A 288,358-nucleotide genomic window follows, 5' to 3' on the forward strand; every position below is an offset into this window, starting at 1 on the left:
TAGCTTCTCCTTTCATATAATCTAGATTTGAATTTGTTGGAAGGAGAGCTTTGTCATCTTGCTTGCTCTGAAACAAGTGCAACAGTGGATGCAGTTCCAGATCCCCATGAGATTTCCACACAAGGATGGATTTTAGCCTTGATTCTGCAAATCTGGCTTAGCTCAGCCAGAGATTTCAGCAGCTCACAGAAGTGCCATTGCAGCTGACACTCTGGCTGACTCCAGAAGATCCCTGTGGGCTTTGCACAAACTCTTCTGCCTTGATGTTTGTTTCTTTTTTAAAAGTTGCAGTGAATTGCAATACACTGCTATTTTACATTCTTTCACAGCAACTGGTGGGAAAATTTTGTCTGTCCTTTCTCAACATATGTCAGAGACAGAAACAAGTCATTAAGGGACTGGTAGAACTTGGCTGGTTCTAGTCCCTGCCTGCACTCCAGAGCAGGTGGATTAGCTGCTCAGGACTGCAGCAGACAAGCTGTACTAGCAGGTTTGTAATAAAAGCCCTGCAACGAACCATCAGCTTGCCACATCACTTGAAAATTTAGCTGTTGTTGTTCTCACAGGAAAAAGGAACTAGAAGGGCTTTAGCCAAGCGGCTGCAGCATTGCAATACATTTCTGTTTTTCTGAAAATGTCACTCTGATGACATGCTGTAATCTCAGTGATGCAAATCCTTCTCTATTAGGGAACAACATCAGCAAACAGCCTAGCTTTGCGCTCAGAAATTCTCTTTAAACTCTAAAACCCAAAGGAACAGTAACATTGAACATGCACAAATGTTTCCAATGGGTAACATACATTGCAAGCACCCTGAACATTTACTGGTTTTACCTGTGAAAAGACACTTCTTTTTGCTAAGGTGCATTGTGGATCCTAGTAAATGCACTAAGGTCTATGAAATTACCAGATACAACCCACCCCTCTTACAAAACCATCCATGACTGAAGCTACATGGGTTTCCAAATGCCCAAGTTTGTTTTGCAGCAAAGTTGTCACTACAGATTTTGGGTTCTGCATTCCAACTATGAAGAGAGATGCATGAGGCTGAAGACAACAACCAAGGTAAAGGTACCAACCTTGCTTTCCAGGCAGGTCAAAGGGAGCCTTGGTACCAGGCAAAGGTTCAGGGGAGCACCATCCCAATGCTGCTGGGCACGGTCCAAGGTAACTGCCCTTGCTTGAGAGTCTGATTTGTCAGCATCCAAAGTACCTCATTCCTCTTTCTCTACAATTAAAAAAAAAATAAAATTAGGATAGTCAAATGCATGCCAAACCACTTTTGTATGCCTCTAAAATCTTAATTAAAAGGTACTGTGGCCAAGAGTCAAATTTCCTGTACTTTTATTTGCCTTAGAAATCATAATTGTGTACATAGCAGTAGATAGCTATCTTGCTTTCAAGGGTCATTGATGAGTTGTTAGTCAAATATTTGTCAATAACAGTTGATGGGAACTTGAGGAGAAATGCTACAACCTATGTTGAAAGACTGAAAAGGGAAAGAGAAATGTATATAATTCTTTACATCAGAAATATGGTGTAAAAATGCAGCAAAGATACAAAACAAAAACAAACCCTTTCCTGTTTTCCCCTTCAGTTTCTCTCTCTAGGTTTATGTTTTTGTAATGGATGAGTGAGCTGGGCTGAGTCTACACAATGGGGCAAAACCACAAATATGCAGGGTAGGATAAATCAGAGGAACATGTGTGTAGCCCATGTGATATTAGAGTGGCAAAGCTGGGAAGGAAATGGGGAAGAAATAGAAAGGAGCATAGCACATCTTTCCTGTACATTAAAACAACGAAAATACGGTTAAATATTAAGACTTTGCCTACTGTTGACTAAAGTTAAAGGAAAGCTGAGGATGGACAATAGTGCCACACTTGGGACTGAGACTCTGCTCCTGAAAACATAGACAGCCTTTGCCTTTGCTGGCCACCAGCCCATTATCAGCTTTCCTATTGTCAGACGAGACAAAATCACCTCTGAGCACAGATGGGTAGCCTCAATTTCTGGACTTCCATCATTCAAACAGTCTATGTCAATTAGATACTATTACTAATCCTTGGAGTTTCTGTCATTTTTTAATGGAAAAATCTTAAAAGTATTGGCAAGTTTCACCTCTGACACTTGTGTCTGGTAAGTGTTATTGTGCACGATTCTGACATCATATTAAAGAATATCTCCTAGAAATATTTGATTTGTTGGTCAGTGCACTGGCTTCAAAACTCAGGGTTCCTCTTTATCTACTTGTAGGTGCAATGCTGCAGCTTTGCTTTCCCCCCCCCACTATTTTATGGTATACATACATTGCCAATACCAAGCAATCAGTTCAGATTTTTAGTTAACTGTATAATTCAAGGGGCTTAAATCTATCAACAAGCTGGTCATTAAATGAATCACTGACCTATTTCTCAGCTACTCAAGCTAAATAACCTAAAACTGATGACCTACAAAAGCATCAGTGTGTTAAGAAAAATTATTAGCTAGAGAAGCAGAGCAGCAATTGATCACTCCCCACCAATCTGAACAGAAAGATTCACCAGCTTCGACAAGTTCCAGAACTCAACAAATTCTGACCAGAAATCAGATTTTGACAGACTGATGTCTAGGGGAAGTACTATGAAGCTCCTACACAGTCACGATTCAACCCTCCTTTCTTAGATTACTACTGGAAAATTTTATGCAAGTATTTAAAATGGCTCTTACCTGGATACTCCAGAGTAATATCTGGAGTGCAGACTCTGCTCAACTCAGAGAGATTAATTTTAGACCTAGCACTTATTTCTACAGTGGAACAACCCAATTCTATGGTCCAACCACTCTCCCTGCTTGGGTACGTGTGTGGTTTAGACCCAGATCCAAATCCTGAGCCCTGGCTAGCCCACCCTATACAGCAAGAAGATTGAAAACGTTTGGTTTAAGTTCTCCATTGCTCTTACCCACAGAGCACCACCCAACAGGAAACACGTGGAAGCCCCTGGCCAGCTCTGACATGTTTCTGAGTGTGTGGACAGTGATGGGGTGGTGGGAACAGAGGACAGGGCAGTGTTTGTGGGGGCAACAGCCAAAGTCTGCACACCCAGACAGAGACTGCCAAGGAGGAGCAAAAATGAAGAGGAGTCAGGAAGGGAGGCAGGATTACCTTCCCCTTGCCACCTCACACAACCATGGCACTGCAGACCCCCATGCCAGGCCCTGCATTCTGGTGGGGACTGAAACCTTCTGTCCCCTGTCATCGGCAGCCGTCGTCACACCAGTGTCTTAAAACTTTCTTACTAAGGCACCTGCTCATAACAAAAAAATGATGTGGTTTTCTGCTTTTTCCTCTTCCTCTGCACGAACCAGCCCAGAATACTCAGTTATAGGCTCCTAAGAGAGCCAGCCATTCATCCTATTTGCTGAAGACAGCCCACCTGGGGGCTGCCTTTTGGGACTGTAAATGTATACAGTCTCCCACCCCGATGTGGGGAGGATTACAGCTTGAAAACCAAGGCAGGAGGGGAGGCACTATTGAAATTTTCTTGCTTAACCACCCTGAGAAGTGACTTAAAACCTTCCTGCTAACATACATATATGAAGTTTTGTGTCTGATCTGCATCTATATGATCTGTGTGTAGATGAAGATAGAAGGCGGTAAAGCCAGGAGTGAAAGGAGAGGAAGAGAGCGGGAGCTCTCTCACCTACAGCATAAAGGTGCCTCAGTCAAGTGTGTGCCTCAAGAGCAACTTCTGTTTTTTTTTTTTTCTTCTTTCTTTTGCAATCATTGCTCGCTTGACAGGCCCAGACGGAATTACATCACTTCCTAAAACCCATCAAAGAGAGTCCATCTCCTGCAGAAATGCAGCTCAGATGCTCCCCGGCAGGAAGCAGGAAATGTAGATGCCCGGGCGCAGCAGGGTGGCTGCGGAGCGCCCCTCAGGTGGGAGCGCGGCCGGGGCAGCATGCGGGGCCCCGCGATGCTCGCCCTGCTCTCGGCCCTGGCGCTGGCTGCGGGACCCGCCGCCTCCGGTGAGTAGGAAAGCGCCGTTCCCTGCCGAGGTGGGACCGCGTGTCTCGCCTGCAGCAATGGGACCAAGCTGGAGGGCAACACCCTCCGAAGTGAGCACAGGGAGGAGATCTGTGGGGACTTGCTCTCTGCTGCTTTTTGCTGTGTTTACCCTCTCTGGTTCCAGTTGCCTCTTTTTTTCAAAGCTTTGACTTTTTTTTTCCTTAGACCTATCCCCGAACAGCAGCAAACAAATCCTACAATTGCAAACTTTTCCTAAATTGCAGGTGTGTAGAGAACGGGAGTTTCCATGTTGAGCCACCAGGCATTTTGCTCCTAATTTTAGTTATTTTTTTAACTTTTTTAAACCCCCCACCCATACCATCAGTGTTTAATAGCAAAGTTAAAGGCAAAGCTCTGCTTCCATTCAAAAAGGGACTGCTGATTTCCGCAGCCCCGGTGCACTGAAGCTGGTTTAACAAAGGAACAGCCGGTTCCGGAGACAAATATTTTGAATTCCCAGCTGCAGAACAAAGTGGTCAGCACCATGGACTTAGGTTCTGACCCTCTGAAGAGAAGAACCATGGGTGGAAAAGCAGCTTGTGACAAAATGCTGAGGCACTGGGGTGTCATTGCAGAGACTCTCGCCTGTTTGTAGGGGTTATTGGTTCCACTGGCGTTTTGGCAGCCAGCAGCTGAACATGACAGGCAGCTCTTGTAGGGAAACCTTGCCTGTAAGCCTTTTGGGGTCAAACAAATCCTTGCCAAAATGCCTTGGTATAGACTATAAGTGTTTGCTGCCTCTGTGTTGCTGTAGTGAGCAAGAGCTCTACAGAAAGCAGGGAAAGAATGGTCACTCTCAAATATCACTGGACTTCACTTAATGTCCTAAAATGCACTGCTGGAATCGGTGTTTTGGTGTGAGTGCTTTTCCCCTCCTGAAGAGCTGTACTCTAAGCAGGGTTAGAGCTGGGCTGCAGGCTGCTGCTGAGCTGCTTGCACTTAGGAGACTTGCTTGGCTGTACGAGCGAGCTAAGTGAGGTATACAATGGTTTGGGTTTGGCTGTGTTACTACCGCCCTGCTGCATTGCAGACACGTTAGGAAAATATGCTGCAAGCACTGAGTGCAGCTCAGAATCAAAGCAGTCGGAGGAACAAAAATCCTGCCACGGGCAGAGCTAAACAGAGGTCCCAGGGAAATGGAGGAGTAAAATGAAGGCATGAAAGCAATGCAGAGGGATCAGGCTTCTGCTTCTCTAGCTCATGTGCAGGGTACTGAGAGCCATGATTTCATCACCACGTCCCCATAGCAGGGGGGATATCTTAGCCCAGGGTCCCTCAGCTCATGGCTGGGTGCACTCTGCACTTCTCTGCAATTAGGGGAAGCACCAGACAGATGTCACACCCCGGTGTGTGACACTCCCCACACTCCCCACTTCCCACCAGTAGGTCCACCTTTAAATTCTGGCTGATTTTGGAACAGTTCCTCTTTGGCAGTGAGTCAGTCTTGCCAGAGCCCTCCCCAAGCCCTGTTAGCTCTGACTCCACAGAGCCAATCCACGGTCCTAGGGGAAGGGGAGGAGAGCACCCACCTTTGCTCTCCATACAAAGGCGGTTTTTGCTTATTCAACCAGCTCCAAATGTACCTGGGGGCTTACTCTGACTGTGGGTGGGACAGGGAAGTTGTGAATCTGAGCCTTGGGGGGGAAATGAAACTGGTGGGGGAAGGTTTATGCAGTGCTTATGTACCCCACAGGCACTGGTGGGTCAGGAACCACTCTGCTGAGGGCAGCCTCTCAGGGAGATCCTTTGCTCTCACCCTTCCTTGCTCACAGATCAACAGGGCAGGACCTTTAAGGGAGCTTTTTCACCTTTGGCCAGACACAGTCTTCACCTTTTAAGCAGTGTACTGTCTAGAGACCATTCAGAAAATAGGCAGAGTATGATTAAATCTTGCAGCACAGACAGATTAAAGTCTTTATAAGTCCTGTTCCCATACCATGCCAGAACCTCGTAAAAGCCTAGCCTTGCCATTTGGATTATGATTTATGGATGCTTTTCTCCCTGTGATGCTTCAATCACTCTAATCCAGTAGCTCTAAGAGCATTCCCAAGGTCTCAACTCTGGGTGCTGGCCTTCTCCCAGCTCCATACTGAGAGGACATGGGGGTTTGCACCAGTTCCCTTCCCCTTGCTGTAATGCAGTCAGGAAGCCCTACAGGTAACAGTGCAGGGCATCATCTCTACTGTAGGGGATGATACTCACTGCTCAGCCTTGCAGCAGCCCTGAAGACCTACCTAGGTATGTGTGCTGACCCTAATAACAAGCATTAAGACCCTTACTACAGCTTATAGGAACATGCTCTGATCCTTGAGTCATTTCCCAGGCTAGGCCATCTCCCACTGCGTTCAGTGGAACAGGTGGGAAATTGCAGCATAAGTGGCCTGACATGGGAAGCAAGAAAATGTGTGAGGGAGAGGAGCAGTAAACCATGTAATAGCACCAAGGGGAAGAGCTGGGGTGCTCGCAGGTTGTGCTCTATTTTGTCTGTGTCCCTGTGCTATTGTTTTGAATTGTCATTCAAAGAAACACTGCTGTCAAAGATCCAGATATTCAGCAGCTTGTACCACGAGCACAGGCAGTGGCTCTCTCCTGGCAGAGAAATGTCTTTTAGGCTGCCTCCCCTGCAAAGCCAGGGCTCTAATGGAGTAATAATTTTGACCTGAAAGGAATCATTTGTTCCCCCCTTGAGTAATGAACTGAGAATGGATTGGAACCTGTTACAATCACCTGTTAAAATTTTTCTAGCAAAGCAAAACAACAATGTAAAAAATGAGGATTTGCTACATTTTCTCTTTCGGAAGTGCAGTGCCTTAAAAAGCAGATGAAAAATCCTTTCTACTGAACACATCGACTCCTCCTATGTATTTACCACCATTCCTCCATTTTAGGCACACACATAAACATTCACTGTTTTATTCAACTGCTTCAGCGACATTTAATAAAATCTCTCATTTACATCAGCAAGATTGTAATTGTAATTTTCAGTCAGTGACACCAGTCTCTTTTCCCTCAAGAGATTTTGTGATAGCTGGAAAGCCTCCGGAGCTTTTGAATCTTTAATTTCAGGGTCCCCCTGAGAGCAAGAAGCACTGAGAGATTTGCATCACAGCGAGGTCGCAGGAGTATCACAGATGCAGAGCTAGAAGGCCATCGGATTAAGCAGGAGCAACTAAATGCATAAATTGGTCTGCAAAGTCTGTAGTACTCAGGGTGAGCAATGAGACTACAGGTTCACAGTTTGACTCCAACATGTGTGACTGAATTTGCAATGCTGCCTCTTAATGCAGCACTTCAGCTGGATAGAAATACAGTGAGGAAAAGCAGTTTCCATCTTGTATAAATGAGCTTAAACAGTTGTTTCCTCTTTCAGGTTATACCTAGATAACGCTTTCTAAGCACCTCGTTTTAATAGGATCTTGTCTACAGATTAGCCACCCTGAAATGCCTGTGCTCCCTCATCAGAAGAGTGTGTGCTCCCAACAGCTAGCCTGCAGGCTTTTAAGGATTCCTCTTCTAGCCAGACTGACAGGCAAGACCTGCCACAACAGGCAGCTGGGCAAGCCCTGGCCACGGCAAGGAACAGCCTTCTTACATCAGCCTGAAATGTGGAGTGCGGGGATGAGCCAAGCAATACACCAGAGGATCACACAGACTGTGAGGAGTGGTGTGACTACACCACCAACGAAATGTGTGCATGGGGCAGAATGAGATAGGATATAGTAACTTTATTCCAGCTTTACAGCCTTTTCTTGTTCTGCCACCTTCTCGTGAGCCTTCCTTTCACTGCATTTTTATAGTTTATGGGAAAGTTTGGAGATATAAAAATTTTCCTTTCAGACTAATAAGCCTAGCTATGCCACTGACATAGCTCTTGCTTTTTCTCTAGCTCATTGCTTTTACTTCTGTCAGTAGGCACTCTGGTGTAATTTGAAAAATTCCCTTGAGAGAACCCAGTCCTTGAGTCTGACGGCAAGGCAGCAGAGAGACTGATGGTTCTACAACAAAACTGAATGTGCTGACTGCCAGCTGTTTTCCTTTGCTATTTTCCTTTGCCTCGCATCCAAGCGAATTCAGAAACCTGTTTGCCTGCTTACTTCATCAGGAAGCCCATATCACCACCTCTGAGTGCTGCAGCACAGAGGTAGAAATGCTGCAACAACAGAAATGTTGTTTGATTGAGACATAATTTTTTGGACTCCAGTCTGTAAAACCACTTGGTATATTCAATTACCTCTCTCCCCCATGAAAAGCATATTTGGGAGCACCTCCAAAATTCAAGCAAAGTCTATCAGTGACCCAAGCATATTTTTAAAGTAAAACATCTTGAGTAATACCTTATACCATAGTATCTGCATACAGGGACATAGCTTTTCATAATTTGTAAGAACTGTAAATTGAACCTTTTATGAGAGGCTGCTAGTGCTTGCTCAAGTATTTTGGTCCCTTGAGTTATAGATTCTCTAATACCTCAACTGGGGAACCCTTAAACTACTGTTTAAGCTCATTTATACAAGATGGAAACTGACTTCCAGCTCCAGCATCTTAGCTTTCAGTTCCAGCTGTGCCCACCTTCCCCTCAGGGTGGATTGCTGCATGTCAGCCCCTCTCCCTTCTTCTCTTGAAAGCATGGGAAGTGGCAATACAGGCTGGGCTGAAGCTGTGTTGTGTTCCCATCCACTTCCCTTCACACAGGAAGAAGTCACCAGCATTCACGCCCCAGGTGGTACAGACAAAGGTGAAGCCCATGTGGTTGTTGCACGAGCATTTGCTCCTTGGACAAGATGTGCAGAGGGATGAGTATGTGGATGTTGGAATGTAGCCAACAGCATGAGGCTGAGCTCAGTAAGAAAGGCTTTGCAAAGTCAAGGAGATATCTATGTGGCCACATGTGACTTGCTCTTTGTTACACTTCACTGGCTTTGCTTTTCCACGCTGAATGTCATGCTGTATTGTTGTAAGATTCCCATTTGCAGGGAGCTAGTAGATGTCTGCAAGATGAAACCACAGCTGGCAAGACAGTTCATGGTATGAATTATCACTGTAAATCTGGCATGGAGAAAATGTTTGAACAGCACCTCACAAAATCTCCAACTTTCAGATGTTCTTCTGCCCTGCTCCAAACCTTGTAATGCCCAAACCTTGTAACTCACCCCACCAAACAGCCACCCAGGCCAGCTGCAGCACAGCCCACTTGCAGTTTTGAGCACTTTAAATGGAAACACTCTGACAAATAGCAACTTGGGGTGTTGAGGTCACCCACCTGTGTCTCACTGGGCGGGTGGCTGTGGCAGGCGCCACAGCTGCACCGGGAGCTGAGCCTGACTGTCCCCGCGGGCTGGAGGCACAGATCCTTCCCTGTGCCAGCCTCGGGGCCAGCCCAGGTGCGGGCTGTGCTTTCCCACTGTGTAAAAGGGTGATGTGTGGGTGGCCTGAGAGCGAGAGCAACTGCTGGGTGACAGCTGAGGCGTCCCTTGAGGCTGAGCTCTGCTCCTCAGATGTGAGGGGGAGCGGGATGTGTTGGGGCAGCAGGTAAAATGCAGGAAATAAGAGCAATGTCCTTGCAAGAACATTGTGCAATTGGCTGCCCTTCTGCTGAAAGATGTATTTAATTCGCTCAGAGAAAAGATCTCTGTAAGAGGAAATGGTGTTCCCAGAGAGATGCTGTTTTGTCCCTGGATTTATGCAAAGTGAAAAAAATACATGGCAGCAAGGTCACCCCCTGTGATTTGCCATTTTCTTTGCCTAGAGACTAGAAAAGGTAATTCTATTTCACTCAGAGACAAATGATTCGAAGTCTGCTTCATAGTTCAAAACCAGGCAAAGTGGCAGAGATACTGGAAAAATCTCTCTCAGAAATCAAGCACAGCATACTCTGCAGCTGAAAGTTTATCACTGCAGTTAATGAGGTGTGACTGTTTGCTTTAAAGCCACACCATGCGTTAGACATTTGAAAAATCCATTTTAGCTCTACGAATTAATGAAAAGCAAGGTATTTTCTCCACACCCTTTTTAAGCAACAGGCTTGTCCCTCTCAATATATCAAATGTGGCAGGCAATGGGTTTCAAGGGCAGTGGCTGGAGGAGGAAAAGGAAGCAAGGTCGTGGGGGAGGTTCAGTGAGGCTGTGGCGGGCCATCAGCTCTGCCCGGGGCTCAGTCCATCATGTCACAGCCGGCAGCACAGACATCTCCCGTGCTGCCTCGCCGCTCTGCACAGCAGCAATTGCAACGGACTGGCTGCAGGCACGGGGAGCTACAAACTGCCTTGGGACAGAAAAGCCAAATGGCCAAACGAATGAGGGAGAGGAGCTCTTCCTCCTGCCCCCGCCATAAGATCAAGGACAGGCAGGGGCGGAGCAGCGCACACCTAAGGGGGTCGTTACCTGCAAGGGAGGCAGAGATAGGGTTCTGCTCTCGACTGAAATACTAAATACAGAAGAGACAGAGACTACTGATACAAAGTGCTTTGCCGCAGAAGAGCTATCATTCTCATTGTCCTATTGTGCTCCAGGAGTCTGGTGACCTTCACAGTATTACATTAAGTATTCAAATTCTTTCCTAGTTTTTAGGAAAGGATGAAACAATCAGATGCCTGTGTGTTATGTGCAGCATAAAAATCTAGATAAAACACTGCTGTCACACTCAAATAATTTTATTAATCTGAAATTGGGTTTCTTTGAATACAGTCTCATGAAATACTCATCTTTGAGACAAATCTGGTGGGAGATGCTGCATAGTGGATTAAGCAAGAGATAGCGCTCTAATCCCAGGTTTTTCTCTCTCACTTGGCATCCCTGGGAAGGACAGCATCCCTGTCCTTCTGATTCCTCATTTGTAAAATGGAGATGATAACTGCTCATCTCTCAGGGCCATTATGAAGATTAATGTGTTTACAAAAGCATTTAAAATGCTAAGTACTTTTGGTTCCAGTCCTGTGAGATTGGAAATGCCAGCACTGAGGTGCTGAAAACCTTAAGCTCTTGCTAACTCTTGTGGAAACTCTGGCCGCCCAGCACTTTACAAGAATGAGGAGAAACATGTAATTGCAAAAGTAAAAAAATTCCATCCTGCTTTATTGCACAAAATGAGATGTGTGCCATGCTGGCATTGTATCTGAAAGGGCAGATAACACAAAAAACCCGTCACTTCATTTCATGCCAAGAAAATTCTTGGAGGCTTTTCTGCTGTAATTTAGATAAAGGCTGATTCTTGCACCTTTGGCTACAACAGGATTTTGGCATCCAAATAGAATACAGCATCAGCCCAGAATTTGCTGTACTTCTTTAAAGCTTTTAAACTCTGTGACAGTCAGTAGACTCTTATGTAAACACACAAAAGAAGCACTTGTTTCACTATTACTGACACAGTCAATTTTAGCCACTTTTCTTGCAAAATGAGTGATAATTGAAACCAGAACTGAGATCAAAGTTCAAAACCCTCAGTCTTAGCACTCATGGGGAATATCCAGCGCTGATGCTTTGCCACATGCTCCTTCAGCCAGCCTGCGGAATCAGTCAGAGGAACAGCTCATTGGACCTGTATGCAGTGAGGTCCCCGTGTCACTAACACCTCTTCTAGTCCACGCAGATGGGGAAGTCAGCAGCTCTTGCATCCTTCAGACTTCCTTTCTCCAACTCTGCTTTTCACAGTGAGGCAAATTTAACAAATTTGAGAAAGGTACAGAAGCAGGGAGACGAGTGAACCAAAGGAACTGGTGAACCAGGGATAATGGTCTCCCTGAAGGCAGTACCTAACTCCTTGGGTAAGGGGAGGAACATATGTGCCAGGACTAAGAAGCAAAACAGGCTGGTGTGGTTTACTGAGAAGCAGAATGAGTTCTCATGTGAGCAAGACCGGATGCCAACGTGCAGCAACAGAAATCTGTTTGTGCAAGGCAGCTGTGTGCAGACAGATGACACATGCTGACGTGTCCCAGGAAAAGTCAGCTGAGGAACGTGGTCATGACTGGTAAGATTCTGTGATAAAGTTGAGATCTGATTTTACATCCAATGCCCAAGACTTCCAATCTGTGTGTATGAGGCATCTGTTGGATTTTTTTAATACATCAAATGGGAAGTAAATACTAAAGTTGTACACTGTGGCTCACTGATGAAACTCTTAAAATGTTAAACTGACCCCATATATTTGACAGATGCTGGGACTGATGGATCAGGAGATGGATCGATGATATCACCCACTTTCACAGTGACACATCTTCCTGCTACGGGCCCTTCCACAGTGGATGACCATGGGCCAGTACTTGTAACTGCAGGCACTACTGAAAGCAGCCTTGATACACAGAGCTCTCCAAGTACTGAACTGAATGCTGCGAATGGTGAGGAGAGCCTCGAAGCAACAGAACAGTCTATCTTGATATATGTTGTCCCCGTGGCGCTGCTGGTCCTGCTGATTTTTTTGATCACATTTTTTGTAATGCATCATAAAAGGAAAAAGTCCAAGCAAGGTAAATTTGTCTTCTTGTGCATCAAAAGGCTGTTTCTAGGATGTGTTCAACAATAACAGATCATTAAGGGATGGGGTGCCACATTTAGGATGTCCTTCTCTGACTGTGGTTGCATGTTTGACAAGCAAGAGAGGGATCCTTCCCAGCCAGCAGTACCTGGTCACACACCTCTCCTTGGGCAGGAGATACTTCTTCTGCCTCTTGGCACCTCCTGCTCCTGCTGTCACACCCATGGGAGCCCTGGCACCAATCTCTGGCTCCTGGAAATGCTGAGAATGCTCAGACATATAACTGTGGCTGCAAATGCTTGTTCTGTCTTCATGCTCAACAACTTTAGGCAAGGTGAAATTAATGCTTCTGTTGCTCTTAGTGCCCACAAGGTAAAGCTGCTTGGAGCTTCAATGAAATAAGATCAAGAAAAATCATTATAAGGAACAATTTTAAGGAATCCTGATTACATAGGGTGGAGGCTGCTGTGAAGACATCACAGCAAATGAGCTAGGTCAGACTGCCTGGGTGCTGCAGTAGGGTGAGCAATGCTTCAGGAAGGTGCTGTGATCTGTTAACAGAGGAATTGGTAACTTGGAGTGTCAAACCACAGGAGAGCAAACTGAGGTGTCATAATAAAACCACATGGTTGATAAGTGAAATGCTGAGATGGTCATATCAGTGTATCTGCATGGTCAGAGTGCAGCTGTCAGCTCATCAGCCTGCACACAGTGTAACACATTCAACACAGATCTAAAATCAAGTTTTCAGCACATTTTTAGGTTGTATTTGCCCAGTCACTGGGTTTCCCTCTAACAAACTATGAATTTACAACCAGGCACCCACTTGCCTGCCTGTTTCTGGGTAATTGAAATGCAGGTACACTCTTCAGAGAGTTAGGAAATGTGGTACATTGCAGGAACACAATCTTAGGAACTCATGCCCTGTGCCAGCCTGGGATTTTGAGCATCCTCAAGGATGGGGCAGATGGCTCTGTGGTTCTGGGGTGGCTCTGCAGTCTGGGAATGTGCTGGAACATCTGGGAGGTATCACCCGCTGGCAACAATGAATTAAAAATAAGGTGATTTAAGACAGGTTTTTCAGTCACTTGATTCCTGGAGGTGAAGATATTTATCAGAATTATGTCTGTGACACCATTTCCCCCCTCCATTTTTACTTTGTCTTGGAGTCATAAGCAGATTGGATCCCTTTTGACATCTGGCTAGTTCAGCTTCTAACTGAGATCTAATCTGCCATGCAGTCCAACTCCCTTCTCCCCATGAACAGCTCCTAGAGTTTCCAGACAGCTGAATTGCCCAAATGTAATCTGTAGCAAAATGTCCCAATGCTTCTAGCAAACAATTCTTTTGCAGAAGTGGTTCCCTTTCAGGATACCATTTCCCTCAGCACATCTGTTCTGCTGAAGGAAGTGTGCATCTGCCCTGGCCTGCCCACTGCAACACCAACACTGGGCTTCCTCCCAGCAGGGCTGGGCTAATAATGAGAGGCTTTTAGATTCAAAAGAATGGGTTCCTCTGAAAATTGCAAACAGGATAAGATGTTTTGTCTTTCATCTGCAAGTTAGTTTTTATGCCTTTTGTAAATGCGACCTGTTTTACTTGACCCTATTCAAGGCTTGCACGCAGTCCGGACCCTGTAAATACAATGGGTAAATATCACACAGAACTATGAACACCAACTTTCTTCTTTTCCAGATGAGCTGGGAAGTGAAAATGTAAAAAGGTAAAGTTTATGAATATCATTATTTTTAAAAAATTTCTTTTACTCTAACCTTTGTCTCCTTCACTGCCTCTTTTAATTTAGCTGTACATTAAACACCATTACATTTTGCCATTAATTACACCATCAATCTCAACAGGTGGGTAAAGTGTGACTTCAGTATGTGGCTGAAGTGTAAGACTAGAGCAGGAGAACAAGAGTAAGTGGTGGCTGAGGCAAGGGCTGCCCCACGGACACCCACAGCCCACAGACCTCACTGAGGCTGCTCTTAAGCACCACAAGTGGTACAAGGTGCCCCATGAGCAAAGGGGATCAGTTCCCAGGCTCTTCACAGGCTTTTGCTATTCAGAATAAGCTCTGTGTCTTGCTCCCCTGTTTTTCAAGTTTATCTTCTTACTCAGACCTGAGGCAGAAAGGCTGGCCTGGCTGCCACAGGGGCAATGCCTTGGATGCTTGGAAAACAAGACAGAAGCTGTGTGGCTCTTCTCAGAGTCATAATTTTTATTGTTGCCTTTTATGGATCTCCATCTTGCTAATTAATGCTGAAAGTTCTTGAATTGGCTCTATGAGAAAAAAGAAGGGTTTTTTTCTGAAAACATATTTTCTATCATATGACTGCAGGAATGATAAGCAAAAGGAAGCTAAGCAGAGGCATTTAAATAAACACAACTCTCATGACCTTTCCTTTTGAAGTCATTGCAAATGTCAGTCACAGACATGATGAAACTTTAGGCCTTCAGCTCTTAGCACTGGAGAAATGGCACTTCTGTCATGTGTTCCAGAAGGGGTAGGGACAAACTATCTTTTTTTTTTTTTTAGTTTTCTATTTACAGCAGGGACAGTTTTCAAGAAGCTGCAATGATCCTGCGCCCTGGCATGTCTCTGGCTGCACTGAGTCCCTCTGTGCTGTGTCTCAGCTGGCCCCACCTCTGTCCAGGGCTGGCATCTCAGTGCCACTCCCTTGCATCTGTTCATGACCCCTTGGTTCACACCCACCGGGCTGACATCTCCTCAGATTACTGGGCTGGGATGGCTTTCCAGAGTTAATACACGTGTCTGGAATTAGAGACAGTCGTACAAAATCACTACATTGTAAGCTGTTGGAATGAAGCACTTTGTGTAATACTTTTTCCCCCCCTCTCTTCTCTCAAGTCCTATTTTTGAAGAAGACACACCCTCTGTTATGGAGATAGAAATGGAAGAGCTTGATAAATGGATGAACAGCATGAACAAAAATGGTACACGGTAACCCCTGTACTCCCTCCTCCCTCTCTTGCCTGCTGACATAGAGCCCATGCAGAGGAAATCAATGGAAGGTGTTTTGTATGCATGCCACTGCTTTCCCTACAACATTTTTTCTTGTGCTCTTGACTCCCTCCTACTAAAATAACTGAACAAATGTCAGGGGTAGATTTTTTCAGAGGAGTATTTTAGTTTGTGTGGGAGTTTATTTTTAATATGTGATAGAATCTCATAAGTGTTTTCAGTTTCCAGTAGACATTTCTATTAAACACACTTATAGCTGTGAATGTTATTTATATTTTTAAATACACATTTTTAATGCTAAACACTAGCTTCTCTGAAGCATCCAATCCTTTCAGTCTCCAGAATTTCTACACTTTTGCGCTCCACACTGAGGTATTGTAGAAGAAATATGCATTTGCTCATAGTTCAGACCACCATTTATTTGAAATTGCTGCCAGGAGCCTATGAATACACCCTTCCCCTCCCTTCAAGGCTATCAGCACATGGAGTAATTAGAACATATAGTAACTACCAGCAGCAGCATCTTCAGCTGCCTTCTCAGTTACTTAAGAGTACCTTGCATTTTTCCCCCCATTTTTCTCCCAGGTGAATTCCCCAGTCAAAATCTCTAAGGGGTCTGCATTGTCCCTCCAGGGTCTCCTCAAAAAATGCAGGTCTTCAGTAAGCCATGAGTTAACCAAGGCCTGATTTGGAACCACGAACAGCTTTTCACTGGCTAGGAAATGCTGAAACTGATATTTTTTTCATTCCTGGTCCCTTGCCTTCTATCCAAATGGCTCATTTGCCTGACCTACTAGGCATGCTTTGTTTTTCAGGACATAAAACTCTTTGGAGCATTTCTTTGCATTAGCACAGTGCTCCACATGATGGGGTTTTGACCTTCTCAGTCTGAAAGCTTTTATAGAAAACATGTGCTAAGTGGCAGTAGTGAAAGAGGGACATTAACTGTACCACATGGGAAAAAACTGGTATAAAATATAGTTTAAAATTTTGTGGAGAGAAGGAAGCAAGTATTTCACATTCTTTCATGTGTGTGTGTTTGTGTGTGTTAGTGTTCCCTAAACTCCAGCCCCAGATTCCCAGCTGGACTATAAGGCATAGGTACCACTGTCAGCAGTGGAAGATTAAAAAACAACTCTCCCTGTGGCAGTGTGCAGGAGACAGTGCTCAAAAGATGCTCATTTGTAAAGGTGTACATAGAGAACTGGAACATATAAAATAAATAAATTGTGGCAACACCTATATCAAGGGAAGGAGGTGTAAGATTCATGCTATAAGGGACCCTGCAGATAAAAGGGTGCAGAAGTGAATGTGCAGAACTGTATTCTAGAGTGACTGCATGATAAAAGTTCATGCATTTTTGAAATAAATGTAGAACAACTGCCAAGAGTAACTATAGTCTTGTTTCTTACCCTTTTCCAGGTGACTGTGAATGTTTACCTACAGTAAGGGAAGAAGAAAAAGAATCAATTGCCAACCCAAGGTACTTTAATTCATTCTATTATTTCAAGAAATATGGTCAGTGTAATTCTATTTTTTTTTTGTATGTAATTATAGAATTATTCTTTGGTCCATTTAAGTTTTAAAAATTTTTGTGTATAGAAACTTTGACTTCAACTTAAACTAAAGGCTTGACACTCTTATTTCTGAACAGGTCTCTTCCTGTAAACTGCACTGCTAAATAATCCTACAGTTGTAAAGTGGTGCAAGACAGACAACCAGATGGCACAGATGGAGTTTCACTCACTGATCAGACTTTAATCACAGTTTCCCAAGGTGTTAATACAAGCATTCAGCATAGCTTCCTTGGCACCCTTCAGCAAAGGCACCCAGTTCCCCTCTGCCGCCTGGTGCCTATAGGTTCTTGGGAGTCACAGCCAGATGTTTTGGCTGGAGCTGTGACCTGAAAGACAGGGACTTGTCTGACTGCAAGGAAAAAATGAGAATGAGAAGCACAAAGGATCTTCCCAGTGCCCCCTTGCAGCACTCCCCCAGAGCTGGCACTAGTTGATAGTCCAAGCAGAGATCCCAGTGGGATGCAAAACCACAATCCTGACCAGCTTGTAAACTTAAAGTATTTCTGGTCAGTTTCCTTAGGAGTTTGGCCAGAACTCCTAAACCCCTCGCAATTTTCCCTAATTAAAAATTCTGGTTCTTGTTTCCAGCTGGAAGCAAGAGGCTGTACATTGCCCTTGCCTGCAACCCTTGTGTTGCAGCTGCATTTTGAGGAGTGGGCAAAGCAGCTTCTCTGTGCCAGGTTATGATAACAAACAAGCCATCCTGTGTGCCAAGAAATCCCTGTGCAGTGGAAGCAGTGATGCAATCAGGCAAGGCCAGGAGCTGGGAGAAGACCTAGGTCTGCTTCCTATGGCATCAGATAATTCCACTGACCATGCCTCTGGCAGAATTGCACCTCCTGTCATAATATTCCAATCTTCTTTTCTGAATTTCCTTGCTCAGGAGTGAAATAGGGATATTAAATCACCACTGCTGCAAGTTTACAGCTCAGTTGTTCCAAAGCTGCAGTTTCAGAGGAACCTTTGGATGGGGCTGGTCCACTACAGCCACTTGTGTATAAAAGGTTTATTTTTACACCTATTGCAAGTGAAATCAATGCTGTTGTTTCAGTTCAGATTGTTTGAAAAAAAAAGGGCTTAGATCCTAGATTCCAGATGCAAGCAAGCACATTAATTTTACCCTTAGCAACTGGAAAAGATCCTGGATTTGTTAGCCATCTGGGTCTTCCCTTCCTGCTGCTGAATGATAACTCAGAGGGGGGAAAATTGTTGAGGGGAGGCAGCTGCACAGCAGCTCTCTACAAGCAGATTTGCTGAGTGTACCACTGACTGTAGCAGGGAGTACAGCACAAAGGATGCTGCAGCCATGGGCTAACGCTGGCAGAAGTCATACTGTAAAGGGCTTTTTAGGCACAACACCACCCTCAGCATCAAGTTTACTTTCCAAATCTTTAACAATTCATTTTAAGGGGGGAAAACCCCCATCAGGGTCTACCAGCTTGAGCTGACATTTTACCATCCTTGCTAAAGGAGTGGTTTTGTACTGGATTTGCATTAACCTCAGCAGAAGAAGGGGATTTTGCTCCTGGCCATCAAAAGGCATCTTTGCATCTTTGAGCTACACCCTACCTCAAGCTCCCTACCTGTGAAATAGAGTTATTTTAGAACATACAGTGAGGCTTAAGCCTTGATACAAAAAAGCAACCCAGTTCAGATAAGTATTTTCTTGTGAATGGTATTTTAGAATCAGACTAGATTAGAGAAATTTATGCCCCTAAATTGTAGAAAGGCAAACAAATGCGAATAAAAATAGGAGATTTATCTCTAAAACATTCAGAGCTGCTCAGACAAGGGATATTAGCTGAATATAAAGTGCAGGAATATTAGATTCAATTTAAGATTCTGAAAGACTACTTTGCTTGGGCAAAATTCTTCTAAAATTAGGGTAATTTATTTTTTATATATTATTGATTTTCAGTATGGGAAACATCTCAGGCCACACTGAACAGAGATGGTGTTTTCTTGCAGCACAAAGATGCTGAGGTGGAGCTCATCAAGACCCAAATGTCTTGAACTATGAATGATTTTGAAAACATATGAGACAAAACATTTAAATAATGACACTTTGACATTTTCAGAATGAAGGTTGTTTCAAAACTGCTCTTCAGAGTAAGTGAATTTTTAGTATAAAAATTTTTGAAAGTTTGACAGGCAGAACTGTGTGGCAGTAAAGTATTTCTGTGTTGAATGCTTCCCTTACCCCAAGGCTACTTCTTTGAATTTCATTTCACATTAAATTTTGTAATATGCTTCATTTCAATGTGAAAAGATATTTGAAGTGGAGAGATTTATGGGAAACAAACAAAACTTTCCTGTTTATTTGCAATTAAACCTTATCAGTCCAAGATCTGCTGCTTCTCCCAACCAAATTCTTAGATGAATAAATAATGTCAGAAAGAGAATTACATACAGATAAATAGATGTTTTCAGCAGCTCTTTTGAGTGGGGAAAGGGGAAGACTAAGAAATTAATTGAAATAACAATATCATTATGGCAAAATTTGTACTCACGAGCTCAAGGCTGCACATTTGTGCAAAGGAATATGACAACCTGGGCTCCCTGATAGGGGGAGGTCACCTCCCCTGGCCTTGCAGGCTAAGTTACAAACATATGTATATACACATTTTCAAAATTTATATACGCTTTTCAAAATAAGTATATTTGAATCAAATCTTCTTGCATTTGAAAGCTACTGCTAGAATCTTGATTGTGCCTGAGCACAGAATTGCAGCTCCAGCTGCCTGGGGCCAGGGCTCCCATCCTGTGCGTGCAGAGGGAGCAGGCAGCGTGTGCAGGGGCAGCAGGCCAGGGCTGGTGATCTGTGGGGCACACTGGGGTAGAGACCAATCTCTGCTCCAGGGACCTTTACTGTTCCAGAAAATAAATGCAGCCTGTCCCCTTCACAGCATGGGTCATTGTAGGGGGTGGAGAACAAGCAATCCCCCTGTGCTTTATCACCTGAGAGGTTTGGTTTGTCTTGGGGGCTGCTGGGCACCCTTCTTGTCTTTCTGTCTGAAAAAGGATGGCTCCTTCCTGTGGAGAAATGTTTTGGGTGGATGGTAGGTCAGCACAGAAAGAAGTACTGCATTCCCAGGATGTGCCTCAATTTGGCAAGAGACTTAAGAAAACATGTAAAATATTAAGATTATGAAGGGCTCTTTTAGCTTCAGAGGTGGTCTAAAACACTGCTGTTATCCCTGCTGACTGAATTCAAATCAGACAATATAAGATGTCACAATTTTTAACATTGGCATGAGCCAAACATTATTAAGGGAGTGCTAGGGAGCAAGCCACTTGGGCAGAAACCAGTGGGACAAAGAGAAAATGTACCTGTTACAAGGTCAGCTGTAAACCAAAAAGGTTTCCTCAGCTGAGGAAAGAGAGCCAGGAGCAGGAGAAAGGCTGTGCTGGGCAGCCATGAACCATCAGACAGGAATCAGAGCAGCCCTTGCTGCCAGCATCAGTTCATCCATTACATGAATGACAGATTTATTTTCTGGTAACACCTTCCCATGAACTCTAGAGATACTCTTGCATGTTATTTCCTGCTGAGACAACTAACCCAAGAGTGTGACACTGATGTTTTTTTCTTTTCCACGTGTACACAGCGATGGTGAATCATGAAGTCCTCAGAACAGCAAAGAACTGGCTAAAGGGATGCAGCACACAAGCTCATCATCCCCCAGATATTGGAAGAACTGGATTTAAATATAATTCATCTCAAAAGGCCAGAGAAGGAAATGCTTTTGTTGTCTTCTGCTTCATATGGTCTTCAGAAAGGAAATATCACCAAGGGAAAAGAAGAAAAGAAAAAGAAGGGGGAAAAAAAAGAAAAAAAGAAAAGCACTCTAGCAAGATTAATGACTCATTTAAATTCTTTTTGCAATGAGATTCACCCCAAATCAAGAGAAACCCCCTTTTTACCCCTGCTGAAAGTTCTCAAAGTATTCCATATTTTTGCCTAGTTCTGCAGTTGTGTATTGTGCAGCACTTAAATCCAATTCTGTTCCAGGTTTGGTTTCTTCAGTTTGGTTTGGTTTTGTGGGTGTTTGTTTCAGTGTCCATAATTCTGACTGCCCTGGTTTGGTGGATGTGAAGCTCATGCCTATGCAATGTTTATTTCTCAATTTGCTTTTTCTGAGCAGTGCACTGATTTGCACAGGACTGCTGTTGGGGGGTACCAGGCTAGGACTGACAGACCAGCTCTGAGCACAGACAGCAGCTGAAAAGCCTCTCAAAGCAATAGCCAGAAGTGACTGCAGCCCAGCCAGGGCGCAGACTCTGCAGAGTGCTTTTTGGTTTTCAGATTAAAGGCCCTGTAGAAGTGACAAGTATTATTTTGAGACTGCCTTTCAGTTTGTTTTCTCCACAGATGAGTGCCCTGGGCTAGCTCTCCCTGTGCAACTCTTCTCCCTGCCCAGGGCTGTTCTCTAACCACCTACTTCAGGAATATTCAACTTAAAAACATCTCTTTTTTTTTTTTTTTTTTTTAATGAGTGAGGTTGAAAAATGGAATAATTCAGTATTCACATAAAATACAGATTTAGATAAGCATGTGTTATGCATAACTACTTGGTCAAGGTTTTCAGATACAGGAGGTTTTCTCCTGCTTCTGTTTTTAAATCCTGAGCCTGCAATACCTGAAAGACAAGGACTTCTAAGTGTGCCTGGCCACTTTTAGTTACAATGAAAAAAATCAGACTCCTGGCATACCTCAAGGTGGGAATATGAATGTTGTAACTGTGTCCACTGATTTTAGATAGCATGTCTCTTAGGGATCAGAGCTTAAATATGTAACACACATAAAAATGGATCCTTGTCTGGGCAAAGTTTCTTTTCCCTTATTTAAAATAGCAGTTTCATATCTTACCATATCTTATGTCCTGCCTATCCTCATATTCTATTTAAATATATAATGCCTTCCCACTCAATACATGTTTAATATGATCAGATTTTTTTGCCTGCAAATAATTCACTAATAAGTTACCATGCATAGCTTGATTAAAGAGAGAAGACAAATGCCCCAAGCCTCTGTGATGGTATCTGAGTATCACTAACAGCTGACAGAGGATGGTTCAGCTTTGTGAATAATTAAACTCATGTCAAAATACAGAAGGAGAAAATGTTTAGAGCTAACCATATTCATTCATTATTGAATTTGAATTGATTAGTAATTTCCTCAAAGAATAAAATTTTTTCCCTGTGTGGATGATTTTTAACTTTGAAAGAAGTGTTTTAAGTTCATCTTTCACAACTTTTTTTTAAACATTTCCACTATTTCCTGACAATAAACCCATCATGTAGAATATTGGTTTAAAGGAATGAACCAACTCCCAAAGGTGGTTTTGTATCACTGCATGGCTCAACTCAGTTGTGGTACACTGATGACCCGTTTGATATTAGAGCAATGCCCCAACTCAGTTTGCTGTGGCATTTGAAAGGAGCCTGTGTTGTAGATGTTGATGGTTTGGGGTTAATGTTAATTCTAGATGGTCCTCCTCTCAGATAAAAGGCTGTACAGCTCCAAATAACTTTCTCAGAGATTAAGTTTCATTTATATGTTTTATTTTTCAAGTTTACCTCGAGAGAATGTATTTTCTGTAAACTTAGTGCCATTAAGCACCAGTTCTTATTCCAGTGCTCATCATTGATCAATCTCTATGTAAAGCTTTAAAATCAATTTTGTCCAGAAGTAATGTCTATGTTCAAGGTTTATAATTATTCATGTCACTTAGCCTGTCTAAATTCTGGCATGCTAGAAAATTTATTTGCCTCTTCAGGAACTTTTCTTGGCCTTTAAAAATACAAAACAATGCTTTGGGTACTTCCTTGGCCAATTCTGACAGAAATTTTCTCTATCTGCTGATTTTTAAAAGTCCAAATTTAATATATGCTGCATTACTATTGAAAAATGTGCCATTCCATCAAATCTCACCTGTCTTTAGGTCCTGTCCTCCTTGTCTGAAACAGACCGAGGGTGAAGCAATTTGCATTTCAGTACAGTTATGGATATTTCCCTCAGCACTAGACAAATACAATTTTTAGTATTTCTCTTTTTCCTGAACATTTATACATCACTTTTATTCTTCCTCTAGCCCTAAACTAAGGAGGGGATCACTCATCCATCAGCACTGCTCCCTGCCACCCCACTGGTCTCTCTCTCTGATCATCACTTTCCCACTGAGGTCTGCATTGCCACAGGCACTGCCCAGCTCCTGCCCTCTCACTGAAGCCCAGCCTTTCTGTGAGGGAGGTTCAGGGCTGCAGCTGCACCAGGGGCACATCTGGCCCCTCTCCTCCCTCACCCCATTTGGTATTTCCCTCTAATGCTCGCCCGTGTGCCCCTTGCTCTCCTGCTTGTTTTATACTATTTATCAGTTCCTGGTCATTTCCTTTTGCACAGTTTTGCCTCAGTACTTTAATTTTGTGGGTGGATTGAATTACATGGGATTTAGGCCATTTCACACCTACATTAATACAGCCAAAACTTTATAATATTCCATTTCACGAGTATTAACTGTATACCTTCTGTTGATGCACCTTCATTTTTCCTAAATCATTTACACAGTCAGGTCCTCTAACCCACAAAATAAAAAGAAGAGCAACCAGACAGCAGATAAGATAGCAGCAAACTCTCAAAATTATTTTATCACTGTGCACTACAGAGTATTTAAGCCTCTGTGGTAATATCCTCATTGTTAGCCTGATCTGAACCCATCTCACCATCACCCTGCAACATCCACCTGTAACTGATAAGTTATCATCCCTCAGAAGAAAATGAGAAAAAGCATGGAAACAGGAAGTGTCTCCCAACATGTACTGTTCTAAAATGTTTCACAAATGTGATGATCCCAAAGGAACTGCTACCTCTTCTTCCATTTTCTTCAATAATTTCAGCAGTTATCCAGCACTTCAAGACAATTTGACATCTCATTTACAGACTGAGGCCTTTTGGTCCTGCAGAAAAGCTACAGATCCAAAGGAGGCTTTGTCTGAGAAATACATAGGTAATAACAAGGGTAATTAAAAATCAGCACCTCTCCTAGATATGCTAAAGATCAGTATCTTCACAAAATAGAAATAACTCCTCCATAAAGTTACAAACATAAGGTTGCTGATATTACCAGCAGCTAATTAATTCCATAAGAGTCCTGCACTTGTAAAGCACACAGCCCTAACATTAACCTCAGCAAAAAGGAACAATCTTTTAGTTTCCACATAATCATAAGTTACAGATTCGTAGATAACTCTTGGTCTGAGATTAAAAAAATATTTTTTTTTGTAATGCTAAACTCATTGGGGGACCCTAAATTGAACTTTCGTTACCTTTCTGATGTGAAACTGCTGTATATTCAACTGTTTTATCAAATAGCTGTTTCAAATTATTTTGTAATGTAAATATTTGAAAGACACAATATTGCTTAATTGTATATAAGAGTTTGAGATTTTAAACAGCTTGTTCTAATAAAGTTTTGAGTGGATACAGGTTCTGTTTTTTCCATAGTCCTGCTAATCCACTCAAGTATATGGATGCTAATTACTTGTTATTGATGCCACAATTACTCAGGCCTGAGAACATGTGCACAGCTGTACATGGTACATAGATATCAGCTGTATATGGTACATAGATATCTTACTCTTACCAGATCTCTAAAATTCAGGACAGCCAAAAAAAAAAAAAAAAAAAAAAAAGAGCTGCATTATATATTATATGTTTGTTGGGATATTTCAGATTGTTTATATCAATAGATCAATTCTGACTCCAGGGAAAGTAGTGACTTACTTCCAGGATTTGTCCTTGGGTAACTGTTGCCATCTTAAATGATCAATCATTTCTCAGGTTGTTTCAGTTAAAACACTCAAATGGGAGTCTCCAAGTTGATAGACCTGCTAAAGTAATTTTCAGTGGATTTAAGGGAAAAGGAAGAAAAAGATTAAAAAGAGACATGTATTTCCAACTAGAGGATTAGAAAATATTAATAAAGTAAAGCATTACTTTCATCTATTTTTGCAACAGACAATTTCATTGGAGAGGTGTATAATGGCTGGGGAGTATCCAGAAAGCTGGAGACAGTGTTTGTTCTATTTAATGCTCTTAATGTTCAAACAGCCTCAGTATGAGAGCTTCATAGCAATGAGCAGGCAGAAACCAGCCACCTCTTTCTCCCCCTCTCTTTTTTTCCTAGACAGCACATCAGCAAGGCGCTTGTCTAAGGCACAACCTTAGAAATCTGCATTTTGGGGCAATGCTTGTCTAGTTCTCAAGGGAGGTGCAAAAGAGGACGTGACTACGAAGTCCCAGAAGGTGTTGTGACACCTTGGGGAGTAACACAGTTACTCTCCTGTCCCCAGGCACTCTCTCTTGCCCCACTCTGCTCCTCCTAGAACCATCGTGCTGACCCACAGGGGGCAGGGGCTCCTCAAATGGGCGCTAAAACAAGGCTGGAAGGGGTCGTGGGACACCTGGCTTGGCAGGGGGTTTGAGGGGACAGCAAAGGACGCATCCTGCACCAACGTGGTCATACATCCCAAGCACTTACCCTCTGTTCTGGCTTTTGGAATGGTTGAAGTTGAACTTTCTGTGAATATCAGTGACAAGAAAATAGTAGCAGCATGGTCTGCTGAGACTCCCATTCCCTTCCAGTGAGGTTGCTCCAGCTCTTTTGTGCTGGATCAGTTCTCTGGCCTCATTTTGAGCAGGATCTCACAAGTCCAGTGAACTGCTATAAACAGGTGAATTATGCACCAAAGCAGCGGCTTTCCAGACAGCGCCTGGAATCTCGCCCAGCTCTCAGAAAAGGAGCATTTCTGGTTTGCTGGGGTCTCTCCCAGCCGTACCTCGGCTCAGGGCACCCACTTTGCTCTGCCTCGATGCATCCATCTCCGGCCGAAAGGCTGCGGTGACTGCCACCCCCAGGAGGCAGTCCTGCCCTGCATGTCCTGCACGGAGCCTCTGGCCGGCAGAAGGAGCCCGGGGCTGGGGCAGCGTGCCCTGGCGGCAGTGCCTGCAGCACAGGGGCAGCAGAGGGGCTGCTCTGTCCCCACTGATCCCCGCTTTGCTCCCCAGGTTTGGCCCGGGCTCGCAGCAAAGGGGGACCCAAGCCACACCGTGTGGGGAGCAGCGCTGCCCCTCGCTCCGGGGCTCGCTGCGCTGCGGGGCTGCTCTAAGGGCATCACCCCATGGGATGAGGCTGCTCAGTGCCACAGGCACAGGGAAACCGCCCACAGGGGTCACCCACAGACCCAGAGGGACGTGGGGATGCGGTTTGGACTCCCACAGCACGCCAGAGATGGGTCATCTGCAGCCTGACCTTTTCAGCCTGACTAGTCAGGCAGACCAGCCCAAACTATGCAAGAATATTCTTGTGAAAGCATTGAAAATTATACATACAGCTTGTATTTTTACCATTTCCCTCAAGATAGACTTCTCTCCAGTACAGACTGCAAGGCTGGGCTGAATTCTTTAACTGCAGCATTAACTTTCTGAATATATTAACTTAAATAATTCCTAATATGATTTTGTAGCAAAACAGGGGCAGTTTAAGAAACAACAAAAAGATGCAAACCTTTTGCTGCCTACAACAAATACAAGCATTTTCTCTGGGAAAAATAAATACTTCTTATCCACTAGGCTGTGTGGTGTTCGTATAGGAAGTTAAAGCAGATCACAGAGCAACTTCCATGAGCAGATTTATTTCAGAAGTCTTGTTTCTTTCAGTCACTATACAGACCTATCAAAGGCCTGTCTTTATGCAGAGGGAAAATAGGAGTCATGGAATACTAAAGTGGAAATCCCTCTGAAGGTGGCTCATCCAGGGTTTGGGTGACAACGCTACAGGGTTACAATAGCATTGTACAATTGCTACAGGGGTACAGTAGCAATGGTATAGGTGCCTGGGGAGCTGTGACCACTAGAGTATGCAGATGAAAGGGTAATGAAGGAGAAATAATTAGGTGGATGTATAATAAGGGGTTTGTAACCCTAGAGGAAACCAAGGATTTGTACAGCCATGCATTAGGCAGATTCACAGAAGAGATTTATTTTTAGAAAACACATGAACAATGAAAGGCCTCTTTGCTGAAATTAAAATGCTAAGGTTAACTGTACTGCTAACACTTAATTTAACCATGGATAATTCTTTACAGTTTTCAGTTTTGTGAACAGTTCTGTAGACAACTCAAAAATATAAGAGCAGAACTTGTCCTCTCATAAAAGACTATAGTCTAAAAAGGCCAGATCCTTGTGTTACCTCACTTGAGCCAAATCACTGAACTGAAAGCACAAACCAGAAGGAGGCATGAATTGAAGTATTATCCTTGTGCATTCCAGGAGCACAGGAAGAGCTGAGGTCTGGGGGAGGACTCGAAGGTCCAGGCAGGCAGCACAATAACTAGCTCCTCTCTGTTTTAGTTATTTATGCACAGAGTGCATCTATTCTGTGAACACAAGATTAGTCACAGGATCCTCAAGTTATTACTATTTATGGATATACATGTTAGCATAAAATACTAGCAGCCCCAAACTCCCCCCTCAGTTTTTGATGAAGAGTTATTTATCTATTAATAATTAGGTTTAATGCTCCCATATACTAGACTTCAGAACTTGTTTACCCTGCTTCATGCCAAAGCTTCAAATGTATTAAAGGGGAAGTTCATTATTTTTGATTTATAATTATCTATGACAAGACAGATCTTAAACAAGAGCAGAAGAGAGCGGGAAATTATCTACTCATCCTCTGTTTATGCAACTACTACAAAGAGGCATGTGATGGCTTTGGCCTCAATCCAGCTACCATTCATCTCTATAGGGCTCTTTCTATGATTATCATACAAGAATCATGGAGCCCTTTTTTATCTTGTACTAACTCAGGTGTAGACAAGCCATTGCTCTCAGTCTACAGAGATCCCAAGACGGTGCTTCATGGCAAATGAGCTACCAAGTGACAGAACAAAACCCCTGGTTGATACATGGAATTATTGTTCTCCTGAAAATAAATTTTCCTGTAGCCTTGGTGATTCATTTTCCTCCCATCCCCATGTCATTGCTATCAACTGGGAAAGCCAACTACACTAGTGCAGCTCTGGGAAACCTAAGCCAAAAAATAATCCAAACCAAAAAACCCAATCAAAAATAACCAAGTCAACCAAAACTTGTTTAAAAGCAGTGACTCTTGACAATTCAGTCATGCCAGCTCTGGAGCCAATGTGTTCCCTGGTGCAAGCCCTGTGCCCCGAGCAGGGGTGCACCTGCAGCAGCCACCTTGCACCATCATACCCAGGTGGGCTGGTGCAAGGGCTCGCCAGCCCAGGGGGCTTTGGCAAGTGCCTCCACACCCCAGCCAGCCCCAGACCCCCTCAAGCTCCAGCCCTGCAGCACTGTGGCAAATATGACTTGACAAGCAGGCCTTGGCACAGTCCCTGCCCGTCTCACTGCATCCCATCTCTGCCTGCCCCCACTCATTAAACCTCACAAAGGCACAGAGCAGTTTGTCCCCACAGGAGACACGCTGGTCAGACATCTCCAGTTTTACTATTAGGGTCTTTCCTACATTACACTGGAGAGCTTATTCAAAGTAGTTTGCAATTTTATAGTCTTCAGCTCTTTGCCCCACCCAGTATCTATGTGTTTTTTCCTCCTCTCAGTCCACTAAAAATGCCATGTACAAAAGCCTAACGGTTTCTTCCTCTCTTCTAGAAATGCTTTTTAGAGTTTTGACCTCATCCACACACATAAGCATTTTATTCCCAGTAGCTGGTAGTCTCATTACCATTGTCTTACTTTGGACCACAAATTTATGGTTTTGTTTGCTGTTTTCTTGCATGCAATTCTGTGCCTTATTTATTTTCCTGATGTTTCTCTGCCTGCTGTCTTAACACAGTCCTTGATCTTAGAGAGACATGGCCTGCATCTTTTTTGCTTCAAAAAAAATCACTTCCCCTAGTGATTTTCCAGCAATAAACCTCTTTCAGAGTAATATGAAAATACATATATATTTTTTTACTTTCAGTCTGCATATTCTTGCATTTGTGCATATAAAAATATTTTACACTTGAATAAAAAGCTGAAATTAGAAATCATAAAACAAATTAATTGCTTGCATCCTCCCATCCATTCTAAACTATGTTTATAGAATTTATTCCATTACTACATGAGCATCTCACTCCCTGGCTCCTAACCCAGCTGCCTTATAAATATAACAAAGCTTTCCTCCTGGCATAATTTGCTGCTCTGTTTTTCTTCCCCTTTCACCTCACTCTGCAACCAGATTATCCATAGGGAGTGGCACAGGGCTGCAGCAGGGAGCTTTGGCTGTCTCTTCTGGCAGCAGGGGATAATTCAGAGCAGGATGGAGTCTGTGCCAGGTTATACTGGGGCTGGGTTTTACTCCTCCTAGGTTTGAACAGGGAAGAAGCAGAAATATGTCTTAAAGCTCTGTCACTCCACCCGTACAAAGGACGCAGAAATCACTACCCAGTTGCAAATTCAATTTGTCATTTTTTCTGAGACAAAGGCAACAGAGGCATTATACCATCCCCTTCCCCAAGGCAGGGTCACCCCCCTGGGTGCAGTGTAGTGATTTTCCAGCTGCATCCCTTCCCTGCTGGGCAGTCACACAGCTTCCAGAGCAGGGCTGCACACCTCCTGTCCCCCCGCCCAGCAGCTCCAGCAGCTGATCTGTCAGTGCTGGGAGTTACTGACAGCATTCAGCCTGAGCACAGCAGCTAAGAGTGGCACAGGGAACATTTCAAATGAGCAGAGCAGCTAAGAGTGGCACAGAGAACATTTCAAATTTGCAGCACCAGCAGCATTTGAAAGGCAGAGCCACAGGATATCTATAAGCAGATGGGGGAGACGATCTTTATATGCAGATTGCACAAGCACAGTTAAGGCCTTGTATTCATTATTAGTTTTAAGATAAGGCCAACAGGGTTGTCACTCTTTTCCAGTTAAATCTACACATTTTCCATCCCAAGATCACCAATGTGCTTTAAATAGAGGCAAAGGTGTCCACCTGTACTCTTGAAAGCAGCTGGCAGCTAACCCAAGGGAAATGCTGGGATGGGGATAGGTGGGAAGACAAGGCTGGCTGAGTCCACATCCAAGAGGCAGTGTGCAAGAAATACCCTGGTGTAACAGCCCAGAAGAGGAGGGAGGGGAAGAGCAAGAGCCAAAGAATTCAACTGCTGTCTCAATAAATTCTTATTCCATAAAAAGGCACCAAAATTAGATGACATCTACGCATTATGGTAGCTTCCTTTATATATAGGCATGTAGTTTCTAGTGACTGATAGAAAGTAAGCAGAACAGTTGCTAATTTTATTGTGAAAAAAAACCAGAACAACACAGTGATTTCAAATTGTTCAGTCTGAAAGTGACTAACACAGAGAGAGAAAAGGGCTTCTGATTACAGCACCTGCAAGAAGCTCTTCAGTCTCCTCACCCCTGTAAATGTTCTTTCAGCATTGAATGTGCCTAGAGCTCTAGAGTGCCTTGATTGGATGCCATTAAAAGATATTTCCAGACAGATGCCTTAAACAAAGCCTGCAATTCTCCAAATACAAATGTGCCTTAGTAAGAATGTTTATATATAAAAAAATAATTCTATTTTTCAGATATTTCCTTGTCATGTGACACATTACAGTTGAAATTGTAGCATTTTATATGTCTCAACACTGGGAGATTGTCACCATAGAGCATTATATGCTGAATTTATAGTCAATATTGGAATATTCAACGGATGAAATCTGGAGCTAGACAAATGCAAAGCAGAAATAAGAAACATTTTAAATTAAAAAGAATAAGTAACCTAGGATTGGGATGCATTTGTTATTCTAAGACTTCTTCTGAAGAAACCTCACTTTCCCTTCAAGATCTAGGAACTCTGAACTACCATCAGCTGCTGGCCAAAGTAGAGACATTTGTTTGCTGAGGCATGGTTAGAAGAGTTTGTAACATCCCTAGGATCCTGCAGTTATGAAGATGCCTCCTGTGCACAGTCTTCTCTGCACTTGGAAAAACTCTGTTTTTCAAAGACATGGGTATGGCCAGAGGATGTCAGCAGAGGTGAAAGCGAAAGATCTGGGAGTTATAGGCCAGGCTCATTCCTTGACTTCCACTCATCTTTAGACTATCTAGAAGTCAGTAAATTAAGAGCACTTAACTGCGAGCCAGGGCTTTTTATGGAATGAGTGTTTTTGGGACTTGTGATCCCTCAGCACATATCACACTGCACTAAAGCTCACAATGAGCCTCTTTGCTGAGGCACCCATCACCAACCTGCACCTCAGCCCCCTGGTGGGTCATACTATAGCACATCCCACCCTAGAGCTCCTTCTCAAACTCACACTACAGCAAGTTCCCGTTGCACTTTCTACATTCCTGTTGGGAAAAAGTGCTGTAAAAAGATTTTTTCCACCTCCTAGCTGTGCAAAGACAAGTTTCATCTTTATTTCTCTGGCCACAGACACCTGTCAAAACAGAACCTAAACATTTCTAGAGTTTGCTGTCTTCAGCCTCCTTCCTATGTGGGCAAAAGAACTGCCCGAATTTGAACCCACAGCCTGCTGCTTGCCAACATGCCTGGCTGAACCATCACATTGCTGTTAGATGTTCCAGCTGTGCTATTCCTTTATTGCCACTGGGTTACTTTACCAGAAAAACACACAAAGTTCAGTTTGAAGAGTCTTTCATGTTTGGGGATGGAGGGAGGTTTATTTTCTTTTTTTACATAACTGAAATATTTCTTCCACTTACTTTTTAACCTTCAGCAGTTCTGGTTTTTTTTGCTAGCCTGCTATGTGTGGCTGCTCCTTAGTTACCATGACACCCACTAATGTGCAGAAGGTTAGAGCCCAAGAACAGAAAACAGCTGAGTCACATGAGAAGATGGACAAGTTGTCAAGCAGATAACTCTAAAAAGCACGCAGAGGCTCCTTGGCTGACGTAAATCAGTGTAGCACCATTGAAGTCAAAGTTATAAATCTCTCCCTCTGACTTGGTAAATACCTTCAGGGATCAGAGCTGCACCTTCAATCCTGTTGATGTAGTTGAGCTTTTAGGAACTACAGCTACAGATCTCTGAAATAACCACAAACACAGATTTAAGTATGTAATTCAGCATTTATCAGAAGATATTCAGTGACTTTCCTGGAGGTATAACCAAAAACAGTGTAGGGAACATGAACACTGAAAGAAAACCAGAGATGAAACTAAATCTCAGATCCAAAGGACATGGAACAGATTTGAATTTCAGGGCACAAGCTTTCCCCTGCTTCAGTCAGAGACTCAGCCCCGAATATCAAGTGCTGAAAATCCAAGTGACCAATTGGAGTTTCACATTTTCCTTCTTGTGGGAAAGCAAACATTAAGAAATGTATGGTCTTGCAGCTTCTGCACTAGAAGATCAGGATATATCCAGCTTGGAAGGCTTTGTGGCAGCCGTGGGATGGGTAAGTTGATGATGACACTGCATGACATATGGGATTGTATTTTTATTTAAATGGGTAAAGTCCTAGCCCCAGGAAGGTCAGTGTGAATTCTGCCAACAGCTCAGGAAACTCTGTGTTATGTTTGCTTTAACAAGCATTTAAAGAATCAAATGAAGCCTTTGGGAATGAAACACAACCTGCCCCAGGCTGGGTTCGACTGTGGGCTGTGTTTGGCAAATTCCTGCTTCCTTGGTCACTTGTTCTCAGGTGGGCTCAGTGCACCAGCCCCCAGCATCACCACAGCAGAGAAGAAAAAGGAGCAGTTAGCTGACTGGGCTCCAAAATAAACCTCCTAAGAAAGGGTTCTTTCTGATCTGGATTTTATTGAGGCTATACAAAAAGCTGGTATTGCAGTGAGGGTGGGGACAGGGCTGTGCAGCAGGAGGTGAGAGGGGCCCCCAGGGTTGGCACACTCCAAAACTCCAGCATGACACTCAGTGCTCTGTCCTCTGCAATTGCATGGGGGAAAGACCAGCCTGTGTTGCTGCTGCCAAGTCAGGGGGCAAAATTAATATAGACAGGACTTTTTACCAAGAGGTCCCTAACAGAGTCTGAGATTTCAAAGCATTTTTTGCAATTCCTCTATCCTTGAGTGGAAAACCAAACCCCTGAAACTGATTTTGCCTTTCCAGATTGGCTAGCCTAGCTGGTCAGAGAGTGAAATGATGGGTTTTTTACTAGTATCAGCATTAACAGGAATCCAGAAAGCCACGCCTGCCTAGCAGCAGGGATCATCATGCTTTGTGTACAGTATCATTAACACACCAAATGAGAGGCTGAAGGAAAAGCTCCTGATGCAGCCTGGGCTCCCACAGGAAAGCAGTGATGCTGTCTGCTGAGCCTTCGTGTGCTGCTTTTCCTCCACAGCCTTGTATTTTCTCCTTCTCCTGTCCCCTGCAAATGCTAAAGTGTGCACAGAGGCACTGTAAGCAGTGTCAGGAACCAGCAGGAGCTCTTCTTGAGCTGTAGCAAGTGTTTTCAGTTCTGTGTCACTGAGGCATGCTCCCAGCAGGCCTGATGAGCACAATGCCAAATAGCACTTGCAAAGTTTGAGAACTGTCTAGATTAAGGCACTCAGCACTATTAATAGTCATGCAACTGATTGAGTATTATAACTCCAGGCCTTTTTTTCCTACAAATAAATAACAAAGGTCTTGAAGTTCCTTGCCGATTTAGAAGTTTTATTGTTTGGCAGTAGCCTTCTGAGCATCAGCGAAAATGACAATTGAGAAGATGTTCTGGCTGAGGAAATTTTGTTAAGTTGTTTTCTAGTAGTGCTTCTGCTAAAGGGCAATTCTGCAAAATAACATGTGTAGGTTCATTGCTTTCCTTAATAGAAACAGTGAAGAACCTGAACCAAGCAGAGCTACAGAAGAGATATTATGTTATCTTGCCTTTGTTCAAGCTTATGACGTGGTTCAAGCCCATTATACTTGCCAAGCAACAATAAATATTTGACCTGTGAATGCTAGAAGGGAATTCATCCTTATTTCCTCCCCTCGGATTACATAAATCTGAATGAAAAGCTATTTAATCTGGGTAATAGTTAACAGTCTCTGATTGCAGCTGTTAATATAACCCAAAGGAATACCAGCTACTAGCCAAGAGGGCTGTGGTAACACCTTGCTAATGAGATCCATATTTGAGGATACTCAGACTAATAGTTTGATTCCCATAAACACATTTAAAAAAAAATGGCATTTATAATAACAGGGTCAGAGTGTCCAACTATATAAGAATCCTTTATATTTTTGGAGACTTACTTGGACTGCCTCTGAACATCCTGGATTTGCCTTCGGCTTTCCCTCTCAGGCACCTGAGACTACTTTTTACTTCTTATAAGAAATTGCTTTCAGTCTGGTTTCTTTAATTAAAATTTTAAACATTTTGCATTGCATAGTATAGCCCTCACAGAATCATCACCTCTGAAAGTGCTGATGACCTTCAGAATAACTCTTGCAAAGCACTAGGGAATCAAAAGTGCGTTTTTGTCTTTTCTCTCTCTCTTTTGTTTGTTTGTTTGTATTTCAAAACTCTCTTTCCCACTGATATTTGGAGATGTCTAGTTTTTCTGTTTTGGAAGAAGGCTTTATACTGCAATGCTAACTTGTATCTGTGAGATAGATGGAACATAATAATCTGAAGGGATCACTCATCACAGCAATTGTCAGGGCTGTAGCACCTTCTCTCTTCAGGGTTTCCTTTTTCAGGGGAAAAATATAGTATTCGACACAAATTCATGGTATCATTTTTTTCCCCTCCCTTGAACCAGGAGTCTATTTAGCTCTCTACACTACTCTCTTCTGGAAAATTTTGTGTCAGCTGCCCACAGCAAAGCTATGCTGTGGAGAACAAACCCCAGCAGTCTGCTTGGTTCCTTAGGTAATGTTTGTTGGTTGTGCCTTCAAAAAAAAAAGTTTGGGAATTCTCTCTGTGAAGTTGGGCTCTTGGATGCAGATACTTTCAAAGTTTAGCATTCTCTACATGCTTAGTGTTTCTATTTCCTGATGCATTTGGTTGCTGTTTGATTTAATGTGATATGGTTTTACCTGATGAGAAAAATCATTTTTCTGGTAAAAGAGGAAGCCAGAGAGTGCAGCACTGGGCTTTAACTCCGCCATTCGGAAGCCACTCTTCATTACAAAACCGAATCACTTTCTGTTAAATTGTTGCAAATTTGTTGAAAAAATATCCCAAAGAGCACTGAGCTAGTATAAAACGTTAAACCTTTCTGTCTTTCTATTTACCTTAGGGCCCCAGCTGAAGCCAAATAAAAAAGGGCAGCAGCATGACTGGTTAACCAAAACTATTATTTTGGAATACACCATGAAGGGAGGAAGATTTTTCCTTGTTCATAGAGCTGCCAAATTTGTATCATTTTCAGATTCTATTGCACAATTCAGTGTAACAGCTATACTCTTATTTTTCTAGTAATACTAGCCAAATACTTTGAAAGTTGCTCTTACACTTTTCCTCCCTCTCTGTATGTATATGTGTAATTAAAATATCATTATTGAACTATAAGTAGTCAAAGTCAGTTTGTTCAGAAGCAACATCACTACAGAAACTGACTCTATTTTCTGCAGTCATGGGAGAGTTTGATTTGCTCGGATATGGGAGAAACAAGAGTGAACTCACAAGGAAAAGAAAATAACACAGGAAACAAGTTACTATCTGGAGAGCATGAAAAGTACTGCAAATACAGTTCTAGACCTATATAAATTTGACAGTATTTTTTGTTGTAAAATGTAATATCAGAAAAGATTCAAAGCCTAGATTTTGATGAGATACTGTTGCCACTCCAGGGCAGTACTAACAGCGTAATTCAGATAAATTGAGGGCTGTCTGTCTCAGGTAAACTTTGGGATAGTTCCTTTAACCCCACTACACTGATATTATTAGTTTGGGGGACCAGGTGGCAGCGGGCTAAAACATCAGGGTCCAATTTTACAGACACATAATTACAATCAAAAGTACAAATGGCTCCCAAAACTTTAATTGATGAGAATTTTGTGTCACCTGTTACAGTTAGTAAGTATTCTCCAATTTAGCTGAACACATGAGTCCAATGTCTTTTTATCCCTAAGACTGTCTTTTTTATATTTGTGCAAACCTTTTTGCAGTAACTGTTTTCCTGAATAATTGTTTTATAAACTCCAGCCGTTGGTGGGGAGAGGGGAGTTGTTGATGGCCAAAGGAAGATGGCTGAACAAAAAATTATACTACAGAGCAGGACAGTGCTAAATAATATTTGAAATAAATGTGAAATATAGGTATTCAGATTTATGTCAAGAAATGATTCTTAAATTCTGTAGAACTACCTCTGAAGACATGAACAGGAATTTAATGAAACTTCTGGGAAAAAAAAAAGTGCTCTGCCATGGTGATGGTGTGGGAATATTCAGCACCAAGACCGATCCATAGCAGAAAACAGTGATGTTACCACCAGGTTTCCACAGTGGTTTTCTATGTACTGTTGTTTAATGGAATTATAAATAGTTTAAATATTGCAGCTGTGACTCAGTTATTTTCAATACCGGGGAATACCTTATTAGGATTTGCTCCCACCAAACCTTCTTTGCTTACCATGACAGTCAGGCTACCATGGCTAAATATAGATTATAGAAGAAAGTTGCTAACACTTTCAACTTCAAGCACACACTTAGACAAATACTATAAATAGGCTGATGTTTTGTAAACTAATACTTGCCAGAGGCACAGGCTACATGCTTTCCTGTGTGAATTTTTTCCCTGTGTTGCCTTTATGAGACAATTAGCCGCTCTTAGACATCTGAGCTCTCTTTTTATTACAATGAATTTCAAGTCCAATAGCAGCAAGAGACTGACAAAGCTTGTGAGCAGCAAGCTTTCACACAAGCTGCCCAATATAGTTTTGCCAATACACTGATCTGCACTACCCTTGCTACGTCTGCCCTGATTTTACCAGGGTACAATTAATTCTAGTTCTTGTGCTGGCTTAGTCCTGGTGTAATCACAGGCTTGGTGCACCTGACAAACTTTCTGTTTTGGTATGGATTTGGAGAACATTCAGAAATTGGTTCACTTGAGTGTGTTATCGTGGGTGTTAGCAATGGATTGAAATACCTGCCTGTAAGGTTTCTAAGATTGGAGACCTGAGCCTGCAGTGTTGCACAGGTCAGATTAAACTGGGGTGCAGTTCCAAACACTTCACCAAACCCCATGATTTTGCTTAAAGCCATGTCCTTTAAAAGTAAAATTTTGTATTCAGGGCAAAAAAAAAAAAAACAAACATCAGCAGCATTCTTGCATTAAAAGCAAATTAATCTATCAGTATGTGATACACTTAGGCCAGAGCTGTTTTAACTCTAGTTATATTTGCTTTAAGCTACAGCCAGTCATACAAAGATAATTAACTCTGTCATTGAAACTAGTATATTTGTATAGATGTTCTTTTGCCAATCTTCTCACTGATTGTACTGTTTCTCTTCTTTTATATGTTACTTCTACAAAAACCATTACATTACCTATAACAGAATGAGCAGAAATGGCACAATAGAATTAGGGAAGGAAAAGCCCAAAGGTCTTGCATTGTATCATCCCTGTATGTACCAAAAATAAGGCCATTTTCCTGAGTCAGGGTAAGAATTCACAAATCCTCTCTGATATGGCATTATTGTTATGAAACTTTTATGTAAATGTCATAGCAAAAGGCCTAGGGTTTGAGATTGAAATTTCCTGTTGATGAGATCATCAGTGCTATCAGCTCTCTGAGCTGATGCTGTCACAGCATTGTCCTTTATCTTTACTTGCAGTCAGATCCAGGACTGCTGTAGTTACGTCTGGCTAAACTTTCATCAATGTTTGTTGCAGTAAATTTACTCCCTTTGTCTCCCAAGTGGGGATGAGGCTTGGGAAATAGGGTCCAGCTCTTTGGCTGCATCCATGAAAATTTACCTTTTCTATCTTGGAAATTTTGTCTCTTTTTCAGGCTTTTTATCTGCAACTGGGAAGTATTAGACCTTTACACCTCTTGAAAATGAGATCTTATACAGCTCTTTTTTTCTTTATCTGTTCATTTTATTGAAGAGAATATTTACATTATAACTCCACTTGAGCTCAGTAGGTCCATGATGACCTGTTTCCCACATCCTAAGATGAAAGATGATTTTAATTCTTGTTTTCTCGTTATTACTTCTATTGTATCCTCTCTATTTTGTTTGAATGCAGTAGGTTCTGTCTACAACCAAGATTTTATTGTCTAAATCTGGTGCAATGTGCTTACACACAACTTTACAGTACTCAGTAATGCCATGGGAGAAATGTGAATTATGTCTTAGCAGTGACTCTAAACCATTCTTGAAAAGAACAGCAAGAAAAGAGAGACAAATCAAATGTCTGTCTGCTGGGAAGGAGACGGTCTCAGTTCCATCATGCAGGCTGTTTAAAATGACCTTCCCAAGGTCAGCCAGGACAGCAGTTTCATTTGTAGGGAATTAAATGTAGAACTAACCGTGTCTTTGATCAGAAGATTGCCTATCAAAAAGAGGAGCTCTCTGCTTCTTTACCTCAAGTCTGTCATATCCTTACATGAAGCAGAGAGAAAGGATGTTTCACACTATTTAGGAAGAGGCAGCAGGAGTCTGAATTGGTAGATTTAGTTTTAAGTAAGCTTTTGACAGCCCATGTGTAGCCTAAGCAATGCAGCTCAAAGGGTGAAGTTTGAGCCGGATGAATCAATCTGTATTTCACTGACAACAAAAAGTGTGGCTCTACTCCCTTGTGGTTTGCTTATCTAGCCCCTTTTGCTACCTTTTGTCTGCTCCTGAGATTTTTTCCTCACCCAGCAGAACAAGGTGTGATTCTGAGAGCTGCTGATCCGGTGTCCCCTGCTCCATTGCCTGCCTCCTCCTACACCAGCAGCGCCACAGCACAGCTTCACCACACCTCTGCTCTGTGCTTGGCACGGGGAAACCAAAATATGGATAAGCACTGTGCTGCAAGCCAGGACACTGTGTCTGGTGCAACTCCCCCCTCACAGGAGTCCTGCTAAAGGGTCTGTTTCTCAGGCACCAACTCTGCCTCAGAAACCCTCCCCAGTGCAGGACCTGCACATGTGTGCACTGCTGACGACCCTGTTACATGGGATGCCTGCATCTCCCATCCCAAACCCTGACACATGCAGCCTCAGACATGGGCAGGTCACAGAAGCTGAAGCATGTGCCCCAGACAGAGCTCAGTTTCCATTCTCATTCCTGCAGGCAGTGAGATGCACAGCACTGCCAGTCATTAGGATATGTCTACCTGTAAACAATTTCTAAAAAATAAAGATTTAAATTTAAATTGGATCAGTCAAAATGGACTAAACCTTGTACAGAAGATCTCCTCCAGCATTACTGTAATTTGGGTCAATGTTTTCCCACACAAAGAAATCCTTTATTTTTCCCTTTATCTGCAAACAGCTTACAAAATTTATCATAGATACCTGATAAAACCAGCTTACAAAATTTGTTATAGGTGCCTGATAAAACCAGAAACATGGGCAAATTAAGCAGATTTTTAAAATAGTGGTTTAATATTTGAATGTTCTCCTTTCATTTGGTTATTTCACCTTATTATTTATGGCATTTTAAAGACGACATGGTATTAAACAGGGTCAGCTTTCCTCTGTAATAACAATTCTATAGCAGATTTGTTACTCATGCATGTGCCCCCCCTCTCCTGGCCAATGCTCATTTTCAAATCATCATCTAATTTTCTACGCCTTTTAGCATGGAATCTTTTCAGTTACCAAGGTTGTTGATAGATTGCAGTCTTGCCATTAAGTTTAAGACCAACCTCTGGTATGGGTGGTAGTCCATCAAGATTAAAAACACCGCAGGAAGAAAATACATGCAGACAGACAGCAAGTATCCCTTCAGCCTCTAGGCAGAGTGCTTGAAAGCCCCAGTGTTTCTCTTCCTCTGTCACGATTTCGTGCACAGTAATAACCTCTGGCAAGGTTTTTGCATTCTCACTGGATTGTATGTTGAAAACAATACAGATCCACTTAAAATTCTTCTGTGTGTTATTTTTAAAATCAGTTTTATTGAAACTGTCTGTGTGGTGGCATTCAAATCTGGCATATGACAGTGTGATTAGTTCTGCCAATGCATTGATCTGCAGCACAATTCCTATTTTTATCCCTGCTGTTTGAAGTATAGTCAGTCATGACCACATTTCCATTAAAGACTACAAGCTGAACCAGTTTAATCTGTGACTAATAAAATAATCGTAACATTTTCATTAAATCCTCAGCCAGTCTGAACACCATCATCAGTGCTGGCAGAGTAGTGATTTTCTGTTTCTTGAGTGATGCATCTGCCATTGTCAGTGATCTACACTGATTAGACAGCCAACTTTTTCCTTCACTCCCAAGTAATGTGTACTCAGTATTAGTGTCCCAGCTTCGTCTGACCCATGTGTGAATTTATTATCCAACTGGTAGAGAGAGAACACCACAATTAGTAGAAAGCCAGTGGAAGAAGCAATAGATGCAAGAAATAGGAACCAGTAACCCCTTGATATGGATAGGAGAGAAACCTGTGTTTCTCTTATTATGGGGAGAGAAACCTATGTTTTCTTAGCTCAAGGAGCACAGATCCATACTGCAAATACAAAAGTTTTAGCACTGCTATTTCCTTTGTAGAGGGCAAAAAATGCACGTTTCTGTAAACTTGTGGGGAACAAACCTTGCCAAAATGAAAATATTATTCATGCAGATTTAATTCCTGTCTGCTCTAGGAATAAAAAGCTCAATTACCTGATTATATATTTACCTGCATACTTATTGCGGGGCTGCTTTGTTGTTCTGTGGAAAAGGTGAGTGATATTCTGTGGGGAAGCAGGCCTCACTAGTGAAGGAGGCCTCTGTCTGCAAAAGCACCCCTTGCCAATTTCTTACAATAAGCATAAGGTAGGCAGGAATGGATGTGTGGAAGTTCACCTGGTGAGGAAGGGATGTGCCTGCAGCTCTCAAGAGTGAGTGCTTCTCTGCTGCATTGTTCCAATGGGGACACGGTGGAGGTTTGGAGACTCAGGTGAGCTCAAACATCTGTTTTTAATACTTGGGAAAAGAAAAACCAGGTAAACAAGGTAACAGGAAAGGGTAAAGAAACACCAAGTAGAAGACGATGGAGGATAAGAGACAGATTTAACACTGAATAGCAGACAGAAAAAAGCTAGTGGGGAATTGGAAGGCTTTTAGTGCAGTCAGACATCCCGTGTCCCAGTGCTTGTGTGAGGTCTGGGCAGAGCAGACGTCTGCCTGGGCATACTCTGACATGGCAAAGATCCACCATGATCCTTTGAAAAGAAAGATAAATGCCAGACCTAAGGTACACGCGTAACCTTTATTTTGCTCTTGTTGTATATGCTTTGTGACGGCAACAGTCAAATACCGCTTTTTTTCCTTTTTCATGAGGCCTAAGCCTTTCTCAGTGGCCAGGCTGAGTGCTCCGTTCAGCCATCCCACACGCTTAATGACTGACAATTAAGTATTCATGTTTTACCTTGTTGTTTGTTGAACAGTGCTGTGTATCAGCATCACAAACCAAAGGAGGCCTAGTGGAACTCTCATGTGATGGCCACAACCCTGCACTAAACTGGAGCCCAAGCCCTGTGACGAGTGCCTGAGGGAGCTGGGGTTGTTTAGCTTGGAGAAAAGAAGGTGACCATATCACTCTGCAACTGCCTGAAAGGAGAGTGTAGCCTGATGAAGGTGTGTCTCTTCTCCCAGACAACCAGCAACATGACAAGAGGACAGTCTTAAGCTGCACCAGGGGACGTTTAGTTTGGACACCAGGAGGAATTTCTTCACAGAAAGGGCAGCTTGGAAAAGGGCTACGCAGGGAGGTGGTGGGGTCCCTGGAGGTGTTTAAGGAATGACTGGCTGTGGCACTCACTGCTAGGTCTAGTTGACCATGGCGGTGTTCCATCATAGGTTGGATTCCATGAACTCAGGGGTCTTTTTCCAATCGAATTTATTCTGTGATTCCGTTATAGGCTCTTGTAAATAACTCTCGGTTTCACCTTAGGAGAGCAGGGATGGGGTAACCATCATTCCTGTCACCGTTCGCGGCGCCCGGAGCCCGACTGAGAAAGTGCTGCTGGGACAGGTGAGCCCCAGTTTCGGGAAGCACCAAGTGTGACCAGCACGTCCCACGCCGGCTCCCGGACAAACCGAGCGCCGGCCGGGCACAGCGCGGCGCGCACCGGGATCGCCCCGGCATCGGCCGTTCCCATGGCGGGAAAGGGCGGGCCGGGCGCGGGGCCGCCCCCTTGTCCCGGGCTGAACCGCGCGGCCGCGGCGGGACCTGCGCGGCTCCGCCCCGCCCGCCCTCGGCATCATCGTTCCGCGCCAGCGCCGGGGCGGGGCGGGCCCCGTTGCCGGGTTACCGCTGTCATCCGCCCGCGCCGCCGCCGCGCTCGCTCCCTCTCCCGCCCGCCCTCCCCGCCCCCTCCCGGCGCCGCAGGAAGCGAGCGGATCCCGGGGCGCTGCTGCCGCCGCTGCCCCCACCGCGCCCGGCGTCCCCGGCCCGGCCCTGCCTCGCTGCCCAGCGCCCCGCGCCGCCGCTCCCCCCACATGCCGCAGAGCGGAGCGGTCGCGGCGCCGAGCCCCGCCGCCCGGCTGCCCCGCCGCGCCGCCCAGCTGGGGCCCTGACGGCCCCCCGCCGCTGGAGCCGGGGCCCGGCGGCGCCCGCAGTGCATGAGAGGGAGAGCGGGGCGGGGGCCGCGGCCCGAGCCACTCGCCTCCCGGCCGGCGGCGGTGCGGGGACCGGCCCGGGGGGCGCCGAGGGGCGGCGAGGCGGTGGCTCCATGTGAGAGGAGGCGGCGGCGCACCTGATCCGCCGCTGGGACAGCAGCAGCCGGGGGGATTCCTCGAGGGCCGCCGGCCCGCAGCCCGCCCGGGGCGGGGGGGGGGCTGGACCCGCCTGCCCCTTTGAAGTCACCCGGCCCCCGGCGGCAGCCCCGGGGCGGGGGGGGCAGCGGACCCCCTCCCGCCGGGGGAGGGGGGCTCCGCCTCGCCGCCCGCATCGCCCCGCCGGCGGGAAGGCGCGCGCGCCGCGAGCGGAGGGAGAGCCCAGCGGAGCCCGTCCCGAAAAGTGAGTGCGAGCGGGAGGAGCCGCCTCGGGAAGGGGCCGGGTGCCCCGGGGCTGCCGGCGGGGCGGGCGAGGGGCCCGGGGCCGCGGCGGGGGGCGCGGCGCCGGCGGCCGCCGTTTCCCATGCGGCTCACGTTGCCGGCCGCGCACGGTCTGCTGCCCCGCGGTCCGCGCGCCGCTCCCGCCCGCCGCGGAGACCGGGCGGGAAGGGGGTGCCCCGCCAGGGCCCCCGGGGAGCGCCGAGCGCTCCTCCGCAAGTTGTGCCGCCCGCTTTGTGCCGGGAGCGGCGGCCCCCGCGAACAAAGGCGGCGGGCGGAGGGCTCGGACCCCTCCGTCCCGTCCCCGCCCGGGGAGCCGAGCGGAACTGCCGCGGCGGAAAGTTGTGCAAGGTTGGGAGCGGAGCGCACGGCCGCTGTGCTGTGAGCCCCGAGGGTTTCAAACATCCCCCACCCCGCTCCCCCGTTTTCCTTCTTTTCTCTCTAGGTTGAGTGGCTCTTAACAGACCCCGCGGCTCCCTCCTGCTCGCTCATTTACATAACACTTGGGTGGAAAATGTAGCTCTTCTTTTCGCGGAAAAACCTTATTGAAGAGTTGCTTATTTTCCATGTAAAGTATTTTGAATGCGTTTTAAAAGCCAGGAGTGTAGTGTTGGCTCTTCCTGTTTATCGGAGTAGTTGCTGCTTCACGAGGCACGGGAGTGCTCTTGCTCTTACTCCAGACCTTACTCCGGGACTGGGGAAAGAAGGGTCTCGTTTGGGAATGGAGCTGTCTTTGCTTGGGTTCTGTTTTGCTTTGCTTTTTAGCATTTCCGCCCCGTGCATAATTTCCCGCTGAGCAAAAACTGTATCAAAACTTGAAGTCTTTTTATAGAGTATCTTAACTTTCTTTTAACTGAAGAAAACAACACCTCCGTAGCTTGTCGGGGAAGAAACAATTGTGTCTGCTAGTGTTAAATTGTACTATTTGGGTGTTAAAATTTATACAGCAATTTGTTACATATGAGGAGGATGTACTAAAAAATGAAGAGAGTAGGTTGAATGTCGTTTATTTGATGAGACAGTGTTCAGACAGAGATCCAGAAATTGTAACTCTAGTGTGGAAACTGCTGTCTGCATGAGTCCTCTCCACATCTTCCTGGAAAGAGTCTAGAAAGACTTTGCAGGGGAAGGTGGTAGGGTTTGTCGGGCTTTTCATTAAAAGAAGAGTATACAGCTTGTGCACATCCTGTGGGCCAGTTGCTAGGCGCCTGCTCTCCTGTGCTTTCTTTACCAGATGCGATTGAAAGCAGAGGAAAACAAAACATAGCAGAAATGTACACAGTTGCTGAAATATATGGGTGTGAACAGAAGGCCATACTCCAGCATTCCAGCTATGGATGCTTGCTCTGTGCTTCAGTTTGTGCTACACTTTTGAGAGCACTTACTGCCTGTTTCCCAGCTGTATACTTGTCTGCTCCTCTGAGGAGATAGCCTTTGAAAACTCAGGGGAAAAACTTGACATCAGTAGGAATTTTAAGGTAGGCAGGGCACCTGATCTTTCACAGTTTCATTTTGAGACCCAATTTGCTGAAGGTAAGAAGATTAATTTTCTTTAGTTTGAAGTATCTCCATATCTTAAGCTTTCTGTCATCACTGCTGTTTTGAAAAGGGGTGTAAAGAAGTTGAACTCTTTATTTGGTTCATTTCTAGCTTTTCCTGATCGCTGAACTCAGTGGTTAGAAAAGGAAGTTGCATTCTCTTCAGGCCACAGTGTTAAGGAGATGGTCCGTTCTGTACTGCACTCAATAGCTACAGGAGCAAAGTGACACTATGTCCTTTTTTCATGTGGTGATTACACTTGTTTTAAGGCACTTCCTAGTCCCAAACTTAAATCTGCCTTTTCTCCATCATCATCCAGTTATTAATGGCAGTCTGGTTCTGTATCTTGATGGCAATTATGCATTCTTGTTGATGTTTCAGGTTCATAAATATCTCAAAAAGATATATTTTAAAATTTTTTTTGTCAAGGTTTAGATTTTTCCTCCTACTGCAGCTTCTATCTAATCAGTGCAGGTTCTTTGTTCAAGCTGAATAATTTACTAATACAATGGTGCCTGTTTGGAAACATAAATGTTTATCAGAAAGTATGTGATTTTCATTTGTATTAACTGTTAGAAAAGCTTTTACAACAAATAACTTTTTAGATTAGGGAAAGAAATAATTTTTATCTTTGGACTTAGGCTGACAAATTAACTTTACTTCTCCTTATGTACGCATGTGGTGCTTTGCAAAAGTTTTGTTCATTACTTCAATGGAATTTGTTGTTTCTGAACCACTAAAAGAAAGGAATGGTGTGTGATGATTTAGGCCAGCAATGTTATTAAACAGAGAGGAATGCTGCGTCTGTCTCTTTAAAGTAAACAGAATTTTTAAAATTTGGATGGCGTTTAATGAACATGTTTAATATTCTGAATCTTTTTGTGAAGAGCACATGCAATGGCTGTGTGTACATTACACTTGAAATAAAAGTAGCATAAAGACTTTATCTGCAGAGCTGCTTCAGCCGTGTCATATGTGGACTGTGTATGTCAGGTAATTCTAGAAAGACACGATAAACATTGCGTCAATTGCTCATGAAAACGCTCTCCCACAACAAAGTATTGTGCTTTAGTCAATTTGTGGAAACTGATGGATGGTTCAGTACTGAAATGCTCTAAGTATTCACTGGATAGACAACATCTATTTACTGCAATCACTACTATGAACATTAAAATAGTCTCTTGTAGCAAAGACTACAAGAGTAGTAGTTGTAGTCTCTGTAGCAAAGGCTACAAAGATTTTAGGTATTTGTCTCATAAAGACCTAGACCCATGTAAGCATGGAAACTGACTTATTGTCAACAAACTTCTTGATCTTTGTGGTGGTACAGGCGCTGGTTATTACACAGGCTCTTCTGGCTAAATCAGGCCAGGACAGTTTAGCCCAGAGCATGTCTGCAAAAGGCTGAAGGCAGCCCTGGATGCTTACAGGTCCCGGTCCCAGAGCCCCTTTGTGGCTGCTATCAGTGTGCACTTTAGGGCTGTGTCACTTCTGTGAGTTTGGCAGCCCTTGGTGGCTTCCTCTCGGGTGAACGTGTTTGGTGGCTTTGAGGGAGGAATGGACAAGTCCTTGTTTTGAAGTGATTGGTTGTAAATAAACGTGTTGTTGAGTGTATTAGATACCTTCTTATTCCTATGTTAGGAGAGAGGAAGAATATTAAATCCCTGTGCATTCCTCACCTGTCACAGTTTTGTATTTAGTAAAAAGTGAAAGGTGGTTCTCTGTCTTTCACTTTGTAAAGATTATTGGTGAAATAATAAAGTAATCAATTTTTGGCTACCTTCTCTGTTCAGCCAAAATCAATAAATATAACAGCTTGATTAGGCTCTTACTTAAACATTAAACTGCACATGTGCTTTTCTTCTTTGAGAGTTTTGCATATGCAAGATGTTTTTTGGCTGTAATGAATGTGAGAGGCGTTGTGGCTCACTTGTGAGGGGGCATTTCTTGGGCAGGAAGAGAGAATGGGAGTAATTAAACTACTGCAATGCTATGAATCCTACCTGGGTCTTTGCAGCAGTGGTTCTGGTTAGCTACTCCAGTGTTTGTCCTGTATCAGTGCACACACTGCAGTCATATATTTTCTATTAGATCTTTGCTAGGCTTTTTTGCCAGTAATGTGGACATGATTTACATCTGTAATGTCAAGTACTTCAAAAGTAAGGAATGTCAGAGTAAAAGGAACTACTGCATTTAGTTTTGTTCATGCTCACTATGGCAAAAAATACAAGTTCATCTCCTCAAGACTGCTCGTTTTTGCTAAATAGACAGATCTGTGTAATTCAGGAACTCTTCTCTATTTTGTTTTCTCAGTGTTCTCTGGAACAATTGCAGTTATTTTTACAAGGATGAAACAATGCATTTTTTTCTATAATGTCATGCCTAACCTACCAGCAGACATCTTTTCATTTGCTGGGGCAATTGAAGATGTTACCATCAGCTAGAGGATACAACACCCACAGCTGGTTGGTAAGAAGAGGTGTGTGAAATATTGTCCAAAACTAGCTTGCTTAGTTCAGGTAAGCTTTGCCTGAGTCTTGAGCTGAGACAGTGGGCTTTGCTTTGTGCTGGAGGATGAAGTGTTGGTGTGTACTGTTTTGGTGTGCCAGAAGTGTGCCACCAAAACTTCTTTTCCCAATCCAAATCCCTTCAACATGATTGGCGGTGGCTGTGGCACCAGGAACTAGTAGAATTTGTCTAGTTTTCTAACCAAACACAAATATGGCCATAAAATAGAGAAGCATGGCATGTTTTAATTAAGATATAAAACAAACAAAGAAAAAAACCCCAACTAAATAAAAAAGTATATGCTGTTTTCAGTTTTGGCTGTAATTTAGAGTTATACCAGTATGATACATTTTGCAATGGTATTTACCTCAGCTTATATTGAAAAAAAAGAAAACCAGTTTCCCTTTAATACTCTCATAAAAAGTCGAGTGATGTTTGGATTTTTGTAATCCAAATACATTGTTATGAAACTGATTAACATATTGATGTACCTTAGATGTTTTGTGGGCAGGGGTCATTGGGATATGGAGGGGAAAGGAAAGGGTTTCTTGAAATTGCTTGGTCTCCAAGCTCCCATATCGGAGAAGCCTCTTGTGGGTAGAGCCTGCTAAGCTGGCCCAGGTGAGTCCAGTTTGTCTTGTGACCTGAGACTGGATGGCTCTTACAGCAGAGGTACAGCTCTGAGGTAATTAAATAATGCTTCCTATTCAAAGGCTGGCTATTCAGAGTTGTCCAAAACGTGGATGTTGTGAAATGCTTTTTTGCTTGAAAACCTTTCAGTGGTGCGGATGGCGTGACCTGCCCGATGCTGCTCTGGAGAAGCAGCACTGGGAAGTCTGTGAACTCTTCAGCATGGGCAGGCTGAGATGAAGTGCACTTGAGAGGGCAGGGCATACTGCTGAACACTTTCTAAGCACAAGCTCTGCCTCCTTACCAGGCAGGAGGGCTGCCCTAGGTGGAGCTGAGAGGCAGGCACGTGCTGTGGTGAGACCTGGCCTTGTGCAGCTGGAGCTGTGGCGAGTGGGAGGTTAGAGCACGGTTGCAATAGAGTTGCAATAATTTCCCCTTAAACTCCTCGTAAACCTCAATCAATGAATCTCACCACTCCAGTGTCCTAGGTTGTAATAATAGATTAAATATTTTCCCTGCCAGTTCTCCCTCTTTACACATGGGTCTCTCTTTGAAAATAAAAAATCTGATCTGATTCTGGGATAATTGTTGTACTTGTTCCTATGTACCCTTCTCCTGTTCCTCAATTTCTTGGTCCGATGTCAGAGCTTGTTGTTCTCCCTCTTCAGCACTTCATCCTTAAGAAATGTTGCTCTGGATGGTTTGGATGTGGGAGGTAACCTTTACATGATACAGGTTTCTTGAGACTTCCCCTGTGTGTTCCTTGGTGGGTTTATCAAAGAACTTAAGGATGGTGGTGGAGACTCAATTGCACATGAAGTTTTGTTGGGTCCTTTTGACAGACTGAAGGATTCCTTAATTCGATCATGCAGAGTCAGAGCTCCTCAGCTGTGGCTTTGTGTTCATGTAGGTTGTGGCAACTGCTGTGAATTTCAGGACAGGAGCTGCAAACCCTGGGTGTGTGTTGTTGACAGTATCTACTTAAACTCTGCCCTCTTTGACCGTCATAATGTCCTTACTGCACACATTAGCCCTGTGTTCTCACAGATGCTGGTGGATACTTTTGGAGCACGTGCTTTTCAGGATAAAGTCTACCACGTTTTCTTAAGGGTGAAACTTTACATTTAGATCTGCTGTAACAATGCAGGACCTGCCTATGTTTATAGGGAGTTAGTTTGCTGTATTGCAAAATTGCATACAAAAGGCTATTACTGTCTTTATGTAAAATATATGATATGTCTTACAGGATGGAATGTGTGTCTGTATATATCTGCAGGAATGACAGTAGTCACAGGGAATTCAGAACTGAATTCAGAACTGAAGGCTACTTCAGGACAAGCTACTTGTCTTACTAAATGACTAACAAGCCCAAAGCATCATAAGCCAATGGGGAAGAAAAGGTTTCAAGCTTTTCCTCAAGTTCCCTTTTTAGGAGGGTAAGCTGCTCAGTGTGTTCCCTGGCAAGTGTAAGCCTTTTCAGCATTGTAGCATACTTCATGCTTGAGAAGTTGCTCACTAACTATTGCAGTAGCTGCAAAATCTAGCATTTCTTTGCTAGACCTGACAGTAGTGGGTACTTTGCTTTTGCTAACTTCTTCATTGCCTAATAAGGCTTTAGAATATAGTAGAGGATATTTTCTTTAGTGTTCAAGGCTGTAACCATTAAATAATAACCAAAAAAACCAGCTATGGATTCAGACTTCTGTGAGGAAATGTTACTCATCTTTTGTGGCAAGTGTGACCCCACATAGCTTGGCATAGTGCTGAATCTGTTGAAAACAGGATGTCTTCACCTTTGCTTCACCATTGTCTATGTCTTTGCTCAGCTGTGTTAGTTGTGGCCCTGAGCTTGGGCCAGTAAACCTGCAGTTTGGTGGGAGTATCTCCTGCTGTTTATATCTTGTCATTTTGTTTTAGTTCATACTCAGAGCAGGAGATGATCTAGCACAACAGAAAAGGGTCCTGAAACTGTGATACTGGAGATACCCTTGTCTAAGTTATTTTAAATGTTTGTTTCTGAGCTCTGCTGTGGCAGTTTCATCTGCTGTTGCCAGAGCTGATGAGTGTGTCTGCAGATCTGTGGCATTTCTCTGAGTAGGTGGGTGGATCACTGCAATGACAGGTAACTTTTTTTTCTTTACTACAGAGTACAGTAGTGACAGTTTTTATGGATCTTGAGGGCTAATCTTCAGCATCCTTTAAAGCATGCTAAGGCAGAGTTGCTGTGGTTTTCAGTGGCTTTTTTTTTTTTTTGGGGTTTTTTTGGCCAGGAAATGTTTTTCTCCACATACCTAAGTAGCAGTCCCTATTTGATCTTTCAGCAAGAATGAGTTTGAAAGAATGGATTTTTATGGGGCACTGTGTTTGGGGATTGCTTTTCTCCTAACTTGCTATTTGCTGCAAGAGTTGACAGGGAGGGAGACAGTGATCAAACCTGCAATGCTTTCCCCACCTGGCCTGTACTTAAACTTGTCTGTGTAGCCAAGATGGGGCAGACATGACCCTTATGACGAGCCTCTGCTGGAAGGGGTCAGTTAAATCCCTCTGCTTTCATGGTGTGTTAGTTATCTGTGGCAGCAGGTGCATTCTGACTGTGCTGTTGGCAGTCTGGGTAAGAGCTACACTTGGTCACTGCTTGATTCCCAGCCTGCTGGACTTTGTGCTGTCCTGCACTTGCTCCCCTCTACCAACTGTGTGGTGCACAGCCCTGAACAGCCACTCGGTGTTTATGAAATGTGTCAAGGGTAGCATGCAGGCTTTGGTAGCCCCTGAGTAATAAGGTAGTAATGCTAACTATGTTTTGACATTATGTGTCTAGAGGAGAGTGATTATATGTGTGAAAGAAGTCCTACTAATAGTATCTTAGGTGGGCTCTAAGACACAGGTGGCTGAACTTTCCGTTTCGCAATGTTATAGTACAGAAGTAACAGAAGTGTTTCTGTTAATAACCTTGATTATCTCCATAATGGCTTCTTCCTTAGGTTGTCCAGATGTTTAACCTAAATTTGAATGTTTAACATAGCTGAATGCACTATAGCTAGAACATTTCTTAGACATGGCTTGCTGTAGCAAAAGAACTTTGACATGCACAGTTACATTTAGTTTGTTTCCAGGACATCCTGTATTTTCATCTCATCTTCGAGGTCAGGCTGAATGGGGCTTTGAAAAACCTGGTAAAGGGGAAGGTGTCCCTGCCCATGGCAAAAGGGTTGGAATTACATGACCTTTAAGGTCCCTTCCCACCCAAACCATTCTCTGATTCTGTGATTTCAGGATTTCAGGCTGTGTATTGTATTCCCAGCTTTATAGCTTATTGCCATGGTGAATCTATTGTTATTTGTGCTTTGAACACTTTGAAATCAAGTAATTCCTGATATGCTACAGCAAAGTAGTGGGCTGATGGTGAAATAATTGAGGGTCGAACTTCAGCTCTGCCATTGCTGACATTTGGCCTGGTGGGAGCAGTAGATAACGCTCGGTGTGACTCAGGAGCACAGGCAGGAGTTGTTTGAAGAGCAGAGGTGGGTGGTGTCCCCTGTCATGGGGTGGGTGTGTGGCTGTCTAGTGAGGGGAGCTGCATGCTGGGGTGGCTGCCTGCCTATGTAGGAGGTATGTACAGTCATCCTGCTCAGCTTGTGGCTGTTTACACGGGCTGTGGGAACCTTTCAAAGGGGTGCTGGGAACGACTGGAAAAACAAAAGCTTGTTTAGTGGCACAAAAGAAATGTTAACGTTTTGGTCCTTCTCATTCCTATTGTTTGTTTACACGGCATAGTGGTGGGAACAAAATTGATTGCGTAGGTTAGGCACGACCTAGCAAAGATTAAAAAGGAGAAACTCATCATTAGACATTTCACCTGTCCCTCATAAAATAATTTCAAACATCACAAAGGTTGAAATGTTATATTCACTTGTCCTTAATGGGGTCGTCATTTCATATTGTATTTGACTAGCTTAGTTGCTGCTGTAAGGAATGGCTCCCAACAGCTTCTCGTACCCATATCTCTTCCTGCACTAGCTGTAGGTTTAATCTAAATTTTTATTAAGATTATTCAAATTAATTTTGTGCTATTTGTTTTCTATAATTTAAGTTCCCTGAATTTAAGTGAGAAGGGAACTAAAAAGCAAATTGAGTTGGCTCAGTGTGACGCGGAACGTGCGTTAGAGCTGGCACGGGGGATGCACAGCTGGCGGTGAATCCTTTGGGCACTGCCTGGCCATTAGATCAGCTTAACTGTGCCCTGAAACCTCATGGCTGTGGTTTGATGATCTGCTGAAACCAGTGTGGAGCAAGTGCTATAACCAAAAGGGCTGATCTTGTTCCTCCTGTCCCTTCTTTGCTTTTGTGGTTGTGCTGTCCACTTCTGAAATCCAGCTGTTTGTGAACCAACATGAGTGCTACTCTTGCCTGACTTCTTAGCTTTTCAGTAAGGAGAGAGTGGTATTGACCCTTTTAACAGCAAGGCAAATTTAAGTAATTTGAAAGTGTTTACAATCCTTGTACTAAACTGCAAAAGTATTGTCATATGTATCATGCTGTAAACTATATGCATGATATAAACTACCTTCAGCACTACTGCCAATTCAGCCTTTAAAACAGAGTATGTGCTTGATCTTCAAAGGTTTTTCCCTCGAGTTCTCTTCATATCACAGTCATAAGCATGCCAATCTGGACAAATAATCCTTTTATTCAGTAGAGCTACATTTAACACAGTGATCAAAGCTGCAATGTACAGAAATATTAGTATTCAAATCTGTAAAACACAAGGGAAACAAACTGTTCTGTGAGCAGTGGAGCTAACAAAACCTAGTTTCCTGTGGATTTGTGTCCTCTGTCTGCTGCTGTATCCCATCACTGCAGTAACAGTCGTGATTACTGTCCTGTTATCTCCTGTGACCTCCCTTATCACAACATGTCAGATCCTGCACCACTCCCCATATAACCTACCTGCTAGCTGGGGTAGAGGCAGCTGTGCTGTGCTGCTGGCAGAGCAGTGCAGAGTTGTGCTTGGTGGCTGCTACCAAAGGGGGAAAAATTTACATTCAAGAATTCTACTGATTGTGAAGCTGAGAGTTTAACTTTTGTTCTATTCTTTCTGCCTGTCAGTTGCCATCTCCAGAAAAGCAGTGGGATTTTGTTATAAGGTGTGTGTATCTTTCTTCTCAGAATCACTTTTCACAAAGATGTATTGTGGCACTGGAATGTATAAAGCTTCAAGTAGTTCTGTTCTTTACGTTATTTGTGATGCTTTAACCCTGGTTTAGTTGAATGTGTTCTTTTTGTTATAAAAATCCAGTTAAACTCAAGGTTCTTAGTATTTTTTTTCTATACCTTTTCCTTCATATTCTTCGGCATCTCTCAGTTACAATCAACATACCCAAACTTTCTGATGGTTTTTGGCTTGCCCTTTAAGATGCCTGTTACTAAATGTCACCTTTTTTAACATTTAGTTTAACTATATTTCAAATCATTTTTATGCCAGCCTAGAAGTGCTGTACATTTACAAAGTGCCTATTTAAAATGCTGCATTCAGTTTGTAATGTACCAATTATAATATTCTCCAAAATATTTAATGCACATCCTAATTTTTTTCTTTTACTGAGTGTTATTCTTCTTTGGACTATCAAGAGTCAACATATTTCTTTCTGAATTTGTTCTTAAGGTCCAGGCAATTGGTGAGTAAAATATTCCCCTGGACACACAATACCTTGATTACTGATTATTCAGTGTTTTCTTTGTCTGTCATGTATTTTCCATTTTATCTAGCTTGGTTAGACGACATGAAATGCATAAGGTTTCTTCTCGTATCTTAACCTTAATAGCTTTTATGTGAATGAGTTTTGCCACCTTTTGCTTTCTGGACCATTAGGGAATATGTGTTGCAGTTCTAGTGAAGAACTGTGGCCTTCTGCTGTTAACCCTTATCGGCAAATTAACAGACCACTTACTGCTTTTTCTTTTGATGCTTTACTGCTGGCATCTAAACACAAATGTTTTCCCCTAACACCAATATTAATTTTACTTAATGGCCTCTTGAGACTTTGAGGGAGGTTTTTCAAAAGTCTTTCTTTCAGCAATTTCTCTCTAGTTCACTGTTGTTATTATAAAATTCTACTACCCTAAATAAGCATGATTTCCTTTCCAGAAACCATGCTGTGTAAATTCTCTGGTATTAACCTGCATATGTTTTACAATCGTTTTCTCCAAACAATTGTTTCAGCTAGCTTGCTATGCATGAATAGCTTATTTGTTTGTTACACATTAAATCATATTTACTGGCTCTTTCAAATGTAGGTAAGTACTGTGTTTTCTCACATTCTAATACTAGGTATTTTTAGTAGGAGGTGAATGTAATTTTTTATTATTTATAATTATTTTTTCTCTTGTTCCTGTGGAATCACTCAGTTCTGATTTCTGCTAATAAAATGAGAAAATGCAAAAGTACCATGTTTTCTCTGAGGTGTTGGTGGTTTAGGTTTGTTAGCTCTGTTCTACTCCCCCAGATTGTGTAGTGGAGTGGTGGCAGCTTGAGAGAAACTTATGTGCTCAAGTAGTCTTACACTTTGAGTGCATTGTCTAGGAGATCTTGAATTCGGATGGCAGAGGCACTGTGAGATGTGCAGTGAAAAGGGAACAAACAGGCTACAGAGGTCTTCCTAATGAGTGAACAGCCTGATGCCTGTGACATATTCTTCCATTTGTTTATTTTCAGGAGGGAAAACAACCTGCAAATAAACCCAAAGTGAGTAATTTAGCTTTTCTCTGGAGAAAAATGTCAGCTGGTACTCTTCAGTAGCAGAACCATTCTGTTGCCCAGTAAATGCTTGCACAGACACAGTGTCTAGGAGGCAAAACCATGAAACGGTTGTAGGTGTTTTAGTGGAGAATAATCAGTAATGTTATTCCAACAGAAATATAATTTTGTAACTAATATTTTGAGTGAAAGGTCAAGCTCATTAAAATATTTGAGTGTAATATCTTCTATCAAGATGGCAGTTTTGGGAGAGACATCCAAAAGTTAAAATACTTCTATATTTTTATTGAAATGTTCTGTTTTAAAATGTGTTTAATAAATAGTTTTAAGTGTATTCTAGAAAAATTGACCCACTGGTTCACACTGGCATGTGTTCTTTCTAGCCTAGTATTCTGTATCTGATAGCCATAAAAGAGAAAATCTTGTTCAGGAACCCAGAAATTCCCTAATTCTTTGCATGACCCATCTCAAAAAAATGTGTAAGTGGATTCACGTGGAACATTGAGAACAAGAACAATTTTAGATGCTTTTCATTTCGCACTTGTTCTCCAGCTACTTTCAGTTATGGAATCTCTGAGCCAGAAGTTGTTTATGTTTATTCAGAAATTCTTAAATGATTTCTCTTCTGAGAACCTGTATAATTTCTTCTTGAGCCCTTGTAAATTTTTCTGGTCCATTGCATCCTTTTGCAACAAATCCCACAGATCTGCTGGCTGTTGCCTGAAGTGTCACTCATGTTTTGAAGGTGGCTTCTCCTCACTCCTTGGGTGCTGCCTCCCGTTCGTGTTGCAGGGGGCAATGAGCAACTACTGTTCTTTGCCTTTCATGTCACTTGCCTCTGGCATGGTCCCTGGAAATGGGGATCTCTGTTCCCAAAGAGACCATTTTTTCAGGTCACAGTTCTTCTATATTTAAGCACTTTTTGCTGTAAGAGTTCACCTCTGTAAGATGACAGATGCTGCTTTACTACGTGATTTTTTTTGTGGAAGTGTGGAGGTGCTGTTTGGGTACCAGTACTTACTGGCGTTTCATCATTGCAGTCAACCATACAAAGGTGGCAACTGCAGCTGAAATTTAGGCTATACTGGGGGCATGTTTGCTAAAGAATTGCTTGAAAATTGCCTGTGAAAATGATGGGTACTCAAGTAAGGATGAGGATTTCTTATTTGTGTCTCCAGGAAATGGCAATTCCTGTATAGTTGTTCCTGTGGTCGTCTTTTAATGTGGTTAGAACATCAGCTTAATAACTCTGAAATTTTGCTCTATTGATGTTATGGATCATGAAAAAAGAATAGAAACACTAGGATCTATCTGAAATAATAACTAGCAAGTTTCTCATGTTAGCATTACAACTGGTGCAACCAGGCAGAGCAAACAAAAATTTTGTTCTTGTAATTGAAGTTTTCTTTTTGGTCTGTGGTGTTAAAAGCACATTTTGAACTTCAATTTTATTGTCATCCCATGTGAGTACTTTTGTGAAGAAAAGCAAATTTAATCCTTATTGGTTTTCTATATGACTCTAAAGCCTTTATTTAACTGGCTGATTTGTAGATCTATACGAATAGATTGTATTTAGGAATAAGAATCTATAAGAATAGATTATAGAGTCATATAAATGTATACATTTAAAGAACATTATTTATAGAAATATATAGAAGGGTTCTGCAAGCTACATCTTGAGGTGTTAAGGTGTTAAAGGCATGTAACCTAGAGTGTTTGTTTAAAATACTAGTTATTATTTAAGTTACCTAAGTAATTTATATAATCACCATAGGCTTTAAAATATTTTTTACATTTTTTTAAATGTTAAATTGATTGCTATCATGGAGGAAAAATCTAAAGATTCATGTGAAGTATTTTAACTCAACGGTTAATTTTCTGTTGCCACTAGTGATAGACTATCATATTGACTCTTCTGGAATACAGGTGAAGATAAGATAAATGAAATCTAGGTCTGATGCTGCAGTCACTGGAGTATACACTTAGATTTGGCCATAAGAGTGCCTCCAGAAAGCTGTGCACTTCCATAATGTTTGCTGCATCAGTAGCTACAAATGCAAATTTGTCAAACTTCTTAGTCATGTACTTTTGTTGCCTCAGAAAAGAATTAATTGTCAGTTTTCCATTGATAAAAAGTCATTAGTCTAAGCTTCTGTTTATTTACTTACAAGAGCAAGAAGTTAATCTCTGAAGAGTGGGACTTTTCAAGTATGCTTAAGTCATTTAGGAACATAAATTCCACTGCCTTTGTACTGTGAGAGGAGTAGAACTGAACTGAAGGAGAGGATTAATTTTGGAAGTTAAGCAAACTGAAAAGTGCACTTGATCACAACTATCAGGCAGTGTATTGTGTTCTTGATTAATTCTTGTATGAATCTTCTTAGCCTAAGTGAATATTAGACTGTAGAATTGTTGGAAGACCTGATCAGGTATAGGCAGGGAGAGTTAGCAAAGTTGACTTCAGGACTTAAACAGGAAAATATTAAAATAATAAATTACTTCTAATTGCAGTTTGAAAGTTATAGCATCCTCTCTCAAAGAGAATGAGAGAAAAGCGTTGTGTAACTCTTTAAAATCAGTGTCTTTGCAATAGTTATTGTCCTGCTGCTTTCTTTGCTAGCACACATCAGTGGTGCAAAAGTAGACAAAAGGCTCCAAAGTCCAAAAAAGCTTTAAGTGAAAACCTTAAAAGATGGTCAAAGCTTTGCAATTAAATGAAGTGATGTGTCGCTTTTTGGTATGAATTTTAATGGTCGTTTGTTTGCCTCTTGACTACTCACTGATTAACTATTTGTTTGGCAGGAACCAGGAAGTCTGCAAAACTTGTTTCAGCTATCAGTTGTTTTTCTGTGCCTTATCAGGCTGCTTGACAACTGTTTAATTGAAAAGTTTCACATGCTATTGAAGTGTTATTGTTAGAATAAGCACTTAATTCCAGAAGGAGGATATAATCTCATGGCTTGATAGTGAGAATCACAGTGTAGAGGGTGGGATGCTATCTCTGTCCTAGATAGCAGACTTGTTTATTTTATAAATAAAGATTATATTTTCTGAATAGCAAAGGATAGAACTTTGGCTGATTGTAGATATCTCTGAGTAGGGACAAATATTTTACTGTCATTCTGTTACAAGAACTTTCACTGAGAATTCAAATGCTGTATCCAGTGTAACAAATGGGAATCTTGTTCTGGAAAAGTTGCAGTAATAAGGATGAAACTTGCTTTTTTTTCTTGGGCTCTTGTGCATATAAAAAAAAATCCAGCAGTTGCAGTGTACTTGCTGAAAAGATGCAGCTGAGAAATGGCAGCAAAAGAATGGCTTCAGACTGCTTTTAGAAAAGGGGTGTTTCACTGTTAAATATGAGTAAGAGAACATATACTTTTTGCCCTCACATACTGTTTTGCTTTATTTTCTGTGTTAACACGTTATGCAGCTTTGATACTTGTATATTGCTGCTAATATTGCAGCAAATTGTCTTTTGTAGGTTTTAAACATAAAAGTTTAGAGGAAATACCTGTGTGGCCTTTTTTGTCTAGCTGATGGTAATTAGATGGAAAATGGCTTTTTTTTTTTTCCCTTCCTTTTTGGTGGCCTAGTCTGTAATCACATAATAATGGAGCTGCCTGTTAACAAAGCAAGTCTAAAAATTGTGAGTAAGGAAGGAGACTTAATGTCAGTGCTTTCAAGGATTGCTGGTATAGTGCAGCTAAAGTCAAGGCAAAAATGCTGATGTTGTTTGGAGGAAGTTTGTGGCCATTGTCCTCCTGTTAGTGCTGGTTGTTGAGAACAGCTACAGTCCCCCTCCAGACAGCAGCACTGAGTGCTGGGGACTCAGGCACAGACTTTGTTTCAGTTTAAGTGAAAGCTATGGACACGAGTGCTAACAGCACTTTTGATCTGTGCTAACTACAGCTCTTCTCATTTTTGTTTGTCAAATCCAAACAAATCTTTGGGTCCAAACTGAGTGTGGCCATTGAATGGTTTTGTTCTTGTTGTATATAGTTGTGGTGGTCACAAGTACAGGTTGTCAGTGTTGCACAGGAAACTTTACATAATGCATTAATATGATGGATTTCAGCTCTTGTCGGGGGGATCTCTTCACCAAAAGCCCCTAAATGTTTCTGATGATAAATAGGCAGGAAAATTTGTGTCACACTTGCTGTGCTTTGAAAAGTCAACATGAAGGTATTTTACTATCAGTTTAAGGAAGTGGAGAAGTTAACAGATTTTAGAACTTCTGAGTTGGTGATTTTTAAGAAAGCATAGTTAAATGCATTCTATGAGGTTTCTGATGTTTCATAGACTAACAAAAGGTTGCTTTATTAGTAGCTTTAATGAACAAATCGCTTTATTGGCTTAGACATACTGGTTGCTTTGTCGGTCTAAACAGCTATGGGTTCTTGTTTCAATTCACCATTGTGCTGGAGTAGAGAAGTGATAGCCATTGACCTTCTGTTAAAGCACAATAAAAAGTTTTTTGTGAAGAAGGAAAGTGTGCAGGGAAAAGAGCAATGCAGTGCTGTGTCTTGAGTTCAGCAATGTAAAAATCAAGATACCATGTACCTCTGTTGCCTTTTTTACTAGGTGGCTCAGTGTAGTGAAACAAGAAAAGACAGGACTGACTTTCTGAAGGCTGTTTTTCATGGGACCTCTGTGTAAAGAAAGAAGGTATTTATGTCCTAACTGTAAGGAAACATATTAAGCAGGTACTCATTCACTTCTGAATGGAAAGTGTATTAGTCTTCAAAAAAATTCTGGTTTTACTATTGATTGTCTGATCTATTTATTGTTTTATTAAGTGATTAACACACATGACTTAACCATAGCCTATGGCTGAATTAAGTGACCTTATTTTATTTCTTGAATTACTTCCTAAGAATTTATTTAAACAAGGAAAGAGCTTTATTTTTTTCTCCTGGCTGTATGCTTAAGGCACAGAAGAAATTTCTTAGATGCAGTAGACTTTTGTTAGTGATAAGCAGCTCTTAAAGTTGATGTCTGTGTAGTGAAAGGTTGCTTTCAGGTGGGATGACATTGCAGTCATTTTTGTAGTTATCAGCTTGCTGTAAAAACTTAGCGTATTGCTTGTTAAAGATGAGCATTCTCCTGTAATTAGAATAATAGTGTTGCAGTAGAAGTGGGGGATTCAGATTTGCCAAATGTATTTACATTATATAACACATGAAGTTATAATCATGATTAAAAGGATTAGGGATTTTCTCTCTAATGAAAGCCCTGTATGAAACCAATTTATCATTCTCTGTAAATACTTCTTTATTAGGGATGGGGCAGTACAGTGCAGCATGGATGTTCTGTACCTGGCTGGTTTCTACTTTGCAGATTGGTACTCGTCGTTTGGTGGGAGCAGCTGCTGGAAAATACTTTGCACTTTAGTTACACTCTTGAGTTTTTTTGTAGGTATTGTGTTGTATGCTTGGTGGTTATGGTTGTTGAGTCTAGTTTATAGTGGTCACTCTATTTGTAATACGATAAAGCATATGAATTTTTTTTTCTCATGGAGCAGTTTTGTACCCTGATATGCTCCTAATTCCTCAGGAAAAACAAGTTTTCCCTGCAACAATTTGGGGAAAATTACGACAAGCAGTGAAACTGCCCATGCATAAATTAATCTAGATTTGATTTTTGAGATGGTTATTGCTATAAACTTGTGTCTGAGATTAGGAATGAGCTTGGGTGAGTTTGCATGAGAACATGTTGAGGAGAAGCAGCCACACTGAGTGAGTGTTCAAGTGTGCCTTGCTGATCCTGGTCAGAGGGGACCTGGGTTGCCATTGTGTTCTGGGTAACAGCTATAGCTCAATAGTTCTGTTTACAGGAAGCACCTTTGGACTTTCTTTAGTTTCCTTCTGAATCCTATAGCATCAAAATTTCATTAATGTAAAATCTGCATGGAGGAAACTTACAGCAGGAAAAAAAGCACATTTTTTTCATTTCCCCTCCCTATGAGGAGCTGGGTAGGATATGTGATTGTCACTGTATGCAGTTTCCTCTTGCCTGTCTCTTCTGGTTTCTGCCTTCCCTGCTTTTCCTCCTTCTTTCTGGTCTTTCAGCATGTGCTCAAGGTTTGTTTTGCTTTCTTGCAGTCTTGCTGCTATCTCCCTATCTTCTTTTGGCTGCAGTTTTTTCCTCTACCCCTTTTCTTGTCCAGTTTTGCCCTCCTATCCTTGTTTTACATTTTAATGTTGAAGTAGTTTTGTACCTCTTCAAAATATGTGTTTTTCCTTTGTGAGCATAAAAATTAGTTGAGTCAGCCATGATTTTTAAAGGAGCTGCCCCTTCCACAGGTTGTGTTAGCACCCCCTTCTGCCAGCTGCTCAACTATGTTCCTCAGCAATTCTGTACTTGCCTATGGGTCTGTATCTCACTTTCCCAGTGTACAAATTTTACTGGTGACTTAAATCCTCAATATTGTTTGGAATCAGTTAAGGTGTCAAAGGATTTTGACAGTACAGCAAAGTACTTAATATAAAAGTACTATAAGAATAGTCAGCGTGGCAGCAGTTGACTAAATGCAGTTCATACTTCTAAATTGATTATGACCAAACTATCCTTATGAGTGATGGAATTTTAGAGGTTGTGGAGCTTCAAATAAAGTGGTTTAACCCTTTGCACTGCTCTGTGGAAACTTGCAGCCCGCTGTTGGGGAAGTGGTTTTGAAGCTGTGTTGATGTTATGACTGCGCACCCATCTGTAACTGGAGTATGTGATAGCAATGGATGCCAGCTGTATGTGTAAAAGCAAACTGGCAATTCTGGTGCAGTTTTCCTTGGAAAGATAGCTTAAGGAAAGGTAAAGCAATAAAACAAATTGAAGAGTTTCAGCTGTCTAGAACTGTGCTGCAGTTAGCTTTTTCACTATACATTTCTTCATCAATATCAGCTTCCTAAACATCCATCTCAATATCGACTGGCAGCCCACAAACTGCATGTATTGAAGAAAGAAGATACCACAAACATCTGTTTGGTTTAAAACCAGCAGCCATCTGTGACATACAATTAAATGCATGCTGTATAGCCCTTAGATACCACTGCATCTGCAGCAAGGAGAGTGCATTTGATGTTCATCTTTCAAAGCATATGCCTCAGAACACTATTCCTCAAGAGAAACAGTAAAATTTTTGACTATCCAGCATGAATTGGCTGTAATACAGCAAGAAAAATCCCTATAGTGGCTTAGCATTGTGGCTTGGAATCTATACAGAAAATGATTGAACATTACCAGCTGTAGTGGGAAATGGTATGTGGAAGAAATTTCAACACTTTTCCCTAATAATCTCCTACCATGATCAGAGCCAAACTTTTTTTAGGTGAATTTGCATCAAATTGTACCAGGTCTTGCAGAGCAACAAATGCAAGGCTTGGCAATGAATCTTCACCTTTCTATGGTAAGTATTTGTTCTCCCCCCACCACTAAAATCAACAAAATCTCTGGGTCTTACATATTCAGACACCATAATTAAATATATTCAATTCAGGTCACCAAATGTTGCTATGGGAGTAAAGGGAGGGGAAGCAAATAACTGTGAGGTGCTTAAGTGAACACACATCTAGAAATGAGAAAAGACATCACCACTCTATTCTATCGGTCAAGAGAAAATGGGTAATTGGAGTTTAACCAAGGTGGGCCTAAAGGAGCATTCAGGAGACAAATCCTTTTTAAGTATGGGTTTATGTAGACTATCGTGGCCTCAAGAATGGGGTTTTGTGAAATTGCATTAATTTACCCACTCCTTTAAATCTTCAGCATATCACATGTAAATAGTAATTGTCTATTCTGGTCTTATTAAATGACAAATGTTTTTAAACTTTGACCATTTTCCTAGAAAAAATCTCCATTTCACAAGTTTTCAGCCTCCACATATTAATTAACATAGCTCAGATGAAATCAGAACTCATATTCTCAATTTGAAGTTGTTCTAAAGACTGTTCTTTGTCCTTTCCAAATCTGGAGGTTTTCTGTGCCTAGCGTGTTCAGCTGTATCAGTTTGAGTAATAGAACAAGCTTTATAGGTGAGAGCTTTTAACACTTTACTGGACCAAAATTGTCTTAGCAAACTCAATTTCACTTAATTTGAGCAAAACATTAACCTGGCTTACAATGTTCAGTTTCCCCAGTTTAGGTTCAGGTTCAGCCTTGAGTGAGACTCTGGCTCCTTTGGTTTTCATAGGGCTTCTGCCTTGCTAATCAGAAGTTATTTTTAGCTCATGTTGCTGCCTTTTTCATCAGTCTTTTGGAGGTGGAAATGCAGACAGAGCAGTGGTGTGATAGTTGGAAGGACTGAGGTTTCTATTCCTAGCTTCTGCCACTGACTTTGTTTGAAATTCTCTTATTCAGGGGCATACTATTCCATTTTATGCATCATACTCTATAAAATGAGACAACACATCTGTCAAATGTTTTGAGGTCTTTGAGTAAAAGCTGTGTTTGTTTCAGGGGATCACAGTCTGTGATGCCAGTATAATAGTACGGTTTTATTTCTTTGTGCAAAAAAAGCAGCATCAGTAGTTCACCCTTCTGCATTGAAAGGGAAGCCTGTAATTTATGTAATAATCTTAAATTAATATGTTCTTCCACATAAATATAACTAATAATTGTTTAATAGGAGTAGTGACTTAAAATGAATTGCTAGTAGATGTACTGGTCATTAGATGCTTTAAGGAAATAAGTAGTTATATTAATCAACTGTTTGTGGGACTGTTTTAGCAGGTGCTAAATTTCTGTGCTATTGATGTTGTTCAAAATATACTTAATAAAACATAAATATTGTTCTCATGCAATGAATGCAATATCCAAGACAGACCCACAAGTTCTAAGTGAGATGTTACTCTGCTTAATGGTACACATCTTATGTTTTCTCACTCTCATGGAAACAGCTTACTGCTATAGTTGCTGCATTAATCCATAATCCAATAAAGGGGATTTATTTGAGGGGTTGAAGGCAGAGAGAAGGAAAAAAAAAGTCTCTATAGTGCCCTATGGGCAACAGTTAAGCTAAAAATAAGATGGGGCTCTTGAATAGCTCTGTGTTTGAAACATATGCATTGAAGTTTCATGGTATTCTGTAAAAACCTTACCAAAATGCTTGATTTTTCTGAGAGGAGATTCAGGACTTTCCTCTCTTCTTTTCAATATGGGATGTGCCTTACCTGTATCTGTAAGATGGCCTGTTCATGCTTTATTTTAAAGTGTTGCTCAATTCCTGTGTCTGAAATGAATTTCATAGAACGGCCAAGAAGACATTCCAATTTTTTAATGCTTGAAGATTTCTCATACTAGAATTATCATTTAATGAACTAGTGCTTTACTCCAATTTCCAGTGTACAGTTTAGATAAGAATAATGATTTTGAGCTCTTACAAGATATAAAAACCTGGAGATCGTTTGGTGCTCAGATACACATATCTTCCCATGGGTCAAAATAACAGGAAGAAAGTTTTGAAGTTCTGAACAGGATTAAGAGTGTGTGTATGAATTAGAGGGCTAAATTTTTGTTTTGGCACCTGCCATCATGTGAAGCAACCAAAGCCTTGAGCTGCCTACAAAATACTCGAGCCTGTGGGCTGCAGAGAGAGCCTGCAGACATCACCAGAGTGTAACCCACAAAGCCTTGCCTGCCAGGGACTGGAAATGTGCAAAAACTGTCAGCAGTGTCCAGAAGATCTCGACGCAAGTTGAGGAGATGTGACAAAATGGCTGTGGCAAGTTTTTCTCAGTCGAGCCATGCTGTGGGTAGCAGCGAGGGGCAGAGGCATCTTGGATCGGCCAGTGGGCTGGTCGGTGCCCTGGTCTCCAGCTCCTCATGCCTCTGAGCTGGCACTGGACTAGCTCTAAAAATAGCACATGTTGCAGATGCTCCTGTTACAGCTGCATGAAGGAACAGGATCCTTCTGCCTGGTGTGGGTAGAATTACAGCCCCTGAACATGAGCAAAGGCAGAGCTGTGGGAATCCGGTCTTGGTGGACACTGGTGTCTGGAGCACCTGAAGCTGCTCCTGCTGCTCATCAGCTGCTTTATGTATTGTTTCTTCAGGGTTTGCAGCTCTCTGAAAACTGTCGTGCTAATTTAAACAGCAGGCAGCAGGAGGGTCTAGCATGCAGTATGCCATTTGACAGGATTGGCTTTTTTCCTTTATTTCAATTTTGGGAATTGGTATAAAGTGAGTCCAGAGTTTTGGAAGGAACTATCAATCAGATTGTAAAAGTAGAATTCTTCTAGCAGTCTTCTTTTTTTTTTAAAACAAGATTGGTCAATTTAAAGTCAGATTCAGTTTTTACCCTTTTTATGCTTTGCTGTTGAAGTGGTGCTTACTGGGAGAGTAGTGTATCCCATTTAAGTTTTAATTCTTTTCTGTTTGTTCATTCTGACTGCTGCTATTTTATAAAGTCAGGCAGAATGTTTTGTTAGCAAACAAATGGGAAGTATAAAGCAAGCAGCCCTTCCTTTTCTAATAAATGCTTCCATTATTCTTTCTTAGTAGTTAGAATGTTATGTCATGGGCCAAACTTGAGTTGATAACTAAGCTAGAAATGATAATAAAGTCTTGGTTGTGGGAAATGGATAAACTTACTGATAAAATTCTTATTTTAAAAGGTGCCTGGTGTCTACATCAGAGTTGCCTTTTTTAGTTTAGACTTACTGGCTTTGCTAACGCTTAAAATAATGCTTTCTTTTATTTTTTTCTTCTTTTTTTAGTTATTCTTGGTGAAATTGGAGTTTAGTATTGTACTGATAATATCTTAAATTGAACTATTGTTAATTGTTGGCATGGATTATAAAGAATTGACTTTTAACCAGTTAGGATGATACATGTAATAAATACGATATTTATTTTCCTGTTTAAATGCTAATATCATGAAAATATTTAGATGGCCCGGGAACTGAAAGATCTTGGAGGATGGCACAATAATACTGCATATGAATCTGGATGCAGACACAGGTTTATCTGTTAATCTGAATATCTCCATTTATTAGAGTATGATACAAACTGCTTGGTGTTTGTATGCAAGTTACCTGAGAACCTGAGGCATGTTTTCAATGAGAGTAGTTTCAAGATTGTCTCAAGAATTGCCTGTTTGTCTTGTACCTTGTGGCAATTCATTCTTAAAATAATGAAGGCCTGGATCAGCTGAGTTTACATATGTGAGAAATTTATATATATATATTTTTTTCTGTTTTGGTTTGTTTTTGTCATTGTTGAGGTGTTTGTTTGTTTTGGTCAGTTTTGTTTTGTTTTTTGTTAGTTTCTTTTTTATTTTGTTTTTTCATGTGTTTATGTGCTTCCAAGGAGTCCACTGGATTCTGGGTGTAAATAGAATGTTTTCATCTCATGAAAGTAGAATTTTTTCATCTCACACTTCTGTATCAATATAGAAAAAATGTTAGATACCTTTGGTAGAAACTCTTATCCAATACCATTCTGAGGAATTTCTTGATGTATCTACTTCAGTGATGTTATAGTTGCTAGAAAGCAAAAGTCATTCTGGCAAAATTTGTTCTGGCTGCTGGTATAAGGCAAATAAACAGAATCTCTGATTTTCCATACCTGGTCCTAAAATTAGACTGTTCAAAGAGTTTGAAGGACCTTAGGGACTGTTAGGAGTTGCTCTGACACATACTGCTCTTTAATCTTATGCAAACTAAACCAAGCGGAAAATAAAATTGCAAACCCTCCTTAGTATCATGGACTGATTGCTGTGTTCTTCAGCTGTTTCAGTAGAACACTTGGCACCTTACCTCTTTTGGCATTGCAGATTCCCATTGCTGAAAATTTAGCAGCATTTCTGCATATATCTACATCTGTGTTGCTCTGTGAGTTTTCTTTGTAAATCCTGGTCTGAAAAGAGGCATGGAGAGAACTGCCTTAGAGCAATAACAGAAGATAAGTTCATCAACCTTTAGGTTAATTTAATAGCTTGTAAGCCATTAAAGGACTGATGTACAAGGTCAGTAATAAACATTTCCCTATGCAGTAGTTTTTCTTAAGTCTGAGAGAAGATAATGTAGATTATCCCTGCCAGGAGAGGTGAGCTTGTGTCTCTGAAACAATGATTGAAAAAAATGCCTTGCTGTTTGTGTTTACTCTCTCTTCCAATTGCAAAACAGAATTATTGTATGAGTGGCTTGATTCATTGTGTTGGAACCATTCGGGATTGCCATGAATTACTCATGGGAACTGTTGCATCCTGAAAAGTTGGGTATTCCAATGTTTATAAAAAACTAAAAGAAAAATGAAAATCCTTTACTAAGAAGATATCCTTGGGGGTAGTTTCAGACAAATTCTAGGAGAATGAGCCCTTGATGGGACCAAAAGATCAACATTAAATACTTCATTAATGGCCTAGTAATGCTTTGTATTTCTTGGTGTGAAGTTGTATAAAATTTCTTCTTCCTTCTCCCTTAGATTAAAGAGGCACCTCAGGGGTGCTGTTGAAGCTTTCTTAAAGAAAACTGGGAAAACACATGAATTAATGTGTAGGCTGTTTTGTTGCTTAATGTTTCCACCAAAGCCATCCTAATTGCATCCACATTGTAAGCCATACAGGCACTCATAGATCTGTTAAATCATCTCCATCTTTCAAACAGGACAAGCTTAACTCATTGCATTACCACTTTATCATTGTATGTGTAGACAGATGAAAATGCACAAATAACTTTTAATCTTTCACAGTGACCATAGATTAAATTTTTGTACCTTTGTATACCTGAATTTTTTCTCCCTGTAGCTTCATATGTTTGCTATGGCACTCATCTGGTTGCTTCATGTTACTGCTAAATTGCTGAAATAAATTCCTCCTTGTCCAGCAATTGCTGACTTTTGTTCAGTTTTGTTTAGTAGAACTGAACATATATAAACATGAAGAATAAGTTCAGGTTGCACTGAAAATGTCCTCTAAGTTTTGATTTGAAAGTTTAAAGGCTGCACAGATAGAACTGAGAGCCTAATTGGGATTCAGAATTTCTATTGCTGTATATAAAATCAGATAAGAGCATATCAACATTCCTACTCTATTCTCTGTTACCAGCTCTGATAATTAGCATCTGCATTGATCCATAACTTCACTCATCACACAGGAGCTATACACCAGTCTCATTTTCTTCCTCACTACGAAAAGGAAGAGGTGGTACCAATTACTCCAAGATTTAGCTCTGAATCCAATGTCGTCTTGACAGCCAACCTAAAGCAGTTTGTTCACTTCCTCTTTGGATATGTAACTGTACTGTTGAGAAAATAATTTTGGCATACCATGAAAATTTTGCATTGTGTATGTATTGGGAGACAGTAGATCTCAGAAATATGCAGCTGAGATTCTCTGCCTGTGGCAATGTGGTAAGGATACTCTTTTGTTCCGTCCACAAAGTGTTGCACTGAAAAATGCACGTGTTGGTCAGAGCTCTTTGCAAGATTTTTAGCTTCCTTGACTCCTGATAGGCAAACTTTTTATTGCCAAATTTTCTATGTCAACTGCAATATTATTAATAGAGGAGTACACTAGAGGGGCTCCACTTCATCAGTGTTCTGGTTTATCATCCATCTACCTTAAGCTTTGCAGTAGTTACCTGTAGTATATATTGCTTTTATGGATATGGAAAATAAAGCACGCTTTAAATATTGCATAATGATGCTCTTTTCTGATATATGCCCATAGCGAAGCAAGTTGGTAAGATGCAATGTGCTGAACTGATGAGGCAAAAAACCACCTTTATATTTTGAAGGTATTTAGGAAATCAGTGTTCTCGAGGGACTCACTGTTTTGGCTCTTCAGCTTGAAATAGTATTATTTATGTTTACAGAGAGTTGTGATTAAAGTACAGTTAAAATGAGTTTATTTTTTGTTTCTGGAAGCCACAATGGCTGTGAAGTCTGCAGCATTTCCCTCTTTATCTCCACTAGAGAGCACTACCAGCTGTGCTGCTGATGCCTCCCCAGTATTTAGTGAAATGCTGTTTGGGATGTGGCAGTCTGTCCTGGATAAAATGTCACTAGAAATTGTAATTAACTTCCTGTTATTTTACATGTGTGCTCATTAAGGGAAATTAGGGGCAGAAGGAACTTTGGACTTCTTCAAGACAAAAATCTAGACCAGCACCTCTCAGTTTCATAGAATCACTAAGGTTAGAAAAGATCTCCAAGATAGAGTCCAACTATTAATCCAGCACTGCCTGTCCACCACTAAACCATGTCCCCAATGTCACATCCACACACCTTTTGAACATTTCCACAGATGGCGATGCACCACTTCGCTGGGTAGCCTATTCCAATGCCTGACCAACCTTTCCGGGAAGAAATTTATCCTAATATCCAATCTAAACCTCCCCTGTTGCAACTTGAGGCCAATTTCTCCTGTCCTATTGCTTGATACTTGGCAGAAGAGACTGACCCCCACTTTGCTACAACCTCCTTTCAGGTACCTCTAGAAAATAATGAGTTCCCTACTGAGCCTTCTTTTCTCCTGGTTAAACAACCCCACATCTCAGAGGACTTGTGTTCCAGGCCCTTCCCTGGCTCTGTTGCCCTTCTCTGGACACGCTCCAGCCCCTCATGTCCTTCTTGTAGTGAGGGGCCCAGAACTGAACACAGGACTCAAGGTGAGGCCTCACCAGTGCTGAGTACAGGGGGACAATCCCTGCCCGGCTCCTGCTGGCCACACCATTGCTGACACAGACCAGGATGCCCTTGTCCTTCTTGGCCACCTGGGCACACACTGCTTCATTTTCAGCTCTTGTTGACCAGCACCTCCAGGTCCTTTTCTGCCAGGCAGGTTTTCAGCCACTCCTACCCCAGCCTGTAGTACTGCTTGAAACTGTTGTGACCCAGAGGAATGTTTTGCTCTTTTTTCAAGCTGCCAGTGAAGGAAAGTCCATGTTTTTCATAGCCAGTTTCTTCTGTTACTATGTGATCTATAGACTTGCCCTACCTTTTTGCCCCCTTCTTCTCAGTGTCACCTTTCTTTAAACTCTGTTCCATTTTTAGCTCCGTTTGCTTAGACAGGACAAATAGTAATTAGATTTCCCCCTCCATACACACATGCTTTTTGGTGTTAAAAGAGTGCTCTTTTCCTTTCCTCACTCTTGTCATCAAAGCCAGAGTGGCTCTGTAGCATTGCCAGTGGTGATGGATGTGAGCATCCAGTGGTGAGACAGCTGCATCCAAAGTCATTACCAGTGGCAGATAATGGCTCTGCTGGGTGGTACAATGCTCTGAGGGTAACTTGTGTCTTGCCAAAGAGGGAGCAGGATGCCAGGAGGGCCAGACATGGCTGAGGCCTGTCTTTATCCATCCTGTAGGGATTGGGTACCCAGGCTGAGGAGGTGAAAGCGGCAGGGGGCAGGTGTCTATGTCCTCGGGTGTGCTGTGAAAGGAGTCTTCCTAACCTTGCCAGTTTTCCTATGCTGTGCTAGATGCAGTCGCACACGCATACACACACCAAAAAAAAAAAAAAAAAGAAAAAAAAAAAGAGGGAAAGCGCTGCTTCTAACTAAACTCCATTAACCCCATTTTTTCAGTCTTTTGTTGTAAGCTGCCATTCCAAGGGTCTGGCCATTGTTGTTCCCTATATTCATAGATAATGTGTAGAATGCTGAAGTGTTTCTGTTGGCTGATTTGTGTGGTCAAAGGGAGAAACATCAATAGGAAGTTTTTTTTAGTTTGCAATACTTCATCTATTGTTGAAAGCAGCATTATGGAGAAACTGATTTTCACACTTGTGGATTCAGTACCTTTTTGTACTTGGATTACTTGTTTCTCTTCACTTGTTCAGACAGTGCAGCTTCAGACAAAACTGTGAACTAACTGAGAGAGTATCACAAATGGTGGGCTATTTTAATGTGCAGAAGTCTGACCTCTGTTTAGTAGAACGCAGAATTACTCTTCTGTGCTTGTTCAGTCGGTTTGGTGTATTGCAGCAGGCAGCCTCTGGCTTGCTGGCAGAACCTGGTTTGCAGGAATGGTAACTCCCACAGGTTTTCAGTCCCGAGTGGAGGGCAGGGATTTAAGATCGTGTATGGCTGCAGCTCCTCCCAGTGGCAGCTCCTTCTCTGCTTCTGCTCGCTGGTGCGGCAGTCCTGAGAAACAGCACCCCACAGCATTTTTGCAGAGGTGGGAAGGGGTCTCTTTGTGACTGACTGGTAGGGTCTACAATAAGAATAATAAGGGCTGAGTATTTACAGCAGCCTGCTGGACAGAAAAACTGCCAGAAGCATAGGTGTGGTCCCCCATACAGCATCGCTTACGCTGCCTCAATAGAGGCTTCAGAAACAGCGTGTCTCCACAAAGGATGGAACTGCTGCTGTTGTTTTATACATGAAATCACCTTCACTTTTCCTGCAGAAAATATGAGATTCATATTCTATGCACATAGTTAGACTCTCATCATCTGGCATCATGATTGCTGCAGTGTCCTTTTAACAGGCCTTTACAAATGCAGTTTTGCTCTTGCTGTATCAGTCTCAGACTATTGTTGCATACTGAATTATATTCTTGTACAGCAAGCCATTTCAAAAGTGTTTGGGCAATGCTTCCAGGAGGCAGTGGAGGAGATAGCATGACTGTTGGCACAAACTGTGTTTGGCTCTATGCCTGTCCATATTGAAATATTTTCTGTGCTGTTTTTGTATATGTAAAACCTCTCACAATGTGAGTATATAACACTTTATTGTTGAAAACTGGACAGGATTTGTAAAAATCAATTACTCACTAGACTCCTTTCCATTTCTAATTGCACATGCATTTACATTTATTGAATTCTGTTTTGGTTCTGCCTAGAGTATTCCCTTTCTCTTACATCCTTACCAATGTAAGCTTTTATATACATCAATAGACTAGCACTGCAAAGTGCAGACTTTCCACCAGGTCCTTTGGAGGTTTTCAGGCCTTGACTGGCCAAAAACCCCTGTGCAACTTGATCTGAATTCAGTATTGAACTATCATATAAATAGAAGGTTGGATTAGACACTGCTTGAGAATCCCTTAAGTCTAAACTAGTCTAATATTTTTTCTTTTTCTGAGGAGATTGAATACCTGGCTCTCTAGTCAGTACTAGGGGCCAGAGCTTCAGTGCTGAAGGACCAGTGCAATGGAGAGTCGAAGAGCAGCAAATCAGCTGCTATTGACACCTATTAGTGTAACTAAGCACCAAACAAACCTATCAGAAACACCCTGTGTTTCCCTGTCTCTCTGCTTTGGGTGGAGGGCCGGGGTGTGCTTCAGTTTGCTTGCACAGCTGCAGAAGGAAAAGCCTTCTGGCCCTGGGTGTGTTCCTAATGGCCTCATCTGTGTCTTCGCTTCCATTACATCCAAATAGTACTGCTTATACTCTTTATTATTTCTTATGGCTTTTCCTTCTTTTGGCAATCAACTGTAAATCGTTAAAACATTGAGTACAGTTAATTTGGTAAGATTTAAAAAAGGTCTGTCAGTCTCCTGTTGTAAAAGCAAATGGTGATCTCTTTATAAGAAAGTTGAGATTGAAATTTTTGCTAATTAGATGGTATTGACTGTTGTCATTGGAAAGGCTCAATTTTGATTATTAGGAGATGGAAACTGAAGAGCACTGGGGAGACAGAGTAGACTGTCTAAAAAAAATTACTAAGGATTTCTGCAACCCTTTTCTTTTTACAGGCAAAAATCAAACATCTTTCTGTATGGTGTATATATACATTAATGAATAGCTCTGCAATGTGGTACAGTTGACACACCACACCATCACCCCTCCCCCTCAGTCCTCCTTTCAGTTTCATGGAGTCATAAGGCGATTTTTTTTCATGGTGCCATAAGACGATTTAGATTAGAAGGGACTTTGGAGGTCAGCTAGTCCAGACCCCAACTCAAAGCAGGACCAGCTTAGATAAAGTTGCTCAGTGTTGCTATCCAGGATAAGTTTTTAATATCTCCGAGGCCAGGTATTCCACAGCTTCTCTAGAAAGCCTGCTTCAATATTTGGCTGTGATGTAAGACTTTTTTACAGAACACATAGAATTTCTGTTCTTGGAACTTGCATTTGTAGCCTTCATCCTATCACTATCTGTCTCCAAGAAGAGTCTGCCAGAGAGGTTCTCTGCAGGGTAGATTGTCAGTTATGCAGAGTAAAAATATCTTTGTTACTTTTCTATGACAGTAAAAGCCCCATAACACATGAAGGTACCTGAAAATATTTCTAGTCTATTCGTTTTAAGACATGAAGATTAATACGTTGGACCTAGAAGCTTATAACTTTGAGCACTGGTACAGTATAAGCAGCTCTGTCTGGTATAAATTAGTGCAGGAAGATGCTTGTCTTCACAGGAGTTGTAGCTGTCAGAAGGAAACTTATTTGGCATTTTTGATATCTGGAGAGAAGTTTGTGTTCAGTGGAGCCAAAGGTGGAGTAGGGTGCAATTATGGGTAAATACTCTTTGTTCTCTCCACTGTTGAAACTAGTCTTTTGTATTTTAGAATCTAGGCAAGCTCTTATTTGATCTGTGCTACCTAATATGAAGCATGTTGAACTCCAAAACTTGGAATTTTGGTCCCACAGGAGATCTAAGCTGTGGAAGGGAGCACAGACACCTCCCATCCTTTCCTTCCACTGCCAGCCAGCAGTGACTGGACTGGCAAAGCTCTTAGCTGCCTTCCTGGAAGACACTGGAGTCATCAGCCCCTGGAAGTTAATGAATGAGCTTTTTAAAGGGAGCTGCTCTTGATGGGTTTGGCCAAGGGTCACACTCACTTTAGGAATACCATCCCCTTCTTACAGCCTCCATGCTTTCATCTGTCCATCAAGGCTGACCCTTGTTTGGACCTTTTGTGTGCTTATGTTATTTGGTTTGTGAATTGTGTTCATTGTTAACTTGGTCAGCAATAATACTTTGCAGTAAAAGGAAGGTAACTTAAAACAATGCTTTAATTATTTCCAAAAGAGTTTTCATAAAAATCAATTTTTGGTGATTTGACATGTTTAATAAAAAGGTGCAAAGGTGAAGTTGCCCAGCAAGTTGCCAGTTGTCTCTGGTTTAACTTGAAAAGTGGCTTTCTTCTGCAAACGTAATAACTTAATACCGTAATTTTTTCTTCACTCAGTATTCTCAGTGAAAAAGTAATCTTTTTTGGTTTTGTTTTTGCTTTGTTTTAAAATATAATCTTCTGGGACAATCAGTATTTTGTTGATGATTAAGTAGTTGTAGTAAGTGCTGAATAATCAGTGTTGTGGTTGGGTTTTTTGTTTGGTTTTTTTTTTGCATCCTCTTTGGATATCCATTAAAAATATTTTAATCTTTTTGTGTCATGTTTTCTATTGTTCAAATCTTGAGCTAGATGCATTTTGAGTAATTAAATGAAACTGTAGTTTCACTAAACTATTATGCATAGAAAGATCTGAGTGTTTTTTAGCAAATTAACTAGATACCAATTGCAAATGAATTTAGAATTCTGTTCTGTAGCACTTCAAACAACACAAATTAGTAACTCCATGTACTTTTTTCCTTTTTTCTTTGGGAATGCACTCGTACATTTCCATGGGGGTTCTTCATGGATATTATTCCACTTTGTTCCAGAGCTGAACATCATGCAAAATATTCTTCAGCTGTCAAAGTCGTTTTGCAAGAGAACACTGCAGCTAGTGATTTAAAATGATAGCTAGCCCTTTGTTCTTAATGCTTGTGAAGAAAGTGCTGCTGCTTGTAGTCTTTTTCCTTAAATGGCCTTTGGGAGGGTGACTTGCCTCCAGTGAGATAAAGCTGAAGAGCATCTACAGATGCTGTGTTGCCCTGACACACAACAGCCTGGCTGTTTAGATGGTGGCCACTGCTGTCTGCTTGCAGGGATGGCAAAAGAAGAACTTTTCCAGGATACCTCAAGGACTAAGCTCGTCCTGACGCTGCCTGCTGGAATGGCCTTAATTGAGTGAGGGAGCTGATGATACAACAGAACACCTCTGTCTGTGTTGTGGGCTGAGCTGCTTATGAAGCAGTTCCTCAACTGCTGCAACTTACAGCCAGGCATTTTCAAGGTAAACAAGCACCAATTTAGTTTGGGGCAGAAAGCCACTTTTATAATTCAGTTTCAGTTGCACAAAATATATGAATATTTAATAACATATTTGCAGTTGTCTCTTTAAGTGAAGTTGTGAAGTATATGCTGATTTGCCTGCTACTGGAGGATGATGAAATATTTAGCTGAATATAAACTTCAATAGAAAATGATTCTTATGGGAAAAATTTAAGGGAAACACTTCCTTAAATCTGTGTGAACTTTTGAACCTTAGGAAATGCTAAAAATAAAAATAAAAACTTCCAGTTAAAAACTGTGAGGAGGATGGTTTGACATAGTTATGGGCATCATTTTTACCTAGAGGTGATTATACAATGTTTTCTGCTCCTCAGTGCCCCAATATTTAGGCTAATGAGTTCAGTATGTGACTGATTTACATTGCACACAAATTGCAAACTTTGCATTAAAAATTTGAGTAGAAATACTAGTGGTTAGGAATATAAACTCAGTGGGAAGCTGAAAAATTTACCTTTCAGATTCCATGGAAAGAGCTTAAAAAAACTTCAGCTTATCTGACATGCTCCAAAGATTCTGCTACTTAGCTAGGGAGGCTAATATTCAGTGTTTTTCATTAAAGAATCCTGGAATGGTTTGTGTTGGAAGTGGCCTTAAAATTATCTAGTTCTGACTCCCTCTGCTATGAGCAGGAAACCTTCCACTAGACCAAGTTGCTCAAAGCCTCATCCAGCCTCACTGTCACCACTTCCAGGGATGGGGCATCTGCAGGTTCTCTGAGCAGCCTGTGCCAGTGCCTCACAACACTTTCAGTAAAGAGTTTTTCCTAATATCTAATATTAATCTATTCTTTTTCAGTTTAGAACCAGTCTTCCTTGTCTTATCTCTGCCCTCTGCCCTTATCTGCCCTCATAAAAAAATCCCTGTCCAGCTTTCTGTAGGCCCCTTTAGGTGCTGGAAGGATGCAATAAGGCTTCCTCAGAGCCCTCCTTTTTTCCAGGCTGAACAACCTCGGCTCTCTCAGCCTGTCCTGATAGGAGAAGTGCTTCTGCCCTCTGAACTTCTTTCTGGCTCTCCACTGACCCTGTTCTAATAGGTCCACAATTCTGGAGAATCCTCTCCCTTGCCCTGCAGCCCACGCTGCTTCTGATGCAACCTTGGAATGCAGTTGGTTTTCTGGGCTGCCGAGTGCACATTGATGGGTCATGTTGAGCTTCTCCTCATCCAACACCCCCAAGTCTTTCTTCTCAGGGCTGCTCTCAATCCATTCTCTGCCCAGCCTGTATTGGTGCTTGGGGTTGCCTTCACCCAGGTGCAGGACCTTGTGCTTGGGATTGTTGAACTTCATGAGGTTCAGATGGCCCCACCTCTCAAGCCTGCCCAGATGCCTCTGGAGTGGCAAAGTCTTGATCACACCACACAGGTTGGTGTTGTCAATGAACTTGGTGAGGGAGCATTCATTACCACTGTCCAGATCACCAACAAAGCTGTCAAACAGTGCTGATCCCAATTCCAGCCCCTGAAGTACCCCACTTATCACTGGTCTACACTTAGATGCTGAGCTGTTGACCACAACTCTTTGAATGCAACCATCCAGACAATTCCTTACCCATTGAGCAGTCCACCTGTCAAATCAATGTTTCTCCAGTTTTGAGACAAGGATGTTGTGCTTTGCACCTGTCCCTGCCCTGCCTTTAATCCTGACCCACATCTTGATCAACTCCTCACCCATCCACAGGCAGACCTCAGTGTACTCGAGCTGGCCACTAATATAGAGGGCAACATCCCTCCTTGTCTACTCCCCCTGTCCTTCCCTAAGAGCCTGCTTCCTTCCATTCCAGCACTCCAGTCATAGGAGCTATCCCACCACATCTGCATGGTGCCAGTAAGATCACAGCAATCTCTTTTTGTTTATTCCCCACGCTGCCTGTGTTTGCATAGAGGCATTTCAGTTGGGCCCACCATGAAGCCAACTTAATGGCTGAAGTGGCTGGAATTGCCTTGTGGTGCCCTTCAGGTGCTCTCTGACTGACTTGTGACCCTGCTCCGGGCTCTGGGCTTCTTTTGCTGGCACTGACATCAAACTGGTATCAGTGGGATAAGTTGAAGTTCCTCACCCCCAGCACTGTTGGTTTAAAGCCCTCTTCCTTGGCTTGGAGAGACCATGACAGAAGACACATTTCCCCTTCTCTGACAGATGGACCACATCAGACTCTGCTAGAACCAGGTTTCTCAAAGTAAGTCCCATGGTAGCTGGGCCCCTGGCAGTGGTGCCAGTCCAGGAGCTATTTTATGATTTTCCAGATTCAATTGGCCCTTTCAAATCCATTTGACTGGGAAAATTGGTTATAAAAATCTACCTGTGCTCCAGAGTTCCTTACTGTCACTCTCGGGGCTCCATAATCCTTCATACTGCTCACATGTTCCTGGTTGTGTCACTGGGGTCCATGTGAAACAACATCAGCAGAAAATAGTATTTGTGTGCTTTGACAAAGTCATTCCTAGCTAATGAAATACAGAAGTTTAATGTTTTTGTAAACTGAAACACTGAAGATGCATCAATTGGACGGCTCCAAGACACATCACTTAAAAACTCCAAGAAAATATGGGAGAGAACGTTTCTTGGTGTCTTGTTGATTTCTGTTTTAGTCACTGAGAAATGCAGTATTTGAGCCCAGATTGTATCTAATTTTTCTCATGTCAGTTTGAAAGCTTAATGCTGAAGAATTTTGGGATTACTTGATATTTTTCTGTTGTGGAATGAATGAGACACAGGGTGTACTAGCCAACCTGAGGAGTGGATGCAGCAGATCATTACAGCATTGCAGCTGTGATGGGATAGAATAGTGAGAATAAAACCAGGCTTGTTGTGCCGAGAGAGGCAGAAGAGAAAGAAGAGTAATATCTTTTATTAGACCAGCTAACAAAAAGGGAGGGAGTGGAATTTTCTGCTGTATGAATTCTTATATGGAAATGGAAAATGTTAAATTGGTTACACTGATTAATTAACTAAAGCATTTAGTTTACTTGAAGTTGATTTAGTTAGGTTATGGCAGACAAAAATACCAGCATGAGCAAACTGTGACTTCACCTTGACAGTCCTTAAGCACTCTATTTACAGTGCTACAACAAATGAAATTTGTTGAAATGAGGTTTGATTTGAATGGAGACTACACAAATGCATGGCAATTGACTATTTATGTCCTGAAAGGTCTTGGTGTCATTGTCATCTTCTCACCCACAGCCAACTAACTAAAAGAGGAAAAAAGTGAATCCCCAAACAATGAAGAATAAACTAAGCAAGCCAAACAAGATCCAGTGCTATCTGTAGGTTTTATCTTCTTCAGTATCATGTTTAAGAAACTGAACTGGGAATGGGTTGCCTGGAATGCATTGTACAAAATATATCCCAGCACTGTGTCTTGATCTTGCTTTAGGGAGAAAGTAGTTCCTGAAGTTTGAAAACCAATTAGTCACATATTTTAAAGATGACTTTTAAGTCAGATATTCTGGGACCAAAGATTTTCAGAACTGTAGAGGAACTGAATACTTTGGCTTAATTATAACAATGCAAACTGTTAAAAGTCATGTAATCAGATGTGAATTTTGCAAGATTCTTGTATTTCTGCTTTCAGTTAATAATTTGGAGTTATTAAACCTTTCATGACTTTGTATGGCTTGCTTTGTCTGCTCTTGGCTTACTGCTAAGTGGTTGCAGAAATGCTTGTATGTGAAACTGGGCTCCCAATATCTGCACAGGGGACCTCACTACTTACTTGGTCTTTCACATCTTGATATTAATTAAATCTTGTTAACATACAAGAAAATAAAAAGCCTTAAAACCAAAGAACTGGTAGTAATTTAGAAGTAAAATCTGATTTTGGTAATATGAAATGAAGTCTCTTTAGGATGTTCCATTGATAGTTGATCATTCTGTATCACTAGGGTGATTATTCTCAGTTCTCTTCTTCCCCTGATGGTGGGTCCAGTTGCTGCTCTAATGCAATGGCAACTATGGACAATAAAATGCCTGGAGTGCTTTAAGTAGCACATCAGATCATATCCAGCTCAAGCCTCCTCTGAGCAGGGTTTGGAATGTTTATTCCTGTGGCTTCACAGTTTTTGGGTTTTCTTCTCCCCAACAAGCTGTCTGCAGCACATCAAACCCCATAACAACTATTTCTCCTATACTTTGGTCACGGGAAAAGGAAGAAAAGCTACTGCTAGTGTTAGCTGTCTTTTTCTTGTCCTGCCTTCAAGAGGAATTGTATCCTTCCTTTCCTACCTGCTCTTTAATAATACAGTAAGTAAATAACTTAGTCCTTTATTTTATCCAAGTGCCCTAAATATAGTAAGCATTAGTCCAGCTTTATTGACAAGGAAGTGAGGAACAGGGCAGCAAGTAATTTCATCAATGTGGTATTTGACATCCATGGATTTGGATTTCCCCCACCTCCTCCCCTGGCTGTATTGTACCCTCCATGTCACCACCCCCTCTGCATTGTGTGGTGAAGTCATGTGCAGCATAGCACTCTGATCTAGATTGGCCATCTTATGAAGTGTGGCCTTCTTTTTTTTTTTTGTTGTTGGTTTTTTTTTCCCCTTCCCTGTGTTTTTTATCCAAATCCAAAATTTCTTATTTTTCTCTATCTGACTAAATGAACAATCATACCTCTGTATTCCCCTCTGTGTGGAAGGGAGAAGAGTTTGAATCCAGGAATCAATCCTTCTGTAACCTAGCATAAGCAGCAAAGCTTCTAAGATTGAAACTAGTGTAAGGCTACAATTTTTAAGCACTTTAAAAAGCAGGCAGCGATTCTGAAGTAAATTCTGCTGATCAGCTTCTGACTTTTGACTTCTGGAAGTTTTGGAGCATCTGTGCAGTGATCTAGATTTCAGAACTGTTGCAGGATAAAATTAATTATCTCAATAGCATCTAAAGTGCTTGTGCAATCTACACAGATTCTTGTGCCAGCACAAGGCCAAGGGTGAAACGGGGATGGAAACACTTGAGAGAGAGGGGAATGAAGTATGTTTTTGAAGCTAGTGTAAGTGGTTCTGCTGTCACTGCCTTTCAGCTTGCAGCAGCCTCAGGAGAACTTCCCTGCCATGAGCACTGACACTGGGCTGCTCTAGTTCAGTAAAATTCAGGATGTGACTGTAGTGGGAGTTAATGCCCCTGTGCTGGTGTATGTTTAGCTCCTATCATTAGGGATGGAGATTTCTTCAGTTTTGTGTTCTGGCACACACTTAAGGCTTGTACTGAAGCATCTGTACTGCTGTTGTAGCTTGTGTTGTCTAGGTTAAGCTCATGCATGATAATACCTTGATTTTTCTATGTAGAAAATAGATGGCATGGCATACAGAGGTAGGGAGAAGCTAATTGCCCTTTTTCTTGGATCCTGCAAATAAATTGATAGATACATTTGATAGTTTAGGAAAGATTAACTATGTCCTCAGACCTTTTTGAATCACTCTCTGCTTTTGGCATAGATGAAAGCAGTAGAAGATATATTAAGAGATTCAGTATGTAACAGTCTTAAATACAAAATGTCCTTGTAGGTTGTTCCTTGCTACTCAACCTCAGTTTAAGAATGGGTATACTATGTATTTTTGTGAAAAAAATCTGCACTGCATCTAAATAGATGCATATTTGTTTGTTAGGAGGAGGCTGATGAGAGTGTAGTTTCTGTTTATCTTGATTAAATTGTATTTTTTATCTATTTCACTTTTAGAGATGAAGTTCATTTAGTTAATTTGTTAAAATGTGGCATATTCTCCAGGAAATACAGTTTGCAAAATGCCCACTTTCTCTGGCTGATGGCTTTGAATTACCTTAACTTTCTTTTTAGCTGGAAGACACAGTCACTTTCTAGGATTACCAGACTGATGATCTCATATGAAAAAAGTGAACTTGCCAAGTGTTTTTTTCCCTCTTGCATCAACATCTGTTAATGTTTTCTGCTGTTACATGTGGCCTGGCCCTCTTATGGAGAAAGCTGACAAGGGCATAGAACATAATTGTGTTATGATTAATTTGAATCTGAAGTAAAAGTAGTTTTTTAAACTTTCATAGCCTACTGGTGTTAAGCTAGCATTTTCCCACATGGTTCATTAATACAGATTTTATTAACTGTAGCTATAGGTAAAGCTCTGCAGAAAGATCTGGACCATGACTTCCAAAGGGTTAATGAAAATGCACTTGGCAGTGAATAATGACTGCAGACAGAGTATTGCACAAGGCAATATTTATAGTAAATATTTTGCCTTAGTGTAAGCCTGCAGGTGAGGCTACAGTTGAGAAATGGGGAAAAATATCTGTTATTTGATAATGGTTATGTTAATGTTGTTAGCTTTTATTTGAAGTTGCCAGTCTTCTTTGAGTTTTTGATGTCTCAAACACAATAAAGGCCAATCCACTGGTTTCATGCAGCCTGAAGAGGATAGAGGATTAGAATAGCTCCATTGTTGTGTTTCTTGATTTAACGTGAGATATAGTGGAAATGCTGATCTTTGTAAGCCTCCTATCCTTCTCTCTTGAACTTTGAAATTGACTTGTAAGGTTTCCTATTTGAAGTATTCCTACTGGTTAATGAAAAGTGAAGGTCTGCTGTCTTTTACACCATATCTTTGACATGGATAATTTCCATCTCTCTTGCTTTTGGTGTGTTATTTTTTGCTTGTTTTGGCATTTTCAAATAATGTTGCTGAAAAACTGAGTTCCATAAAGCTAACCTCTATCTGCAGCTCTATGAAGATCTAGATTATGAATGAGAGTAAGCTGCATTTTAGAAGAATCTGTTCATTCTGAATATTGCTTGAAATTACAGTGAGCAAAAAGAATTGCAGGTCTTGCTTTATTGTGTGATTTGACATGATAATTTCTGCATCAAATCATTGACTGTTTTGCCACAGATCACTTCTTGTGTTTTGCATTGTCTTCCTAGAAATACACCTTGCTGGGTGATGTGGTATTTTTTCCAGTAACAGGGGAGGAGTGTGGTCACACCTTCCTTGTCACTTAGCATGACCCGCCTGTGAAGAGGCAGTGGAGTCAGTCTGCTGATATTCTGTAAGCATCAGGCTTTTGTGACACATAAGATTATGTCCCTGTTACTTCTCATCCCTCCCCATTTGCCCCAGGGAAACAAGGGCACCGGGGGTCAGATGCAAAGTCTGGGCAATGCTACTTCGGGCAATGCTACATGAAGGGTTTGAAAACCACCATTTATTTAAGATTCCTATTTCAGCCTCACCAGGCCAGCAGCATTCTCTTCCAAGGGTGTAGCAGGAGTTGCCTGGTTGTTATTCTGTGCTGTTTGAGGAAAATTTACCATCCTGACAGATGTGACAGTGTGTCTGCACTGAGAAGCTGGTTGTCTTCATCCTTGTTTCCATCAGTAGCAATGGAAGTGGGTGGCTCTGAAATTTGCAGTCAAATGGCAAGCTACTTGTTTCCTCTTGATATTTAGCGCAGGCTAAGGCGTGGTAGCAGCATCTGTCTTTCCCTAAGATGTCAGTTTTCTTTTATTGCGGGATTTTGTTTCACTGCTGGTGCTTGAAAAGGGGTAACTCTCATAAGTAAGTCACCTTAAAAAAGAAGTGCCAAGCATAAATTGATAGTGTTTCCTTCTTAAATAAGCAGCTAGCCTGAAACAAGAGCTCTGAAGGAAAGAAACGTTCAGTGCTTGCCCTGAGGGTTACCTCTGAGGAAAACAGTTAATATTTCAACATCTGGAAGTCAGATAAATGCTTATCCCAAACTCTTTCCCAAAACTCTAAAGGAGGAAAATCACCATCAGTTAAAAACAGGCCCATGGGGATATGTTCAATGACTTTTAATACTTATGATCTAATATTTTCAGTACACTGAATATGTGCAGGTAGTGTATGGTAGTATAAATTTATTCTTTACTTGAAACATTGCTGAGTTTTTGTATTCAGTTAGTTTATAATCTCCAGCTTTTTCTGGTGCTGTGTAGAAAACTGTCTTTTACATGTAGTTTTTATGGGAGCAGCACGAAGAGAAGGGAAAGTAGCGACTGCTGAGTAAAGCTGTAAGTCCATTCCTGGAGGAGAGGAGCAGCCCTGTGCAGATGTCCCTGTATTTAGCTGTAAGAGCTCCATACATAATTGGGTGTGAGGGGTTGCTGCTGCCTGTGTTCATGACTCAAGTGTAGGCTTCCTATCTAATGCCAGGAACCACGTGTCTATCAACAGCATCACTCGAGCTAAGTGATTTTAGCTACCAAGCCAAATGATGAATTCTGTTGTTCTTAAGCCCACTAGAAAAGGCATTCAGAAATCTGCCACTGGATCATCTCCTGCTCTCCCAGGAGACATCCTCACAAGCCCTGCACTGATTGCCCTCATTAGACTGTACTCACTGGGTGAGCTAAACCTTTTATTGTCTCACATAGCTGCAAGATTGTAGAAAGGGCTTTCTCATCTTTTAGCAGGTGCTGGGAATTGTTAAAGGGGTGTGATTTTTTTACTTATTCAGACCAGATAAAAAGGTAAATATAATTCCTCTGGAAAGCAACGTTAGGGAAGTTAGCTAGAGAGGCAAGACCAGGGGCTGGAGGAATTACTCAGACACAAAGAAATGTTGGTGATGTTGTGGGTTTTGTTTTGGTTTTGGGTTTTTCTCTCGCTTGTTTCCTTGCTTGCCTGCAATAAAGGCAACTGGACACATGGAGTGAGAAAGACTTTGTTAGAAAACAAATGTGGTTGGGTGTGAGATGAGGCCTTAGAAGGTGCAGCCTGTGTTTGTCCTGCATAAGCTTGCACAAATTGCAGTTTTGGAACAAAGAATTGTCTTTTTCAATGCTTTTATTGGTGGTTTTTTTTTTTGGATGATTCCTCTTGTGCAGGAGGAGAAAGAGTGAGCCTATCTATTCATCTTTCCCCACGCCAAAAGGAAGGAAGGGGCCTTGAGAAAAGCTGATGAAGCTGAAATCCACCACTTCTGTTACATTGTGCCTTAGGTGAAAATGGTCATGCCTTCTTATATCTTTCCCATAACTGCTTTGAAATCTGTCTGTAGCAGGGGCAGTGTACTCGTCTGCTGTGATGGTGGTTTTAAAATTTGTTTTGTTTTATTATCTCTGATATGAGAACTCAAATACTCAAAGACCATTTTCAGATCTTTGAGTTGCAATCTTGAGAGCTCAGCAGATGATGTAATTTTTAAAGCAATTTGCTGCTTCTCCCAATGTAGGATTTCAAAGTTTTTATTACCAGGAGCAAACCTTAGATTAGAACTTATTTTATCTTTTACCTATATACCTATTGTACTGGTGTATAAAAGGAGTCTTAGTTCTTTTGTATGTACCAATAAAGCAGCTTTTGGATTATGAAGAAAAATATAGCTTAGGTTGAGTTTATAGAGCTACAAGTTCTTCTGTTATCTTAATTAGATTTGCAAAACTTCATTCAGATTGCTGTCATCTCCCTTTCAAGAAGCCTACATTCTGATCTTGTGGTAATTTTTTGCTGTGCACAAACAAATATATTCCGACTGTATTAAAAGCTAGGTATGCATTGAAAGCAGCTTTTTAAAAAGAATTTAAGTAACAATTTGAGCATAACTTTGAGAAGATATATTAATTTGGAGGAAGCATACAGCCAATCCTTTTCTTGGCCAAGTATTGAAAAGGGGGTTGCTGTGCATGTTGGATTTATTTTCCAAGGCAATGGAACTTTGAGCAGACAGAACAGGGGAGCTGGCCATGTTGTGTGGCAAGCTCCAGGGTCTCTGGTGCTTCCAGCTATCTTTTGGAGAGTCGCCTTACAACTCATTATTAGGCTGTTGTGAAAATATCTTCCATTCTACTAAACCCATTGAAGGTTTAGCTTCTCTTGCATTCTCTTGCTTTTTTCTAAATATATAACAAATAAACCTATTGGGTTTTTCCAGTTTGAGCATCTTGCTGTGTATCAGGTGTGTTGTGTGTTGAGAACTTTGGAATAAGTTTAGCCTTTTTAACTTCACAATGTCTTGCATATAGTATAGTGATTTAATCCTAATTGTTTATTACTAATCACAGGCTACTTTCCACCAGTTCAAAGTTGTATTTGTTTGATTATTTGTTCACTAACTATATTTCATAATTTATGTATTGTTTCTATATGTATACATATTCTGCACTTTTTTTTTAGTTGGTACTTACACTTTTCATAGTGTACTGCCTTTTCCACTCTGTCCAAGTGATATTTCATCAGTGCTTAAGAGTGTGTCTGGCTGCCTGCCTATTGAGATTTTGCATACAGGAGAGCATGGCCTTAGCTTAGCATAAAATCATGTCTCCTTTGCATTTTTTTAAAGAGAAACAGGCTGTGGCTTGTGATGAAGAATATTGCAAGAAAGATTTGTTAGCATGATAAATGTTTCTTTAAAACCTAAGTAACCCTGCTCTGTTTTGAAGTTTGGACTTGACTGAATTCGTGCTAGTCATGAGAGCTAAGATAATGATGGAAAAGGTACTCACAGTTCTGAGGATGTTGTGTTCATGACTCTGTCCTGTCATGTTATGGAGAATATTATACATTTATGCTTTGGTTGGAAAAAGGGATGTAAGAAAAAGATTCATAGCAAGCAATTTTAATTTTATAGGGAATAAAGTTTTATTGAAAGTTTTGTTGATCAGGCACAAGAAAAATAAATAAACAAAATATAGTGGTAACACCAATGTAAAATTTAAGAAAATCTGTCTTTGTGTTTTAAGTGGCACTATCAGATGTTTTTGATATTTTTGTTCTTCCATTAATTATGTCACTATGAGTAGGACTTCAATTCTGCTGTCCATAGATAGAAACACCCCCTTCCCCCCCAGTAAAATTACTTTGATATTCTTAAAAATATTAATTTATGTTGCAGATACTTCTTCTATGAAGCTGTGGCTGTCAGTCACTGGCTCTATCTGCATGCACCAGGGGATCAATAGTACATTAAGGAAGCTGACTTGAGGAGAGGAAGGATTCATAAATAATAAATTGCAGGCTGCACTGCTGGTGCTTCATCTCTACACAGAGTAATACAAATTCTAGTGAAGTACCCTTGTACTTCCTAACCCTATTAGGCTTGAAACCATTATCCCAAATATTGATGCTTTCCTTTAGTCTGTTTCTTGTTAAGAAGTATGTCTGTGTAATCCTTAACTACAATCTGCCAAAGGAAAAGGCTAGTTTATGTATCAGAAATATAGGTACAGTGGGAGCACTTGTGTAAGAACTGATCTGTAGTCTCCTGAACGACCAGGATTTGAAGCAAGGGGATGTGGGGGCTGCTTTCAACATTTTCTTAGCCCTATAAACAATAGATGCTTCTGTAAAGAGAATTTTGTGGTATGCAGGACATGTGAAATGTTGAGCATGGGAGCATGATCCTTGCACTTTAAATCTGTGTATTAATTTTTTTCATTAGCTCTCTCAGCTTCCACATCCTGCACATTGCTGGCAAGCATGCATCAGCAGTAAGACTTTATTCAGTAATGTGTGTGAGATATCTCTGAAATGTGGCTGGTCAGAGCTACAGCTGCTTTTTTGGAAGTTGGTTGCTTTCAAGACATTTAAGTAATTTCACCAGATATTACTTTAAATGTTCTATACAGTGTGCTGTTTCGATGAATAGCCATGTAGAATCAGCACGGGAAGAGCAAAGTCCTTGGCAATGCCAGCTCAATTGCATCTGCAGATGAGGATTTAAAATTCCATGCAGCAGACAGTACCTCCAGCAGGCGAGTAAAAGGTTACTGCATTATTTTGCTTGTTTGCATCTGTAGTCTTTATCTGTGGAAGGGGTTTTTTTACCATTCAATTTGTTGTGCATGCTTGTATATAGATACTACTGGAAATCGATTTAATAGGAACATAAATATAAAAAGGGCAGAGCAAGGTGAAGGGAGAGGCTCAGTTCAGCTTTAAACCAAGGAAAGGGAGGGAGGAAGAGAGAGAATAAAGGGGAGGGGAGGGAGCAGAAGAGAAATTAAGCTTTCAATGCATTGTGAAAGCGGGAAGTTTTTTTCAGCTGCTTTCACATCACTTGTATTTTTCTTAACCTTTTGCTAAAAAGGATGCTATTGTACAAGCGCTGATAGCTCTATAAATGTAAGTGACAATTATTTCAAGTCAGATTATCCCATAATCTGTTTAAGCAGTTGTGTTAATGTGAGACCTTCTACTTTCAGGAATAGTATTGCATACCATACAATCTTAAACCAATTAAAATGAGCTTTTTATAATATTACTTGCATTTTCTTTCCTATGAAAAGGCAAAAGTAAATAGTTACTGCATCATCAACTCTTATAAACAAGAAAATGTTTCCAGCAGTAAGTTATTTTGTGTGTTAAATTGGGGGGGTATTCAATGTTGTCTTTTGAGCAGAATATACTTATTTTTAAAGGTTAGGAGACCTGTTTATGTCTCACTGCTCATTTGAATTAGTTTTGCATTTTTTATTTTTCTCAGAGTAAAGAGCTCCTTGAAGACTTTGTTAAAGCTGCTTACACGATCTGCCTCTAACTTGCTTTGAGATTTGGTTGTGGTACCTTTGGACATTCTACTGCAAATCCTTTCATGCTTCTTTCTTCCTGGGTTCAAATTTATGTTGGCTTTTCCTGATGTTCTCACTCTCGTAGCTTTGTAGCAGCCATCCTTGTTTCAGGATCTGGTAGTCCTGGATAGCATTTTTCTCATGCATTCTGACTTTCCAAGAAGACTTTTTCCCCAGGCACTTGAGGTAGTCAGTCTGAGAGTGCAGCAGTCCAATGCTGTCACTGCCCTGTGTGATGGGAAGCTCCTTTTCCTTCAGCAGAGGCGTTCCAGCAGGTTGGCAGCCCCGAAGGTGTGCAGGCAGGCAGGCAGGAGGCACCTGCCGTGTGCCCTGGCCGTGGGTGGGGTGTGTGGCTCCGGCTGGCACAGCCTCCTCTGGCCACGGCCCAGCCTGGCTGGGCTGCGCTGCCGGGGAGGGCAAAACACGCTGCAAGTGACAGCAGCCAGAGAAGGAGTAGTCAGCAAGCAGTTCTGAGAGATTGCCATCCCTGAATTTGCTCCTCTGTTAGACAGCTGTCTGTCTTTTTGAAGCAGCTTACTTTGCGAAGAGGAGTAGAGGAAAAACGCACACGTTTTTTAAATGCAACGTATTACTTGCTGATGAGACTGGCTGACTTTTTTTTGAGAAACATTCTTCCTTTTTTTTTTCTTTTTCTTTTTTTTTCTTCCCTCTCTGTTTAGCAGTCTTAATTTCAGCCAGGGAGCTGCAGAATGAGGCAGCTGGCCAATGTTGAGAGTTTATGGGACAGTACTGGTCCTAATTTCTTTAAGAATAAACTCGTCTGATGAGCAAGTCAATGTGTGGCTGTGGCTGCAGCATTATTTCTTCTTTAATGAAGAGGCTTGGCTGTTCGACCTGCTGCTCCAATCTTCTATCTTGCAGTCATACATCAGAGCAGTTGCAGAGACTATCCATTGAATGTCTCAATCAGCCGAAGAAGGTAATTATATTTTTAATTTTAACTATACCATTATAAGGATGCTGTATAATTTGGATTTACGTGATAAAAAGACAAATTTTAGATCTTTTTGACAGTTTTCTTGACCTTGAGTAGCTATCCAATATCATTTTGCCATTATCAGGTTGTGTAGCAATAGAAATGTGCTGCAGTAATTGATTTTGTAATAGGATCAGGTGATTTACTGGATGCACTGACAACCACTTGCTTGCTTGTTCTGAAACGTGGAGCACTCTAATGGATGTTTTGATTGCAGCCTCGAGTTGCTCTGAAACTGCTAGATGCTCAAAGATGTAACATCTCATTTGTCAGCCTATCCCCTTTCCTGATGGCCACTTAGAATTACTACATTAACACATATGCTTTATGCATTCCCTGAGAGTTTGGTCCATGCTAAACGTGGTCCAAGTTGCTGCTTAGAGGAGAGTATATAGTACAGTTCTTTATAGGTTGCTATTAAATGTTGGGGGCTTCTTTCTGTTAATGTGTTATGCTTTGGAAGTAGAAATCTGGCTCTAGTTAGCAAACAAACCAAACTGAACTAAACCAAACCCATTCCATATCAGAATATAGATTTTACTGTAGAGAAAGCCATTAGGAGCTGTGATCCAGTGAATTAAATTGGGGAGCTTAATTGGATCTACTTTTTGAATCAATCTGTTTTAGGCTGATGAAATGCTGTTAAACTTTAAGAGCTTTTAAGAGACATAGTACACCATTCCCCTGCAGATTAATTGGAGTGTAGTATAAGCACAAAGTGTGCCACAGTGATTATTAATAGTTTGTATCTAGTTCTTTTCACTTTCAAAAAAGTTGTAGGTCTTTATCCATTACTGTGAAAGAATAAACATGCCCTTTTGAGTTCATTGTTATTTGCCATATCATATAATAATGAAAACATATACAAAAAAATCCCCATTGAGGTGTTAAATGGATTTTCCTTGTTGTTGTGCCTATTTTGGAGTGAAAACTGATAGGGAAAAATATTACATCAAGAAGTAGAAAAGTCTCAAAAGGACCTCAAAGTAAAAAACAGCCAAAACTTAACTTCAGTAAGCTAAAGTATAGAGGACAACACTTGCTTTGGCTGGAGGACATCAATATGAGTGTACAATAGGAGGTTGAATAACTAATAGCCAGGATCAAACACGTAACAATTTCTCAAACACGTAACAATTTCTCATGTGAGCGTATATACAGTGATTTCAGTGGCCTGATGTAAATCAAGGTGGATTAGAAATTGTTTAACCTGATTATAATTAAACTGAACTGGAGAGCTCCTTCAGCCAATTCTCACTTGATAAAAAACAGTGAGCAAGAAACATGATTTAAACCAATTGATTTTAATTTTTTTTCCATTTTTATCTCAATGAAGGTAACTAAAAGAAAATTTATTCTCACTCATGTATTTTATTATATCTATTTATTAATAAGGAGAATATACTGCTATTCCCATGCTTGCTCCTGTTGTGTATGGCTTGACATTCATATGCTTCTTGGCCATTTGATCTGGGTTTGTGTTTATGGGTGTTTTTTTGCATTTGTTTTGGTTTGGTTTTTTTAACATTGTGAAATGAGCATGAGTCCCTTTGCAGAAATAGGTTTCTATCTCACCAGCTTACACACGTAATTCCTATCCTCACACACCCAAGTTCCTATTTCTCCAGAGTGTAAGATGTTTTTTCAGTCTGAAAGAACTGGTCATTGTGTTGGAGTAGCAGAAGGAGCCCAAGTGTGTTTTTTGAACCTGAAGAGGAGTAGTATTCAAAGGTGTTCATGGTGTTAGGGGTAGCACTTAAGTGAGCTTGGGTTGCAGGATCTACTTAGTGATTATTGAGTTCAGTGATTTGACTTTTTAAAAGGTGGATGTGAAGGCAACATTCTCACAGTGTTTCAGACATTTGTTTTAAATTGTCTTAACAGGCAGTGGAAAACACAGCTATTAGTTTAAGGGAGGGAATAATTAAAAATCACTTCCATATAAAGAAGTTGACTTGATGAGAAAAACAAGCTTAAATAGATTGCTTTTACTATGCTTTTATTTTTATGCATCTTTTTCAAGATTAGTTTATACACATAGAAATTTTGCAACCATAATGTTGTATTTGCAATCATAAAAGTATTTGCAAGAGAGTTGATGTGATCTGCTGTGTTTTGAATTCTAAACATGATGATAAATAGCTAGTGGATTGAGTTCTGAAGTTCAAGAGAAAAATCTTTGTGAGTCAGTGACGAGTAGGTGAAAAGAATTACATTTTTCAGAGAAGGTGGCAAATAAGCTTTTTTTGTAAAATAGTGTTTTATGTGCAAACTTGCACTTGAGAACATACAACTGTGTGAAACCATAACTAGGGCAGGGAAGAGAGAAGGGCTTTTCTGTGGAGAGTGAAATGTTTCTGGAATGGCAATGAATAAATCTGTGCTGCAGGTACTGTTGCACTAGTGGAGCAGAAGCAGTAACAGAGCTAATTGAATAGTAGTATCAGAAGTGTTGCTGTTGAATAGGTGAAGTTGTGTTGGTGACCCTTGGGTAACCAAGGTGTCCTGCCCATGGCCACCCTCTGTGTCCCCTGTGTCACCTCCCAGCTCCCACCCCACAGCTGCATCCGGGGTGGATGGGGCAGCTGGTCCTTATGTGCAGCAGTAGTGTCATTTTAGGTCCTGCACCTCCTGGTGCTCTGGTGCTTAAATAACACAAGGCAGCACTTTGCCAGATTTCAAATGAATGTTTCTGTCTTATTATTCAGCCAGAACATATTTGTGGTGGTAGCCACTACACTAGCTAGCCCTGAACATGATTTGTTTTCTAAAGAAATTGTCATGAGAATGAGACTTTGAGCGTGTGAAACATCAAGGTAAACATTATAGTAGAATGTTATATTAAAATCACAAAGAAACTGGCTTTATCTTAAATGGTACATTGCTGTTGAAAATTAACATTGGTAATTAGGTCTCAACATTTGCCCAAACTGGTTTAATTGTGCACACCATTTAGTGAGATGATTTTGTAGACTTAAAATATTGTATGTTTAAAGTGTCTCCCAAGCTGTCAGCAAAAGGAATCTTACAACAAATTAGAATCCTTTATTGAAAAAAACCCCCAAAACGAACGACAACAACAAAAAAAGGATTGAGAGAATTATGTAAATTTTATAAAAATTGATGCTTCTTACTTTTTACCTATTTGAACAGAACTCTTGGAGGTGTTTCCCAGAGAAATACTTGACAAAATGATGTCTCCTGGAAGTTTTTTCTGCAGTCTAGTTTAATTTGATTTTCCTGAAATATGTAGTACTAGGTTTTTTGTGCATTTGCTCTTCTGCATAACCATACAAGTTTCTGTGGGATCCAAGACTGTAACTGATTGGTAACAAGCATTCACAAGAGAAGAAACCCCATACTTTTATTTACTGATCTCCTTCCAAAAATATAGTGAGAAAGTCTTGCTATTTTTGAATGCCCGTGTAGCTACAGACAAAAGATAATGATCTTCTAAACTGGTTTTCTCACTCTGCCTGACCTTCCAGATAAGTTGAGGGCTTCTGCATCTGATTTCTTAATGAGGAATTGACCAGATTGATTAATAGCTTCCCCTCTTCCACTCCAGGTGATTTCAGTAGGAAGACATGCTGGGTCACTGGCAGTGGCAGATTGTTTTAGGGTCTCACCTAAACCTAACTTCAATTAAGTCAGAATAAAGTAATGGGATTGTGGAAATGGATGCGTGACATACCTTGCACTTCAAAATTTGTCACACATGCTTATTTTATAAGATTACATGCCTGTTTTATGAGAATATAGATGTCTGTATTCTTGCACGTAAAGGCCTCATCCTAAACTGGAAAAATACCAGTAGTGGAGAAGGAATATTTAAAAAAGGAGTACTGAATGAAGACTTGAGAGCACTAAAGATTGGATACTAAGGGTAGAAGCAGTGAGTTGTAAGAAACCAGAAACAGGCAGTATTTTATGGAAGGTGGAAAACCTGGCTGTAAGCCACTTCTTTATTATCTATGTATGTGTGAATCTTGCACAGCTGCTAATCACTGATTTTGTTTTACTTCTGTGTGTGTGCATTTATATACATGAATGAGTGTTATAGTTGGGATTTGTGTTTTCTTGTTTGTTTCATGCTGCCCTCCAAATTGGTATAATTAGAAATTTATTATGGGATCTGAGTGTCACGCTTCATTCTCTAAGAAATATAACTTGTGATCATAATTCTGCATTTTCGTTCTAATGTGTCTAAAGGGAACCTGCTAACTCCCACATGGCTAAATTTAGCTCTGCTAAGAATAATGTTTAAAAAAACCCCAAAAATAAGAATCAAGGTATTATTTTAGTAGAATGAAAAGAAAGTATCCATCTAGATATATCCAATAAAAAAAAAAAAGAACAGTTAGGTCTTTTTAGGTCAAAACCTTTAGTAAATTTAAAGTTAATTCTTTTGGTAAATAGATTTTCATCTTTAAATGTTGTATTGTACAGATGCTGAAGACTGAAAGTTCTTGTTTCCTGTGGAGATACCTACTTTCCCTATTTTGTGTATGGCACAGCAAAAGCAAGGATCAAGTTATGAAGTATTTCAACTAGGCAAGCAGATATGTCTTTTTTGCAGCTTATTTGGTTTTGCCATCTTACAGCTGCTTTATGTGTTAAGAGCTTAGTGTAATTGTAACTGCAGAGAGCACACTTTACTGAATTCCAAAGTATGATAGCCTACGATTTTTATGAGTGAATGATGATTTATGGGGTGTTTGTTTGTTTTAAACTGGTCCTTTTCAGCACAGGTAGGCTATTCTCTTTGCCAGCATCTTCACAGTGAAGGAGTCTTGAAAGCCTAAGGGGGAGAGACTGAAGGTGTGTTATGTTGCATGTTCAGAAAAGAAATCCTGCTGTAAAACAGAAGGGTGGAGATGGTAAAATGGCCTGTGAATACTCTGAAGAAGTTTAAACAGGAACAGACTTCTGAATAGTTGGGCAAAGAACCTTCCTTGGTGGTATTTGAATATGGAGATGGTGGTAAGAACAGAGAACCAAGAGGTAGAAGCCTTCTGTGTGTGGGAGATGACAGACTATGCTGAGGAACTGGGCCAGGGGAAAAAGGACAAAACTTTTTATGTAGTTCGACCATCTGCACAGCACAGCACAGGATTGTACCTGTGTTGTAACCCCAAGATCAAGGTTTGGTAACAGTATTCAGCATTCAGAGCTAGATTGTGCTGCTCATTCTTTTGATTTAGACTGTTTTGCCCACAAAGCCCTAATTCAGCACTTGTTGCATTGTCATCTATTCACTCTTTAAAGATTCTAAATAGTATTTCGATTTTCCGGTGTCTTTATCAAGCTAAAGTGATTTTTATTTTCTTTTTGCTTTTTTTTGTCTTAAGAACAGCACATAATTTTTTCCGGCTGTTGGCAAAACAGGAAAAATGATGACAAACAGTAACATTTTGTGGTAAAATGCTATTACTGGCATCAATATTGTCATTATCAGAAGAACAGCAATGTAAGAGACAGAAAACTATTGCAATGTCCTTTTGCTCAAAGCAGAATTTAGGAAAAAAAAATCAATTTCAGAAATAAATGAGATTTCCCAAAAGTCATAATTGGGATGATTTACCAGAATGGTAGAGTTTTTCTTCATCTCAACAGACTGGCATTGCAAGTTTTGATTTGAGTACAATCACTTTCTTAGAAATGCTATTACAAGTGCTACAGCACACAGAATCTGTTAATGGTATTAAGGACTGTGAGATTCTGGGGTTTGAATTAAGTATTGTCAATTTTAATCAAACCAACTTTTCATACAAAATCTTAGCTATTCTTCCCCCAGTTCCCTCCTCTAAGATTGCATTTTACTCATGAGCTTCCACAAGATAGCAATGAACCATGGAGAGGGAAATGCCATCACAGCAATGGAGACCTTCAGGTTCTTGAGCAGTAATATCACTGGAGCAAAACTGAGTTTGTGTGCTTGGCTTGGCTGCTTTGAAAGGCCCTCCAAGAAACTTCTTACCTTCAGCTGCCTGTGAATATTTGTTTTTCTAAGTAGCAGACTTTACTTTTTCTGATTTCATTCTGTGACTTAGAACTTGTTGACATTCAGCCTTGGGAGATGGTGTTCAGGGACATATCAAGAATAAAACTCATGCAGCATGACCTGTTCTGGTCATTCTTGCAACACTTTCAGTCGCCTGAAAATATCTTGCATCCTTATAAACAGAGTGCTGTGGTCTGCTCATTGTTTTGGTAAAGTAATTGCAAAGACTTTGTTTCTTGTACATTTTGTTAAAGCTCCTGTTCTGAAGCTTTTAAACAATTGTTTCCTCAGTACTGTTTTTATTCCAGTTTCAGTGATATTGTATCTGTTACCTTAAATACCTTTGCAATTACACTGTAGTGCAAGACAGAGAAACAAGCATCTCACACATTGATATGTTATGGTCTGTGTATTTAATACTAGAATTAGACTGTCAGTTGAACAACTTATTGTCCACAGAGTTCAAAAGATTTCTTTTTAAAATAAATGCATATAGTTTTTCTTAATTCCATAAGAAGCCTCTTTTTCCTTTATCATCCCTGTTAAGATGTCACTGATGATATTGTATTGATCCACTAAAAAGGTTTGTGGTAAAGCTTTTTACTTGATGTGGACTGTCTTTTTAATTATAGCTATGCCAGGATGCTGTACAGAACTCTGTAGTTAGGGTTGTGTCAGCACTTACATATGAGATCTCTCATTTTTATCAGCGACTTAGTGCTGACAATAAAAAATTGCTTTGAGGAAAAGCATAGTAAGATCTTAGCCTTCAGGGTGAGTCAGTAAGGGTTCACTGTATTAAAAACTATTCAGATGAATCTGAGTTAATGAAAGGTTAGAACCTTCTCTTTTACACACAGACTCAGACTCACTGTGTGCTTGCAGCTATTGTTTTAAAATTATTTTTAAGGTTTTTTTTCATTACTGGAGGTTCTGCCATTCAGCATCTAAAAAAGCAGCAGAATTCAATGCTCTCTTCCTCTGCACATCTCTAAGGGATCTACAGCAGTTCTTGAGCCTGCCTGCCTCTTGGTCTTGGTTCCCCCCTGCCTCCTCTTCCCCTTCTCCCAAGCCTGCAGTTGCTCTGAGCAAAGGACCTAGCAATGAATGATGGCTGTCTCACTGGCATTCTGTTTTTATAATTATGAAATGTTTGATCCCACATGAGACAGAAACATGTGCAGAGGGGTATTTTCTCCTTATTTTACAAACATAAAGCAGCTACTGTAAAAGCATGTGTCTCATACTACACACTGATGCTGTTGTAAGCTGGCTCACAGTCCAGAGCACAGAGCTATTCCCTCATGATGGGAGCCCAAATGAACAGGATTGATTTGGCTTTTCCCTCATGGTGGTAGTGAGAGTGCCTGCAGTGCCTGCCCTTTGTGGGAAAGGGAATGGCTCGAGCACTCAGGGCTGGTTTCAGTTCCCACTTGTTCCTGCAGGGGTGGAAGGACTCATTTCTCCCTTTTCTGGAAGAGTGCTGAGAAATTGTTTGGGTAATGGCATCTTCCATCTCTGTTGTGGTGTGTAGGCCACTGTGTGATTAAGAATAAGGAGGAGAGAAAGGCAGAAGGAATGTGATTTTGCAGGCTTAGTATGCTTTGCCCTGGGTTTGGGGAAGAGATGCCCAAGCGTCTGCTCCCTGCCTTATTTCCAGATTTTCTCTCTCAAAAAATTAACAACTGTATGGAAAAAGAAGGACTAAAATACAGCTTTCCCTAGGAGCTGATATCCTAGAGTAATCATCCCTTCTGTTATTCTGTCCTGTTGTCTTAGAATGCTGTAGTGAGGAGAAAGAAATGCTGGTTTACATGTCCCTCATCAGATTTTGCTCTGATAATGCACATGTGTGTCTTTCTTAATTTCACGTCTAATGAGCCTATGAGCCTGACATACAGACCTCATGACATTTTGATTTTTTTTTTCTTTGTTTGTAGTTCATTGATAGGTGTCAGGCTGGTCATCAGGCCTTCCTGGGATGGGAAAATACTAGAAGAAAAATAAAAATATAACCAGCACATTCTGTTGATGAGTACAAAAAGTGAAAAGAAGAAGGAAGAGATGTAATGCTCCAAAAAACTAAATTTAAAGAGTCAGAGTTGTCATAGTCCAAAGCACAGCTACACTACATTGCTACAGATACAACTCTGGATTTCACAGGAACTTGCTCTCACATTTAAGTTCAGTATAGCTGACCTTGCTGGGCAGGTCTCTGACAGAATCTCACTTTCACCTGTTAGGTGCTAAGATAAAGCAGTTCACTGTGAAATGTACAAACATACCATTACATTGAGCAACCTGGAGAACCTGGAGCAAACATACCATTACATTGAGCAACTTGGAGGTGTATAAATTACACCTCATTTCCATTCTGTGGCCATGCTGATGGACTGTGAGGGCAAAAATTGGAGTGTGAGACTGTTGTAATGAATGTGCAGGAAGAAGTTGGGCTGACAAAGTAATGAGATTTTTTATCCTTTATTTGCCTTTCACTATTCAAAGCCCTTTTTCGGAGAAGCATATGTAATAAACATCACTTTATAAATGGGAAAACAGACTCTGAAAGTGAAGAGGATGAAGGTTTTTCTTCAGGCCCCTGGCAAATCTGAGCATGGAAACTAAAACTCCTCAAAATGTATTCAGGAGTTTTCCCACTAGGTCACATTTTCTCCACATAGTGTTTTCTTTGTGAGGAAAGCACAGAGAAGTCTCAAGTGACTGCAAGATGGCAAAGCATTTGTAGGGTATTCCAAGTACTACCTTAAAAAGGTGATCCCCATTTCCTGTAACTGGAGACATAAGGCCCAAGGAAGATAGTGACTTGCTGAAATTCTCTCATTTGGGATAAAAATCATGACTGTTTCCTACCTTTTTAACAAAATGGTTTTTAACAAAATGGTCTCTCCAGCCTCTTGGGCCTTATTGCTTCAGTTTCTTTTGTGCCACATCCTCACAAGTACGAGTGCAGTGTCTTTGCCAGCCGTTGGGAGCTGTGTGCCAACTAATGCAGCTGTCACTTGATTATTTTTTTTCCCCCAAGCTTTTTGGCTCCATCTGCTTGCCTGGTCACTTCCATTGTTTGCTTTCCATTTCCTACTGTGCTGCCTCCCAGATGCACAGTTGTCAGTAATAGTCAATTTGTGCCTCTCCCTGCCCCCAGCTCCCCGGAGGATGCAGATTACACCTTTCCTTCCTCTAAATGCCTGTGCCCATACTCGCAACTCAGGATGGAGAGCAGAAGAGACTTCCTGAACATGTCATAACTAATGTATACCAAAGCATTTTCCATCTGCTTTCCACCCACAGCTACAGCTCTTTCTCACAGTATCTGCAGTGACAACAAAATATTTTTCTTGAGCAGGTTTTGGTTAAGTAGCATAAGTTGAGGAAGAAAGGAAACAGCTAGACAACATGAAATGAAGGATAAGTGCAGGAGCTGGGAAAGGAGTTCTGTTATTTATTTATCTTAGAGGTATAACCACCCCTAATTTTGAGTGGTAATTTACTGATGGAAGATTAGTCATTAATTATTTTTTCTAATTAAAAGGATCCCTTGCATATCATAAGCAAATCAAGATGTTGAAGTGTGCAGATCATGCACGTTGCTAAGTTGGTGTAGAGCATCACAGTAAGTTTTATGAGCCAGCTGAATTTGAAACAAAACATGAACTGGCAAACCACTAAGCCTAATTCAAGTGAATAATATGGATAGATTCTACCTGCTGCTTTGCCTTGTTTGATGCTCAATTTTATTTATCTATTTATTTTAATTATCTATATGTGTCTGTATATTTACTTGTAGTTGATTTGGTGTCAATTTTTGTTTGGGAGCTCAAGAAAGCAGCAACAACTGGCAGTTACAAACTGATTAAGTTTTGCAAGTTTTATTGGTCTGAGAAGTTTTGTTTCATTGTTGTTATCATGATTTTTTTAATCCTGCTTATGTGTACATACACAGTGCCTTTTAAATGTCTCAAACATTTCTTATGATCACATGGGTTCATTGAAGCCTATACATAGGTTGATTTTTAGGAAATTTTTTTTGTGAATCTTGGTTAACATTTTGCACATTTGGCAAATATTTTGCATTATAAGAATGAGTAGTTACATGTATTGACTGTACTTTATCTTTGTGGAGTTTCTAAATGCATTGAGTTCCAAGAGAAAATAATAAAACTGCATGTAAGGATATTTATTATCCTGTGGAGACAAAAAATACCACCCTCCAGGTTGATTTTTACTAGAAATGTGGAGTTAATCTTTTCCAGACTGAGATGTTTCTGGCCATTTGGTGGCCATACCTTCCACTGGGGACAAACTCATAGGAAAGGCATCTTTCTTTATGAAGAACATAATGAGTTTTTATGTGTTTCAGTGCCAAAGTCTTCCTCAAATCTGTTTCATGCCACACATAACATGAATCTTATCACTATTGTGTGTTGCCAGTATGGTTACATTAATTATCCTTCCATCCCTGGTAGTACTCCTCTTTCAAGTTTCCTGTGGACCTTTAATTTTGTGATGAAAGTAAAATAGCAGCCTTCTTTCTGTGGAAGAGTGTAGGCAAAGAAGTACAGTGAGTTTTGTTAGAAACTACATTTAATGGTTCTGAGCTGTTGCATTGACTCGGTGACCCCACAAAGGTAGCAGCAATCACTTGGATTATGGAATGTTTCAGATCCTTTATGGTCCCATGGCATCTAAAAAAATCCCCAAACAAAACAATGCCCCCACTACCAGCAAGGGAAAACCAGTCATGAATCTTGTTCTGAGAGAGCAAAGATGTAAAATGTGTATTAATATGTTAGAGATATTAGCTAATTTTATAGCAGGAGGTTTGATGGCTGTACGCACAGGAATGCAAATCTTGGACCTTAGTTGTTGCATCACAACTGGGGCACAGAGTGGCTGCTTGTGGAATAGTGAGTTGCAGAACTGCTAAAATCCAGTGGCATCAGATTCTTCTGACTTAAGGAACAAACTCTTAATTGTCCTCTCATCTTCTCATGTAGGAATCACACTTCCTACGTGTGCCAGGAAATTCCACATACCGACTGAAATGGATGCTATTCCAATGTGTGTAGCTGACCTTTGATTCTCAGAATTGAAATTCTAAGTGTAGGAATTATGGAAAATAGTGCATACTACCAGTACCTGCTTGTGAGAAGAGCTGAGAAATAAAGAAGTGATGGTATTTCCTTGGCTGTCTAAGTGTTACAAATTTATTTTAGCTGTAGTCTGAAAAGGTATTTTATTCGTACACATAGCTTTACAGGTGATTGTGGGTGGTTCCATGAGCAGGAAAATGTCAGTAGCTGACAACTGAAATCTTGTGCCATCACTTGCAGAGGGATGGCTGTGGTAAATGTCCCAATGACATATATTATATAAGGTGTAATTAGGTGACAGATGGTGTCAAACTTCACTTGCACTTGCAGTTGGCATCGTTTTTTGAGAAGGGAACAGTAAGGACACACTGGTATTTTTGTGCTTTATTTAGCCACTTCTATTCACATACCTTCAGATTTTGTACATTTACTCATGCTGTTTGAAGGCAATTACATTTTGGTTTTAACAAGCAAGTTCTCAAATGGTCAGTTAAGATATCCTTGATGCTGAGGAAGGCAGATACTACTGCTGTATAAATTTGGACTTATTTTTAAATGTGTAAGTGTACAGTGGTTATTGTATCTTGACAGGCCATCTATCACAATTGCGGGATTGACATTCCTACAACCATGAGTCCACTATTTTCCATGTGTAAACTTTCTATGCCTATAAATATAGGCAAGTACTGTTAAAATGTGAAGACATTTGTCTCTTTATTGGGTTTATATTAGTGATTGTATTGATGACTGACAAACAGCTTCTGGTATCAGGCAAAATCTGTCACTAATAGAACATTTTATTTTGTTTTCATGCAAGGATTGTAGTACAGTCTTAACATTTTCTCAATTAGAATAAAAAAAGACATTATTTTTGGTATTTTCTGTTCTTTTAATTTTATAAAATTGATTGCCGTCCCAAGGTAAGGTTTTTGCCTCTACTAGTCACAATGAGAGTGCCTGTTGTTTGTTATCTTTACATTTCAATTTGCTTTTACTCATTTATTTCATCAATAACTCTCCTTGGATCTTGTTGCTGATCTGTTATATCAGCTCTAAATAACTTAGCAAAGGAACTTATGCAAAGGTAAATAGACTTCTGCAGCTTTTGCATGATGTGAAACTTGAATTGGCCTTTAGCAACCTGTAGATTTCAGGGTCATATACATATTTACACCAGCCTGTGTTGGGTATGTCAAATAAGAGGGATTTGGAGAGATGAACACTTTCTGAAAAAACTTTCTTATAAATGCTTCAGCTACTTTAGACATTAGTTAGCCTGGTTAGTGAACTTCAGTGGCTGACCGGTTTAACATCTTAGTTAGTTTCCTGTATGTATTTCTTGTCCTAACAATGTTGGTGGTATGCTGCAAGGACAATGCTGGTTGGACTCCATCTCTATTGTTAGAGAAGCTTTAAATATTATTAACTTAAGGAATTGAGTTCTTGGCCTTTATGACAGTTTTCCTCTTCTTGGTGCACAAAGCCAATTTATCTTGAAGCACAAAATAAACAACCAAGTACTAATGTTATGAAGTGTCCATTTCTGCTTGTTTCAGCTGTTACTAAATATAAAAATTGATATGCTGGAACACTTACTCCTGAGTCGTTGTCTTTCTCCAAGCCCTGCATAATACAGTAAATCAATAATGCACTTTCTTGCCTACAGGCGCTGAACAGATCTGATCCTGTTTACTCTGTATCTAGTAATGAATTATCTATAATTCCTCTAAGACCTTACACTGTAGAATTTATTCTGTGCTTCATGTTTTTCCCCTTCCTATCCCCTTATGCTTAGTTCACTTCTAGTTTTACACTGCCACATGTATTTGGAATAGTCTCTGTTGTGATACACAGCTTCCAACTTCACCTTGCGATTTCTTTGCAAAGCACAATTTTTCTGTGATCTCATCTACTCTCACTTTCCTGTGTTGCTGCTTCTAATTTTCTAAAACAGTAGTGGGTGAACTAATAAGCAGCATATTAATCCCATTGCAAGCAGCTAAATATATATCTTCTGTCCTTGGTCTGAGATTTGTGAATTCTGTTGAGCAAATGCTGATCTTTAGACAGTATAGACGATGGACTCCACTGTACCAGAGCCACTTGGCTCATTTCTTCTGGAAAGGAACACATGTATCAATAGTGATAGATATAGAATAGATCCTGGTTGATATTTGTCAAACATGTACTTGGAGAAAGGACTTTCCTTATGAAGGACAAACAAAAGCACTTGCTTTTGAATTTCTTGTTTATGTACTGGGTATGAAGGTTATTGGTAATTAATTTGGAGGTGATAATGTGCATATTAAAAAACAAAATCTGGGGTTGTTTTATTTCTGCAGATCCAAAAGACTTGAATAGACTTTCAGACATGCACTGAGGCAGAGCAGCACTGAGCATTTCAGTCATGGGGAAAGTATAGTGAAAAGGATAGAGGTAATATGTGAACAAGCAGGAATAGAATAATTTCCTACAGCTTTTTTTTTGGATATGTTAGCACTTGGAAAGATATGTCATTCTTTCATTGTGGTTTCTTTTAAGAGAAAAGGTAGAGCTTTTACAGATTTCTTCATTACCATCTTTCAGTATCCCTGCTGTTGTTCATTACTACTGAAGCACACAGTCACTGAGCCTGTGGTCCCTGCAGAACCAAATAACTGAATGCTCAAATCCAGCTGCAGATGCTTTTCAAAACAAAGGAACTTCTCTCCATGTATTTTGGACTCTTGTTGTATCTTATAAACTTTTATAAGTATTTTCTAAAATACAAATGAACACATTATCTTCAAGTGTTGATTTTTGAGAGTTTTGTCAATGTCTGGATGATTCCAAGTCACTCTTGAAATAGTGTAGGGCACTGCTGCTACCAGAACAGAAGAGATTAAGTTGGCATTTTCTTTCTTCTACTTTATTACCACATCTGCAAATATTGGAAGTCTGTAGCTGTTTCTACATTCAGCTATTCATCTGTTTCAGCTGTGATCTTTTCTTGCTCATTGATGAGGATTTGGTAAGAGCAGCATGTACTCTTGAACAATTCTATTTTATAGATAAAAATTCGTAGTTCTCCTACCTTCATAGATCTTCCATGCATCTATGATCTGCAAAAAAAAACCAAAACCAAGCCAAGTCCAAGAAAATAAATGAAAATATAAACACCAAAAACCCCAGACAAACCAAAAAGGTAGGAATGTTCTTGATGACGTTCCATTCCTTGAAGCATGCTCTAAGTTCTGTCATCAGCCTGAGTAGTGGAGTTGCCCTGTCCACATGTCTGCATCTCAGGCTCCCCCTGATTGCTTTGCTTTCTTCTTGTAGATAAAAAATGCTAGAGCAAAAATTTTTCACTTAAACCTTCTCAGAGACGTGAGTAACAAGAAGCGATGGAATAAGAGAAGTAGGCACATGCAAATGCAATGTAGTGGTAGAAAACATTAAAACATTTACCTTTAGAAAGATCCTTCTTTATAGTTCCAGTTGTGGAATGCATTTGCACTTACACACACATCTCCTTGAGCCCACTGATGATGGGATTGGTGATACCTTTTCTTATGCTCTCAGTGTATTTGCAGGCTTGTTTTATATTTTGTTAAATTTCTGAGGTTATTGGAACAACTTAAAGAAATTTGAAAAAAAACCACCAACAACAAAACCCCGTTTTAGAATTGAGAGTAAAGCTGGAAGCAACGCACTCTGTCCAACTAGTAAATTCTGTGGTAAATTTGCCGTCTGCAAATAGACATGAACTTTTCTTCTCCCTTGAAGTTATCTGTCCTCATGAGCTTTCTCAGGATGTTCACTTATGAAAGTGACTGCTAAAGAAGTAGGAAGCCCATGAATTGTAGTAGTGAGATAGGATTTTTCTGGCAATTCCAATTGACCAGTGCTCTTTTCCTCTTATGTTTACCATGAGGAAAATAACAAAAAATTAATTTTGTTGCTTGGAAAATAATAAATGCTTTTAATTGTGTTTACAGCTTGTTCTCTGATTAAATAAGGGAAGTGCTAGCAGTTCATTTCTACATATCACTTGTAAGGTACTTAGCATTTCTGAGAGGTGTGTTTTGTCTAAAACTTTGTAGATGCCAGCTACTTTGTAAGACTGTGTCTGAGATCCTTGGCTGGCCTTTGGTGGGTCTTACCAGCATGGGGAAACTGTGGAACAGCACAGAGCATGAATCTGAAGAGAGCTTTCCCGTTCACTGTCCCAGGTGAATGTGACTGGGCCATAGCGGGCATTGAGTTCAGGTTCAGCTGGGCCAGCTGCAGGTGGTGGCTGCATGCTGCCTGTCCTGTGCCCCTGAAGTGGACTGTTCACCTCTAATCTGTGTGTGCAACTGCTCTTGTGAGTGCTTCCTAATCTATTTCAGGCAAAATGAATCTGCTTAGCTGAGACTTTAAACTTGTAAGCTAACCTGGCTCATTCTGACCGAGTTGGCTTAGTGATGCTTATGTGCGCAGGTGCGCCAGGAGATCTGGCTGGATGCAGGGATAAGCTGGCTGGGTGTGGGAGGCTGGGCTTGTGCCTCAGGAAGAGTGTATGCATGTGTCTCTACACTCCTATTCTTTCCAGAAGTCCCTTTAAATAGCTTATTTTAATGTGTCAGGAAGTGTGCTTTGAAAGCAAAATAAATCTTGTGCAGAATAAGCATGCTGGGGTGCTTGCTGAGTGCTTGTTTTCTATTAGCTGCTAGTCCTTATCTATTTTAAACTTAATATATGACTGCTTTGTTGCAATTTTATCTAATTCAATGATCTAGGGTTTCCCAATGCTGCTGGGTTTAGTCCTAGATATAAAAAGTTCAACAAATATTTCAGTTTCCACTGGAACTGTGTGCAAACAACTATGAAGGAGGAAGACTGGCTAAATGATTTTTCAGAAATATCTGTTTAAAAACTGCTGTCAGGCTTCTGAAGTTGATTTTTTATATTTTAAACAAGTCCTACTAGAAAGTCTGCTGAAGCTTTCTTCCATTTTTCTCTGTTGCATAGCTAAGAGAATTTCTGTGCAAGCCCATGGAAATCTCATGCTTTTTTGTGGTTGGTAACGTGATCTCTACTAAATCAACCATTTGCCACTCATGCATGGTGCCTGCATCTGAGCTGTTTAGTATTTCCATGCTGGGGTATGGATGATGGAGCACTCATCATTGAATCTCTATTCCTTCACCAGTGGCAGAAACATCTAGTAATGCCCAGCCTGCTGTCCTGCTGCCATGAACATTTTCCAGATGTTAGGACTTATCAGAAAAAGTCCCTGGAATGTGTGAATTTTTCACCTGGGACTGAATGGACTTGGGATTGGGCTTTCAGGTTGCCACTCCTGTCCACTTCTAACAAGCCCTTTAAAGCAGATCCAAATCTGTTGATTTCGGATTTATTTTTTTTTCCTGGTGAGCCCTAGAGCTGGGAGTGTCAGATGTTGCTCCCTGTGACAATTTCAACTCCAGATGTGCAGCAGGCTTTCTTTGCTCTCTTCCCCTACTCCTGAGACTCAAAAATCAAGGAATGCAAGACTAACTGGGCAGTCTGTGAAAAGTGGCTTTGGGCCAGAAGTCCCAAGAAGAACCACAATAAATTTATGCTGTAAATCAGTATTTTTTAAATGGTCAGTTCTTCAACAGAGAAGTGAACACTGAGTGCAGGAGCTCCTGCTGAGAACAGCCATGTTCCTGAAACAGTTGGTACTTGCCTTGTCAAAATAGTTGCCTAACATATTGAAAAAATATACCAGAAGTGCCTAAAAAAGCTTGGGGGTTTGGGGTTAATGCCCACCTGTGATGATGAGATATCTTGGAAAGATATCCTTGATCTCACTGGTGTCTGAGGAGAAAGTGCAGATCTGTAGACCTCATTGGTGCCATTACTGCGTGTTGACTGCAATACCTTTGAGAGTGGCTATGAGCTCTGTGGGAATGGATTTCAGTACATAAACCTTGCACTGTTACAAGTAGAAAATATGTTCTTACTAGGCTTTGATGAAAATAAAAATCTATGAGGAATTCACCAGGAAATGAAAGCATTTCTTAGAGCCTAGTTTCTTTCCAGGATTCTTTCTGAAGAAAGAAAGAAAATTGGTGTGCTAGGTATTTCCCAGGTGTTGAGATAATTGGAATGAAAATGTAAATACCTTTAAAAGTTCAGCTGTATTTTTCATAGTGTTTTATAGTTCATACCTAATCATTGCTTCAACTGAGCAAGTAGCTGACTCCTATGTCTTGATGACTAAAAAGTGACTTCTGAACTTTGGGCAGAATTGGTACCATTTGCTAATCATCCATGCATCTGAGAGCATGGACGCCCATGTGTAGATTAGAAGAAAAATGAAAATACACACTGATGTGAAGGCTGTGAGGTGCGACTTGAACTTCACATTGTCTGTACTATATTCTGTTTTCCTCAGTGGAGGACTAGGTCTTTTGAAAAATGGAGCTATTTAGTGAGAGAGCTGTACATTTACTAAAAGCCTTTTTGGGCTGCTTCAGTGAGAAAGTTACGGTAAGGTCCATTTTACCGCCTTCAAGCTGTGTCATAGGACATAACCCAATCAGCCAGGTTTTCCAGTAAGAACAAATATAAATGCCCTGTTTTCAATGGTGCTCTTGCTATCAACAACCAATGTATTATTCAGAAAGTCATCCAATTTGGCATTCTATCAGTAGAAACAGTTGGAGTGAAATGCAACTGTTTGCAGCTGGACAGTTTCACACATCACTCTTACGTAGTAGTGATAAAACAACATTCTGAATGATCTGGATAATGGCCTCAAAATTTGAATTTTGAGTTATAATCAGTTATTTTATGAATTTTGGTTTTTTAACAGCTTTTCTAGGTTAGAAAATAAACAGTCAACCCAACAATGTGCTTTGTGTGTGTTCAGTGCATCCAGAGCTCTGTTCTTTGTTGTTAACAAGATTTGACTTTTCCCTTGGCTGTTGTGTTGTGGGTTCTTGTGGCGCTTAGGAGACACACCATTTTGTCTCACAGATTGTACCATCTCAGCTGCTTTGGATTTCCACCTATTACCAGCAATCCAGCAAATTTCTCCTTCTGAATATCAGTACTTCACTAGGACCTGAGCAATTACCTACTTGCTTCCAAAATATGCTGGTCTCCAGTATCCACAAGGCAGCTGTGTGGCACGGCAAGTGACCTTTGTGAAGCGCGATACACCTGATGTAGCAGTGAGGGCAGGCACCAAGTTTGGCTGGGGAGTGGTGCAGTCTGTCTGATGCTGATGAGCACTGACTGGGAGAGATAGAGACTGCTCTGCAGCTACAGGAGTCTTGAAAAATCAGGAACATTGATTAGCCTACAGCAAAGGTGGATCAGTGATGTGGGAGACTGTTCCTCTTTGCAGCTGCTGTTGTGTTGTGGGCCCATTGTTGGGAAGAAACTATCTTGGCTCTGCATGCCTCTTTCCACACAGGTGTGAGAAATGATGCCAGCTGTGGTGAGCTGGTGGGTTGGTGACTCCTGACAGTAGTCAAGTTTAGATCCATAATGCTAGCAGCAGAGCATCCCTTGCTTTTACTGAAGAGTACAGCTTCAAGTTTATGGGTAGGTGTTTATTTCACAGTGGTGTAAGATGTTAATTGGTCCCTAATCAGTACCCATCCCTGCTGGAAAGGTGTAAGATCTGCTGTCCTTGAAACAGTTCTTATCTGTCATTCTTAACCCAGTGCCAGCAACACCATATACATTAGAGGAAACTGGTGAGATACAATTGATTTAAGTATTTTTTTTCTGGAATGGGTAAGGGGGGGACAGTTTATTTTGGTGAAGCTCCACTGAAAATATTCTGTGGCAGAGCAGTAACAGCATCTTAAATGACATTACTCACTGAAAAGAATCTCTATAACCTGTTTTTCATCCTCTCAAATTATTATCCCAATTTCTAATTTTAAGATTGTTTCTATTTGTCTGCATCAGTGTCTCTTTTATTTGGTAGTTCAGGTACTTAATTTATTTGATAACTGTATACATGGTCAGTGCTTTACTGCATTGAACACTGCTGTCTTTACTGCTTGTAGCTACATCACCTTTCCTACTAGGAAACTGTTGTAGAGCAAAACCAGGGGATATTAGAGTTGATGGCTTTGTAGAATTGGAAGGAAAGTTTGAATGCCTGCCTGACATAAATATTGTAGGCCACCTTACATTCTTATCTACCTCTGGTCTTGCAAATACAAAACCTTACTTTCCTGGTCCCAGAAATAATTTGAGCAAAGAAATCTATGTTTCTGTAGGTTGCTAGCAGATGTCCTGCTGCTGAATCATACTGCTTAATCAGTTACTGAAATAAAATTGTCAGAGAACCATTTTAAGGGCATTAAATCAATAACAATAATTGCAACCATTTCCATTTCTCCAGTGGAGCCTGCTAAGAGTCTGTTTGGGCCAGGGCCAGATTCTTTTAGGCAGGCTGGGATATCATCTTCCTTCAAACCTGGCACTCACTCATGCTGTTTGTCAGCAAGTGCCTTGTTGTTCTGCAAGGTCAGATTTTAAATCTAGTGCCATAAAGCTTCTCTGTGACACAGAGAACATAACACTTAGGAACCAATGTGTGCTAGGCAGTGTTCTGGAGATGTGAGGTTAATGAGAAGGCATTTACTGTTTTTTTAATAGCATGTGGAGACTGTAATTGGTTTGGATTTGTTTTGTTTTCTTTTAAATTAGACACTAGAAAAGGGAATGGGTTCTGCTGTGTTCTGGTAGTATGTGACCTTGTTTTACTTATGTCTTTCTAAGATGAAGATGCTGAAAATGCAGACAAACCAGTGTATTAGCAGATTTCAGCAAGTCTGGTAAATGCTGCCTGTATGTTTCTCTTTGTTTTTCTTGTAAAAGTAGAGAAGTGCAGATCAAAGGATCTTCCTTATCAGATGTTGATGCAAAGGCATTTAACATGTTTCATTGACTTGCTCTGGAAGAAAGTACATAATTTGGAGTTCATCTTTGAAAGTACAGCATTCAGAATGGAGAGAGTATTGCTCAGTGGATACTGCAAAAATCTGATATAACATTCACAGCTGAGCACTTTGTAAGATATGAATTGGGATTGCAGACAGATAGGCTTTCTTCATAAAATATATATTGCTCCTCGTTCTTTTAGAGCAACCTCGTAGGAATAAGGCTGAGCTGTAGTTTTTCGCACCAAAATGGTAAAATACACCAGTGTTTATATCTTGTGTTGCTTGCATGAGGCATGTTTTCTGCCCCAATCTGACCCCAGCTACCTTTTCTTATCTCAGAAATTTGGTTTATAACTGGTGAATTAAACACAAATGAGAAATGCCTTTGTCTGTCTTACATTACAGCCTTTTACTCCATTCTGCTTTAACAGTACTGATAGAACTACTGATTTGGTTTTTTTATCCCCTAGCACATAAGACAACATGGAAACTGAATCAGAGAATGGGTCAGATTGGAACAGACCATGGTGGGTCATCTGGTCCAACCTCTGTGCTCAAGCAGGGCCATCCCAGAGCACATGGTGAGGGAGACTCCACAACCTCTCTGGACCATCCGCTCTGGTGTGTGGTCACTGCACAGTAAAGAAGTTCTTCCTCATGTTCAGGTGGAACTTCCTGTGCATCAGGTTCTGCCCACTGCCTCCTGTCCTGTTGCTTGGCACCGCTGAGCAGAGCCTGGAAACCTCCTCTTGGCACCCTCCCTGCAGACACTGACAGACATTGATGAGGTCCCCTCTCAGTTTTCTCAAGGCTGAACAGGCCCAGCTCTCTCAGCCTTTCCTCCTAAGAGATGTGCTCCAGTCTCCTCATCTTCTTTGTTGCCCTGCTCCAGGAGCTCCATGCCTCTCTTGTCCTGAGGAGCCCAGAACTGGATACAACACTCCAGGTGGCCTTCTCAGGGCTGAGCAGAGGGGCAGGATCACCTCCCTTCCCCTGCTGGCAATGCTTTTCCTAAGTACCCAGGATACACTTGGCTTTCTCCTTCAGACTTTTTTTAAAGAACAGGCAATTGAAACAGGAAATTAAAATAAAAATTTTGGGCAGTAGCCTCAAATAAGCATTGTCAATTGTGGATCTTAAGGTAAAATAGGTTGTTGATAACTTGGAAAGACTTGGATGTTTAAATCTCTCTTCATCTCACTTAGAATAATATAAAAAGGTGTAAAGTTTGAAAGAAGGGAAGGCTATTTAGTATTAGTAGAATATTCTTAATTTTTACCATAACCTTATAGTAATTTCTAGGAGGTTACTCTGATGCAGAAACCTGCAACTGAACAAAAGAGTGAGACTGGACTTCTTATCGCATAATGTGCATTTCTTCTCCTTTACATCATTAATCATTATTAAGAGGCTCAAAAATACTGTTCTGTGCATTGAAGCTTCTGGGGAGTAGTGAGTTGATTATTCTTACTTATTAGAGGTGGTATAAGAGCTGCTTGAAAAAGGGATATTTACTTCAACTGTTTTTAATCACCCAGAAAAAATGTTCTTTAATAGCAGTCACAGCTCTTGATTCTCACTTTTCTCAGCTTTAATTCTGCTGTCATCTTCTTTTTAACCACTAGAATGCCTTTCAGTGTAAAGGGTATATATGTTCCCATCTGTTTGTGTGTTGTTCCATATTAGAGGACTCTTTTCTCTAACAGCTCTGAGGTACGGGACAATTTGGTACTTGGTGTTATTTTCCTGCCCTTCCCCCAGTTTTCATATAACTAAATTAATTTTAAATTTGACTAAATTTAGCTTCTATTTGTTCTCAAGGTCTGATAGCTCACTTCAGTTAGAGATGACATGTTTTGGTCCATCTTTTTTGCCCTGTGTTCTAAATCACCTTTTTTTTTTTTGTTTTTTATGTCTCTGCTCTTCCGTGTCTGCTTGTTTGTGCTGCATTTCAGCAACATTTGAGTTGTAGTTTTAGTCCAAGAAATCATGTTACCATTTTACCAGAAGCTGATGCCAGCCATCTGGTAAAACTGCAACTCATATTAGCAAAACCTATAATTTCAGGAAATGTACCCAAAATTACTTTTATGATTAGTGGACAGGAAAGAGACTGAGACTGAAGTCAGTTGGGTACTTCAGAAATCATTTTGAGGTTTGCAGGCAAACATCTTAATGGCAGTGGTCTTGCTGCCAAATGCTGTTTTGCTTTTGCCTTCAGAATAGTTTGCATTAATAATGAGCAGCTCTGCTTGGAAGTTTTTCATGTATTGCTCTCACAAAGCAACTTTGCGAAGCAGCACCAGGTGAGGTGACAGTCTGTGTGAATGGATATGTAAAGTGGTTCAGCATACTGTACCGCTAAGGTTTTCCACTGGAAATGCATCCAGACCCAGGGCCCATCAATGTTGTGGATGCTGAAGAAAAATTTATGTGTAGGCTGTTTTGGCCACGCAACACTAGCCTTTGTGTTAAGTCTAGAAGTTGTCAAATAAGTCTGCACTGAAACTAGGCAGGGTTTAGTCAGCAGTTTGGTCATACTTTTTGTCTCTGTGTCACTGTGGGAGCAGAGAGGAGGTGACAACAGCTCTCTTTCATGTACATTCTCAGGGAGAGGCAGGCAGCTCACCATGCCCTGGTAGCTGCCCTTGTGCTGCATGTTCTGCAGTTGTTGAATGTATGTGTTAAACTAAGATGGAGTATATTTCTAATTTAAGACTTAAATTGGTGATGAATTTACTATCTTCCTAGTGAGCTATTACAGTGAGTAATTATCCTCATAGTTAATTCCATTTGTATTTTTCTCATTTCAGCATTTAGTGATTGGGTCTTGCTTCTTGTCTATTAGATAAAATCCTTGTTCACCTAGGCAGTTGGGAAGAATGGAGTTGTTTCTGCATAGTAATCACATTGCCTGTTTACATAAAATAAATGTTACTGAATGGTAGTCCTAGACTTCATAGTTGAGATTTCTGGTTTCTTGTGTTGGTACCTATGGCTTAATGTGTGTTAACTCAGAAGAGTTTTTCCATAACACAGTAACACTCCAGCACAGCTTAACCAAAGGTCTCTACTAGAAGGCCAGAGGTCCATCCACATTGCTCCTCAGACTCTTTTCTTATGGACGAAAGGCCTTGAGCAGTACAAAACTATCCTAAGCAGTTTTTGGTCTGGGCAGCTGGGGAGGTCCTTGTATGCAGTGGTGTTGATGGCACTGCAAAACTGACCCCAAGGACTCCTTTTTTAGGGAATATAGATGGTCTGATCTGGGACAGAAAGGCATGTGAAAGTACAACAGCATGCATAATACTACTCTGGAGATGTCAGGCCAGCTTGGAAAGCCCTCACAACTACATAGACCCACAAACTTCATTTACTTACATTTTGAAATGAAAGTTGAATTCAACCCCAAAATGACCCAAACCTGTGAAGTTTTAAGGAGTGCTTAGTCTCCTTTTGCGCTGTAAGAGGATTCATAATCCTTTTTTGTAGAGAAATCCTTTCTTACATGTGTATCTATCATGGAAGAGTGTGGATGATTCTGTTGGCCTTCAGTAAGCAGGTATACAACAGCATCTTTAAATTTGAAAGGCATATAAGAAACTGCCTGCCTAGTTTTCTAAACTGAGAATTCTTCAGCCCACATGCTTCTCAAGTAGTGTATCTAAAGATACTCTGTTTATGTTGTTTTAAGTGTGATCTAATGTTTGCTTTTGGCAAGAAACTCTTCCTTGTTAGTATGCACAGAAAGAGTAGTTTACATGAGGCTGAAATATTAACTGGCTGTTCCAAACTCAGCAAACAAGAATACTTCTGCTCTATCTCTAGCAGTAGTAGTGTAGGCTTCTTGTAGTAATCTAATTAATGGGGAAAACAATAAGCAAGCATTCATCAGTTATTCAGGTAAGAGTTTTCATTTGGAGAGGTAAAAATTTTAATATAATACTAATACCGAGTAATGGTACAGTTGTCAAAGTGGAAAGGTTAAGACAATGCAGTTGAAAATTGTGTGCTTAGCTTTTATAACTTAGAGGTCCTTTCAATGGAAAAATAATCACTACTTGATATCGAGTGGCAGTATGCAGGATTTTATGGAGGATTTGCCTGTTTTGTTTTTAATAGTTGCTGGAAAACTTGGCACCCTTTAAATAATGCAAGGCTTTTTTTTCTGCTTTTCCTTCTCTGAGGAAAAGGAGAGAGAAGCCTTTCATTAGTTCCACATGATAGTTAACTTGTCACATTTTACAGCTTAATCTTTCTTCTTTAAAGAGTTTTTAGTGAAAAGACAAACCAGCCATCTTCTGCATAACAGTCATTACTAATATAAATACTAAAAATAACATAATTATTTATATGAACACAGTAATATTGGCGATAATACTGATCTCCTCCTACTGTGGATTATTGCCTCCCACGCTATCTTCCAAAGAATGCAAGTGAGTTTATTCTACATTATATCCATTCACTGTTCTTGATGAAAACATAACAATGCAAAATTAAAATTAAGGAGTAACTTTTGTACTTTTGCTGTTAGTCTTCCCTTTCAGGGAGCTAAGAACTATGAACAATGTTCCTGATAAAGTGGCCTGAGCTCCCCACTTCTACAGTAATACTGTACTGGTATGTTAATAACTTGTCAGGTGGGGGACAGCTTTGAGGAAAAGGACTTAAAATTTTTGGGTTTTTTTTTTCTTTTTTTAAAAATGCAGTTTTCTCATTACTGTGTGATGGAGCTTTTAACATTTTCCATACGGGTCACTTTCACATTTCCCTCTTATCTCCAGCCCATCCTTGCCACAGCATTGTAATTCTCATTTTCTCATGTGTCAAATTTTGAGGTAAAAGCAGAACTTATGTAAGACATTATTCACTGATTATTTACTGTGATTATTTGCTTTCTTTTTGAAACAAGAATAATGCAGGCATGTTTTGAAACACTTCAAATATGAGAATTAAGTTCATTAATTACTTACGAACAAGTGTTTATAGAAAGAAAAATCTCCTAGTTTCTCTCTTCCTCTTATATGGTGATTGCTTTAATATGGACATCAAGTCTCTATTAATACATTTTATAGCGTGATACTTTGTGCTAGAGCATTAAAAGGTGCTGTGACTTTAACTCAGATTATCCCTTCTTTTAGCCAGAGCAGCCCTTGTGTTGAGAATGCACAAAGAGGGAAGAAAAGGCCTTTGGTTTAAAGCATTAAGATTTGATGCTCCTCTTGCTGTTGCAAAGAGAATCTGTGGAATCCACATGAATTATAATACATCCAGGTTCTGTGTTTGTGTGTGCCTGAACCTTGTAGGTGGTTGTATGATCATACATACTTTATCATAATCTAAAGAATGTGACTGCTTGTAACTCAGACTGTTTCTTCTAAACTCTTGCTTATGAAAGGTCTAGTCATCACTCTTCTACCTCTGATATTTCTTTATAAAGCCACTTAGCATAAATACTGCTAAATATATATAAATTCTTGAAGCATTTACTCATTTTCTGAACTGCTTTTTGTATTCTCATTTTCTCATTTGGGGTTTTGTGTGCTATTTCATATTTTATCACTTGTTAAATACTTTATGTATTTGTGCCAGAAGAGGGTAGGATTATGTGATATGTGTTTCATTCCCAGAGTTAAAGCAAAGTTTTCTTTTAAGTGGTTTCTATGTGTTTGTCCCCATAACTGATAGCAAGGGACATGGCTCTGTCATGCCCTCACTGCCCATGTATTATCAGATATTGTCTCTCTTTTAAATAAATCCCTTTGTTTTCTGTGGGGAATGTTCAGAATAAAGCAAAGTGTCTGAGGCTGTAAAGTAGCACTGGAGGCTAAAGGGGATTGGGAAACTGAGGCATGGGATTAAAGAGGGAACCATGTTCAGAGGCAGTCCTGGAAGAAAAAAGTAAGTTGGATGGTGGAATAGGGAGAGAAGGGGTAAAGTCTGTTGAAATAGGATTGTGGGGTTAAATAGAAGCAGGTGAACAGGAGGCAGAGACCATGTGTTGTGGGAAACCTGGAAGTATCTGTTCAGAAACATTCAGGAGAGGTCAGGACACCAGGACTTGGTGAAAAGCTTCAGCAGGTAGATGGAAAGTTGGGCCTGAATTTCAGTAGAGAGGGAGATAATTAAAACTGACTGCAAAAGAAGATTAAATACAGCTGGACATAATTAAATTCAAACAGGAAACTTTAATTGTGGTATTTAAAAAATTTAATGAATACTAAATCTATTTTTTTGTTTGCTGTCAAATTTATGTTTGACATAAGTAAGTAATTAGAGGAGCACTTTGATTTAATGTATGTTGCTCTGACCACTTTGCACTGAATAAATGACATTAATTGATCGTTTAAGTATATTGAGATTGTGAAAAAAGAGCAGGATAATTTCTATTACAACCAAAACATTGCATGTGCTGCTTATTGAGTGTTTGTGGGAGGTTAATAGTAAAGCAGGAGCAGAGAATCTTTTTGGCTGCTATTTTCTGGAGCTTGAAGCTGTAAATAGTGGAGCTGACTTAGAGATTTGAGGTGTATATGTGTTTGGAAGAAGCAGTTTATCATTCTTAGAAAAAACATGTGTTCTTGTAGAATGAGTTACATTGTCTATGATGTATTTTATTTTGAAGAAAAGCTACTGAAAGTTTTTAAATCTCTATTTCAGTCTCGCTCTAATCACCATATGTACTGATGAAATACAGGTTTTTTATTTTCTTCATCTGTGCAATGTATTCAACACAGTTTTATGACTCCATAACTATGATCATGTTTGCTGTCCTTTATAGTGCAGCAAAATGATTCTGTAACTTTCATTTAAAGCTCATAACTTTAGTTAAATTTGTTGCTTTATGTGAATTATCTTAACTTCATTAAGTCCTTGTATGAGAATAATTGTCCACTACCATAACCTATAAGAGAGGGTGGTAGATTCTTCATTTGATTTCTGTATTTCAGTTATTTCAATTATATGTTGGCTGCTTTGGTTTGTTACTTAGCTGTTGTTCAAAATCCTTCCCATATACAAACTGTGCAGCCAGTAATCCAACCAATATATTGTTTTCTTAAACACATCATGTATGGGTTTTGCTCGTAGTGTTTTGCAACATTTGCTATCATGGCCATAACTCAAATATATATTTTTCTTTGGTAAAACATGGTTCACAGTCTCAGTGTTAACTCTGTTATTTATTTATTTATACATGCTTGATTCTGCTTGTAAATCCCCTTCTCATACATCTTTTTTCAAATGAGCTTAGCAGGCCTTGGATGGCGTGGCTTGCTAGGCGTATTTGCAATTCATGTGGTAGTTTGGGCTTGGATCAAGTGCACCTTTTAAAGCCTAATTCCTGATTATCCACGCCTGCTTCCCTATAGAATGAGTTGAGCACTGTCCTAGAACACCTGGGTGAAACTAAATGAGGAGGTGTGCTCCAACTGAGTGGGTCATTTTAGGCTTGGGCAAGGATCTGGGAATAAATCAGTTCCTCTCCGCAGAGCTGGTGTCCTGTGAGTGCTGTGTCTCAGCTTTGTACCCCTGCCCCTTCAGTGCTGCTCTGCTTGCTTGTGAGGACCAATGCACCAGGGCTGTTCCTGGTCACAGTGTGCTTATAAGAGTCTTCAACAACTTCTTCAGAAGGTAGATTTGGATGTTGAGACCTTAGGAGATCCTTTGCTTGGGTGGAATGTCTGTATTTTGCTTTCTATTTAACTCAATTCAGTATTGCACAGTTAAATAACACAATAAAGAGCTCAGATATATTACAGTGTTAAGATTTAGTCAAATATCTACAGAAGTTTTTGTGTTAGTTCAATTGTCTTTGTCCACTAAATCTGTAATCTCAGAAGATTTGTTCTAGGATCATCCACTGGCCATAAATCATGTTGTGTCTGTAGCTATACTGTTTTTTCACTAAATGCTATCATGATACTTAGTTTAGTCTCCAAGTCAGTCTGATACATTAATTTCCAAGTTAATTCTTTAAAATCTTTTCACAATCTGTTATAGTTTGTTTAAAAACAAACCCCACCACACCCCAACCTCCACCTCTCTACATCCACCTAATTTTCTTTTTTCTTTATGGTTTCAAGTAATAAAAATGGAAAAATAAAAACAAGCAGTACTGATGGAAATTTCATTTCCCCATAGTTATGTGGGTTTATAGGTTAAAAATATTTAACAATTTTTTAATCTGTACTAGCAGGATAGAGATATTTCAGCAGTAAAGCAGGAAGTGAAGTGGTCATCCTCACAGTACAGAATGCAACCTGTTGTGGCAGATAACCCTGAGCAGTTTTCCCTTTAATCTTCTGGTATTGCTTGGCATTTCTTGTTTTGAGCAACTGTTGTTCATATTTATTTTTATAATCTATCTTCTGTGAAAATGTAATGGATAAAGCTGAAAAATTATGCTTAAACACAGCATTTAATGTTCAATAGAGGTAGGGGCTGCATGCAGTCTTTAGTAGGGATGTGGGATGCTTTCATCAGCTCTGAGTTTACCATTGGATCAGTCTGGAGACTTCCATTTTCCTTAGGCATTTCTTGCATTTTGTTTTCCCATACAATGCAAGTGTTAAGAAACTTACCTGAGAATTGCCAAGTTAGATTCACGGACCACGTTTGATGAGCTTTGCATGCTTATGCAAAGTCATGCCACTTGTATTGCTATGTTTTGGTGTCTGTCTGAAAAAAAAAAAAATCTTTGTGGTCCGAGACAGGTAGGAAAAACAACAGCTTTCCTCAGGGGTTCTTCTGGTTTTTAGTTGATTTGAGTCATTTTGGTCTCTGACTGTATAAATGAAAGAGACACTATACTAGCTGAAAACACATCATTTCAGCTCTCTGGAAGTTGATTTGTAAATACACTTCTTCCTGCAAAATAGTAATCCTTCCTTATTCCTGTCTACCTTATATATGGAAATTATTGTATCTTGTGTACTAGCTGACAGTAGTTAATTCTGAAAGCACTTACATGACAGAAGGCAGCTTTAATGTTTCAAATCTCTCAGATAATGTACATCCATCTGTTCTTTAGCAAATGCATCACCTCTCTGCATACTGATGATTTCTGATGTAGCACTGCTTGTAATTAAATTTTGATAATGTATTTTACAGGCTTCTTGGAAAAACAAATTGAGTTTATTCATGCAAATGCAGAGTAAAATGGAAACCACTAATGACTAAAGCTAATTTCATGAACTGATGGTCACTCAAAACTGTAGGAATAATTAAAAATATATACTAGTACAAGTGTACATTTTTAATTGGCTGGAATCTCATTTGGGTGTAATAACAGTAACAGTGATATTGTTGTCACTTAAACATTTAGTATATTCTTGCATTTGATTACTCTAATGTTTCAAAGCTGACCTTTTATGTTGGTTGCTTACAGATACAAATTGGAAGTATGCATTAAATTATTGAAACAAATGGAGCATTTGCAGTTTTATCAAGTGCATACTAAACCAGTAATTTCATATATAATGCTACTGATACTGAAAAAATGCAATTAAACTTTGTAAGCTACACCCATGGCTACTTAGAGAAACATTTGTAATGGAAACTAGAATTTCTAGATTGAGAAGATATAAACCTCTTGTTCAGTTTTTTTTTTTCTTTTTAAACTACTGATTTTTACATTGTTTAGTGGTTCAGCTTTCCAAGTTGAGAAAATAAGGTGTGGTATTGTTTTGTTCATAATGCCCAAACTATGTCGCAAGCCTGATACATAAGTTGTATTACCATCAGATGATATATGCAACTAAATTTGAATTGTGATGAAATGTTGTTATTAAACATCACTCCCACATGCTAAGGTTTCTGAGCTTTGGGGAAAGATGTTAAATGAAAACATTTCTCTTAGAGTACACTCTTTGTGGCATCTTTCTTAAATGCTCCTTACTGTACACAGAAAAATAAACACATTTGCTTTTGCTACCACTTGAATATGAAAACACACGCATTAGCTTCTGGTTTGGGTCACTTGCACCCAAGTGTCCCAAAGCTTTTTTCCCATGGAAAAATCAAGAGTCAGCACAGTGTCTGCTTCCTTCCATTGAATGTGTGGTGCTTAATTGTCTTTTAGTGTTAGCTTCTCATTCACTGGTCAGAACTTAATGGGTACTTTCTTTGAACACATATTTCAGTGACTGATCTTGTAAGGTTTTATTTGGAGGAATCATCACCTGGGTAGATGTGGAAATGTGAGAACCCTGTCTTTGGGATGTAAGTAGTGCTTCCCTAAGGAAGAAAGGTGCAGAGAAGTGCAGAATCCCAGCTATGAATCCTCCTCAGAGAAAGAGTGGAAAAACACCTGTAAATGTGTTTCTTTTATGGTACAACACACAGAAAATTACAGAACAGCTATGGTTTCTGGTACTTTGCTTCCTACCAACCAATAAGGTGAATGGTTTTGCGAATGTCATGGAGCAAAGTTGGGGTTTATATGTTCTCTGTCCATCATACAAAGTCCTAGGTTTTTGGAAAACAAACAAACAAATTAAAAGAACTATAAGACATAGATGAGTTAAGAAAAAGGAGGGAGTGATGGTGGTGGTGGGGGAGGTTCAGAGACTCATGGAAACATCCTTTACTGCTCCTACTCCAAGGAGGCTCAGAAGCTGTGCTCCCATGCAGTATTTGTGGTGTTGTGCTTTCTGAATCTCTCTCTCTGCATTGGCCTGCTGAGTGTGTGGGGTGGGCTCTGGGCTCCCAAGGACAGTGGCTCTGTACACAAGGACAAAGCTGATTTCTCTCTGCGCACACTTTCATGTACTGCTTTCAGAGCCTGTGAGTCTGACTGCTTGTTGAGTTGTGGCTGAATTCATCTACTCAACACATTGCTTGAATCTAGGGAAACCAGGATTTGCCAGCCTCAAAGGCTATACAGCTGGAAATCTGATACCAAATTTAATGATGAATTAGCCTGTGTTATAGCCCCTTGTTCTTATATATTGCTTGGAGGCACATGGGTAGCTGAATGCATGAATAATTTGGAAATTGCATTAGTATTTTTCAGTGTCTATTGAAATGCACCTAATTTTGGGTTTTTTTTAACATCTCAGAGACTCATTTAACAATTATTGTAGCTTCTTAGACTTTGGAGAACTTTACTACTCCTTCAAAAATCCCCACAATTACTAGCAATCTATTTTTTCCCAGGTGAGATATGGGCCATTTCTGGGCCACACAGGTTGCCTAGTGATGTCTGCTTTTGACCACTGGGCCTCCCTCTGGCCAGTGTAAGACTCGGCAGTGATAAGGCTGTATTCTATAATAGGTGTTCTCTTCTTTATTAATCTAAAAGGAAATTAGAATAAAAAGAAATGAAACTTTCAATTATATCTGAAAAATATGCTGCTCTTAATGCATAAGACCAAAAGCAGTTTGTTTTTTTTGAATAATATACAAAGTCTGTAATCAAATGAGAGGGAAAATAAATACCATTTGAAATGATCCGTGTACAATTTTTTGCAAGTAATATTGCATACTTGTATCTTCTGTTAACATGAATGTTAATGGTTCTTGTGGAATCTCTAGAAGGGCAACTAGTTCTTCTGAATTTTGCTGAATCTGGTGCTTAAAGAGATTATGATCAGACTGTTAGACAGAACAAGTAAATCTCTTGCTAGAAAGTTGTCTGAAGTTTTTTGTGGTGTTTTTTTTGTTTGTTTTTTTTTTTTTTCTTTTTGTTTTTCTAGTAGTGTATCAAGTAGAAATTATTCCTTGTTTCCTGGAAGTTTTTAGTTGCCAAGAGTAATATAACTAGTAGATTTTTACTGCTTTATCTAATAAAAAAAAAGTAACATTTGTAATTTCCCTCTTTTTCTTTATCTCCTTAGAATGTGAAAGCATTTGCATCTTCAGATAGCCTAGCCAAGGTCCAAGAAGTAGCAAGCTGGCTTTTGGAAATGAATCAGGAACTGCTCTCTGTGGGCAGCAAGAGGCGACGAACTGGTGGATCTCTTCGAGGTAATGCTTCCTCAAGCCAAGTAGATGAGGAGCAGATGAATCGAGTGGTAGAAGAGGAGGAGCAGCAGCAAAGACGACAACAAGAGGAGCAGCACATTGGGAGGAATGGGGAGATAGGAGCAGAAGAACCTGGATTTGATGACAGGCATGAATCTCAGCAGGAGCAGTTAGAAGAAAATAATAATAGACTTATTACAGTGGATGAGGATTCCACTTGTAACCAAGAGGAAGATGACGAGGAACATGCTGGTGACCAAGAGGAGGAGGTGGAAGAGGAGGAGGAAATGGACCAGGACAGTGATGATTTTGATCAGTCTGATGACAGCAGTAGAGAAGATGAACATGCTAACAGTAATAGTGTCACAAATTCCAACAGCCTCATGGACTTGCCCATTCACCAGTCATCTCCATTCTACGTGAAGACAAAGGTGAGAATTTTTTTGTGCTCTTAATCCTCATTAACTTTGGATTTTGAAAAAAATGGCATATTTAGCATAAACTGAAGTTTTACAGTGAAGCAAACATTGTATTTCCTAAAGAGCTTACAGTGAAGGATTTATGTAGTCCACAAAAACTATGCTGTTTTAGCTCTTAATAATAAAAATATTTGCATGCATTTGACAGGAGCAAATACCCCTAGGTAATTTAAGGAATAGCATTCTGATGACTATGGTCAAAATACCAAGATGTTTCTTTATAAATATTTTTACATAAGACCCTCCTGGAGTTATTTATGCTATTTTCCTTCTCCAAGTGAGCTAGAAGGGAAGGTAAGCAATCGTACATGTGTTGTATTCTCACACAGGATCTGGTTCATTTAGGTGAAAACATTGTAATGAAAAAGTAGGGTGGAATATTATAGAAACATGAAGTTCTTCCTGCTGGCCTGCTGAGTCCCTTGACAAAATACAGATTTTTAAAAGTACAATAGCCAGTCATTCAGTTAGAAAGTCATTACAGGATGTCTTATTGCATCCTGCTTGTGGGGACCTTGAACCTCTGTGCTGGTAGTTGAAAACTTGAGATTTGCAATAGGAAGCTAGAAATTAATCTTCATACTTTTATTTCTCTTTATATCTCCTAGTATTTTAGATTAAAAAGAAGTTACTGGAGTATTGGTTGCAGTGTATATTTGTAGTTCACTATATTTTCCAAGTTCTCTGGGAAGGAGGAATTCCATTAACTCTTAGGAGCAGCAAAATAATGAAAGCAGTGATATTGACTAGTAAGAAAGAGTGCCAGGCCAGTGTTCTTCTGGGAGAATGTTCTTTCTAAGTCTATGGATTTACTTAGTTTTATTACTCATTAATTGTTAATAAAACACCTAGCCTCTTCTTACCTTTCAAAAAACACAACCTCCTCAAACTTTTAAATTTTACTTAAAAAATAGTTAAAACCTGATGTAAAATAAAAACAGACAACAAGTCAGTTAACATAAGTAAGCAGGTTGACTATGAGCATAAATGTGTAGAGATGGATAATCAGTCTTCAAGATACACCTGAACAGGTAAATAGGGGGAATATTGCCTTCTGGAATCTACAGCAGTGTTTTTGTTAATAATGATACTATGCAATTCACTTCCATATTAAGTATCTCAGCTAACATATTTGATTTTTGAAAAGTTGTAATCTTTTCACATGAGTTTTTAATATAATTTTATATTTATAATTCTATTTTTCAGGGTACTGAAGTATATGCTTTCTAATTTGGAGTGAAATACTGTCATATTTCATAGAATTGAAATGGATTTTACTATTGAAATCCTTGGTTTCATTTCAACACATTGGTTTTCCTGTATTTAGTATATTTTACTGGATATCATATAACAGCTTGCATCCAGTATGGACAATAATTAATGTAGGAAATTATTATACTCAAAATTATGTTTTCAAGTCTCTGAATTTGAAACTTGCTGAAGTGCTTTGTAAGTAATTATACTTAAATTATGTACAGACAGAGCAGAGCATAATTTTCAGTGGTGGCCACTTCTGAAGCTTTTTTATTGATTTCAGTAATGAATGTAGCTTTTTCTTTCTTTTCTTGAGGCATATTTGACATGAACTGAAACAAGCCAGTTTAGCCTGAAGGAAGATGTCTGAAAGATCTTTGTAGAGATGCAAAATTTCTGTGTGGTCTGATAGTTGCTCTGCCTGTTTGATGCAGGGCTGGCAATTTTTGTCAGTGCTCTGTCCCCAGGCTGGGCTTCTGCAAGAATTTTTGGGCAGCCAGGTAGCAAACCAAATTTGGGATTTTTTTTTTTCGTGGTGCAGCTCTGTTTTAGGAAGTTCCAACTTTAGGAAGTATCAGCACAAGTTAGAAAGCTGCTTGAGGTGGCACTGCTCAGCATGATGGTTACACATTAGAACCGACAATATGCAACATTAATGCTACCAATTCATTAATAACCTCATATTTAACCAGAGGAGCACATTCTGTGTTAAAAAGTGTTGTGGAAATACATCTGTGAGAGTATGAATGAATTACCAGAGTAAAAATAAGCATGACTAATTAATATGCTGCTTTTGAGAAGAAAAGGGAGTGTTAGCAGACTCATCAGCTATGTTTACAAGTGATTTCTGCTTCTACCTGTTGAGGATAAACTCATCCTAGGAGACTTGAACTTGGTGGATTTATTTTTAGCTTTTCAGACATGTTTCTCAGAGTTTGTAGTCAATTACAGTTCTCATAACTCTGGCTGAATTACCTTGCTGTGTGCTGTACTCTGTGAAACTTGCTCTGTGCCAGCATTACAGGCAGTGATGGCTGAATGCTCTACTGCTTGTCTGTGTGTCAGGTGCAAACCTGGCTCCTCAGGAGCATTCCTGGTGCAACACACTTTATTCTGCTTGTACATATGGCAGCACACTTTCACCACTACCAAATAACAAGAGATAATAGTGAGACTGAACAAAATCGCAAGTAGCAGTAGTACTGCTACTATTGTAGGTGTTGTACAACTCATCTAAAGTTTTTTTCATATCTCTGTTCTTCGTCCTTTTTCTTCCTTTCCTCATAAACTCCTGAATAAAGTCTTTCTCTGATCTGATTTTTTTTTTCCTGTTTGTTGACCTTCAGAATCCTGTGTGGCTAAGGAAGGAAATGTCATATTTCCCCCATAACACCACAGTGTACCCTGCTTGGGTTTGCTGCTTGTCACCTTAGTAGCAGCAAGCATGCTGTGTTCTAATAGATATATATAAAATATATGAAAATATTTGCCTCATACTGCTGCTCTGTGCAAATAACTGATAATTGCTGCCATAATGTTGTGAAAATGTCATGAGTAAAGGGCATGGGCTCTTGAAATGAGAAGGCTGGTGGTTCAGGAAGGATTTCATTGCATTTACCAGCACCACACAGGAATCCAGAAGGATCCTTGTGGTTACCTTCCATGATTTCCTGCATAAAATAGGCTGCTCTGTGTTGACTTCTGTGCAAGCTAAAGCTTATTTTTTGAAAAATGTCACTGTTTGAAAACAGGAAACTGTGCAGCAAGGCAAATCTCTCTCAAGCCTAGTTTAATATTTTGTTAGTTATCATCAGTGTTTAAACTTCTCTACCTTTACGCTGCCTTCTTCCTGTTGTATGACATTTCCTATTACAATTTTCTTTTATTTTCATGTTGTATTGAGGAGCTGTTTAACAAATGGGGCTTTTTTCTCCCTGTATGTTAAGCAATAAAGTTCTTCCCTAAAAGATATCTTAAATGTAAATAAGAAGGACAATGTGTCCATTGGGCACATTTTTCTATTTTTTGTTCTTGTTATGATACTTCTCAGAGCATTCTGGTGTCAGAACATTTCTCTTGAATCACAGATGTCTTTATATCTTGATCAACAATCTGGATGAGGGGATCCAGAGCACCCTCAGTCAGTTGGCAGGTGACATCAAGTTGGTTGGGAGTGTTGATCTGCTGGAGGGCTGGAAGGCTCCACAGAGGGATCTGCACAGGCTGGATTGATGAGCAAGGCCAACTGTGTGAGGCTCAGCAAGGCCAATGCCAGATCCTGCTCTTGGCTCACATCAGCCACATACAGTGCTACAGGCTTGGGCAGAGTGGCTGGAAAGCTGCACAGCAGAAAAAGACCTGGGGGTGCTGCTGGAGAGCAGCTGAACATGAGCCAGCTGTGCCCAGGGGGCCAAGACAGCCAATGGATCCTGGCCTGGATCAGCAATGGTGTGACCAGCAGGACCAGGGCAGGGATTGTCCCCCAGCATTGGTGAGGCCTCACCTCAAATCCAGTGTCCAGTTCGGGGCCCCTCACTGCAGGAAGGACACTGAGGTGCTGGAGCGTGTCCAGAGAAGGGCAGTGAGGTTGGTGAAGGCTCTGGAGCACAGGTCCTGTGAGGAGCAGCTGGGGGAGCTGGGGGTGTTTAGCCCAGAGGAGTCTCAGGAGAGACCATATCACTCTCTACAAATACCTGAAAGGAGGGTGTAGCCAGCTGATGGTTGGCCTCTTTTTCCAGGTAACAAGTGATAAAATAAGAGGAATTGGCCTGAAGTTGCACTAGGGGAGATTTAGATTGGACATTGGGATACACTCCTTGCAGGAAAGGGTTGTCAAACACTGGAACAGGCTCCTCAGGGAGGAGGTTGAGTTAACATCCTTGGAGATATTTGAAAGACACGTAGATGTAGCATTTAGGGACTTTAGTGCTTTAACTTGTAGTAGTGTTACATTAATTGTTGGACTTGATGATCTTAAAAGACCTTTTCCAACCCAAATGATTCTATGATATCAGAACTGCAATTAAAACGAAGTAGCAGCTGTGCCAAGGACAGCTAAAATTTGTTTATGAGATGTATTTACCTATTGATACATCAAATAACTCCATACATTGGGATTTCATGTTTGACTGATTTGTCTAATATGATGCAAACCTTTTTCAGAGAGCTTTCTGTTCTGTAAGGTTGGCCTGTGTCCTTTGTACCTACAGAACTATTACTCAGTTGTATTTAAGTGACTGGCGTTTTGCACATGTCAGGCCCTTTACTGTTTGTTAATTTTTACTTCAGTTGATCTGTGTCTTGTCAAATGTTGCCATATCTGTTTTAAAAATACTTAATAGCACAAGAGAGCTAAGTAAATATATACAGCAGTCTGACAAAAACATGTTCTTGATGCTGATTCTTCACTGATTGCATTGTATTTGTGGCATCCATTTCCAGTGCTCTGTGATAACTTTGTATTTCAGTTCTGTTGGGTAACAATTAACCACAGCATAAGCAAACAAATACTCTTATATCCCATATTTCATAGCAACTGCACTTAAATGCTTTTATCCCTCTACATGTAGCATTCTGTTGCAATTCAAGGACAAGAATGTATTACTGGCAGTTGCCTTCACTGTGAAATTGCTCATGTAAATTATCTTTCTTGCTTACTTGAGATTTAAATTGTTTGTCTACCTGTGCTCATACTTTTGGAATTGTAGTACTAGCAGATGTATCATGCCAGCAATATTTTATGTTTATCAAAATTGGTGTTTATGGCAGAGGTGATACCAGCATGATTTTGTGGAAGAAAATACCATCAATGCTATAATCCTATTTCATGACAACCACTGCATTATTTTCTCTTGTACTGACACCTGGGTTTCACCATAGGGTTATCTAGGTTGTACTCTATTTACTTTCCCTTTTTTTTCCCTGTAAATCTATAGGTTTATTTAGTATTTCTGAAATATTTTGATTGTTCTGATTCTTCAAAATATGTTGATCATAATAGGTTCAAACTTTAACTTGTTTCAGTTTTTTTGTCTTTGTTTGCATAGTTGTTCCTGTAACTCACAGTTTCATAATTTTAAAATATTAATGACTTCAATATACTTAAATATTTTGTTTTTAATTGATGTTTTTTTGTTCCCATTAAGATGAGTTGCTTTTCTTGAACTGCTGCAAGCTTTTTATATTTACAGGAGCATTGTCTTCTTGATTATCTTAGAAATTTTTTCTAAACAGCTACAGTAATTTACAAGTTCATTCATCTCTGGTTTGAGTTTGATGGGAATTGGTTTGTGGGGAAAAAAAGTCATGATCACTTGTAAGCAATCTCCTATGAATTAAACTTTGTTCAATTAGTTTTTATTTATCTAAAATTCAACATTACATAATACTTTTAAAATTAAGTGTCTCTAATGTTGAAGCCACTTCAGTTAGGAAAAAAACACTTTAAAAAAAACTAAACACATGAACTCATGAAAAGCATTAGCTGCATTATTTCCAGCAAATATTGTCACAGATTTCTATGGTGTAGGCAAAGTAGCCACTTGATATCAGACTAACAGGAGTGAAATGTATTATGTAAGGACCTGAATTTTAAAATCCAAGTGAGCAGGTGGAGCAGGGAGATTCTTAGCTGGTGCGTAGCCATTTTCCTTCTTGGGGTTTCAGAAAACACTTTTGTCTGCTCTGCTTGTCTGGAGGGATTTCTGAAGGAGTGTTTGAGCCCATTTATGTGAGATGCTTTGTCCTTGTGGGCAACAGGCACTGTTCACCAAGAATCTTTGCAATGTACTTAAACATTTATTTTGTTTTCTTCTGTTGAGGCTGTCGTAAAGCCTAGCAAATTAGGTTATATGAATGTGAAATATTATTTCTGTGTTAACTATTTGGATTGTGATGGTGACTTCTCATAAGGGGTCAGGCATTTGTGTGTGCAGAACCCTCCAATAACTTCACTAATTAGTCTCCTCTTGAGATGCAGGCTTGCTTGCTGCAGAATTGTGGGTTGTGATTGTTGTGATGGTTAGCAGAGCTTCCAAGGAAACTGAAAACAGATTAGTTAAAATGAAGATGAAAACTTACTGTATAGTTGCATCTACAACCGCAAAAACCACTTTGATACCCTGTCAGAAGCTGTCATATTTTAGCATTTGCTTCATTACTAAAGGTAATAAGATTTTTTATAAATGGATACATAACATATATTTAATACATAACATATATTACAAACAACAGTGTTAAAGGCTGAGAAGGAGTTTAATTTTCATGTGAAACCAGGGTGCTTTGATTGCAGCATCCCCTACCATACTTTATTCCATACTATCCATTTGGCTGTAAGTAATAAGTATTGTGTAAGTGTAACTATTGGCGCTGTTCAGGAGCGCCTCTTCTTGATTGTTTATTGACATGGGAGGGAGGGAAGATACAACAGATGAGCTGGATTGACTTGGGTGGAGCTGGAAGAGGATGTACCACAGGAAAACCTCTCCCTTGCAGCTTAAATACCCATCTCTTCAGTTCTGAACTAAATCTAAAGCCCTGCTCGCATAAAGAGCTTTCAGCTCTTAAATAGTGCAGGCTGCGACAGTTTTTTGCTGCAAGGTGCCTGGTCTAAGCTTCTATGTAGAGCCACACAGATAAGAAGGATTTATTTTTTTCAGGGGGTTCTGGCTTTGGGTGGAAAGACAGCATGAATTTTTTAAACTGAGGAAACCTAAGATTGCACTGGGCACTCTGTGCAAATACGAGGTGAAAAGGACTCGTGTGTCAAAGTCTGCAGTCATTGTTGGAATTACTTACTGATAGGCTAAAAGCAGGATAGGGGAATAAGGAGGAATCAAAGATGATTACAGAAAGCTTATCCTTGGGAGCAGAGGGTTTTTTTGTGTCTACAGGCAGTACATGGAATTAGGAAGAAGTTGCAGTGTGTGTAGGTGGAGGGTGGTTAGTGTGTGTTAATAATTTTTCTCCTTCTCTGGGCAGCAGAGGGGGCTGCTATTGCTTTGCTGCAGCCCTCCCTATGCAGACTTGTGCTGTGCTCCTTTGCAAAGGTTTTCCTTGCTCCTGCAGCTAAAAGCCTGAAGCATGTTTTTTAAGGGTAGGGAATAAATGTAACTGGAGCAGGACTCAGTATTTTTTATTTGTCAAGGAATATGTTTCCAGTATAGGAAATGTTGTAGGAATGTTTCCTTTAAAAGAACAATTAAACTAATTTTCAGATGGTTTGTGTGATGAGAATGTAATAGTTCTCTGCTCTGAGTACACAGGAGAAAGAGAAAAAACTTCATATTACAAAAAGAGATTGATTTTTTTACCTATTGTTTTTTCAAGAATCACATGCAAGGTATGTAGATTTTTCATGCCTTTCACTTAATGCTTTAAAGGGCTTTAAACTAAGTTATAACTTGCCTAAAGCTGTGGCAGAAAGGCTACACATTCAATGATTGTTGAAAAAAGGCAACAAAAAAGCACTGACTGAAAAAAAGGGTTTTTTTCTCTCTTGCTTTTTCTGAAGATTGTATTTTTTAATTGAGGAGGATCTTGTCAAGGCATACAAATGCTTTAAGGAGAGATGTTCAGGTATTGGGGCCAGATTCTTCAGTAGTGCCCAGTGGCAGGATAAGAGGCAATGAGCACAAAGAGAAAAATAGGAAGTTGCATCTGAAAATGAGGAAAAACTTTCCTTTGAGGGTGACAGCACTGGAACAGGCTGTCAAAAGAGCCTGTGGAGTGTCTTTCTATGGAAATACTCAAAACTTGCCTGGGCATGATCCTGTGCAACCTGCACCAGATGAACCTGCTTTAGCAGAGAATTGGACTGGATGATGTCCAGGGGTCCCTTCCAGTGATTCTGAGATTCATAACAGCCAGTCAGAATTACTTTTGCACTACCATGACAGTTTGGTTATTGTCAAGCAAGTTTTGTTGTTTTAAAATATATATACTTTTTACTTTTCTGATACAGAACCTTGTTTTTTGTATTGGGTGGTAATAAATAGAAATATTCATACTTGGAGATTAATATAAACAAACACTTCTAACCTTTGATTTCTTTCTGATTTATATACCCCACAGTTTAGTGCTCATCATTCCACACATGCAGGATCATTTGAAAAGGTTGCACAACTGTCATTAGATGTAGTTTGTTAAATATTAAAGCATCCATGGAAGGAATGCAGATTCTTTGTTTCTCTGTAGATAGCATGTCACTTCTCCAACTTTACTAACCTGCAGCATGCTTTTCTACAAATACCAGTGTTTTGTTTAAAAAGTACTTTTTACTTCCTGTACTTTTACTTGGCTGTGTTAATTTATGATTTCATTTGCTGCTCAAGGCTTGTAGAAGTTTAGGTATACTTTTTAAAGTAGAATTTTCCTACACCTTCACTTGTACATAAAAATAATGTGTTGCATAATTGCTGTCCGGCTCATTTTTCCCACTCTGTAAGTGGATCATGAAGTTTGCTTATAGATATGTGGGCTATATCTGTAGTAATCTGGTTATTACTAAGGGTATATACTTGAATTGTCCTTTGGTTGCTTGGCTTAGGCATTGCTCCCTAAAGGGAAATATTGGGGAGGTACTTGCATATGTTATTCAAACTTCCATATCAGTTTACTTTATGTAGAATAAATTAAATTTATGCCTGCAGGATAACTACCTGAAGCAGCACCTTGTTGTCCAACACTTTTTCATAGACTTTGAAATCAGTATTGGTTCAGCTCCCACGTGGTTTTTGCTCTCCATCTTTGCTGTCAAAATGAAAATGAGAAATGAGCTTTTGGTTTTTTTTCTCAATGGGAAGAAATAAAAAAAATGTGCTGTAGTACTATTTCACCTCACCAATTATAAGACAACAATATTATGAAGTAGAAATCATGCAAATGTGCTTCAGAATCCTTTCAGTACGCTCACTCTGTTGGGATATGTGACTTGTCTAACAAATGCATTTGGGAGCTCTGCCCCGCTTAAATATGCCATTTGTTCCTTTTGTTGTTCTTGACTATGTGGCACATGTTATTGCCTGATGTGATCATTAGCCCAAATATTTCCAGTCTGTAGTGATACAGCTGTATTTTCTTGAGCATTTATCAGTGGATGCTGTTGCCCTGTCAGTTATAAGCTGATTCTCCTTTTGAAGGTTAACTGAAGTTGGTATTATAAAATTTAATGCAAATGATGAATCAAAGTGTGGGGAAAGTAAAACTTTTGCTGGTGAGTTAGTTTTTGGTTTTGTTCACACATCCTTTCCCAAATGGTTGTTAAATACTCCTTTAGCTGTGAATTTGAAGTGTATGTAAAAAAAATCCAACAAATTATGATTAGTAAACTTCTTGCATTTGCTGATGTTTATACATTTAAAATCATGGGATCTGAAATTAGCTTAGGAAGCTGAAGGACTAGAAATTGATCTGAAGACCACAACTAAGTTTAACACCTGCTGCAGGACTAACAATTTTTTTCTGGTATGTTTCTCACTCAGAGCTATTTTGCAGATTACAGTATGTCCTATTTATTTTTTAGGAGACTTTTCATTATCTTCAGAACATGTGGCTATTCAGCAAACAGTGCACAGTGAAGGAATCTACATACCTTTATAAATTCTTGAGTAGAAGGAGAGAAACTAGACAATGTCAATTTCTCTGCTAATTTAATGATTTCTGAACAGGCAGAATGCTTAAAAACAAAATTTCCAAGCTGTCTCAGCAAATGTTTGAACAGACAGCATCTGATGTCCATCCACAAGGCATGATTTTTGACACATGAACTGCTCTTCTTTGCTAGTGCTTGGTGTCTGATCCGTGCATGCAGCTGTGCTTGGGTAGTAATGATATACTGTGCATTTTGTGTAACTTATTGATGAGCTGCTGTGTTTTGTTTATGTGAATGTTTTACAGCTTGGTTTATTGGGGAAATTTCTGTTATAAAAATCCCTGTAAAACCTAGAACAGGTGTTTCTATAAACTGTTTGTTCTGTCACAAGCATCTTCTCCCTTTTTTTCCATGGCGTGGTTAATGAAGATGCTGTCTAAACTTCATGCAGAAGTTGTGAGATTTCTGCCCATTTTCTACTGGCCAGACAAGTTCAGGAATTAAACAAATTATTATAAAATATGTGTATTTTAAAAATCTTCATGTGCCTTCACTTTGTATGGCACAACTTTTGATGTACTATTACATATAGTTAAGTGGCATTGAGATTTTAAAGTAGGAAATAATTAGTTCTAGTGGATAGATGAGTATCTTGATAATAATCAGTGAAATACAAGTGGAAAGCATTGCTATTGAGCATCTTTTCTTCTGTCTTATTTCTTCTTTTCACTCTTCTTGCTAATTTTAAATTTTGTTTCTTTCGTTGGTAACAAGAATTGGGAAGAGGGAGAGGATCTGAGAAGGACACAATTACTAAAGAAGTGCAGAGATTTCTATTCCAAATCAAGGTGGTCCAAACGAACTATTTCTTTGTAAAACCTGGCTTTTTAAAATCTTTGTTCTTATTAAAAGGTGATGTTTTCTACTGACTTGACTACCTGACCATATATTGCATAATGTGAAAGGAGTGAAGTGGGAATTTTAATAATACTCAGTGTAATTCAGTCTTGGAAGACACTGGCTATACTTTTCAGCTGTGTCATGACATATTACTCATTTAATGCTTATAAAATTTTAATACATTTGCTCAATCCCTGGCCCCTCTGTGAAGTTGAAAATGTACTTCATCATGGATTGCCAGCAGGGATAAATTCCACCTAATTCATCATCAAAAGTCATCACTACTTTCAAGTAAAGTATTAGCAACATTTCCTGTAAGTGCAAATCTCATTCTTACCCAGTCAATGTTTCAAAGTGGGCAGGAGAATTTTGCTCTTCTCATTTAACTTATGGAATGTCCCTTAAGGATGGCAGCTACTGTGATCATTATTGGCCCAAAGATATTGAGTGCTAAAAAAAAAAAATTAAAGGCAACAAATAATAAACACTCTTTTTGCCAATCTCATAATTCTTTCAGTTGGGATACCTTGGTCAGATTTTGTAAAACATGGAGAAAATATGTGTTTTAATTAAAATGAATTAAAAAATATAGTAAAAATAAAGCAAAGAAAGTAGAAGTGACACAGCTAAATGGAAGAAATCAGACCAAAAATCATTCAATATGGATCAGTTCTTGCCAAATGTAATAATGTTGTCCCTCAACTTTTGAGCTGGACTTCATCCACAGCAAGGACAATTACTGTTGGTACTCAAAGGCACTTTCCCTTCTGCACAAATTTTGACTTTGGTGTAAACCACTACTATTCTATGCCTTAGAGCAAGTGTGCTGCAGGTATTCCCTTGTATGTGTTTTGGAGGACAGGCTCTTGACAGACTCTGACTCTTCCCACACTGTGCCAATCAGAACTTCTTGGCAGGGTTTAGTCTCAGAATGCCAGTAAGCTCAGGGCTGGATTTGGCCAACCATACCAGTCAAGAATGCCAGCCCTTCTGCATACTACCTGCTTTTTTTCTGTGCTCTAAGCATTCTTTACTTCACATATCTTGGGCTTTATAAATAGCCTCACACCCCTTTCCAGTATGCTGTTACCAGCTGAAAAGGATTATGTAGCTTAATTTGGTACTATCAAATGAATGCCATTGTAACAATCAGTTGCTGCATTTGTTAGATTTATGTGTATTAATGTGTATTTTACAGTGCTGGTAAGAAAAATAGTCTTGTCTCCAAAGAGGCCTTGAGAACAATTTTGTTCCAAGCATACAAACTGTAATACTTTGTACTGTTCAACCTTTTATTTTGCCAGTTGTGAGTGTAGCTAATCTGTAGAGTGTTGTGGGGAATTTTTTTTTAATGCTGAATAAACAGTGTTGGGATAGAATTCTGCTACAGAAGAAAAAAAAATGTGTAAGGTGGTAAAAATATTTTTGATGCCTTTTTGATATTTTTGGGGACTTTTCTTGCTCCCATATAGTATAGAGAAAGAAAGGTCTAAGTCCAAACCTCATTTTTGTCAGTGGTTTTTGTACGTTATTCAGAAACTGATAAGCATGTTTTCGGTATTTTGGTACTGCTTTGTGCATTTTTGTGTGTGTAGGTATATAAGTAGAGAATTTCTCATTTAAAGTGTTGCATTTTATGTGGAAGGGTGATATAATGATAAGAAAAGCTGAATTTTGCATTATGGAAAATAATTTTTCAGCTTCCTATCTTTCCTTTTCATAAAAGCAGCCTCCTTAGTAAAAAAACCACCTGCTTTCCCTTCCCCCAGCTTATCCTCAGCTGGGAATTTGACTTGCATTTTAATCCAGTGTTAAATATTGCATGACTTGTCTACCTGTTGCAGTTCTCAATTCTTGTCTCAGCTTTATTTAAAGGTGCAAAACCAGCATAAAAAAGTGGTCAGCAAATGAATTGCTGCAGAGCAGCTGTAGAAATTCTTTTTAACAGCTGTTGCAACACTGACTAGACTAAAGAGTTAAACTTGCTTATCCAACAAATCATGTTATAGCCAATGAGAACTGGGCAGACATTTCTGGAATATTTATAAAATGCAAGATGATGCAGCTGGATTTCTGTTGCATACCTGAAATGTTTTCTGAAATATTCACTGGAGAAATGAAGACACGTGCCTTAAAGATAGTTTAATAAAAGGGACAGTAACAACAAGACACCATAGTGTGGTAAATACAGTCATAAAATTAGGGCACTTGTAGGCTAAAGCCAGATAATAGAGGCCTCCAGTGTAAAATGGTTATGTAAGGTGGGCATTATTTAGATGCTCATGGTAAGTTGGGCATTATTTTATTTAGATGCTCATGATTAACTATTTTTTAATGTTATGACAACATCATTAGTATTGATACTATATAGTCTCATCAATATGCATTTTACTAGACAGTCTGTGTTGTTTTCATAAACACTCCATGAGACCTGACAAAAAATTACCTGCTGTGAATGCAAATATGCTCTATTGTGTAGTACTGTCCTGATTGAGGGCACATCCCACACCTATAGCTGCATGTACCTGCAAGTTCCCCTCCCCTTCTTTTGAGATGGAATTCTGCTCTTGTTGAGATGCCTGGGAAGCTGTAATTTTTTTGGGACCAGTGTCACATGCTAAGAGATGCATGGACAAAGAGGGGTGATCTAACAGCTTGTTCTTGCCCAGAGGTAGAGGTCTTGACAGCTCTCCACTTCTAAACACTGTTAGTCTCTTCATCTTAGCATCTGGCTGCTTTGAGAGCTGTTTACAGTTGCTAATCTAGTGGAAAAATGACTTAGCAACAGCAAAAGTTGTGAATTTTCAGGTTTCCTACTTATTTCCTACAGGAGTTATTTCAGAGCTCACAAGCCTGACAAATTTTATAGCCAGTTTATTGAAGAGTTTATTGAAAAACTGGCCAAAGATAGAAGGGAGGAAGTGCTAGTATTGTCCTTTTCCCTTCTAGAGTCTCCATTGGATGTTTTTGTTTCCTTTCAGCTACAAAGAGGATCAGCTGTGGGATTGAACAGATCTAGTAGAGATCTTATTTTTTACAGGGTGACATTCATTCAAACTCACTTGAACTGGTGTTTCCAATTAGAAACTGAGAGTAGTGAATCGTTGCTATTGGTTAGTCTGACTTGCTGCTGGGCTCCCCATACATGAGTATTTAAATCCAGTAGGTCGAATTTGAGTCTCATTTTATTTCTCTGTGCACTCACACTTAAATGCCAGGATGCTTAAACAGTTATGAGCATGCACATAGGCATGAAAAATATGTAGTAGGTATGTTTATGTGATGATCTCCCCTTTGCTGATATGCTTGCTATTTCATCTTCCCTGGCCTCTGCTAGCGGACTTTGGGGAATGTTATCTTATGCACTGTGAAGTCTTTTGCCAGACAGCACTTTACCATCATCCTTACCTATATTTTTTTGAAACTTCATAATTTTTTTTTCAATATAGGAGTGTTATACAAGTTGTACCATCTTCCACGCTGTAGCTCCTTGCTCTTCCACAGCAAAAATTGTAAGGTAGCTCTTTGGTATTAGACACAGAAGTTTATAAATGCCTTGATATGATTTCAGAGCCAGAATTATGACCAGGAATTATCATTTGAGTTAATCCCAGTTAAGAAAATGTGGATCCTTCTTCACTGTGTTCTTAAGCATTGTTGCCAAAGAAAACAAAGCTTGTTCATTTGAGACTTTTACGTGTCATTGTCTGTCATGCTTTCCAGAACTTATGTATCTCTTGGCTAATTGTCGCATGATTTGGCAAAAATATTAATATTACACAAATTTGCAAGATAAATAGAGGGTAGGTAGGTAGGAAATGGAAGAGACTGCTGAGGAGGAAGTGTTCAAGGTGACCGTCATCTGTTTAGGCATCTTTGAATCCTTGTGGAATTGGGTTTTGCTGTGATCATGTATACAGGTTCAGTCAACATTTGTTCCTTCCTTTACACCATAGAAGCTACTTATCAGTCAACACTCTTAGTGACACATAAGCCTGAAATAAAGGTTTGCTGTGGCTGGACTGTTCAGAGGGATGCTTCCATGTAGGTCCCCTGACACACTGGGACCATAAGGCCCTGGAGAAGCTATAGTGTAATTCAAGTGCAATTTGAATTTGTACGACAATCTAACCTGGAGCAAGACTTTGTTCTTTCTCTTGCTTGTGTTACTGCAGGTCTTCACCTGAGTTTTTTTTTCATGGACTATGGAGAAAGCCATCAGTTTGCATGTTTTGCTAATTGTTTTGCCCCTTTTGCATACTATCCAAGTGTACACTTTTTAGGACATTTTGATCTCATGAGATCAAAATTGTCCTCCCCATTGACCCCCTTCATAGCCCCTTCAGAAGTCTTCATTATGTTTTCTTATATGTGCAGATTTTTGTATTGGTAAACTTGGACAGAACAGAGTCATTTTAGAGCAATTAAGTTTTTTTTTCCTATCCAGCACCAGTAATACAGTTGTAATTAGCTTCTGTTCAGCAGTGCCTTTTATCTATACAATTTATTTGTTAATCTGCACAAAGCAGGCTAATATACAATGTGTCATTTGAAAACTGCTTGTATATTGATATTAGAAATCCCTCACATAAATAAACTTGGGACCACAGTTGCTGGGTGAGTTGCTGATAGTGTTGTGTAGGATGCCTTGCTTTGCTTCTCGGTCTTTCTAGACCTGGGCAGGGATCAGCGTGAATATCAAATGAATAATAAGGCTTATGTATAATGTAAATTATAGTGCATTCTGTATGTTACAGCTATCCAGAGCTTACTACAGGTCTTTTTAGGAAATAAATTATCAAATATATTCAAAGGATTATTATGTTAGTGTGATTAATTTGAGAAGGTGACTTTTGAAATGTTGCAGTTCTCTGCTTTATCCATTTGAGGGCAGCTGTTCACCGAAGTTGAGAACTGTGGAGAACCTGTCTGGGGTTCTGCTATCTGCATTTTAGTTTTTCTATACTTACAAATACTTCATTCAGGTCTCTCTAGGTCTTGTGCTGTTCCATTACCATATCAAAATGTCATAATTTTGTTTAGGTTTTTTTTCCAGTAATGTTAGTATGCAAAGCAACTCTAGAAGAAAACTCTGGGAAGTTTGCATGAACTGGTTTTTGGTGCAGGGATAATTTCATAGATCCGTGTCTTAAAATTATGGCCTTCCTGAGTTCAGTGTATTGAACAAACTAGTTAATTTTGTAATCCAAAAAAGCTGACTTTGGATTACTCTGACTGGAAGGTATAAAGATTATTGCTGCTTTGTACATGCTTTCATTTTACAAGTGTCTCTTCACTGGACTGGCCAAAAAGAAACAGGAGGCTTCTGGATTCTTATGTTTACAGTCAGTTGAAAGTCCATGATAGCCTTGAGTTTAAAAATACTAGTTTTACAGGCACTTTTATGTGATTTCATTTCAAATGTGATCTTCTGATTAAAAGGACAGGCAGGCACTCAGAGCACCATTGGAAATCAGCCCAACTATATTTAGAAACAGAATGTTAGTAAAATGTATTACAAAGCGTTAAAGCTCAAATTTTCATAATTTCGCATTTGTCAGCTTTGTACATGTTCTCATCCCATATAATGCAAAAGTACACACTTGTGAAGATAAAAGTGACAGAGAGTGGCTGTTTAAGCTTTGCATTTGGAGCTTAAATTAGAATTACATTTATAATACAAATGTATTGTACAAATACAAAAATAAGTGATATCTACTATATGCAATGTATTTCTGACACTTCTCAGACAGTCAACCTTCACCACTTTCGTCTTCTCTCTTAAGACTGTGTTTTATTTTCTGGCTAAGGACTTTCACTTATTAAAAGTTTATAACTTCCCAGCATTAGTCTGGGACCTTTAAACATTACTGTAAGACAATGATACTTACAGTCAGCAATGTGTATCAAATGCAAGACTAAAAACTAGAGTGATGATAAGTGGAAGTAAAACTGGGACAAGATCTCATCTGCTAAAGCAAATCTTTTTTCCAGGGGACAGTGATAAAAAAGCAGGGGAAAATAGAGACAGGTAAAAACTAAAGTTGTTTTCTTATTGCTATGATTAAATATGAAATCTAGCTCTGTAATTTCACATTGGACAAAAAAAGTGCCTTATTTTCCATGGCTCTATCTCCTAAAAGGGGACTGCACTAATTATGAACATGATCTTATTTTTCGAACTAGAAGTGTGTCCCTGTGGAATTACTCTAGAATAGAAGTTCCTGGGGAGAAAACAATGTACCATTGGGACTTTATCTCAAAACAAAAGAAGAAGGGCTGGCAATCCTGAGTTTTGTTTTTTCAGAGGTGTGAGAATAACCTGTGACTGGAATTGGTGTGGTGAGCAGTGCTTGGAGAATGGAATACTTGAGTCTTGTTTACTCCCCAGTTGTATGTAAATCTGTGAATGGGCAAAGTTATGTTCCTGTTTTGCACTCATGTTATGAGCTAATATTTTTTAAAAGAAGTGTGGGGTGAGTAAGCCTGTAAAGTAGTAAGATGCTAGGCTCTTGTATCAGCTAATAACGGTTGGTGGTCTGGCACACTGTCAAATTCTTTCAGCAATTGTGCAACGAAATACTCTTAAAACTGAATTTAGTTCAGCAGTTTCAGCAGTTTGTTCAGTTTCTCTGAGTGCACCCATAGAATTCTGTATGCAACTAACCAAAATATTGACTATTTATTGAAGGAGAAAGTAAGGCTTGCTTTGCACAGAATGTTGTATCTGATCCTGATCTGATCTCAAGTTATGTTTATGTAATTGCATTATATATTACATTTTGCTAAACTTCACACTTTGTTGAAACAACTGAGATGGTGACTAATTCATCAGAAATGGAAAATTGATCTGTGGCTTCTTTTTGAATGATATCAGTAGGGTATGTGGGTTGATCTCTTTTGAACTTTTGGTTCTGTTCTTCACTTTAGTTATTCAAAGTAAAAACAAAAGGCTGCTCTTTTCCCTCTTTGGAGTACTTCAGTGAAATTTTCTTATTTTAATAAAACTGAGATTCTGAGATACTTATTCTGAAGATACCAGTCAAGTGAAAGCCTAGTATTTGTACAAAATTTGAAATAATTCAGAATGAAGTTATAAAGTAATGCCATTACTACTGTGTACAGGCTAATGGTAAACTGCTCCTTGGAATTTTAGCAGGAAGTGTGAAGTAGGAAATGTAAAGAGTATTTAGAACAAAATTTATGTCTAAATGTGCTTTTGAATAACATATGAATGGGATGGTAGAAAAGAAAAAAACCCAGCCATCTGTGCAAGAAAATACTGTGCTCCCCAGCATTCTGTCACAGCTTTTCTGTATGCAACATCTGTAAAGAAATAAGGATTGTCTTGTTTGTCTGGGAAAAATGTTGTGTTATAAGTAGGTGCTTACTGTAATGTATTTAAACTGTCAATGAAATGTTAGGTTTGTGGATTTTTTCCTTTTTTCTTTTTTTTTTTCCATAAAAAACTTTCCACATGCAAATGTTTGGTCAGGGAGGCTCTCTATATGCAAATGAGACATGCTTACAGCTTGGCTTTTTGAAGGGGAAACAAAGGGCTAAGTGGAAATGCTAATACAGTCATATTTAATGCTGTCTTTTGTCAAGTTGCATTGTTGTGCTCCAAGCATTAAAGCATTACTGCACTCCCTCTTTTGCCCTCACATAATTATACAGTTAATTATCTTTGCTGGTTTGTGCATAAAGAGACTTGTAAGATTTCTTAATGGTCATTTATTCACTGTGTTTTGGACTGTACTGACTCAGTTCTACAAGAGCCTTGATGGTTTTCTTCATCTCTTATCAGCAGTTTCATAAGACATTTTCACATGCTTTTGTTTCTTGCTACTTAGTTTTGCTCAAAAATGTTTTCAAAATCTGAATATGTTTTTAAGAAATGTGTCCAATTTTAGGCACCGGAAGGGGATTGTGGGAACATATGGAGACATTTTTGGAAAGCTAATTTGATCAAGAAATTATTCAAAATGGAAGTAAACTAATTGCGGAAAATCTGAGTAATAGACATTGCTTTGTAGCTTTGTTCAGTGGAGTAAGAACTTTTTTCCTGAAAAATGGGCCTTGGGTTGGTTGCTAAGGGCAGGCAGACCTGTCCCCACATCCTTCCAGAGATGCTATATTCTTGGAGGAAGAGCCCTCCTACTTTCCACTGGCGTGATGGATAGGCCTGAGCAAACTGGTACCCACACTCATGGCAAATGAGCTGGCCAGAAGAGAGAAAACCACTGTACTTTTGCATCCTTAGAGCCAAAGCCACCCAGATGCTGCTCCTCCTACAGTGGCAGGGAGAGAGGAAGAGAGGCTGACTGGAGTACTGTATTTAAGTAAAGAAAGCCAGGAGGAAGGAATTAAAAATCACAGTGTAGCATCTACTTTCATTAAATGAGCTAGTTTTGTACCAATTTTTAGGAGATGCTGATTTTTTTTTTCAATTTTTAAAAATCCATTTTTATTTTCTTTAACTTTTGGACAAATATTATGTTTTTAGAGACCATGGTTGAGGAACAGCAAAGTCCAGATCAGTTTTTAATTTAATTTTTTTGACAGTCCAGAAGAAATCTGCTGAGGGCATGATAAAATTGATCCTTCAGCAACACTGCTACCCTCTGAAGGTTGCAATCTCCTGGGATTCCCCTTCTGAGAGCGTAATAGCAGCTTGTTAGAAACAAAACAAAATGAAAAGAAAATTCTTCCTTTAAAGAGCAGGTGTAAGTGGCTGTGCTTACTAAAACTCCAGGCAGTCATGATTTTCTTCTTTTTCAATCTGCAGATCCCTTTTTGGAGAAGGGCTCTTCTGACATTGCAGGGGAGGTCCACCAGCTGTTTGACTGACGGGAGCAGTCTGCCTGCCCCTTGGTGGTTTAATTCCTGTCTATACTAGGATAGCTTGCACTTCACTGAGCAGCAGACAGGTCAGGACACTTGGCAGGAGAAGGTTGAGAGGCAGAGGCAGGAGGCTGTGGGGAGCTGATTCACCAATCTGAAACTTTAAAAAAAAATAAATCGTGCGACTTTAAAGCAAAGTTTTTAGCAATGTTCTTGCAGTGTTAGTAGACTTGACAAAGTAAGAAAGATAAAATGTCCAAACCTGGGAAAACTGCCATCAACCATGGCTTGGTTCCTGTTGATCTTAAAAGTGCCAAAGAACCTCTACCACACCAAACCGTGATGAAGATATTTAGCATCAGCATCATTGCACAGGGCTTGCCCTTCTGCCGTAGGCGGGTAAGTGTAAAAGTCTTTAAAAGCTGGATTTTCATCACTTGGCTTGGAGATCAGTGCTTTGTCATGGTGCATTCATTCCATGAGGAAGTACTTGCATCTGTTATTATCTATTTACTCAGGGTGCCATAGAGGAGCCCTTTGGTAATTTATTTCATCAATTCTTGTGCTTTAATTTAATTAAAATCTGTACATGTTGTCTTAGCTATTACTCATTTAAAGGAACGTGTCAGTGATTCTTTTATAGCTGTAAACTGTGTAGGTGAAAACAAATGCTGTACAAAATAGGTGCACTCATAAATGTATTTTGCTGTTATTCAGTCTTTTAGGTCATGAAGATAGTTTGGGGTATCAGTTCTGAATTGTAGTGACATATGTGACTTGTTGAATACTAAATTAGAGAATTTAGAAATGTTAAACTAATTAATATTTAAACATTTTTAGTAAGAATTCTTGAAATATGATTTTAATACTTTTGTAACTCAGTAAGGGAGATAACATTTTTTACTGTTACATAAAATAAAAATAGCGTGTTACTATGTGGAGGTTGCGATATAGTTTATATATAGACAATCCTAGCCTGACAAACTATCACGGGTCTTATACTACAGCTTCAGGAACTGTATGAATTAAGTGTCTCTTAAAATACATTTATATGCATTTTCTCTTGCTGCTAAATAAATACTGTTTCAGTTTACTGATGCAAGTTTTAAAATCTAGCTCATCCCTTGTAAATATGCTTGCTTTCTTTGAATGTCAACTTAGTACTTTTTAGCAAACTGAGTTAAATCACAGACAAAATTTAAATTTGACAAGGTCACCCTGAAAGGTTTGATTTTTTTCATACTGTGTTGTTTGGAATATCTTAAAATGTTTATTATATGTAAAAGGTACATGGCATACATTGAAGGCAGCAATCTAATGTCAATCTGCAACAGTGCAAAATTTAGAACATATATATATATACTCACATACAACTGTTTAATATTGGATCGTGTGCATTTCAGAAAAGTATTTTTTCTGAAATTAGATATTATGCATATGTGTTTGCTGAACATGAAATAGGAACATTTCATAATGTTGAAGGTGATAAAGTAAGTTTCTGTCTTTTAATAAAGTGTTACAATTTTTTGATATTATTTGGGAACTGTTTGTTTGAAAATAAGCCTTTGGAATATGTTTGGATAGTGTGAGTTCCTTTGTCTTGGGAAAAGCATAGTATACAGTGTAGAAGATAAGTTTAGTAGATACACTTCATAAGTCCTTTTGTTGCTAAATAAGTATGGTGTACTCTTGGAACTTGAATGCTGATCTCTTATGAGTGTATTTTCTGTAATGAGAAATATGATCATACAGTAACTTATCACAGGTACAAGAAAACCCCCAAAACAATTCAACCAAAATCTAAAGCAGTTTTCTCAAGATTTTGCACTATTCCAAAGTGACCACAGTGATCTCATTTGTCCTGTCCTGCACCCCGCTCAGTCACTTTAATGTTTCAGTTATAGGAGGGTTTAGAAAAGCGTTCAGCATCTATTTTTCTTTTAGCATCAGGACTAAGGAGAAAATTTAGAAATGCTGTAAATATATGTTTTGCCAGCTAAGCTATCATCAATCTATTTATCTTCTATTCTGAAACTAATAACTCTCCGTATGATGGCTGCTGATAGTGGAAAATATGAGAGCTCCACCTTTAGTGCCATGCCTTGCAGCACTCCAAGCCTGCACGTAACTCCCAGCCATTACCATATTGGGTTCCTTCCATGCTAACACACAGCGGTTGCATGCAAGATCTGCAGGTTGAAAAAATCCAATAGTAAAACCCAATCTAATTCTTCATATCAACAGATGAGAGAGTCAATACTTCTGTTTTCTGGATTTATTCTTTTATAAAACATTACAGCCAAAAAAGTATTTTTATGCAAAATAGGAGTTTTGACACAAAGTCTTTATGCAACTTCAAGTTTTATTTTTTAAAAATTCTACTTTTCATTTAATAAGTAATGCATTGAATTATTTAGTACTGCATTTTCAGAGCTTAGTTTGATGTGCTTTAGAACATGAGCTACTATTTTCTTCCAGGTTATTGACTTGGTATATATCAATGCCACCCTTTTTTTGGGTGAGTGTACGATTGGGCCATTCAGACATTGACATGACTTTAATATTGACCTTCTCCTTGTTTGAACTCATTTCTTCCCCTCCTTAATTGTACATTAGACCTAACAAAACATCTTTAAAATGTGTTCTGTGATCCTTGAGAGTAAAAATATTTCCGTTATGAGAGCTGACAGTTCATGGCTTCTGCATCCTCTGCATTGGTTATACTGAGCTTCTATCAAGAAGTGCACTATAAATGGTCACAGGACTTAGCAGTTTGCCCTTTTGCATTTTGTCAGTTTGCTCAAGTAGTTAAAACACTTGTCTGCAATACCACTAATCTGAATCCAGTTAAAAATAGTATTACTTAGCATTCTTTGTGGAGCACTTGAGAATAACTTTAGTGCACAGCTGTAAAAGTACTGTACTTCCACGGTAAACCAGTGTATTCCTACAAAGCTGTCCAGGAAAACACCAATGCACTATCACCAAACACAGCCATAGCTGTGGTCCTCTTTAGCCTTTGACACATCTTTCTTAGGCACTGGAGTAGATTTTGCAGTACAAAGTGGAGAAGCAATGAATCCCTTTTAGCTGGGACACGCTTGGAGTATCAGATATCGTTGAGCTCTTCAGTGTGATGTAGCTGCAGCTGATCATTGAACATACAGCACAGTCACGTATGTCACGCATGTCCCAAAATCAAGTGCCACATTTTGTTTGCCATGGTAAATACTTCCAGTAGGCATAAAAATGGTCTCTTAATTAAGTATGCAATTTTTCCTTTGTAATGCTCTTAAACCACTTACAGAAGTATTTTTCCTTCTGAAGTCTTGTAATTCTCAACTCTTTGAAAAGCTATTTAAAAAATAGATTTCTTCCCTCTTTAGTTTTCCAAGGTTTTCTTCCCTGAAATTTCTCTTGAATTGTCTTGAAATATCCTCTTTAAGTTTTCTGTATAACAATTTTATCACATTGAATGTATCTTTTTAAGAAGTGCTAATAAGCTGGAAAATTTGTGAGAGTGACTTATTCACTTGCAGCGTTCCTTCATTTCAAGTGGATTATAGTAGCACTGAATTGTTATAAAGCAGGGGTTTCAGTGTTCACCCAGTGGTATTCCAAGCTGGAAAAATCAAGGTAATAAATGCATCCATTTTCACTGCCTGTAATCTCAAAACCACCAAAGATTCTGTTACACTCTATGATTTTGTGAGAGTAGTTTTCCTCTGTGTGTGTATGTTTCACCCTTAAAATACATCCAACCAAATTTTGTCAATTCATCAGCTTAGTTCATCAATGAAATGCTTCTGTCTGTAGGATGTATTTGTATGTTAAGTGAACACAAGATAGAGCATTGAAACATTACTTTTTACCTGCCTGTGTACTTCATAAAAAAGAGCATCCATTTGGTCTTACACATTTGTTACTACAGTAGAGCACTTGGACTGAGACTCCAGTTCCTTTCCTTCCTCTAATTGACAGATATGCTAGTAGTGTATTTAAAATACTGGTGACTTGTGCATGAACAGCTTCACTTATTTGGATTTGGTTTTTTTATCCCTTAATTTCTGTGTTAAAGCAACCAAAGCACTCTTTTCACTGTCAGTCAAATTTATATAAATGTTTGTGCCAGCAGTTCAACCAAGTAGTCCGTCCGTTCAGTTTTTCAGGGAAATGTAGTCCTGAATTTTTCCACAATAAATCATATTTCTTGCTTGAATACAGCACTTGATTTCATGGATGACAGTAAGAAGTTACTTAATGGACAAAAAAACTGTTTTGCTTTCTCTGAAATTATATATCCTTCCATTTATTCTTCTCTGTACTGCAGATGACTTTGGAACAGGTTCTGAGTAATGTAAAAAAGCACTAATCTATTTTCCCCTTAAACAAAAAATAGGTCATTTCCCTTGGAATTTCTCACCATTTGGTAGGAAAAGACTGACAGAAGAGTATAAACAAAAAATATGTGAAGATGTGCATGTGTGTGTGTGTACAGTTTTCTAATGTAAAACTAAAGGTAGTCTTCAGAGTCTGTCACTGGACAAATCTGAGCACTCCTAAATGCTTGCATCTTCTACAAGAGATTTTTTGTTTCTGGGCTTTGTGTCAGGGAACTTGCATTGTGACCTCTGGTGTTAACATATTTCTTTGAATGGCTGTCAGAAATAGCTTTCTTTCAAAGCTGCTTTAGCCTTTACTTCAATTTCTCTTGATTTTGTTAGAAAATTTGTCAGAGAAGTACAGATCATGGACTGATCAGTTGATACTTATCAGGAAAGGATCTGTGTTCTTGACCTATGTTTATTTTTCATGAAGGGGTGTGCCCATTTCTCTGGATTTCCAAATATTAACAATAAAGCCTGCCTTCTAGATATTTTACTTTTCATTCTTAAATTCATAATTTATAGTGGTTTTTTTTTCCTTGTTTTTATTATTTTTGGTGTTTCAGTTTTGGAAAATCTATGTAATGAAACAGAAGTACTTCAGGAGTTCAGTAGAAGGAAGTTAACTGAAAAGGAAGATGGTTTTGAGTGGAAAGAAAGGAATACTGAATAGTTACAGAAATGAGGAAGGCAAAATCTTCTGTAACATTCTGCCTAGAGGGTCATGCCTTTAGAAGATAAATAGTCTTGGATAATGAACTTTGTCTTTTTTCTTTTCTTTTTTACCTATATGCAGTGTCTCCACTCTGAATCTGCTTTTCCTGTGCCTTTTATCTATTCTCACAAGGGAAATAAATGTTTTTCCTGTGTGAAGTGGTAGTCGTGAAGAAAAAGCAATGCGTTACTTATTTTATCAAGATGGAACAGCGAAAGTCTAAAAATTATCTTCTACACCCTTTTTTCTGCAATTCTCTCTTTCATTTTATTTGCAAACAAACTTCCTCTGTACTGTAGTTGAGAGGGAATAATACAGGTTTCACAGAAGTGGAAAGAAGTGCACAGATCCTCAATTCTCTGATCAGCTCAAGGTGGGCTGATTCAACCTGGCTCAGCTGAAGTGTCCTGTGATCTCCCAGGCAATGCTCACAAGAATTCTGCCAAGCCTTACTGAAATCCATCCTTTAAACTGTGCATGCAGTCTGATGTAGCCAGTGTTTCTGGCTTTGTAGAACGAGATACAGGCAGAAATAGGCTTCTCCCTAGCCCTGCCCTTCTCTGGGGTATTAGAGAAGCTCTGGGCTTAAGATAGCCATTTGCAGGAGGAAGCAGTTTGCTGTTCAAGCAGCTGTTCCCTCTATTCCCTGGAAAAAATAAAATTGGTAGCTAACCTGTGCATATCTAGTTCAGTCTGGTGTAGTGGGCCAAAAATAGTTGGGCAACTTACTTGAGTTTTTGTTGTTGTTTGGTTGGTGGTTTGTTTTTGTTTGGTGTTTGTTAATTTTCAAACCTGCACTGCAACACATGTCATAGCACTCCCAAAGACTGCTTTTTTAGAATATTCAGGGATCCTCTGTCACCATACTGGCTCTTTGAGAAACACTGTTATTTAAATTGTTCTACCTATTTCTGGCCAAGATAAAAGCAGCAATCGGAAACTCATTTATATTTAACACTAGCTAAAATGTTTTTCTTTGTGGTTTTGATGCATTTAAAACTTCCATTTCCTCTTGTAATGAGTAGTGCTGTCTATTACAGACTGCAGGAGTGCAGATGTTAAAAGCATGTTATGATGATTCTGCAGTCAGTCCCTTCCCTTCAGGAGGTGTCAGAAGAAAGGTTTCCTGGGTGATTTTTCTCCCTTGTGCCCAATTGTTTAGATGTCTTTAGAAGCCTTTATTGTCATGCTCTTTGAGCTATTCAAACATGCTGGGTTGACTTTGTGAAAGATCTTTACCTGCTTAAAGTCCATCTGTTTTGTTGTCTCAAACTGTGGAGGTTATAGCATCCAGCAGAAGAGGGAATGGGAGACAACAATGATGCCATAAACTGACCCAGCTGCCTCTTTGCTGATTGATCATGCCAGAGGGGAACTCATGAAATGTGTAATTAAATACTTAGTGTATTGCTTTGAAACCTAATTGCTTTAGCTATGAATCTCCCTTTTCTCTTTTTACAGTCCCTTCTATCACTAGGTAAACGCTTTTTCTCCTCCTGCAGCAGAGGAAGGCACTTTAATTTCCCAAGCATATCTTTTTCAGGTACGGGGGAAGACTCCTTTGTGATGAAATTATTGCTCTGCTGTGTCATGACTATCCTTACTGCAGAAACACAAAGAGGGCAAATAAACTTTAACTGGCAATTTTTGTTCAGGTGTTCCCCAGATTTTGAGTGGAAGTCAAACTGAACTAGAATGACACTCAGACAAGGCATAAGCAGGGCTGTAGCCTTAGCATCTTGCTCTTGGGTCTCTGCCACTTACCACAACCAAATGGCTGTTGTTCCTTATGTGATGAACCCTTTCTTTCAGTGAATGATGATTTTGCCAGTTTGAATAGCTCCACTCCTCAGAGCAGCAATCCCATCTCATTCCTAGACTCACTGCTGGGCCTGAGTTTTTCTCTCAAACTCTGTCTTTGGCTCTGGTCTACTCTATCTCACTCTCCCTTCACCTAGTTTTGGACTGGTAATTCTGCTTTCTCCCTACAGTTTCTCATTGATATGCATCTTCTGTCAAAAGTGGGCCTCTTTTCTGGAAAACTTATTTACCATGCTTGAAAATACAGTTTTGCATAGGAACAACAGCAGTGTCTTTCTAAATGCTGCTCAGGTATTTTATAAGGTTACTCATATTTTTGGAAAGGCAAGAAAAAAAGCACTGGAATTGACATGACTTTTCCCTTTATTTATTTATTTTTTTTAGTCAAGGAAACCTGTACTTTTAATTTGTTCTGTTCCTTAAAATATGTTTTGAGTAACCAGTTTGATTGCAAAGTTTCTTGGTCAGAGGTTTGAGATAGTTGCATATCATTTGTGTGGTCATGTGTAGTTTGATCACATTTCAGAAAAACATCTCTAGTTACTTACTCCTCATGTGGACGTGATTTTAATACTGAAAGATGCAGTCTGTAAAGTAGGTTAATGATTTTTCTTTAAAAATCCGATAGTAGTTACAAACTGTGCATTTTTGATACATTGCAAATATTTATGCTTGTGAAAAAGAAGTGTGATATGTGTCATATGAAAAGAAAACATTGATGCTGTGCAAGAAGGCAATACAGTAAACCTGTTTTTAATAATTCTGCTGCTACTGTAACACTTGGAAGTAATAGGCAAGTAAGATTTGTGTGTGGTGTTTTTCATTTGTTTTGTAGATCATATTCCAATATATTAAAGGACAGCCAAAATTCTGCTGACCCTAAACTAATTGATTAAAGTGAGAAGGAGAATAAAAATACATAAATGATGATAGAAGTGTAAATAAATTATTTTATATAATGTTCTTCCCTTATGAATTATCTATGTTTAGCAGTACTTCCTTAAACCAGCTTCGTTTATGTCGTATCAAAGGCACTCATAAGACTTGGTAAATGCTAATGTATTCAACTTCTTTATTAGCTAGGGAAACTTTTTTTTTCAGGAAATAGTATAATAATGTAGCAAAGACAGTAAAATTTTGTGTTTTATTTGGTGAAACAGGCGTCTTTCCCTCCTGTCTCAGATGGCTCATTATTTCTGATAGTTTATTAAGTTTGTATATGGTGGATGGCTTTGCATATGCAAGGTAGTAAATAGAATCTTATTTGTAAATTGTGAAAAAGAGGCAACTTGTCTGTAGAAGATGCAGGTAAGTAAAAAATTTATTTTAGGAATCTGTAATATGTAAACATGAGGAAACTTCAGACCAGATGTTTCAACATTCATAGCCTCCTGTGGAATTTCTAAAATTGCATTTTTAAGTTCATAATGTAGCTAGTGTACAGCGATGGTAAGCAGTTACAGCATACTGATCCTAGACGCTATTATATGGGATCTTTCCTCATGATTGAGATGTCCCCATTTATGTATAGAGACATGGGTTTAAAAAGCATAGTTTTATTTGCAAACATTATTATTCATATTATAATAATATTATATATATATGATGTAATAAGTCTGATATGCTGGATGCAAAATTGTCCCTGCACAGAGAGCTTACTGCTTGTAGAGATGAAAGACAGAAGATGAGATGGGAAAAGAAGCATCATGTGTTGTTAGCTGCTGCAAGCAGAGAGCTGTTCCTTGGTTCATAGGCCAGGAGCCTGTAGGTGATACCATAGTGGTCTCTTTCTAAGGATACTCTTCCAGCAGCATTTTAGTTTTTGAAAATTTAAAAAGAACAGCATAGAAAGTGACACAGAGGTATATTTGGTATATTTTTTGTGCCGTATTTTTTTCTGTTTATCCTTTGGTTAGGTACTCACTTCTATATTTAAACAGTTAAAATTTTGTTGCTTTAAGACAATCTGCATGGTGCAGTGATCTGTCAGTAAAAAAGGCAGTCTCTTCCAAAGCATGCTGCTATTAATAAACCCTAACACAAGATTACTTCTCATGATCACAGCAGCAGCTGGCAAGAATGTTTGCAATTTTAACATATTTACAGCATTGCTACATTCCATCTTGCATTTCTCCTATGGTACGTTGGTAGTGAAATTTCAGACCGAATTCTTACCATGAATTTCTTCATGGCCTCACAGTCTTCCCTTCTTTTGCCTTCCCTTCTCCAAATCCTGTCTGCATACCAAGCTCTCAAACAGGTCCTCTACTGTCTAGTGCCTATTCTGTCCACATAACTTTTATAGATCATCTCTCTTTTCTTTCCTGTCTCTTTACACCCACAGTGTTCCTGTCCTTTGCCTCTCTGCTTATCCTGCAAACAGTTCTGGGAAGTCCTTTCTGCCCATGCACCACATTTAAGAAAATGAAGAATTATCTGTAACTGGCTGTGTTTCCTAAGAGGACCAGATAAGCCATCATGCTAAAAAAAATTATGATTTCTACAACATCTATCACTTGATTTTCAAAATACAAGTGTTTAGCTTTAAGTATAAAAAATTCAGTATTAAAATACTACGTGTCAATCAATTTCCACTGCCTACCCTTGCTTTATTATCTCCAGGCAGGTGATAAACTCTCATAGTTGTACTAATTCTCTTCTCTTGAATAGCATTCAGAATAGGTTCTTGTGCACCTTTCTCTTTGGGAGGAATGTTTTTGTGCTAAAAAATAATAAGCTTCTGTTCATTTAATTTATTAGACATGTATGCTTGCCACTTATTTGCTGTTTCTGTTCACAGTGATGCAAGAAATAGGTAACAGACAAAAACCCTAATAATACAAATTATAGAATTGAGACTGCATCATCCCTTTAACCTATGGCAGGGTCTGTGGTGTCTGTGCTATTTCTGACTGAGATTCATCTAATGATATAAAATTGCTTCTCATAGAAATGGTTAGTTTTCTCATCATGTTTGAAATGTCATTATGTGTTGAGGTCACTTTGCACTGTGAGAATTTGACACTAATTGCAATTAATATCCAGATTTATTAAGGGCACATACATAGGAGTGCTTCTTCACTTTAGAAAGAAAATGGGTTAGAATAGCAGCAGCTAATTTGGCCGGTGCCTAATTACTATGAATATTACATGGATTAAAATTGCCAAAGTAGACTCATTTTGGGAGTTTGTTTCTTGATTTTTTTTCAAGACACATCATGCCCCTCCCGTATGGGTTAGAGAATGTTTGTAACAATTTTGTTTGGATTATTCCATTATAATTGTCAAATTAATTTGGTGTATGTCAGTTTCCTTTAGCTTCTTGTAAAGAGCTGGTCATCATGGGAGAAAGCTTCAGTGAGTTGTAGCCCTTCCCTCCCAGAAGAAGAGGAGGCAGCTGGAGCTGCTTGGTTTTGAGCCGCGTCAGTGATGGTGGGTGTCCGTGAGATCTGTTGGCACGGCTCGGGAAGCTTTCCAACAGGGCTGCCTCTTGTGCTGCCTTACTGAGAGGAATTTCTTTGGAGCATCTGGTTAACAGGGATCACTTTCTGGCACCACCTCCGTTAATTACATCTGCTCAACCTGTCTGCCTTGGTTTGCCTTGTGCATTCCCGTGAAGGGCTGTATCCAGATGCAGCTGTCTTGCAGGCGCAGCACTAAGCCCTGCGCCAGTCTTGAGATTTCTGGGAAGGCATCCAAACTTCTGAGTGGGTGAAGAGGAAATAGTTTCCTGTTCTGAAGTACTGGCCCATTTTAATTTGAGCACACAAGTGAATGTTTTAGATGTCCATAAATGCTGCATATTTGTCCGTTTATGGCCATGTTTAGCAGGTACAGCCCTTTTCTTGATTTAGGAAGAGCTCACATCAGACATGACCTGTTCTTTCCTGTGTGTGGAGAAAGTAAATGCTTCAAGACATCCAAGACATCCTCAGGGAATTAATTAATTCCTGAAAATATGGCAATGAGGAGAGGTTGGTGTGCAAACCCTCATGCCCCCTGCCCCAGTTTTTCTCTTTCTCTCTTCCTGATGCAGAGGGAAACCTGCAGTAAAACTTCTCTCTAGTCACTGAAGTCTAAAAATAGTGAAACCCGTAATTTGCACCTCTGGAGTGTCTTACTGACTTGTGGGACTTAATTTATAAGAAACAAGTAGCATTGGCAGCCCCTTGCAGTGGACACACAGACCACATGAATTCATAATTGCTGAAAATTTTCAGTTTATTCTTTGGGCTTCAGTAGACAATTTATGCCCCCCCGAGGTTATACTGAGTTACCCAATCATAATAGGTGCAGCAAGTCTAATAAAACTAATCTTTCAAGAGACATCTGTGTTTCTTTGCTCTCAGCATATTCTGTCTTTTGTGTATGTATGTTGATAGAAAAATTGAAACATGGTATTTAGTAATTGGCCCTAAGGCCTTGTATTTTCTTGGTAATTTTAAGATTTGTAATTCAAATTTGCACTACTTAAGCATGAACAATGTTAGTGAGCAAAAACCTTTAAACTGAACTGTTGTCTCTCTGAAGTAACTAATCTTTGTGATATAAACACAAAACGTCTTTTTTTTAAACCTAGTGTAACAACTGTGTGCATAATGTACAGTATTTGTATATTAATCTGTTTGGAAGAACGTAAATAGAATCCTTCTTACAAGGTACTTATACTGACACAAATTAAACCTCAGTGGGATGAAATGATGACAATTACTGAAAAATAAAAAAGTACATTATGTAGTAGTTTTGAATGTAGTTTAAACTATTTTCCACTTCAATTTTAATTTCAGATTGCCTGTATCTTAGAGTTTTTTCTTTTTTGCTTATCCTTCAGAACCATGAAGTCAAGACACCTTTTTGTGCATTTTCATGCAAGCAGTTCCTTGCTGTGAGGCAGCATGGGACACATGTGCTTTTTTGTCCATCTTTTGAAATCTCTTTACTAGGAGTTTTAACTTCTGTACAAGGTTCTGAGAAATAGTTCATGTTTTGATGGTATGTGAACATATGGGGAATGAATTTGGAATCTTGAGACTAAACTGTTGCATTTTTTTTCTTTTCTTTTTTTTTTTTTTTTCTTTTTAAGCTTACTAGGAGAGCATTCCAGTAGAGAGGACATAAGACATATGTTGTCTTTGTAGGATCAGTGTGCCAGATATTGGATATGGCATTCCAAAGCATGTAACGACACGGATCACAAAGATGTTGCCCTATTAAAAACCTAATATATGCAACCGTCTTTGTATTTCTAAAAGAATGTCAGTTGCTACTAAGAAATATGCTAACAACCTTTCTGAACTTTTGAATTCCTTTGACAATGCTTGTGAACTTCAATATCTATTTTAAAAATACAATATATAATATATAATTTTCATTCTGTAGCACACAATATTATAGGTGGTAGGTAATTGTTTCCTTTCTTTTCCCATTCAGAACTGGGGAGTCATAGCATCTCGTTATCTAATACTATTTAATAATAGCCCTCAGAATACATGCACAGATACAGGTGCTCTTCCTTCAGGGAGAGTTTCAAGATTTCCTTCTAGCTTCCTGCCACTAAGTAGCATCAGTGCTGCTTCATAAGACTCTGTCCTAGGTTAGGTGTATCTGTCACAGACATATCAAAAACCATATCAAATACAAAGGTTTTATCTGGCCTCTTTTAGATGTGCCTTCATTAATGGTTTTCGCAAATAGACAAATTGGTAAATTTGCTACAATTATTCAGTAGAAAAAATCTTAAGCTTTTTTTTCTTATTTTTTATTTCCATTTATATTTTCTTATATTCTGACTTTAAAGTAATCAGGTTTTGCTTTGTTTTTTTTATAAAGAAGAGCTCATTTTTAATAGGAAAAACACTAAATGGGAAAAACCTTACATGTTGTCTTACAATGTATTATAAATAAGGGAGCTTGATTTTCCTTTTTCAGTCCTTTCCTCCTCATGTCTTGAAAATAATGAAATAAAAAATTCTCCTAGCTCATCTTCTGTATGTATTTTCTGTTCTGTACAACACTAGAGGGGAGACAAGAACCAAGATATAGTTTTAAGCAGTAGCTTCATAAACAAGTCTGGAAACTGAGGTAATCCTGCCTCCTGTCCTTATTTTCCCTGTTTCTTTCACCTTGTGGCTGCTGTCATAGTCTCCAAACTTGGAAACAGCTGCTGCTAGGAAACCCTGTCTTTCCTTGTTTGACTTGGAAAACAGGGGTGGATTATTGCTGTTAAACTGAAGTGGAAAAAATACTTTTCATGGAGTGCTGGCCACTTGTCTGGTTGCACCAAGGTAGGAGTTGGAGGTCTCTGAGGTAATACAGACAGTTTCAAGAACTGGGCATGTGGGAAGTTCACACCCTGGTCCAGAATGTGTCTAGCATCAAGACAGAACAGATGAGAGATCGCCACTACATTTAAAGTGTAAAATGTTTTCTTTCTTCATTTATGAATGAGAATGTTTGTGCTTCAATTTTCTGCCATGTTTATTTTCATAAAAATACAAACATCTCTAAATCTGACTCTCACTTGAAAGTAAAATTGAAAGTGGTCAGGAGCATTTGACAGATTACTGTAAATAGTTGGAGAGATTTGTCTTCTACAGGTGCAACCTGAGCTGCACTTCTATGGTCTCAATGCAGTGATTTAGTTTCTTTACAGTGGTTGCTTGAAGGAAATGGCATTTTCTGCTTCTCTGGTAGATGCTTCAAATTTCAGAGGCAGTTTAGCACTATTGTAATTAGGACAGGGTGGAGGAAGCCATGCAGTGCCGCTCTGGTCCCAAGCTTGTGTCGTAGATGCAGCATTGCTTGGTTGGTTACAAATGACATGAGATACACAGAAAGCGAGACTGACAAAAGGTGGAACAGAAAAATGAGTTGCTATAGTACCAAGCAGCCAGTGCTGTACTGCTAAAAATGTGGCTTTCTGTATATGCATGTCAGCAAAATAGAATACCTTTGTAGTGGTAGAAGGTATCAAAGTATTTTTTTAGTACTCCCAGGATGATAGTCCCAGTTGACAAGAACTTTACATCAGCTTTAAAAGTGACACTGGGCATTATACAGTGAAGTCTCTCCAACAGGAATATATTCTTGAGGAAGAATGTATCATGACTTGAGAATAGATTAATTTCTTATAAAGACAACCTGACACCAAGTGTTGGACAGGCAAACTATGCCATTGTGCATTTTTTGAATCTTGTTTTATGCCTTGCTTGCAGAGTCAAAGCTGGATTATTTGCACTTGCAGAGGTCTGACCTCTAGGTGCCATTAGTAGGATAGAAATACAACCCCTGTTCTTAATCAAAAACTTTTCAATTAACCTTTCAATTAACTCAATACTGAAATTGTTTGTCACAGCCTCTTTCCTACAGGAAAAACCCCTGAAGAGATCATGGTGGTTCCCTTGAGAACCAGCTTTACTTCATAGCTCAGAATGTGTTTTAAGGGAAAGATACTGTGGTGAGAGACACTTGTGAAAAAAAAATCATAGCCAGAGGAGAAAATAAAATACATAAAATACATAATGGCCCAGATACTGTCACTGACTGTAATAACTGCTTTTCAGGATTTATGATGAAACAACTTCAGACTTGTCTTTTAAGTCCCCTTGTTTCTACGTGCATGTAGTCAGGAGAGAAAGCTTGAATTTTGCTTTCCCATTATTACTAGGGAATTATTTGGATATAATCTTTATGGGAGTGGGAAAATGTTTTTTTTTTAATACCTAGCATGCCATTATTTATCATCTCTTTTTTTATTAGAAACTACTCATAGCAGTTTGTTAGCAAGAGGGTGCCCTACCCTGACCTTAGTTAAGAGGCTGTGTAACAAGTCCTTGTAAAGCTGCATTCTTAAATACATGGTGTATGTGTAAACTCACAATGACACAGCAATAGTAATGTAGTAAAATCTGATGGGGAATGCTGTAAATTCCGAAAACAGGAAATCATCTTTAAGCATCCTTTTTGCCATTTTTTGAAGCATGCAAATTGCACTGAGGTTTGAAGTTTCTCTGCATAAATTTCCAAAACACATAATTGGGAGAAATGCTTTGCACCCTTTTTCATAACAGTTGACAGGTCAACTTAATTTTTCCCTTCTCCTTGAAAAGGTTATGCTTGTATGCAGGTGGCTTGAATAGCCTGGTCGACATGGATTTAGTCCATGAGAAAATTAAATTATGATCAGACTCTGTTAAGCTAGGTGGGTTTTTTAGCCTCACCCAGAGAAACATTTGTGATGTTCTTGTGAACTACAGCATGTCTAAAATGTGCCATGGCTTTAATAAATGGTGCCTAGGAGTAAGAACTCTGATATATGATTTATTTAGAGTTACCATACCAATGTAATGGGCAGAATATGTTTAGGATCTTTTATAAGCAAAAGAGTTTTGCAAGGCACTTTTTCTACTTAAGATTATGGTGATCATATGTACCATATGAACATTTGTAGCACAAAAAGTAATTTGAGCATATTTTTTTTTTTAAATTGCAAATTTTACCACTCTGCTCCTTAAAAAAAAATGTATTAGTCCTTTGAAATGTAATGGTTTGTTTTGTGGTCTCATTGTGCACCCTTTTTCTTTAATAGTGAAAAGTATAATTTTGGATTTGAATGGTGTTGAGTAAGGTCCTTGTCATCTTGTACTTCATTTAAGCTAATCTGTAGGAAAGGATAGGAAGAATGGCAAGTTCTTGTCTACTTGAGAGAGGTTTCAGAATGCCTGTGCTGATGATACACTGAGAGATTTGCCTCATGGAGATATGGGACACCTTTTTTTATTCAATCAAAAGTTCCTGACTGACATTCTAGTTAATGCTACCAAAAATAAAAACCCATACATGTATCAGAACAACACATTTAGCATTAAATGACAAGCAAAATAGAAAGTGAATTTTAAATCAGAAGAAACAGGATGCTTGGGGGAAAAACTGTTATTTAAAAAGTTGAGGGAATTTATAGGATGTATGAAGTAGCTTATATACTCATAAATAATTTCTTATGCCATTGAGAGTTGATTCTGATAGAAGCTTTATGGTTCCATTCTTAGATAAAACTTTGTGTCATGGCTAAGTATATCCATTTAAGTATTTTTTTCCTTTCTAAAGAAATGTATCTGAATTGGTTTTGTTCATCAATTCTCATCCACTGTGTAATCAAGGTGGAAAATTCATACCTTTTTAAAATGAGAAGGTCTAAGTGTGCATATCAAGGGAAAAATAGGTCATTTTCCCACTAAGGAAAGAGTTGGATTTTTATTCTGCTTTTCTTCCATTGTTTGTATGTTTTATGGGGGAAGCTAGGGGCTATCCTGTAGAAAAATATAGGAAATTTTTAGTTTAACATAATTGCTATGTTAATATTCAGGGATTATTTTTTTTTTTACATCATGCAGCTTGTGGTGTTGTTTCTGTAGTGGACGTGAAGGGGCAGTGTAGTGCTGTTGATAAGTCCTCCTCTGTGTTCATCTTTTCAATCTTTTGTGGATTATCATGTTTAAAATGTGATTATTTTATTGATTGTGTACATGGGCATTACTTGTAATAAAGTATGAGAATTCTTTTAAGTTAAAGAAATATTCTGGAAATATCAATACAGTTAAGAACATTGTTATTTAAACTGAGTCACTGTTTTCTCCTTGACACTGTTTATACTCATGAATATAGATATTATTCAGGTTTTTTTTATAACTGTTACTGTTTAAAGGCTTCCACATGGTAAAAGCACATGAAGATCATGGATAAGTGCTAGCAAAGTACAGCTAGTCTTGAAATATAGAAGGGCATGAACAAAGCAACTTTGACGTGATTTTTGCTTAGTTGGTTTTTTTCACTTTGCGTATTAAAGTACATTTGAAGTACTTATTCCTTGTGAATGGCACATTCTATATGAATTAATTGACTTCCTGCAGAACTGAACTATTGAGGATACCTGGTTTTTTTTTACCCAGTAGAATAAATTGGTATCCAAAGGAGGCATTCTCTCAATCTCTCCTGAAACCACCATTGCAAAGAGAAGGATCCTAATCTTGGGATGTATTTTCTGAAACTATGAGTATAGGTATAATCCTCAGATATAAACAAAAAAAGATGAAAAGAAGAAATTCTTCACTGTGAGCATGGTGGGGCACTGAACTAGGTTTTCCAAAGGAGTTTTGAAGGCATCATCCTGAGAAATGTTCCAGGCTGGTCTGGATGGGGCTTTGAGGAACCTGATCTAGGGGGTGGCACCCTGTCTGTGGCAAGGGTATTGGAACCAAGATGGTCTTTGATGTCCTTTCCGCCTCAAACTATTCTGTGATTCTGTGATAATTTCTCATGTCACTGTTTTCTCAACAGAGCCAACATTCACTCCAGTCTTCTCTTATGATTTCTGGTTGTTGTAATTGGTGTTCTATCTAAATGCTAGGGATAATGAAGATTTTGAGGTTAAACTTTAAAAATGACTGAGTGTAGCTCTGCCAGTTTCAGTGACAAACTTTTCTTGCCTATTTTTAAATATTCAATGTTAGGTTGTTGGAATTTTTCATAGACAACTTCAGGTTTTTTTATGTGAATGTTTAATTTTGTTTCTAAGTCATAAAATACAGAGTTTTAGAAAATTTTATATGAAACATGGAAAAAAAAAATCTTTCATTGTTCCAGTTTAAATCTTCTAGAATAAGTGGGGCTTTCCTTATTCATTGGAACTGCTTTAGTACCCCAGGACCATAGTCTGAGAAGCTAAATAATGATACTGAGCAGCTCAGGCTCCTTTGAAGATACCAAGGCATACCTGGGTTAGTGACATAGCAAATAGTAGTATCATATTCTTTCCTCCTGGAGTGCTGATGAGCTGAAGAAATACATGTTTCTGGAAAGAACAAAAGTAATTCTGGCAGTTAATTTTTGCATGGCTTTGAGTGTTGTACCTTCTCTCATAATAAACCACTTTAATTTGCTTAGCATTTTTAAGCTAACAGCTTTCATCATGGTGCGTGTTAAACAATTCAGAGAGCAGAATTAAAATAAGAACTGAGTGATACTTGTGCTAAGTTTTAAGTACAGAAAATTAAGGGAATCACTGATAATTATAATGTCTAATAATAAGTATATAAACTGAATGTTAACACTTTTTTAGCCAGTTAGTAATTTATGAATAATTTATCATTAGCTAACATTTTATGCATCTCTATGTTGAATATGTCTGTTACCTGTTTTTTTTTCATCAAGTTTTTATGAGTTCCTGAAGGTGCTTAAAAGATGAAAAATATTTTTAATGTGTGCTAGAATTCTCCACGAAAGATCAAAGTACATGTTCTTTAACCTAAATTCAATAGATTTGACTTACATTAAAATTTGAAATTAGGTAGAGACTTACAGTGAATGTCAATAGTGGGGATTTTTCTTCTATGACTTCTTCTATTACTGCAAGGTTATGGTAGACATGAGCAATAAAAATATCATCTGTGAATACCATTGTATAGCTGCATGACAAGCTCTTTCATGCCCTGAGAAAATTGCTTTCTCTTTTTGTTTTTGTTTATTCTGTGATCAGCAGTGAACAGAAGCCAGTGACATAGATGATTTGTTCTGTTTAACTCTCTAAGTGCAATGTATAAAGGTTAAAAGATTGTTTGCTTTCTTAGGAGCTCCATTGTGATGACCTTAGAAGTAAGTATGCTTTTTTTGCCCAGATAGAAGGTTTCATTCTCCATTACTTTTAGAAACAATATAGTATTTTTATTGCAGTATGTCTCAGTGGATAAATCTTTGAAAAACATCTTACTAGACTTACTTGACACTAAAGACAAATGTTAAGATGCTGAGGGATTGTAAGAGTAAGGCTTTTTAATTAGGAATTTAAAACCCCAAAAACTATGTATCAAACTTGTGACAGAGCACTTGCTTGGGCAGTGTCAATACACCATCTTTTCTCATCTTTTTCTTCGAAAGTGTTAGGCTCCAGTTCTTCAAAAGCAGCAGTAACACGCTAGATGCCAATGGGAAATTGCAAACAGGAAAAAAAGTCCTTTATTTTCACATCAGCTTTATATATCAAAACTGCATGCATCTTTCACATCTGCCACTAGACAGATGTGTGTAATTTCAAGTGCAAAAGTGCATGTGCCATTTTAAGACTTTATGCAAACAGTGTATATCAAATTAGCTACTTGTATAAACAAATACTCAACTGCATGCCTTGTATGCATGTCAGCTGAATGCAGTTACACACAAATTTTCTTAAAAGCAAGTGTCTTTTAGGCTCACTGCTTAAAAAGCTTGTCAGTGTCTTGAGGGTAGCGTGAATATTGTCAGCATTTAAATAAATGTCTTTAAAAAATGGATAGACTGAGAGGGCTATTATGCAAAACGTTACTAGATAGTATGGTTCTTGTTGGTCACACATGCTGAAAGTACCAGAGACTGAAGTAGGAGAGCGTGTTCCTGCTCTTAAGGACTCCCCCCACCCCCAGCCAATGAAGAGATCTGTTAATGAATGGAAGACTTTCATTAACAAGTTGCCTCCTTTAAAAACTAACTGAACTTGCAAATGATCAGAATAGCATTTGGCATATCATTAGTACAGGACGAGTAAGCCTTAGAAAATTTGAAGAATTGGTTCATGCAGTTTCAACAAAAGTACTTTAGAATTTGGGCTTTTCTTTGGTAGCCTGTGCCCTTTTGGTCTCTTTTCATTTTCTTGCTATCTGTGTAGACCCTTTACATTTTTTCCAAACCTCCCCCCACCCCTGTTCAATAGCTAATCTGCTAAATTCATGCTACAACTGCCTCATTGAGTGGATGCGTTGTTCTGCCCGCTTCGTACCAGCTTTGTTACTGTGCAGTATTTTTCAGCTGTTTGTGCTCATTACCATACAGCTGGTATTTAGAGGAGAGAGGGAAGCAGGCAGAAGCTTTACTGTCTGCAAGTATAAGAAGCTCTTTTGCAAATGGGGTACTGGCAGATGGGGCATGTGTTTAAACGGGTTTTGCTGATAACAGACTGCATTAAAAATCATTCTGAGAAAGTCTAAGGTCAGCCCATGAATTCAGAACTTGAGAGGTATTCAACTTTTGGAAGACCTTTATAGAATATTAATTAACCCAGGTCCATGAAAGTGACAAATGGATTGTTTGCAATAATGTTAGATACTATCCTGCTGCCCCCACTTCACAGTTCATTTCCTTCAGCAACCCCTGATTCAGTTTATGAGTTTTTTAAAAAAAACATAGGATTGTATATGCTGTTCTCATGATCAGGGCTCTTACCAAAACAAATGAGTGAACAAACAGTAAAATCCCAGACCTCATGAAAGGAAAAATAATTTTCCTTTTGATGTTGTGACTGAACTTTGCATTATATACAATTATATAAACCTTTGCCAGAAGCCAGCGCTTTACATACACATGGAAATTGATTCTCTTGCTAGCAGAATGAGTAGCACTGCACTGGCTGAGGTGATCTAAAGAGAAATTGAACAAAGTTTGTGTCTAGAGCCAGTACATCTTCTATTGGCTCTATTGCTGTAGCTGAGAAGGGAGAACAAGCTTTAGGGCCCTGGGACTGCTCTTCCAGGCCTGCAATGGAAGCTGGATATTAAAGTGGATATTATAAGTGCAAGCTGGGAACAGGTGTTCTGCATTTAGACATAGAAGTTAATCATTTACTGTCTGAAATACAAGGTAATTGGTATGTGCTAACACAGCTCTGTGTGGCTCTAGTGCATGGCCCTTGTAACAGGATCATGAAATTCCTGGCTTCCTTCTGGAATTCGGTGCATTTTGGCATTGCTCTGAGCCCCTTGGGACGCCCAGGGGTGACTAAGCAGCCTCGCACAGATGGAGTGCTCTGACAGCTGAGGAAGGATGGAAACAGTGATGGGTTAACATTTCTCAGAGTACCCACACAGACTCTGATCCTCCCAGTCCTAATCCTCCAGGAAAAGCTACAGAATGCTTTCCAAAGCATTGAGCCTGGGACAATAAAGCCATAGAGTCAATAGAGCTATTGATTTCATGGGATGCCATAATCTTGGGGTTCTTTCCCCTTGTTTTACCCCTTTCTTTGCCATTGGAGACAAACTCCTCCTTCATTACTAACACTGCCCTTTCTGCTAGGTGGGAACCAGCAAGTCTCAGATGTGTACCTAAATTGTTCACCACACCAGGTATACCTGGAACCTCATCAGCTCAACATTTTGGTCTCCTCCCCTGCCCCCATCCCAGCTGTATTATTTGGGATAGTGAAAAATTCTGCCACTACCCATAAACCTTATTTTACTTGTAATAAGGAGGTGTGCTGTGTTTGTAGATGTTGGTCCTGCAGCACAGCAAACAACTGTAGTGTGTAAAGCCAGTGCCTGGCAGTGAGAAGATGAGCTCTGATTCCAGACCAGTTAACAGATGTATGTACAATTCAGGCCACATTTTATGTTCTTGAGAGAAGAAGTCCAGATGCTTCTTACCTGCTTAACTATTGACCAGAGTTTTATTTCAAGAATAGTTACAAAACATCAAGAGATTTTAAAGAACAGCACTGTTCAGCTCCAAAATTCCATTGCTTCTCTATAGTGTGAGCTAACACACTAAAATGTGATATGAAGAGTTCTGCTTTGAATGAGTTAGTGATCACATTCAAAATTACATTGAGGACATTGAAGCACAGATTTATATGAGTTTTGAGTTGCAAGTGAAATGCTGTTCACTGGTTAACTTCCACACTGAACAACAGTCACTCTGACTTTGTCAAGAGCAAAGTGGGAAATTCACTAACTGCAACTTGTTCAAGCTCTTTAAATCAAATACAATTTATTAGAGTTTTTGATGTGTATTGAAATACAGCAAAAAAAAGTAATGGCCAAAGTAGGACCCTGTCATGATAGCTGCTGCAGCAGGGGTGGTTTCCCTCCACCCCCTGAATTTATAAACTCTAGCACTTTGCTTTCACACATCTGTCTTCAAATGCAGCTGTACAGAAGTGCAAGAAGAGGTAATGAACAGCTGCCATCTTCTGAATCCTGCTGTGATTCCTGGAGGCCTTATTTGCACACCTCTGCCCCCAGCCTACCTTCCTGCTTTCTCCCTCTTTTTCCAGTACTGTCTTGTAGTCTGCCAGAAGTTATTTCCTTCCTTCAGCGTTGCTGGCAAATGGATCCTGTAAATGATCTGACTCGCTTTAGGGAAAGTTAGTTAACTTTAAAAGGCTATCAAAAGTGATTTAAGCTGCCTGGAAAATGTTTTGCATGAAGGAGATGAAAGAGCAGCAGAGCTCTAAGGTCAGTAACCTCTTGCAGAAAGGTGGTAGAATACGCAGGGGTTAAACAGCTTTAACTGGCCAAGTGCACACGGGTCTGTGGTGCATGAAGAGCAGATGTAAGAGCTGCTGTCACTGTAAAGGCCCTCCTGCAACTGCCTGTGCTAGTATCACTACTTTGATTAAAAATCACATGCTGGAGGTTGTAGACAGACGTTCACTTGGCTAAAATCCATGCCACTGGAAACCTTCATCTCCCCCAGGCAGGTTCCTATTGCCCCTTTGGTGGTAATTATGGCCTCAGTGGAGCCAGCAGAGCTCCCACACTGGCTGTGGAGCAACCAGCCAGAAAAGCTTAGCCAATTTAAATGGGTGATTTGCACTAACCCAGCTAATTTAACATAAAGTGGATTTATTGTTCCTTTGGTTCTGCGGTGGGGACAGCAGCATCTTCTGCTGGCACAGCTAAACATGGGGGAGCAATGGTGCAAATGCTGTGGGGTCCAGGTGTGACAAATGGGCAGCTCCTTGATAAGGACCCCACTCAGTGCTGTGCCCAACCTTGTGGCTTCAGTTTAGGTTTCCTGTGAGGTGGTTTGATGAGTAGAGATGAACAAAAAACTGTGTGAGTATATTTCAGAAGTCCTTTTAGCTAAATTTATGAGGACAAGTTTGTTCAGGCAGTTTGTTCTTCCATAGCAGAAAGCACTAGGTACCTTTGAGTCCATGGATAGGTGGTAACATGGAACTTAGTCTGGATGTTTTTAAGTATCATGTAACTTCAACATTAATTTGAATTAAATTCATGTGTAAGACTAATTCAGTGAGAGTGTTTGGATGGTAAATAATTTAAGTTTTGCTTAGAAAGAAGTCAGAGTGCATACATAAGTTTTTCATATTAAACACAAAATTATTAAATTCATGGTAAAAGTTAGAATCTCCCAGATCTATGGGAGATTCCCTACCATCTTTGTGGTAGGGAATCTCAAATGACTGGGATTTGTGAAAAGAAAATTACATTTTACAGTCTGAGAACAACCTCTGAAAACCGTTTGTATGTTTCTACCCTAAATATTTTGAAAAATGTACAGAATTCCTTTCCATTGTAATTTTTATAGGTATATTGTTTGTATTCTCCACATTATTTAAAAATAATGCATGCAAAGACTAAAGTGTTACCTAATGGCTAGTAAAAGTTTGGTGCTCAGAACAGATGCACAGCTTTGAATGGACTCAGAGATCTCCAGCTCTCTGCCTTTGCCTGTTACACTGTCTACACATGAATTTTGTGATAGTTTGTGGTAGGATCTAAGGTAATAGATGCAGTAAAAGCTACAAGAAGCTTTGCTAATAAGCAGACAGAGAGCAGGCACCACTGTGGATGAAACAGAATTAAGCTCCATCCAAAACCTCATCCCACTAAAGATATTTTATACTGATTTGTTTCAGAAAAGTTCATGATAAAACCTTCAGTGAATTGGAAACAGTGGAGAAATCAGTGTAATGAGCAATCAACATCTGAAGCAACTGGCTGGCAATGAGAATACATCAAAGACAGTTTTCAGAGAAAGGATGGAAATTACTGAAACTTCACAGTGTTCAGAGACATTGCGGTTCTGTCTTTGTCATGATGGGGTCCTGGATCTCCTGTGCTGGATGCTTCATTGTGTTTGCAACCTGTGGGCAAAACCTAATTGTCAGTTACTGACAACAGAGAATGTCCTCTTGAAGTTTTTTGCTTTTGGGAAAAAATTTTCTGCTTCCCTAGAGAAGCCAGGATTTTAGCTCAGTTTTTCTCTTGGGAATATTTCTGCTTTGTAGGAATTTGCTGAGAAGTCTTCAGTGTTGAGTTTTGGACAAATAATCCAAACCAATGAAGTTACCCAGTTTAAAAAAAGAAAAAAAGACATCAGTCCTGTATCCCTGGAGCCTGTTTTAACAGCTGTACTTTAAATTCAAGAGCTCAGTGAAGCTTCAAGAGGAAGCATTTTTGATGCTTAATATTAATTAGGAAACCTTCTCCAAAAAATGAGGCAAATTAAAATAATTAGGAAATTGTTGTGGTGTTGGCCCTTCATGTATATTGTTGAAACACAAGCATTACAAGGTGTAAGGCAGGTGGAAATACCCTGCAACAGCATAAAAGTCCTGAAGGAAGGTGGTTAGTAGCTTTATTCACCAGCCTTGCAGTAATTCACTTTGCTAACATATGCTCTTCTCCAGTTTTACGTTGGTGCCACTCTGCAGTTTCGCTCATTGAGTCACCAAGTAGCTGTCCATAAGTTTGTTTAAATAAACTTCTTGGATGTGATCCTGTAAATATATTATGTAAAGCTGTGCAGAAATCACAAGTGCTGTATTTTTATCTTGCTTCAGATCTTAAGTGATTCCTGGAAGTATGTTCAGGTTACCGAGGACCTTATATAAAAATACAGAATGGAATTATACAGCATGGTGCTAAAAAGTCTCTTTAGGAAGTCTTCTAGCATAATCCCAGCCAATCCACTGTTCTCTTACTGTGTTTATGACTTGTGACTGTTAAAGTCACTTCTGTTCCTGCATCCTGCATTTGGTTTTGGGAGGGAAGAAAGTCCTGATTCACATTAGTTTTGGACACGTATGAATGGAAAGCTGAAGCAAATGGGTGCATTTTTTCAGCCTATCATGGTTTCCAGTAAGTGGGGTGGATATACAGTGTCAAAGAAGTCAGCCTGAAGGCCTGCACTGAAAAAGAAAACCATGAGGAATGAGTTGTTCTCTGAGAATAATGTCGATAAAAGAATTGAAAATGGCCTTAATTCAAAATAGGAATTGCAGAGAAACAAATACCCTCTCCCCTCTGAAGACAATATGAGAAATACAAAGATGTCCCCCATTTATGAAACAGACAGACAAATTATTATGATGGATGTCAGCTGTGAATAATGGAAAGCGCTTATTCTGGTCCATGGGAGTTTGGGCACTGTGTACCAGGAAGAGTGAGAGTACAGCCTCCATTGGCTGCAACACAGGGAGACCCTGAGGTCTTGAAACTGTGGCTAATAAATTTATTCTGGTTAGCTGAAAACATCATCTGATGAGGAATTTGTAAGTAATAGCTATCATGGGTTCAGTTATTTCCAAGGCAGAAAGACAGTCACCTTCCTCTTGGTACAGAAATTTCCTATGGCAGAGTGCACTCTAAATCAGATGAGAAATGTACATCAGACAGCATGGTTCACCAGGCAGAAATTTAATTCTGGGGTGACACCTGGTCTGCGGGCACCCATCCTCCCTGGTAATTCACTCAATAGGCTGTTGGTTGACCTCTTTATGTTGAGGGAATGGGCAAGGGGCAGCAATAAGATGATGATGATGATGATGATGATGATGATGATGATTATTATTATTTGGTCTCTCTACTTGTCAGGATTTAAGACAGAGCTGTCTCACAAAGCTGGCAATAATCTAGGTGCAATATGTAATTTTTCAGAGCAGGACTAACACAGACAACTTCTACTTAGGCTGATTAATATGGTGACAAACCAGCTTCATGTTTCTGCCTCACCAATCAGATCTGTTATTTCAAGGTTCTTTTAAGTGCCATCAGATTCAAAATGATGATTAACATTTGGACCTGCAAATGCTCTTTGACCTACATTTGGGGAATACAAAAAAAGCTTAATTTAATTGCAGTAAATTCTTTCAGAAGGGATGTAAGAAGTCAAAGTTCTTCACTCATGTATTTCTCAACAAAATTCAGGATGGACACTTTTGGAGATCTTAATGTGAACCATGTGTTCGTTTTTCTCTCTGTGAGGACCAGTGCAGTAGGACTGCATTTTCAGTCCTTCCAGCACAGCACCAGTTGATTCTCTGTGGGAGTTGTCATGTTTCTTATCCATTAAAGCAGACCTATAATAGCTCCTATCACTGCCAGGCAAGCTTTATAAGTTCAGAGTGTCTCTTATGAGACTTGGTATTATACATCTAATTCAGACAAGTATGTCTCACAATCACTATTGCATTGTTTCCAAAGAAAATACAGCAATTATCCTTTCCTCTCTGACGCATCAAAGCCCAGCTCATAGGAGAGCTAAATCTCCTGGCAAGAAGGTTGTGGTAAGATTCGCTTTTCAGCTCTGCAACAGCCAGTGTGCAAAAGCTGACTAAATAGCATTGGACTGGCTGTCAACATTTCATTGTGCATTCTTGACAGGTATCTTCTCTTTGATATGTTCCCTCTACAAGGGGAACTGCATAGGCTCTGTACAATCTTTACCATGCTTTTGGTTGTTGAAACTCAAAGAGTGATTCCTTTTTCTATGGTAGGTAGGTAGAACTACTTTTGTCACCATCTGTAGACAGTAGGATGAGTAAAAAAGGAATTTCTTTTGAGTAACAAATTTTCACATGCAGTCTCATTGTAAAAAGAGGGTCTGTCCAAACTACAGAGAGAAGTCAATAGTAAAAGTTTGTTTCTGTTTTGTCTGAAGATATCTGTGCTATGAAAAATAAGTGGGGGAATTTTAGCCTGCAGGTTAGGATATAGTTAACCTTGACTGTAGAAACTGCCACATGGTGGGAGTTCCAGAGAGCAGGACAAATATGTCTTTGGTGCCAAGTCTGGTTTGCCTGCAGTTTCCATCTTCCATCTGGCATTGACAACACCACCTGAGGTAGGAAGGTGGAAGCAGGACCACCCCAGTCGCCTATGGCTGTTTTTTCCGTTGGTATTGGACAGACCTCAGAGCTCGGAGGCATGAGCTTTGGCCTGTAAAGAGTAGAAGTTTTGAGGCCAAACCAGAGATTTTGCAGTTTCATTGCCCAAAAGGGAGGTATTTTCTCCTATTTTAGTTTAAGCAGAATTTAAACTACAGGGAAGAACCCACTCTGCTGTCCTCTGTACCCCTTGTAGTGGTGATATCTAATGTTGGCCATGGATTTGTTTTGTGGTGAGAGCCACTAAATTTTTAAAAATCTTTATTTTCTAGAAGCATATGCAAGATCTGAAGCCATATTTTTAAAAGCAAAAATGCCTTTTTAATTAAAATGTGAGGTTATAACAATGACTTTCTGGTTGGCAAATAACTGATTTACATCAAGCCCCAACTTAAAACATAGTGCTTGGAGCACCATGAATACAAAATTCTATCCTTTCTTATCCCATGTGTAGGAGGAATCCATCACGATTGCAGATACAATGAAACAGTGGATTTTGACATTTTATTAAAGTTTGGACATGTAATCACTCTTCAATGTTCTGTTCAAAGGAGCCTCAGCAGAAAATAGCATAAAATTACCATGCACTGATAATGGAGAGAAGCACTGAACTTCAGATTTACACTCTCATTACTTGTTCCATCACATTCTCAGTTCTTTGTTGTGTTGTCTTTATGGCTTCTGCTGTTCTGAGAGTAAGGTTCCCATTCACTTTTAGAACTCTAAAAGGACATAAATTATAATGGCTGAATTCTGATATGACACAGGTTAACAAAAATGAAGAAGTTCTTTACTCTCAACTCTCAAAAGCAAAGCTAATATATTTTCCTACTGTTTTCTTTTGATTTCTTTTCCAAACATACAAGAAAAGTTAACTCTCTCTGACATTTGAGGTAGATGTGGTGTTATATTTCTCTGTGGTAATGTTCTTTTATATGTTTTAAATGCTAGCATTAAATTCTGGACTCATTATAAAGAAACTCACTTTCATTTGTAAAGTTAATTTTGTATTTTCTATCATGAGGATTTTACGTATAAATATTTGTGTAAGTTGCCTGTTTCAAACATCTTGGCACAAGAAACTCAGCTAAAATGGAAGGAAAATTGTTTATGGGAAAAGAGAAGCTTTCTAATCTCAAAAGAAGTCTATCAGGTTTAAAGAAAAACATAGTTTTATGATAAAAGAATTATTAAATAAATCCACTAGGTTCACTGAGTAATAACTTTTCACCTCTTGCAACTGCTGCAACAAACAAAAAAATAGTTTACTATGAGGAGTTTGCTGAAATAGGTGGGAAAGGAATTGCCTGTTCTGTTTATTTACCAGTGAGCTGAAAAAAGGAAAAAAAATCAGGTATTCAAACAGAAGTTTTTTTAAAAAGCCACAAAGAGAGAGAAGGTTGTCAACTCTTTGTACTCTCTTTGACTTTGTACTTTTTTATATATTTGAACTTTCCCTCCCAGGATTTTTTTTTATATTGCAGATTTCTGTACATGAGTGGATTTCTTAAAGAGCTTGCAGATACAGCCTTTAAAAGTGTCCTTCAGGTTGGTTAGTAGATGGTCTGTACTTCTGTAAACAGATTAGGCTTTGTCAAAGTGTTTTGGGCTTGTTTTTTTTTTTTTTTTTTGAGGTGGGTATTATCATCTGTGAGGGCTTACACTTACAGGCAAATCATGGGGATGATGACTATGCCTTCATGATAGCATAAAGAGATTTTCTGGTTTGACAAAAAAGTGAGCATTGTTGCATCTGCCAGAGTACTTTCCACAGAAGTGATGATATCTTGTGTAGTAGCTTTGCTTAAAATCTTGTGGCTTGGAAAATTCCAATTTTAGCTGCTATTTCTCTGCTAACCAAACCCTTCACTTGGTCACAGCTAAGGTGGGTAAAGAGCACTTTGTTGGCAAAGAGTTCAGTCTTAGCAAGAAGCTGCAGCAATTTAAGAAATTATTTTATCCCGCTGTTCCTGAGTACTCTGCTCCCATGGCACAACCCATAGGAGGAATATGCTAGCAATCCACAGCCACATGTCTGCAAAATCCAGGAGTTCAGTTTACACCACTGCAATCCTTATAGATTGTTTGCCTAGGTAAGCTGAGGTAAGCAACCCTTCTGTTTAAGGGAAATGCCCTCTCAAAGCTGCTGGCAATGTTGTTTGTCAAAATGAAATATTTTAAATAGTAGGGCTCTGCCAACCCGGCTGGTTGGAGTGGATTAGGTTGGGCTGTTTGTACCAGAGGGGATTTGCAGGTGGGTGCAGGGGGCTGTGGGGAAAGGATGAGTGACAGATGACAGGCAAAGCCTGTCACCCACTGAGTGGGCACTGCTTCCACTGGTGCCCCAGAGCTGTGTCAGCCTGGAGGGCAGTCACAGTCCTAGGGAGGCTCTGCCATCATCACTACAGCAGGAGCAAGGGCTCTGTAATAAAATTGTCTCGTGAATTGGTGTGGCGGTACGAGGTCTGTGGAAAGTGGTGAAAGAAATGTGTGATTTGAAGATATTTTAGGTATTTCATCAATGGGTTTAGGAGAACACACCCTCATTAATAAAAGTCAGTTGGTTTTGAAGTTGAAGCTTTTGACTGCAAATACATTTTATGAGTAATATCTGAGCAGAATGATTTCACTGGAAGGCCTTTCCATCTGATGAAGCCAAAACCACCTCCAAAATACATCACTAAAAAGTTGCTAGAGTTTATTTTGCTGATGTTTCATTTTATGCCTGCAGAATAAAAGTGTGATTTAATTTAGTTGTCCCAACTGATAGTAAGGGAATCATTGTGGAGTGGGCTTCAGAGCATGTAATCAAGGGTTTCTGAAACGCTTATGCTTTATCTGCTAGTAGTATTAAACCTCTTGGTGCTGTTTCTCGCTGCTTCTCCAGCCTGTCTCATACACTGAGAAAGCAAGGGGCCATGAATCCAAGCCTTCACTTCAAGCAGCTGTTGCTGTTAGCTGTCTGCAAGATGGCCCCATGTATATTTGTTAATATGTAATTCTCAGCAGAACTTAGGCCCCTGGCATATCTATCCTCTGTGTATGTTACTACAGTTTTCCCTTCACAGGGCTCAGGTGTTGCACAAAGTCACATGTAGCAACACTAGAAACAGAAGTCAGGACTCTTTTTAAAAAAAAGAAAAACATAAATTCAACCAAAGGATGGTTTCAACTAAGTGTCTTTTGAACTGAATAATTGAAATGTATTTTAGCAATGCTGTTTGTGTATCTATTTATTGAAAACACATATGGAACAGATGACTTGGCATGTCCCATCAGACAACAGGGGGTTTTAGTGTGTATATGTGTGAATGAGCTGGGACTGCCAGCACAGGAGAAGCTCTTGTAACTGCAACAGTGGATAGCAAGCACAACTGAATTTCATGACAGATATCTTGATGTTGGATTAAGTATTTTGCCTCTAGAATTTCTCAAAGAAAGCTGCTTTTGAAGTCAGATGTGCCACTCTTTGCACGTATTGGATTTGGGAGGCTTTAATGATTAAAGCAGCAGTAATACGAGCTTATTAGATGTTGGGTCAAATCCTGGCAGTACCATGAGGCCCCAGTGAATTCAGCACACTTATCCTACTGATGGGGAATCCAACATATCTTGGCTTCTGTGACTGTGACCAGTTGGTACTGTGAACATGTCATCTTCCAGCTCAGCTAAGTTGGCTGGATAAGCTGCCACCCTTTGGGCTACTTGCAGGTATTTGTCATGCATCCTGCCAGCAGACTTCTGCTGCTTCAGATCTGCCACTTAAGCTGCTCATGTCATCACTTCTTAGCCTGTTTAAGGGGAAAAACGTGCATTTATTGCCAAAGATCTACTTCTATATATAGTTGTATAAGCCAATTTAGCTCATGGACTGAGATCTGTTAAGGAGGGGAGAGTAATCTCTTCTGGTACAGCTATATCCAGCAGACAGTATGCCCATGGCTTGCCATTTTGAGAGCTGGTTTTGACAAGTTGTTTCAGAAAAGCTTATGGAAGGTATGCTGTCTTACAGTGGAGAATGTCTGTAGAGAGGTGTGGGCATTTCCTTAGAAGATAGCAGTAGGCATGAGGAATGCTCCCGGAGCAGATGGGCCTCTGATCTAGAACTGTTCTTGATGTAAAGCATGTTTGGTTATCAGTGGTCATCTTCACATGTATTTGAAAATGGGATTTGAACTGTTAAAAGCACAGTATCCTCCTCTTCCTAAAGATTTATTTCCTTGTCAACTGTGGTTTTCTACAGATCTTGTCTAAAGTCATCCTCTCTGCTCTGCACAGAGGCATTGATGTGGAGAGTGTGTTCTTGCAGACTCGGTGTTCCCAGCCATGGCCCCAGAGTTAGTTTATAACCGAAAGGTGGGAATGGCAATATGAAGAAGCAGTCTTGATTCCTAGCCAAGCTTTTAGTGTGATTCACCTCTGGGTTAAGCCCTCAGCTTGTGAGCCCCTTGCTCCATTGGGTCCCTTTGAGCTGGGGTCTTTACCATGTCCTGAGTAGTTCTTACTTTGAAAGGGCAATCTTATTATGAGGAATATAGATGTTATTTGACAAACCTTTGTTATATACATTGAGCTGTCTGTTCCTTTCCTTTCCAGCTTCAAGATCACTCTGAAAAGTGCTAACAAATTAGGAGCTCCTTGAAAGTAGCTTAACGTGAAGAAGCAAATATACTCAATTCAGTTACTGGTTTAATGCAGATCAAGATAATATTTTCCCCTCATTCCCAAAGGCCCCTCAAGGAATAGTGCAATTCCATGATGGCATCCATACAGATAAAATGAAGTATAACTGCATTATTTGGAAACTACTGCAAGCTACTTCTGTTTTCCCTTTCATTTAAAAACATTTTGAAGACACTAATGCTGCTGGGAGAGAGTCTTAACATCTGAGCAATGGAAAATTTTTTCTTAGTTGTCTGTTCTTCCAGAATATTTGTGAGAACTGTGGTTTTGTTTCAGGAAAATGAAAAGTTGGAAGAACTTGTAGAAGGTTTAGAAAGACCTGTCAGGGGCATAAAATGGTTAATTTACCTTCCTTGTATTCTTGTGTTTTATGGAAGAAATTAGTTAGTAATTTCTTTTAGACTGAGTGTTTTTGGTTGGGCGGGACCAGATTTGTTCAGATCTAGGTGTTATTGATCAAACTTTTGTTAGAAAATGTGAGCTGGATATGTGACAACTGGACAAAAGTGCAGCAGCCTTTGACTCTCTTGTTGATACCATCAGCTGGCTGGTTGCATGGTGAGGTCTTGTTTGGAGACCAGTTGCACATCCTGTTTCATTGAGGGCTAACTCAGTACCTCAGTAGGGAGAAAAGATGAAGGGTATATGAACCACTCCTTGAGATCTCTCTAGGTGTCACATACCCTTGAGCACAAATTCTCCTCAGGACCTGAAGACACTTTGATTGCTTATTTATATATTTAGGTAGATATAAAACCAGAAAAACCTTAGCTGCCAGTTGCAGCTATAGAAAATGCCCTTCCAAAAGATCAAGAGGGTTGGATTTGGTATGCTGGTTGTTTTCACAGCCTTCATGACAGCTCCTTATCCTGGTATCCATCCCCATTCTCATTCATGGGCATCTGCTAAATTTTTAAGTTAGGAGTTCTATTTTCTGTTGCAACAAAAGAGTATAGTTTTTGTGGAGGTGAAGGGGGCATTATGATTGTTTCTCACACTTTTTTTTTTAATTCTGAGATGAGATTTCTTTTGGTACAGCCATCTCTTTAACCTCGGTGTACACTGCCTCTGCTTAGAAAACAGTGTTAGTATCACAACTCTTCAAAACAGATACCTTTTAGATTGTAATAGATGTCCCTTGGAAATTGGAAATGGGAAATGAGTTGGATTTTCTGTGTCTTGGAACTGTTGACCCATGCTTTAGATCAATGCAGGCTCTGGCTGTCTTCCTCTTTTTTCTTTTTCCCATTTAGCCTGGAATACTGAACAGCTAACCCAGCTTACTAGTCACGTTTCTATAGCTCCTTTCAGAGGGCCACACAAAACTGCCAGCTGTCTACCTGCTGTAAAAGCAAAACCCCACCATTCCTAAAGTAGATGCACATCATATGGTAATGTAACCAGCTATCATGAACAGGAAAGTGAACAAAGCCCAGTTAGTGTTACTGTTCTTGCTTCTCGGTATATTCACCTGCTGAGTCATATTTAACTTTCTTCTGTGATACAGCAAATCAAGTACTTAACATTTTTTCCCTAGGTACTTTGCATAAAGAAGTACAAAGCTTGTTCAGATTTTCTGGTTAACAGGATACTACTGTGAGAGCACCTCTTGTGCTCTTCAGGACTGAGTAGCCCACACATCTTGAGTAGCCCCCACAGATGTGGGGCTTGTCTGTCTCAAAGGAAGAGAATTTCAGAGGGCTCTTTGAAGGACTGTGCTGATAAGGAGGCTGACATCCCTATCTTGAGTTGAAATGTACCTTGTTGTTTTAGCTTTTAACCCACTAGTCTGCACTGCCTAAAATGCCTGAATTATGGGGATGGTTGGTATCCTCTGCTGTCTTTTCCCTGACAGATCGATTGCTCAGTCTAAACTTGAGACTGTTGGATTCCCTTCTTAAAGCAGCTGTCCGCCAAACTTTGTATTAATCAGAATCAGTAAATATGAGCATACTGTGCATAAGGCACAAGAAAACTGTTTTAAAACAACTGTTGCAGCAGTTGTTTTAAAAACCCCAGAACTTTGCCATATGACTTGTGCCAGGTAGTGTTCTCATGCTGGCTTACTTAGGGGGAACACCTTCATTTTATTCAGTTTTGCATAGGAGAGAATGAGGGTTGCTCAGTGCAATGTTGCATGCGAATCCAGAGACCACCCGCTGTTCCTAAACACAGGGAATTAAAATCATTTGTAACCAGGAGAGACTTTGGATGAAGTTTGCCAGAAATGTAGCAGGAACCAAAATAAAAGAGTCCCTAGTACAGGTCAACCAATTCAGCTTTTGGAATCAGCATAGCGTAGGAGTTCCTAATCCCTCTGGTGGTAGTGGTCTGCCTTCTAATTTTAGTCTCTTTCAGTTTACTTGTAAAGCACAATAGACCAGTGGAAAAAAATCTGCATTTTAAAAAAGTTTTTGAAGAGCAGGCATGAGTCATACCTGTCCCTGCAGGCCATTAAAAAGCTGCCAACAGTTAGCTAGGAAGAAGTGTATTTAAACTGTGTTCATGCCAATTTAAATCACTTTATTCAAAAGCATGAATGAGGTTGTAGTATTCCATTAAGACTGTTGTTATCAAATTTTAATGAGGAACTATATTTACACAAGCAGCAAATGAGTTCTTCCCAGAATTTTCTTTTTAATCAAACATTCCTAAACATTGTCTATGATTTTACAAGGGACAAAAGTGAACATTGTACAATCTTGTCCCAGTGGGGAAATTCAACTGTGTTAAAATAACTGCACAGAAATTGAAATTTAGGTTCATCAGTGAATGATCTGGTCAGTGGCTCGTAGCATGTTTTGTTGAAGGTAGGTAGCAAAATGGGGATTCAGGACTGGCCAGTTTTCAAGGCACAAGTTTGTTCTGTGTCTGAAATTAGACTAAAGGGAAGAGTCCTCATGATGTGTGAAGCTTGTGTTGAAGGTTAAATTAAAAGGGACCTAACTAACGCTAGTCTGCACTTTGATTTTTTGCCAACTTTCTGATCAAAAAAATGAGACTTCTGCTAAATACCAGACTGCAGGCTGGTGCTCTCATCCTCCTCCCTCCTGCTTCCCTTTCCCACTTCCATTCAGTCTCTCCCTGACACATCAGCAGGCCTATGACATACAGCAGGATATTTTTCCATTTCTGTGAGAAAGATTGGCATGCATAAACCAGCTTGGCACTGATTGAATATTAGAGATGGAGTATGATAATAAAAGGAAAGTGGGTAAAAAAAATCCCTAGAGATTTGTCAGAACATGGCTGGCATTGCTTAAGCAATGTTATAGCTAATAACAAGCTTTAGTAGTTGCTTTCAGCAAAATAAAAGGAATAGGAACTAGGACATATATTTGCACAGGCTTTATTACAGAATCTTAAATCTCTCTTCCAGTGTGCTAATTTCAAATAATAGTTTGCAATATTCTGCATTTTTTCCTCTTTATTTTAAAATAGTTTTAAGATACTTCCCTGTACAACCAACCACATTGGTGACATGGACTATTCCTTGGCATTTAATTCGTAAATCAGTAACATTAGAAGGACTGCATTTCCTCAAATAATTGGATTTGTAAAATACTGTCTCCATAAACTTTCAAACTTCAAAACCACGGTTGCCATCTAATTTTGTGGTTATGAGTGAATGGAACAGCAAACAAAAAAATTTCAAAATCTTTAATTTACTCCATCCAGTCTATAAATAACGTTTCAAAACCCAGGAGTTTCGTTAACTGTCTTGCTGTTTAACCCACAGTGAATGGCTTGGTTTAGGGAGCGCATCAGTTCCATTACACTGATCTGGCAGTTGAGAAATTTTTAGAGGAATGGTTAAATATGTGATATCTGAGGTTATGTGAATGTTGAAACATGCAGTTTTCCTTGAGGGTAGAAACAGGGGGTTTTAACTTGTAGTTTTTTAAATTCAAGTATAAATATTATAACTTTATAAAGGAAGCATAAGTTTTATTTAATAAAATGCCTTCCCAAAAGAAGCTTAGACATAACAGTGGACAGGTACGGTAGTTTTCCTTTTTTATGCTTAGTTCTTAGGTTTTCTACAGGTAGCACTGAAAATATCTCTGAAACACTGTGAAATGTGCCACCTATTTCATACTTCTTGAATTCTATGAAACATCTGTTATAAAGAGTTGTGCTGGTAAAGCTAAATTCAGTGTAAAAAAAATTTATTAGCAATTGTCATCCCTCTTGTCTGGATCAGGGACTGGTTACCTGAAGTTTTGCAGGGCTGTGTCTCTTGTAGAGGCAGGCAAGCATGGTGTGTGGTTTCTAGACTGGAAGCACCTGTTCAGGGAAGAGTGTTTTTAGTTGGGGCAGGTTTGCTGGCCTCCTTGCTCTGCCTGTAGCCCATTTTGACATGCAATTGCACAGCATAAGGTTAATGACAGTGGGTTAGCAAGCCTTCAAAGCATCTGGTGTGACCCCAGGATGCCTGGCATTCCTTTCTGCTCTGCAAAGGTTTGGCATCCATCCTCCACTGCAGGAAGAATGTACTCAGGAGAAACCAGCTCACAGGGCTCCCCCAGGCCTCCAGAGAGGGGTGAGTTGTCATGGCAATAAATCATGAGGGCTCATGGAAAAGGAGTAAATCCTCTTCTCTGTGCTCTACCATAGGCATGGCTTAGGTAAGAAAAGGAAGCTGGATCAAGCAAGGTAGAATGTGCAATTTCCCCTTTTATAACCACCACTGCTGCTTAATGCTAGGGCAGAGTGTGTGTCATGGGAAAATGACCATTTTCATGTACCAGAGACACTCTGGGCTGCAAGGAGTCTGTGTCCTACCAGTCATAATGCTGATCAGACTGACCTGACTGACCTGGGACTCACCAAGCATTCTGTAGCCAAAGGCAATGTTGGCAAAACTGCATCTTCCCTCTAGTGGCTGCTTCCAGCTGCTCTGCAGATGTGGGCAAGGATGGCAGAGAAAATACCAAATATTCTCTAGATAACTTGCTGGTGCAGGTATTAGACAAAGCAAAAGAGAAGCATTTCGGTGGGCTGAAGCACTTCAGTAAGACAGGCTGAGAGAGCTGGGGTTGTTCAGCCTGGAGATGAGAAGGCTCCAGGGACACATCACTGTGGCCTTTCAGTTCCTCAAGAAGGCTTATAAAAACGAGGGAGAGTCACTTTTTATACAGACAGGTAATGACAGAACAAGGGGGAACAGTTTTAAACTGAAAGAAGAGAGGTTTAAGTTAGATGTTTGGAAGAAATTCTTTACCCAGGGGCTAGGGGGGCACTGAGGGTTGCTCAGAGAACTTATGGATGCCCCATATCTGGAATTGTTCAAGGCCAGGTTGGATGAGGCCCTGAGCAGCCTGATTTAGTGGGTGGCATCGAAGACCAAAGTGGGGGATGTTGGAACTAAATGATCTTGAAGGTCCCTTCCAACCCAGGCCTTTATATGATTCTGTGATTCTGTGTCCTGCAGTCCAGACATCCCCTGCCTTGTAGATGGTTGAACATTGTATGGAAAAATGGTCCTGAATTCCAGGGAGGGAGAAAACGTGGTCGAGGATGGGAAGGGAAAGGAAAGGAGTTATAACATGGGACAATAAGTCTTGTTAGACTGTGATGTTGTGGAGAGAGCAGGATGGGCCAAACTATAGGGGAAATACTGGCCAGGATATTGATACAGGAAGCACAGAGCAAGAGAATGGACGTTGGGGATGATGCTTACAGAGAAACAAGGAGGAGGAAAAGATGGAGAGAACCCAGGAAATTAATACACATTCAACAGAACAATCACCTCTGCAAAGCTGAGACTCAAGGATCCTACACTTCTGTTACCAGGAAACTGCCCTGGCACATCACATTTCACCTTCCTCTAAGCTTTTCCACCAAAGGTGGCACCCTGCTGTTCCTCACTGTGGTGGGGTGTCACCTGGGGGCTCAGGCTGTGTTCCTGCCTGCCACACTGGACTGGGAGTCAATGCATTGCCACATGATGGGGTGAATTCCCTTGATGCTATAAAATGGATGCCCGGATGCCATGCCTAAAACATTGGAATGTTTGCCTTTGCAAACTTGATGCATGTGCACAGGTGGATAACAATGGATAGTAAATCACAACCTCAAACACTGTTTCCACAGAATCTCTCTTATTTAGTATGTACCATGCACAGGCTATCTTGTTAAGCAGCTCTTTCGTAGTAAAAGCATCTTATTCCTGTCATTTCAAATTCTTTTGAATGCTTGGTTTTGTAACCTTTTACCCCCTTTAGGTAAAACAGGTAGGAAAAGAGATTTGAAATTTTTAATAGTTTTTTCTTTACATTCTTCCTAAATCCTTCTGGCTTAATCTCTAATTCCAGGAATTCTTCTGTCTGTAGCCTCAAGACTCACAACTAACCCTTTCTCATTTTCACATGCCACAAATGACAACATAAACTATTTTGTAAATAAATTTGTATAGATTATGCCAGATAAACAAGCACTTCTCTTGGCAATTAAAATAAAGCTATCTCAAAAAAGGAAAAAAAAAGGAAAACTTAACAGAAAACAGCAGTAGATACCAGTCCCCCATTTGTATTCAGTGCAAAGGACAGACATTTTTGGTAAGCCTTCCAAGTCCAAACACACATTTCTTTTTCTGTACAAAGGTGATTTGACAACCTGCTTATATTTGAGTGAAAACAGTTTGAACGTTGGTGTTCAAAGGCAGAAATGCATACTTCTCCAATTTGGAAACATTCTTGTCAATATAAACAAAAAACCTCAGCTCTCTGGTTGAAATATTGAGAAAAGGAACTGATACCTATTAATTTATTTTGTATCATGTTTGTCATCTATTGATCAGCAAGGAGGGCTTGTGCTTTGTGTGCCTAAGAACAGTCTCTATGTGACTTTATGGACTATTGTCACGTGCATAATCTGTGAAATGACTATGATAGGAATATAAAGTACAATTATTTTAAAAAGACCCCAGTCAGTGGCTGCTGTCCTCCTGTTGTGCCAACAGAACACCCTGTGCCCAGGTGGCCTCTGCTGCTGGTGTGGTGTGGCAGCCACTGCCCTTGCCCTCAGTGGTGTGCGTGGATACCTGGAGAAGAGTGGGCCAGGGAGGGAAGTGGATGGGATGTGTGGTGCCAGCTTCCTCCTCAGTGCAAGGGTGGGAGCCAGAGGCTTGCAAGGCCACTTGCCCAGTGTGTAACAGGCAAGGTCATCACTTCAGGAAATTTAGAAATGTCCTTTGGTCTCTGAAGCAACTGCTGCTGTGACTCAGAAGCACAGCCTGGTTCAATGTGAACTTGAGTGATTAGCACAGCTATTACTGCATCTATAAATAGAATTCATCTCACAATATATTAAGTTTAATGATATAATAAATAGATTACAGTTAACTTTAATAGGAGCACAATGAATGGAGACGCAGTTCTTATGAAGATCTGCTGCCATTAGAGACTGTTTTTCAAGATGTATTATATGTAATACCTTCTTATTCCTTTGAAAAATGAATAAACTTACAATACTCTGTAAAAACAAAACTCAGTAAAGCAACTCATAATGTTCCTGTTGCACAGAAAGCGGTGAAGGATATGAAAGTGCAGGTTGCATTATCAACCTTAACTCTGCTCCTTGTGAATATGCACCCTGAAAAAAATGTTTATTATATGCTAATATTGCTAGTTTTAAAACAAACCACATATTTCTGGGTAGGAAACTTGCATGTGGTTACTGTCACAGGGAATTAAAAGCAACAGGAAGCTTAGCTGCACTGATATTTTGTTTTCATTTATCTTTTTCTTTAACAAGAAGAAAAATGCTTTGGGAAGAAAAATGTTCTGGTTTTGTTGGTTTTATTCAGTGAAATTATATAGAGTTCTAATGAGACAAGCTTCCTGGAGTAACAACGTGACTTGTTTAAAGAAGGCTGGCATTATACCCCCTGCCTGTGGTTCACCTTGCTGTACTTGTTTGGTGGTACATCTTTGAGTGTCCATTTCCATTTATCTCAGGCTGAAGTATATTTTTCTGTGCAAATAAATTGTTCTGGTGATAATACAGTCCTCTGGGTTGGGAGGACAAAGCCCAAACCCCACAGTTCCTTGGGGTTTCTCACCTAGGGCTGTAGTTTTGCAAGTGTTCAAGGTAAGTGTTCAAGCTCTTCTGAGGTTAAAAAGGAGAGAGTGGGCTGTACCTCTCGCTATGCAGGCACATGTGTGTGTGGCTGTGCAGTCAGGGAGATGAGGAATCTGACCCGGCTGGAAAATAGCCTAGCAAAAAGGTCCCAAGGTCAGTTGCCACTGTAGCTGACCACAGAGCCATCCAATGAAGTCTGTGATGGCCCCTGAGAAGGTGATGCAAGCATAGAAATGAGTGGCCAAGGGCAGCCACAAGTGCAGGAACTGTTTGTTTTTTTCTTCTTCCCAGTGCCTGTGCTGGCTTAAATGCACATCAAGCTATAGCTGGGAGAGAGTGGTGCCTCTAGGTGTAAATAATAGGCTTATCCTCTCTGCATGGGACACTCAGGTCATAGTTCCTCATACCTTTTTCTCAGTGGTGTAGCTGGCGCAAGGAGTTTGTGCCCTGCCTCTGAATTGCTCATTTGCTTCTGCTGGCTCAGCTGTTTGTGAAAGCGTGGTAGAAATTTAAACTAGCAACTAGTTCTAAAGGAAAGAAAAAAGAAAACCCCAAGGGTAAAAACTTATACCCATCTCTCTTTACCCTGCATCAGTTAATGAATCTGGTTCACAGGATGTTTCTACAGATGTTTGTTCCTGCAGAATTAAGGGCAAGAGCCATTCGGGGACAGGAATGAGCAGGTGAGCCTGGGACATCTTTAAGCTGGTGTTATCACCAAGGAAGAGTGCATGGATCTGTTCCTTTCGCTAATGGGCATATGACAGCTTTTGGCTGTACTCCTTTAAAATAACCTAAGCATTGGAGCATATGCTGCAAGTTCTGTGCCCAGCTCCAGGGAACCAGCAAAGAGGACAGGATGTATGACCTTCAGAGGGGAGTTCTGCTCTGCTGGAGACACAGCAATGCCATATTACATTAAGCCTGTCTGTGAAATCTCCCTGCTCTTAAAACATAATTTGAAGTTTATTATAAGCATCCAATGCTGAAGTCTGTTATATACACGTCATGTTTAAATCCTTTTCAAAGCTATTTTTTACAGCCATTAACTAGCACACATTTTGAATTTATCACAATGCATTTAGAGCTCTATTTTTTTAAAAGCAAGTATTTTAAGAAAGTAGTTTATGGGAAATCTCTGCTATAGATATATACCTTTAAAATGGTATTTGTAATCAAAGTTCACGCTATCCTAAGAGGATCAGGATCTATAAATAAATATTAATTGATTTTTTTCAGTTGCTGCCGATGCCATTTCCTTCTCTGCAGAAACAAAGCTTAAAGTCTTCTTACAATTTTGTTTGACTACAGTACCTTACTTTGCATGGAAATCAGAGATAATCATGTGTGGGAAATTTCATTTTGAAAGCAGTCTTCAAAATGCTTTGCCAAGAAACATTATACAGCTAGTGAAACAGTTTGGTATTACCTATCATACTTCATAATACGTATTCTCCACTCCACTTAAGTAAGCTTTGGAAGGCTTCATGCAACTTAATGTAATGCCTTTCTGGGTCCTTCCTCCCCTAATAGAGTTACTATTGCTTTCACTACTTCCTCCCAAACCTTAAGTTCATCAGTATTATAATAATATGTCATTTATCATTAAGCTGCTGGTTAGTGCACATTGCAGTGTCCAGAATTGCTTGTACTACACATGATCATAAGTGTAAATTTTTTCCTCAGCTGTGTTGAGGCAAACATGCAGAAGTGAACCTTTCTGAGCTTGCTGCCCACATTATAAATAAATTGAGCAGAAATTCCTCTATCTGAGCTGCTTCCAGGGATCCAAGTTGCTTTTGTTCTTCCCTCATGGCTGTAATGTAGCAGCTGTTGGTCACAAACTGGTGCACCTAAATTCATTTCTCCAGGTCTGTTCTGCAGCATCAGTACTAATGGTATATTGTACACAGTTACACCTGTGTGATAGGTGCATCCTGCACTGTGCCTTTGAACTTCCTTAGCCAATTAAACTGGTGAGTGTGCTAAACCTTCGTCTCACCCTTCCCACTGATCTGGAATTTAACCATAAAATACTTCCAGCTCAGCAACTAGGATGCACACTAATAAATCTCAAATCTGCAGCCCGTAGTTCTGCTGGCTTGCCCAAATTAAATTGGGAGAAACCATGAGAACATGGGATTTCTATGATCCCAGTGGATCACATGTTTAATTTCATCATGGTTCAAAAAGAAAAAGATCTAACAATAATAGTAGTGCCTTTTTGTAGTGGAAAGGCCCACCCTGAATTACTTGGAAACATGTTAAACACTTGCTGTCATCTGGAATGTTTTTCTCCTTTTCTGAGACCTTATACATGTTACACTCTAGCATGTGCCTTTCTCATTGAGTAAATGGGAACTTGGGCTTTTAAATGTAGGTGTCCTAAGAAAAGCTGTAGTTAAATGTCTAAAGCAGATGGCAGAAGTACCTCTCTGTGGGGCCAGATTCTTGCCTGAATGGGAGCATTTGGCAAATTAAATGAAGTATGTAGTTGGATGAATAGGTCGAATATAGAAGACAAAGTGCTGGCTGCTGCAGCTGCCCAAACTAGATTACCGAGCAGAAGGGGAGTGTTTAAAGCCTAAGTGGGTCCAAATTTGAGAAAGGGGAAAACAACTAAGCATGACCATTCTTCTTGGGTCATCTTCACTGTGTCCAGGGTAAATCTTGCACAGCTAAGGATTTGGCCCCTCCTGCTTAGGATGTTTGATTTCCTGGATAGAAAAAACCCTGCAATCCTATTAGACAACACACAAAAATCCCTCTGAAATGTTTCTAAAGGAGTCAGTCTGCTAAGCGTCTGCTAAATGTGCAGAGTACACAGAATCCCTTCTGGCACTGTCTTGAATGATGCATTTACCAATATTAATGGAGATACCAAACCATATTGCTCCACAGTTCCTCTTGCACACATTATGCTCCCGACACACATATGTGTGTATGTGAAATGCCAATTATGGTTTTTGCATTCCCTGGTTTAAGCACCAGCATTTTTTCAAAATGCTGACTGGCTATTACCACAGCCAGACCATCCTGTAGTCTCTCCACTCAAAAATGTTTCTCCAACTTAAAAAAAAAAAAAAAAAAAACAAAACCAAAAATGTTGTTTCTTTGGTCTGTTGCACTGTAATCTCCGTTCTTCTGGGGATTATATAGCTCTGCGGGTGATTTCTGTAATTCATTCTAGTCTTTCATTAGAAGTAATAGACAGTCTTAATTACAGCATGCCACATGACAAACTGGTAAAGGTGCTAGAAGTGTTGCCAACAGGAAAAGAATTGGATGCTGTGAATTTTTTTTAATTAAGAATTGGCAGCACTGACGGGAAATAAGATTGGACTTGTGTCCACTGAAAACTATGTAATTTTGGTGTAGACATTTTTCTAAATGTCATGAATTGTATGTTGTTTGTGGTTTTAAGAACTTGAAAAATTATTGTCAGCTTAAACAAAGCAAGAGCAACCTTTGAAATTACATATATACCAGACAGGGAAAGAAACATGGTAACTTTTGATTTTTCTCTAAACATTGCTTTAAACTGTAGTCTTCCTCAGTGTACCTTAATTTGTGATGAATGTTTACTTTATACCATTAAGTATTCCCGGAGCATTAAGTTACTGTAGTAAATATTATTTCAAATGTTGGTAGAGAGGTAAGTGAATGCATCATCTTTGCTACTTGCTGTCAGGCTCTCAAAAGCACCTGCAGGGTTGGGGACTTATTCTCCCACCTTTGTATTTTCCCAGAAGGCACAGAGTGAGGCTGTGTGACCTCAGTCTTCCCATGTTAGGCAGTTCCACATCACTTTTGCAAAACCTTAATTAATTTCCTACAAGGGAGAGTGTAGTGCATTCATTACACAAATTTTTTCTGAGGACAGGGTGGTTCTCAAGTCAAGGGAGAGAGAGAAAGTCCTTTCTAGACAGGAATTTAGAGTGGGAGTCTAATAGTAGGTGCCGTCAGCCTTTGGTGGAGCATGTTCTCCTCCAATAACTAGGGAGAGCCTAGGCTGTGGTTAAGCATTTTGGGGAAAAGCAAATATCCAGAGTAATGTTGCAATTACCCAGAGACTATCAAACTTGGTTTGAGATAGAGGGAATGTTTCTTTATTCATGGACAATCAAAAGTGGGACCACTACAGAGAAAAATACTAAGAAGGTGAGAGCCAGAGCCATAACCATGTGCAATTTTGTTTTTTGCTCTGAGAAAGGCAGACTGCTAGATGAGAGATGGTCATTGTTCAAATGTCACATCTGTCTGTGATATCTGTATCTAAAATTAGGGAAAAGCCCAAACCTTTTCTGCAGAATAAATACCTGACATACCAAGTTTTCTACCACTAGCAAATGATTGCTGGGGTTATTACATGGGTCCTGACTGTGGCAAAGTGATTAGTAGTTAAGTCAGTGGGATTTTTTACCATGAGAGAATATCTGCCAATCATGATCAAAAGAGAAGTAATCTGCAATAGTAGTACTCCAAAAGAGAGGAAAATAGTAATTTCTAATTATTATTCAACTCATTGACTGCTTAATTCCGGAGCACATTTTGTTGAAAAGATAAATCTAGCCATGCTGTCAGATTACACTTGCCTTTGGGCTGGGGGAGAGGCTAATCTCTGGGGATTTCCTGCCCATTCCTGTTTCTGTGCTGGAACAAGAGTAGCCATCATCCCCCCTCTGCATCGAGTGCATTCACTGATGGGAGAAGGGGCAGAGATAGCTGCAAGTATCACAGGACATTAGGCAAGCACATATATAAAGTACTTCTGAGTCCTCACAGTGATAATGTTCAAATTCTTTCTTACTCTGATGGTTTGAGTATTAATTTGCTTTCTGTGGTTATTCAATGTGTATATGCAGCCTGTGGTTTTTTCCCTTCCCTTTTGCATGTGATGTGCTAGCAAAGGCAAGCAGTAATAGTCTCCCGGGATATGTACAGCTCTGTTCATATCTGAGGTATGAAGTCAACTCAAGACCATTTTGTTCTCATAAAATATACAGCACTGCAGTTTAGTGGATAATGGCATAAATGCCAAGATTTGATGGGCAGAACCATTTTCACTGGGAGATGAAAAACACTGTGGAGACTCAGTGCTGAATGGGAGATACATAAAACCACCGAGAGGCAGAATCTGTGCTGTGGGGGTAGTGATTTCACCTTACCTGGCTGTGCTAACACCTGCCACACTTAGCTATTGCTAAGTAATAATACATATGAGATTTTTTTAAAGTAGTAATGAGGAAGCTAATGGGTTTTACAGAAAGTGCTTCCATTCCTTTAGATGTGTGTTCTGTAAAGGTAGAACCTTTTTTGTGCTGCTTTGGGTGATAAAGAAGAAGATAGTTTCCCCTCAGGTCAGTAGGAATGGACTACATGCTTCCTTCTGTTTGAGTGAATTGGTCTGGAGGGCTGCTGAGCATCTCCAGTTTCCACTGCACCTAGGGAAAATTACAGGGGAATGCTGCAGCTTCAGATCGTGTTCAGGGTATGCTCTGTTCTGAACTTGGGCAGAAAACTTTGCAGGAGGGAAAAGGGAAAAAAAGAAAAAGAAAGAAAAATTTCTGAAGCTGAAGTCTCTTGAGTTGTCTGTATAGAAACTAAAAAAATCAAGCTGCCTAGCTGCTGTGCCGGTTCCAGGTATCTGTCTGAGAGCCCAGCCTATGTGTCAGGAACTTCAATGCCCTTGAATCGAGCCGTAAGGGTGAGCCGGACAGATTTGTTGATGTGAACAATGACCAAAAAAGGAGCGTTCTTTGTCAAGTAATTACCAAGGGCTTTCCTTGTGCTTTCCCTGAAATCCAGGTGAGAATCCTGCGTAGGATTTGAAGCCCGAGCTAAGATGGCTTGGTGCCGCCCAAGAGCTGCCTTGTGCGGTTCAGGGGAGCGTGTGTGCGCGCCCAGGCTGCTCCAGGTGCGCGGGGAAGGCTCTGCCTGCCTCCCTGCTGGGGAAACCCTGCTCCTGCCGCTGACAGCTCCGCCGCGGCTCTGCTCGGGATTACTAGTTTAATGTGTATTACATAATTGCTGGATTCGGCTCCTTCAACTCCTAAATCTTCAAAAACCGTTTATTCTATTGTCTAGCCAATAGAGGGTATTTCAACATCTTTTTCCCTGGCAAAACTGTAGTGCATTTCAAATTATTCTAAAATTACCCACACTTTTGGAGGACTAATATGCGTCTGTCCACGGAATGCAGTCATGGACGAGTCCAGCCAGGCCCGCCGAGGGCGACGGTATAATTATAATTAGTGGAAACGAGCGTGTTTTGCACCCGCTTGGAAAACCGTGGAGAGAGTGGCACTGAGAGAACAGAGCGAGGGCTGGGGGCAGCCCCTGCCTCGGAGGCGGTGCGGGAGAAGGGGGCGGGTGGGGGGGGCGAAGGTGAAAGGGGGAGATAGCCCCAAACCCACGCAGCGCTGGGGTATTTTTTTTTAATTCCTTCCCCTCGGCGCGGGCTGGGGGCGGTTTCCCGCCGGCGGGGCCCGCGGGTCCCTCCCGGCCGCGCATCCCGCAGTGCCGCGCCGCCGCTGCGGAGGCGGGCGGGGAGGGAGGGACGGGGCGGGCGCGGGGGGCGGGCGGAGGCAGGCGGCGGGCAGGGCGGGCAGGGGGAGCCGCGCTCCGCGCAGGCAGGGCAGGGCAGGGCCGGGCCAGCCGGGCCGAGCAGCGCCGCCGCCGCCGCCCGCCGTGCCCGAGCATGTCGGCGCGGGAGGCGGTGACCTACCTGCCGGAGAAGGGGCTGTACTGCCAGCGCCTGCCCGGCCGCCGGGCCCGCGGGGCGCCGCCGCCGCCGCGCAAGGGGAAGCGCGCCGACACCATGGGCTTCTACGGCACCCTCAAGATGATCTTCTACAAAGTGAGTGGCCGCCCCCCGCCTCGCCTCGCCTCGCCTCCCCGCGGGTGCGCGGCCGCGGAGGGCGCGGGGGAAGGGAAGGAGCGGCGGGCGGGGGCCGCGGCGGCGGCGGTCCGCGGGCGGAGACGTGCCGGCGGCGGGGGCTGCCGCCCGGCCGTAGCTGCAGTCAGCGCGCTGCCGGGGAGCGCTGCCAGCGCTTGGTGGCGGGCGGCGATGCGGAATGCAGTTTGCTGCCCCTTCTTTTCGTTTTTTATAGATACTAATTTTTTTTCATATGCTGCAGTCTCGGTTAGTTTGATAAATAAACGTTGTCTGAAGGAGTTGTGTTTTCCTAGCGACAAATTAAATGTTTAGAGGGATGTTTGCTCGACGGTTTCTGTGTTTTGGTTACACGGAGACCTTACTGATGTCTGAATCTTGTCACTAGACCTCTCTGCTGTAAGAAAGTTTTATCTTCTTCATATGATAAACGGCATTTTTGGCCGTCTATTTACTTAGCACCTTCTGAGATACTGAAAGTCAGTCTGCGTGGCGGACCTCATGTGAAAGTTGCCTAAAATGACTGAAAAAAACCCAGCCAAAAGAAACAGGTGAAATCATTATTAGGCAACATAATGCATGTTGTTTTCTTCGCTAACGCAAAAGAATAAATCACCAGAGCTGAGTGTTCTGCTGTAGGCTTTCTACTTCTTATTTTTAAGATGTGCTTTTGCAAAACTGCGTCTCCCTCTTGTGAGAAGCAGAAGAGGAATACGCTGATGATAATGTCTCAGAAAGGCAAGCTAGAAATAAAAATTTTTCGTGAACAGGAAGAATCCTTTCTGAAAACTCTATCGTCAAATACTGAAATTCGTTCTCAAACATCTTACTTATGCTTCCGGTAATTCTGATGGCTCACCCACCTAGCACAGCCATAAAAGATGGGATCCATTATTTTTCAGTGATCCTTGCAACTGGTTTTCTTGGGGGGAGCAGGGGGGACTGCTCCTCCTGGGGTGTGGGGAAGCAGCGAGGTGAGGCTGGTGATTTGGCAGCATGCAGGCGGTTCTGGCTCCGTGCTCGTCTGGTGAAATGTCGTGGAGTGTCCCATGTGAGGCATGGGCAAGAAAACACAGCTACAAGGCAAGCTCTTCAGGTTGTGCTGTAGCTGTTCCCATAAAAACCACCCTTAGCTTTCCTGTGTAAGCACTAATGAAGCAGAACATGAGATCTTTGGTGACCGTTTTAGGTAAAGCCATAAGGGTATTTTAAAAGTATAAATAACCAAAATCACAACAAAAGTATATGGACCATAAGCTTTAGAGAATCCTGTTGGGTTTGGGGTGTTTTGTTTTAGGTAGCTAGACTGATACCATAAATGGTTAATTAACTATGTTATAATACAACATTAAAAAAGATCAAATCATTAGTGTATGAAAGATGCCAACTTTTAAACTGTATCTTAAACATCAAATTTTGAAAAAAGGAAGCAAATGGTTATACTAAAGTCAAAATGTAATTTACTTTACTAATAATACTAATAGTTTATGTATTTTGCAGCTCAGAGTTGTAAACAGCAGTACACATTTTTCAGCTGGCTAAACTGTTGTGGTGTATCACATCTCAAAAAACAAAAAAAAAGGAAAACCAACAAAAAATCAGAAGTCGCATTTGGCACACATATGTCTCATTTAGTCCAAAAGTCTGTGGTTAAAGATTACCCAAATATGTAGAAAGTAATCTCTATTTGTCTGCCTAGATAAATATGGCTTTCATTGGTTTCCATCTCTTTGGTAATTTTTGCAGTCTGGCTTCCCCTTTTAGCAGCTGCCCTGCTCATTATTTGGTTTTGATCATATCTAATTGTGGGTGACATTCGAGACTAGGGTGTAGTGTTTTTCATCCATACCCTTCTTGGAAAAATACTGGTTAATCTGTCACTCAGTTTTACTGCAGTTTTAGAAATGTTTTCAATGTACAGCTTTAAGATAAAAATATAGACAAAAGATACAGTAATTTTTAATTTTTTTTTTAGGCCCTGAAATAAATACAGTTTATAATGCAGATAGACTCCCTAAAATTTAACCATTTCAATGAGAGACTAAGCAATGAACCTGAACACAAAGAATCCATGGCTTTGGTTTAGTTCCTTCACTCCTCTCCTGGGAGAACAGAGAGAGAACAGTTTAGTGAATAAACCAACACAAAATAAATTAACACAGTTCCACACACTTTTGCACATTTTGGGAATTAAAAGAATGTAATTCCAATAGATTTTGGACCCTAAAAGAGCAATAATATATACATGCACCTTCTAAAAAATATATCAAATATTGTTGAATTCAGAAAATAAAATACTGCTTTAAGTCATTTTATGAGTGTCAACTTTTTGAAATTTGGTATAAAAGTAGAAGGTAAAAATGTGTTAATTTTACAGAAGTACACATAACTAAGGTTGATTGTGTAACTAAATCCATGTTGTTACTCTTTTTCCCTCACCTTGCAGATGAAGAGAAAGTTGGACCATGGCTCCGAGGTCCGTTCTTTCTCTCTGGGAAAGAAACCCTGCAAAGTCTCAGAATACACAAGGTAATTAAATGCAATGACAGATCACTGGATCCTGATTCCTGCGTATATCCTGTCTTTCCAATTGCTGAGCCTGATTCATTAAGCTCCTCTTAATGTTAAAACACTGTAAAGCAAACAAGAGGTGGTATCAGCATTTGTATATTGCTTTGCTAATTTAAATTACGTGAACTGAAGATGAGTTTTAATGAAGTAGCCAGACTTGCATTTCTTCAGTTGAGGTTTGTGTTTCATTCTAAATATAGCATGCCCATTTACTTAAGAGACTTTTTGAGGGCTAGAGTATTCTTGGGAATAAAGTCAAACAGATTTTAAAAAGGGACATAACGATAAACCTTAAGACTATTAAAATTGTGATCAAATGTATCACTTTGCTATGGTAACAGGAGTGAGAGAATGGAAATTCATGTAGGCAGAGCAGACCATCTGATCTTAACAGGAACACACATGTATTTGCTATCCACAATGTGAAAGTATTAGGAGTTCTGCTCTGCTTCCTTGCTGCTGCTGTGTGGAGCCAGGAAGCACAAATCCCTGCTGCTGTTCCCACCAGGTGCTTCGTGGGGTAAAGCACTCCTAACCATGAGCAGCAGAGCAGGGCTGTGCATGCACGCCTTACAACTGCATTCTTACGATGTGGTTGCCATAACAATTGTGCTTGGATGTCACACTGCTTCCCATCCTGTTTGAATTTACAGTATTTTGTGTTTTTTCCCCACTATAAGCATCGTCCCTCCCGTGAGCCTCCCAAGGCTCTCTGGAAATGGCACTTCTTTTGAATGCACTACAGTAGTGTTCAGTCACTGATAGCTCTTGCAAATAGTTTACATTTTATTTCTCTTCCTTTAAGAGGTTTATCAGGTGATGAGTGAAAACTTAGGCAGCAGGTCCAAGGGTTGCTTTTTACATGTGTGGATGCTGCAGCAGAGTAAAGGAGGTGATGTGCTGTTGCTGAGAGGCACTTGTTGCAGCTTCCACATCCCCCCAGGCCTGCAGGTGGTGTCTTCTGATTTCTGAGTCAGTCTAATGGAAGGACTCTCTTGCTGGCCACCATTTCTTTAGTTGGCACACTGGGAGTTCTGTGCACTCCCAGAAGAGTAAACAGTTCAGCATTAAAGAAAAGCGAATTTTTGTCAAGTGTCTCTGTCAGGTTCAGAGGAACTGCTGGACTTGTCCAGCTTTCACAGAGACCTGACTCGTCGTTTCAGGGGGATGAAAACATGGAGGAAAATTGAAGCATGAACAAGTGTCTTCTGGTTTCATCTGAGGTCCAAGGAAAGAAACCTTTAAATCATGTTTTGAATGACTGTTTTTGACTGAGAACCAGTTTACAGCAGAAGAAAGTAAAGTGTAGCAGTTCTACTGGGGCAAGTTCAAGGCTACAATACTGCTCAGAACCAATAAAAACTAATTTCAAGTGCCTTTTTTTGGACCTTGAATGATAGGCCTTATGCTGATCTCTATGCAGGTGATTAGAATGACTAAGCTGTAAAATCACATTTTTATTTTGAAAATACTTTTAACTGACATTACTTGGATTTTGAGTAGCTATTGGCATAAAAGAATCCTTAAGTAACATTTGATCCTCCTCTCTTAAACTCTTTGATTTGGTTTTATCTAAATAATATGTAGGCAAATGATGCAGTTCTTGTGCCTGCTTGTTTCCATTTTCCCTAGGATCAGGGACTTTAAAATTGACCAGCTGATGAACTTTGTTTGCATATAACAAGTAAAGTCAGTAAACAAATGCCAGTGGGAGGATCCTTCATCTCTGAAACAGTATTTTCATACCAACTTCTGTTTCTGTTATTACTCAGCAAAATGAACAGTTAAAAATAGGCCTGCTCAAACCAATCTTTACTTTTCTTGACTAGTTTGGGTAAACGTTAGGACATGCTATGATTGTCCTTCAGAATAAGGAAGAGTAGAGTGAAATATTTGTAGAGCATAATGAGGTAAATATTAAAATGAACTTGCCTTGCATCATTTAAAGCTATTGCTGTAGCCACTGAATCAGTAAACCCTCTAAGCTCATGCCTGCTAAAAAGTTGGGTTTATCCTACAGAATAGCAGAGGGTTTTTTGGAGTCTCACACTATCTTTAAAGTGTTCATGTTTGTGCAAATACTACTGGGGTTCCATATTTCCTGCTAGGTAATACAGCTTTGATATTCTATGAATGAAGTACTTTATATATAAGAAACAAAACAAAACCAAAAGAAAAACCAATCCTGAAAATGAAAAAAACAATCAAACAAAAAAAAACCCAAACCGGAAAACACAGTCAGCTGTATTTCTTTAGACTCCCACAATAGGAGCTTAATCCCAGCTCTTTTAAAAGCTCCATTCCGTACGAATGAGCTGGTTTTTAACATGTCAGAGTGAAAAAAATCAAACTGTGATTCAGAGAGCACCTTTGGCTCCTTTTCCCTTTTCACTTCACACCCCCTCCCTTTAGTTCCTGTGTCATTCCATCAACACACAAACTAAAAGACCATATAGAGTATTTCAAAGCCCAATTCCAGACCACTAAGCCACTAGAACTGCTTGATATTACTAGCTCTTTGTCAATAAAATATATTAAAACCTAAAAATAGATTATTTTTCCCCTTTCTGTTTGGAGATGAAGCAGCACAAGCACATTTCACATACAGGTGGAAGTCTGAGATCTGGCTTCCTACATCCCCTGTCAGAAGGCAGCAGTGTAGCCCAGAAGGAAAGGAAATACTTTGGCAAGGAAAGGAATGTGTAAACCTGTATCTTTACACACAACTTGCTGGGCAGTTAACAGAGTGATAATTTTTCAGCCTTGAAATGTGATCCTTATTTCTCCCCTAGTTGGAGGGCTAGCACTGCAGGGGTAGAAGCAGGCAGATTTATCCATTTGAGGACTGACCTCTCGAGTGACCAGCAGAACAATTCTTCACGCTAATGCTTTTGCTTGAAGCTAAAGAGTTTCAGTAGTAGTTGCAAATTATATACCAGATTTTTTTTGCCCTCTTGTGAATTTTCCTTGATGTTTTACCTATGGCTGTCACTTTTTGTTTGTGTGGCAGTACCACGGGGCTGGTGCCATGTTCCGCCACGCCGACGACGTTTGGGGACCTGCGGGCAGCCAATGGCCAGGGGCAGCAGCGGCGCCGCATCACATCCGTGCAGCCGCCCTCCGGCCTCCAGGAATGGCTGAAGATGTTCCAGGTAACTGTGCTTGCAGAAATGAGCATCTGAAGCAGTTCTGCCTCCATGGTTTGTGTGAGGGAGCGCTTCAGTGGAGTTGGTTCTCCTTGTACATCCCAGAATGTCTATGCCATTGATTTCGTGTTCTCTTGCAATAACAAATGGGCATCAACTTTAAGGGATACTTGTTCCCTGTTTCAGCAGAAAATAACAGCTTTAACTGGTTTCTTAATAATATAATCCTTCCTGTTTAATGCTTTCACATCTTCTGCAAAGTCTGTCCAATGTGTAAGGGCTAACTACATGGCCTCAAGCCATTTTTGCTTGAGACTAGTAAGCTCTGGTGCATGGTTTGCTTCAGTGCAATTACAGCTCTAGATTTGTCGCAAGTCTGGTGTCTGCTAAGAAGAGAAAGAAAAGTTTATCAAAAATAGATTAAAAGGAAACTCAACCTGTATTTTTACTGATCTCTATGTACTGAACATGTCAGCCAGCACATGTGTACACAGCTGAAGGAAGAGGTTTTGTTTATCTTTTAAAATGCCTTTAGCAACGCCTGAAATTTTCTTATCTGGACAAAAGAAAAGATATGAAGGACAATGCTATGAACTGCTTGCATGGGTTGAAACTGAAATCTGCCTGGACACCAGTTAGGGAGCACCTGAGACAATTTTGTATATGGTAATACAAGTAAAGTTTGGGGCAAGCTTCTCCTTCTGGTCCACAGCCTGTACCATGGAGATCTTAACATTTTGCTCTGTGTTTTTAAGAAGCAGGGATAAGTCTTAGTCATTGATTTGAAAAATGGAAATATTATGTCTTCCTATCTTGATTAATAAACCGTTCCTTCTAAAAGCATTTTCAAAAGGGGCAACTAACAAATACAGGCATTGTTTCAATTACTGTAACAGGCAAAGATAAAAGAACAATATTGTAGATACAGGTATCTATCATACAATTTTGCAGGCAGAAATGTGCTTTGGCTTGATTCATGCTGCCACATAATACCATTGATCTCAATCACTGTCAGTTCTGAACATTAAAATAATAATGTAGAACCTCTTTCCTCTTTATTTTTACACATTTATGATCTGCTTAAACCAGTGGAAGCTTGAAATTAGGATTCTTGTACACATCATTCAATTTCTTAAAAATATTCACATTTAATTACTGTGGTGTATCTTTTTTTGAGACTGTTCATAGAAATATGTCTTTTTAACCCCTAAGAATCGTATTTGAATGGTACTACTTATATTTATATGGTAATGTAATACTATGTTGTATTTTAACATTTTGTAATGTTAGAACATTTGTACTAAGAAAAGCTATTTTGTTACAATATGTAACCTACATCAATGTAAGATTGATAGTTAGTGACAGTTACATATTTTTGAAAAAGATCATGAAAGAGGTTGAAGTGTTTGAGAGTGGTGCAGACACCCGTGACAGTAAGAGCAATGCTATTGGCTGTTTGGTTAGGATGAGTAGTCTGTAAGCCCATGAAAATTTTGCCTGTGTGGACAAATGTGTAAAGTGTGTAATGTAGAAAACATATTTTAATACATATATATTTAGATACTTTCAATTTGTCAGAATACTTAGTTGCAGTACTAAATACCTCAATGCTGATCTATAGTATTGAGAGAGAGGGAGAGGCCTCTCTCTCCTGACTGGAGATCATTGAGCAGCACTTATTGATCATGTCTGTCACTGGTAGTTTTTGTTGCATTCACAAAAGGGAGTCCCTTACTTATGAAGAAAAGCTTTCAGAGTCATGTAGCTCTATCTCAGTGTTACCTCTGCTTGCCTCCTCATTTTCTATGCGCTTATTTTTCACATGAGTTTCATGAAAGGGGCAAGTCTTACACAGCCAAATGATAAAAGCACATTCATAGGGAAGGTAGCTCTGCCCGAAGGGCAGGATTAAATGGCACATGCAGCATCATTCTTGCAATACAAAGTTTTTCCTGTAGAGAAACAGGAATGAGAGAACTTTCTTCGTGTACTGTGTACTTGCTAGTCCAGCTTGGTACCTCTCTCGTTTTATATGAAAATATAATTCCAATTAATTTTAAAGATAAATTTCTAGAGGCATGTTAGGGGGACATATGTACTGTTTCAGGTAAAACTGTTCTTTGGCATAGAAGCTGGCAGTGACCAGTGATACTTAGCTATTTTGAGGACTCTCACCTGTATGTTGGCCTTCCATCCAAAGGTCTCCTGATAAAATCAAGACCACTTTGCAAATATTAAGAAAACTTAAGATGGTCTATAAGGGTTTTTTTTTTAAATTTACTTTTTATGTGTATTTCCTGTTGTAGTGTTTTATAATTGATCTAAGCCTTTTGTTTTTAAAGTAGTGAAATAACGCAGAAGGGAGAAACAGTTGAACAGTTGCACTTTCTCTTTAAAAATAAAGTTGTATATGGATTTCAATGAAGTCTGGAGAGAAGAATAGAAAGGCATTTTATTAGATTCAAGTCAGTTAATTTCTTGAAGGTCTATTTATTTTTTCTGGTTTGCAGTGGCTCCTGACTTCAGGTCTTTTTAAAATCCACTTTAAGAGTTTTTAAAACCCAGTGCCCAAGTGTGTCTTTACCAAATTTTAAATCACCAAATTGCTTGGCATAAGTAAAAAAAAGTCAGCTGGATGCTAAGTTCAGTCAGATGTGATATTTGCTTTAAAAATTATTAAGCTCTCCATTCTTCCTACTTTATATACTAAGGGTTCTGGGTTTTTTTTAAATTTAAATAATTTATTTTAAAATGGCATTTTCATGGAAAATTGATTTTGAAAAGTTGTTCCATACACACCAATATAGGCAATCACTTTGAATAACTACTTGATTATTCAAATGAATGCTATCGTTTTACCTACAACTGGAAGCATTCTTTTTCACAGCAGTTTAGATAGTGTCCAAAATGCTTTTGCTATATCTGGCATTTTTTACATAAATAGTTGGCTTAGTCACCTAAACTCAAATTGCTTACCATTCTCCCTTCCAAAGATGCTCAGGAATGAATACATGTACAACTGACTAGTCCACCTCCTCTGTGAAGTAGGCATAAAGATTGTACCATGGCCAGCATTGCAGCATTTTCTGCTCTGTGTCTTGTGGTGGGACTAGTCAAGGGCTGGAGTTTCTGTGCAGCCCCTGCATGCAGCTCTGGGGAGATCTGCACTGCAGCTTCCCTCCCCTCCTGGCTGCAGCACCATTCCTGCCCTGTTCCAGAGCAGTCCTGCAGACTCACAGCAGGTCCCCTGCCCGTCCCTTTGGTTTGGCTCTCGTGGCAGTTTTGTTACATACAAGTTCAGCTGGTTTCAGAGAAAACTCTACGTTATCCAACATCTGGAAGGGTTGTGGAGTCTGAGCCACTCACAGCTCCTCTAGACAAGGTCCACCATGTGTGCTGCAAATATTCAGTCCAGGGGACCAGGCTGGGGACTGGGACTCTGATATGGGTTAATGAGGGGACTTCAGCACCAGCTGCTCCTGAGTCCCTCCTGTGTGACAAACTACTTGCTGTACAGCTCTACAGCTGCAGATGGTGTTTCTTTCAGTGCTTATGTGCTATTTTTATCCAGACTAAGGTACCCTCAGGGTGTGGGATGGCAGGGTTTTGGATAACTGATCCAAGAGCTGGACAGAAGCAGGCTCCGAGAAGAGCCCTTCTGCAGGTCTCAGTAATGACAGACCTCCATTAACAGTATTTAGTAATGGAGAACAGCACCCTGAAGTTAAACTCTTTAAAATAGATTGTCCTTAATATACCTATTATAGCAAAAGGATATAATTGCTACAAGCTGTAATTGCACAAATTGAAGGTAGCAGATGAGAGCTGAGCAATAGAAGGAAGAGTGCAGGTCATGGAAGAGGAGAGGTGCAGAAACAGATGATGGTAAAAAAGCAGGTGGCAGGTCAGACAGAAGGCGTGAGGTGGAAGTTGTAGAAGCAGCAAAGATGTTGTTTATACTGATTGTAAGGAAGCGAAGACATTTACCCAGAGTAGTGCAGGGGGAAAAGAGGGAATAGTTTTCAGTTAGGTAGTGCCATTGTTACAGCAGCTGCTTTACTAGGTGAGGAAAGGCTGGTGTGAGCAGCCAAAGACTTTGGCTGACAAATCAACACCTTCCCGAGGAAATGGGAGCAAAGAGGGGATATGTTTCTTTAGGATTCTGAAATCATTCGAAGAGCAGTATCAGTGGGCCCTGCTGGCTTCCCAAGGGCTATGTTAATGAATCCTGGAGTTATCTTTTCCAAGGGAACCCTTGCTCATAATAAAAACTTTAGTTCAATTTTACATTAAAATTGAATTTCAGTTTTGAAGACAAGGAAAGCAAAGGAAGACAATTAGCAAAAGTATTTTAAAGATTAAGTATATTCTTTACAAGGGCCTTCAATCTGAAAGGGAATTGCCTGGTAGAAATCGAAGGTGTCTGGTCACGATGCAACCTGTCTCAAAAGTCTCTGGTCTTCTACAAAGTTTGAAACTTTGCAAACTGGCCCACAGTTGCTTTTTCTTTTTGTTTTGCAGCGTTTGTTTACTGTTGTTTCTCATCAGAGCCACAGATACTCCTTTTCCCTTCTGCCTGATGAGCTACATGCAGTTTTCCTGCAAGTGGATCAAGCTACAGGGCCCAGAAACAGAATTTACTAGTCTTGTCTTCATTAATGCAAACAGTTGTGTTCATCTGGCAAGACTTCCTCCCAGTTTTCCATGCCAGACATTTCCCTCAGAGACCCCTCACCAACTGTAGCTGGAGGTTTGTTTGCTTAAGTGAAAGACTGAGGGGACAATGTCCTAGAGACAGCATTTTGTAGCAGTTGATTACTTAAGAAGATCCGTAGGAAGCTGCCTGTACCCATCCCCTAATGATGACAGACAGATAAAAGAGGGTTCTGCTTTTAGTCATTAGTAACTCTTTCTCATTCTGGAATCTTTTCCCTTTTCTGTCCAGATCTGTATTAAGTTTTAAAAACCAACTAAGTGTAAGAGAGTTACAGATTAAGATAGCATACAGTGACATTATTAATTAATAACATGTTGGTAACTGCTAGCAACATTTGCCACAGCAGCAAACAATGCTCTTCAGGTAGAGTTGTTCTAATTTAGTAAATGTAGCTGCTTATAAATTAAGAGTAGACTGACCTTGGAAATTTATATTATAAGGAAGTAGCACCAGTATTGCTTTCCCTCTTTTTAATTCTCTTAAATTCAAACACGGCTGACAGATGACATTAAAGACTGCAAACGTTTGTACCTAACACCAGCTAAGCTGTGGGTTAATGAAACAAACAGCAGTTGGAAAATTGGTGAGATAAACAGTACCTCAGTGCATGATTTATGGAGAACTGCTCTGTGATGCATATGTTTCTATTGAAAGAAATTTATAATAAAAGCTGTTTACAACAGCACTGCTGCAAGTTTGACTGAGACAGTCTGGTTTCTTTGTAATATTCTGAGATATTGGGTATGAGACATGGAAACCCTCATCTCCTGTGGTGATACTGCATACACACAGGTGGATGGGGAATGTTTTCTTGCCAGCTCAAACCATTTTACCAATTGCCCACATTGTGTGGAAAGGCTCAGGTCAGGAGCTTCCTCCTCCATTAGGGTAGGCTGTCCAGTAGCTGGCACACATTGCTGCAGGCAGGGGCATGGCCGTGGGGCGAGGCAGCTGCAGTCCCAGAGTGCTCGCTCCGTAACTGAGCCACCTCCACTGCCCTGAGGCACTCGGGCCACTTGGAAGTCCCCATGGCCATGGTTTGGGTAAATTATATTTCTACTGACATTTCAAGTATTTTGATGTTTTAATTAGGGAGAAACAATGCAATGCTGTGATCTTTTTATGTTGAGTAAAGCTGGGTATTCATCTGCTTTACATTCACTTTCAGAAATTCCACCTTCTTCTTCATTTGCCTCATTGTTCTGGCAGAAACTGCACAGTACACTAACACTGTAGTATTGTGGAGACCAGAGTGAATTTTCAGAGTCAAATCCAAATTTAGAGCATAAGTAGTAAAGATCCTGAGATACATAGCAGACTGATACAGAAATCTAAATTGTAAGGTATCTTGCCCTCTTTTTTTAAGTTTGAGTTAGCCTCTTATGATAACTGTAATATCATTTGTATGTGCTAATTTACTTGTAAATGTCATTCTAGAAGACATTTGAGAATAGGAATGTGAATCTGCTCTCAAAAATTGTGATGTCTCATTTTCTCTCTAAGGTGTTATTTGTGCTCTAATTCTGTTGCTAAATCAGCTAGCGATAACTGCTGTTTTTTTCTGTAAAGTTTTTTTTCTTTAAATTGTTTTCATATAACGAATCAAAGCTCTTTGATGAGCACAAATGAGTTTAAGACATGGTTTTTAGATCCTCAGTATATTAAGTTACAAATTTTTTTTCCTACAAATGATGCTACTAATCTGCTATGCTCCCAATTGAGTGCCTTATTAAAATCTTCAAATTTTATAGCACCCATTAGTAAAAATGTGGAGTAAGAAAATTACCAATCAAAATTCCCTGTTTATTCAAGTGTAAGTTGATACTTACAAAATATGCATTGGTTTATAGCCAAGATTCTGAAATTACAACATTGTCACTTAGGGACACACTGTAGTAATAATCAGAGAGTAAGCTAATGTACTTTTCAAGAAAGTTTTTTACTTTCCTTTCCTCTTATTTCAAGATTTTGGTCTACCAGATGAAACATAAAAATTAAAAGCTCTCATCTCACTTGAATGCACAATAGAGAAAGGGTGTTCATTCTATTGCAACCCCTCCGTTGTCTGTAGCATGTGTGTAGATTTCATCAGCTTCAAAAGAAGCTTAATTAATTCAATTATTATTACTAAATATTATTATCTATTTAATTGCCAATCTGTATGTGCGTATAACAAATCCTTTCTTAGCTTATGAATTAGTGTAGTAATTTTGAATATTTTGTGTTGATTAACTCCTCATTTCTGTGTCATTAGCATGAGCATTTATCTCCTGGCTTTTTATATGCTTGTATATAGTTCAATGAAGAAACTTAATTTGCCTTATTGGCACAGCAGTGGCACTTATTGGTATAAACCAAACCAGTTTGTTAAACTAAGCTCACTCTTTGTTTCTTCTTCCCTTGCAGAGCTGGAGCGGACCAGAGAAGTTGCTTGCTTTAGATGAACTCATTGATAGTTGTGAACCAACACAAGTAAAACACATGATGCAAGTGATAGAGCCCCAGTTTCAAAGAGACTTCATTTCCTTGCTCCCAAAAGAGGTGAGAATTATGGGGTAATATTACATTCTGAAGTGCCTGGGCTGCCATCTTTAGAAAACTTCTGTGCTGATTTTGCCAACGTATCAATGTAAACTCATGTTAGAGGTTCACTGTTTGGAACACTGCCATAGCATGTCTACTGTAATTTCAGGTTGACATATCTCTGTCTCTTGATAGCATTTAGATACTTGGAAATACAGATGACCCCTTTAAACAAAATCCCAATAGCTCTAAAAATATCTCTGTATCTTAATTGGGCCAATTGTGCTTTTTTGGGGGAACTAATTCTGTTATGGCACACACACACACACAGAGATTTCCTCTGGATGCAAGACCTCTCTGCACATTATTCTCTGAGTGTAAGCATTATTTTTAATGCTGTAAGACGTGAGTGTTTTGTTAATATTATTTTTAAATTTTTTTTAGACAAACAGAACCCTAAAATCTCTACCAAATATACAAAAACTAAACCCCGAAAAGCACTTCTTACTAAGGATCAGGCCAAACTGTAATTAGCAGACACCTTACAGTAAATCCTCCACTGAAAATCAGATCATGTTGTATCCAGTTAAAGAGAAACTGAGATTTAGATTTTGGTGTGTGTAATTAAGTGCTGTCCACACAAGAGTAATTTGTGATGTCATCACAGTGAGAACATAAGGATGGATATGCAAGGTTATAAACCCAGTTTGCTGGAGTTACTGAATAAATGTATTTTAGCTGACTTATAAATAGTACTTCTCACCTTGATTGATTTTAGGAAGGTAAGTCTCAATTCCTTACAGTTTGCAAAGCAGGTTCTTTTAAGTTATTCTGGTGTTTGTATTTGGTTGCTATGTTTGACATGGTTTTATTACCTGAAGACTGTTTCATGTCTCTGTTCTTTGACACTCTTTTCTGACATATATCCTATTTTTGAATACTTGCATGTACAAAACCCTTCTTTCCTTTACTACACTGTCATATCTGCACAAGTCTGGAAGTGTCACAGCCTTCCCTTGCTGGCTGGCATTTGTAAGGGTTGGAATCAATTTATGCAGCAAGTATTAACTTAGTACGCAGGACATGAGATTGGTATTTAGAGAAGTAATTCCTGCAGCAGCCTTCTTAGGGAGTGGAAAGGACACTGGGGGAGGAGAAGAGTTCAGCAGCACCCCTGCATGGTTGCCGTATTTCTAGAGAAGCTGTCCAAAGCATCAGAAACAGAGGGAGGCAACAAGAATTTATGTTTTGAAGAGACAGAAGGTACTTTGCCACATCTGCATCTAGTCAGTCTGGAAATTCAACAGACAATTGATAATAGTAACTCAGAGATCAGTTCTCTTTGAATGATTTTGTGGCAATACTCACTGAAGTACAACCAGTGATCTAGCTACACTGTAACAAAAGATCATGTCATAATTTCGGTTTTCACAATTTCTTCACAGAGAAAATACAGTACTTAGCAGTAAAACTTCCTCACTTAGGTTTCTTCCCTCCCCTGTAAACTACTAATATTTAATTTGTTTATTTCTGGTGGGATTCCTGCCTCTTTAAAGCAGAATATTGTAACATGTAGCTTCATGACAGGCTGACTTCACCAGTGAAGTTGGCTTGAATAATTTTTGCTTCCTAACCCCGAGTCACTGTCACCAAAATTACCCGAGTTAAAAAAAGCCACGGAGCTGACTCCACCATCTCCTGTGCTGTTCCCTCAGCCAGATCTCCCCAGCAGGGCTGTCCCCAGCTGCTGAGTGCTGGCTGCAGTGGGGGGTGTTCTCTGAGCTGTGGGGGCACGAGTGAGTTGTTGGGGTCAGTAATTCCATGAGGAGGCTTCCCTGGCACAGGCAGCCCCCTGTGCAAACACGCTCCCTTGGGCTGTCGCTCCACATTAACATCTGTGCTTAGCTGCAGTGCTGCTGGATGCTGTGCACTGATCTTATTACCAAACCAGAACAGGAAGATGATGTGGACAGCAGGGTTTTGCTTCAAAACCATTGTCTGCAATGCAAAGGCAATAACTGAAATGCCAAATAACTGTGGAAATGTTTGTTTTCCTCCCGATAATGCAGCAGTCTAACAGTTAATATGAAATAAATACTCTTGTTTTCTTGCTCAGACTTTAGAAATAATTATTCAAATTAGTTATTTATGAAAATCAGGTTGAGACACCAATAGATAAAGAGTTCTGCTGAAATCAGTAATAGAAATGTTGTCGGTTCTGTGTGTTTAAGTGAAGAAAGTGGCAAGAAACTGCTTGCAGTTGGGTGTTATTAACACTTCAACAGAGAGTAGTCGTAAATCCAGTTCAGTCAAAGGTCAGATCTTTGCTACCTGAAATTTTCTTATGACTAGATCCATGAGCTGAGACAAAGGGATGTCATCTTTTATCCACTGCTAATCCTAAAGTCAGCTGTGGGCTGTGTTGACCATTGATGACTGTTTAGATAAATCTAGTCTAAAATAAATGTTACCCATATTTAACCTGGTTTAGACTCGGTTGGTTCATAGGTTTAATTAACACCAGCTTAGCAAATGTCTGTGTTTGTATAGATAGTAATTTTAAAGTAATATTTAAACAAACTGCTATCAACTGAGGAACATTCAGCAAAAAATGGAAAGGGGCCGTGTCATGTTTGAGTTTTGTCACATGCAGGTCTATGTGATGTGTGTTAGGAAACAGCACTTGCTCAGTAACTTCACATGCCAGGAATGAAGACAGAATGTCTAAAAGGACTAGTACAGTTTTTGCTCCTGTAATAGAGAGCCTTACACCAGATCCCAAATGCTGACTCCCTGAGTAAGGAGAGAAGGTTCTTCAGGTTTGTGGCCTGGGGTGCCTACAGGATCCAACACATTCATTTAAGGCACAGGTCCCTCTAATGTGGAGTGCTGTGAGCTCCCCATGAGCTGCAGGTGATGACTTGCAAACAAGGTGTGTGTGCAACCAAAATGCAAGTAGCTGCAACGTGCTGAATTTTTATTTCCTGCTCACACTGGCTTGTCTAGATCACCAAATGTTTCTCACAAAATAAAGTGAAAAATCTTCTGAGGTCAACAGCCTGCAGTTATGACTTCCTTAGTAAATTTCCATCTTTGCTGCTTTGAAGGGCAGATTCTGTTTATATATTTCTATTTATCTATCTAATCTCATAACTTCAGTTAAAAATGAAATTGAACGTCCTAAACAAAATAGATGCAAGCAGAAGTAGAAGTGGGTGATCTAATTTCCTGGACAGCTTCTACATCCTGTTAATTACTGAGAAAGTCCCCAATGTAAGCATGTTAGTAGTTCTCTGCATTCATGTTTATCAATATTGTTCTTTCTGCAGTTTTTAGAGACTTTGTGCATTTCCTGTGACTTTCCTGCATCTTACACTTACTGTCCGTGACTAGGGAGTTGTATTGTTGCTGTCAAGTAGAAACGCTGTACTTGGTCATCACACCCTTAATGATACACTCCTTGTGTTTAGGATTGTGATTTATATGCCTCTGTTTAAGGCTTCATGGAGAGGTGGAGATTTTGGGGGCTTTATTGTGGTCACTATATGGCTTAGCTCAGTCTGAGAAGGTGTGAATTTTTCCCAATAAACTTTAGTTTTGTCACATGGAAAAACTCATCTTCCATTTACTTTCTGGTGCTCGTTAGGATTTGCCCTGTGGTTTTGGTAACAAGCTCTACTGAAGTTACATGGCCTGATCCTACTGGATCCAAATCCATAAAGCTCCTTGTAACTCCACCCAGGAGTGTGTTTGAATTCTCATCAGAAAATAAGCAATACCTACACTGCCTTTCCTATGACTGCAGAGTAGTTTGAGCTCTGGGGAATGTAGCATTTACTTGTTCTGTATTTGGGCTTTCTGAGTGATGTTTCTCATCACAATGTACATCCCTATCTGCTCACATGGAGAGCACTGTACTTTTTAGTTCAACCTTCAAAATAACTTTTGTTGAAATTGTTAGGTAAAATAACATAGACATAATTACTTTGGTAATAATTTTTCTAATGATTCAAAGTAATGTGGCTTACATTTTTTAAAAAAAGTAGTAATTATTTCAGCTGACACCTATTTTCTTGCAAATGCAAGAATCATTTTGTGATATGATCTGTAAGGATTTAGTTACTTACGATGATTGTTATACTTCCACATGCCCACAGGAATAAACTGGAGTCTGTTAAGTTTCAGAGATTGTTTAATAATTTATCGTTCCAATTTTCTGTATTTCAGCCCCTGATGTGTGATAGTAAATGGAGTTATTTCACTTTTCTCTTCAAAAGCAGTACAGAAAATACACTCTCTTCTTATTTTTTACAGCTGGCACTGTATGTGCTGTCATTCCTGGAACCCAGGGACCTTCTGCAGGCAGCCCAGACATGTCGTTACTGGAGAATTCTGGCTGAAGATAATCTTCTCTGGAGAGAGAAGTGCAAAGAGGAAGGTAAGGCTGAGCAAAATGATGGATGTAATGGTCAAAGTGTTGCCATCATAAAAAGTGCGGTTCATTTTTATAATAAGCTTAAAGTTTTACGAAAGCAATTAGTGTGACTTTAGATTTAGTGCTAGTTATGCTTTAAGCTATATGGTATGTATCTCTGTTGAAAGCAGGGAATAGAAATAATCCATGGAGTGCTGGAGTTTAGGCTTTGAATATCTTGTTTATAAAGTATGCTAGTTGCATGTTTTTAGAATACAATTGGGATTGCTTTTTGAGGATTGTGTTTATTCAAAATGCTACCAAAAGAAATAACAGCTGAGGTGTAAAAATGATAGGAGTATAGCCTGGCAGTTGTAGCACGGAGGAAAAACTGTTTCAGTGCTTGGTAGAAGGGCTGCTGTAATTTCACGTCACTTGTAGGATAATTAAGGCAGAGGTGGCACATGGTAGTGGGAGAAGGTGCTAAAAGGTTTGCTTGGAGAGGGACACACAGTCCATTAGCCACATGGATATTATCCTGCTCATGCCAATTCAAGAAGATATGGTGCTCCAGCACTGATATGAATGGGCAAAAAAAAGGCTCCCATGAAAGTAGCCGTGTATTTGTGCACATGGAGAATGCAAGCTCTTATTTTTAAGGATAATTATAGGAACAAGAAGTCTCTTTGGACCAGGAGGGAAGGCGGGGGGTAGAAGACTGCATACATGTGATCCCAGAGCAGTCTCATCGTGGACACAGGACCCTGTCCATACTGCCTTGGATTATGGAGACAAGGCCTTCTGAGGGGTTGATGCAAAGGCTTCAAAAAACAAAACAATGTCAGTTGTAGCTGGCTATTTGTGAGGGCACCTAATATGCTTTCTTTTGTGATGGAAAGCAGGTGTCTGACCTCCTAAATCTTCTCTACAGATTCTCCTCTTAAAAATTTCAGTGAAAATGCATTAAAAGGACAGAGTGATAAAAAGAAGGTTGAGAGGGGAATGAGCTTACATTTGTGAGATTACAAGTAAGACTAAATACATCCAGGTAGGAGAGCACAGGCAAGCAGGCCAGTATTGCAGCCTGCTTAGCCTCAGTGAGCTGCTCAGTAACACGAAGGAGCCCTTAATTCAAGGTTGCAGGCAGAGACGGAGCTAAAGGCAGAAGAGTGAAATCCACATAGTGGCAAGACACAAGACTTCTGCCAGTAATGAAATGCAGTGGAGAGAAGAGCTGCATAGAAAAGAGAGCAGGGTGAGAGAATTGTAAAAAAAGCTGTATCTGTAGTAGCAAGGGTAAAACAAAGCTCTGCTGCTTAAGTGTGAAGTCAGAAAGGGCATAGCTATACTTAAATTCCAGCCAAGAGAGGACAATGCCAAAAGCACTCAGCCTTTCAGATCAAGAAAGTAATTAAAAGCTCACTAATACCAGGAGTCACAGTGAACTTAAAGGTAATGAAGATGGGTGACCAGAGTGGAGAACCACAGACAGAAAGGTTGACTTCTCAGACTGTTCCAGAATAAGCATGTAAGTGGTTAAGGAGGTTTTTGGACAGTACCCATTTGTAAAAAACAATATTCTGCTGCATTGCCTCAGAAACGGGGATCCAAACCCGAGCTAGGAGGTTGCCAGCAAGGAATGATGAACTAGAGCATTTTCAGTTGTGATTATGGTAATGATTATGCTGAACTGACAAGGACAGAGAGAGTATAAATCTCTGAGGAGCAGGATGGTGTCACTGACACACAAATGTTGGCATGCAGGAGATTGTTACATTTCTGCCATATTTTAATGTCAGGGGTCACCGTAAAGGTTTGGGAGCGAAAGTGTTTTCTGTGGGGTGGCCTCATCTCTTCCCCTTCCCCCCTTTTTTTAAATTCCATTTTAGGGATTGATGAACCATTGCATATCAAGAGGAGGAAAGTAATAAAACCAGGCTTTATACACAGTCCGTGGAAAAGCGCCTACATCAGACAGCACAGGATTGATACCAACTGGCGGCGAGGAGAGCTGAAATCGCCCAAGGTGAGGTTCTGAGCTCTGTGCACGGGGCCGTGAACAAAGCAGGAGCAGCTCATGCCTCGGCCTCTTTCCTTTGGACAAACAAGACTATCCATGCACAAAAAGCAGTGAATTGCTGCTACAGAAAAAAATAATTCGTGTTTTAGCCCACCCTGGATTTAAATTATATTTTGACCACCATTTTGGCAATGTGTTACACTTCATACTGCAGAACCCTTTCACCGCTCTTCTAAGAATTCCTGTACAATTTTGGGAATTCTTATAAATATGCCAGTCTCTTTGAGACAGGTAATCATGGAAAATTGATTTGAAATAGTTATATTTAAACATACAGACACGTATATTGTACATATATAGGTGTATACGTATGTATTGGTAGAGCCTGGGTCATGTTGCAACCTAAAATACTCCACGACTGTTCTGTGATTAATTCATGCTTTATTTTTAAATATATTCTTCTAAATTGAGCAGCACAAGACAATAACTTCATTCTGTGTTAAGATGTCTGTGGGGTTTTAAATTATTTTAATGACATTGATATTTATCATTGCAACCTTTCCAAATGAGGACATGAAGTAGTATTTCAAACCTTTTGTAAATAAAATAGCAACTCTCTAATCAAACCTGATAATGAACAAGCAGCCAGAAATGTCAAGAAAACCCATATTCATGGCATTTTTAAGGTTTTAAGGCAATTTACCTGTTTTCTTAATTAAAAATAACAAAATAAAATAAGAACAAAAGAATTCCCTTGGAAAACCTATGGCTATATCCTGCTGTTTATTTGGCCGTGACTTATGTACATCTCTGGCAACGGTTCTGTATTTCTTGCGTTGATATGCCACATCAAGTTATCTTGGAATTATTATTAAAATTACAGCCTCTGGCTTTATCCAAATGCCATTTCATTTCAACAAACATCTTAAAAAATGTTTGGATATCTTAAATAAAAAAATTCTTCATCCTATATATTCTACTGAGGATTTTTTTTTTGCTGTATTGCAATAAGATATACAAAATTACAGTTTTTCCAAAATCAAGCACTGAAAATCCCACCTCTATAAAGCAACATTCCAGTCCACGTTCCCAGCACATGGAATTGTTGCTTTTGTTTGCATTTAATTGAGTTGATGGTTTTCCAGTTTTTGACTTTGGTGCTGACTGGCATTTAACAAAATACAATGCTTGGCTGATAAGGGAAAAAAATAGATGTAGTCAGCCTTGACCACTGAAATACAAATACACAGCAAATAATCAGCCCATCCTTTTCATTCAAGATTGAAACAAAAGGTAACAGTAAATTGAAAATCAGCTGAAAAATAAAGAGATGGAATAACTGCAGAGGAATAGAGCAGTGTCCAGTTACTAATTCAGCCCAATTTTGTTAGTGCTTTCTCCTGGTACTTTCAGGAGGCTTGCAGTAGCTCTAGTTGCCTGATAAGCAATGCATCATCACTCCATGGAAGGAGGGAAACACCTTCTTTGGTCCCAGCTGGCGGTAAATTAGACTTGACACACGGGATTAAGGGGCCTTATTATTACTGAAGCAACTCTAGCATTTTGTAATTTATGAATCAGAAGAACACTTTGTTTCTCCTGCTTCTCTAATCTCCTGCATTAAATTGTGACTGTTGCGTTTGTGTTCTTGGTTGCCAGGTGCTCAAGGGCCACGATGACCACGTGATCACGTGCCTGCAGTTCTGCGGGAACCGCATCGTGAGCGGCTCCGACGACAACACGCTCAAAGTGTGGTCAGCAGTGACAGGCAAGGTGAGGTGCCTGCTCTGCTGCGTTCCCTGGGAAGTGAGCATAGGCAGGGCACTGGCACAGCAAAAGGGCTGCTGGGCCATCAGACCGTGCTGCAGAGTGGCCTTGGGTGCTCTGGGGCAGGAATTGGGAGATGTACCGGATAAACATGTGGCTTGCCTTTTCCCGCACAGAAACTCCTCCAGTTCAAAAAAGTCACCTTGATGTGAAATTGCAATGCTGCTCGTGTTACCACTGGCATATATCCTTGTTCTCTTGGCAATTCTGCTATTCTTGTGGAGTCGATTGTGACATGGATTTTAAAGAATTTGGACAGAAACATTACTTTATCTTCCTTAAAGCTTAACTTAGGCTGCATCTACCCTTCTGGATCTCTTTTTCTCACTTATCTTCTAGCATTCTTTCTGTTGTTTTCAAGTTTTTGCAATGGAGTGTTCATTTTACTGGCTCAGATTTCAAATACAGAGTTTGTTTTTCTTTCCAAGCTTTTATATTGCTGAGCCACAAAAAAAAAAAAAAAAAAAAAAAAGAAAAAAAAATTAACTTGCTTTAGGTTTAAATATTTCCTATTAAATTAGATCCAGCTCAGGCAGGAATTTAATAAGCTTCAATAATTTAATTCTGGCTTAGAGGAGCAAAACAATATGTGCAATCAAAAAGACAGTTCTGAGCATTTCAGTCATGTTAGAACATCACAGCTACTCAGCCCACAGTTTTTTTTCTGAGGTGACTGACCGACCAAGGGTGTAGAAAAGGCCTTGGGGAAACAGTACTTTTTCCTTTTAGACTGGTATTGTGTGCACTTAGCTTGGATTTAATGGTATAGATAACAACAGGACAGCTGCTGAGGATAACGTGTTTAAGATGTAAAAGGTATCCACTTCATAATGTGGAAGCTGAATGTATTCAGCATTTGTCATTGCATGCCCAGAAGATCCTTGAAGGGATTGCTGATCCTACTGTGGGTAAGAATAAAATTAAGAGCCATAGGCAGCCTCACCCTGCTGCTGTTGGCTTTCCTACAACAAACTGTCTAATGAGGGATCCCATAATGAAATGTGTGTCTATTTTAATTGAAAAGGGCAACCTAAACACAAATGAAAAATACTTTCTTTGTACATACCGCACTCCCAAAAGCAAAATGTTCCCTTAAATATATCAAATTAAGCACAGTGGCATGACTTAACAATTACTGTTCAGTAATTTTTTGAAAGTAATTGCAAAACCTAGTGTGGCCATTTACCCCAAACCTTTAAGAGAGCCAGAAATTGTGTTTGAAAGATGGAAGCATGCTGTATCAGCCCTCATGCTTACTGATGCTGAAGAATTAATAAAATAAAGAAACCCTAAAGGTTGGTTTGTGCAAATGAACATGACTAAATAATTCCCTTGACAGATGTAAAGCCTAAAATAAGGATTCTGTGTTCTTGCTGCTTTAACAGGATGGTTTCTTAAAATATGAGCATGGATTGGATGAAATAAGAAAAAAGAAAGCTGGAGAAATGAACATCAGCTATGAACTGAAAAAGATGGATTTGATAGCAGTGAATTAAGTCAGGAGCCAGTAATTGCAGAAAACTGGTTAAAAATTGTTAAAGAACAGTAGAACAAAAAAGAACAAAACAAACAAATTATTTTCAAGGATGCTAGAAAGAACAGGATATTAACAACAGGAATTACTCTACTGTTACTGGTGCAGAAAAAATGCTTTGGAAGAAGATTCATGTGATGGAAATACAGCATGCAGTGATAATAGAACATTTCAGCAGAAACTCATGCTTACTACTGAAGTTATGGTTTTTCTTATTAGAGTTGATCCAAATAACCTGTGTTTGATTTTTTTTTCCTTAAGTAACTTTTGGCTTAATATTAATATTAGTGCATTAAAGATATGATCACAAGGAGAAGATCCAGGACAGAACAGTTAGGAGGCCAAAATGCATCAATGTTTAAATAGAGTAAACTGAAAGACTGGGTATTTAGGATATACTATCTCAGATAAAAAATATTGGACTGCATCAAGAGGAGTCAACTAACAGCTAAAGGAAGGCCACGGCAATTAATGCCGCTTAGCATTAGATTACAGAAAAAGAGATCCTCAAACTGCCTTGACCTCTTTTCTCATGCAGTTACAGGTTTGACTGATAAAAATAATAGTGCAGAAGTAGATGGCTGTGTGCACTGAAAGACTCTATCCCCATGACAGAACTGAAGAAAATAGAATAATGCAAAAATCAACATGGCACATATTTAAATGAGTTAGAAAACGGGTAATTATAGAGATCATGTTGTTAAAGTAAATGCAGAATCTTCATGGAGTATCTTTCTAGAGGAGTCTTGCAAGGATCTTTCCTTGTCTGTACTAATTAGCATTTATTGCTGCCTGGTGGGAAAGCATATATAGTCATTACTTTTAGGGAAAGCAGCCTGGGAGACAGAGACAAGCCATTGTTCCGGGCCGACAGGGGTTTTATAGAGGAAGGTGTGAGCAAACACTGTCTGTACATGGTGAGAAATCATGTCATGCATTTGGGATCAGAGAAGGGAGGCTGTGCTTATGTAGTGTGGGATTCTCTCCTGGGCGACAGTAAAGTCTGAAAAAGGTCTGAAACGTGGTTTTGCAGGAGGGGTGCTGTAGCTGTGGTTTACAGAGAGCAGTGTTTCTTGGATAAATAGACAGAAAAATACAGCAAAAATATATGGTTTATAGATTGGTGGTTAAACTACCAAGTGTGTGCTCTCTCCTCTTCTAACACACTTCAAAAAGCTATTGGAAATCCTGCAGTGACTCAGAAAAATGCCAGGAATATGACTCAGGGCTGCAAAACATGTCCTTGTATTGAGAAATGTGGAAAGACGGCTTAGCTCGTCAAGGGAAAGATTACATGAAAAATTCCTTATAGTTGAAGTACCAACAGTTGAGAGAGAAATTTGATGAATATTTTTTAAAAAGGGGAATTTTTTTGTTAGATCAGAAAGAAGTTTCCAGGGGTCTTCTGGCTCTTGCTATGAGAGCCGACTCTTACCTCCAAGATTGCTTTTTCTTAAAGTATCCGTTCCCCTGTGTCAAAAGGGTAACTAAATAAAATGTTTCTTTTCAGTGTTTGAGAACACTGGTTGGGCACACAGGAGGAGTGTGGTCATCACAGATGAGGGACAATATCATCATCAGTGGCTCCACAGACAGAACGTTGAAAGTCTGGAATGCTGAGACCGGGGAGTGCATCCACACGCTGTACGGACACACCTCCACCGTGCGCTGCATGCACCTCCACGAGAAAAGGTGAGTGAGCCTTGCTGCAGAGCTCCAGCCACAGCCTGGCCCAGCATTGTACACTCCTGCTCACAGAAAGTGCTCCTGAAACCTGGGCACCTCATCCAGCACCCAGTGAAACACAAACCAGGCAAAACATGCATCAACACAAGGGAGGAGATGATTAATAGGAGCAGAAGCATGAGAATACTAAATGAAGAACTGGAAATTGAGTCATGTACTTCAAAAAGTCACAGTCTGCGTTATTTCAAAGCTAATTCTTTGTTACACCATGATCCAGTCTCCCACACAGAATAATTTCTTCTTTTGTCAATGCTACAAACTTTTACTCATTTTACCAAATAATCTTCTAAGTATTTCACTGCAGTATTTTATTTACATTTTAACTGATTATAATGTAATTTTTTGCAATAATCATGTCTTGATTCAACAAACATTAGCTGAGCTCTGTTATTTGGCTGTGGTATGAAGTTGTCGACAGATTGTTGGTTGCATTTCTTATGTTTTGAAGACTGATGAGGTTTTTCTATATAAATTCCATTAATGTTCATTCCATCTCATTTCTGTTATTGCCTAAAAAACCTTATAGAAGTATAAACTGAAAAAAAAAATCAAGCAGAATAGCTGTTACTTTACTAAAAGTGAAATTTCGTAAGATCTTTGTTTATTTGTTATAATTAGTCAATTTGATTATTAAAACAGGATGCCTGTAGCACTGGCTGGAGCTGACCATGTTCATAGGTAGATACAACAGCCAACAGAATTTCTCATGGCATTGTTCAGGAATGAAGAGCCTTTTTAAATGCTGATTGCTAATTATATCAATTAGACAGATCCTGAGGAGGTGAGTAGAGAAAGGAAGAAGGGCCCTCCAGTCATTTGAGACCCCATTACAATGTCACACCAGGCCAGAACTTTGGTGGCTGCTGCACCAACTCTATCTGATGTCCCCAGTTAAACCTCAGAACCCATGTGCAGCCAAGTTTGCCTGCTGTGGTGCTTCCATGTCCGATGCTGAGCGCAGGAGGGGCTCTCGTTGCTGCAGGGTGGTCAGTGGCTCTCGCGACGCGACGCTGCGAGTGTGGGACATAGAGACGGGCCAGTGCTTGCACGTCCTGATGGGCCACGTCGCCGCAGTTCGGTGCGTTCAGTATGATGGCAGAAGGGTTGTAAGTGGTGCATATGATTTTATGGTCAAAGTGTGGGATCCAGAGACAGAGACCTGTCTGCACACACTGCAAGGGCATACTAACAGAGTCTACTCATTACAGGTATGTGCTTTTTATCTGCTGCTTTAGTTTCCTTAAGTAATGTTTAAAGTCAGTTTATTTCATTGTTATTAAGTTGTGGGTACCTAGTACAGAATTATACAGACCACAAGCATACAGAGGCATCTGTAATAACCCCTCTTTCATTTTGTTACACTACTTATACGTTGTCTTTATGTAGAAGCTTCTTTAGAGTAGCATTTTTTTAAAGGAGCCAGTAAAATAAAGCCCAAGTCTCGATACCAGCAAGATATGTTGTTGTGGGTTGATGGGTTGCTTGGTTGAGATTTTTTTTTTTCAAATCTTGCATGTATTTTGGAATTATATTTTTGCTTTCCTCAAGAATTCCAAACTTACTGTTTTAAATAAATCAGAGGATATAGGAATTGACAGTGTGCCAAAACCCCTATTGGATTAATGTTCTGATTTATGGAGTTCTGTTTATCCTCATTTTCTAGTCCCATCTTCCAATTCTAAACTATAGTTCAGAGTAAGGCTGAACCTAAAATTTTAATGATCCTATGTAAATCTCTAGCTTTCTACTTCCTCTTCTCTAAGTACAGGCCAGATATACAAGTGTGAGTCTGTTTCAACAGCAACATTTTAATGGAGGTGCAAGTTATTATGGCGCTACTTTGTGGCATCTCTCTATTGCCCACCAGTTACCCACAAAACTGGCAAAGATACACACAGAGCTCATGTCTTGGGTCTTCTTACCTTTACTAACCCAAAACATCATCTTGTTCATTCATGGAGTCAAAGCATCACTTCCAGGCATTGAAAGGCAAATAAAATTAATTTCATGCTTGTGCCTGTTCACACCACAGTCTGGCAGGACTTGAAAAAGAAATCAACAAAGACAGTTCAAAATTGGGAAATGGCATTCAGCATGTAACTGCTCTGGTTTGTGACTCAGAAAGTGAAGCTCAGTGCTAGAGACATTTTTCATAAGGTATTTCATATCTCCCCATAATATATTAAATATGAACAAAGTTCCTAATTGGTTTCCTTTCCCAAAAATATGTAGCAAAATCTATCAAAAACTCCAGCCCTTCTCTTACATTCATATGCTGAGGAGTGTTCTCTAGACAAGCAGAAAGCAAGTTAAAATGCTCTACTACCTACCTACCTACCTCACAAACATAGTCTGAGGATTTATTTTCTGTGGGGCAGTTTGGGAACAGGTTTTTCTGCCTTGTCTTTACCACTGGCTCTTGTTTTGGCTTACAAGTATTTATGTCTAGCTGATACTCTAGTAATAATGGATCAAATGACTGGGTTATGTTGCACATCAATATGTTCTGAAACAAAGGGGAAGGGGGTCAGGGAGGGCAAGCTGGAGGCTACAGGTGCTTAAGGTTTGGAGCAGAGATTCTTTAAAATTGCTTAATGGCTCCTGTCTTTCAGCCTGAAGTAGCCCCAAACAGCAGAACTCCCATAAATAGAATAATCAGATGGAATAAGCAGTCCTCCAGGGCAGGTTCTGTAATATCTCCATATTTCTCCATGTGTAGACCTAATATTTTCCAGAGATCCTTATGCAGCAGTTGAAGACCACTAACCATGCATAAGAAAGTGTTTTCTTACTCTTTCTTACGTGCCTTTGCAGTAACCCTCAGATTTTCAAGGTTCATGGATAACTCACTGATCCAAACCATTGTTTGTTTCACTGCAGCACCATCAATTCCTCTGCATGCCCAGCCTTAAACCTTTCTTTCTGAATACCTTATGAACAGGGAACACAATTACTTAAGGGGGATTCAAAAGAATTCAAAATTTGTTGCATCAATCAGGTTTAATTCTTTTTAGGATAGAAAAATATTTCCTAGTGTTCCTAAGTCTGTTGGGCTATCTGGCAGTCCTTGTCTTTTTATCTGAAGTCAGATTATTTTCCATCCTCTTTTGAAAGCAGGAGACCCAAAAGAGGGTCCAGTCAGAGTCTTATCAGAGCTTGTTAGAAGTGAAAGGACATTTTTTTATGCCTTCCATTCAGATACCAGAGGGTCTTTTTTAGTGTATTTTCACCAGGAATGCAGTGCATACAGCAGATAAGCAGTCTGTGTGCCAGTCACTCTTCATTCTTTTGAATCTAGATGCCATGCCCAACCATGTCTGACTGCAGAGATCTAAGATACTCATTTTCTGCAGGTCTTATAAGAAGCAGCAGCCCCAGATAGTCTAGTTCCCTTAACTGGGTTTGGTCCTTGCCTTATCAGGTACCAGTCAGTCCACATGGACAAGTAGTGTCAGATTGCCTTAAATATAACCAAGATTCCTGTCCAGCCTCCCTTCTCCCAGGCTGCAGCTATACCTTCATTCATTCCCTGCCAAGTTCAGATCCTCACACTTTTCACTTGACTTGTACACTCTTTGCCTTTGGTCAGTTCTACTGTTTCAAATGTCACTCAAATCCTGATGAAAATAGTAAATGCCAGACCTCTCTAAACTCTTTCTGGTATCTCTGATAGTACTCTGAACAAAGTAATAGTATCCCTGCCTCAAATTTGTCTCCCTCTTTGTGAAAATACAGCCAAGACATTTGCTGTTTCACATGGCTTTTTGCTCTGTCATGGAAAAAAATCATATTGGTTAAGACAGTTTTCCCACAAATCTGTGTTTGCTGCTACTTACCACATTTACAAAGGGCTAAAAAGTTCCTTGTGGAAATTGAAGTAAGGCTGATTGATCCATAATTCCCCTATCCCATCATCTTCAATAAAGGAGGGAATTGTAATTGCCATCTGAAACTTGTCTATCTTCCATGGCTCTCAAAGATGGCAGCAGGTGTCTCTGAGACTGTCTTAAAACAACTTGCCTTATGTGATTTTGTTCCCCCATTCTAGCAAAAGCTTGTACTCATTTGTCATTGGCATTGGGGCTGTGAGCCTACGCTCACATGGCTGAGGACTGAGACAAAAAGAAGTTAAATAGCTGGCCTCAATCAGTGTGTCCTTCCCACTAAGGATAAATGAGGGCTTTTTTGGCCTTCCTCTTGGTGTGGTTTTGTTTTATTTTGTTATGTTTTTGGTTGGGACTTTTTTACACAATAGTGAAATGGCTCTTGCTAGTTTTATCTTGTGTTGTGCCCTGCCTTTCTGGTTTTGTCCCAGTGTGCTCTTTTATACACATCTATTGATCTAGTTTCTACTTTTTGTACAATTCCTTGTGGTTCAGCCAAGTGGGTCTCAGTAATTTACAATACTTCCTATCTTTCTTTCACACAGGATAGTTTGTGTCTTTAAGAAACTGCCAACTGTCCTGAACTCTTCTTCCCCTCAGAGAATAGATACATAAAATCCTCATGGGAAGGAAGTCTAGGGTTTTTTAAGTGTTCCTTCTTGAAGCCCACTGATTTTAATCTATTGTTTTTTTCTTTTTTTTGAGAATTCTGGACTCTCATATCATTGTCACTATAGCTCAAGCTATTTTCCACCTTTCTGTTCTACATGGTCAGTCCTCTTGGTCAAAAGAATCTCATCTCTTAGCCTGTAGGCTTTCCCTACAATGATGGAAAGTTACACTTCCTTATTGTACACAGTTAGGGTTACAAAAAGCTAAATTCCAGATTTTTCAATTACATTCATGTTGTGACTTTTGTGTAGATGATTTTGGAATAACGTTGTTGTTTTTCTCCTGCTTCAACTTCCTTGGATTGTAAAAAGCAGGGTTGGCTTTTTAACATCTCCTTTAGGAAAAGTACTTTCTCTTCCTGTTGCACACTGCAGGTTAGTCAGGATCTGCTGTGTTTAAAGGAGATGTATTGCATTTCAAAGACCAGTGGCTCAGAGTCTCTTTTCAAACCATGTCCCTCAAGAGCCCACATGTCTTGAACAGAAAATTGCACTGACCATGAGGCACCTGCTTGGTATCAAACGTGCCCATCTCTACTGAGTTCTTACTTTGTACTGCAGTTTCTGAATATATATATAGTATCTAACCTTGCCTTTAGTGAATTAAATGCTTAATAGCCTTCTTTGTAAGGTCCTAATATAATTGTTTGTAATAGATTTACCTTTCTTGTAGTTTGATGGTATCCATGTGGTGAGTGGATCTCTTGACACTTCCATCCGAGTTTGGGATGTGGAGACAGGCAACTGCATTCACACTCTGACAGGCCACCAGTCACTCACAAGTGGAATGGAACTCAAGGACAATATACTTGTGTCTGGGAATGCTGATTCTACAGTCAAAATCTGGGACATAAAAACAGGACAATGTTTACAGACATTGCAAGGTAAGTTTAAACTACCTTCATGTCAATCAAGCAGCCTACAGTGATCTGTACTGCAGATTTTACATTAAAAAACTTTAAAATAATTATGTACAAAGGAACAAGCAGTGGCCACTTAAAACTTAAATATTTTTCTGATGACAGCTGTATGATCTTTTTCTGAACTAGAAGAACAAAATGTATTTAATTAATCTATTCAAATCACTTGCCTATTATGAAAGGCAGATGGTCTGGACTGATAGCAATTTGCTATGGGTATATTAGCCTAATAAGCCACAGAAATACGTAGGAAATTACATCTCAAAATAGACAGTCTATGCATTTATTTAGGGGTCACTTGAATGTTTCAAAGCCTACAGTTTAATTGGATCAGGAGGCAAAGTACACTGTCTGTTGCAATAAATCAAGAGATCCAAGTGGAAGATGTTTTCTTTATTTCAGTAAAAAGAAATAGTTTTTTTCTCCATGTTGACAGTTACCACTTAGGCATCATGCACACAAACACAGGCTTGTGTTTCTCCCCACAAAAAAGGTCTTATGTCATTTTCATATATCATATGCAGCAGTGCTGGCTAGAGCAGAAAATTAAATTTTCCTGTAAAGCAAACTCTGTTGCTTTAACATGTATATTTATATGCCAGCATATAACTGTCAGTATTTACCTATGGAGTAATCTCATAATAACACCTCAAAGGATCTTGAAGACAAACTCTTACAGCAGTCACCTCATTGAGGATGGTTAAGTTCATTTTCATGGATGTCCAGTGTGCCCAGCTGCCAACATACAGCACAACAAGATCACTGAAAAAAGAAGATGATACTGGGGAATTTTTTAATATCTGCTTTCACTTTTTGAAAGCATGGCAAGGCTTCTGCACCTTTTAATATACAAACCCAGGAGTTAAAGCAGATAGTTTTCTAATAGATGGAAAGAGCTGTATGCAAATAGCGAGGTGTTTATTCTAGATGCAGCACTGCCTGACATTGCTTTCTAATTAATTACAAACAGAAATGTTTTTGTTTACCCTTACAGGTCCCAACAAGCATCAGAGTGCTGTGACCTGTTTACAGTTCAACAAGAACTTTGTAATTACCAGCTCAGATGATGGGACTGTAAAACTTTGGGACTTGAAAACGGGTGAATTTATCCGAAATCTAGTCACATTGGAGAGCGGGGGAAGCGGAGGCGTCGTGTGGCGAATCAGAGCTTCCAACACAAAGCTGGTGTGTGCAGTCGGGAGCCGCAACGGGACTGAGGAAACAAAGCTGCTGGTGTTGGACTTTGACGTCGATATGAAGTGAAGGGCAGAAAGATGAATTTGTCCAAACGTGTAGACGATGTTCTCCTTTCCCTCCCCCCTGAAAAAAAAAGAAAAAAGAAAAAAAAGAAAAAGGAAAAAAATCCCTTGTCCTTGGTGGTGCAGGATGTTGCCTTGGGGCAACAGATCCTAAAGACCTACAGACTACGAAGGAGAAGACAAAGATGACAAACTATAACTGACAAGAGAGGCTTTTGCTGTCTCGTCACATAAAAAGGCTACACTTTTGACCGGGGCAGCTTTGCAAAAATCCAACTTTAGAAATGAAACCAGGTGCAATTAATTTCTTTACTTTTCTCCAAATGCTCCTTGAGCAATTTGGAGTGAAAAAAAAAAAAAAAAAAGTTACAGTTGTTGTTAACAGGTCATTTTACCACAAAGATGTTGAGACGGGCTGCACAGGCGAGCCCGCTCGCGCCCCCCTGGGTCAGCCCGGGTCCCGGCAGCCCCTCCGAGCAACGCGCTGTCCCCAGCCCCGCTCCGAGCCGGGGGTTGGACCGGACTCCCCCCAAGGTCCCTTCCAACCTCCACCAGCAGTCACTGGCTGACTTTCAAAAACTAGAGAGCATCTGCAATGAGAAAAAACAAACAAAAACAAAGAGTCCATTCCTGGTGTGGAAAAGCTAAAATATTACTGTGAATTGTTTTGTACAGTTTTATCAGAGCTTTTTCTTTTTTTTCTTTATTCCTCTTTTTCTTTTTTTTTTTGCCAACCATTGCCAATGTCAATCACAGTATTAGCCTCTGTTTAATCTATTTACTGTTGCTTCCATCTACACTCTTCAATGCATAAGTTGCTCTGAGGTGGCAAGTTGTCCTGGATTTTGAGAGTCCTCTGATGGATTTAATTTGCAATGCTGGTGCTAGAAGTAGGTCTTCAATTACGGGATTGTTGTCCCACCCCTGTACTGTATTCCCAGTGGCCAAACTTATTTATGCTGCTAAATGAAAGAAAGAAAAGCAAATTATTTTTTTTTATTTTTTTTTCTGCTGTGACGTTTTAGTCCCAGACTGAATTCCAAATTTGCTCTAGTTTGGTTACAGAAAAAGACTTTTTGCCACTGAAACTTGAGCCAACTGTGCCTCTAAGAGGCTGAGAGTGGAAGAGTTTCAGACAATTAAGAGTGAAGTTTGCCTGCAAATAAAGAATTGAGTGTGTGTGCAAAGCTTATTTTCTTTTTTCTGGGCAAAAATTAAAACACATTCCTTGGAACAAAGCTATTGCAGCCTGTTCTGTGGGGAAATTTTTCTTTGTGAGGGCTGTGGTGAATGGAATGAACATACATTAAAAAAAAAACTGACAAAATTTTTAAAAAATATTATAAAATACAAAAATTAAAATAAAGTTGCTGGTCAGTCTTAGTGTTTTACAGTATTTGAGAAAAAAAACAACTGTTACAGTTATTGCTGGGAGGAACTGACAGAGCAAAAACTTAAGTTTTTGTAAAGATGTCACATGCAAACAAAATGAGAAAAGAAAGAGTCAAATGGTTTGCCTCATTCTCCAAGAGCCACAACTCAAGCTGAACTGTGAAAGTGGTTTAACACTGTATCCTAGGCGATCTTTTTTCCTCCTTTTTTTTTTTTGTTTTTGTTTTATTTATAGTCTGATTTAAAACAATCAGATTCCAGTTGGTTAATTTTAGTTATGTAACAACCTGACATGATGGAGGAAAACAACCTTTAAAGGGATTGTGTCTATGGTTTGATTCACTTAGAAATTTTATTTTCTTATAACTTAAGTGCAATAAAATGTGTTTTTTCATGTTAGTATGTCTTTTTTTTTTTACATTTTTTTTGTTTTCTAGTTGTTAATTTATTATTACGTATCCTGTGAGGGGTAAAGCAGGTCGAGTTGCTCATCTTACTGGTAGATGCTAAAATATGTCTTGGGACTTCTTATATAACCCATCCACAAACAGGTGTGTGAGTGTCCTCTCCTTCAGTTGCCACGTAGGATTTGTCACATGGGTTTGGACAAACATGGGGGAAAAACATTTGCTCTTCCCACGAGGAACGTGTCAGGACCTTGCTCTGGCGGGGAGGCAGCTATAAAAAGCTGCCAAAGTACGTAAAACTTCTTCCAATAGCATCTCGTTACTGCATCTTAAATTGAAACCTGATGTTTATTATTTATGGATTTTAATCAGTTGATTGCAGTTGACAGCAAAGAATAAATCCATAAATACAACCAAAATCAAAGTTAGGATTGTAGGAGAGCTTGAAATAAAGCTTCAGAACAAATATTAAAATAACATCATTCCACATCAGTCCAACAGCAGTTTAATCAGGGCTCTGAAACCAAGGTAAGTTATCTCTCAGAAACTTAGCACTTGAGTGTCAGGTTCTGTCTCAAATCTCCTTGACCAAAATCATTGTTTTCTTCTGTGTAAGCTTTTCTTTCAGGGCATAGCATTTGCTTGTTTGTGACAGTTTTCCCCTGTAGAAAGCTGTCATTAAAAAAAAAAACAACCCAAAACAAAACAGTAGAAGAGAAAATGCATGGATAGAAAGGAAAAATATTTATATACTTACACATCTATGACTATGTGCAAACAAAATTTAATTCCAATCCCTACATTATGCAAAACATGCAATGGTGAAGGATCATGCTTCCATCTGGCCTCTAGAGATTAAAAAGCCATCTGAACTGACTGAGCAGCTCCTAATTGCAAAAATCTGTTCCTTGGGTTGGTGCTTAAGGAAAAAAAGCTTGCAGCAAGCACTGACAATATAAAAGCTGTGACTGCCTATTGTTTATGTAAAAGCAATTAAAGAGTTAATCCTTTCCTATAATGGCAGTGAAAGACTGCCAGGACATTGCATGGTTGTCTGAGAGGCCGGGACGCCGAGCCCCCCGATGGCAGAAGGTGCCCCAGCGTGGGCTGAGGCACTTGTGAGAGGGGATGGAAATAGAAGGGTAGAACCATGAATATTTAATGCAATGAGCAGAGCAATAGCTTTTAAGATTATGTAATTTTCTTCCATGATTTGTAGAAATTGCAACAACATGTTTTCAGTGAGGGAAGGCACTGGCCTGATGGAGCAGGAGGATGAGAGGTTTCTGAGTAATGTTGTGCTGGAGGGCAGGAATTCAAATCTGGGTGGAAGAGTGAGCTGACAGAAGAGGGAAATTAAAAAATCCAGGTGTACAAGTCAGTTCAAGTACATTTTAAGCAGCCAATATGGCCAGGAGGAAAATGTGCTTAACCAAAACTGAGAAGTTTTCCTGTTGACAGTGTAGGTCCAGCAGTATCTAAATGTTCAAATTAATACAGAAAAACAAACTTGTTAAGCAAACCATATTTCAGATTCCTTCATCACAGATTTGGGTTCAAATAAACTATTGGCTGCCAAGATATGTCAAGACTGTCACATTAAATACAAAAACCAACACAGTACCTAAAAATATTTTTAGAAAAGCTTTTCCCATTCAATGAAACAACTTTACAAAGTTAATTGTGTTAGTGCTTTAAGGACTTCTAATTTTGTGGAGTCTGTTTAGGTTTGTAGGAGTTGCTTATGAGCTATCTGAACACAGCTCAACAAGCAGAAATTTTGTGATTTAAATGACAGAACTTCAAAGATGGGCCTGTAGTAAACACATTACATGTAAGAAACTGTTTGAGCAGTTTCTCTTTACACCCCCCATTTGTTGATGTACTTACCATAAGATAGCTCACAATATGAACTCTTCTTCTTTGGCAGCACATGCTCCAAGTAGACTGCTGAGGAGACATCTTCCTTCCATGTAATTAGATTTTGATTTTAAGGTGGGTGGAGTGTTTGGGGCTTTTTTAAAATAAAAACATTTAAGAATATTTGTATAAGACTACAACATCTTTATGCTCTCAATACACAGGCACTTCTTGAATCCAGTGGCTTAGTCATCATGGGCTATGTCAAAATACTGCAGCTATCCTAGGGAGATAACTGCAGTGGTGTTTCTGGCATTTCTGCTCTCTTCTTTTCATGCTGACTCCCCATTTTCTTGTAGTTTTAGTCCTAGAAAGAGCTTCCTTATTTTCTCCTGTATGCGAAACCACATCAACAACATTAAGGTGTTTTTTTTATGTTATAATTTTTAATGGGCCTTGATCCAACAGTAAGTCAGAACTAGTATTGCCACTTCCTCTAAGAGCCTGTTCCTGTGGTCTCAATTTACTTGTTCAAGAGATAGGACCAGACATTTAACAGCTGTGTCTACACCAATTTTTAGTTCAGATCAGTAGCTTTCCCAATAGAGCACAGTGCTTCCTTGGAGACCACTAACAGGATTCCTTCAGGGTGTAACTAAATCTGGAGCAGCTCTCCAAGAGCACACCCCAGGCACTCAAGCCACAGAAGAAGCATGTGGGACCAAACCAGAACTAGTCCAACACCTCAGGAATGTGGACATTAGGTCTTCAGCACCAGCATTTTGTAATTGGCATTACAATTCTGCTCTTACGGCACAGTACTAATTGCTGGTGTGGACATAACCATCAACAGATCCTCTCCCACAGCACCCCCAGCTCTTCACTCATAATCAGAACCAGCTCCCATCCCAACAGGATCCACCTGATACCACTTACAAGATTTTGCTCAAAAAGCTCAGATGCCTTAAACTCTTTCAGCATTCCAATGGAGAGGTTCTTCTGATCAGCTTATGGAATCCAGTAAAAAGAAATGCAAATCTCTTACAATCAATCTGGTCAAAATCTACCAGTGAATCAACATCTGATCACTCATAAAAAGAAGCAGTGAAGTTGTGCAATTGTACAGAGGAGCCAAATAATTATCGTAGTAATAATACTAAAGAAAAACTTGCTAGTAGTAACCTTTGGTCACTCTGACAAATGGTTTATTACTTAAAGGGTAATATTCAAGCCAGACCAACCACTGAATCTTTAATGAAAGTGAGAATAATACATTCTTTCCATCTCCTGCCATTCTATCCTTGATCCCTGTCACTCTGCAAAGATACACATGCTGTGGAATGATGTTTAGCATTTTATGATGATACGTAATGTTTATGATTATACACGTAGTATATGATCTATTTGATATACACCAGGATTTTCAAACGTCATCTAGAAATGGCATATACAGTTTTTAAGACACCTCTCTTCAAGCATTAGTGCAGGTTTATAAATACAACAGATGCTTTTACATAAAAGCTCTTCCAGATTTTTTTCTGAGATTGAGAGTCTGGCAAACAGGTTGTCACCAAAAAGTCAGTAGCCAGTCCAGGCTCCTGCTCCCTGTTCCAGCTGCCCTCTGGCCCAGGAGCTGCAGTGGTGCTTCAGGCCAAGGAAATGGTGCATTGTGCTTCCAGGAGCACGAGCTGCTGAGGGGAAACACTGCAGCACTCTGAGACTGCAGTTGCCTGAGAACCAAGGGCTTTATGCCCATGTACACTGCATTGCTCTAGCCCAGCTGGGACAGTAAAGTCCTATAAAATCATAACTGAGCTAGGCTAGAATCTCCCCAAGAAGTAGAGATGGCAGAAATAATTAATCAGAGCGGTTGCCAATTCAGCAGTGGTTCTAAATTACAGACTGAGACTTGGCCAAAGGCATCCTTCAGTTCTCCTTTGTCCTCACCTCTGCCTCGCTTACATACGGCCTCAAATCCCTGATCCCCACTGACAAGCTGATCTTGTCCAAACTTTTGTAGTAGCAATACTTTTGGTGAAAGATAAGCTGAGCTTTTTGTCCTCTGTGCTGCTGGAATGTACCTTGTACATTTTGCCACTTAATGCACAGGGACAGCACAGCCTTGAGTAACACTGAATGTTCCAAGGTGTAGTGCATGGAGATGAGAGGACATCATTCATCCCAGACTGAAAGATTCATCATCAATATCACTAAAATGATCCCCAGCCTGAGTCTAGACTGAAAAAAGTGTTCTAAATCTGGTTCAATTAGGTAAATTTCAAGTTGATCTCAACTCCTTGGTTTTCCAGTCATGCCTGAAAAAATAGGCACATCCTAAGAAGCTTTATGGTTAAAGCAGGATCATAAGTGCTGTCTCCTGGAAGCTGGGAGAGGTCATGGTCTAAGGACAGTGAAAAAACATGTAAGGCCAATGTAAGCTGGATCAGAAGTGACCTATGGAATTCAGAGAAGGGCAGATGACAACAATTTGGGGCTTTTGGAGGGCAGGGTGGGGTGGGGAGGCTTTCCAAGAGATCATAGTTTTACATCCTGCAGTGGCTACTGTGGGGTATTTCATCATTGTCATCAACAAAGCACAGGAGTCAGATTTTTAATGAAGCCGTTAGCTGGGCTGCCCTGTAATTGAGGATACAACCAACCCTGTTAGCTCTGACTCACCTGAACTGCTCTTACCTGGGGCAGATTGTTTGATGGGAAGATGAATGAAATGCCCCCAGACCTCCTCCTTGTGTCTGGTTCCTCATGTCTGAGATGCAGGTTTCGCAGGCTGCTTGCATTGCATTATTTGAGAGTGCTTTGTTCTTTTAATTTAAAACAGGAAACGTGGAATGTAGAAGATCCAAAAACTTCAAAGGCAGTTTCCATTGCCAAAGGAGTCACATTTAAACTCAAGTTCATTCTCTAGATAAAATATTCAAACCTGACAGTGTGAGAAGATGCTCACACCTTCAAGAGGATTGATGATTTCTAAGGCACAGAAGGATTCAGACCATGCTGTAAAGATCAGTGTGGTAAACTGAGTAGTACCACTCTTCCTAAACTGGAGTTTTATTTTGAGTTCCTCAGTTTGAAATGAACTTCTAACAGTACCACAGCTTTACAGATATACAGAGATTATAAAGCTTGTTTCCTTTACCCTGATATACAGAAAATCTGAGTAACACATTCCCCTCTCTTTTCAGACTCCATTTTCTTTTAAGTTTCCTGATACATTTCAGAGTTGATTTTAAATGTTCACATCATGGTTTGGAATAAGAAAGAGCTCAAAAGCTGTGGACTAGATAGGGCTCAAAAAATGTTCCTTCTTTGTTTGCTGCTTTTTGTCTGCTTTGGTGTTCCTCCTGTCAGTTCTCAGTAGACAGAAATGAACGTTTCAATTAACTGACATCCACATTTTCCCAAATAAACAAGTTTTATAGAAATATTTTTCTGTTGGTGTTTCTATTGCCCACTTAGCACACACTTTAGGCATGCACTGGATGGTCTTTACCATTCTGCTGACTACTGCAACAATTCAAATGCTCCAATTTCATGCAAAACAACACAATGACATGATGTTCCTTGTGTCCATCCTTCAGTCTCACAAGCAGCTTTAGATTTCAAGCCCAGAAACTGGTATGTGTGAATTTACCTGCTTATGGGCAGTCATTTCTGAGCAGAATCAGCTCTTGGGGCCTCACTGTTTATCACTGTTGGCCATATGGCACAATAGGGACAACCTGGGGCAGAGGAGGAGGAACGCTTTGTGTGAGATACCACTAATGTGTTCATCTTGTAAATGGGATATGGCTCCACTAAGCACATAAGTCTCCAATATGATTTGAAAAATTCAACACTTCAGCCTAAATTTAAAAAGGCTCAAACTACATATTCATTTCTATATATACACATTCTCAACTTGGAATACTTGGAGCTTTACATATTTAAAAGAAGACTTGACAACGACATAATTTTTCTGTTTTCCTCTATTTACGCTTCTTATTTTCTCTTTTCTTTGACACTCACACTTCAATTTCCTTATGTTTCCTTTCCTCCTTTGTCCTGTTCCCTATGTTTTTCTTTTCATGTTTTACCATTCATGTCCCTATTTTCCAGATTTTTTATCTTCCTCATCTTTCTCCATTTGTGAATATCTCTGCTTTGAACTGTCAGAGCCAGCTTTCCTCTCTTCCCTTATTCCAAGATCTGAGTTGGCGAGCTGGAGTCTTTTTCACACCCTCCGTACATACAAGATATACAGGAGATACATAAGCCAGATGAGAAGCAAATATAGAGCACTCAGAAAAATCCTTTTTTTCCCTGCATCTAATGTTTGTCTATCCACAGTCCACAAATAACTCAAATGGTCCAACAGCAATGGGATCATGCCCTCTTATGCACAGACTGGTCTACCACCAATTTCACAAATGGCTGAGCAACAAGCATTGTCTAATTCAATACTCATCAAGCATTCCTTCTGCTGCTTTCTGACAAAATATAACATTTTTTTTTAAAACTATGTTTTCTTGCTCCTAAGGAAATCTAGTATGTAAAGGTAATTTTGAAAACACTCCTCATTATGAAGCACAGGTAATACATGATATTCTATATCTGTGCAGTGTTTGGAAGTTACTTTTGTTAACAAACTTTTAGAAGATTCACCTTTGGACAGAAATTAATCATCCTGACAGTTACCCATTTTAAAAAGCCCTTTTATAAAGCTCTGTATAGCAAACAAGAATTTGAGGCTGCAAATGAACCTATATTCCAAACTCCACAATAATGGCTGATATTCCTTCCAGTACTACCAACACAGCACAGCTGGGATAGCACGGTCTGTCAGGGGATGTTAGGAATAATGTAGAAACCATGTCTAAAACAATCTAGTGCACATTGCTCACTAATTCTTAATATGCACTGACGGCATAAGCAATAAAAGCTCTGGAGCCAGCGTAGGATGTGACTGTGGACCAGGTACACTGTCCTGGTGCTGCTGAGATTTTACTGTCCTAGTGATACAATACATCCCACTGGAAAAGGCCCCAGACATCTACCACTCATCTGAGACTTGGCTTCTGCATTGTCTTTTCCCAACAAAACTCCAAAGGATAAGCAGCTATTAAGAAGGATGCAGTGCCCACAGCAACAAAGTCACAAATAAGACAGCCTCATCTTTGCAGAACAAAAAGCAGCAAAACCAACCAAACAAAACCCACACAACAACAAGCCGAACCAACAAAACTCAAACCCAAATCCCTGAATCTTTTATGCCCTTGTTTCATTTTGTCTTAATGATACTGTTAACAATTGTAGGTAACCTCCTCTCCCTGTAAATGTATTCCCACTCAATGCACAGCCCAAACTATGTATACCATGCAGATTGTATGGCCTGCATTTACTCAGTGAGAAAGATAAATACTATTTGCAACACAGGTTTTTTGTTTTTCTTATTGTTGCTTGTTCTATCCAAGCATTTTGCTCTTGTGTGTTGTTTTACAAACACTGCAGAACAGCAACCACTGTACTTCCCCCATGGCTTGAACCAGGCTGGCAATGGATGAGTGTTCCTGCTCATCCTTTCCAGGCTGAAGGATCACTGGATCAGAAAAAATAAGTTAGAATTAGACAGAGGTTCAAAGTTCAAAAAGCAGGACACGTGACAAGCATTGTCTCTGGAATGCCTGAGGTGCAGAAGCCTTTCCCACTGACAGCCAGACAAGTACCTTGCACAGCTAACAGGAGCCACCACACAGCAGACAAAGGCAGCTAAACCTGACAGGAAAGGGTGCAGAAGCTCTCCCATAGATATAATGAGTGCACCAGAGAAGAAAAAAACCTTGAGTCTAATAGCAGCCTATTCTGATTTGCTCTTGGAAAATCCAAAAATCCACACGACACCCCCATGGTGCAATCTGATTTATCAGACAGCACAATGCAGACAAAATTGTTTTGACAGGAAGACAAGAGTTCCTTTAATCTTTGACTTTCCAGACAAATTATCTCCAATTAGTACCTGAGCCCAGTTATTTATGCACACAAACCAGAGCTTAAATTTTCTGCATCACAGAAGCATCCTGTTCCCAAACACCTGGCCAGCAGGAACACACAATAGATGTCCCTTCAGCACATAGATGCCCCTTCCCTTTCCCTCCAGGCTAGCCACAGCCACCACACACCCAACAGAGCCTCTATAAAAGGATCTCAATCTCTCTCTCCCCATAGCTATTCTCTAAAAATTCAGGATTTTGCCATAAAGATCCTTCTTCCTACCACTTTGGCTTTTGGTAGAAGCAGTAAAGGTGAAACAAAACACACTGCTTCGCAGGCAATGAGTAGCTATGTGATAAACAGGAAGAAATTACTCCAGTCATAAAACAAATGAAGTGTCAGTAGTAATATCTCATGCTAAACCAAAATTTACCTTGCCTACATTTTAGGACACTTCTCCTGCACTTGGTAAGAGGCTGGAGACAACCAACTGTGAAGTTCATGCAGTATTTTTTCCTTTCCGGGAGGGATGGCTATTTCAACCTGCTCTTCTTACAAAACGTGGAAAACCTATTTTCAGTCTAACCCTTGTCTCTCTGCCAGCTAAGGATGTAAATTTTGCACTACTCTTGGAAAGCAGCATGGTTTTCTGAGAGCCATTCCTATTTGGAAGCCTCCTGTGAGATGTGGCTCGTCCTCTGATGTCTGTGTTTGGTAGCAAGAGCATCCCACTGCCTGGGTTTCCATCTCACATCTTCTTAGGCATTTTCCAGCATCCCAGTGTGCATTGAACAGTGAGAAATTGAGAGTTCAAGCAAATAATATGGAGGAATGGATAATAAGCCCCTAGGAATGCATCCAGCTACAGTTATACTCCATGAAGGTTAGAGGCCCAATTCTTCCTCATTTAAATCTGATGTTGAAGGAATTCATAGTGCTTTATCCAAGCTACTAATTTGCAATTTTACTGCAAACAATTTACAATCAAATGAAGTGAAAGCTAGAAGCAAAGAGTACATTAATGACCTAATTTTCCCTTTGCATTTCTCTTCATTTTATCTCTCAGTGAAGACCATTCTTAAAAAATTGGATAATTGGCCAGTAAATAAATACAAACTTTTTCTTTTAATTATTACTGCACAAAAGCTGAACTGTTGGTATGAACTGCAGTGTTGTCTTCTGCTGAGGACAGTCCTGTACGACCAACCTCCAGCAACAGAAATTGGGATAACAACACCATTTTTTCAGACTGAAAATTCATACTCTAACAACCTAGTACAAAAATGCATCACAGTGTCTGCATAAAAAATGTAACATTCTGGGCTAGATATATGCAATTTGTAAATTATACAGCCATGTGCATGCTAAGATGCTTCTTAAAAATACAGTAACTATTCTGTCAAAAACATAGTAGGAATGTCAAATCAGCTTTTGTAATACTCCACTGGCGCTTTCAATGCACCAGGTGCAGCTAAATCAGTGAATTCTTGTTTTCTCAGGTTTAGAGGCAGTCTAAAGGCATTGATCAAGCGCCAAACCTCAGCCTGGGGGAAGGAGCGAGGGAAGGTGGCTGTTTCACAGGGCAGTGGTCAGTCTGAGCCTTGCTCCTGTGAGAGACTCCCTGCTGCCCTGTGCAACTGGCTCTAGTGGTGAGACACTGATCTGGCTCAGATCCGCTGAGGCAGCTGGAGAACTCACATCTTTAGAAACAGTTAATTTTCTGGGGGTTTAGGGAGCTGAGCTGGCTCAAGGGGGTCAGTTAGCTGCCAGCACAGGGGAAGCAAGTGGCCAAAGCAAGGCAGGTCTGCCTCTCCCAGCATCCTGATGAGATGCTGAAGCCTCAGGAGACACTGAGTTAGGCGGATATGTCAAAAGGTGTCAGGGAAAGCAGAGGTGCTGTACTCATCTCAACCCCTGCCCTTCCCACATCTGTCTCACTTATTCCCATGCTCACTCGACACCCAGACCCCATCCAGATGGTTAAACCCCTCTGATAACAGCAACCAGCCAGGTCAGCTTACATGCCACATCCTCTGACCAGTTCAACCATCCCAGCAAACATCTGGGGTGTAACTGCACCAAACTGGACTGCATTCCTTAGAGCAGTGACCAGATGTTTTGCCTCACCTTAGTTGTCCATGTCTAAGCATTAAGCACACCCTGAACACTGAGCTATGTGCTGCTGGTAGGGATGGGAAAAGGAAAAAGGAAAAAGGAGAGGAGAAGGGAAGGGAAGGGAAAGGAAGGGAAGGGAAGGGAAGGGAAGGGAAGAGAAGAGAAGAGAAGAGAAGAGAAGAGAAGAGAAGAGAAGAGAAGAGAAGAGAAGAGAAGAGAAGAGAAGAGAGAAGAGAAAAGAACACTTCTGGAGGAAATAGAGAGACCTACGCTCAAGGCACCATCAGCTGTGCACCCTCAACACCCCCTTGTGCAGAGGAGACAAATCAAGCACCTTTAAACTAAACTTCCAAGTCCATCTCTGTGCTCAGCCCTGCTCACTTCCATGATGCTGCTGGAAAAGCAGCAGGCTGCTGGAGGAGAAGAAACCCCACAATCTGCTCAGAGGGTGTTCAAATCTGTGGTGGGCCCCGCTTGTTTCACCTCCAGGTGCAGCTCCACCGTGTGTAGTCATTATGAGCCCGAAGGAAACGCACAGCAAGAGCCTGCAGTTACAGAACTTGGTCCCAGCATGGAGGAACAAGTCTGAGCTCTGCTTAAGATGTGAAATTGAAAGACATTGAGACACATAATTGGGCAGAAAGCTGGGCCTGGCCCAACTCCACTGAGCAAGGTAAATCAATATGCCATCAAGGAGAGAAATGCAGCTCGGTAAAAGGAAGTTTGGATTGCAAAGCACACTCTGTCCAATGGCTTGAAATTGAAATGCTTTCTTCTAGCTAAGCAAACACAGCACAAAGCATTCATTCCAACAGAAGCATATGACAAAAGGTGCAACAAGAACTTCCCATATGCATCCTCCTAGGCTGAGAAAAGAGGCAGTGAGAACCTGTACAGCTGAATCAAGCATTAGCACGCAGAAAGAAAAGAGTTTTATCCCTGGCCTGAGAAAGAAACAACTGAATTCAGATAGCTTGAGCAGGACATTAAACATTACACCGTTAAACAGAGAACAGACATGACTTCCAACATCCAGATACCTGTCAAATAGGCCAAATTTTTTTCAGGACTGAATCATAAAACAGTTTGGGTTGGAGAGGACCTTTGAATTTCATCTTGTCCAACCTCCCTGTGATAGGCAGGGACATTTTTCCCTAGATCAGGTGGCTCAAAGCCCCATCCAATCTGACTTTGAACATTCCCAACAAAGCTACATCCACAACTTCCCTGGGCAATCTGTTCCAGCGTCTGACTACTGTCGTAAAAAAAAAAAAAAAAAAAAAAAAAATTATTCTTTATGTCAAATCTAATTCTACTCTTTTTTAGTTTAAAACCATTGCTCCTTGTCTTGTCACTACAAGCCTTGGTAAAAAGCCTCTCAATCTTTCTTGTAAGTCCCCTTAATATTTTATCTCACTACTGTTCTTACTGGAAAATGCCTTCAGGAATAGGCTAAGGAAACACAGACTGGTAAAATAACCCAAACGCCTTAGAGTAAAGCAAATCCCACACCAGGACTTAGGGAAGGCAGCAATATCAGCTACAGATATGAAGAAGATGCAACTTGAAAAGCATAAGCAAATGTAGGAGATAGCTATTAAGAAAAGGGACACATTGTATTGTGCAGGATCGCTCACCCCTGTGCAGAAGCAGCCAAGTGAGCAGCAGCTGCAGCAAAGCCAGGCAGGGCTCTGCAGTCACAAAGGGTGTGAGGGCTGGGGCCTGTGCCCTCCTGAGGGGAGCACTCAGGGAGGCAGCAGTGCTAATCATTAGCTCTCACCACAAAATGCTTGGCAAAGACGGGGAGCAAAAGGCAGCTGCAGTTTCAAATTAGCTTTTGCACTCTACTACTCCCATTCTGTAGCTGCTTTGTGGTGGTCCAGCCTTCCAGGGCAAGGCAGAGGAGCTGAAAGATGCCAACTGCCAGCGGCCCTAAGGCTCATTACGGCAGTCACAGGCTACCACAGGGTTTTCCTCAGGTACAGAGGTTACCCAGATATTCTTCTCTTCCCACTTTCCTTTCCTTGCAATCACCTTTGAATGCAAAACAGTTAACCTGAAAGTTTTCCACTACCCCATAAACTTATCAATAATTTCTCTATGCTAATGTGTTTCAAGAGTTTAAATTAGCTAACTTGCATTTTGGCACCAGAGTAAGGCAGAAAACTTTCAGCAATGACCTGCGAAAGGTATTTGTGAAAGACAAATTTGCCAAGTGCTTTGGCAACAAATTACCAAATGAAAGATTAGGCTGCACAAGCAGAGGCATAAGCAGAAGATGTACAGAGGAAAGGATCATTTTAGGACTATGCATTCAGTGCCAATCATCTTAACGTAGGAAAATAAATAAAAGGATTCACAAGGCAGACATCCAAAGAGTCCAACAGACCTAAAATGAAGAGGACATAAGAACAGATTACAAAAAAAGCTACAAATACGTGAAGATATGAAACTAAGAAATCTCTGGGTTAAAATAAAGAGAAGAATCTACGCATCTACAGGAGGAAATCAAGAAAAATCAGAATGCTGGGAAAAAGTTGCTTCACAGTAAAATTTAATAGGCAGTGGAACGGTTTCCCTCAAGCAAGCAGCTGAAGTTTGGAGAACCTTGGCTTGAAAAGGACATTAAAAAAAAACCAAACAAACCAGAATAGCAATTTAGATTCAAAACTTGGAAAACATATAAGGCTGTAAATCATTGAGAATAGAAGTGAACAAGCTCCTAAAGGCTTCCGCAAGGAAGGAGAGAGAATATGCCATGGGACAGAAATACGGGCCTGCAGCTTTTCCCACTTGCAGTAAGCAATCCCCTTTCCTTCCCCTGCCAAGCCAATATCGACTATTTCCTACCATGTGACAGCGAGGGACATGTTCTAGTGATGTGCAATTACTCTTTGGAATGCAAACACCACTTCCAACAAGCTGCTGGGACGGCAGCGCTGGTCTCTAATGGAAACTGTCTGCCTATTCCCATCTCCATCGGGACAGCAGCCCGTGATGCAACTCCTCTGCCAAGTCTGGCCTAGACTGCTCCCCTGAGATACCAGAACCATTCAGCGTGCTGAAAAAGTCATTTTAGGAAACATAGAAACATAAGTGCTTTATCCCTGCTTGACTCCATGCCACGGGAATCGCACAGATACCTTGGGATGTTTCTGTGCTAAATATTATGTAACAGCTACTTCCCTCATTTGAAATCCTCAGTTGTTCAACAAAACTAAAAAAACACACAACTTCCACCCCAGCCTCCTGATAATTAGAAAAACTTCCCTTTCACAGTCTACCAGAAACTGTCACAATGGAAGAAGATGTCTCAGCTTCTTCATCTTCCTCTCCTACAAAAGCAGGACTTTAGGTCTTTGAGCGAACTTGATTTCTTTTCTCCTTGTTTCTTACGTAATGGTGTAGTCAGAGCTGTTCCCTTCTGAACCATTACTCTATGTCATTAAGAACAGCTCTGTGCTATTTTTAAGTACCAACATCCTTTAATCCTTTCGTTAATTTAAATATATTCTAAAAGACACTTAGTTCTCTACTGGGACTCCAAAAAACGCTCTAGGAGGAGACTTCTATACAGGCTTCCCTTCCCACCTGCAAGAGAACTGTTGTTCTTGTTCCCTGCAAGCACCAAAACTGGTGGCTGTTTCTGCTGTAAAGCAAAAATACCAACCTTCTCCAGCTCAGCTGCAAGACCCAGGGCTGCAAAAGAAATAGCCCAGTTCTCATGACTCATTTTTGGAAAAATCACACAGGTCTAGCAACATTGAAGTCTGCAAGTGCCAGCACAAAAAGCTGACTTTTTTTTTTTTTTTTTTAATGGAAGCTTGAAAGGGTTTCTGGAAAGTAAAGAAGGGCCACTTACAGAATAAAGCCAAAAGTTCTCAGCCAAAGATACCCAAAGGCTTTAAAAAAATACCGGTATCATTATCATCATTTTACAGATGGAAAAGAGAATAAATGAGAAGGTATTGCCAATGTCAAGGTCATCAATTCAACTCAGATTTCCTGAGATTGTTTGCTGAGACACAGATCCATTCTTTATCCAGATTTATTTAACATGTAATGAAATAGTTGCAGAGAACTTGGCCTTGTTCTGAAAACATAAAAATTAGCTTGTAACATTGGTTTTGGTTATACAAAACCAAGATTATACATGCTGCTTTCCTTATTCCCCACTTAGTTTTGACTGAAGAGTCATTAGAGAGAACAAGTGAGCTTAGTAAAATGAGAACATTACTTAAGGCTTGCACAATGTAATTGTACTTTAAATTCTAGGGTGAAATTTCTGACCTAACTGAAGCATATACTGATTTCACTCAGGCAAGATTTTCACCCATAATGTGTGGTAAAAGGGAAGAAAAATAACTTTGTAAAGGCACTTTAAAGAAGTACTACATTGAAAGGGGAGAGAAGTTAAGTGACTGAAGTATTTCATGTAAACTCGGTGAGCTCATTTCCCAGATGAGCCAGATATCTGCTGAGCTTGCCTTGAAGGGCAAAAGGCAAAGATGGCTTCACCTCCTAAATGTGGCCTGGGGCACAGTTAGGATGATTTACCTTAAGACAGTTTAAATGCCCTTGCCTTATTCTGACTGAAGATCACGTCTCCTGACAGCCAAAGACACTGAGACATTGAGGTTAGGTCTGAACCAGCCCCAAGTCTCCCAAATAAAATAGAAAAGGCACACCACAAACATCTGAAAAGAACAACAGTCTCTTCTCAAAAAACTATTAAAGAATGGCTTTGCTAAATGTGAGGGGGCAGTAACTAATTAAAAGAATCTATTAATTGAAAAGCTGACATTTTCTTGTACAATATCTGACACCTACGAGCAAATAATTACAAGAAGGCATAGGTAAAAAGTGCCAGTGTGATATAAGCAATGACAACAACCTTGTAGATGAGAAAAGTTTCCAAGAAAGTCTTCAAGAACTTTTGGAAGACAAAGAGGTGCTTAAAGACTGGGGAAGGGCAACACGGAGCAGGAAAAGGAGAACACAGAGATTCAGATTCCAGTGCACCTAACTGTAATTGCTGGCAAGGATAGAGAGCAATGAAGATTTGTTATTCTACTGGCATGGAGAAGGCAGCAAGGTTATCAGTAGCAGTCAACACAAATGACAACAACCCAAACTCCTGTGGCATTATTAGAAACTGTCAATGGTGCCCCGACCTCCGTCATGCAGCTTTTCCACAGTTAGCCAAAGGGAATGTGAGCGACATAAAGCATGCACATTCCTAGCCCCAAAACTGCATCTGAAGGATAATCACTAGCTCATTGTCTTACTAAAACTCACGGCAAGCAGTCATTTCACTAATGCCTTGGGTGATGTAATACAGCTGTGTGTACAGACAGGGAAAGTTGAAAAGGGCAAAAACTGATGGAGATCAGGTATAGAATCCCAAACAAATCCAAGAAAATGGAAAAGTGGTCTGAAATAAATAGGAGTGCCTCAGTAAAGACAAATACTAAGTGCTATACTTCACTTGTCAGTGAGCTGAAGGTCACAACAATCAACAGCACAAATACTGAATGACCAGCCAGGAGACAGAAGACAACCTGGGGGCTTAGAATGGCTCAGAAATCAAATATCAATCAACACTGTCACACTGTTAGGACAAAAAAAAAAAAAAAAAACACCTCCTAAACATTACAGCATTAAGAGATAACAAACCTCCCTCAAAATAGTTTGTTCAGTTCAGTATTCTACATTTCAAAAAATATACTGACTGTACACCACTTGGAATTTAGAGGTGAGAAAACAAGGATGAGCAACGCCTGGACAAAAGACTCTTTGAGCAGATGCTGAAAGAATGAGAGAAGCTCCATCTGGGGAAGAGAGACACTGAGAAATCAGCTAATATATATATATAACATGTATCTGAAGTGCTGCTGCAAAGAGGAAGAAGTAAAAGATCCTCCCTGTTCAGAGATAAAACAAACCATGAGCAAATTTATTATGCTTGCTTAATTTTCATAACAGAAATCCCTCTGAAAAGGTTAGATAAACATTAGTAGCAATGTTTGAGGTACAGCTGAACTGCCCTGGAGATAGGGATTAAACACAAACTTGAGGTCCCATCCTTTAAAATTATTTTTATGATAAATCCTGGTTTTTAGAACACCGCATATGATTCACTCACTAGGCATATGTGTCATTTACAAATGACTATTTTCAATGTGTTTTCTCTCTCTAGAAAACACAGCAATTTTCTTGACTCTGATTTGTGATATTCCCCCCACAGTTTCTATCTACAGAAGCATTTAATTTAGAACTTTGCACATCAGACATGCACATTTGAACAGTATGCAGCATTCATGGCACTACCCTGGCTGAGTGAGGCGTGGAGCCAGGGATACTCTGGGAGCGTAGGCAAGGCAGAAACAGGAAGGAGCAGAGTCAGCAGTGCTTGTGGAAGGAGGGAGGGGAACGTAGGCTGGGAAGAGAAAAATGAAAAGGACCTAGGGCTAGCCAGAAGAGACCAGAGAGTAAAGAATTTCAAAGTTAGGGCAACTCTCCAAATTTAAAGGAAAAAGTGATCTGTCCTGTAAAATGCCCCACTGAACATGATGCTTTGCCTTTCCATGTTGTTTTATCCACTGCCCTCCTCCCCCACCCTGGGCCAGGATAACTGGAGTACAGAACCATGTTTATACTTGTTCTACTTATTGAACAGGATCTTAAAATTGCGTGAGCTGGAGGCGGGACTGATGATGAGCTGTCAAAGAAACTGGAAACCAGAAATAATCCAATATGATCTTTACTGGAAACCGGTGTGAGAGCAGCTTTTGAGGGTTTTACTTTTTGCAAGAGCCTTCAAACAGGAGCTTCGCTGCAAACCAACATCTTGTTTAGAACTTCTTCCCAAATGGTAGATTTCCCATGCCTCCTATTTTCCTAAGAGAAAGGTGGGAGAACACCATGAAAGTATTAAAATTTCCACTCCCTTCTTAAGCACTTGGCAACTGTGCCTTCCAATATACTGCTTCTTATTTAATTACCACTTCAAACAAGGCTGCATTGTATCCACAGTCAATGCTTTGCTTTGCTTTCCAACAGGCAGAACAACATTGTAAAGAAGATTTAAGGTGCATCACCAACTGCTGTAGGAAGAGAATACAATGTCCTCCGCAGAAAGGCGTAGCAGAAACAATGAAAGTGTGATACCTTGCTCAAAGAGAGAGAGCAGGGGAATCACAGAAATTGGTAGCAAGGACAGTGAGAGAAGGAGGCACACATAGAAGGGAAGTGATGTGGAACTTGTCCCATCAGCGTTTATGTTGAACATTGAAGGTGTGTGATCTAAAACAATTCAAATTAATGCTACTGCTTTATTCACATGGCCACAACACTTGGAGTACTGCAGTCACCAAACTGGAAAAACAGAACACAAGGCACTTGCTGTCTTCCCCTATTTTACCTAGTAAGCAGCATCCACTGCCTTATCTGGCTGTCATTCCCCCCCTGTTTTTTGGTTATTGCATCAATAGTGCCACTGCTGCCAGCGCTCTCCCAAAGGTTACCATTACTCCAAAGGAACAGAAGGGGCCTTAGGCAGTTTCTACTCTTTGCACCGCTGCATTAGTGAAATCAGTGGAGGCTTGTTTGAGACACCTCATGCATCAGCAGGCACGAGGGCCTTCTCTGCATGGCACCACCCACCCCTCTTGCCTCTTCTGAAGCACTCAATGGATGGGCCATGAGTAGACGTGAAACCACCCAAGATAAGCAGAGAGAGAACATTTTTTCAAAGTATATATTTCTTATACTGAAAAGTGGCTATTTTTGCCTTGATGTCATATACATAATACACGGATTAAGTTGGGATGGTATTTTTCTGCCTGTTTATACTTACATCTCTCCAACAGATGGAAAGTAATATCTGCAGCATTGGCCAAGCTGAGAATTATTCTAGTGTAGGCAATAATAATGATCACAAATGGTAAAATGAAGCAAAAGTTCAAATGTAGCTCATCAATACATGATTTTCTCCTTGCCACAGAAAACTTGGCAATAGCTTCTTCCTGCTTTTGATCCCTTTTGAATGCAGCCAGAGAAACCCACCTATACAAAACGGAGATTTTAGCATGGCATTTCCAAAAGTCATCTAAAGGATGAGAGCATAGCTGGGCAGCAATTCTCATGTTTCTACTACACAAACAATACCAACCTTCAGAACATACCAAGGGAACATTTGTTCCCTAAAGGAATAAAAATTTAAATTATCTGTGTTTCCTACCAAACAGGATTTTCAGGATTTCCTTTCAAGTAAACCAATGCTGCTAGACTACTCCATAGCTGAGAAGTGTGGGAACTGCAGCACTGAGAAGCTGGGAATTCAGGCTCATGAGGTGTCACAAGTCAGAAAAACATAAGTTTCATCTGCCAACGAACAGGTGCAGAACCAAAGAAGCTGGGATTTGGGGAAATGACAACTTGCCACACTGCCTTTAAAAGGCTAAGCAGACATGAAACCAGCTCTCATGAGTTTTTTGAAAGTACACCTGGGTTTGTCTGGAGGTTTTCTGGGTGGGTTGGGGTTTTTTTGGTTTGTTTGTTTATCTGCTTTTAGGAAGAAATGAGCCATGAAAATTTATTCTGAATGAAATCTATGATCTTATGTCACTTAGGTCATTTAGAAAACCTGACTGTCCTGTAAGTAATATGAAAAAACACCTGCAGAGAGAGATTAATATAGGAGGCTCAATTATACTTAAAATAATTCTTTAACAGTATTTTATAGTACCAAAAGGAAATGCAACCCGTTCTCAGTTTTTTGATTCCAAGACAAGCATGTAAAATTCAGCATCACATTATGAAGCTTATCTGGGCCTCTAGGTACTTTGCAGACTGCAACAGTACAGTACATTTTTGGGGTGCTCAGTGCTAACCCTTCCTTGTACATTAAAACCTTTTCAGAGGTTTACACAAAGGCTGCAAGGTCTACAGACAATTCATCTCCATTTTGCTTATTATTAGATAATAATAATTTGACATCCATAAATTAAACACGAGATCCAGCCAAGAAACAGGTAGTATCTGGTCTCCCCTGAGGGCCAATAAAATCATTATTATTTGGGGGCTGCCTTAAGAGAATTAGAAATCTTTCAAAAATAATTTTTAAAATGTTTTACATAGTTTTTTAATTCTCTTCTTCCTTAGGTACCAGACCACAACAGATGAGAAGCTCCATGTTCATGGCAACACTTAGCTCCAAAGCCATGCAAATATTTAAACTGAGATGGAGATCCCTGAAAGACAAAACACCTTGTCAAGGCTTCAAAAATTTTATTAAACTACAGCTTTCTACACTATATGGTCTTCTTATCTACTATAGAAAATGGTAGGTAAGGTACTGAATTAAACGAGCTGCACAGCCACAAGGCATAGTGCAATAAAGAATCCATTACCTAAATAATTTTGTGTCTAAGCAAAGGCAAAATGTAAAGACATTTACATTCGTGTCTGATATGAATGTAAACCCTGCATTTCTGACAGGGAAATGATAGTACAGCTGTCCGTTCTCTGTGTGATTGCAGTACTGGGCCACACATTTATCAAAACTGTCCCTTCTATTTAAAAATATATTAAATATGTGTATGAATTCTGCATTATTAACTAGCAACAAAGCCAAGAAACATTTTTCTACTATTTTTTATTTGCCATCAATGCAAAATTGGGGTCTGAGAAGTTATTGCAAATAATTTTTTTTCACTGAACTTCTACACAAAGTTTATGTGTTTCTGTTAGAAATGTTATGATTACAGAGTCAATCACACAATGCAATTTAAATGATAACCATACTTATTTTTTCTTTTTCTAGCCTTTTTCAAAGCTCTGAAAAAGGAAAAAGATGCAAATGCTGATCTGGACGTTTTTTAAATGTGGAAATTTTCTGGCTCAAGGACATTTCTACAAGACACAATAAGCTGGAACAAAATGGGCCAAATTTTGCTTACTAAATCCACATGCACATTTCAGCTGAAAGAAGTCTGACTGCCTCTTACAGACCCCATCACCTGAGAAATCCATAAGCAGCAAACAGAAAACAGAAATGGAAGATGGAGTGAAATCAAAGAATATTCTTTGGTCCATAGTGGGACCATCTGGCAGTGACTTGCCTGATGTCAGCATGTTACTAAACACCTTCACGGATGGACTCCCAGTGACTCAGAGCTACATTTCCTCTGTTCCTTGTTTGTTCCTGAACAGCAATTCCCTCCCTAATACCATGGGAAACCAGTGTAGCAGCAGTATGAAAAAATTAATGTAATGCAGTTGTAATGCAGTGCTCCCCCACACCACCTTGGTTTATTAGAGAATTCACAGCTTTTTCTTAAAAAGAGAACAGGTCTTGTCTAAATGCTGTCCATAATCTCAATTCAGAAGACAGCATTCTGCTTGTCTAAGGTTAAGTTCATCATCAAGCAAAGAAGAAGAGAGTAAAAAAAAAAGAAATTCCCATCAAAGTCATTTAATTAGACTGATATGGGGACTACATTCTGCTGACCACAATTTGTGAAGAAATACACAGCTGGCATAATTTATCATCACACTCCCTATGTTAATAAAATACTATAAAATTATAACATGTACTGGCATGTCAGGTCACATTCAAGATAGTTGATGAAAAAAACTCAAAAACTGTTAAAATGCAAGGAAAAGACAGCACTATCAAAATGAGAACAGCCCTTTAAGAACGTTATTTCAGTGCTTCTCAACTGCTATTACCAACTCAGCTGGTGAGAAGTGAGATACCAAAGTCATTTTCCTTTCTCGTATAAAATGACAATGGTTGACTTTTTTATTTTTTAACAGAAACCACTGTATTATTCATTTTGTTTCCATTCTTATTCCAAGAAGATCTGTTTTTGTAAACAGCCACTGAAATGAAAACCCATGCATACATTTAAAAAAAGGCTAAAGGCTAAGAAAAAATAAACAGACGAGAATTCCTCACCCATATTGCACACGAGTGAGCTCTCTCACCTCAGCATGATTAGAAGTTTCTTTCAGAAAATAAAGCTAGACAGTTCTACACCTTTCATTTTCACAGCTCCATTATAATGATACATCATAGAAATAATTGTCTGCTATAGCCTTGTAGCAAGTATTTTTATAATAGTCTCTCCAGTAATAAGTCATGCCATTTGACTGGAGAACAGTAATGCCAGCATTAAGAATAGGAAAATAATATTAATTAATACAGTCCTGTGAGCTTGACTTCAGGAGTATGGGAGAATTTAGAACAAATTTTGAAAGGATGGGTAATGAGTGACATGGACCTAAATGCAAAATGGGCAAATATTTAAAGAGTTCTCCCTATTGACATGGAAAGATAATCTATATTTTAGATGGACAAAAGAAATTCAGTCAGTCTTATACAGGTTGATTTGAGTAAAGCATTATGTGGAGTGGAAACCATATGCCAATTTAGAAAGCTAGTGAGTAGGCAGCCACGGTATGCAAAGGAAAAACAGCAACAAGAAGTACTAAGGGGAAGAATTTCAGACATCAGTGAGCTTGGCTACTTGAATTTTTCAAGGATAATCTAGTTTAGTATTTTCTTTAACAACCTTGACATGAACAACTGGGCTAATGAGAGTCAGTGACGTAGGGTGTTGTTGCCAATATAAGAGGATTGCAGTACCTACCCCAAAAGAAATGGATTTCTTTGGTGACAAGAACAATAGAAATTTAACGTGAGTCCTACATGAACAAAAAATATTGTGATTCTGCACTTGGGAGCTAACTGCAAAAACTGCCGCGAGAAGCTGAGAGCTCATCAATAAGAAATTACCAAGGTGGAGAATGAATGGTCTGTAAGATTCAGCTATGAAAGAGACAAATGTAATGCTAGGAAGCATCAATCAAGGTATTTTCTGTAGATAGAAAAGTATTTATGCCATTGTACAAGGGCTTACTTTCAAAAACTGCACGTGATAATGTCTTCAACATTTAAGACACAGATTCACAAACCCGAACAGGGCAGAGAAGTGCTGCCACAACCATTCAGAAGTGCACATCTTTAAAGAGAAGGACAGAGAAGATGAGATATTTAGACTGATAGACAACAGGGATGTTATCTGAAGGGGAAAGAAAAAGCTGACAGAAGAGCAAAAAATGGTATGAAGTGGCCATTGGGCTGAACATTTGCAGTGGTTTCTCAGATATTAGGACAATTTGGTTGCAGAAAAGCCAATCACTGCTACAGTGACAGAGAGCAAAAGAAGAAACTGTTCAAAGTGTCTTATCCATTAGAAAACAGTCACCACATTAATGGTGGTGCTTGATATGTTATAGCTTGCAACAGCAAGGGACTCAAGCTGACACTTTCAATTGTATGTGTGTGAATGTGCTGGCCTCCATTTATTTACAAATAAAGTAAATAATAACAATATCCATGAAATACGAGAGAAGCAAGGAAAGCCTACAATTTTATTTACTTTATCACATTTCAGCAATCACAAGCAGAAAAGAGCAATTGAGAAGAGATTAGTGGTTGCTAATGCTTTCCACTGCATTAGAGGACATTTTCACAGGAATACTGACAGCGTGTCTTAGGGAACGACACCGATACATAAAGACAGACTAGTGAATCAAAAGACATGCAGATCTTCTCTTGAAGAATTCCATGGTAATGAAGCAAATTACTTTTGTGTATAATGTCCTTTTTTTTTCATAGTGTGCTTATTCCTAAAAAAAAATCCAAGGCACTAATGAGAACAGATGTAACAGACCTTCCCCTACAACTACAGCTAACTAATCACAGCAAGCACAATGCTGTCTAACTAGGATGTCTGGCTTATAAACTTTACAGCAAACAAATTCCTAAATTATCACATTTTTAACATATATTTGTCCATTAACATTGAATATCTTTATGAGTTAACTTTGTTAAGGAAAGTAGCTTCATGCTGTCCATATTTCCATAAGCATTTAAATATAAGCAGTAACATGTCTGTCTCTCCTCTACTTGTTATCAAGAAACACTTAGGAGTCATACAGCACACCTTACTATCAACTGGCATCAAATTTAGGCTAACTCTTACAGTATGTAGTGACTGTGCTGGGCATGGCTGGGTTTGCTTTGTTTCTCCTGGAGGGGAATTTCTGGCAGCTAGTACAGATGCCAGTCTGGCATCTCACACAGATGTAGATTTGCCATACAGGTGAAAAAAGGTGAAGAAAATTTGAAGGAAAAGAAAATAAGTCAGCTGTTTACCAGGAAGGACGTGTAACATTTACAGCAAATTCCATGGTGTGTTTAGTTCAGCTTGTCTGGGCCTGACATCACGATCTCACCTATGCAGAGCAGCTTGGTCCCCAAACCCAGTCCAAACCTCACCACTCAGCAGTATTACAGCCTTGAGAGTTGAGGGAGTTGGCATCAAGGAAGTATTGATTTCTGAGGTGAAAAAACTATTAATTTCTGAGGTGAAAAAACGGAGATTGACACTCATGCTTAATTTGCACAATAAGTCCATTCAACAGCACTCAGGGACAAGCCAAACAAAAATGAGGCTTGCCCCCTTGAGTACACATATAGGGAAGATTACAATGCACACCATTTTGGGCATCAAACATGAATCATACCACACTGTGTGAGTATGTTTCTGGGATTCTCAGGAGGTTTGAGATTCCCTGGATGCACACAGGGACAGGAGAAGAACAGACTGATGAACAATCAGCTTTCTTCTCATTGAACAGCTTCCATGGCTCACACAAATCAATTTAGCATGGCTGTTATGCTGCATTAAAAAAAATCCCAAACAAAGTCCAGCACTGCTGAAACTCGATGCTTGCACAATACACACTCTCCTGAGTAATCTGCAGCAGCCAGACATTGCCACTGCATGAGTCCCATCCCTGCAAAGGGAGGTTAATACACATCACTGAGAGAAAGAATATCCTTTTTTTTCTCACGGCTTTGGCTGGGACATGATGCAAAACAACAGCTTTCTTACCCTACCTAGAGAATTTCCTGGTCTCATTCTGAAAAACCATTCCATGAGCATTTGTTAACTCATTCAGCACCCCCTCCTCCTTTCAAAGCCCTGCCTGAATAGTGCGCTTATGCCATGGTACCACTTATTCTGAAGCTAGCAGAACCATGTGAGGTATCGGTCACAGCTTTCTGAAATGCAGTGGGAGCTGCTGTTGCCCTGGGGTTGCTGCAGCTCTGCTGAACAGGTGGGCCAAGAGGCCACTGTTTTGGGCAGCTGAGAGATGCAATCCCACAGCCGGCTTCCAGCATCTCATCCCACAGCAGAGCTGAGCCCTGAGGTCAGTGGGGGCTGGGAGACTTCCCAACACCAAAGACAAGAATTTGCCTCCGTGATAAGGAGGGGCAATTGAGTCAAAGCAGCCATGCTGAGGCCAACAGGGTCTAAAATACTGCGTGGGAGCGAGCAAGCAAGATTTTTGTTCATCTTCATTTGGCTCAAGTTGGCCAGGATTTACTGAGGGGAGCTCAGCTTGAAAGACTGTCCTCAGCCCCTTGAACACACTGCAGGAAGCTCCCACAGCCCAGGGGGCTGCTCTGTCAAAGTGAGAGAAATGTGGCACGACTGGGTGCAGGGGCAGGCATGTCTTATTCCAGCTGTGCAAGTGCCACAGCAGGACATGCCCCCCACCCCGAGAGTTCAACCGTCCCACACACCTTTTTTTGTCATCCAGTCATTTTACAAAAGCCCAGCCAGAGTGTACCAAGGCTTACTACAAACCTGAACTGAGAGATTTGAAGAAGGTCCTGGATTCATATTAACCTCCTCACGCTTATTCAATTAAAAAAAACATGCTTTCTTCTTAAAACTATGGCCTGGGGATCTCTGAATTTTGCAACTTGCAAACAAACATAGAAAAGCTAATTAAAATGAGAAGGAATATGAGGCAATTAAGAGTAAGGTAAAGTGTATCACAGAGCAAGTGGAAGACCAAGAGCTTTGCAGAACTGTTGGATTTACTCAGTGAACAATTTGCATACTGAAGGCTTAAAAGTGTTTTTCTTGTTTGCATGAAACGTTAGTCTAGTGCATCAATAACTGGTTTCCTCCTATTTCTAGTCTTTAATTCTTGTCTCTGCATCTCATCTTTAAACCACACCAAACTGATTGTTTTACCCCAAAGTACGCAGTCCACTGACTGCAGTGCCTTGGAATCACACCTAAGAACTATTAAAAATGTTTTGTGGACCTGTATGGAAGATCAAGAGTAAGGAAAACTGGGATTTGAGATTCAGCCAGCAGAATTTTCCCTTTCATCTGTTAGCATAAAAAACTTCATTTATCTTCTGAAAAAACTCAGTAATTTCCCATTGTCAGATAGCATGGCTGCAAATGAACACTGTGCCTCTGCAGTTGTTGAGTGCAGAGACTGCTGTATCCAGATTTGCAGCTGCACAGCCAGATGGCTCCAAGTGAGATGCCCCATTGTGCAACCAATATGGGCTGGAAGAAAGGAAGTGTACTGGAGAAGAAAACCTAAAGGTTTCTTCAGAAGGAGTTTCACTTGAGTGGCTGCAGTCCTGTTTCCCGGCTCAGAATGGGAAGTTGGGGTGGGAGGACATGACCATGCAAGCCCATGAGGAGCAGTGGAAGTCCAGGATGACAGAAGCTTTTTCCAAACTTTAGGCTGCAGTGCATCACCACCACGAGCACCTTCCTTCACAGGACAAAGAAGGATTTCCTCACTAAGATACAAACTGTCATCACTTTGAGTGAGTATTCAACTGCTGCAGTGCTGGTAGAATTAGAATCTGCTGTGAAGGAGGAGGCACTGTGCCAGCTCATAAAGCCTGACAACTCAAGGACAATTCCTGCTGGATTCGATCAGCTGAGGTTCAGAGATTGGCCACATGACAACTGCCACTTACCAACCAACAAAATGGTTATTTTTTCATGCTGATTCAAAACCTAGATGATTCCTGCAGAAGATTCATAATCAGTAATACTGAAAGGGTTTAAAACAAATCTGAACCTCCTTCCTTCAGTGAGAAAGTGAATGTTTTCTCCAAAAATTGTTATGATGCTCCACTATCATCCAGGATACCCCGATTCCCTGGCTTTGACTGGTCATCTGGCAAGGAGACCTGAGTGGTTTAATTATTTCTCAAGAAGGAACAAGATTACAGTGGAACACACATTTGGAAGGCAGAAAGGCGGACCTAATGACAAGTTTGCAAGTTGCTGAGCAAAATTTGCTTCCTGTGATGACTGCTTGCTGCTTTTTTAATATTATCCGTGATGTCAGAGACTGATCTGCACCCGCAGTGGCAAAGACAAGGACAGTAATTGCATAAGTACTGCTGCAGATTCTTCTTACTCTGGATGCAGGGAGGGACTTGCTAAAAGGCAATGCACAAACCAGTAAGACATGCAGTGCTATTCTCCACCAAACTAACTTGTACCCAAGGTCTTGAAGGGCAGCAGGATCAGTGCAAGCAGTTTCAAAGGCCTCTGCTGTTTTGCATTATGAATGACAGCCTAAAATGAGGTCAGCTTTTGTCTGCAACAACTATTTTACCAGACTCTCAGATAGCTTCTCTCAGACTACAGAGTTTTATTAGATGGGTGCACAACAAATTAAATATACCAAAGCTTACTATAAAGAACTTGGTCTCTGCTTCTGTTGCAGCTGAACCCAGGGTATTTTCATAAGTTTTGGTCTAAATGTCACATATTCACATTAACAGAACAATATTCACTTCTCTAACAGCACCTTGCACTCCAGTGTAGGAATGTAGGAAGCGAAAGAACATTTTGAAGAGTCTCTCAAGGCTGAGGTCAAGATTTTCAGGGTGTGGTAATGTTCCAAACCCAATTTGGATCCTTTCAAGGCCACTGCAATGACACAAGAGTGCTAGAGCATCAGTTCCAGGCATAATCTTCAACTATTTCCATGGCTAAGGCTCCTACACTCAGAATAGCAGAGATTTGACACAGGGTGAGTCTAGTATCTGCTCTGCCCCACTGAAAAGTAATACTTTCAGTTTAACTAAAAGCTTTGAACCAGCTTTGAACAGCTTTGAACCTGTTATTAGTTAAAAATACAATGTGTGTGACATGTAAAATGGTGGCACAAGTCTTTGAGTTGCATTACTGCATCTGCTTAAAACAGCAAAGGTAAAAGCTAAGAATCCAGCAGTAAGGAAGAGCACTGTAATTCTCTGAAGGCCAGGTGAAGGGCAGGTTATGGACAACAAGGAGCAATCCAATTTGGTTACAGTACCTAAGGTAGAATTTACAATGGCTATCAATCCTCATGCTTTAAGGCATAAACTGAGCACCATCTGGGGCCAGCAAGAAATTTCCCTCTGTGGTACACTATAACACAATTGGCTGCGTGTATTTCTTCCTCTGAATCATCACATATTGGTTACTGTCAGAGACAAGATACAAGGCTGCACGGATCACTGGGCTGCTCCAAAGCAGCAATTGCTGTGTCGCTCGCTCTCCTCGCAGCCCTTCCAGGCTGCAATAATGCCATTAATGCCACAGCAGTCATTTGCCAATAGATGGTAATGGACTTGCTGAAAAAAACACCCATAGAAACTTAAATGCCTCCAACAGCTAGTCAAAAGCACTAGTCCATATTTTTATGGAGTCTGAGTGATTTACCAGTTCTGTTTTGGAAAACAAACATCCCAATCTAATTATTTGTATTTTTGAATTACACATCAAGTACATTATCTTGCATTGAATTTAACAATAGCAGTGGTATGAAGAAAAAAAGCACCAATGATGTTTAAAAAAGTAATTTGGAATTCAGCTTTGAATTTACTTTAAAGGAAAGAAGTAAGTATTGTCTTCCTGACTGAGATTTATTAACACTCCCCCTTTCCATTATCTGAACATTTCACTTGCCCTAAAGCACATCTGTAAAGACAGTGAGAGACTGCATGCATTTTCTATATCCATAAATTACAGATGTTGCTCTGAGCTACTCATCTATCAGGACAATTTTGCATAAGAGTAAGACCAACCTGAAAAGTAACCATCTAACAGAGAATATAGAAAATAATTAGCAGAAGCACGTTTTTGCTTCTCCTAATTTGCTTTACCAGGAACATTCTTTACCCAAAGCTTTATAATAGGGTGCGACAGAACACAGGGAAGCAAATCAAAGCTCAAACAACACTTCTGGGTATCAAAACAAAGAAATCAATGCATCAGTAACATGCTGTTATATACACACACAGCAATACACAAAAACTCAGTAAAGATGATATGGAAAATTTCAGGACACCTTCTGTGTTGAATAACTTACACCTGTTAATATTTTCCAACTAATAATATTATGTCATATATTTTACGGGTTAGCATATCTGCTGTAGTTTGCCTATATACATCATATTACTTTGTTTCCATGAACATGCTGTGTGCACCTAAGGAAGAACAGAAGATTTGTATGTAACATAATGTGTGATTATCTTAAAGCTGAAGTGTACAAAACAAAAAAGCAGATGACAAAATGCAATCAGGAGTTTTACAAGGAAAGATTTTGCCATTCAAGAGCCCCGTTACTTCTTCTTAACCTTTCCATTTCTATAGGCAACTGAAAAATGAATAAATGCTGAGAGAGCAGATAACAAGATTAAGAACACAGAGACTTTTCTAGGCTGCATAAAATACACAACATGACTTAGCTGAACAGAAAGAGGAAAAACAGTACTTATAGGAGATAAAAGAAAGACACATGCTCAAACACTTAATGCCAATCACATGGTTATCCTAAATAGAAGACAAATACTGCAGTGCTGCGTTCAGAGATGGCTGAATGGAAAAAAGACAGAGGTTTCATGTCCAGAAAAATGTTCCTTCTTCTCTACAGTTTGCATTTCAGAAATCATAAAATATCCTGAGTTGCCCCAGGTTCTCCGTCTTGCACAATCTCTGCAAAAGCCACTGTTTTCCTTTGTTTTGTAACATGTTTTTATAAAGATGAAACTACAGGTTTCTCAGGCTATGACACAAGTTGTTGGTTTTCTTTTTCTCCTCACCAAAACAGAAATCTTCTCTGAAAAGTACTTCAGTTCTGTTCTGACTTATGCAAATAGAAGAGAAAATTACACGGAAGCAGTTGTAACACATGATACAACAATACTTTAGGTTTGATTTCCCCACAGTCAAATGAAGAATGTTTTATGAAACAAGGGAAGGAAAATGAAACACACCAAAGTAGGAAATTATTAGCCACTTCTTATAAAATTATTTCCAGCTAGGAAAAAAGTGCTTTATATCAACAGTTCCCTCTTTCAGTTCCAAGGAACTCAATTAAAATTTCTTGACCACCCACACTGCACCCATTAGGCAAGGCTTTCAAAACTGAGTGTCTGTCAGACTTACATCTGTATGTAGGTACTTACATGCTCTGATTATCTTAAATGCTGAGCACCTAGGATAGGATATATAGGGTATGTTGTATCCTATATAGATTGGAACAATAAATGCTGTGTAACCAGAGAGACAATTAAATAGAAAAATAAATAAAGAAAAAACACTTATCTTTTTGTTTGTATCATTGCACTGTTTGAAGTCCATCTGCACAACTCTCAAGAGGTTGCAAAAACACCTGCTGAACAGGTACTGCCTGTTTCAAGTGTGAGCACATTTTACCCACCACAGAATTCCTAGTCCTTGCGGACATGGAGAACAAGGGACCAGAGTTAGAATCATACCTAATTTTATGGAAATCAGACTTACATTTAACCTTCATTTTAAAACATCACTGTTTTTCACACAAGTGAACCACTGTTCTTTAGTCTGCCATACAATCAGCCTAGCAAGTGGAAAAATTATGACTACTACATTTTTTTCATCATAAACACAAAAATTTTTGCTTGATGATACAAATAGAAAAAAAACCAACCCTGAACCTTCTTTTAGGTATCTTTTTTTTTTTTTCATAGCAAATAGATTTCACAAGAAGGTTAGTAATGAAATTCTAAAAATAACATTTCCAGGAATAAAGTCAAAACATGGAAAGGTAACAAATCATCTCCTGTAAACACAAAGAAATTGAGGGCCATTTAAGTGAGGCAACATCTTTGATCCACTGTCTCTCATCACCATTGAAATCTGAGAAAACACACAGAAACACATTGTGTGTCCCCTCAGGAAACTGAAATACAGTTAATTAAGAAACAGATTTTTGCCTTTTGATCCTTCTAATAATTCTCCCTCTTTCTCCCTGACACGTACACAGAGCGATAAGAGAATGAAGGGTTTAGGTCATTGTTGCTAGAGGCATTATTTTCTACAACCCTTCCCTCCCATGGTGCTATGGAGAGCTTTCAGCTCTTGTCTGTCCTCACTGCATATTAACTGTCTCATACACACAGTAATACTTACAAATAAGGAATGTGGTTGACCTGGCAACAGGGTGTTTGTTTCCTATTTTATCCACCATTTCTTTTAATGACATTAGTCTCGGCTAACTAGAGAACAGGTCTAGCATTGCACTGGTTTTGCATGTGCCTAGTTATACCAAGTACAAATAACAATCTCCAAACCACTCCATGTTGTGAGAGACACTTCAAGAACATGTTTCTGCCAAACAGGAAAATAGAAAAGCATAACGAAACCTTCTGGCTAACTTGTATTATTCAGTATTACTTTAGGACAGTTTTTCCCCAACGTCCTTACCAAGAATCAAAAGGATGGAGAATTATACTCTGCAAAGAAGTCTCTGGGCAGGCAGGGGTCTTATGAGAGGAAGAAAAAAAGGAGGAGAACTAGACCAGGGGAAAGCCTAGGGCAGAGCAAGTGACTTATCCAGGACAGACTGATGTATGAGAAATCTCTGACCAATGCAAAAGCCCAAGGAGACTGATGATAGTGGTGTAAGTAAAGACAGTGATAGTGTTGTAAGTAAAGAAAGACCATATCCAATCTCTCCCAGCCTTGAAAAATAAGAGGAACATTGGTATCTGGAAGTGTTCATTTGCGGTGTCTAACCTGAGGTAAATTTACAAGGCCTTGATTTTTCAGAAAGGATGACACGTATCATCTGAAAGTGTGAGCTCCTTAAAAACACAGCAAAACAGGAAGGTGAAGTCATGTTCCCATTCTGCTATGATGATTATTTTGTTCATGTTCTGTATCAATTCCTGGAGAAGAGGAAGCTTGAGGGGAGATCTCATGGAAGTCTGCAATTTCCTTGTGATGGTCAGCAGAGGGGTAGGCACTCATCTCTTCTCTGTGGTGACCAGTAACAGAACCCAAGGGAAAGATGTGAAGTTGTGTCAAGGAAAGTTTAGGTTGGATATTAGGAAATGGTTTTTCACCCAGAGGAAGAAAAGGTTTTTATGAAAAGGTTTTTCACCCAAACCTACCAAGAGATTTGAGTACTGAAATGGGCTCCCCAGAGAAGTGGTCACAGCACATGTACAAGAAACATTTGGACAACACTCTCAGGAAAATGGTGTGATTATTGGAGTTGTCCTGTGCAGGGCCAGGAGTTGGACTTTGATGATGCTTGTTCATTCCAACTCAGGACATTCTATGGTTCCGTGATTTTGTACAGCTGTAATGACTCAGTTGAATTTGCCATATGACTCAATGGTCTCTTTGAGAAAGACAGCATCAAGATGCACTCAGTTGTATCACAGGCAGCCTGCACATCTTCAGCTTAATTTCTCCAAATAAGCAGCACTATAGATAAGCTCTGATTGCTATCACGAGTGCCACCCTGTTCACGACACATTCAAGCCCTTCCAGACTATATCTGCAAGGTTTACAGACAAAACCAGGAAACTCATTGCAACTCTCCTCTTCTAAACAAAGACAGCAGCAACCCCCAAGGCTGCTTGTGGAAGTTGCTATGGGGGCTACCACAACCCAATGGCTGCCCACACAGTAACACAGCACCAGCATCTAACTTTGTACAAAATAGGTAAGAGTGTTCAGTTCCTTTTTGCATAAAGTACTTAGCAACCAGAATATACATTTTATTTTGCTTGATTACTCCCCCAACTCTTTCCAGTTAAACCAGGTTGTTATGCATGTCTTTGACATACATACCAAAGGAGGGTAAAACCCAACAACATACATTCCTTTGAACTGAAATTTTGCATCACCAGGTTCTTGAAAAAGACAGTTAATTTGAAGGAAATGTTTGCCAGTAAAGGCTGGAACACAGCCAGAAAGCTACACTTTACAAAGATTTTAATAGCTATGAAATGTTTGGTACTTTGTGCTGAAATTAGTGAACAGGGTAATTTTTTCTCTGTAGGAGACTACACTCAAAGCCCTGCAGGTGTGAGACCTGAGTGTGTGAGTATGCTTGCGTACACCTGAAGCCATTTCCCCAGCACGCAGTTTGAGCAGCACTGCACTGTTTAGGAGCATTGAGGAGCAGTGTGTCTGTAAGTCAGGATTTTCAGTAGTATCAGCATCACACTGTGATGAACGTGCACCACATCAGTTCACACTCCTGCCTGCCTCTAGACTAGAGCGTCTGTTCTTCTCAGAGATAATGATTGAATTTGATGGCTTTATCCTCCAGAGTCTCCTCCCTCCAGCATTGCTTCACACCTGAACAAACCCAAGTGTGAAATGTTTCCACTCTGACTTGGTAGCAGTTAGAATGCCATCTTTACAGGATATAAAAAAAAAATTCAAGACAGCAGAAGTTCAATTTCTGTACGTCGTGACTCAGTAGGTCCATAGCAACTACATAAAAACATCTTCAATTTTTACATTAACAACATTACTTTTAACAAAATATCTACCAGACTACCCACAGGCTTGCTTGCTAGATAGAACTTTCCAAATAAGACACAAAGCTGGCAATAAGTAAGCCTGTGTGTCATCAAAACCAATCCTGAAATAGCTACAATGCATAGTTGGTAAGTCCTTACCAACATTTATCAACAGAAATCTTCCATAGGAATTAATCCAAAAATGTTCACAGTACACAAAAACTGTTAATTGATGAGGAAAATCAAACTTGCAATTACAGGCAAATTTTCCCTTAGCATGAAAGTTCATCTCTTACATTCATGTCAGTCCAGAAGCAAACTGATACAGAAAAAAACCTTTGGAGATACCTCACCATCCATTCTGGACAGAAAAAAGTTCTCTGTATGTTATTGACACAGGACATACTTACACTAATCTGGATTTTTTTTTCCAGGTCATTATATTAATAAAATTCTTCGCTAAAATGTCAAAACCTCCACATTTGACTGAACGGCATATCCAGTCCTTTCCCAATGTACTGCTGATGTCAAGATTGTCTGCTCAGCACCTTTATCACCATTTTAGCAGCAGTCAATGTTAGCACACAAGTTAAAAAATAATTTTTTATTCAGCTGAGTCAGAGAAAGAGGCAGGGTTTATAGAAAAGCCTGGAGGGCTTCCTTGCAGCCAGAACAGTTGCCTAGCTATAGACTACTTGCCAGTGGGAGCGTCTGGGGGTGGGGGTAAATCTGGGATAGCACTTTTGGTATCCCCAACTGGGTGAGGTACATTCTGTCCTTTGACTACTTCATAGGTGAGCCCACATGTGGTACAAATGGCACTGCCACTCTGCACTGCCCCACTCATTCTGTACACACTGTCAGACAGCTACTTACCATCTTCAGGGCTCTCTTAAGAGCTCTCTGACATTCCTGTTGTATGATGGCATTTGTAGGTTGCCTGTACTAAGTCAAAACTTCTGCTGCCTCTCAAGGGACAAGTGGGTGCCAAATACAGAGCTCAGGAATGCCCAAAGCTCACAAGGACCATCCAACCAGATACAACACAGGTACACCCACTGTGAACATGTCTGAAATACTTCTGACTGATCAGACATGTTCAATGCTGCCTGTGAGAATGTTTTCTCTTGGCTCAGTGCACTAACAAATGGCAGGACTGCTGTTGCCACCCCAGAGATTCAGATGCTGCTACTGCTGTGGATGGGGGAATAGGTGGTGCTGCACTGAAACTTTCTTTTCCAATCCCTTCCTCATAGCTCAGCTCATGCCTTCCCACCCACCACCCTTGTTGGAACAAGAAAAGGAGGGAGCATGCCACTCCCTCAGCTACATTTCTTGACAAGGCAGCTCCTTTTCACCTCCAGGGAAAATAAAGGAGTAAATGAGGCAAAACCATGGGCTCTGTCTCTGTGCTGGCCTGCTCATCTTGTTAGGGAAGGAGATGATACAGCTGGGTCCCCCCAACATCTCCTTTCATCCAGGTGTGGGAAAGAAAACTGGTCATCAGAAACATGGATCCCTACTGAGCAAGGGAAATTAATTCACCCATGCTTATACCTGGTTCACCTTTTTCCATATGTCCTCAGGAAAATCAAAGGGGAATTATTTCCATAGACTCCAATCAGTTATTACAATACTCTTAAACCACTGCTGCAGTTTTCAACAGCAGAAACCTCTCAGTTTTACCCATGACTGCCCCAAGGAACTCTTAGCACTCTGGAATCCTTGCTCCTGGACAGCAGCAGGTCCTGCTGAATACAGAAATCAGGTACAGAAACATGGCTGCCCAGGTCAGGAGAAAGTCTCTCTGAAATACTAGTATTTAGCAACAGACTAGAGAATCCAGAGTTAGTTAACTACCATTGCAGAAGATATTTTTGTTTAGTCAATTACTAGCTAAGTGCAGCTAATCATGTATAAGCCTTTAGTACTATCTACTCTTATAAAATAATTTCTTTAAATGTGTTAGCTATCACTATATGTAAATTTAGTACTTTTGCATGGCACTTCTTTCATGATTTTCCTACTTAGAGAAGGATTTGTATAGAATTTCTTAGGGCAAAGGGAGGGGAAGAGTGCTTCATAAATAGTCTCCATCCCTGCTATGATCTCCTCAATCAAAATGCAGGATTGAACAGCATTTGGAGTAAGAGTCTCTTTTGCTCTTAGCCCTAAAGATGGTCTTTTTAATAATCTCAAAATCTGTGGAGGAAACAGGTGAGCTAGAATATTTAATGGCTGGCTTGCATTCTACTGAGTTCCACAGGGACCAGGTGGTTTTACGTCCTATACCTAAACTTCTGTTGAAGGTGGTTTAGAATTTCCATTTCAATTAATGCATAGCTTTTGTCAGTGCTCTTTCCAAAACAACATCCATTATATGGGGAAGCTAGATTACATAAACCTGATTTCAAGATGTTAATCATTGTCTGGGAAAGGCAAGCCTCTATGAAGTTACACAGATTATTCTGTAGCATCAGTAACAGACTACTATGTAATCCTCACTATCATCTCCTATCTAAAATTTTTTTAAAATAAATCACATTTTATAAGGAAGCTGGAACTGGAGATTTAGGGTAGTTTTAAGCAACATTTCTGTTAAGGAAATTAACACCTTGGTGCTTTCTTTGTGGAGCTTTGGAATTGAAGTCTCTCTAGAGGGGCAGTTTGGAAGGCTAGTCATTGCTTAATTAGTGCTCGTCTCAACCAGCATCTGGAGTTGAAGATTCACAAGTAGGTATATATTCATGAAATTCTCAGAGGAATTTACTACCAGTAACTGAATATGCAAAGTTCAGAAAATTGCTCATCTTATCTCACTTCAGCTGCTTTAGAGATTTTCTTCTCTTAATTTGGCAAAAACAAACGCAAAGCAAGCAGGAGTGCATGCTCTTCTTCTACCTCCATGCCTAAAGAGAATAATCCAGAGGCACCTATAAAATCACTTTCTTTTTCAGTTCCCAAACTCAACACAGGCACACCTAAGAACATACACAGGCAAGGTGTGCTCTGAAAACTGCAGTAATACCATTAGCTAAGTTCAGTAAGGTCCTGCTTAGGAATGCATACAGCTGGTCTGGGTATCAAAACTGTTAGGGACCAACATCTGCTCAGAACCCTGGAAAAATCAGGATCTTGGACACAGATTTGGAAGCAAAGCTTAAGTATCAGCTCAGCCATGTGGAGTTTTTCTCAGCTCCCAAGGAAACCACCCTCCCTAGCAGACTATGCTTGTTTAGTCAGCCCACAATTACCACTTGTTTGAACAGCATACAGACAACAGGCAGAAACAAACATTTAGTAGGGAGATTTGGGTGGAAAAAAGCAATTTGCCACTCACCAATTACTAGCTGTTCTGAACTATCACTACAAGGGCTTTAAAGGGCTCCATTAGATTGATTCTTTAGAGATGTTAGGCAAAACTAAGCCAAAACAGTGCACTAAAAATAACAGGTCACTTATTTTGACTTGATGTTGCTTTAGAACAATTTTTTTTTTTCTAATAACTACAGTTTTGCTTATGGATGGCTGTTTTAACCCATGGGAAAGCAAGCTGTTCTGTACAGGTTACCATATTGTTGGGAATAGCAATATGGGGCCAGCTCCTACTTCACCTCACCTCTGGCAAGGACAGCTGTGCTGGCAAATGCTCCTGCCCCACTGAGCAGGAAAAGAGCAAAGTCCGTAGGCAGCAGCTACCTGGAGGGAAAAGGAAAGGTTGCTTACACTGGGGCTTCTCCTCTCCCTACAGCAGCAATGGCTTTCCTGTCCTGGCCTTCATCCCCAGAGCAGAGAATCACAACTTTGCCTTCACATCTGAGATGCCTTAAGCTGAGACGTGGCTCACAGCAAGACAGCTCAAAGGAAGCATACTGAAAGCATTAATTTTGGTATTTTATGTTAATATATACAGGTACACAAACAGGCGAACAATTTCTAGTTAAAAATCACCTATGGCACCTAACAAACTCATTGTTATGCTAGGAGCAGTCATGATGAGGAATCTTTGTCTTTAATTCATAACAATCCTGAAGAACAAAGTCATCCAACATCCAGGGAAACATCAGCCCAAATATTCTTAGCAAAATTAATTTATGTCAATTGCAAGTAATTTTATTTCCTGGGAAAATAATTCCATTTGTATAATGCCAAAGACAATGGAAGGCCACAGGTATTCCTAAAGTAGACTGATTCTTTCCCTTCTGAAATGAGATGAGTCAATAAGAAACTAATTAGAAAGCCAAGGAGAGTTGCCCAAGTGGGGATACAGATTATAAACTGTGTTTGCAGCATCAACTTCGGCCTCTTTGGATGTAAATTCAGTATTCCAGGTCCCAGGCCGCTTGCTGCCTAAGGAAATGTTGTTAAATCCTGAGTGACCACAGGAAAACTAAGAAGGGGAGACAGGAATGCCAATTGCACAGCTTTTAAACAAATCCTTATCAGATCACTCTCAGAGCACAAGACTTGTTCTCTCTTACTTTATAGCTGGAGGTAAGGTGAATTTACTGGGAGTTAGCTATGGATAAGTGGAAAATTTTGAAAACAGAACAAAACACATAAAATCCTGGAGACCCAGCTGGTAGGGGTACCCAATCTACTTTTGTATTCAGCAAGCAGGAAGATTTTTCCTCCTACTCACACAAAGTCTCCTCCCCAAACAACCCTCCATGGCAAGTATCAAATTAAGAATGCTGGCACTGGTGTGGAGGATGAGCCTGCCTCTGAGCCCAGCTCTGCCCCATGGCAGAGGCATGCTCCATTACCAATGGAACAGTTTGTGGCTGACCATGGAAAAGAACAAGGCTTCATCTGGATATATATATGCATCTTTATTAGTAGAAATAAAAACATCTATCAAAATCCACAGGTCTACACAAAGAGCCTCACACCTAAATACCCAAAATGAACAGGAGATAAATTCAGTAATGCTGTGGAGCAACTAGGAAATGGTAATGATAGTGTATTTATTCTCATGGAAGAAAACATTAGTGTGCAAAAAGCATACACAATATTATGGCAATCGCAATCAAGCAGAATCAGAGCCCTGAAGATCCTACATTCTAATAGAACCATGTATTTACAAATACATCATTAAACCAAATATTTAACCTGCACTTGAGAGATGTGACTGAAGTAAGCTTTGGTTTTCTTTCACTCTGGAATTTCCACTTGCTGAGAAAAAAATGTATCCCAGGGCACAACTCCTGCTGTTCCCCTGCATTTCCATTCATTCCCACTCACATCAGTTCCTGCCCCTTTTTTTATTCCATCCATATTCCTCATTCCAGCTTTCTAATACCCTTGGTTCAGTCTCAGCTCTGCTTGCCCCCATCCTGCCTGCTAACTCTTCTCCCATGCACCACTCATTGGTCCCACTTTCTCCTACTTTCTCTTCCACCTACTTTCCCTCCACTTTCCAGCTCCTACCCCTCTCTCCTTGCTCTCCCCAGTTCCCCAGGCCTCTCCTGGGGTTCCTGCAGCCAACCCCCCAACTCTGCATGCAGACGTGCCAGCTTTCCTTCAGGCTGCAATGGCACGAGCTTGGAGAAAACAAAGGGAAAATCAGTCCTGGCACTGCACAGTGCTGGAATGGGAAGAGATTTAAACAGAGAGCAAACAACTCAGACCCCAAAGTTCTACATGTATCCAGCTGAACAGCCCCAAAACCACCTGAAGGGACAGAGCTTGCTGTGTGGACACAGAACCTTCACAGCCCCAGAGCAACGTGCACAAACACACCGAGGCTTACAGCTCCTACTTATGTTCTTCTCCGCCCCTCAAATATAAATCTGGCCAGAAAACTGAACATTTCTGTGAATCCTGTACTCAGCCATTAGGTTTTGACAAGTCTGCCTTGCTGTGCAGGCTAGCTTAGATTTTCAAAGGCTCACAAAGTGACCAAAAATGGAGAGCTTAACATAGCTGTATGTAGATTTGGATGGATGCCCTGACAAATTTCAAGTCTCTGCTTGAAAACTGGCTAGAGCTTCAAAAGCATAAGAGGTATGCATTAATTTCAAGATAGGCAAAACATCTTTACTCCTTAGCCTTATTCTCAGAAATGGGCAAACTTACTTGAAACTCTCCCACAAAACCACCTAACTGAGGCAGATGCCTGGCTTGAAGAAATTAATCCCAAATGCTTATAATTTGAAAATTTGTATACAATTTAAAATGAGGTCATGCACACAAGCAAATCAAAAGAAGGAATTAATTCACTGCTTCCCATGGGCATGCAGGTGTTCAGCCACATCCAGGAGAGCAGGGCCCCATCACACATAACAGTGACTTGGGCAGTCAAAAGCCATCAGTCCAAACGTATCCCCTGCTTCCTCCTTCTTTCCCCCACCTTACATACTGAGCATGATGTCACATGGGCTGGAATACCCCTTTGGTATTCCTTTGGATCACCTTTCCTGGGTGTGTATTCTTCCAATGCACTCCCAACTTCCTCACCAACGTGTCCATACAGAAAGCAGAAAAGGCCTTGGCTCTGTGCAAGCTCTGCTCAGCAATAAGAAAAACATCTCTGTATTAACAACCCAATTTGTTTTCAGCACAAATCCAAAACAAAGCCCTGTACTAGCCACTGTGAAGAAAATTAACTCTACCCCAGCTGAAAAGCAGCACAGTGGCATTTGCTCTCACTATTAAACTGCCTTTATCTCAATCCATGAGTTTTCTAGCTTTTACCCTCCTGATTTTCTCCAAGCAGCTGTGTGGGGCTTAGTTGATAGCTGGGGTTAATCCATGACAGGTCTCTATAACAGAAAGCACCAGATTACACTCTCTTCACTCCTAATTAGAACACACATACTCATCTTTTTAATTGCCTTTTCCACTTCCTTGCTATTACATCTACTGTAAACCTCAACCTTGAAAATTCAGCCATTGGCTTTTGTCAACACTCTTGTGTCCTGCTGGGGGAACAGGCCAGCCCAGCAGGTATTTAAACAGACTCAGTGACCAGCTTTTCAGGAAGCCAGAGACTGTGATTCCTATCAAAGATTCTCTGCATTTCTTCCCCCAGTTCTCTTCAAAATACTGAAAAAGTTTATTTAGAAGATAAAGCATATAAAGATATCTGTATGTGGTCAAATTTAGCAGACAACTTGAAAGAGTAAGGAATTAAAAGAGAGTATGCTTCCTTCTTGTTCAATCTTCTTGTGACAATTCATTCTGAGGATTCTTGGCTCACCACTGATGTTAGTGTGATTTGATGGTCCTTAAAACAATGCACAAATGGCTTCTCCATTTCAAAGCTGAACCTGATTATTTTTCCTTATATTATATCTCCTCTTCTGAGGTGTGAACTTTAGAGAAAAGATGTAAAAACACTTTAAGAAATTATCTGTATACGTCTCATGAGTATCTTTGTCATCCAGGTCTCCACAGAGCAAGAACTCACACCAAGAGTTACCAGAATTGTGAGGTTATCCACCAACAAGGCTTCTTTGGCGGAAAAGGCATGTTATAGTAACCCAAAATTTCCATTGCTTGTTTATTTTAATGTGAAAAGGCCTATCTTAGGTTTCTTTGCAAACAAGCAAAAAAGGAGTAGCAGGCATGCTGCTGCTTCCAACCAGTCCTCCAGGACTTTCACATCATCATTGTCATTATTCTTAAGTGTGATTTCCCCTGACTACCAGTAAAACCTGTGGTGCAAGGCAAAGCTGAAGTGTCACACAACTTTTTGCATTTGGGCTCTGCTATGCATTTTGAAGAACAACACTGGAATATTTTTTAAAATGTTACAACCTGGCCAGTATTCTTCTCCTTCAATAATGTCAGCATAAATCTCAAAAATCATGATTCAACCTCTGAAACAAATTGATGTTTTTACCAGAACAGAAAAGATACTTTAAAATGGGTCATATAGATCAATGCATCCATTAGAATGGGTCACAAGAACCTGTTCATAACTTTCTGTGGTAAAGGATGTAATGAGATTAAATAGTCTAAGACCAAACAGAAATTACCAAAGATTTACCTCATTATCTTTCTAAGGCAGTTTCTGTTCAAATAATATTGGCTATTTCAGCAACCTCTACAGTTCTGTGAAGGTTATGAAGATTCTGTGAAAGTAGTGCAAATAAAAAAATAAATGAATAAAACATTTCCAGTAACACGGAATTCTCTCTACTCAAACTTTCCTTAGTCAAACTTTTTAAAAATAGGTTATAAAGTCTCCTAATTATAGAGTACTGAACCTCATTCAGTCAATCACAGCTCTGGATCCTCTCAGAATAAACACTACACTACTGACAAATGTACAATATTATTCTTAATATCATTTAGCTCCTTATATGAGCAAGGGCATAACTAAGGTGCTTGATGCTGATCTATGCAGAATAGTCAAGTTTAAAGAAGTCACTGCCAATATTTCACATTGCTGGATGAAGCATAACGAACACTAATGAAGAACGTTGTCATGGCTTTCTAAAGAAGAAGCCTAACAGCCTGGGAATCCTGACACTGAACACATTAGTTCATTCAAATCTTATTTTCCAGCCCTTCACCTCACCTACCCACCTTTGATTCTAGTCAGAAAAGTTAATCTATTTTTTACTCTATCAAATACATAATCATTCTACTCTCAGGAGTCTGTTGCATGAATCCAGACTCTCCATATACTCAGAAGTACCTATCTGGAGAAGGCAAAGCAAAGCAGACAAGATGCAGTACCATACTTGCACAATGCAGCAAGGAAACAGGACATTAAAGTTACATGTTCTTATTTTTCTAAGCCAGTAATTTTACATCCAACTATTAGTGTTTCCACTTCCTGTAGAATAGTTATGTGGGCTTCTGTAACACACATAATCCTCTTCCCTTCAGGAAGCTCCAGGAATTACACTTGTTGATTCACACCAGAGCAGAGCATTATTAAATAAAACTAGTATTTGTGTGTGAATGTGCAACAAGAAGCAAGTAAAGTGGATCCCAAAAGAGCATCTGCCCTATTTTTGCATCTCTAATTTTGCTGAGTTTATTCAAAATGCTGCCCAGTTACAGGACATCTCACATCACAGCTATTACACTTTGTGCAGGCATGCCATTCAAATTCGGTAATAAAACCTACTAAGTAGTAAGATTCTAAGTCTCAGTATTTGGTATCGCACAAAGACTCTAAAATAGCTTTTTAAGATACTTGAATGAGATGAACAGAATAACCCCAATAAATATACAAAAGGGGCAGCTCTTAGTAGCTCTGTCCTACTTTTAATGCTTTTACTCTAACAGCAATGCTATTCTCTACCTCCCCTGTAGCAGATTGCAGTTTTCTCCCTTCTTTGTAGCATGGCTAATAAGTTCTGGGTTAGAGCAGCTCAGACCTCAGGCTACTAGTATGTTGGAATCAATTATGCAAAGCCCATTCATTTTGATACAATGTACTAAACTGCTGCTGTCACCGCAGTAGAATGGCTGCTCAGATCGTTGTTTTGGATCTCTCCCCCCTTTTCTTTTTTGTCATTACAATGTCTTCAACCACTGGCAAAGTTGGCATTCTTTACTGAATATATTGCCTCCTACCTAGGATGCAATGTGCACTTCAAGATTATGAAAACCAACTTGAAATTCAGAAGCAATGAAAGCTTAAAACATAAATTCTGTATATAGAATGAATTCTGTGCCGATTAATTCAGTATATCAAATTACTAATTTGGTTTAAAATGACAATTCCAAAATTAAAGAAAGTTCTCTAAAAGTGTAAGAGATGCAAAAATTAAGACCTCCTCTAACTTTTGTTTTTAAATGGATAAACAGTGTGTGTATTAAAAACATACTGAGATATAATTATTTCCCTATAAATTTAGGATATAAATGGATACCTTACAGTTCATAAAACTGAAAATGGCATTAGCTGTCTCAGATTGTCAATTTTATTTTTCTTTTTTTTTAATTTTTCTTTCTTATTTCCATTTCAATGGCAATAGTCATTCTTACATGAAAATAATATTTATAATAACAGAAAAGGAACAATAGTAAAAAACCCAACCAAACAGACTCAAGAGACATTGTGACTATATATGTGAGGTTTTCTGAGATCCCAGAGCAATCTATTAATTCAAAGGCACTGCAGGTGGACTTCTCAAGGTACTTTTTGACTTGCAACATTCGTAAGAAATGCTTTTCTTTTTTGAAACAAGTGAACCTGTCTCTGTCAGTTTAGTATGCCAAGTCAGCTCAACATAGGGTCAGACAGGAACCAGAAAGGAGGAGGGAACAGGACTACCCTTTTCAGCAATTGCAAAGCATTTCATTGGCACAGCCAACTCATGCAACCTTCACATCCTACCTTACTAAAGGCTCTGAAAAACAACATGAAAATGCACTAAAGCCACTAAACATAATGAACTTAAAATGCATCATTCAACATTACATCTTACTCAGAAAATAACACCATTAGAACTCTATTTGACCCCACAAAAGAAGTAAGAAGTTAGTAGCTCAAGGATCCCAAGTGGCTTAAATGTTGCCAGGGTGATAAATTCAGAGAGAAACAGGAAACAATGCTTCAGTCTATAAATGTGAGGTACTAATGTGGAAGGAGGAGCATAACTTTCAACTTACAGATCCCGAGTATACACAAAAGACCCCAAACAAAGGACACACAAGAACGCCTCAGGAGGTCTGCTGAAAACAAAGTACAAACTGAAACTGAGGAAACTGAGCGTGTATTTCCAGGTACGTTATTTCTGACAGCAAAGTCGATAGTGAAAGTATCTGACTTCCCTGATCTATTCTTCATCTGCTTTCCTTCATGTCTCCATATGGAGCCCATTGTTCCCTGCAAGGTGCCAATGAAATGGCCCAGATTAAAATAGACAAAACCCCCTGCTAATTAGATTCAATAACTGTGACATAAATGCTTTCCAATAGTAAGAACAATACAGCACTTGAATGCAGAACAGAGAAATGCTCAAACTAAATCATGCATCCCATAATGAAAGGCTGCAAAGTTAGAGAGCAATTTCCTCTCTAAACGTACACTTTTGAGTTTCAAAGGCTACGTTTCTGAATGCCTCCTGGCCAGAGGAGCACATGGTGCAATTATTCTGAGCCTAAGTTACTCCTTCACAAGCCTTCTTGGGAGCCAGCAAACAGAGAGCATGCAAACTAGGTGTAAAAGGACACTGTCAGTTACGTCCATCCTCAAAGTTCTGCGAAGTCTGGGAAAGAAGGAAGGTACCAGAGGCCACAGGAGAGCTGTGCCCACTGTAAACACGGCGGGAGTGCAAACACAGCGCGGCCCAAATGCTGTGGGTGTTGGCACAATGCAGCTCTGCTGCTGGGGCCAGCTTGCCAGCGCTGCAAAACTCGTTCCTTTCCCATCTCCCAGCCTCCCCCAAACCCTTTCAATTCAATCTCAAACTGCAATGATCATTAAAAACAATGAGTATGTCTGGCGCAAGCAAACGTGCCTTGACTACCAACGATCCATTAAGTACCTGGCACTGGATCCATAATATGGGATTCTGACATGGAAAGAAAAGCTTTAGAGCTCATTCAAAAGTACGAGGTTTACATATAAAAGACTTAAAAGGTGCGTGTGTGTCTAACAAGTAAGAGAAGGCTAAGTCCTTTGTGGTGATGTTGATGGTTTCATCCCTTGCATAAGCTAATTTTCCTATTTAGATACCACCTTTTCCAAATCACAGATAAATTAAGTCAACTTTATTTAATGTGGTAATGATTTGTAGAGAGTGGCAGAAATTCCCCTGTAATTATGCATGAATTGATGTGTGATTTTCTAATAAGCTTAAGTGAAGAAATCATCATTTTGTGATAAATGCTTTATTTCTTAAAATGCTTGTAACACATTTCTAATAAATTTAATCAAGCAACTCGCACTCATGTAACATTTACAATTATTAAGTGTGCAGTCTTTTACACTGCCTTATCGCTTTGGCTGATTGCTGTGTGTTAAAGTTTAGCATTTCATAAACATGGTTATAACAACCATTATGTTATTTTTGCTCAGAACCATGAATTATTTCAGTTTGAAGTTAATTTACATTCTGTACAAGCTTTGTGCCTCAAAGGCAAAATTCTTTTGCCATTTACAAATAGATGTACGCATTAAGAAATGAAATTAATTGCTTCTACCTTTCAGGACTCACCTTGTCCTTCAACGTGTCATGAAAGGGACAGCAAAGTCTCACTATAGAAAGACTAGTACTGGATTCCAAATTTAAAAGAATTCCCAGAGTAAAAATGCTTCATCCCACTCAAACGCCCTTTACCAGCCACCCCCAATCCTGCCAACTCTCCTGAACTGAAAACCAGCACATATTCAGCCTGGTGGCAGAGCTGCATTTCCGTGGATGCTGGAGAGTCAGAAAGCCTTCTAAAACGACCTGAAGGCACCTTATCCAGTGGTCCCTTTCTAGGAATTTTAGCTCAGACCTTTCCACCTACAGCAAGCTGATACAGGGAATAGATGACCTAAGGGGAGTCACAGTTCTAGAGATTTCTATGAGTTGCCTCATCTTTAAAGACTGGAAATCTGATCCTTCCTGCAATTCCACACATTTAGGTGCTGGAACTTAGCTATCCCAAGTGTACCATATGGGTTAGCAACTTCCTAATAGGAGATCTGCCTTACCAAGGGGAACCTCCAGCTCTGCTACGCTTCCTCACACTCTCTTCAACAACCTCTTATTAGAGCTTCTGAAGAAAAACGTAAAAGAGGAAACCTTTCTCAGTAGTCCACATCTGTAACTAATTTTTTTTTCATTTCTCACTACAAATGAAAATCTCATATAAAAAGAATATTAAACTTGAGATGTTGAAAGTGGCCAGTTTTAAATGCTGAATCAGTGTTAAGTGGTACCAGTAATAAATCTCAAACAAATTACTTACACAAGTGCTGTCCCTAGGGCTAGAAAATGTATTTCTAAGAACCAAACATTAGCACCTCAAAAGACAAGAAAATACCTAACAATTCTTACATGCATATACATGAATTTTTATTTTGATGAAAGGGTGGTCTGAAGCCATTTAAATTTCAATTGACATGAAGAATATAGCCTAAAAATAAACACATCCTGCTATCTCAAGAACAGTAAGAAAGAGGCATGGAATAACTACTTTAGCACTTGAGTACTCTGGAACATATAATTAATGTATAAATATCAGTGAATACATTGATTTTGGTTTGAACTTACTAACTTATCAGTGAACCCAAGTCCCAATGGTCTACATCCAAAAGGACTTTATTAGATGTTCAATTCCCTTAAAATACATAGAAGAATTGTAGCACAAACATATATTGGCAAGTTTCTCTCTTAAGAATTTCTGTATTACAGCTGTGAATAAATCCATCTGGGTTATAATCCCTCTTTCTGTCTTCCCATCTGTTCTCATGTGAGGGCAAAAAGGTGAGTGACATTGACAAAATCAAATCTTCTTCCTTGAGCAGGTATTTGCTCTTCCCTCATCCTCACAGCATTTTTCAAATTTTTCCCCCACTGGTATGAAATTCAATCACAGAAGTCAGAATCAAGCTTCAGACTACTATATTCTGCCAATATGTTATAGCCAAATTTTTTCCACCAGCAGCCTGAATGTATTTCACAGTCTAATTCAGATCATTTCATCATTGTCCTTCTAATACTCAAGCTCCTCCTCATCTCAGTTACATTCCGTGATTGTTGTATTTCTTTAATTTTTTTGTTACAATCAATAACACTGCCAAAGAATAAAAAAAAAAGAAAAAAAAAAAGAAAAAAAAAAGAATAAGAAAAGATACTGTGGTCATGTAAGGCTGGAATTTTGAAAGGAGGAAGATACTGAACTTCCACTGGATTCCAATAGGAGTTGGACTTCCATATGTTTTATGTGCCTCTGAATATCTCAGGTTTAACACACCAAGTAGTGTGGGAAAGAGAGAAGGAAGCAAAAGGTTTGAAAAATGCAGGAGCACTGGTTCTCCTCAGAAGCAGATTAAAATAACTGTCAGTTAACTTAAATGCTCAGGCCTCAGCAAAACCAAACATCTCCTGATTCACTTGATTCACTTTAGGACTCAGTGCATAGTCTTAATTCCACTGCTTACTCACAACAAAATACTAGAGTTCTGGTTTAAAGTTAACAAAGCTTCAATTTATTGAACTTCAAATGTCAAAATTTGCATTATTTTCCTGCAGCTGTGTGTGCTATTCCAACTGGCTCACACTTAAATGTTACTAAAAAAGCCCATCAAAAAAGCAAACTATATGTGCACTGTATTATTAAAAGCTGTTAAAATCTCTCTTTTCTGTTGTAAAATTCTTCTGAATAAACGAGCGTACATTTTCTCCTCCTCTGAAATATTTATTTAATATAAAAAAGAAGTAATGCATTTGGAAGTATGTGTGAACAGAGCATTGCAATTTTCCTTTCCGAGGAAGGAAATAAATACTCACTATTTTTCACTTCAATAAAAAACACTTGCTATACTTGCACATTTTTAAATCCAGGCTAAGTCAGAGATTCTCTCTTTAAAAATTGTGTTTCATTCCTGTCTCCAAAAAGGTCCCATCTATGGAATTGTTTAAATAGTAATTTTCTTTATCAGGATTTTTATACTATATGAATTTAGAGTAATATTTCTCAAATCTTGTATCCTATATATGGGATCAGTTATGACATTAGTGACCACTCCATATTTCAGTATAAAAACTATTTTGAAAGGTAAAATATTCTAAAATCATCAGGAAATTGTAATATTAGCATCATGCTTTCTCAGCCTATACTCACATTCTTTAGTAAAATGAAAACATTGCATTCATCTGATCTGTATCTCAGGTTAATTTATCAATAATACTTTACAATTCTATCTGGCCATCAACATTTTATGAATGTTATTTTCACTTTCCACTGAACTGCAAAAATAATGAACAATATAAATTCTAATTTTTATGTTTCATTGAAGCACTGAATAGTCAAACTTAAGCCAAAACATCTCTACAATGAACAAAAGAAGATGTACAATAAGACCATTTTTAGAGACTACTGCTGAGCTACACACTTTGTTATAAACTTAGATTAGTTTTGTAAGATGAAAATGAAGTTTGATCTTCCTCCTTTCTACAATCTGTACTGATAGTGGTACACAATCTGCCAGGCAGTGAGATACTCTTATGTACGTTGTTTATTGTTTACCTAGCAACACTGGCTAAGTAATTTTGGAATAGTGCTATCCATCATGGGCAGCAGACAGTGACAATAATAGACATTTCACTTGAGCAAAAATCCTTGCAAATTCTGCCAAAATAAGGAGAGCAAATGGAGGAGTAGTGCAGCCACGAAGTGCTCTCTAAGTGGCTGGCACCATCCCAGCAGTGAGCACCCCTACAAACGGGTATAAGCCATAGACATTGCAGCACACAGCTGTTCCCTACAGCTCCAGCTCACAAAGTGTTCTGGTACATAACTAAATCAAACACACTCTCAGATATCTTTCAAGACAGGTACCTTTTTCATCAACTGTCTTGTCTGTATTGGCACATTCAATTTTAACTGTAAAAGAGGACAAATAGATCAATACTAAAATATTTCGGCAGTAGGCATGACATAAACCCAAATAGGTTTTAATATGTTGGTAGCATTACCTGTGGCAGTGAATATTTTTATTTTAACTGAAAAATTTCACTTTATCTTGAGTGATGTTGGCATAAACAAAATGCATGGAATGGACGAAATGGACAGAAAACAGGTAGACTATCCCCAAACCAATTTCCAAGAGTGAGAGGAGTTTCTTTGGATGAGTTAGTTGAGACTTTATATTAGTCCCAGTTCCTAAAAATTTAGTCGTATTAAATGAATAGTAAATAGCACAGTTTACCCCCCAAAATAACAAACCCACTCAGCATCTGCCCATGATATTTAGATGTTGGAACGCACTGAAGATTATTGAGCACACTGAAATGTACCCACCCTGCCTGTTTCAGTGCCACTTGTAGTAAAATTACAGCATTAACCCACGGGCTCTGCATCCCAGGAACCAGCAAGCAGTGCCAAAGAATCCCTGTTAAGTTATAATTACAAGATTTCTGTTTTGCCATCCACTTCAGGGGCAGACACATGTGATCTCAACATGGCAGCTCATCGTGGAAACAGGATGGGATCGCTAATTAAAACTGGTTAAATAATGAAAAAATTTAAATATTTTTATGAACTGCTCTCATTTTCCTGTGCACAATACCTGCTGTCTTCCCTAAAAATACATCTACATGGTTTTGCAATTAAAGTTTTACTGAAAAAGAGGAAATATATTTCTAAGGAAATGTAATTTTGTGTGCTAAAAAAAAATTTTAAAAGATATGTCAGAGTAGGTGTGGTTCGGCATCAGGTGAAGTGTGGTTAAGCTAGTTTTTTATACTTAGTCTTGTTTTTGTCACATTACCTACTCTTTGTGAAATTTTAAATAAATTCAGAATTATGAGGGGAATAACTTCCCAGCCTCATGCAGTAATAGAAAGAAGGCTGATGGCAGTAACTTCTTTTTTCTTACATACTATAAAACCCTTGAGATGTTCCTATTAATAATCACAGACAAATTGAGAGAAAAATAATAAAATAAAGAGCTGAGTAAAGTATTAGGAAGAAGGGGACTTAGGAGTTTTGGAATTCATCTGGGTATGACACAGGTTGCTGCAGACATAAAGCCATTGAAAGTCCTTGCTTCAGGGTTCTGGAGTATAAAACATTCATGGTGTATAATTTTGCATAATTTGTTTAGCTACTGAAGCATGATTTAGCTCCTTGGTGCACAGACACAAAGAAAAGAATGAAGGAAAACCAAAATATTTGACCAAAACTAAAGATTTGTTAGCATTCTCTTGTGCTGTGTTTGAAAATATTCACATGCACACAAACTAGTCTTCAGGTACTACAAGTATAAATATATAAATACCAAACCATCTTTAATGTGTTGGGTGTTAGATTCTCAAGCTTTTGTTCATTTACTGAAAACACTGACTTCCCCCCAGCCACGTGCTGTACTCTCAGAAATATATCTGAGCTGAGCACAGACAAACTCAGATTCAGAAAGGATCTGCATATTCACCAGCTCTAGGCTACTTCCTACTTGCTCAAATGCTCTGTACACAACGAACAAACACAGCTAAGAAGAACCCAAGCCTTGTTGTGGACAGGGGATTCAAAGGTATTGGTATTTCAGCCTGATTTCCCTTTGAGCTAAATCTAATACAAAATGAATTCTGCACTTCAGAGCACAAGCTTTACCCTGGATTTGAGAATCAAGTGCAAATGCAGGGGTGCCCACGATAAATCCACACCCTCTTTCTGACAGTGACTCTGCACCAAAGTCCCAGGGACTACATTCAAAAGAACACCACAGTATAAGAGCAGGTGTTCCCTCCTCTTTAACCCCTCTTGTTTGTTTGCACATTTTCACTCAGTTGCACAATAAAACCAACTGGCCTACACTTCCAGAGCTCACGCTGAAAAATACAACAAAGAACACACAGAGAAGGGAAAGAGTGGCAACCAGGTAATGAGAGTCCATGTTAAACTTTCTTTTACTGAATTTGTGTCTTCCATTTTCCAAAAATTAACTACTTGAAATAGTTAATTAAACACTGTAAATTTTTTCCATATGCAGAGTCAAAAAGATTACAGACAACATTGCTGTGAATCAGTCTGTTAATTGCTATTTCAACATACACTTATGCACTCCCTTGGAAACACCTAACTAAACACATCTGGATATCAAGTTATCAGAATATTTATTTAAGATAAATATTTTGGGAGATTGGTTTTCCATTGTTACAATACTTTTATAACCATCTATAAATCATTACAGACTTTATACTTTTAAATAACAGTTACATTTATCTTCTTTCCTCTCTTACTCCAAACACATTTCTCTGGGAGTTTGGCCTAATCAAGTGATTTTGGATTAGGACACTACCAAATATAATGTGCAAATAAAGCTACAAACAGGAACATGAATTACATCTTAAGGAAACTAGGCTCTCCATTTCTCTAAAAAAAAAAAAAGGATCAAACAGAACATTTAACTGCATGTAGACCTTCTCAGCTATCCCATCTTAGGTCTTATGAAACTCACATGGAAAAATATAGATGAAACACAGATTGACAGATGTATTGCTCTGCTCTTTCTCTTTAGCCACTGATTAGCCATGGAGGCCACAGAGAGCTGCTCTTGCCTTTCTCAGCACAACAGAGCCCAACACTGGGGAAAAGAAAGGATTAAAACCACATGAAAAAGGCTACGTGCATCTGATTTTGAATGACACTTTGTTGAATTCTGAGGACTTTTGGTATGGGAAATAACTTCTATATGTTTATTCGCAATCTAAGTTTCCCTTCATAAAGAACATTATTTCTGTCCATGATAACAGTTTCAACATAACTAGTATGCCATAATCTGTGAGGCCAAATGAGGAGGAAAAAAAAAATCAATAATTGGAACATGTTTTGACTTTACTGGTGTGTAAAAAAATGTGAAACAGGAAACCATCTATTGAGTGCAACCCCAAACGAGCTTCTGCCCTGCTATTGCCAGAGGGAACATAATCTTTTCATGCAAAATTACTTTGCTAACATTTTTAATTAATGTACAATTCAACAAGTATGTAAATCAGATAGGAAGGGAAGACCAAAAGAGTAAACACACAATAGAAATTCCTTAACATTTTCTTCATAAACCCTCAGCAGCAGATCAAGCTCCACCTTTTCCAAGTAACTTCTTGTCAGTGCTGCCTTTGTACCTGGAGAAGCTCTAGGAGCAAGAATTAGTTGGGGTTGGTCCAGCAGCAGCAGCCTCTGCACCGCCTGCCTTTTGCATCCGTTTGCGCAAGCAGGGAAGGACAGCACATAACACAACAGTTACTTAAGGTCCTTTGGAAAATCACATCACCATTGCTGAGTGTTTCCATACCTCAGGCTATAGGAAGACAAGTTAAGTCTTGCTGATTTCAAACTCTACCATTTTGTTTTATTTCACTGTGATGGGCAGGCTGGGAGTCACCCAAGACAATGAACGTAGCCATAGCCCTTCTTCATGGTAAACACATAATTTCCCCAGTGATCCAGTAAGCAATAACAAGAAGTTATGTGTAGTACATATAGTGTTTCTATTCCCCTGGGTTTAATATTGCTCACAGTAAAATTGATTTTCTGGAATCTTGCAATAAACCTCATCAAAGTAAATGAAACCCACGCTGGTTTTTTATAAAGTGATTGGATTTGGTGTGATAAATTAACCCTAACCGTCAGAGAGACTCCCAATAATGCACTTGCTCAATTAAACTCCTCCAGACTCTGTTTAGATTTTAATTTTTCTATAGGACTTATTTAACTCACTCAAAGCTTCCAACTTAATGCTTGCAGAAAGGATAGCAGCTGAAAACCATTCTCTCTCTTCCCAGACTAAATAGATCAACACGATTTATTCTTGCTGAGTACTTGCTTGACACTATTCTCTAATCTATATTAAAAAAAACACTGATAGCTACTCATATGCTTTGGGATCAAGCAGTAGGAAAAAAAAAATACTATCTGCTTACTAAGAGTTCCTAATCAAACACCAGGAACTGAGAAGGATTTATTAATTTTAAACTTTTGTTCATATATGAATTCAACTTTTGTAAAAGATGCTAGAATGCTAATGGATATCCTGCAGAAACCTACAGAAGCTTGGCTCACACTGCACTATCCCTTCCCAGTAGATTTTTTTCATCTAAAATAACCACTTAGATTTACCCAGTCTTTTGCCAGTATTTCAGTTATTCCACTGTTCAGCAGCCATTTCAGAAGGAGTAAAATGTACCAAAAAAAAAGGAAATTTCAAAGTGACCTTCCCTAACATTCCTCAATAGCCTCCAGTGACTTCATCAAATAAAAAAGTGTCTGATGTCTATTCACAGCTACTGGGCAATATGTATGAAAACTATTTTTGTTGTCATATTTATTCCTGGTTAAATGAAAAAATTATTCATTTAACCAGGAGTAAAACCTCTGAGATCTTTTTTCTCATTTCCCAGACTGTCTGGGGAAAACATGCTGCAGTAAACAATCATGCCCTATTTTATTCCTACTTAAATGAATTATCATAATAATAATTACTAACAAAAACATCTGGTTTCTGCTTAGCAGACGGCAAATTCTTTGACACATTCCTTGCATTTCTCCTTCTTCTTAGTCTCCAGGCTGAGGGTCTCAGGCTTTTTTTAGACCAGTACACATGCCAACCACACAGCATGCCTGATGGAACAGATTTATGGAGAGACTCCTGATGACTATGAAATGCTTCCTCTGTTTTTTCTGCCTCCGGAAAATTATGCCTTTGTAATAATATCTTCTCTTTAGAGCATTTCCCTGCTTTTTATACAGATGACATTTGCATGTAAACAAGTTCTTGCTGTTTTTCTTCTCTACTAAACAACATCCAGGAAAAGTAATGTTCCCTTTGACATCATATTGGCCTGTTACATTAGAATGATCCTAATGCCACTATTTAAGGTTTTGAATTAGAAAATGGGGCTAAGCAAAAGAAGTAATCTAACTTCCAATTTAACCAATTTCTACCATATAGAGTGGTCTTATTTTTGTGGAAAAGAGAAAGAAAAATTCAAATCAACTAATTTATCAATATGAGACTTTGAACAGTACTAATATTAGGTACATTTACAGTACCAGATTTTGCATTTCTATAGTGCCTTTTACCAGACGTTCTACAATTGTGGTTGCTTGAGCTGCTCTGCCTCCACTGAGTAATGCTGAAATGGAAAGGAGAGCTTGAACAGCAGCCACAGTCCAAGCAGCACAGAAGCATGAAAGAGTAGGGGATGGGGAGAGGACCACATGAGGAGAAATACTACCTGCTGCCATGATCCCTACACACTTTTTCTCAAGGTACCAGGGAATGTAAGGCCCCTGAGAGTCTGGGTTTTAAGGTGCAATATGCATGAAGAAGCCTAGAGAAGGGTCCAAAAAAGGTTAAGAGACTGTCAGACAAGAAAGAGATTAACCTAGGAGCCATGAGATTTAAAATGCAAATCCCAACTTTGGGGAGCCATTCAGCATCTCTGGCCATGGCATTATGCAAAGCTTCTCAAAAGGAGCAGGCAGCTCTAGTGGAGGGACGGGCATTTATTTTCACATTGTGGCTGCAGCCCAGTCTGCTCTGAACAAACTCGGCATGCAGCATGGCCATTTCCAGGAGAGTCTGCCCGGGCAGTCACTGGCATTTCACCTTCATTTAATGGGCACATTTCTCACCTTTCATCTTGCCAAGCCCTGAGCCCGGGGAGGTGCCTTTTCCTGAGCATAGCAGGTGGGCAGGGCCGTGGTGGGGACACACAGACACCTCTGTCCCTGGGGTGTTAAAGGCCCTGGGGTGCTGAGCTGCCCAGAGCTGTCTCAGGGCTGCTCTGCCCTGGTGGACACATTTCAGCTGTACAGCAGCCCTGAGCTCCCTCAGCACCACCACGGTACATCAGGTCACCAACCTCATGTCCTTGCCAGAGGGACTCCTGTGCCAGAAGCACAAAGGGGATTTGCCAGAGCTTGGCTTGCAAACAATTTATTAATACCGAGCAATTTCTGGATCTCAAAGTGTTTGGGAAAGTAAATAAATATTAGTCTCATTTCATAAATGGAAATGAGAAGCACTAAGACATTCAAAAATATGTAAGGAGCCAAGAGCAGAGTTCAGGGGTCTGGACTTCTCTATCTGACCACTCCTGCAATGATCATCTTTCTGTTTTTCAAATAATCCATTTATAGAGGCCATTGGTCTGCTGGCCAATTCCTGCTGAGCTCGGTGATGTAAATATTTGGTTTGGGTTCCCCATGATCCTGCCCTGCAATCTGTGTGGTGTCACTCACAAAAACCAGCTTAGTCCTGTATGCACTGATATAATCAGTATCATCTGTTTTATGCCCCTGTTTGAACCACAGATGCTTTACCTTTCTTTCACCTAAACTTAAGTTAATCACAACTGCCCATGATATGTTAGATTAGAAAGTTAATAATTATTAACTCAAGTTTATAAAATCCCTCTTACAGGAAAGAAGCAATTAAAATTAAGAATGTATTCACTTAATAATAAAAGGCCCACACTAACACATGGATCAATAGATTTAAATGCTTTCACCAAATTACTATAAATCTTATTAAAATATTTTACATTCTTTATATCTTTTTTATAGCCTCCTGTGAACTTTCAAGGTTATTTCCTTGTCACTTTTTCAAATTTTATAATGCTGAAAAGTTATCTTCAACCTATCATTAAACATTTAAGAAACAAACAACCCCTACCCTTCCAAACACAAAATACTGCCAGAATTCTACCGTGTGAGAACATTTTTAAACCCAGGAAGGAAATATGAGAGAACTCTTACCTGTTATTTCTAACGTTACATGGACTTGAGTGTATTTACAGCTTAAAATATGTGATCAAGAAATGAGATTCTTGTGACAGAGTATTTGATGTGAATCTTTACCTAGACAATAACCTCGATCCTGAGTGAGCCAGCTGATTGATATCTAACTGAAGCTTTGTATTAATAGGAAAAGTATGAAATATCTTTCTGGTAAAGAATATGCTAAGCATATGAAAATAATATTTTTTTAAACTATGATCAATTTTATTCTATTCTGGTTTAAGCTCCTAATTTGCAGGCCATAGTAACACAAATAACCTCATGGATTCAAGTGCATATGAGTGTCAAGGCTTTAGTATGAAATTATCTGTTCCAAGAAGAAATGAAAACCAATTGGAAATAGTCTTCATGATCCTAAAGGAGAAATTATTAAGAACCAAACACAAATTTAAAAGGGAAACAATTTAGGATTTATCCTTGCCAATACCAGCTTCAGGTTGTTTTCATTTTCCAAAGGAAGTGAAAGAAACGCTCCATATTTTTAAGTGCTGTAATAGAATATATCCATTTTACTATGTTGTCTTTCACAGAGACAGGACAAAGAGTCCTCTGTTGAGTGGTTTGATTTTGCTACTGCATTTCATAGATACAATTCCAGTGGCATTGACTAAAAAAAAAAAAAAAAATTATAGCATTCCCAGACACCTCAAAAATCTACTTCAGTGACTAAGCTTTGGGGCCAAAAATTGTGCTCAGGTATATATGTCAATAACACGAGGTACACCTGAGGCTGCATTCATTGTATTCATCAGTGCTTACATCTGGCACCCTGGTCCATTCACCATCCATGTTATTGCATGGAGTGTACCTGTAAAAATACAGGTTCCTCCCAGCAGCTTGCACACTGCATAAAATTTCTACAGAAATCTTCATAGAGATGACAGGGAGGAGATAGAAGAAAATCAGGGAAGACAATCTTGTTCTACTGTGAATTTTGCATAGAATCCACGTGAGAAAAGCAAAAGCAAACAAAAGGTCCTTCTGGATGCAGATATTGGTACGCACAATAGGCTAAGGCTGCAATAATTTCACCTACATTTCTGTTGCATTCCCTTAGGGAGGGTGGTAGCTCTTCTATTGTAAAAAGTAGAAATTCTGTGCATCCTAGCTTCTGTGAGAATTGGAGACAACCACAGCATCCATATGGTATGGCAACAGATATTTCATCTCTACAAAGCACACAACAGAGAGTGCAATACTAAGAAATTTGCAAAGACCTTCACTTTCTCATTCCAATCCCATGATAAAATTAGATTCAATTAGTGGACATAAATATCCAATAGCAACAGACACTATGTTTAAATCATATAATGAATAAAAACCATGGAAGATGGAGGCCAGAGATGAGTCAAGCTCAACTGACCCCAAAAAAATTACTTCAATAGTCTCTAAATAGCAATTGTCTCTTAATAGCAATTCCTGAACCTCCACATTTTCTAACAATGCACTTCTGTACACAAAGAATTTTCTTCCTTACTGGCATCACCAGAGCACTCAGTATTGCTGAATATTGAACTGCTTCTATTTATATGCCTAAGCATCGATTTAGGAGCCTATTTTAAGCATCTCAGTCTGAAAAGGTTTCCATTTTCTCCATAAGAAAGGACTGAAAGCAGCATTAGGACACTGTCAAAATGTATAGCTTGAGCAGACTAGTAAGCCCCAGTAAAACTCTATCCAGATGCCCACTCACTCTCTTCCAACTGTTTCCTCAAAAGTTGCTTTGATTTCCAGAATCATGTGAAGCATTCAGTATTTACTCTAAGAGGCCAGAACAGAAAGGAGAAGAGGCTGGCAGTGGAGGGACCATCTCCTTCTCATACACAGAGGTGAGCCAGGCTGAGGTGCAGACTGCTGCTTTTGTTCTCTCTGCTCAGACATGGGCTGCCCCTTCTGATGAAGCTGGGCCTGCCCACCTACCCAAGCAGGGAGGACATACAACTGCCCTGTGAGGAGCTGGGCTGTGCAGGGAGGGCTGCTCTTTTCCCTTTCCCAAGGGCTGGTTAAGGCAACAGCCTTGGAGTCAAATAGCAAGGGGATGCTTTAGTAAGCCTTGGACATAGTACTTCCTGTGAGGAAATCCAGGGCAACATTTGATGAAGACTTATGAAAGTGGGAAGCTAAAAATATGTATACACACACATATAATTTAAAGTAGGAAAGTTTGGAGTACAGATAGTGATAGATGGATGTTGGGAAGTTCAGATAATGGAAAGGCCAGTACAGGTGAAACTGGAGTAAAGGGGGCATAAGACAGCACAGCTGACTGGCTAATAGACCAATGGACTTCTAACTGGAGTATAATAGAGGAAGGTTTCTCAGTCAAAAAGAAAAAAAAGTAGGTTGAAAGTGGCCTCAACTTCATGGGGAGGTGGAGGGAACATCTCTTTAAAAACAGAGACTCAGGAGAAGAGTCCACTCAGTGAAAAAAATAGATGTTGTTCTGTCCTCAGACAGGGGCAAGACAGAAAACCTGCCCACAGAAGGAGGCTTTGCTTCACATGCTGAAGGAAAAGGCACCTCTGGAATGCAGAACAAGCCCAGGGTTGCAATGCAGTGCCATCACTCTCCAATGGAAGAACCATACCCATCTGGCAGCAATGGTGAAGACAAACCCAAGCAATAAATGTCAGAGCTCATTTGTTTCCAAACCCACAGCAGCATTCCCAAGCACCTGTGACTGCAGCATGGGCCTGGTTCTTACCTACAGAGCTGGGGGATAATGGAAACATTACTCACACTGAAGAATATCTAGGAATCTATTCACTAGGAACCTTATATCATCACTAGGTAAAATGCACGAGCTTAAAAGAACCTTCTCCTGATGTGATTACAGTGTGGAACATGATTTCTAGTGATGTTCAGAGCATAGCTTCTTCTTGAAATTCTCCCATTCTTTCAAAGAGAGTTGGTAGTGCAAAGGGACAAGAAAATTGATTTAAGTGTCTTGCCAGGAAACACCTAGATGGACCAGGAAAATGGTGTAACCTAATCAAGAAATTCAAATAATGAACCTGATTAATTAGTTTTTAAAATTCATTATAAGGCTAATTCTAAAAACAATTTATTGGTTATTTTGAGAGAAGTCGGCCTGATTACCTTCTAGGGAAGATATTTGTGCTTTAATCATGTGATATACTAACTTTGAATTAGAAATTATTTCTAAATGTATAAATAAATCACAAATCTCCTCCCTGCAATTGCTGTGACAGAGATTTCAGCAACTTTTCTCAAATGTCTGCAGCAGGGAAGACACAAACTCTTCCCTCTTCCCTTCTCTTTCTTTTATCTGTAATTTCAGCAGCTCCTGCCCAGACCAGGTAAGATACTGAACTGGACATTACGCTGTCCTATTTGGCATTCACTGTCCCAACTCATCACAGAGTAAATCCTTTCTTTAGACCTGAATTTCTGACAATCTTGTCAAGAAACCTTGTCTTATGCATGCCACATTTTCTCCAACACCAATCTTCTACATCACTGCTTTGTCTTCCTCTGGTTTTCCTCTTCACTGTTACTCCTGTGCTTCCAGAGGGTACCTACCCTTCCACTCACTCTTCTGCCTCCTAGTTACATGAATTTTCCTACAATGTCTTTCCCAGACCCATCAAAACATCCCAGGCCTCACAGTCCTTTTTAACTCAGCTTTATGACCTGGCCTACAGTTCACCAGCTGCTCTGCCCCTCTAAAGCTGCCTCATTCCCAAGTATATAAACCAAATGTCTGCATTCTCCTCTTTCCCTTGGTATTTTATTGGTGTCAGAGTAGGTCTCCATCTCCTGACATTATGTGAAAGCTCTTTACCAAGAGAGTAGTGAAGATCCAGATGAGGGTCAAAAAAATGTGTGACCCCTATCCCAAATGCAAATGCTCAAAGGAAAGTGTGCCCAGCTTGATTCAGCACAGCCCAGTTAAATGCTAAGGGGAAATAGCTGGTGCCCTGAACAGAAAACATACCCACATTGATCTTGATTATGTCTAACACAGAAAGAAGTTAACAACTAACTATATCTCTTACCATGGGATTCATTATAATGTCAAAAGAGCTGGCATTTCTGGGACACTGGATGTATTAGTGTGATACATCTTGCTACACAAAAAAGAGGTGGATTGCCAGCACCAAAATGCAGGAGATAGTCTGCATTTTTAATACACTGAACAATACAGGGGTCATGTTTTTCACTTTTTACTCTGAGATTATCATCTTGAGAACATCTCCTGGAAAGAAGACCTTATCTGTCATCTTGAGAATTGACATAAACTGCCAATGAATTCATCTGTGCCTGCTAGAGCATGCTCAAGTAATCACAGGATCAGGAGTTTACCTACGTAAAAATAAACAAATTCAAATAAAGCATCTACCTGAGTCTCCTGACTAGCTTTATCAAATTCACAGCTGTATGGTTCCAGATGAAAAAGTAGAGATACTAGTTTTCTTATTAATTTTTCTATTTCAGAAAATGTGGAAGACTGAAGACTGTAACTTATCTCAAGATAGAGGACAGGAGGGAGGAGAAAGTAGAAGGATAATATACCAATGAAATGTTGACAGTTTTCTATTTTTTGCCAATTGTTGCTAAAATGACAGACAGTGATTTTTATGAAATGTATAATTCACAGCAAAATTGCCTAGATAACCAAGTTAAAAATGCTTTGTCTTTCCTAACAACATTATGCAGCAATCAGTAAAACCCAAAGTACATAATACAAACTGAAAATGCAAGAAAACAAATCTTTCCTTTTCCCCAAAGTCAACAAATTTTCTGAGCCCAAATAAGGTTCTTGGCTTTCTTTCAAACCTTCACAGCTTCTAATCAATAGTTTAGTCATACGATGAAAAATGATGTATCCATACTCTTCACCATTGACATTTGCTAACTGTCTCCAAGGTCGCATTGATTGTCAGTTGTTCAGTTTACCCAACTTCTGTTTTGAGCCAAATAATATGATCTTTGTTTCATTAATATTTAATAGTAATTTAGATTGTGCCAGATGATCTTAAAGCTCATTTAAATCAGCTTGAAGATAATATTAAGCTTTCTTCTAGTATAATCTATTACCATAAATGATTGTGTCATCTGCATATAAATGGTGAGTTGAATATGATAATGAAGTGCAAAGATTATCAATATAGAATGACAAATGCATCTGACTTAAAATAAAACCTTCAGGGACCCATTTATTGTGTTTTTAGTGGTAAAAGATGCATTGTTTCACTTCAAGTATTCTACAGAAAACATAAAGGATTTGGATCATGAGTTATAATATTTATCCCGTGTGATAAAAGAAAATAAAAATTCCAAATTATACAAGATTCTCTTTCCAACAGTGGCAATTACAGATTCTATAGGGTCTGTACAGTTTATGTGCTTTCATACATCAGGCTTCAGTCAATTATTAGGTTTTTTGGAAAGAGCAATTACAACAAAGAATGTGTTTTTATTTAGACCTGGTTTAGTTCATGTTTGTTTTTCACTAGCGGGTCATTTAAATTAGTTCATTTCAATTACTGTTAAATGCCTTGCCCATTAAAGAAAAGTACCTGAATGCAGAGACCCAAAACTGTTTCTTCTAAAAACAACATCTGTGAGGGCTGCAGGGAAGGCCTGTTTGGCAATAAGGCTGCATTTAAAATAATTAAATTGTCAAATTCTCCAGACTCACGGGTTTAATCAAAATGAGTGGACAATTTCAGGGTCAAAAGGAGCTATTAGAACAGTAAGAAATACTAATAAATACATTAAAAAATTGTTTAAAATAGTTGAAGAAAATGTAAGTGCATTTGCCAGCAGATACTGTCTAAGGCCATTATATAAAGTAGTCAGGACATGACAATGAGGAAAATACAGCCAGGTAAAAGGGACAGGTGAAATTCACACTTGGTGAGAGCTGGAAGAACAGATATTCTGGATCCACAAGCTCTCTCTCTTGCTTTTCAGTCCAAATCTTCCCACTCAAAATTTCAGGGTTTTTGATATCACTGTGACCTTAATATTTGTAAAATTTTACATATTTCAACTAATCATTCAATTGGAATAGAAGTACTTATGGAAAAAGATCCATTTTAGTCTCCTAGCATCTCAGCTCAAAAGCCCTCAGCGTTTGTTCTGGCAGATTCATCTGTTGCAATAAATCGGTCATAAACAAATCTGGACTAGAAAGTGGAAGTTTTATTTCTTCAAGAATAAATTCTGGAAAAGCCTTGTGAATGTGATCATGGGAGTACGAAATGTGGGAAGCAAGACCAAGTTACAGAAAAGACTATAAATTAAACTAAGAGAACTCCTGAACCCAGAAAATTAATTCTGCAGTGGGGTCTCTATGGAATCCAGTCCTCAAGCATATGCAAAGGGTTTTAGGAGCAGCAAACAGGATTTCTGGGTATGTGCACCACACTTAGGGATGGTTTCTGGTCCTTGTGTGGACCAGAAGGGAATCTTCTTTTCCTTTCTTCGTCTATCATTTGCTTCTGGAACTTGGATGTCACAAAAACCAGGATGTAAACAGACTACAGCTGTGTTTCTAGTGATGCAAAATTCTCAGATGAATGGTGTCCTGCTCACACATAAAGGATTAAGATATTCATCCGATTTAGGATCAGGAGGACATCTGTTCTCCAAGCCAGATTAGCAGGGATCAGAGGGGTTTTATTTGTCCTAACAGTAATTTAGAACATGATCAGCTTCTTGGGATCACACAGAAGTTAATTTCATAAATATTTTGCTAGCGCACAGACCTGGAAGACCAGAAATATCCTCCACCCTCCACTCCTCTTTTCTACGCGTGACATGGTACAGGTGCAGCTTTTAGATTTTTACTACAGTTCTAAATTTCTCTCAAGTGTTGAGAATTATGATGTCTGGTGTTACAGGATGATTTATGGATGTTTCTGAGCTAGTATCTATGGTATGTTTGTCTGCCAGAACAAGTCAGGAAGGGTTCAGTTGCCCAGATGCTGCCTGCTGATCCCGCATTCCTACTCACCTACGCATACGTACATCGGGTGCAGTGTGCTCAAATAAACTCCCTGTTATGCCAGAGATGTCCAAGGTACAGGAAGTGATATCAAGCCACCTTTATAAATCAGATCCTACAGGAAAACTTCCCACACATACACCTCATAAATTATAAGGCTACGTACATGTCAACAGTAACACTATTGTATAGTAGACATAAAAGCATGAGCACAGACAGATTGTTCCCTTTGTAGGGGACAAAGGGTGCACAGCTCAATGTAGAGAGATGTTTTTTCAGTCCTTATCACTTTTTCTGTACCAATTTTTTCTGATTAAAAATTTGAGTGCAGCTCAACCTCAGCTGGAGTGCAAAGCAGTGTGAAAATGATGAATGATTATGAAACCATTCTTATAAAGTAGAGCTATTTATTCTTTGGCTGAGATTTGGCATTAATGATTGATTTTTAGTCTTTTTAGCATGTAGAGATGTAGCATTTTGCTTCATTCAGGTTGTTCCCTTAAGAATCAGCTAAGACACTGATGATAACTTTGAGGAAAAAAAATCACCAAACCAAAAAACTAGAATTTGTCTAAGCTCATCATGTAAAAGATTTTGATAGTAAAAACTGCAGAAAGGTCAAATCTTAGTAAGATTATCTTTCAAATTAAAAAAAAGCCTCTCATTCCTGAAAGTATAGTATTAGCTCTTCAAAGAGAAAATACAACTAAATGAGCTTTTCTTTTGTTGGTTTCAAGCTCAAATCCAGACTACCTGAGTAGATATTAAAATAGTTGTCATCTCATACTTGGTGTCTCTCTAAATCAGTTCAGTAAATCTCACCTCAAACTCACTGCAATCCTTTGCAGTAAATGACAGAAAGTACAGGCAACAAAAAACCCATGTGGCTCCTGAAAGTCCACGCTACTTACTAACCTTCTGTAAGTAAGAAGAAAGAACTGCTCCTTTTTGGGAGTTGGCAAGCATATCCCCACCACAAAGTTAATCCAGGCTCTTGATCAAGCACATGTAATCCACAAAGGTAACCCATTGACACAAGTTACAAACAGTTTTTAAGCCCAGACTGACTTTCACAGGCTGGAACAGTGTCACAGCTCAGACTCAGAGCTGAGTAACATACAATGAGAAGGAAAGAGGAGCTAGAGAGGATGAGGAAGGGAAACACTTCAGTGTCCTTGACCTTCCTGCCCCATCTCCTGCAATAATTAAGGGATGAGGTGATGAACAATATGTACAAGACAGATTTCTAACAGATTTCTAAGAGAACAGCAACATTTTCTAACTGCTGTCACCATCACATCCAACTGTGAGGGAAGGAGGATTTTAGTACTCGTGTTTTCTGTAGCACCAATAACTATGACCAAGAAGTCAAGGAGGTCAGAGAAGACAGTATTTCATTAATCAAGGTGAGTAAAGAGGTGTTCAAGTTTCAGTTCTCTGAACAAAAGTTGCAATTCTCTGAACAACATGAAAAAAGCCTGATTCTCATGGTAGTGGTCTGGAGACACATTAAAATTCAGAACCAATCTAGATGGCAAGGACAGGAAAAAGGAAAAGCTTGAGGCAATTTGCAGGCTACAAAAGCTGCAGTGACAAAAGGTTAGGGGTACCGGGACAGTCTACTAATCTGCCCATCAATGTACAGCTTCTATTTAATGCTGTGAATATCTTTTGTACTTTGATACTCAGCAATCCAGTATGGATTAGAAGTACTTTGTGGGGGAAAACTTGACCATGATGGAGAGGGCAAAGCTGGGTCCTCAGCTGACATGGCCTTACTCTAACAGGCCATAGCTTTAGTCACTGACCCTAGTGATCACCTGGCAGCACTCTGAAGAGTCAGAACTCACAGCATTAAGAAAAATATGTAAATTGGTTTAAACAAAAGAGTGTACTATGAAGGGTTTGACACATACAGGTGCAACAGGCTCTGCAAAGAGAAGTGAAGGCAGAAGCTCAGTTGGTTAGAGCCTGGTGTTAAAAATGCCAAGACTGCGGATTCAATCCCTCTATGGGCCATTCACTTAAGAATTGGACTTGATAATCCTTGTGGGTCCTTTCCAACTCAGAATATTCTACGATTCTGTGACATTCTGTTCTCTGAAAACACTGTCCAGAGTTTAGAAGACTTTCAAAAAATGAAAGAATATCAAGGAGAGAATTATTTTTCTACTACTACTACTACTCATATGTCAGCAATTCTCATGCTCTCTCTGTGTGACACAGATCTACTTGTCTTGCATCTATCTGGGCAGAGCTGAATAGAAAGCAGTCACCATCAGTGTCCTTTCCCCTCCATTTCCCAGAGGAGGGTGCTTGCAGAGGTGAAGCAAGGGATGGTGCTTGAATGCTGCCAAAGCTCAGTTTTACTTTAGAAACAAAGAGGATCATCTGGGGCTGGGCCTAATGCAACTGAGAAAGAAAAAGGGACAAAGGACTGCAGAAAAAACACCTACAATTTTTCAATATACTAACCTACTCCCACTGCTACAAAAACACAGGTCTGCCTCACTAAACAGGGGCACGAAGGAAAGACTTCAGTGGCTTAAGTTTAAGTGGCCGCTAAATGAAATGCAGATAGTATCACTGAAAGAAGGCAAAATGTGTTCTTGAACCTCCATTGACTTACTCTATTCCAAATTGCCTACAACAGGTGGCAGATCGTAGATGCAATGTATTTTGTACCTTGCAACAGCTGTGAAGAGGATACTGACTGAAATGTTAAAGAGATACTGCTTGTTGCAACTGTCTCACATGACCAAGAGCAGTTCCAGAATTCAAAATATTTCCTTGTTCTGAAGTTAAATTGGGCTACTGTGACATTCATTCTGCAATTTAATACTCAAAGGCTATGAGAGACAAACACATAGAAAGGAATGGGAGCAGAAACCTGCAACATTTTCCACATTTTGATAGATTTTTATACAATATTAGTACAGGACCAGGCAACGTGCTTTTTAATATCTCAGATTTCAGGGGCCAGTTCTTCAGCTAGTGCAAGGTGGTGTAGTTCTATTGACTTCAGCTACGATTATTCACATCAGTCAAGAGTTGCTATACACACCCTTTGCAGTCCCATACTTACATCTTCATCCAAACCAAATTATAATGGCCAAATTAGAAATCTAGCTAAAACTTCTGTTAACTGACTTCCAAAGTAGAAGCCAAAACAGCTGAGTAACACTAGGCTAGACTATCTAAAACTCCAGGGTTTTTTCCTTAAATAATCAGGGGGAAATCAAAAGGAGGAAGCGAGTGAATGAATGAATGATTGAATCAGTAAGCTTCATTTAGAGGCTTTCACAGAACCATCTTTTTGTGAAACTTGAACATAATATATGTACTTTCTGAGATTAATACTGAAGGCTATCCACAGAAATGCACCAGTTCATTATCAGCATCAGAAAACAAGGCAACATATATGACATCTTAGAGAAGACCATAAATTCACATTACAGTAACTCCCTTTTTGTCTATATAAAGCTCTTCCAAGTGCAAGGACCCAGAACCACAAGAGCTCAGGGATTTTGTGTTGTCCTTTTTTGTGTGCATGTGTGTGTTAAATAAACATTCTAAATCTGTTTTTCTTATTGGCAATGAAATTGTAAGAATCAATACCTACATTCAAGAATATAAAGTTAATTTAAAATAGGGGACTATGTGTATATATAACAGTTTATCTGCCTTCTATATTATAAATAAGTCTGGGCAACTCTCCTAGTACCCATTAATGTTCAATATAACTGTTTGCAGAGATTAAACATCCTGCAACTTGATAAATTAAATATACTTATTACATTGTATATATATAAGATGCATGATATCATGGTCTGTGCATAAAAGATCAATGGATGCTTCTATATTAAATATAATTTTGAAGGCAATTATAATTCATAATTTAATTTAATCCACCTTAAATTGGAAATGTTTATGAACTACCCAGAAATCAATCTCTTTAAAAAATGCGTGGATTCACATTTTGCTACTACAATAACTTATTTTCCTACTTCATCCTAATATTGAAGTAAACAGATTTTAGAAAGCCTCATAGGCAAAAATAAATACACAGATATATCAAGATTTTTGTATCCATATCTTCCACCTGCATATACATTTACTATTTCTTCATTGACACAGCATTTTTATCCTTCAAAAAGATACTTAACAACTTTTCCTCACCAAAAATTGAGCAAAAGCAAAGGAAACCACTGAAATTCAGTCTTGTCAGCTGTAGTGCAGTGACAGTCAGAGAATTAGTGGTAAACAGTGGAAAGACTATGGGCTAAATTGTGGCCACATCGTCTTCATGAAACTCAACTCTAATAAGTTTGAAGCAGACTCCCTGAAATCATAGGAGCTGCCAGTAACATCTGTTGGCTCCGTCTCCATTTGATTTAAATAATGTGCTTGTTAGCACAGTTTCCCTGGAGCCTAGGTTGTCCAGGCATCTTCAGACTTCCAGCAAACATTAACACACAAACAGCCAGGGGGACTCCTGAGCTTCAGCTCACAGCCTGGTGTGCCATGCTCATGTGTCTGCCCCCCTTTAACAGCATTGCAGTCCGCCATGGAGCTGGGGCCTGTCCTTGGGCAGGCTCTGCTCTCCTCTCTGCGCTCCAGAGGGAGGCCAGCACAGCAGCTCTGACACCACTGGCCTGTCATGCTGCCATTAGAACCCAGCCCTGACTCGTGGTGTGCTCACAAACACCTTGCTCAGCTACCCTGTCCTGGGGAGGAGAGTCCATGTTCTCCCAGCCACCACAATGCACGTTCCCAAGGGCAAGGCCCACAGCACGGCTGGGAGAGAACAACAGCGAGGGCATGATCAGTCTGTAATAAAAGTGGAAACAGAATGGTGGTCATGGCAGACCAGGCTAAAGATTATTTGTTGTGATCCAATGTACTTCTACTCTCTATCCAACATGGTGCAGTTAACAAACCACTTGAAGAAATCTTGACGTGCAAAAGGCCTTCAAGTACCAGTACTTGCCCTTTTCCAAACAATCAAACTCCTCACAGATAAGGTCCCCTCACCTCTACAGCAAAACAAGACCGATTCCAAAATCTGTGAAACACCCCTTTGAAGAGACCTTTAAAGTAGCCTTACTGATTTATTGGTTGGACACAGATCTCAAAGTTCCTCCATTTAGTAAGCTTTTCTTCAAAGTATTTGTGTTGCATTTACTGAATTATTTCATTTATGTGTTTAGATGAACTATTAAAATACCAGAGAAAATATACTGAAGTTCCATTAAAATGACACATCAGATTCAATCTTAATGTCTGTGAAAAACCTCCAACATTTTATCAATAGTGCACCATCAGTTTTGCACTTAGGCTACCATTCAAAAAATCTTAACAGCATCCAGACATTCCACAAATCCCTCAAACCACATATGGGATCAGACCAAATGGACTCTTTCCTACAGATCAGATCTCTCCATTTTGTAGCTTCCAAGACATGCAGCTTTCCCTGTGGACAAGGCTACCCTCTCCACCCTGCTGCTTGCAAGAGGAGCTTCACCACAGCAGGCTGCTTTGGGAAACACTCTGCAGAGGTGCTGTGCTCACCACAGCTGTGTCACCAGAACATTTGACCTGACCCAAATTAAGGGTCCCATCCTGGTGTGTGTCCTTTCACACATCCCCTGTACATACATTACTGAAAAATGAGTAATACAGAGTTCTTTTTGTACCAGCAATAAGAATTCTCAGGGGAATTGAGAATCCTTGAACCCACAGATCTTTTTCCAGTAAAATTTACAGAAGGCTGAAAGCTGGCTAGCCTAGAAGGTGACTGTGCTTAGCATCTTGAACCTTCAGAACCTCCAGTCATAAAATGAGAATAAAGCTATTTCCCTAATTCATAGGAATGTGAAAATCAAAACTGCAAGACATCCAACTTACAAGGTGACAGGGATAATATAAATTCTATACAGGGCTGTGTGAAAAAATAATTCTGACAAATAAAATACTTTGGTTTAGCTCTCCTTGGCTACTCACAAACATTCACTGAAAAAGTGTAGAATGCAAGGCCAAGAACCCCAAAGTTTTAACAGGCCTAATTGTATTTACTTCAGGCTTTTTCTCCCCTAGCTGGGCAGCCCATTTAGGATGCTGGTTGATCCTACATATATTAAAACATATTCTACAGGACAGTAAGTGGAATTTCAGATTAGAGTATTGGCTTCTGAATTCTCTATTGTTAAGTGGGTTTAAAAGTGAACTTTATTGTTAGGTGGTTTTAAGGTGGGTTTTTCTGTGTCTAATTTCTGAACTATTATGCACATGTACATTCTTCTAAAACTGACAGGTAACTTGGTTCACTCGTGAAACTGAAATGTAACCTTTAATTTTACAGCCTATGCTTTAGAAAACTATGCCTTTGAGTGACTCAGACTTTTGGAAGGTGGGAGTGGTACACTAACCACATAAGAAGTGGAATGCCACAAGAGAATTCTTTG

The 288,358-nt window shown here is 39.8% G+C and overlaps 2 protein-coding genes across 3 annotated transcripts; both read left to right on the forward strand.

The window, feature by feature from the left end:
* The first annotated feature begins 3,939 nt into the window (after positions 1-3,939).
* On the forward strand, positions 3,940-20,861 carry TMEM154 (transmembrane protein 154). The gene is made up of 6 exons (XM_054295947.1): positions 3,940-4,011; positions 12,202-12,513; positions 14,217-14,244; positions 15,394-15,479; positions 16,930-16,990; positions 20,693-20,861. Exons 1-6 carry the CDS (start codon positions 3,945-3,947, stop codon positions 20,706-20,708), a joined length of 570 nt encoding a protein of 189 aa, XP_054151922.1. The 5' UTR covers positions 3,940-3,944; the 3' UTR covers positions 20,709-20,861.
* A 22,252-nt stretch (positions 20,862-43,113) lies between these two features.
* On the forward strand, positions 43,114-219,814 carry FBXW7 (F-box and WD repeat domain containing 7). 2 transcript variants are annotated; one of them, XM_054294353.1, is made up of 12 exons: positions 43,114-43,195; positions 120,081-120,638; positions 189,238-189,320; positions 192,373-192,514; positions 199,632-199,766; positions 204,063-204,186; positions 206,052-206,188; positions 207,842-207,955; positions 211,054-211,235; positions 212,272-212,497; positions 216,518-216,728; positions 217,759-219,814. In XM_054294353.1, the coding sequence occupies exons 2-12, from the start codon at positions 120,150-120,152 to the stop codon at positions 218,025-218,027; spliced, it is 2,112 nt and encodes a 703-aa protein (XP_054150328.1). In that variant the 5' UTR covers positions 43,114-43,195; positions 120,081-120,149; the 3' UTR covers positions 218,028-219,814. The 2 variants fall into 2 exon arrangements, with proteins under 2 accessions (XP_054150328.1, XP_054150332.1); XM_054294357.1 differs by lacking the exons at positions 43,114-43,195; positions 120,081-120,638 and adding an exon at positions 186,597-186,755.
* The last annotated feature ends 68,544 nt before the right edge of the window (positions 219,815-288,358 follow it).

Source organism: Melozone crissalis, unplaced genomic scaffold (assembly GCF_028551555.1).
Source record: "Melozone crissalis strain CALT ecotype California unplaced genomic scaffold, PUWL_Pcris_2 ptg000006l_1, whole genome shotgun sequence".
Classification (NCBI taxonomy): Eukaryota; Metazoa; Chordata; class Aves; order Passeriformes; family Passerellidae; genus Melozone; species Melozone crissalis.

Bases quoted from the DNA above. Each gene is read 5' to 3' on its own strand.
- TMEM154 (XM_054295947.1), top strand. From the start codon at position 3,945: ATGCGGGGCCCCGCGATGCTCGCCCTGCTCTCGGCCCTGGCGCTGGCT. The intron at 14,245-15,393 runs GTAAAGTTTATG...TCTTCTCTCAAG, and splicing joins GGAAGTGAAAATGTAAAAAG to TCCTATTTTTGAAGAAGACA. The intron at 15,480-16,929 runs GTACACGGTAAC...ACCCTTTTCCAG, and splicing joins GAACAGCATGAACAAAAATG to GTGACTGTGAATGTTTACCT.
- FBXW7 (XM_054294353.1), top strand. From the start codon at position 120,150: ATGAATCAGGAACTGCTCTCTGTGGGCAGCAAGAGGCGACGAACTGGT. The intron at 207,956-211,053 runs GTGAGGTGCCTG...GTTTCTTTTCAG, and splicing joins GGTCAGCAGTGACAGGCAAG to TGTTTGAGAACACTGGTTGG. The intron at 212,498-216,517 runs GTATGTGCTTTT...CCTTTCTTGTAG, and splicing joins ACAGAGTCTACTCATTACAG to TTTGATGGTATCCATGTGGT.